The following is a 279,607-nucleotide window of genomic DNA, read 5'->3' on the forward strand; positions in this document are numbered from 1 at the left end:
TACGCAACTTTAGGGAATTGTGCAAGGTGCTCAATTCACCAAAAAATCATAGTTCTCAGTTTTGAAAATAGTTTCTAGGTTTTTCCTTGATGATTTCTTGGGGCACTCTAGTGTACTTATTTTTCCTTTTTTGATGATTTATACCCTCTTTATAGCCCAACATTATCATAGACTTGAACTCTTTTTGCTTCTTCTATCTGAAATCCCAAGGTGACTATTTTGAAAATGCACATGCAATACCATGGATATTTTTTGTGCTATGGATAATGAGGATGTCATTTTATTTGCACAAAGAAGAAATCATTAGTCATCTTATTTTGGAAGACCCAAAAGAGGGCTCCACAGGACTCAAATTGACAAAAAATTCTGTCAAAACTAGTCAAACTGCCCAAAAAGTGAAATTTTCCCCCCAATAGCTATTTTTGTGCACTATCACACCTAGTGTACCTATGCAAGTGTGAAAGGTGTGCTAGTGCTCCCCTTGTTTGTCTCTTAAGTGGCAAAATGCATAGTCACACACTAGTGCACATACACACCTTGAATAGGTGCACATTGTGTGCATGTGCGTGACTGTGCACATGCGCATTAACACATTTGTGCAAAGAGGAGGGGCAGCCTTATGTACACCTTTGTGGGTGAAAACTTTTGAAGGTTCACACATGTGCATGTCACATCCTTGAAGCGGGTTGAAGTGTGCTTGTGCACACTTGGTGCACTTCATGCACTATAAAGCCTATCCTTGAATTTTTTCTTCTCTTTGACTACCTGATCCTTCATGGTCAAAGATGAAGGTTTGACCTAGACTCTAGGGAGGGTCCAAAATGATCGAGGCTTTGGATTAGATGCTTCATAGGTAATTTTGAAACTAGGGGTTCCCCATTTTGTGACTCAAAATGGGGCATGCATTGTGAGGCCACAACAAAGCCCTAGGTTAAGGGATTAACCATAAATGTGAAATGTAAATGTAAATGATTGTAAAGAGAAAGATAAATGTTAGGATTCACCTTGCTTATATGTATGTAATGCAGTTGTATTGTAGATTTTGAATTAGGAATGTAGGGTATCTCCACACTTTGCGATGTATCTACCATAATTCCATCATGGTGCTATGAATATGAATATACATAAATGAAGAAGAAGATGAATGTTGCAATGTAGATCTCCTCCATTAATGGCCAGAAATACACTAGATCTTGAAGACGAAATGATCACAAAGGATTTTTCAATATTAGATAGGAATCCCCTTTCTTAAATACTTGAAAAAGGCTTGAATGCTTAAACTCCTAGAATGAAAAAGGCAGAAATATTTACTTGAGAGTAAAAGCTTGAGTGCATGAATGATTTTCATAGATGCATTATGAAAATGGATCCTCCAAGTCACCTTATATATGAGTTTTTGGGCTAGAAAATAATACAAGTTGACTAGGTAATGATCACAATCAACATAAAAGTCTGAGGAGGTACTAGGTCAATTTGTGTTGACATAGTCTAAGACTATGTCAACCTGGAAGGACTAGATCAACCTGGGTTGACCTAGTCTAGACTAGGTCAACTTGGTCTAGGAAGAAAATTCTTGGGTGCCACAGAAAGCCAAGACTAATGTCAGAATGATGGGGTGGAAAGATGGAAGAGAGAAGTGGAAAAGAGGAACAAGCATAGGCATATCCATGGTATGAAGAAGGAATCATGAAGAGGGGGAGCTAAAAGGTCTTAAAAGGCAAGTGTGTTCATTTTTAGACAATACATTTAGCCCTCACTTTAGTGAGAGTATGAGTTTCCTCAAACTCATAGTAAAGTAGAGAAAAAAAGAAAATCTATCATGACTAAGGAGGAAAATAAAACATCAAGCCTCCAACAAACTTGAGTCTTTGTCACATCAAAAATCATAATAAAAGAAATAAGTGCTACAAAACAAAAAAAAGGGTGGCGTTTCTTACCCAATAAGGTTTGTTTTCCTTATTGTGAACTATGCAAGGAAAAGGAAAGAACTAGGAAAAGGAAAGAACTAGGGGAAAGGTCTCAAAAAATAGGGATGGCATTGAATATTCTAACAAGTGTGTGTGGTATTCTAGTCAACCCATCGAAGATGAACCAAATGGTCTAACAAGTGTGTGTGGCATGCTAGTTAGTCCATCAAGGGATTCAACTTCAAGAGAACTCTATGTTCCAAATTGGAGAGTAAAAAATTGATGCAAGCATTAGGGTTTATGTTTCCTTATGGGATCAAAATGATCAGGCTTCCTAGACTATTAGTATCCAAAAGAAGGATAAAAAACAAGGATCAGGCCTCCCAAATTGTCAATAGTTTAGAAAGAGATTCAAAAAGAGACTAAGCTCCTTGGAACTATCCATAATTCTTAGAAACTGAAGGGAAAAAGAAAAAGAGAGGAAAATCATGAATTATAAATGCATATATTTGGATATACCTTAGAAATAATACCAAACACTAAAGACTGAAGTACTCCAAACTATACACAAAATTCATATTTGTGTTCCATGAAAAAAGGATGGGAAAAGTGCATTTCCCCCACGTTAAAGCAATTACAAATTCCTTAATAGGATTAATAGCTTTAATGGAAGCATACATGCACCCATGATAGAACATTTCCACTATGAGATTTCGCTAAGAGGACAAATATATAAAGGGAAATAAGCACAACAAAAAGATAGAGCACAAAAGGGATCTATTAACTAAGGCATTAGTAAGATCAAATGATAACATGTAATGTTATGTCAAGTATGAAAATATCATCAGAATCAGTAAAATTGAAACAAAAAGAATCAGTGCTACCATATCATAAGTGACCAAGAAGACTTTACAAGACCACTAGTACAAACAATAGCACAGGATCAACACAACATGGAAAAACATATAGAATAAAAGACATAAAAATATAATGACAGGATGATTATCCTCTTGATCTCATCAAAGAAACAATGATCATTTAAAGAAATCAAAGGACAAAGACACAAAACACATCACAAAAGAAACATAACACAAGAACACTAAAAATTGCCATAATAGATGGATTTCACATAACATGCCCGCCCACCCCCCCCCCCCCCCCCCCCCTCATCTTGGTCTAAAATGCTAGGGGAAGGATGGAAACTCACGATAGGAACCATGTCCATAATAGTAGGTATCACAATGAGTTTTATACAAGGACTTTGAGAGTCACTGTGCTCATTACTAGAATTGATTATAACTTGCATAGAAAACATGTAAGACAAATCACTATCCATACTAGTTAAATCTTTATCACTTCCATTATCTAAAGTGTCTTCCATATCTAGATTAATAGAATCTAAAATAAGAATAGAATCATCATGTAAATCATTACTTTTTGTAGCTTCTACTAAAGACTTACACATAGTCTGATCAAAGGAAGGTAAAGGTTGAGACAAAGATGTAGGTTGAGAAGCAAGAGAACAAGCGTTAGTGTTAGCTTTATCTTGATGGTTCTTACAATGATGAAAAGCATGTTGGATACAAATACTATTATGAGGGATAGCAAGAGGAAGAGGATAAAAGACCATAGGTTCCAAAGAAGGAACATCAATAGTTTGAGATGCAATAATTGAAGGAACATAGGTAGAAGTAGAAGGAATAAATGGAGTAGGAAATATAGGTAGAGGTGGACAACTCTTACAAGAACTAAGTTCCATAATCTTGTCTATGTTACATTTATGATAGTTTCTATAGAGATGATCAGGACAAGTAGGTGGTTTTTTAGGACGAGATGGCCACTATAAATCAATCTCTACACAATATCTAAGACGTGATGGTTTATAAAGAGAATGACTAATAGTAATAATAGATCCATCATGAAGAAATTTAAGGCATTTATGAATAGGAGAAGTTATAGCTTGTATGACATAAAGCCATGGGATACCTAGCTTAACTTGAAAATGATTAGAAGTGGGGATAACAACAAAGGTAGTATAAACAACTTTCCCTAAAATTTTAATAGATAGAGTGATAGAACCTTGAGGACAATAGAGAAAACTATTACAAGTTTGAATCCATACAAGAGTTAAATCATAAGTATCTCTATGTAATCATTTGTTAAAAAGATAATCTTTGGTAATAACATTCACATCAGAAGAAGGATCAACCAAAGTACCATGGGAAAGAACATGAGAAACTCTAGTAGTGATGTAAAGAGGACCATTAGGTTCCTTAAACATATCAAATTGACTAAAGCTAATGATATGAGGTTTTTTTTAAGGAACAGGTGGAGAAGAAATTGAAGGTTGAGATTCTAACTCAACATGATTAACCATCTGATTCGCTTCTTCTATCTTCTCATCATAATAAAAATGGTGATCAAAACAAGAGGTTGATTAATAACATTTTCTAAGTGTGAAGGTAAAGGATTAGTATAAATTTGAAAATTTTGATTAGGTGGTGCAATAGAATTATTCATGTTATTAACTTGAGCATCAACAAAAATAGTCTTAGAATCAATAAGGTCCTGAATAGCATTCTTCAAACCATAACACTTTTGAGTATCATGACCTAGTTGGTAGTGATATTGATAAAAAGAATTAGAATAAAAAAAATTAGAACAAGGTTTACTAGGATCAATAGGATGAATAGGAGGAAGATTGAGGACAAGAGAATTGATCAACTTAGTCATCACCTTAGACAAACACTTAGATAATTGAGTAAACTAATTATTAGGACAAAATTCAAAGGAAAATGTAGTTGCACCTTAGGATGTAGTAGACTTGATTTTGATGAAATTATTAGGTTTAGAAAACTTATTTGAATTTCTAGTGGCATCACTCTTATCACTAGAAATAGGATCCATCATAGTAGATCTCTCGAGTTGACTCACTTGAAATTGGTAATGATGAAGCATTGCATATAGATGTGAAAAGGAGGTATAATTAATAAGGAGGATCTTATCCCTAATGTATTTTTTGCATACAAATGTTTAAATCTACCAATAAATTCAGTAACTTTCTTTTTAACATTCTTCTTATAATGCATTAAATCAATTAAAGAAACTTGAGGATCAATATTATTCTATAATTGTTGAATGAAAGCATTAACAAAAGTTTGAAAATAGTCAATAGAATAGGGAGGTAGAGAGAAATACCATTGCAAGGCTCTATCCATAAAGGTGTGTGGAAACAACTTAGCCATAAGCCTATAGTCATGAGAAAAATCACTACATATAGTCTAGAAAGTTTTAACGTAAGTTATGAGGTCACCCTTACCATTATAAGTCTCAAGATAAGGCACCTCAACATGTTGTGGAATAACAACACGAAGGATATCTAAGGAAAGGGGATTAGCAACATCACATGTAGGAATATTGTACTTAGATTGAGGTAAATGTGTGAGTTGTTTTTTAATAGAACAAATGATTTGAACCAAGATACTAACGATTGGATTAGAAGCAACACTAGTATGCATAGGTATGTTAGATGGATTAGGAAAGGTATAAGAAGAGGAAGGAATATGTAAATATGTCAATGCAGGATGAGAAGGAATCGGTAAAGGGTTTGAACAAGTAAAAGGAATTGCATTATACAAAGGTAATGAAGAATGAATGAAAATAGAAGGAACACTTATGAGAAGTGAAAGACTAAGAAGACCAACACTTAAAGGATTGGACACTTGTGTAAAAGTAGTCATAAAGGTGAAGCATAGGTAGGTATGCTCAAAAGAGTGGTAGAAATTAGGATAGAAGGTTCAATGGTTCTAGGAGGAGGATATCCTAACTCTTGAGCACATCCCATCAAAGACTTAGCATGAGTATTAATAAGGTGGGATATACCATACAAGATAGAAATATTATTATCAACATTATTAATAAGCTTTTTACGAGTTTCAACAGTAAAAACACTATCATGATTCTAATTTTCTTGAGCAAACCAAGTTTCCAATTTATCAAATTCACTAGAAAGCTTATTAACTTGTGAAGGATGAACTCTTAAAGCATCATCATCATCATGAGATGAGTGAGAAGAGTTATGCTCCATGATAGGATTAAGACCATGAGAAAAGATGTGAGTATCATCATGAGTCCTTGGAAGAAAAGAAGAATCATAATTAAAGGAACCCATGAGTATACGGTTTCACCTAACGGGAATGCTATAGGTTAGACTTCATGTAATTAAGCTCATAAAAAGGGAGATCACAAAAGAAAACCCTAATGAGATCCAACCATGCAAATATAATAAATAGTGTAAAAGAGAGATCTAACCACACACAAGATAGCCAAATATAACTCTATAAAAGAGGGAGAAGAAGACAAGTCCACCAAAAGAAGGTGAGCACCCAAATTAAGGGAGATCTAACTCCAAAGAATAGAGATTAAGGGATCTAACTCTAAATTCAAAAAGATGGGGGAAAGAAGTCAGGTTCACCAAAAGAAGGTAAACACCCAAAATAAGGGATATCTAACTCCAAAGAAGAGGGATTAAGGGATCTAACTCCAAAATGAAAAAGAAGGGGGAAAGAATTTGAGTTCACCAAAATGTTTAGTGGTAAAATGGAAGGACTTTAAATAAGATTTAGACTTCCACTTTACATGGTCACTAAGCTAGTCAATTGAAATGTGAAAGAGAAAGAGGGGAATTTCCAAATATGATTACACTTCTAACCCAAATTAGATTAGCTAGGACCCAAAATAGGGAGGGTGCTAGTACTAAATCTAGATTATAGGAGGAATAAAATACAAGTAAATGTGCTCTTTGGCCCTTTGATAGGATAACATGAATATGAAATTGAACTAATTTATTAGGAAATGTAAATCTAGATGTTTTATGAATACAATCAACCCAATTAAGATGCAGATCTAGGGTAAAGATATGAAAGGAAAAGAAATATTAAAGACTCACCTTGAAATTCTTAGAGGAAGATGTATTTTTTCTAAAGAACATTAAGATCTGAATCTTTTCTGAAGTTCCAACTGCAAATCTCAAAATAAAATGACAAAAGGAACAAAACCCAAAAATCTCCCTAGAATTTGAGATTGAATGACTAGGTTGACTTGAAAATATGTCCTACAACTAGGTTGATGTAATTCATGTCTCCAAAATTGATGACTCTGGAAAGCTTGCGAACTATAGGTTCTAGATCTATAATCTTTTTCACTCCCAACCTACAAATCAACACATAAAAGAAAGGTTTGGGGGTTGGAGTTTGATGAGGGCTTTCCTTGGTCAAGCCCTAGGTTGAGGAATTAATTCTAAATGAGAAATATAAATCTAAATGACTATAAAGAACAAGATAAATGTTAGGATTCATGTTACATGTCTTTATGTAATGTAGTTGTATTGTAGATTTTAAATTAGAAATATAGGGTATCTCCACACTTCAAAAACATTCTACCATAATTCCATCATGGTGTCATGGACATGAATATGCATCAATAAAGAAGAAGATTCAAATTCTTCCTACTGGCCAACAATATGCTAGATCTAGAAGAAGAAATTCTCACAAAGGATTCTTCAATACTAGTTAGGACTCTCCTTTCTTGAATGGTTGAAAAAGGCTTGAGTTCATGAACGCCTTGAATGAAAAAGGAATAAATCTTTACTTGAATGCATGAATGATCTTGAGATATGAATTATGAAAATGAAGCCTCCAAGTCACCTTATATATGATTTTTCAAGAAGGAAAACAATACAAGTCAACTAGGTAATGGTCACAAACTAATTAAACCCTCGAGGACTTTTAGACCTTGAGATCTTAAACTTCCACATACTAGGTTGAATTGGGTCAACCTAGTCCAAGACTATGTTGACTTGGGAGGACTAGGTCATCTTGAGCCAACCTAGTCTAGGAAGACAAGTTCTGGGTGCCACAAAAAGTCAAGGTAGATGCCAGAATGATAGGGTGGAAAGATGGAAGAGAGAAGATGAAAAGAGGAAAAAGCATAAGCATACACATGGTGTGAAGAAGGAATCATGAAGATGAGGAGCTAAAAGGTTTTAAAAGGCAAGTATATCCATTTTAAGATAGTATAGTAATTGATGACAAAAAGGGGGAAAATAATATAGATATAAAAATGAGGAGAAAAGTGAAGAATAATCATGAAAAAAGAGGAGGTATAAGTGTACAAAGAAAATGATGGCATAAGGAGAATCTCACACAAGGGGGGAACTTGATCATATCTAAATAAAAGTCCTATGAACTTGCAAAGATTAAATCAAGGTAAAAAAAAATTCCATCAATGTTAAAGGGGGATATTATTACACTAAGCTATAACAACAGGAAAGTAATGAGTAATAAACTTGAATAAGTGAGTTAGAAGAGTGTATTGTCATTGCTTGGATACTAGCTAACAAGAAGTGGCAAAACATTGAAAGAGAAACTACTAGTAGACTAGCTTACTGGTCAAGGCTATAGGAGAAAGGAAGTGAATGAAATAAGGGATATAAGTAGAGTCACTGTTGATGTGAAAATACAAAGGAACGTTTGAACATGAAAATACATGCATTAGAACTATGCAATGGATTAAAACTAAAGGTTGTGCAGTCATCATTCTAGACATAGGCATGCATCTAATCAAGTCATCCTATATACATAAACTCCTATGGACCAAGAGTCATGAGTGTTTTGTGATCACTTTGGATTTCAAAATTCAAACTATAATTTGAGTGGGATAGTCTTTGAGTGTTTTCATCTTTAAAATGAGAGACTGTGATATATATATATAAAGGTAGAATGAGAGGGGTGTGTGGAAAAAACAAAAAAATATACCACTCAATAACAACATTGTTACAAGTGTGAAAATAGAGAGAATCCATAAGAGAAGTCAGTTGTGAACAAAATATGTAAGTGCACAAAGCACGAAAGAAGAAAAAGAAAAGCATAAGGGAAGTCAGACACAAGCTAGAATACCAATTGAAGATCAGAGCATCTTTAAGGAGCCAAAGAAGAGGATCTATTAGGAAAGGTGTGTCTAATACTTAGATCTATTACTTTATTTTTCTCTCTAACCATTGCATCTATTGTAAGCCTTTAATAGGGAAAACTTGTAGAAAGTCTTCAAAATCATCTAAAAGATATCTCTTAGAAGGAGATCAAAATCCTTTGGCGAGGTAGTCTTAATAGACTAATTGTAATACTAACAATTTACTAGCATTCCTAATAGAATGTGTTCTTAGAAGGAATACATCTAATATCTTTACCAAGCACCCTTTTACTTGCAAGGAAAGGCTAGTAAGTATAATATTCCCACCATGGTTTTCACTCTCTCATCAACAGTTTCCATGTATAAATATTTTTTCATTGATGTATGCTTTGGTGTGAAATACTATATGGTTTTACTACATATAATTTATTATTTGTTTAGTTGTTAAAGAGGCAATAACCAAGTTTGTGAGGAGAATCATCCAACCAACCTATAAAGAAAGAAAAAGTACAGGGACTAATTCACCCCTCTTTCAATACCTGTTGAGACCAATAGGATGGACATTCCTCGATGAGCATCTGGCCATCACACAAAGGATTCAAGACCTCACTATTTAGTTGAAGCATGACATCAACCTTCAGGGTTGGTACTTAAGGTTCTGAAACCCTAAGTATTTTCCCTCTTCATTCAACTATGTGAGAAATTTTTTTAAAAGGTAATGTTTTGAAAAACTATTATTTATAAATTATTTTGCATTATATAATATTTAATTCTTTAAAGAATTAAATATTAACATATTTAAATGTAAGATAATTGAATATCAAATTAATTCAAAATAACATTAGTCTCTCACATAGTAATTCTAAAAAGAATTAATTATTATCATAATATGAAGGTGAAAGGAAAAGAAGTGAAAAAGGAAAGTTGATAAACATGAGATGAGTTAATTCTTTAAGAATTAACATTATTGTAAAGTGCAAAGTAATTGTTGCACTTAATAATGAAAAATCAAAGCATGAAGGGGAAATCTTGAAGTCAAGGGATAAAGTAAAGAGATAAATGTAAATTGGTTCGGTAAGAAGAAGTTGTGGTAGTTGTCAAACTTCTTGTGGGAAAATTATTGAATGGGAAAAAATCTATTGTAATAGGGTTCTTCTCCAATTTCATATGCATGTGCATTCCTAAAGGAAAGGGAAGACATTTTTAGGTTTTTCAAATTTGTAACAGAGAAGAGAAGGGAAGAGATTGTATTTATTTTGCAACTCATTTATGATGTAAGGTAAAATGATCATATGGTTATTTTCTTAAATATATTTGGAATAAAGAGAATTTTACTTTTAGATCCTATGGTTTGAATGAATGTTTCTCTAGTTGGAAGTGATCTTGTGATAATTCTAATCATATTCAAAATACATCTTGCTCTCATTTATCAAGATAATTGTGTGTGATGAAACCAATTGGTTTTATTCATCCAAATATGTAAAGTGAGCATCAAACCTCCATTTTATTTCTCTATAGATTGGAAGATTGATTAGATGGTTTGTGTCTCATAGATTTGATTTTTGTTTAAAGTTATTTAAATCAAAATTCACATTCATATCATGTTAATGAATGGATGTTAGTGTTCCTTCTTTTCCTTCTAGTTAAAGGCATATTAGAAATTATTTGTTATAAATAAAAAGGAGGGAGTTGTACATTCATTTCAAAATTTAGAGATCACTTGAGAAAATAATTGCAAGTGACTCAACTTCTGGTTTCAGAGTTTGTCTTTGAGTTTGGGCATTTTAGAGTTATTTGTGAAGAATTTTAAAAGAAGGAAAATTTGTTTAATAACAAGGGTGATTGTTCCTCCCTATCCAATTTCCTATTTGATTCATTGTGCATAATCCATTGTAAGGGACATTCTAAGTTGGAATGTTAGCCCTATGTGAACATAGTCCACCTTTTTATAGTGTCAATGAAAAGTGGTGAGAAGAAACCACCACCCTAGACATCCCTTTGATGATCATATATGAAGGGCTAATCATTGAATGACCCATCTTGGTGTCACCTCTAGAGGTAACCTCAACCCTTATTTCCCCCACATTGGAGGAAATGATGTAATCTCTTCCAGCACAAGTACTACCCTCTACCTTGCCCCTAGAGCCCTCATCAACGAAAATTGGTTTATGGACCCTAAAATTTGATTGAGCTAATGTTAGATCTAGTGTGGTGGAGAACTAGTTGAACCAAAGGGAGATCTTTCCTTGGTTTCTATCAAATACAGTTTGAATATACAAACAATGTGGCCAAGTATGAAGCCTTCATTCTAGGTCTCCTATTTTCTCTACATAAAAGAGTCACTTGCCTTTGGAGACTTTGAGATTAAAAACTTATCATCAAATAGGTTTGGAGCCAATATACATTCTATGATAAATTGTTAGTGTCTTATCATAACTATATTTGGGGCTTGATTGAGGACTTTGACAACTTTGATATTGAAGTCATCCCATGAAAGTACAATTATGTTCCTGATGCCCTTTCCATATTTTCCAACACTATTTAATTCATGGCTAGTTCTTGCCTCTAATGCTTTTTGGTAGAGATGGTAACAACCCCATCTATCCCAGATAATATAAAACACTTCCAACTTTTTGAGGATGACCAACATATTCTATCAATTTTGGCCAACAACAGTGTGTTTGAAGATTGAATCCTAGAAGAAGAAGAACATGATTACATGGGATAGGAAAATGATTTGGGAAAGATCTTGTATCTCAGTCTAGAAAAAGAGTAGAGAAATCAAGTTATGTGTATATTTTTGGAACCTAAACAAGGCATTAATGAAAGATAACCATCATTTTCCTTCATTAGAAGAAGTCCTATAGATTTTAAACGACACACAAATGATGTCCTTCCTAGACATATATTCAGTTTAGAATCAAATGATGGTCAAGCATGAGGATTGGCTCAAGACAATGTTCACCATGAAGTGGGGAGCATTTGCCTACAGACAAATGTCCTTCAGACTGATCAATGTTGGGGCCACATTCCAAAAAGTGATGGATATCACCTTTGAGGGATTAGTTAATAACTAAATAATCATCTACATGGATGATCAATATTTTCTAGGGACAAGTGGGATCACCTTACCCATCTTGCCAAAATTTACGAGAGATGTTGCCTATTTGGTATCTCGCTAAACCCCAAGAAATTCATATTCTGGATTAGTGAAGGAAAACTAATGGGACATATTATCTCTAAGAAGGGTATTATTGTCAACCCTAAGAGAGTAGAGGCTCTATTGAACTTATAGATGCCCAACAACAAGAAATAAATGAAATCTTCCTTTGGAAAGATAAACTTTGTCTAGTGTTTTTATTATCATATTTGTAAAGGTTGTGAAACCCTTAAATGATATGATGAAAAATGATAGTAAAATCAAGTGGAGTCCAAAAGAAAAGTAGGCCTTAGTTCAGATAAAATAGACTATAATGGAAACTCCAGCCCTAGGTAGCCTAGATTATGACCTCTAATTGTATATTTATTCCTTTATGTCAATGTACTTGGTCATTGTCATATTGACTCAAAAGGACGAAAGAGAGGAGAGACACATTGCTTTCATGAGCTCCCCCTTCAAGAATGACAAAGGGTGGTATTACACCCTTGACAAAAATGCATTTTTCCTTGTCCGAGTAGTAAAAACATTTTGGCATTATATTCTTCACAGAAAAGTGTGTACAATCATGCTAGATCAAGTGATCAAGTCATTGATTATGCAAAGTGAGATTGGTGAAAGACGTATGAAATGGATGGCTATTCCCTAAGAATATGACATAGAAATGAAGCCCATGGGAAAGTATTATCAAAAGAAATATCTTGAACTAATCCACAATTAGAATTCCACATATGCACTATGGATACTCTAGCCCAAGATCTATGATATGTTGATCCGGTGTACCTTTTTCTACATAACAAGTGCCTAGAGGGACTCCCAACCCACAAATGTTATGTGCTTCAATTAAAGAGTACACATTTCATGATTAAGGGTAAAACTCTATTTTGCTGAAATTTTGAAAGAATATATCATAGATTCCTTGATCGGGAGTAAAAAGCTTAAGATTTGATGCAAAACAAACCTTTTAAGCCCAATAAACCTGCATGCAAAAAACCTATCACAAAGAAGAAGAGAGGAGAAAAGTACAAGGGATTTTCTCTAACAATATCCAAGATTTAATTATCAGCCAAAAGAACAAATACAAATATACAATTGATCAATCCTTATAGGTAAAACCTAAAAGGGAAACCCTAAGAGGTAATTATATTTAATTAATATTTAATTATTAAATTGGAATGCATGTGTATAAAGGGAAATATTAAGAAGGGAGTAAAAGTAATTTTATAAAATGAAATTAAATTAATCATTTAACAATATATATATATATATATATATATATATATATATATATATATAATCACATGTGATTCAAGACTAGACATGGCTTTGCTAACGATATGACCCATCAAATTCTTTTGGTCGGGTATTATTGGCCTTTCTTATTCTATGATGTCCATAATCATGTGAGGAAATGTCACACTTGACAAACCACTGCTTCTAGAAAGAAGAATTCTACAATGCCCCTTCAACTAATTTTAGAAGCTAGACCATTAACTCAGTGAGCATTTGATTTCATCAGGGAGATAAACCCTAATTCATTTGTTCAACATTGATACGTGTTGACTGTGACAAATTATTGTACCTAGTGGTCTGAATTCATTCCTTGTAAGAACAACATGACAAATGTAGTAATTCAATTCATTGAGGAGAACATTACCACTAGATTTAGGATGTTGTTTTCCTTTATATGCAAAAAGGACACAACATTCGCCTACACCCAACTCCTAGAGTGGGATTATGACTAAAATGTTACCTTGAAATATTCAAGTAACTACTATCCACAAGGTAATAGCTTAGGCCTTTGGGTAGATCATATTCAAACCAAGGCAGCCTTGGGAACTTCTTTGTCCTATCTAGTCTATAGCTAGAATCTAGTGTTCCCCATGAACCTATAGATTCCAGTCCTATAAATTAATGAGGGAGTTCGATGAGAAGGAAAATATTATAGAGGTTCACCTCCTCAATCTTGTTTACCTCAAAGAACTAAGGGATGCAACCCTTGAACACTTAACACCAAGCTGTGGTCAAATGATGGTTTGACAAAAGAGCCCAATATAAGGCCTTTAATATGTTAGACCTAGTTCTCCTTTGCGATAAGGCCCATGAGAAGAAAGGAAAACAAACTAAGTTCCAATGGCTCTAGCTTGGGCCTTATCAGGTTGTGAAGATCTATGGGGCTAATACCTACCTTCTTAGTTTGCTAACTGGAGAACCTGTCCCATTGCCCATCAATGGATAATTTCTTAAATATTACTCCAAATAAGAGATGAGATATGGGTGTACATTCCCCTTTTGTTGTACTATATGTATAATGTCTTGTAAATATTGTTTTGGTGAAACTTTGGGTTCACCTATAGATTCCCTTTTGTTTATTTCCCTTGTTGCTTTGTTGGCCTTGTAAATAGTTTGGTCAAGTCTTTTGTTTCTCATTTTGGTCTTTGTTTTGGGTCTTTGTCTTTCCAAGGGGTTATGTTTCTTAATCCTCTAAGTAGGTGAGTATGCTTCGAATGACACTATGTAGCTTAATGGAAATTGTCTCATGATATTCAAGTACTCCTTTTCCCATCTTGCAAATCCCCTTTCACCATGTTATTGTAAGTTAAAAAGTGTAAGTATGAACTCAACAAATGACCAACCTTTATCAAATTTGCACAACTCTTCTCCTATCTCAAGCTAATTCAATAATAAACTAAGTTGGAAAAGAAAATGGAAGAGAAGAATCATGATAAGAACCAAACAAATACATCGACCCTACTCAAACTCAATGGAATTAAATGCTAAGTGGTATCTCAAGAAATGAGTATCTTTTTTCTTCCAGAATAAGAAAGAATATAAGAATGAGATGGTGAAAGAAGTACCCATGCATGAATAAATTAAATTTATTTTCTAGGGAAAGAAGTACTACCTCCCGTGCCTTGAAAACATAAAACAAATAATGATGAAGGATGGAGATCCCCGATTCCTAAATAATATGTGATATTCAATAAAAGAAAAAGAAAGGAAGTCTTGAGCAAGCTTTGTCTCTCTATATTCTTCAAGAATTATATGATATACCCCCTTTCAAAGAACACATTTTACTACTAGATATTGGTAAAGATTCACGGATTATGGTGAGTTAGGATGTTCAGACCCAGAGTTCATACTTAAAGGGCTTTTCTTCACAATAATAAGGTACTAGTAATTTTAAAGGCTAAGTTTTGGAGTTCTCAAATGCAAGACATTTTCCCAATCGAGTTGCCATTTTTTATGCCCTACACACTTGTCCCTACTTTTTGTGAGCAAAATGTTGGGTCTCCTCTTTTTTCTATTTGCCTTGCCTCTCTATGGGCAAGTCTTTTTATTTATTTTAGTTTCTAATGTGCAGGTCCCCACATCCTTGTCTAGGATGTTAGCCCATCTTGTAGAGGAAAGGATCCCCAACCTTGCACCAAGGGGCTCTGTGGTCTTTGAGAAAGAAACTTCTAGATCTGGTAGGAAAATTTTCCCACATGTCTTAGGTGGAGGGAGAAGGTTTATGTGATCTTGGGTTGGACATGTGGAAAGGTTATTAATGGAGGACAAGTACAATTAATGAACCCCTTTAATTACTATGATCGATGGGCTATTTAAGATGCGTCAAGGGATTAATTGTCAGTTTGTTTGATAATCAAAATTGTGCTCTACAAGAAAACAAATTCTTTTGGGTCACCACCTTGCCTACAAGTAATTATTTCCCCAGGGTTGCAAATTCATTTTTGGTCAAGCTAGTTCTGATTCATGTTTAGATGAGGGAAACTCTTGGCACTGTGACATCTTTGCATTCTAGTTTTCTAGGTTGGTGTTTTTCCCTTTGCTTCTCCTTTCCATCTGTAGTTAGTGTTTTCTCTAGTTTTTGTATGGTTCATATTTTCCTCTTTCTTGGGTCATTTTTCTTTCTTCACTGCTTTGGGAATTTATTTTGGTAGTTTTTTGTTCACCTTTTTCTTTGGTCATGTTGGTTATTTTTGTCTCTTTTGGTTATTTTTCATGGGACAAAGCTTCTTTGGCTCCACCCCCTTCATGTGTAGAATAGGCCAATGTTCTTCTAACAAAATGCACTTGGTAGTCTAATTTTTGGCCACAAGTTGGTCATTCAAAACTCATAACACAAAGTGCATTCCATCATGGGGAAGTTGGGTCTAGTTTTGTATTTTTCTTTTGGATCATTTGGCTTGGTGGTGCATGTTGACTTCTTTCTAGTTCTATTGGGTGTTTGCCTTGTTGAAGGAGTGGTTTCACCATCTAGGTGCCCTCTAGCATCCTCTTTTATCCTGGTTTGCATGAGGTTGGATTTCATAGGCCAAGTTGGTCTATTTGGCTCATCTTAAACGTTACATGCATGCTCTCATGGGCGCCTAGTTGGTGGATTTATCTCTAAATTATAGAGAGTGTGGGATATGTTGTCACTATTATGTGCACATGTGTGACCTCAAAATTGGTGGGTTAGTAATGGCTTGCTGGTGTTGTGCTAGTGGGTCTTTCATATTCTTGGTTAACTGTAAATGTTGGTTTTCTACCTTTGATCATCTACCAGGATGTCATATTTCTCCTTGGGTTGAGTTCTCTACATCATTACCAACAAGTTGGTGTTAGCTTAAAGAATAAATTTGACAATTGAGTGTCAATACACTTAACCAAGATCAAGAATAGGTGCCGAGTGCAATAGATGCTGAGTAATCTTCAGGTGCCGAGTAAAGTGTAGGTGCCGAGTAAAGTGTACATGTCGAGTAAATTGTAGGTGCCGAGTAAAGTGTAAATGCCGAGTGAAGATCAGGTGCCGAGTAAAGTTTAGATGCCGAGTAACACAATTTTGTGTAAGTGTCAAGTAACTCAGTAGAACAGCATGTGTCGAGCAACAGAAATATTTCAGGAGCCGACTAATCTAGGATATCAGCATAAGAGTTTGGAATCGCACAAACTATGATGAAAACAGTCTTTACAGCCGACATAAGGAAATCTCGAAGGATTTAATGATCAAATCGAATCTTTTATATTTCCTATGTAATTTTCATGTAGCCAATAAGAAAAATGATAAAGGCATGCAACCAATCAGCAAAAGATAAGTATTAAGCAAAAATGAAGATTGAATATGGATCATAGATCTAGACCTAACCCTAAATCCTCGAATGTCTTTATAAGGAAGATGATATCTCATAGAGAAGATATGATAGAGAAGAAGATGATGAAGATGATGATATAGAGGAGAAGATATAGAGTGGTTGATATACTATTTTCAGAAGCGAAAGATATCAGATCACAAAGGATCAAGATCAGACGAAGCAGAACAGAGCCAACATTCAGCAATCAAGGATTGTAAACTATCAGGTTCATTTTAACCAATACTTTCTAGCCATTGTATTAGCATGGAAATCCTATGGTGATAGGTTAGCTTAACAGCTATTTCATTGATCCTAGAGATAGGTGATTAAATCCTTTAACAGGGTGACACTTCATGTTAAGTGTTTGTAAATCCTCTAACCAAGTCACTATTGACACAGTGTAAAGCCTTTAACAGGGCAGGCCTTTAACAGGGCAAACCATCAGAAGTGGTTAAACAATATTGCTGTAGTAATTTTTGTGGGTATCATCCCCACCCCAATTTTACCTTCTTATTCCTGGAGGGTTTCTGGGTTACCAATTTCAGGTGTTATGTGTTATTGATGCATTTGTTAGTTTCATGTTTACTTAATGTATTTACATGCATGCAATTTATTTCCACATAAAAGTTTTATAGGACAAATTTTAGTACTTATGATTCCCTTCCCCCCCCCCCCCCCCCTCCCCCCCCCCCCCCTCTCATAAGTACTCTTTCCACATTTGAATATTCCAACAATTGGTATCAGAGAATTACCAGGTTCTCATAAGGAAAAGTTTAACAGCTTGGAGGAAAAGATCTAGAGATGGAAGCTTTCAAACTTGGAAAGATCATTGAAAATCAGGTGATAGATGTGCAACTTGCTCTGCATAGCTTGGAGGAATTTAGAATCAATTTGAGAAACTCATTAAAAAAAAGGAAAGATTTGGCCATAGCTGAGAATGATATACACTACAAGGAAATTGATACCACCAACATATTTTCCAACGGAGATACCAAAGAGTTTGATGCAGCAATAGCAGAACTGATGGAGAAAAACAAAATTCAAGCAGAAGAGATTAGATCTCTCAAGATGGAACATGAATCACAGGCCATAATGATATGTGAAATTACAGAACAAAAGAAAAGAGCAGTTGATGATAAGGTCATGATGGAAAATGACAAAAGGAATCTTGCAAAAAGACTTGAAGAAAAATGTACTGAACTGACAAGGATCTCAAACATGCAGATGGATACACTTGCTCAAATGATGAACCTTCATCATGAACTCAATGTGAAGGACATTGAGATCTCTACTCTAAAGATGCAGAATGAACAAATGCAGAATGAATTGAACAGAGAAAAAGAGGTAGCAGAAAATCTCAACAAGTCAAGTGAAGCCATCAAGTATTTTCAACAGTTGCTGAAAACTCCAAGATCTGCCCATGATACATCAGGACTTGGTTACAATAGCACTGAAGTTGGAGAATCATCAAAAAGTGCTGAACAAAGAAGTGACAAAGGTAAGAATACTAAACCCACTTGTCATTATTGTAATAAGAAGGGACATACTGCTAATGTGTGCAGGAGCAGAAGATTCAATCAACCAAACACACCCAAGAGTAAGAGTTTCTGTCACAAGTGCAACATGCAAGGACATATGACACAAGATTGCAGATCCAATTTCACAAGGACTCAAAGATTTGATGGACATTGTTATAATTTCAATAAGCATGGACATAGGGCATTTGAATGCAGATCAAAACCTATGTGGACATCAAATCAACTAGCAAAAATAGAAGGAAAAGAAAGTCATCATCATTGGGATTACAATACCAGGTACAATTATCATTATTGTCAAGAATATGGACATACACCATAGAACTGCATAAGAACACATTTCAGAGGGAACTACAAAAGATGGTTAAACCAAACCACATGTTTTAGTTGTCTGAAAACTGGTCATATCAGCAAAAACTGTCCTACAAGATCAAAGGCACCCAAGTCTGAAGAGAATAAAGGCAAAGAAAAGATTGATATTGAAAAGATAAGGGGGCAAATGAAAAAGACTTGGAAAAAGAGAGATGAGTGCAATACATCAAGTGAAGGGATCACTTCACCCAATGGGTCAAGTGATCACACTTCATCAAACTAAGCATGAGAAGTGTATGGGACTAATATACAAAGTTATATCAGACATCAGTCCCAAGACAAAGAAGCAATTAAAAGTATAAATCTACATGAAACAAGATGTCAAGACGAAAACTAAATGTTGATGCCGAGCTACCTTTGGATATCGAGTCAAAACTCAAAACAGATGCCGAGCTCCCAACAGCGATCGAGCTGATAACCGATGCCGAGTTAAAAAAACTCCAATAGAAACCGAGTAGAAAGGAAATTTAGTAGACACCGAGTTAGGTTGAAATTTCTTCAGAAGCTGAGTTGGTAGTTGAGCATTTAATGCGATGAAATCAGGGTATATTATCGCGATTTCAATCAGTTTTTTGCATCGCAATCAAGAAGCAAAGCCGAAAAAGGAGCGGAGAAGATTAAGAAAAGTTTAGAAGCAATTCGTGAAAGATTCCAACAACGATCTCGTCGATTCAAGGTATTTCTCTTAAGTGTCGAGCTACGTAGGTCTCACAAACTTGTTTGAATTATAAAACCCTAGTTTGGAAAATAATGGCATCTGGGTCAGGAACCACCAACGGTGTAGAAAGCCATGAAGTTCAGTTGGTCAGCAACGAAGTAAAACAACCTGAATTTAAGTCCATACCTGAAGTAGCATACAAGAATGATCCTGCAGGTGCATTATCAGTTATTCCGGATAAAGTTGTTATGGTAGAAGATGTTCGCAGATGCTACAATTGTAAAATTGGTGCCATAGGAGACTTAGAAATTCATAATGCATATGATAAATTATGTGAAAACAAAGTACTAAAAAATGAGTTTTCCATTGTAGAAAGAAAAGGATTAACCAAAACCCTAGCATTTTTTACTGTCTTCAAAACAGAATGGGTACGGATAGTTTTGAGCCGAATACATAACGGAGCTTTTTGGTTAGAGTCAGGGCCAGTAAAATTCACCAAGAAAATCGTTCATAGGGTTACTGGTATTCCAACCCTAGATCAGCCAAAGACCCTGCGAAGTGACAAAAGGGAAGTAATTGAGAGAAATACAGGTGCAAAATGGAACAATAGAGGGATGACTATTGACACAGTCACTGATCCTCTACTAGACTTTGCTGTAAGAATTATTTCACACAAATTCTATCAATCAAGCAGATTAAATAGTGTACCTTGTATAGTAGTTGATGTTGCATACAAGATAATAAAAAGGGATCACACTTATGATCTGGCAGAGCTCATGTTTCAACAGATTAGTGAAAATCTGGGAGCTATAAGGAAGAGCAAAGGAGCTCAATGTAAATTTGGATCAATTTTGATATGTATGTTTTTCTATCTGATGAAAGAATTTCCTTCTATAGGGAAAGTTAAATGGAATCCAGACAAAACAATTGTTGAACAAATTAATGGATACATTGAACAGATGGGTGAAAATTTTGATGCCCAAATCACTGGTTATTTTGAGGACTTCAAAAAGTCCATGAAACAAAGAATGAGAATTCCAGTTTCAATGACTAAGAAATATGAAAAAGATATTTGTTTTCTTGTAGATATAGATTATACTTATGTGCAAGCAGTTATACCTAGAATAAGATGGCTTAGGTCACTAGGATATGAACTTGATGTTGATCAAGCCTCTGCAACAATAACAGCCTTACTTGTAGAAGAAGTAGACAAAAATGCAAAAATATTTGGAACTTATGATGTTGTCAAATCAAAGATAATAACAGAGTTGAAGACTGCTTCAACAGTAAAGAAGAAAGAGAAAATGGTAAGACAAAGCAAAAGAAAGTTTGGTGTAGAAGAAGAAGGGACAGCAGAAGAAGAAAGAGATGACATTAAAAAAGAAGAAGAAGTCATTGAAGAAGAAGAAGACAAACTTCAGGATCAGACTCAAGGGTCAGAAGGAGACAAAGAGGAAAGTGCTGAGGTTGAAGTAGCCAAGGAAGCACCAGTCAAGAAAAAGACCACAACTCCATCTGCTCCTAAATCCAAGGGGAGGAAAGTAGCTGCCCCAGCACCAAAAAGACCAACCACAAGGGCCACAACTCAAAAAGAAAAAGAAGAGGCTAAAGGGAAGAAGAAAGACTCAAAGAAGACTGTTGTTGAGTCAAAGAAGAGGAAGTTCATTCCCCAGCCTGAAATAGATGAGGAGGAAACAAAGTCAGAAGACAACAGTCAATCTCAAGAGGTAAGACAAATACCCCAGATTGATGTTGATAAATTATGTACAGAAATTAGAAATAATGATTTGAAAGGATTAAAGAATCTGAATTTTTCTAAGCTCACCAAAGGAGAGCAAAATAAATTAGAGGAGTCTGTGTATGCTATGATGGCTGAATATAAGCACACACCTCTAGAATTAGATGACTCTATGCCGAGAGAACTGTATACAATCATAGAGGATAAATGGCATTTTTGTTTACAAATGGAAAAAGAAATAAGGGAGTCAACATTGGCAAGATTGTTGCCTGATTTGACTAGAGATCAAATAATAAATGCCATAAAAAGGCATAATAACAGATTCACTCCCAAGTATAGAGCATTCAGTATTCTACAGAATAAAATTGAAGAGGTAGTTACCAAATCCACAAGATTGTGGAAAATAGTTTACAAGAAGATTGAAGATGTATATAATGAGGAATATAAGGTAGAAGCAATTGCCAAGATAAAAGAAAAGGGAGCATCAGAAATAAAAGAGAAGAAACTAGTGGAGAAGGAGAGTAAAGGAGAAAAGGAAGGAGAGGCACTCAATGAGGAGAAAGAGGAAGAGAAAGATACAGCTGAGCCACGAGATCAAAGCATGCAAGACATACAGGTATCTCCTCCTAGTCCTCCTCATGCCACCATCACACCTGCAGATTTCATAAAAATAAAGGATGTTACAGAAATTTCAGTTCAAAACATCAATCCATTAACTGCAGAGGATTTGGAAATCCTTGACCAATCATTTTTAGTAGCAAAATTAAGTTCAAATCCTATATTGGTCAGTGTTGATGAATTACAGAATCCAGAAGTCAAAGCAAAAGCAAGGGTAAAAGCACAAATGCCACCTTTGATCACACAAACTACTGGTATTCTATTCCTTCCACCACCACCTTCACCAAGTATAAGTACTGATACACTCCAAGTGCCAAGTACAGCAGCAGGGGAAACAAAAGAAAAATCTGAACAGCCACCAAGTTCAAACCCATCTAGCATTCAAAAAGGGGAACTCAAGCTGAAGAAAAAGAGACATAGAAAAAGGAGGAGACTGCAATACAAACACTGGTTGCATTACCCAAATCTGGGACTCCAACACAAACTCTTCAGCAACCGAGCACAGATGGATTATAGCTGAAAATCAGAACACCAGGCTCGAGTTCATCAAAAGCAGTCAGGAGACTTCACTATGGAGTTCCTGAGCTTGATGAAGAAATTAAAATCCCATATTATGAATCTAGCACTCTTACAGCAGAAAAGATTAATGAAATTCAGAGTGCACTAAACAAAAGAAGGAGACAAGAAGCACTAAGAAAGGAATACAAGCATAAGCGTACATTGAATGAAATTAAGGACATATTCACGGAAGCTTTTTGCTTACAATCTCCAGATGAGTCAAGACCAATCATGGAACAACTTTCTGATATAGTTGACCAGGTGACTAATGAAGACCAGGAAACAAATGTAAAATTACTTGAATGGTCAGAAAAGAAGTTCCAAGGAAAAGTAAACAGTAAAATATCCAGTGATATAGCACTAGCACAAGAAGAACTGGCAAAGAAAGTTACAACAGTTAAAATTGTATTAGGAAACATCTTTTCCCTGTACAAAAAGTTGTGTGATTTTTCAACATTCACACAAGACACTAGCCAGAAAATACTGAGTTTGGAAAGCAATCTGAAAACTTCTAGTATGCAACTCCCTACAGATCCAGCTCAGAGTGAGAAGCATTTTGTCCAATCGCTTCACACACAAAGAGAGCTAGCCGTTTTGGCAGTAGAGGAGGCGACTACAAAAGCCAAATTGATACAAATGCAATCATCAATTACTCCTCATTTGGGATTACTTCATAACGAGCAAATAAATGCAGTGACAGTCCTCAGGAAAGACCCCAATCTTTCTTCATTTGATGGACTTGTACACCTAGCAGCAGAGATTGCCATCCAGCATAAGACATTAGATGTCGCATTAGCAAATTGGGATGCAGCTCTGAAGATACTTCTTGAAGTAAATAGCACATTTTTGGCCAAATATGGCATTTCATTGTAAAGACCCTTGACATAAGTGTCAAAAAAGGGGGAGAATAAGTAATTAAAGAAAGAAGTTGAGTACAGGAATGAAATGATAAGTATAATAAAAGGGGGAGATAGCAGAGATAGCGAAGTTGAGTACAGGAATGAAATGATAAGTATAATAAAAGGGGGAGTAAGTATAATAAAAGGGGGAGATAGCAGAGATAGCCAATTTTGAAATTTTGACAAGGAGATAGCAGAGATAAGCAAATTTTGGAATTTTGCGGGAGAAAGCAAATTTTGGGAAGCAAAGTTTGAATGAAGGATTAATTACTGAGTCACATGGGTTAAGTGTTTTTGCCACTCATGTCAAAGGGGGAGATTGTTAGCTTAAAGAATAAATTTGACAACTGAGTGTCAATACACTTAACCAAGATAAAGAATAGGTGCCGAGTGCAATAGATGCTGAGTAATCTTCAAGTGCCGAGTAAAGTGTAGGTGCCGAGTAAAGTGTAAATGCTGAGTAAAGTGTAGGTGCCGAGTAAAGTGTAAATGCCAAGTGAAGATCAGGTGCCGAGTAAAGTTTAGATGCCGAGTAACACAGTTTTGTGTAAGTGCCGAGTAACTCAGTAGAACAGCATGTGCCGAGCAATAGAAATATTTCAGGAGCCGACTAATCCAGGATATCAGCATAAGAGTTTGGAATCGCACAAACTATGATGAAAACAGTCTTTATAGCCGACATAAGGAAATCTCGAAGGATTTAATGATCAAATCGAATCTTTTATATTTCCTATGTAATTTGCATGCAGCCAATAAGAAAAATGATAAAGGCATGCAACCAATCAGCAAAAGATAAGTATTAAGCGGAAATGAAGATTGAATATGGATCGTAGATCCAGACCTAACCCTAAATCCTTGAATGTCTTTATAAGGAAGACGATATCTCATAGAGAAGATATGATAGAGAAGGAGATGATGAAGATGATGATATAGAGGAGAAGATATAGAGTGGTTGATATACTATTTTCAGAAGCGAAAGATATCAGATCACAAAGGATCAAGATCAGACGAAGCAGAACAGAGCCAGCATTCAGCAATCAAGGATTGTAAACTATCAGGTTCATTTTACCTAATACTTTCTAGCCATTGTATTAGCATGGAAATCCTATGGTGATAGGTTAGCTGAACAGCTATTTCATTGATCCTAGAGATAGGTGATTAAATCCTTTAACAGGGTGACACTTCATGTTAAGTGTTTGTAAATCCTCTAACCAGGTCACTATTGACACAGTGTAAAACCTTTAACAGGGCAGGCCTTTAACAGGGCAAACCATCAGAAGTGGTTAAACAATATTGCTGCAGTAATTTTTGTGGGTATCATCCCCACCCCAGTTTTACCTTCTTATTCCTGGAGGGTTTCTGGGTTACCAATTTCAGGTGTTATGTGTTATTGATGCATGTGTTAGTTTCATGTTTACTTAATGTATTTACATGCATGCAATTTATTTCCACATAAAAGTTTTATAGGACAAATTTTAGTACTTCTGATTCACGCCCCCCCCCCCCTCTCATAAGTACTCTTTCCACATTTGAATATTCCAACAGTTGGCTAGTATTTTTATTTAAATGCCTGTCACATCTAAAACGTGCTCAACATTTATTGATCCCATGTGTTATACAACTGAATGTTGAATAGTGCTCTTGTTAATCACATGAAGACAACTCAACATTATAAGCCATGTTGTCAAAAGTCCTTGTCCAAGTGATGAACTTTTAGTTTGTGGTGAAGAATGAGTGATTAATATTTTTCTAGCTCAAAACTATCCATTTATTAACTCACAAGTTTTAAAATTGTAGGTTCTAAGGATTTGGGGATTTCTTCCCCTACAACTTGTGAGAGGTAGTTTTTGTGCTTCCAAGGTATGACTTTTGGATACCAGTCTTTTTCTATTTTACCATAAGTTAATTTAATCATTTTAATTTTTAGGTTTTTTGTATTCCCTCCTCTCATATGGAAGGATTATCCTCTAAAGGGATGAGAGGGCATAAGGTCCTGAAAGCCCTAGATCTCAAGTCTAGTAAAAGTAGTGTTTTAAGAAAGGATCATGATATTAATGCATGGACTAAAAAAAAATTTAGGTATCATGGTGGGACAAGAACTAGTGTAAATTCTAGAAGATGGTTTTTGCCTTGTAAAATAGGCATCTCTGAGAAAAGATGGGAAGACGATTCCCCAGGGTTTCTAGGCTAGCAAGGTCCTGAGATCCCAACCATGGAAGGACCAGTTGCCAACATAGGACTCTAGGATTCCAAGAAAGGAAGGATTTGGAAGCATTGAGTTAGAAAAAGGAAGGATGATTGCATGATCAACACTCTATGAGTGCAAGGCCAAAATATTTATCTTCCTAGGTCAATGAGACATCTCCTTTTATGTCCAATGTACCTAGTATGGTAACATGAGAGGATACATGACAAGGACCCTCCTACAAGAAAGATTTTTAGTGTCAAGGGATCCTTTTGGTTTAATTCAGTACTTGCTCAAAAGGAGCTTCACTTTCTCTCAAAGGCACCATAACTCTACAAAATACAATTTCGGGTCTAAGATTCCTTTTTCCCTATGAATTGGTCAAGTGAACCTACATCATGTAGAAGCCAACACTTAGTGTTCCACACCCAAAAGTCTTGGAACTCAAGTCCTTCTAACATGTAGGTGAGCGTGTTGGGATTCCTTCTAAATCCATTCATTCACCATCATTGTTGGCTACAAGACTTATTAATGATGTGACAAGCAGTTAATGATAGTAGATTAAAAAATTCCTTTTTATCAACTATGTATTTCCTATGTACCTAATGCATTTAAGTTTGTTAAAGAAGTGGAGTGCTCTTATCAATCAATTGGTGCCTCGAGGAGATAACTAGAAGAGATGTGACGAAAGAGCATGTTAAAATCACCATTTAAGGATAAGATTTTCCTTGGGAAATACCCACTTCATGTTCCTTGCTTCTTTTTATCCCCTTTTCATTTCTTTTTGAGTGCAATTTGTCTTTTTCATAGTTGCTTCTATGTGGAGATAACAATATATTTTGTCAATAAAGGTGGTAGGTGATGCAAGAGCATCTTGGGTTGCCTTGTTATCCTGCTCATTTCCTTTATGTGCCTAGCAGTTCTTCATGTGCCTAGTAGTCCTTCATGTGCCTAGCAATTCCTTCATGTGCCTAGCAGTTCCTTCATGTGCTGGGTTACTATAGCAATTCCTTCATGTGCCAAGTTACCCAGTGTATGCCAAGTGACTCTTCATGTGCCGAGTTATCCAATGTATGCCGAGTGACTCTTCATGTGCTGAGTTATCTAGTGTATGTCGAGTGTTTCTTCGTGTGCCAAGTTACCCAGTGTATGCTGAGTGTCAGTATTTGGACGTGATTTCTATGAGCCAACTTGTGGGATTTATTTTTGATTGTGACATTTATGTTAAGATTTTTTCTTGGGATGTGTCCAAAAAATTGTTGGGTTGTCTCTCCTCTTATGTAATGTTCTAGAATAATCTGTAAGCCATTTTGGCAAATATATATAGAGTGTTTAGGCTTAGAGTTAGGGAAGTTTTTGGGAAGGAGATTGCAGAGTATAACTAAAAGTGCAAATTTGCAGTTGGATCTTTGAATGTGAATGTATTTGTAATTGGCAGTAACCTAAAAGGCCTTACAGTTGGGCATGTATGTTGAATATTTGAAGAATCAATAAAAGTATTTCATTCTTCTTCCTCCTTTGGTTGTTGTTCCTTGTGTTTTCTTCCATTGTGTTAACTCTTGTAGGGTGGTTTGGATAGCTAGGTGAGCCATTGGCCCTAGTTATTCATCCTTTGCCTACGTCAGTTGGTACCAAAGCTTGAGGTTCATCCTTGTGGAGATTGGATTGTGTAGAACCCTAATTTAGATTTTGTTGTAGGGTGGAAAATCTACGGATTTGACCTATAACTTGCAGAGGGTTATGATCTTGTAGGAACCTGATTTGTAAAGATGGTTCATGGTAGAAGAAATGTTGATAATGCTACATTGGATCAGTTGACACAAATTGCAACTAGATTAGATGTTGTGGAGACAACCTAGAGGAGAGGAGAACATCTTGATGATATAAGTGATGATGAAGCAGCACCACCAGACCATAATCCAGAACCTGAAGAAGATCAAGATGAGAAAATATTGTTGCAAGTGTTGTCTAGGGAAAATTCAAAGCATGTTGTAGAAGTTGTTCCTTATGATGGAAAATTGGATACCAATGATGTGTTGGATTGGATCTCTGATATGGAGAAGTTCTTTGAGTATGAAAACACTCCTGATAATAGAAAGGTGAAGATTGTAGTCACTAGGTTGAATGGTCATGCATCACTATGGTGGGAGAACTTGCAAACTGATAGACAAAGGAAAGGAAAGGAGAAGATCAGAACTTGGCCAAAGATGGTAGACAAGGTAAAGAAAAAATTCCTCCCTGCTGATTACCAAGTCAACTTGTTGATAAAGATGAAAATTTTGAAACAAAAGGACATGACTATGAAAGAATATATTGAGGAATTCTATAGATTGGACATCAGATCTGGACATGTAGATGATGATGTTAAGAAAATTGCAAAATACATTAATGGATTGAGATTTGGAATTCAAGATGAAATAAGTTTTCTGAAGTTGGAAAGTGTAGAAGAAGCACACCAGTATGCCTTGAAGGCTGAGGAGATCTTGACAAAGAAGCATGAACAAAGACAAAGAGGTAGAGGTGGTAGATTTTAGAGAGGTAGAGGTAGATCTTATGGTGAAGGTGGCAGATTTGAAAGTTCTATGCAAGATAAAGGAAAATCTAAATGGAAGAATGATGACAAAGGCAAGACTGAATGGAAAAGTGGTAATTCTTATCGGGGAGGCACTAATTCTTACCAAGGAAGTGGTAATTCCTATTCTAGAGGTGGATTTCATGGTAATTATTTCAGATGTGGTAAAGAGGGACATAGATCTTTTGAATGTAGATCCTCTGAAAGTAGGCAAGATAACATAAATGTTGTGATTCAAGAAGATGATGAGGGTTCAACAAGTAGACCTGAGGATGGAGAAAATTTGATGGTGAGAAGAACCTTATGTAATAGGGAAGTGATGAGGAACCTGTTTTAAGGAGAAGTCTTTTCAAGACAAGATGTAAGATGGCTCAAAAATGTTGCAAAGTGATCATTAATAGTGGAAGTGCTACAAATCTGGCATCAAAAGAGTTGGTTACCAAGTTGCAGTTGCAGAGGCTGAAACATCCCAAACCTTATCATGTTTCATGTATCAAAGATGAGCATAAGATATTGGTAAGTGAGCAATGCCTTGTGAAGTTCAAAATTGGACATTACTTTGATGAAGTTTTGTGTGATATTATGCCTATGGATTGTTGTCATATTTTGTTGGGTAGACCTTGGCAATATGATAGATATGTTGTGCATGATGGAATATTGAATCAATACACTCTTTGGGTAAATGGGAAGAAACAAATATTGCTGCCTTTGATTGAAAGTCCAGATGAGGTCAGTTGTACTACAATAAAATTTTGCATGGTTAATGAAAAGTAATTTGAAAAGGAAATGAAAAGGAACCAAGTTTATTTTGCTATAATTCCTAGAGGACCGAGTGTTGGTAGTAATGACCAAATAGCAGAAGCTAGTAATGACCAAGTAATAGCAAATAGTGACAGTCGAGTACTAGTAGAAATTATAGAATTGTTGAATGAGTATAAAGACATCATTGCTGATGATATTCCTGATGGTTTACCTCTAGTAAGAAGCATAAGTCATTGTATGGATATGATTCCAAGAGCTAGTTTTCCAAACAAAGCACCATATAGATTAACACCTACAGAGAATGAAGAACTTAATGGACAAGTGCATGAGTTGTTGCAAAAAGGTTTGATCAGAGAAAGCTTGAGTTCATGTGCCTCTGTGTTAGCACCTAAAAAGAATGGAAAATGGAGAATGTGTACTAATTCCATAGCCATTAACAAGATAACAGTGAAATATAGGTTTTTTATGCCAAGGATGGATGACATGATGGATTGTTTGAGTGGAGCAAAGTATTTTACCAAGATTGATTTGAAGAGTGGCTATCATCATATTAGAATTAGAGAAGGTGATGAATGGAAGATTGCTTTCAAGACAAAATATGGTTTGTATGAATGGTTGGTTATGCCTTTTGGTTTGACTAATGCACCTAGTACTTTCATGAGGCTGATGAATGAAGTTCTGAAAAGATTTTTGGGTAACCTTGTGATTGTTTATTTGGATGATATTTTGATATTTAGTAAGACTAAGGAAGAACATCTTGAGCATATTAGACAAGTATTATAGAGGTTGAAAGAGGAAAAGTTGTTGATTAATCTGAAAAAGTGTTCTTTTATGGAAGAGAAGATTGTGTATTTGGGATTTGTGATTTCAGTTAATGGATTAAATATGGATCCTAAGAAGGTTAAAGAAATTTTGGAGTGGCCTACACCTGAGAAGGTGGGTGAGGTAAGATCATTTCATGGTTTGGCTAGTTTTTATAGAAAGTTTATAAAGAATTTTAGTGTTATTTGTAATGTTATGATTGAGAGAATGAGGGGAGATAAAAAGGAATTCAAGTGGACACATGGCATTGATAAGAGTTTTGAGACATTGAAACAAAAGGTTGTTGAATTACCTATATTGGCTTTACCTGATTTCAACAAAGTATTTCAAGTTGAATGTGATGCAAGTGGTAATGCAATAGGAGCTATATTAAGTCAAGAATGTAAGAATATTGCTTTCTTTAGTAAAAAGTTGAATGATGCTAAAAGGAAGTATTCTGTGTATGATCAAGAATTTTATGCCATTGTTCAAGCATTGAAGAAGTGGAGACATTATTTGATTCCTAAGGAGTTTGTGTTGTATACTTATCATAAAGCTTTACAATACTTGGAAAGTCAACATAAATTGAATCAGAGACATATGAAGTGGGTTGAGTACTTGCAGAGTTTTACATTTGTCATTAAGCGTAAGAGTGGAGTTACTAACAGAGTTATTGATGCATTGAGTAGAAGACGTTCTTTGTTGACTGAAATGAAGGTTGAAGTTGTTGGTTTTGATGAAATGAAAGAGTTGTATGATGTTGATCCTAATTTTTTTGAGGCGTGGAGAGAGTGCAGAGCAGCAAATATGACATATCACATAAGTAAGTATGATGAGTATTTCATTCAAGAAGGTACGTTGTTCAAAGGCATTCAGTTGTGTATTCTTAGAAGTTCTATGAGGTTGAATTTGATTAAGGAAAAGCATAGTGGTGGATTGGCTAGACATTTTGGAATTGATAAGACATGGAGTTTGCTGAAAGAGAAGTATTATTGGCCACAAATGTATAAGGATATTCAAAAATTTGTAAAGAGTTGTGGAGTTTGTCAAGTTGCAAAAGGGGTGAGTCAAAATACTAGTTTGTATACACCTATTATTGTTCCTGAGAAACCTTGGACTAACATTAGTATGGATTTTGTTCTTGGATTACCTAAGACAGTGAAAGGATATGATTCTATATTTTTTGTAGTGGATAGATTTTCTAAGATGGCTCATTTCATACCATGTAAGAAGACATCAGATGCTGAGCATATTTTTGAACTTTTCTTTAAAGAGATTGTGAGATTGCATGGATTACCAAGAAGTATTATTTTAGATAGAAATAGTAAGTTTGTTGGTTATTTTTGGAAGACTTTGTGGAAAAAGATGGGTACTGAGCTGAAGTTCAGTTCTACATTCCATCCACAAACAGATGGATAGATAGAGGTTGTGAATAGAAGCTTGGGCAATTTGCTAAGATGTTTAGTTGGGAAAGTAATTGGGAGATGGTATTGGCACAAGTTGAATTTGCATATAATAATTTTGTGAATAGGAGTATAGGGAAGACACTTTTTGAGATTGTTACTGGAATGCATCCTAGAGGTATATAAGATTTGAGGGATGTTGCTGGTGAAGAAAAGAGAAGTGTTGTAGGAGAAGAATTTGTTGATTTTATGGAATCTTTGCATAAGGAAGTGAAGTTAAGTTTGGAACAAATTAATTAGAAGTATAAGGAGAATGCTGATCAGTCTAGAAGACACCATGATTTTCAAGTTAGTGATGAGGTGATGGTCCATCTGAAGAAAGGAAGATTCCTAGTTGGAACATACAATAAACTAAAGATGAAGAAATTTGGACCTTGTAAGATCTTGAAGAAGTTTGATAGTGGTAATGCTTATGAAGTTGAGTTACCTAATGACAAGGATATATCTCCTATATTCAATATTGCTGATTTCTATAAGTATCATGAGTCAGAGGATGAAGTTGTTGTATTAGATGATTATCCTAGGAAGCAGATTGAAGAAGTTGAACATATATTGGATCAGAGAGTTGGCAAGAGTCCAAGAGGAAAAGATTACTATGAATATTTGGTGAAGTGGAAGAATAGACCTATTGAAGATGCTTCATGGATTTCTCAATTTAAGTTGGATTTAGCTTAGGTTGGGACATCTTAATGATTCAGGAGAATCATTTCTTTCAACCCCAATTGTTTGATGCAAGAGCAACCTGGGTTGCCTTGTTATCCTACTCATTTTTATTCATTTTACAAGTTGGTGCCTAGAAAATCCTTCATGTGCCTAGCAAGTCCTTCATGTGCCTAGTAGTTCCTTCATGTGTCTAGCAATTTCTTCAGTGCCTAGCAATTCTTTATGTGCCTAGCAATTTCTTCATGTGCCTAGCAGTCCCTTCATGTGCCTAGCAGTCCTTCATGTGCCTAGCAGTCCTTCATGTGCCTAATAGTTCCTTTATGTGCCTAGTAGTCCTTCATGTGCCTAGCAGTTCCTTCATGTGCCGAGTTACTGTAGCAATTCCTTCACGTGCCAAGTTACTGTAGTAATTCCATCATGTGTCAAGTTACCCAGTGTATGTTGAGTGACTCTTCATGTGCCAAGTTATCCAGTGTATGCCAAGTGATTCTTCATGTGTTGAGTTATCCAATGTATGTTGAGTGTTTCTTCATGTGCCGAGTTACCTAGTGTATGTCGAGTGTCAGCATTTGGATATAATTTCTGCGAGCCGACTTGTAGAATTTATTTTCGATCACGACATTTATGTTAAGATCTTTTCTTGGGATGTGTCCAGACCATTGCTGGGTCGACCCTCCTCTTATGTAATGTTCTAAAATAATCTGTAAGCCATTTTGGCAAATATATATAAAGTGTTTAGGCTTAGAGTTAGGCAAGTTTTTGGGGAGGAGATTGCAGAGCAGAACTGAAAGTGCGAATTTGCAGGTTGGATCTTTGAATGTGAATGTATTTGTAATTGGCTGTAACCCAAAAGGCCTTATAGCTAGGCATGTATGTTGAATATTTGAAGAATCAATAAAAGTATTTCATTCTTCTTCCTCCTTTAGTTGCTATTTCTTGTGTTTGCTTCCATTGTGTTAACTCTTGCAGGGTGGTTTGGATAGTTGGGTGAGCCATTGGCCCTACTTATTCATTCTTTGCCTGCGTCAGTAGGTGAGTTAGTTAGGGCAGAAAGTTGGTTTCTTGCCCAAATTGTAGATACTCTCCTATAAATAAGAGAAAGGCCAATTGTTCTAGGGTTGGTAAAGTTGATAATTTTTTGGTCCATACTATTGTAACACCATTTTTTTCTTGAATGCACACAATATTATCTTTTCTGGAATACATGTTGTTTAACCAAGTGCATGCTGGTATTTATAAACTATATTTTGAGTAGAAGAATCTTAGATTTCTTTCTATGGGATTCATTACCTTCAAAAAACAACATCTTTCTATTATCTTCCTTGGCTTGGATAAAACTAAATGATTTTGTTTACTTTGGTACCAATTTCATTTGCACCACTTGTGTATGTTAGATTGATTGGTCGAGCATGTATCTAAGTTATCCTACTATTCAAGCATGTATTGTCAATAATAATATCGTAGAAGTAGACTATAGGTCTATTAGATTTCTAACTCTATAGGCTCTTTTATGTTTTTTAATTTTCTTCCCTTGTAACCCTCCCTAGTTTTGTCCTAAGATATTTTCCCAACCTAGTTCAAGTGACCCATTGCCCAACCAAGATGGAGAGAAGAAAAATGATGCTTCAACCTTCCTTATTATAAATTAGTCACCTCCTTATCCAACTTTTCCTATTCTTGCACGATTGAGACCCACTCTATAGGAAGCTTGGGACTAGAGTGTTTTTTCTTCCCACTCCTTTAGACGATATTGGTTGAACATTCTAATATGGTGATAATTGTTATTCTGATGGTAGTCTGGTGACAATTTACCAAGGGGTTAGTGGCAAGCTCATCCTTGACTAGAGGGTCAAGGATGACCTCAACCCTAACTCTAGGGATTTTGAACCTCATGATGCCTTCTAGGGTCTTGGGGATGTGAAAAGAGTCACCATAAGTGGGCATAAACTCAAGGATAAGAATTCAAGGACCTAGGAGATCATTAAAGGGAGGGATAAAATGTCTTACATAGAAAGTGCTTCCATCTTAAGCTAGCAGAGGAAGATTTAAAAATATAGAAATAGCTCTCTTGGCTAGTTCAAAAGACATTAGACATTCATCAAAAAAAAATTGGAATTTGATTATGTTGAATTTTTTAGCATCAACATTTCGGATCACACATAGTGATCCATCATCGGGATGAAGAGTGCAAGAGAAAAGAGAAATTAAGTAGCAGAATAGAGAGAGCACAGAGATATAAATAGAGGAAGAGAGGAAAAAAGGGGGAGGCAAGCACAATGATTGAGAGGGGAGATCAGGTAAAGAAGAAGAAGAAATGAGTTTACACTAAAAAGGAAATCAATAATTGAAACGCAATTAAAAATAAATAAAATCAACAAAAAGACTAATACTTAAAGACCACAACGGGGGAGGAGCAAACCAAAAACAAATAAAACAAGCCAAAATGTAGATAACAATGAAATTATATATATATGTATATGTATGTATATATATGTATATATACATATACCTACGTGTGTGTTAATAAAGTGGATACATAAGACACAAAAAGAACTAAAGCGTGAAAGAAAAGGAAAAACAAGAAAGATGAAACAATAGGTTCTTTCTATGTCTTATGTATCCACTTTATTAACACACATTATACACACGCACGCGCGCGCGCACACACACACACACACACACACACATATATAGGCTTGTTTTTATTTGTTTTTGGTTTGTTCATCCCTAGTTGTGGTCTTTAATTATTAGTATTTTTGTTCATTTTATTTATTTTTAATTGTGTTTCAATTCTTGATTTCCTTTTTTAGTTTAAACTCATTTCTTCTTCTTCTTTACCTTGTGATCTCCCCTCTCGATCTTCGTGCTTGCCTCCCCCTCTTTTCCTCTCTTCCTCTATTTATATCTCTGTGCTCTCTCTAGTTTGCTACTTAATTTCTCTATTCTCTTGCACTCTTCGTCCTAATGATGGATCACTGTGTGTGATCCGAAACATTGATGCTAAAAAATTGGACACAATCAAATTCTAGAATTTTTTTGATGTATTACTAATGGATTGTAATCAAATGACATTAAATATTAGACATTGTTTTGTCAACTCTTGATTTGGATATAATTCATAAAATTGACATTCAAATTGTCAAAACTTCGTGGAATGACTAGTGTTGATCTCCTAACACCGCTTTCTATATTTACAAGTCAAATTTTGGATATCTATGGCTCTCTACACTTTTCTATGGTGCCTGTTTTGAACTTACAATGACATTTGCAGTCACCTTTATTCAATTGGCAATATTGGTTTTACAATATTCAATATTGTTATTGGGCTTGAGCTCAAAAGTTTCTTTAGTGTATTCTTTTCCAAGGCTTGTCTTTGGGCTCTCCACTTCATCATATGGGTATTTTGGACTCCTTTAGTCCATTTTATGGGCAACTTGAGTCCCACAAACACATCTTTAGGTTTTTTTAATGTTGTGCTTACAACTATGCAGTTGAATTCCTGATTTATTTATTTTTTGTCTCCTTCAACTAAAACCTTTTTCCTAGCATGTGGGTCTTTTGGGGAATTGGTTTCACATCCCTTAGAAATAAACCCAAATTTGACATGCTTTTAGGAAAGATTTTCTTTTCTCCTTAAGCAAAGACTTGAATGCTATCATTTTTTTCCAAGTTGCATTGACATTGTTGTTTCACTTTTCACTAAAGTTCCTATTCTCTCTAATGTCCTAATTCATATTCAAGTTCAAGCAAATAAGGTGGTCCATCAGATCGCCAAGATCCCCCAAGATAGGTTTTGCTTCCTGTGGTTGATTGGTGCTTTGCAACCATGAGCATGGTTGAAGCTTTTTGGCTTGGGGTTCTTAGTCCCCCAAATATTAGGTGCCCCATTATTACTATGGTAGCAAGTGTAAAACGTCTCTTTGTCTAGCCCTTGCCTAGAGGTGTTGCCCGTGGATGGCCCTTAAACGAGGCATGATCGTTTTCTATCAGTGATATTAATTAGTTGTTAGCTACTTGTGGTGGTGGTTGGCCAAACTCATCAATGTGGCTCCCTTAGATGGCTCTGGCAATTTCATTGACAAGGAACACAAATAAAGAAAAGGAGGGAGAAGTTATAATGGATGATGGATGCTTTGTTTCTAACATCACCCGAAAGCCCAGTCATGTATGGAGAAAATTGGATGAGTGTAACCACCCTCCACCTCCCACTGATGTTGTTTTGTGCTTAACAATCAATTGTCATTTCTATAATCTACCTTACCAAACACTATTTGTACAGCTTGAAAGAGTGATATTGTATATTTTTTCTCTTTGAGAATACATAGATAAACAAATATTATTAATAAAAACTAAGACAACTATTCATTAAAAAGTCTACCCAAAATAACTGAATAATATTATATAAAAAATATTAATTTCACATTCAAATTCATAAAAATAGCTTACAAAATCAATTAAATGCTAAAAACATACATTAAAGAGATGGATTTAAAATGAGGTAAAACAAGTAGGAAACAGGGTAGTGCACCATCTTTGTTTGCAATAAAATCGCACCACCACCACGATAACAGTCAACAGAGCCTATTTGGATTTACCCCGGTTAAGAGCTTATCCATACATTCTCCACACGTTTGAAATATAAATAACCAAAAACACAAATTCGATTTATGGATTTAATTGTAAAGAAAATAATAATTGTCCTATTGTTTCTGCACTTCAGACAGTTCAAAGGAAATTCTTATTCTTATTTCCGAAACTTGCTGGCTCCCAATTTTTGAATGAATTGACATCCAAAGAGCTTACAAAAGCTAATGCCATGGCAGCAGTTGTTGGAGTGCATGCATCTCTTCTATCATCTCCAGTTGTTTCTAACAATCCAAAGATCTCTAGTTCATTTTTTCCTTCAAATCCCCACAGGCACATTCTTGCAAAGTTCTTCACTCCTAATTTAGACAGCGGTAAAGGCAATGGGAATGGCTGCCATTTTGGGGCAATTAAGGCCAAGAAGAAGAATCCATGGCTGGACCCATTTGACTACGGGGAGGATCCTGATATGGGATATGGGGACCTATATGCAGACGGAAAGCAGGATGCAGAATATCCGAGGCCCCCTGACGACCCAGACAGTGAATTTGGGTTTCTCAAGTTCCCCAAGGGCTACAATGTTGAAGTTGCTTCACTCGGTGCAATGCTGAGAGGTGATGTCAGGGTGTGCTTGTGCATGGTGGCAGGTGGTGTTTATGAGAACCTGCTATTTTTCCCTGTCATACAGCTGCTCAGGGACAGGTAGAAGATGTTTTCATGGCCAATATTTAGGCAATTGTCTAAGTTTAATTAAAAGCTTTAGAACTTAGAGGTTCAACTCTCGTTTGTTTATATGAAATGTATACAAAATTTGTACATTCAGAAATTATATATTTAAATGCAATATACGTATACCTTTGTTTATATCCTCTGCCACTCTATTTTTAAATGATTGTCCGTATCCCATCTTCATTGCCAATCTCAATCTCATTCCTATATCCTGTATTTGCTCATGATTATTATTACTTATATCATACATCTCCTATTGATTGTGATTAATAATCTATACCTTTATGAATGTGCTCTGGTACCCTTAATCATAATTTCAAAATGATATCCCATTCTGGTTTCCTTTCTTATTTTCCACGTCTCTTAATGATTATAATTGATAGATAATCTTTTTTTTTTTTTCCATTTTAATTAATCTATAGTACATAACATTTCATGTTTTGTTATTTGAAAAGATTTACATATCATTCTGTGGCTGAAAATGGACCCATCCTTGAACTTTTCCCTGGTATCACAGGTACCCTGGAGTCAGGATAGATATGATTGCCACTGCAAGGGGCAAGCAGACTTATGAAATGAATAAGAATGTCAGATATGCTAATGTTTACGATGTTGAGAAAGAATTTGTTGTACCGGCAGACTACATGGAGACGGTTGGCATGATTAAGGTAGGGCTAAAGGACTTTTGAACTTCATAGCCCTTGTGAAAATTTGAGTTGGAGAATAAGTTGCATCTTGCATCAATTTCTGGATTATTCTATATCATGAATTTTGTCATTGTAGCAAGTCTGCTCGCTGTGATCTGAATTGTAGTCATATGAAAGTAGTATTTCTTTGGAAAATAGGTATCATTGATCTCTAAATGATGGAGGTGAGTTCCCTTAAACCTTTAACAAAGAAGTAAGCATAAAATAGAACATCAGCTTTTCATGAATCAATAAAGTACAGAGATAAGAGAACAGCCTTTCATGAATGAATAAACAATATGTAGGGTTATTTTATCCAAAAACTATGGAAGGTGTCAATTCATAGAAAACAATCATTAGACCACAGGCTCTATACAAAAATGGCTTAATTTTTTTTTTTCATAAACCAAGGGCGCAAAGCCCAAACAAAATAATCAATTAATGCATTTCCAGCCACAGTGAGAGCATTGGGCAGAGGGTCGTGCTGAACCCTTCACCTTACTCAGCAATTCTGAAGCTGTTTTGAATTGATGTCTCTTAACCTGCATAAATAATCTCTTTTTAAATATCATCTGGTGGATAGCATTCAGTTCTGGTGGCTAGATTGGCATGTAGAAATCATTTTGTCATTTTGGAGTAGTGTAGCCTGACAACCGTAACATGTAGACGATCAGGAAGCTGGCTGTTGTTAGGATAAACCACGGACAGAAATAAAAACTACATGCAAATATAACCAATAACAGAAAATAATAGATCACACATAAATGAACACAAGGCACCAAGATTTAACGTGGTTCACCCAATCCCTGGGCTACGTCCACCAAACAGCAAGTCCGATCTTATTACAATCTAGTGATTACAACCTGATTACAATCTGTAATCCCTTACAGCTCAATACCGCCGCAAGAACCAATATTGCATCACAACATAATGAAAAATACCCAACCCGAAACCCTTTTATACAAGTATTAAACCGCTTTAGGGTTATAACATGTCGGCCATAATTAGCCATAATTTTAGTGGCGAATCTACGAATGGCGAACAGTACTTTCTTGATCAGTCACCACAATCTAACAGCTGTCAGTGAGATAGAGACCAAACAGTTTCTTAGTCTGATACTGAACTAGGTTCACTGGCTCGTGGATTCAGCTCTTGGATTTGTCAAAGACCCAGCTACGTTATATATAGGTACCTTGCTCAATACATTAAACATTGCCTTAGTAAGCAATGAGTTCTTCTAAGTTACTGAACACCAGAGCAATGTCGCCCTCATTTTCTTATCAAAATTTCAAATAAATTAGGAGGGAATGGTAGCAATAATCAATGAGTTTGCAAAATAGAGAACCCAAACCTCATAGACTTGAGCATTGTCAGATAACAAAAAAAGAGTTTATTAGAGAACAATCATAATTGAAATATATCTTTGCTTTCACATTGAAGCTCAACCAAATCATCATATTCCAAGTCAAGCAAGAGTAAACATATAAGGATAAGATATAATAGCAGGAACAGTTTATTAGATATGCGTCCACTATGGGGATTCAACATTATCAAAGTTTTGTTTTCTTATATGCACAGATTTGAAGCAGGGCTTCTCTCTTCATTTTTATCATTAATGATTTTGTCAACCATAACTAGCCTGTTTGCAGCTATAGGAAAACTAACATATCCTTCATCTGCTGACTCCTTTGTTACTTTCAACCCTGGGGAGGCAGTTTAATGCATTCCTCCAATGTCTCCATCTGGGTTTGCAATTTTGTTGTAACCACCTATTGATGGCTTGAGGAGATGAACCACTGGTTTTTCTTAACTAGGAAATTTCAGTTAGTAGCTAGGAGATTTTTGAGGGTCAGGGAAAGGTCATTTGCCTTGGTTCCCAATTGGAACAAAACACCATTCCTAGCACTAAGAGGGGATTAAGAGCTTTTGAGGCCATTATGGTTTTGAGTTCTTCTACAGTGGCATTTATAAGTAGGAGCAAGTATCCAAAATAATTTTTCTCTTTCAGACTTGGGAAGTGCAATATTAGGTTGCTGAAATCCTTTTGGAGGAATTTTCAATAAGTTCAGATATATTATCATTAGCATCGAGGCACATAATCTAGCTATAGTAGAGAAGCTTGAGGAGCAAGTCAATCACTAAGGAGTAGATTGAATGAATGATGTTCAGATATATTATCATTAGCATTGAGGCCCATAATCTATTGCTGAATCAACATCAAGTTGCAGTTGATTAGCAATGAAAGATTCTCTATGATTCTAATAATCGTCTTCAAGAAGTTTGAGTGCTTCTCCCTCTTGGTTGTGGTGCTTCATTTTGATTACTGCCATCCTCTTATTTTGAATTTGATTTGTTTACTCTCCTCTTTGGAATTGGGCAAGATAATAAGATACATAGGAGGGCTTGATTTGGTCCTTAAGCAATTGCCCCTTCTTATAGTCACGGTGATTAAACAGTAATTAGATTGGTCATTTATTCTTTTTGATAGGACTAAGGGTCTGTGTATTAGGTGATAGCTTTGAGAATTCACAATGAATCTTGATGGATCACACTCTTGAGTGGTTTGGGATTTTGATCAAATATGTGACTTAGTGGCATTCATAAAAGGGATATCAAAAAATCCAGGCACAAATTGTATGCCTTCAATCTAACTAGTAGAGAAGTGCTCTAAATTGAAGTTTATTTCTAAACTATTAGCTACAAGTCACTCACCTTGTAAGGAATCAGAAGTTGCCATGTCAATTAGAGGCAGAGGAACGGGGTTGTGAATATGATGGGTTTGGGCAGCAAGTAAAAGGCAAAAGTAGGATGGTAAATAATATTTGGGATGAATGGGGAGAAAAATAGGATAGTGGGATTGTCGAGATGTTATCATTGATGTCATGATTATGGCAATATTTGGTAATTGAAGACAAGTGAGATACTGTTGTTAGAGTGTTCTCAACTGTGTAATAGTTCCAACTCGTCACGATTGAATACAAGCCATCGATGTTAAGAGCAGGGTATGCAGTGATGGCAGATCCTCATATAAAACAGGTCAGCGATTATGAGTAATAGATTAAGAGATGGCATTTCTAAGCAATAGTGTCCTTGATCACACTAATCATTGTTGTCTCCCTTGGTTCTTCTCGCATTCATTATCCACCACTTCACCATCCTATCATAGGTTGACAAGATGGTAGATGTTAATGCAAGCAAGAATCCTAAGGGAACAAACACTTAGAAAGACAGAGAGGGTATGATGCTCAAAACAAATTTCTTCTCGAAAATGAGGCGAATAATCGATATCAATATCGGTACAGTAAACATGATACAGGTAAAGGACAAACTAAAGGAAGGACAATCCCCCTTGGCAAAGAAGATATATAGAAGGCGGTTGCACATCACAGCCCAAGTGTCAACACTTCCATTACAACTATGATGAGCGACATCGGAGCAGCACTTGATTTTGAAGATATCAAAGAAGAGGACATCAATGAAACAAAGCTTGGATCAAGACTAGATGAGCTAGGAAAGGCTACATTAAGAAGAAACATTTGGGCACCCTTTCCTCTCTCAACACCTTTATTGGATACGCAAAAGAATATGAGAAGGAACATGGGAAGACACTACAAGCAGCAAGCAGCATGGTGAAATCAGCTGAACTCAAAATGAAGTATATACCTTGTCCTCCCATGGAGGAAGTCAATTAGAGGTTAGCTAGGTTCATTGCCTTAGTTAAAAGAACAAAAGAAAAAGAGAGATTTATATTAGAAGATCATTTGATGTAAGCCCAAGTGGTAATTTCTCTTTCTTCTAGGGTAGTACAAGTGTCTATTTCTGATTGACCACCATTTTGGTGCCTTCTCATTGGTTGCTACTCTTCACTTTTTCATTGGTCCATTGACGAGGTGACATCTTCTCATTGGCCGATGGGGTGGCAACCCTAATTAGGGTTTCTTGGATTCACTCTGGATCGTCAGTTTTGCCTCTTTATCTCTACCGTCAGTTGTACATTTTGGCCTCTATATAAGGCCATTTGGTCTCATTTGTAATGGTCGGAGAAAATTGTTGCAAAGATAATGCCAAAATTTGCTATTTCTTTCTCATTGTTGTGACTTGCATGGTGATTAAGAGCCTTTGGTATTATTGCATGGTTTCTACTTCCAAATAGTTAGAGTAAAATCTCTTTTCAAGTTGTTAAAGTTGGTGGCATTTCAAGTTGTTAAGTAAGAGAAAAGTAGATGAATAGTTGCATGGTAGCATTAGTAGATGTTTGATAAGGATCAATACTAGACCACTAGCATCCTAGCGGCTTGTTGGGAAGCCTTGTGTGGCAAACTAGTTTATTTTTCCTTTGAATCATTGCATTTGTGAAGGTGGAGCCGTTGGTTAACTTTCATTAGATTTGATCCCAGTCCATTTGCTAGTCTTCCATCTATAGGAGTAGGAGTAGGATAGCAAGAAGTTTAGGACTTAGAATTAGGAGAAGAGAGTTGGAAAGATACCAGTCGTAAGAACCATTCACCCTCAACCACCATCACTTTCCCACCAACATCATCTAGCATTTACAATGGACCACCATCTCCATCATCCCACAAAAGCCCAAGTCATCCTCAACAATCTGTGTAAGGCCGCCTACGTGATTACCAACAAATCACATCGATAAACTGAGCGAGTATCCACAAGTATAAGGAACATTGGAGTTATTCTCATATCCCATGAGCATTAACTTTTCAAGAGAGGAATTGAGGACTTGATATTCCATATCAAGTGTTTGATTACTAATATGTTATGGGTATGTGCCTCACCAATGCTCCAATTTTCTCAAGAATGAATTTGATCAGCCCTCTCTATAGCGCCAAATAATGTTATTTGGTGCTAGAAGGAGGGCTTGAAAGTTTATTTTGAGGATCTGTTGGCATTCAACTATGAAGAAGAATGGTACCTCCTAGATCAAATCAGCCTAGAGCAACTTGGAGAACACTTCAAGATCACATTGTGGCTAGTTTGTGCTCAAATACTTGGGAGGAAAGTGAGAACACTAGAGAGTACTTGGACACCGTTGACCTGCTAAATCAAGAAGAAAGGAAAGCTAGAGCTATTGAGAGGAGAATTCAAAAGAGGTTGGAACGTCAAAGAGAATTGGAAAGGAAGCTTGAAAGAGAAAGGAAAGCACAAAGACAAACTCAAGCTATTGTTGAAGAAAATTTGAATTAGAAAATCAATCAAGTTGGGATTATTTTCAAGCTGGATAAAAAGATTGGGTCTTGTCCCCCTGAAAGGTTCAAGACACTGAAAGCTGATAAGAGGCAGAGGATATTGAGAAATACACCACACCAAGAAGAGGACTTACTTGTGTTAGAATTCCACAAGAAATCAAGGAATCGTTGGGTAGCTGATACCACAAATTTAGTTAGTCCCTCAAGTAGTCAACCAGTTCAAGCTCAAGTTAGTCAACCAGTTCAAGCTCACGTTAAACAACTAGTTCAAGCTCAAGCCAATCAACCAACGATGGCCTAGCCACCATGGATTCAAAACAATGTCTCACCCATCTCATTCCAACAATACCATAATCTACCGAAGAATCCGACGGTATTCTGCTTCAAGTTCTTTGTTAATGACCCTAATCGTACAACAGAGGAGCATATTAAGGTGTTTGAAGATGCATTGTGCAACAGAAGAATTCAATATGAAGATGTAGCGTGTAGGCTTTTCCCTTATTCATTGGGGGAAGAACCTTATTACTGGTTTGTCAATTTGCTAGCATCATCTATAACGAAATGGGTTCATCTCAGAGAGGCCTTTGTTGCAAAATTTGGCATGCCCACCACACCTTTGGAGCTACATAAAATGTTTGTGGACATAAGGAGACATGATAGAGAGTCGATAAGTTCCTTCAATGATCATTTCCATAAGGCTTACACGAGATTGCAAGCCCCTTACACAATAACGGAGGCAAGTGCATTGGAAGCATACTACAGTGCCTTGGACAACCAAACGGCTATGTTCACAAGGATGGTGAATCCTGCTCCCACAACGTTGACTGAGGCCTACACCAAAGCAATTGGGCCAACAAGGAATCGAACCCCAAGGTGCTAGGTATCCGAACAATCCAGTTCCGCAGCTTACATACCAGGCACCTACAAATCAGTTGGTGGTACATCCGGGGCCCCCATTGTCTCAGGCACCGCCATCAATGCTAGTTTATCAGCAAATTGCAAGTTCCTCCACAAGAACGCAAGAAGAAAAAGATGAGATGAAGGAGTTGATTGACCAAGTCAAGAAGCTGTCTACAGAGGTCACCTATTTGAGAAACCAAAACAATCAACTTCAAAGTTCCCATAGAAATAGTCAAGGAAATAATTACCAGAATCAAGGTGGAGGTTATTAAGGAGGGTATCAAAGAAGTCATCTAGAAGGCGGATACCAAAGGAACTATCAAGACAAAGACTACCAAAGAAATAATCAAGGTGGCAGTTATCAAAGGAACTATCAAAATAATAACTATCAAGGTAACAACCAGCAACAAGACCAAGGATACAACAATTAATCTAACCAGAAGAGGACTTGGAACACAGGCCCAAACAATGAAAATGTGGTGTCGCCACTTGATAATCAAGCTTCAGTGGATAGTAGACCAGTGGATAGGATATTCTTAGCTGAGTCCCCGACGTCCAAATATTGCAGATTTCATGAGACTGATCAACATTCAGAGTTAGGATGTGCAAAATTCAAGAGAGCATCTAACCTATTTCAAAACATAATAGATGAGTCGAATAGTCAAGAAGATGTTAAGGTTACGAGGTATGAGATTGTCCCATCCCCGGGATATGATCAATGTTTTGACTTTTGAGGAGTTTTCATTCCTGCTAGAATTTGAAGCATATGAAGAACACCAAGGGAGATTTCCTCTTGAGTCAGCGAACGGGCCAGTTGATGAGGTAATGGATCAGAAGGGGTATAACAATGAGTCGGATTTTTCTTTCCCACCTTTGGGAGATACTATTCTAGTTCAAGGAACATGTGGGAACCAAACATTTCAACAACCGGCTAGCAATGCAAGGTTTTATCAGAGGAACAACAAGAGAAATGATGGACCCTTCACATCCTCCATACCCTCAAATAATTTCAATACGCCTCCACACCCCAATGCGAGTGATGTACCAAATTCCTCAAGGGATGCACCTGAATACAGACAAGGAAACCATTGCAGTGCAAATGGACAGCAGAGTTTTCAACAAAACACACAACAGAACAATCAAGGTACTCAAGGATCGCAGAATGTCCAATTGACACAAGAAACAAATCGAAGAAGAATCGGAAACAATGCTGTGAACAATGATGAGTTGAAAAGATTAGGACAAAGTGTGACAGAGGAGATGAAGAAGGTCGAAATCAATCTCCCTTTGTTCGAATTATTGAAGGTAGCGGAGATTAGAGATACATTCCTTGACAGTTTGAAAGATAACAAATCACAAGGGTCTCACACTCAAGGTGCAGTAACACATACTCAAGGGAGGCCTCTTCCTAACTCGGTGCATGTGATCCAAGACATTCCAGGAGAGAACATGACAAACTCACCATAAGAAGTTTCATATGGAAAGATAGGAAGCTCTACACAAGAGATTGCATATGGTGATATCAGTGAATTCAATAGACAGCTGGGGCCTCAACCAATTTATGTGGCTCAAGGTTCAATGCCGACGGAATAACAAACTCAAAGAGGTCAAGACACAGAAAACAATAAAGAAAAGGTGAAGAAAGAAGAAGTGGCTCAACCAACAGATTTCGGAGTGAAGCCAAAGCAAGTACATAAGACACCCATGGTGTATTATCAAGGGAAGGATGAGCCAGCCCCATTCTTTCTATCAATGAGGATATTCGGGAAGTTGCTTCACAATTGCTTGATAGATTCAAGAGCATCAAGTATTGTCATGCCTTTGAACATTTGCAGAAGTTTAGGAATCACGCTTTTGGGGTCAAACAGAAAGGTTACCCAATTGGATAAGATAGAAGTTTTAGTAGTGGGTGAACTACACAACATACACATGCAGTTGGCATCTGATCCAAGGATGGAACACATGGTAGATATTTCAGTGGTAGATGTGGCCGATACTTATGGATTGATCCTAGGTAGGGATTGGGCCAGAAGGTTGAATGGATAGATGGCAACTGACTTCTCTCACATGTGGCTCTTGTGGAAAGGACTTGCCAACCAAATCAGAATCGATAGCACCCCAAGGTTGAGATTGACAGTTACAGAATATGGGGAACCAAATGAAATGTTGTTTGTGGAAACAAATATGAACACCTATAGACCAAAGAAGACCGAAGTATTGACAATGAACATCATAAGTGAAGGAAGGGATTCTGCTGAGATCCTGATTGAGTCAAATCCACATGCTTCATCCGATGAGGGTGAAGGCATGTTCGAGAACTTCAAGAACTTTGTGACTAGAACTGTCTAGCAAGGAATGGAGTTGGGTAACCGAACATCAGTGAGAGACTTATTATTACCCAACTAGTGCAGAATTCACAATGCATTCCATTTAGAGTTATCTTGCTCCTTGTGTATAGTTGCCTTGGAACAAGTAGAAAAGAGAATCCTAGGGGCTCTAAAACGAGTAGATCAACATGGCAAACAGAGGGTTGAGACTCTACAAGTTGATGAAGCAGAGAGTAGCATGATGAGTGAAACAAAGAACCAGATTACACCACCCAACACAGAAATGAAGAGAAGAGATGAAATAGACGAGTCGAAGAATTCCCAAAAGGAAAAGCATCAAGAAAGCAATGGAGTATGGACTCTAAGGTTCGATGGTTCCAAAACTAAGCAAGGAATTGGAGCTGGATTTGAGTTAGTCAGCCCAACAAGGGCAACATATTTGGAGGCACATAGATTGCAATTCCCATGCACCAACAATATGGCAGAATACGAAGCTTTGATTTTAGGCTTGTGTGCTATCAAGAAAGGTGCCAAGATACTACATGTGCTCGGAGACTCATATTTAGTAATTGAGCAGATAAAGCAAAAGTTCGCCTGCCATGACAAGAGATTGAAGAGATATAGAAACAGAGTTTGGGATTTGATAGAGGGCTTCGATGCCTTCAACATCAAGTTTAGCAATAGAGCAAACAATCAGGTGACAAATGCCCTCGCACAAACTGCAAGCTCACTGGCACCAATTAAGTTGGATGGCTTGAAGAAGTTTAGAGTTGAGTTGGCATTGGTCCCATCAGTACCGGACAATGTCAGGAATTTCCAGGTGTTTGAGGATGATAGACATATCCTCAAGTTCTTGACCAACTCGGATGTCTTCACTGCACAAATCATTGATGGCGAAGTGGATGCAGAAATCAATGTAGGAGTAATGAGCTTAAACACAAATATTATTCCAAAGGGAATGATTGAATTAGAAAGAATATTCGACATGGACCAATTCCACAAAGTACAATATCAACCCACAGGAGGTGATGAGTGCGAAAAGGTAAATTTGGGAACAAAGGATCGCCCCAAAATAGTTCATATTGGGAAAGTTTGCGCACCTAAGGAGAAAGCGGATATATTGAGTTTGATGAGGGAATTCCCAGATGTAATTGCTTGGGGATATGAAGATTTGAAAACATATGATCCCGCCATCATTACACACACAATTCCACTAAAGGAAGGGAGTAAGCCATTTAGGCAGCGACAAAGGCCAGTTAACCCTTTGTTAGAACCGTTGATATTTCAAGAAGTAAAGAAGTTTCTAGATGCGTGGATCATCATCCCAGTAAGGCATTCAACGTGGGTTGCCAACCTTGTCCCAGTCAGGAAGAAGAATAAAGAGAAGGTTATGTGTTGATTTCAGAAACCTAAACAGAGCATTAGAAAAGGACAATTATCCATTGCCATCACTAGACGAGGTTTTGCAAATTGTAAACAGAGCTAAAATGATGTCATTTATGGATGGATACTCGGGGTACAATCATGTGATTGTCGAGGAAGAAGACAGATTGAAAATGGCCTTCACCATGAAGTGGGGAACATTTGCATACAGAAGGATGCCTTATGGCCTAATCAATGCAGGTGCAACATTTCAGAGGGCCATGGATTATGCTTTCAAGGACTTAAAACACAAATGCATTATCATTTACATGGATGACATAATGGTATTTTCAAAGAACAGAGAGGATCACATCATGGATTTTTGAGGAAAGTTTTCACGAGGTGTAGGAGGTTCGAAGTTTCTTTGAATCCGAAGAAATGTATGTTTGGAGTTACCGAAGGAAAACTTTTGGGACATGCGATTTCGGCAAAAGGTATCATGATAGATCCAGAAAGAGTGGAAGTAATTTCCAAACTTGGCATACCAGCTAGCAAGAAGGAACGCAAATCATTCTTTGGAAAGATCAACTTGGTGAGGAAGTTCATATCTACATTTGTTGAGATTGTGAAGCCAATAAATGGCATGTTAAAGATGGATGCAAAAATGGATTGGACTTCGGCAGCAAAGAGGGCATTTGAAGAGATTAAACATGCTATCGTCAATGCACCAGTCCTAGTAAGCCCGGATTATGAGAGGCCATTCAATATATATTCTTTCGCCTCTAATCACGCGTGTGCGGCCATTTTAACACAAAAGAATAAGGAAGGTGAAGAGCACCTGATTGCATTCATGAGTGCACCTTTCAGGGAGGCTGAATTAAACTACCCAAATGTGGAAAAACAGGCTTATGCCTTGGTAAAAGCGGTAAAGAAGTTCAGGCATTACATCTTGAGAAGCGAAGTACATGCAATCTTGCCTGACATAGCAGTGAAGACTCTTTTGATGCAAAACGAGCTTGGAGAAAGAAGAGGCAAGTGGGTCACCACTATCCAAGAATATGACATAGAGATTCAACTGATGAAATTCATCAGAGGACAACAATTGGTGCAGACCATGGCATCAAAGGGACTTGGACTAGTGCAAAAAGTTTATGAATTGGAGGATGTACACCCCGATGAATGGTATCAAGACATAATCAATTATTTGTTAAATCACTGATGCCCTTCACATTTGAACCCAATGCAAAAGCGGACACTGAGATTCAAGAGCAGGAGATATATGCTACAAGGAGTAGTGTTACATAAGAAAAATCACGAAGGGATATATTTGAGATGCATTGGAAAGGAAGAAGCCAAGAACATTTTAGAACATTTTCATGATAAATGGGGAACAGGACATGGATCGGATTTGGCTACAGCACATTGGATACTAAGAGCCGGATACTATTGGCCAACTTTGTTCAAGGACACTCACGAGCATGTAAAGACTTGTCATGTTTGCCAAATTGCGGCAAAGAGAGAAAGGGACCCAACAATGCCTTTGTGGCCAATTATTGAGGTGAGACCTTTCGCGATGTGGGGACTTGACTTCATTGGTCCTATCAATCCACCTTCCTCAACACAACACAAGTATATTCTAACCGCAACTGACTATTGTACTTGGTGGTCAGAAGCTCAAGCTTTCAAGAATTGCACTGCTGAGACTGTCATTAAATTTGTAGAGGAAAAGATCACTGCCAGGTTTGGGTGTCTTGCTTTTGTTTGCGATAATGGTTATGCTTTCACTTCTTTGAAATTTCATACTTGGGCATTTGACCATGGGATCATTTTAAAATTTTCATCAGGATACTATCCCCAGGGAAATGGCCTAGCAGAATCCACAAATAAGAACCTTTTAACCGTGATTGGAAAACTTTTAGACAGGAACCCAAGAGATTGGCACACACAATTGAGATACACTTTGTGGGCAGACAGAACAAGAGTTAAAGAGTCCATAGGAATCACACCTTATCATTTGGTTTATGGACAAGATCTTGTATTCCCGATTCAATTGAAAATTCCAACTTTAAGGTTCATACAAGAATACTATGATCAGAACGAAGACAGAGTCCAAGTTAGGTTGGCTCAACTGATGCAACTCAACGAGAAAAGAGATGAAGCCCTAAAAAACTTTGCAAAACATCAAGGGACAGTTAAACGTTAGTTCGATAGAAGAGTACAAAATAAGGCCTTCAAGATCTCTGACTTGGTCTTATATTGGGACAAAGCCCATGAGAGGAAAGGACAACATGAAAAATTTGATAAACTATGGAAGGGTCCTTTCCAGATATCCGAGATTATCAGAGATAATGCATTTAGACTTAAGACACTCACTAGCGAGGATGTCCCATTGCCTGTCAATGGGAAATTTCTCAAGCATTATTTCCAAGCCTAGGACTCCATTAGGAGCCCTTTTTGTACATAGTTAGAATAGTTTTGCTTTTGGTTAGTAGGTAGTTTGTTTTCCGTTCCTTAGAATAGAGTTTTCTTTGGACCATTTAGCCTAGAGGGTAGATTAAAGTTTCCCTTTCAGTTGTTTAGAGAAGTTTCCCTTTCAGTTGGTTAGAGTAGATTTCTTTTAGTTGTTTAGTTCAGGTTTGTGAGGGAGCTCGAATTTGATTTGCATCAAGTCATTTGACTTGAAATTTTTTTAGCTTACCTCAGTTGGAAAGCAGTTTTGGTTTTGGGTCTTTGCAAGTGCAAAGGGGGTCCATGTTATCACTTGTGGGCAAGGTGTGTAGATTTTACATTTTTGGTGACAAAACGAAATCCGTCTTGTTCATTTCTTGAGTATATTTAACAAGGTTTAGAGATTAAAGGATGTGTTTAGTTGTTGGTCTACCGTAGGACTTGTACTAAATTTGGGTTGAATTCGATGGAGGTTCTTAAGTTATCTTTGACATAGTTACAACATTCTACTCACACTTAATTGCTTTGAGTTCTCGATGTCTTGAAGTGAAATTGGACTTAGTAAAATCATACACCTACTTCAGCACCACTGTGGTCTTCCAAACCCTCCACAAGCTTCATTGCTTGCAAACCAAACAAAAGATTGAAAAGAAAAGAAAAAAAAAAGAAAATATCATGAGAAAAGAGAAAAGGCAGTATCAAAGTGAAAATAAAGATGAAATTTGGTTCAAGGGTGTGCAATCATCTCTACCGGTGCTATAAAAATAATCACTAAAGGTAGAACCATTATTGTGGTGCCACAGCGATAACTCTGTCAGGGCGATAGATGCTTGACTGCCAGCAGGGCTTTATCCAGGTTGCTTTTGAAGTAAGGATATTATAATAAGCTAAGTTTGATGGATCTGAGGGATTATCAAGTCGTTGTCTAGCGGGGAATGAATCATTTGCACACACGTGAGTAACTTATGGTCAGGATGCTTAGGTTCAACTTGAGAGTCCTTTCCTTTGTTGAGTGCTCATCCTTAAGTAGGTTTTTGAGTAAGCCATCTTGAGATTTTTGTTCTAAGTTATTTGTTTCTTTCAGGAACATTTCACCCGTGGAGTCGCCAGATGTTGTGAGGTTTTCACACCATCGCACCAAAACATTGGGGACCCCCCTTTTTTTAAATCGCCTTGGCAAATTTTTGGGTTGCCCAAAAAGTTTTATTTTGATTTGATTTTTGAGAATTCTAAGTCTTGGACACCTTTAGGGCTAGTGGGGAGAGGGTTAGATTTATTTTCACCCAGTTTCAATTTGATTTTTCAGAACGACCAATTTCATCCTTAGGCCGGACAAAATTCAAAGAGCAACACTCGGCAGGATAAAATTGTAAATTTTGTAATTTGACGATTTTGGATATAATTGTATGAACTTGAGTAATTTTTTCAAAAAATAAAATTTTGTTAGATTTGAGTTTTTTGGAAAATCTTGAATGTTTTCTTTGGTGAGAAAATTAATTTAGTGAAGATGAAATCAAATTGCAAAATTGATTTCAGACTCTAGAAATAATTTTATTTTTGTCAAAAACTAAAATTGATTTGAATTGAATAGCTAAAAAAAAAAAATTGGCTTTAATGGATTAAAATTGCCTTGAAATTTTTTTTTAGCCTTTAATGAAATTGGTAATTTAATATTGAAAAATGGCTTTTGGCTAGCCAAAATCCGATTTTAATGACATATTAATTGCTAAATCATCATTAAATGGAAACATTTAGCATCTCCAAGGCATTGTTTACTTTCTTTTTGCAATTTTGGTTTAATTGGCAATTTAAAAAAGTAAATTTCATTTTGGCAAAGTTAATTTTGGGCTAAGCATTTAATTGGGGGCCATGTCTTGTGTTCTAATTAATAAAGTTCTGCTCCCAGGGTCCCAGTCGGCCAACTAGGGAGGATGAGCAAGTAGGGAATAAGAGGAAACTCTTTCCCCTCATTTCCTCATTCCTCACTCCTCTTGGGTGCTTAGGCGATTTTTTAACTTGGAGCAGATTTCTCCTTTAAGCGATTTTGAAAGGGCAGATTGGCATTCTTTTTGGTGATTTTTCTTCACGGTAGAGATCTCCTATGCTTGGCAATTTTCTTTGTGGAGCAGATCTGCTTTTATATTGGCGATTTTTCATGATTAAAGGGCAAAGTTCTCATGCATGGCGGCTTCTCTAGGGCAGATCTGAAACTTTCCATTGCTAGGTGCTTTTTTTTTTTTTGCAATGTCTGATTTTGCCATGGAGCTGCGATTTCTGCCCTAATTTGGGCAATTTTATTTAGAGGAGGTGATTGCGATCAAAGGTCTTATTTTTTGGGCAAGTGGTGGACAATTCTGAGAGCACTAAATTTTGATTTTTTCCAGTTGAGGCCTCAAAATTTGCAAGGGGTTTGAAATTCTTTAAGTCTGATCCTAAATTTCAAAAGAAGATCCGACTATTGGTAAAGGTGACTTCAAATCATTTAGAGTTGAAAGGGGTCGTTAAGCTGATTTCTCTCGTTCGTTCTTGTCTAAATATTGTCTCCCTTGGTTCTTCTCGCATTTATTATCCACCACTTCACCATCCTATCATAGGTTGACAAGATGGTAGATGTTAATGCAAGCAAGAATCCTAAGGGAACAAACACTAAGAAAGACAAAGAGGATATGATGCCCAAAACAACTTTCTTCTCGAAAATGAGGCGAATAACTGATACCAACGTTGGTACAGTAAACATGATACAGGTAAAGGACAGAAGAAAGGAAGGACAATCCCCCTTGGCAAAGAAGATGTACAGAAGGTTGTTTCACATCACAGACCAGGCATTGACACTTCCATTACAACCATGATGAGCGACATCAGAGCAACACTTGATTTTGAAGATATCAAAGAAGAGGACATCAATGAAACAAAGCTTGAATCAAGACTAGATGAGCTAGGAAAGGCTACTATTAAGAAGAAACATTTGGGCACCCTTTCCTCTCTCAACGCCTTTATTGGATACGCAAAAGAATATGAGAAGGAATATGGGAAGACACTACAAGCAGCAAGTAGCATGGTGAAATCAGCTGAACTCAAAATGAAGTATATACCTTGTCCTCCCATGGAGGAAGTCAATGAAAGGTTAGCTAGGTTCATTTCCTTAGCTAAAAGAATGAAAGAAAAAGGGAGATTTATATTAGAAGATCATTTGATGTAAGCCCAAGTGGCAATTTCTCTTTCTTCTAGGGTAGGACAAGTGTCTATTTCTGATTGACCACCATTTTGGTGCCTTGTCATTGGTTGCTACTCTTCACTTTTTTCATTGGTCCATTGAGGAGGTGGCATCTTCTCATTGGCCAATGGGGTAGCAACCCTAATTAAGGTTTCTCGAATTCAATCTGGATCATCGATTTTGCCTCTTTATCTCTACTATTAGTTGTGCATTTTGGCCTCTATATAAGGCCATTTGGTCTCATTTGTAATGGTCGGAGAAAATTGTTGCAAAGATAATGCCAAAATTCGCTATTTCTTTCTCATTTTTGTGACTTGCATGGTGATTAAGAGCCTTTGGTATTATTGCATGGTTTCTACTTCCAAATAGTTAGAGTAAAATTTTTTTTCAAGTTGTTAAAGTTGGTTGCATTTCAAGTTGTTAAGTAAGAGAAAAGTAGATGAATAGTTGCATGGTAACATTAGTAAATGTTTGATAGGGATCAATACTAGACCACTAGCATCCTAGCGGCTTGTTGGGAAGCCTTGTGTGGCAAACTAGTTTATTTTTCTTTTGAATCATTGCATCTATGAAGGTGGAGCCGTTGGTTAACTTTCATTAGATTCAATCCCAGTCCATTTGCTAGTCTTCCATCCATAGGAGTAAGAGTAGGATAGTAAGAAGTTTAGAACTCAGAATTTAGGAGAAGAGAGTTAGAAAGATACTAGTCGTAAGAACCATTCACCCTCAACCAGCATCACTTTCCCACCAACATCATCTAGCATTCACACCGAACCACCATCTCCATCATCCGACCAAAGTCTAAGTCATCCTCAACAATCTATGTAAGGCCGCCTACGTGATTACCAACAAATCACATCGATAAACTAAACGAGTATCCACAAGTGTAAGAAACATTGGAGTTATTCTCATATCCCATGAGCATTAACTTTTCAAGAGAGGAATTGTGTGTTTGATACTCCGTATTGGATATTCAATTGCTAATATGTTATGGAGTGGTACAAAAACTCACATCAACAATATCCTTAGTATTAATGGAACTACTGGTGTCACTGGATAATGTATCATCAAGTGGTTCGTATTCCTCATTTACCTCATGAATATGTTGTCTATCTAAACGGGTTGTTGCAAGAGGCGGGTTTTCTGATTGAGCTGAATTAGAATGTAGTAGACTTGGCTCCACACAATGTTCCTCCCATTGATTTTCTGATTTTGTAGGTAAAGCATGGATTAAACTCAACTCAATCTGATTTTCTGCCATGAGGAGAGATACTTGAGAATTTTCCAAAGTTTCTCTAACCTTTAAAAATTCTGAAATAAGTTGATCAATCTCCTCTTCTTTCCCCCTTAAGGCAATAGAGTGAATAACACCAAGGTCAAGAAGATGATCTCTATCTGAAAGGAGGTTTAAGTAATTATTCTTCATTGCCTCCATGGCTGTCTTAAGCACATGCAAATCAGAGATTGATGAAGCCTCTTTTTTACATTTATGTCTTCCCTCAAGTTGGACCTTCCAAATGTAGCTCTTTGCTAACTTATGAGAACTGTCAAAATGTGAGAAGGCTGTAGTGACTTTTTCTTCACCAACCTTCAGTTGGCTCTCCAACACAAGCTTATGGACATGTGTAAATCCATAAGCAAAGGATGTGGATTGCCATTGAGGAGCAGGGCTCTCTTTAATATCCTCTTTTGATACCCCCTCAAGATCTTTATCTAGTAATTCTTCTTGCTAGTGATTGCTGGTCCTTGTTTCCTTTGTTGACTTATCTTCTCTCCCAATACTTTCTTTTTTATCTTTTGATTCTACTTTCCTTGCTGCTGATATGAAATTTTGTGTTTAAAATCATCCTCGACATCTGGTATACCCCTAAATTGTGTGAATGCAAGCATATCTTGTATCTCCTTATGAAAAGAACGATAATGATGGTAGTTTCTCATTATTGCATCATTGAAAGCCTTAGCAGGAGGCCTCTTACTTGTACCTATTTACGGAGATGAAACCTTAGAGCACCCATTTCTCATTCTAGCCATGGTATTGACCTGCACCTAACCCAACAGATTGGCAGGAACTTGGCTCTAATACCATTGAAATATCTTAGATAGATATTTGCTCTGCTGCTACTATTTGTTTAATTATATAAATTATATTTTCTTATAGATTTTTCTTTGATCTTATAGAGCTAGACAAAAGTTGCAGAAGAAGGTTGTTTCTTTTTGTATTTTTCAGAATATATGTATTACAATGAATAAATAACAGAAATTGATAAAATAGAAGTGATAGAAATCATATGTAGCAATAACCGTACCAGCAGAGTCTGATTTATTTCATAATAGTACCAATATAGATGTACTTCAAACAAGGTTGACACTAGCTGAAGATGGGAACTAGCTACAACCAAACAAGTTAAAATGATAGAGCCCAAGCTGCTGCAATAAACAACTCCATTCTGCTGCAAATAAACACTCAAGAATTCCTCCTGCGAGCTGCTATAAGGAAAAATCAGGCTGAACCATAGTGGCCGCCTTCCCAATAAATCCACAGCTTGCAAAGTGTGACTGCAATACTAGAAATTGATCCTCTACCGTGATCAAACTATATGCATAAGAACCTTCAAATGTGATCTTTTTGAGGGCTATGTCCCAACAAATTTTCTCTCAACACTAGGGTTTGCGTCCTAAGTGAGGAATGGTCTTCCAGAGCAATGGCATCCAAAATAGGTTGACAAAATGATAAAGATACTCATCTTTAGGTTGCCTTCTCCTTATATCCCCTCTCCAAGGCAATTCAAACCCTAAAAGAACCCTAAAGTGGATTTCATTTGAACTTTATAATATAACATTATTTTCCCAATAAATGCGTCCAAATAGAAGGAAATCATTACTTTATTAATGACAAATAACTCCAAGCATCAAATAAGTCCTGACAAGTGATAATCAAATACTAGAGACTGAGCTCTTTCAAATGAGCTATCACAGATAGGAAAATCTATCCAAATGGAACTAGAAAACTCCTTATTACTCCAAAATGGCTAAACACTTAACCTTTTTAAATTATTAAAATGATAACTTAGGAGAATATTTAAATATATTAAAATATTTCCCAAGTAGCCAAGGAACAACTCAAACACCTCTAAAACATGAAATTGAGTTTGTCACTTGCCTATGACTGATGCCAGACAACCTGGGCCACCTGACAGTCACACTCTCAAATCTAGGGATACTCCTAAAATATAGGGAACACACCCAAATCTCTTGAAATTGAGACCAAAGGTTGATCTCATGGAACCTCAACACTAGAAACATCACCACCTCCTAAAAGGTAGGAATCTCCTACAATCAAGGAATTGCTCTCAATTGATCTACTACTGCCTGTAATACTAAATCCAGACGCTGAAAACCTTGACTGAGTCCCTGATCACCACTGCCAGCCTACGAGACTCCATAATAGGCTAACTCTCATGTCACTGCTAGATAGAGATAAAATGGGGACATGACAAATCCTCCCTTCTCGGAGATGCTTGCCCACAATCAACTACAAAGTTGGATGTTGTAGAATAGTCTCGCCCTCCCAAGTGGTGTCCTTTATAGGGAGACCTCTCCAACGAATCAGATACTCTCGAATCACCCTACTTCTCAGTTGGCGTTCCCTCTCTTCCAAGACCTGGAGATGGTATAATATGTTGTCCCAATGCCTTTTTTAAACACGACATGTGGAACACATTATCAATTCTACTGCCAGATGGTAACTCAATCTCATACAAATCTCCAACACGCCTAATAATCTTGTATGGTCCATAAAAACAAGGTTTGAGCTTCTCAGCTCCACCCCTTTTAAGGGTGCTCTGTTGGTAAGGCTATAGTCGTAGGTACACCATATCCCCCACCTCAAATATCCTCTCAATGCTGTGTTGATCAGCATAGACCTTCTGCCAATTCTGTGCCTGCTGAAGATTCTCTCTAAGAAATCTCATGATGTCTTGGTTCTCCTGTACCCAATCTTGTGCCAAAGGAACCCTGTTGTCACTAATCACCAAATCAACAAAAGATAGAGTATCATAACCGTAGAGGGCTCTAAATGGAATCACATCAATCGACATATGATACATAGTATTATAACAATACTCACCCAAGTGCAACCAATGCACTCATGTCCTCTGTTGCGCTACTATTATATAAACATCAAGATCTTCAAAGTGTAGCATCTCACCATGAATCCACTGGAGGAAAGTATTATACATGTCGATTCCTGGATTCCAAACCAATTACAAAAAAAATGCAACATATTCATATTGCACCTCTCTGAATGGATGTGCAAACCCATATTGCCAATGCCTATCCGTGAGGTCTCTACTAACAATCCTTGAACCTGATGCAATCTAGGGAAATTGACAAAATAAGATGCTTAACCACAACATGCAACCCCATATTTGTCAAACATACAACCCACTACTCCATTCTGACCAAAAATGCCCAAACACTCCAAACCATGAAGCAACATATGGAAGTCTGTGTAAAGTAATGTATCTCGCAAATCAATACCTAGGTCACATAACAAAACACATGTCATACTATATGTGATGTGGAAGAACTTCGTAATATCACCATCACTATCAAGTAAACCTCTGTGTATGCAGGACACCATCACTATAGGTGAGTAATTTCTTGCATGCTCAAAAACTATCAACAATGGCCACCCTATCTCACTGTCATAACTCTGACCAGCAACACAAGTGATATCAAACATACTATCAAACCAATTCCAATCAACAAAAAACACTCCCCACTCCATTGCTATAGGGGCATCTTCGAACACTCTCATATTGTTGAAAACCTAATGTAAACAGTGAAAAACTCGGGTGAGTCATAAGATCCCGACTAGGATAGTCACTAATCCTCAATGGATTGAAGAGTACAAAGTCACCAATCAGCAAGGTTATTTCTTCCCCTTCAAGGAAACCATGAAGCCACCTCTTAACAGAAGTATATGTATCATCCATGCCCATAAGGGACAACTCTTGAGTGGCTAGCCCACCAAGTGTATGCTGAACTTCACAATCATACTCCAAGATTGAGCTCTTCATATCATTTGTGTCATCAAGATCAAGAGCCTCCTCATCATCCAATTCAAAGAGTAGGTTATCTAAAATCAAATCAGCACTCATCTCGGAAAAGGGGTTATCAGCAATGACTGAATGTATGTCATCAACTTCTTCAAGACTATAGGCAACAAACTCATGAGAATGGGAAGTAAAATTGCTACTATCCAAACTCGGAATTTTGGAATCCTCCTCTATACCTTCTTTGGAATCATGTTTTATATCCTCAGTATTAATGGAACTACTGGTGTCACTGGATAATGTATCATCAAGTGGTTCCTCTTCCTCATTCACCTCATGAATATATTGTCTATCTGAACAGGTTGTTGCAAGAGGCTGGTTTTCTAATTGAGCTGAAGTGGAATGTACTAGACTCAGCTCCATACAACGTTCCTCCCACTGATTTTTTGATTTTGTAGGTAAAGTATGGATTAAACTCAACTCCCTACTTAATTCTTCAATCTGATTTTCTGCCATGAGGAGAGCTACTTGAGAAATTCCCAAAGTTTCTCTAACCTTTAAAAGTTTTGAAATAAGTTGATCAATCTCGTCTTCTTTCCCCCTCAAGGCAATAGAGTGAATAACACTAAGGTCAAGAAGGATCTCTATCTAAAAGGAGGTTTAAGTAATTATTTTTAATTGACTCCATGGTTGTCTTAAGCACATGCAAATTAGAGATTGATGAAGCCTCTTCTTTACATTTATGTCTTCCCTCAAGTTGGACCTTCCAAATGTAACTCTCTACTAACTTGTGGGAACTGTCAAAATGTGATAAGGCTACAGTGACATTTTCTTCACCAACCTTCAGTTGTCTCTCCAAAACAAGCTTATGGACATGTAAATCCATAAGCAAAGGATGTGGACTTCCATTGAAGAGCAAGACTCTCTTTAATATCCTCTTTTGGTACCCCCTCAAGATCTTCATCTGGTAATTCCTCTTGCTGGTTATTGCTGGTCCTTGTTTCCTTTGTTGACTTATCTTCTCTCCTAATACTTTATTTTCTATTCTTTGATTCTTCTTTCCTTGTTACTGATATGAACTTTTGGATTTAAAATCATCCTCGACATCTGGTATACCCTTAAATTGTGTGAATGCAAGCATATCTTGTATTTCCTTACGAAGAGAACGATAATGATGGTAGCTGCTCATTATTGCATCATTGAAAGCCTTAGCAGGAGGCCTCTTACTTGTACCTATTGATGGAGATGAAACCTTAGAGCACCCATTTCTCATTCTAGCCATGGTATTGACCTGCACCTAACCCAACAAGCTGGCAGGAACTTGGCTCTGATACCATTGAAATATCTCAAATAGATATTTGTTCTGCTGCTACTATTTGTTTAATTATATAAATTTATTTTCTTGTAGATTTTTCTTTGATCTTATAGAGCTAGACAAAAGTTGCAGGAGGTTGTTTCTTTTTGTATTTTTCAGAATATATATATATATTACAATGAATAAATAACAGAAACTGATGAAATAGAAGTGATAGAAATAATATGCAGCAATAACTGTACCAGCAAAGTCTGATTTATTTCATAATAGTACCAATACAGATGTACTTCAAACAAGGTTGACACCAGTTGAAGATGGGAACCAGCTACAGCCAAACAAGTTTTTAATGATAGAGCCCAAGCTACGACGGTGAAACAACTCCATTCTGCTGCAAATGAACACTCAAGAATTCCTCTTGCGAGTTGCTATAAGGAAAAGCCAGGCTGAACCAAAGTGGCCACCTTCCCAATAAATCCACTACCTGCAAAGTGTGACTGCAATACTAGAAATTGATCCTCTACCATGGTCAAACTGTATGCATAAAAACCTTCAAATCTGATCTTGTTGAGGGCTATGTCCCAACAAATTTTCTCTCAACACTAGAGTTTGCGTCCAAAGTGAGGAATGGTCTTCCAGAGCAATGGCGTCCAAAATAGGTTGACAAAATGATAAAGATACTCATCTTTAGGTTGCCTTCTCCTTATATCCCCTCTCCAAGGCAATTCGAACCCTAAAAGAACCCTAAAGTGGATTTCATTTGAACTTTATAATATAACATTATTTTCCCAATAAAGGCATCCAAATAGAAGGAAATCATTACTTTATTAATGACAAATAGCTCCAAGCATCAAATAAGTCTCGGGAAGTGATAATCAAATACTAGAGACCGAGCTCTTTCCAACGAGCTATCACACATAGGCAAATCGATTCAAATGGAACCAGAAAACTCCTTATTACTCCAAAATGGCTAAACACGGCCTTATTTAAATTATTAAAATGCTAACTTAGGAGAATATTTAAATATACTAAAATATTTCCCAAGTAGCCAAGGAACAACCCAAACACCTCTAAAACATGAAACTAAGTTTGTCGCCTACTTGGGACTGATGCCGGACAACCTGGGCCAACTGGCAGTCACACCCTCAAATCTAGGGATACTCCTAAAATATACGGAACACACCCAAATCTACTTAAATTGAGACCAGGGGTTGATCTCATAGAACCTCAACTTTGGAAATGTCACCACCTCCTAAAAGGTAAGAATCTCCTACAATCAAGGAACTACTCTCAACTAATCTACTACTGCCTGTAATACCAAATTCGAAAACTAAAAACCCTGACTAAGTCCCTGATCACCACTACCAGCCTACGAGACTCCATAATAGGCTAACTCTCATGTCACTACTATACAGAAATAAAATGGGGACATGACACACTCTCTCTAAGGAACTATTCGGTGTTATATAACATAGATGATATACGACATCCTTACTGTTGTAAATACATGCACAGTAATATAGAAAAGAATACTATGTTTCATTTGGAAATGGTATGTCGAACACATAACCTAATTATCTTGTGAGAAAAAAGAGCTTTTGCTGGATGCTATCAACCAGTCCCTTCTCGTAAAATATCCTAAATGCAATCTCAGAGTGATTAACAATCCCAGTTTTCAGCAGAGGTAAAGAGAGGGAAATAACATGGCTAGAAATTCAAAACTAAATTCGTGAAGGAGAAGAATACAATTCATAATATATGCCCTAGTTTCTCACGACTTCCAAATATACAAGGAAACATTTGATTTCTCAAAGGCTTCCAAGAAGCTGTAACTCTTAAAGGATTGTTTCACCTTCTTGGACGCCGATGTAATATTTCAAGTGTACATTTCGGTTTCAAGTGAAGAATTAAATAAATAAGGAAAAGAATTTGAAGATTATAAGTCAAAAGAATATTATAAACATATTTATTTACTTGCACATAAATATATCTTATTAAGATGGCACATAGTAAATGTTTATCCAAGATCGTACCTTTTTAAATATATATATCTAAATACATGTTTCATCTTGGAAGATTTATTTTATCTTCTTGTACATGCATTTAAATGTACGTATTAAATAGATAAAATCTTGTATAAGAATAATATTATGATGTCACCTTTAATTTATATTTATGTGTACGTACCTAAATATGTATTATAATAATGTGGTGGAAAAGTCAATCAAAAGCCATTTGAGGTATGCATTAATTAAGTTAATATATTAAATGTTTATTTAATAGCTCATTCGGGTCTAATGTGTGTATCCTGTTATGCAGTCCCTAGATCCTTAACCATGGTGATTCATGATTCATACCCATTTTCCTAGTGATGGTGATGTTCTTGTGCCCAATTCTTTTCTGACAATGCTTCCACCCCTTTGACGTACTCCCTACAAGAAAATTCTCCACAGTAAAATCATATTACCATAACAAGTTATTAATCATAAATAATCATAACGGCTAACTACCTTTTCAATTCCATGAATTCATGATAAATAATCAATTAGCATGTTATCTTCATATGAAATCATAACGACTAACCATCTTACCATTTTGCAGGATTATAACAAATTTAACTGTCAACTGACTTCATGTGAACCTCAACAGCTATATGAACATTTTAAATTGGGTCAAAAATTGGGATGTAACAGTTATATTATCAATCAATAATAATTATATTATCACAATAATATAACTACATTATCATGACTACATATGCTATCTAGGTCAGCTTGACGGAATCTGACCATAGCTACAATAATATCAACATAAACCCTTGTTATGAACTAAAGTTCAATAATTGGCTATATAAAAAAGGGCTTTTGATTTGACAATCTAAAGTATTCCATTGAAAACTACATCAATTTTGTCAAAGCTGTGATGTGAAGAAAAGTTCGGTTATTGTGGAACTAATCAATTGGTATCAACAAATATTCATTTAGAATCAGATTTTAGTTTAGCTTTCTAAACCCTATTCTTTTGAAGATAACATATAAAATGAATTTGAGCAAGTTGAAAAGCATCAATTCTTATTACTAAATCTGATGATATTGGAGTTCTAGATCTTAGGATATCCTAAGAAATTTTACAAGAATAGAGTTTCATCTTGTTTGTTAAACCTTGTGATACTAGCATAATCACATACATTCACTAAGTTAATTTGAAGCACAATCAAGACCTAAAGACCAGAACTGAGTCATCAAAAAAACTTTATTTTCAACAGAGCATAGGACACTTAATGTATTTGTTTTGTGTTAGAGAGTACAAAAGAACCTGTTGATACAAGGTGTTGCATGGAATAAATAATTGCAATATGAGGCAAAGTCTTTATTGAAAAGTTTCTGCAAAATTCTGATATGAATCAAACTTAGATTATACCTTCTTTATGCTTGCTGTAGATAATCTTCAATGTTCAGTCTTGAATGAATTTAGAGATATAATTCTGGAAATGTTTTTCACTTCTGCAAGTCATCTTAGGGCAGTATTGATTAAGAGCAGACTTATTGTTTCTTGTGTGTCCTTAAACTTCAACCATACCCTTATTAAATATAGAGATCAAGGGGCATGTCTTTGGAAAGGACATGTCCCATCCAAAGTCTACTTTGACTCATCCCTTAAAGTCACTGACTTTCCATGCAATAATAAGTTTAGTCCTAAATACAACAAAGGTGATTAGTTAGACCTAAACTAGTACTCCAAGATAGGCGCTGATATCCTTAAGAGGATAACATAATGACTTCAGATCAATATATATTGCAAGATCAGATCAGAACGATCTGATATCAGATCAGCATGATTGAAAGTTACGGAATTAACATTTATGCGCTAGATTTTGGCTTTACAATAATATTCCTTCCAATATTGCTTCTGTTGAGAATGTTGTCATTGATGTCAAAGGTTAATGACTAAGGTCATATAATTTTCAGAGAATTGGATTGAGCTTCTTGAGCTACTTGACGTGTTTGATTTTCTTGAACTGCTTGACATGCTTGAGCTCTCTGGCTGTCTAGTTCATCTACCTATGTGTCTGCTTAAGTTGCTTGTGTGTCCACTTCCTTAGTCAAATCATATGCGAAGCCAGGTTTCTATGTCATCAAATTGATATCCATGAAGCATCATTAAACAAAATAAGGGGAATTGTTTTAACATTTCAGCTAGTAAAGCCTTCACTCAAGGAATGGTGCTTATGCTTGTAATGGCTATTCTTAGCTGGGTGGCAAAATCTTTATTGAAAGAATGCGTAGTGATGGCACTTATTCTTAGCTGCAGATTTAATTAAAGGGGAGATGTTCAATGCAATATATGTTACTTTTGATTACGACTAGAAGTTTGAACTTTTTGTATAATGATTTATCATATTTATAATAATTATTGTAAGGAGTTAGAATAGGAAAATGCATAAGATTCGGTATATTATTCTTCTTGAATATGGGAGTCGTGAAACAGTTTTCCATGCCACGAGGAGTTCTGTCATAGAGGTTTTAGTGTTTTTGGAAGTGTTGTGTCTTAAAAATAGAATCAAGCATTTTATCTGATAGATTAGATGAGGAGCAAGAATGCAGTAGACACTGATTATAAGAGCCAAATATGGAGCGTTATTTCTTGGCTAGCACAAGAGTCTAAGCATTTAGAGCTGTGTGTATTTAATACGCTGAGCATTTTAAGTTTGAAAGAGAAAAATGTTAACTAAAAACAGTGGAGTTTTTATTTTGGATGTGAAGCTGCGTTGATGGTCTGATGAAGTGATACGAGCATAAATACATTTAGAAGTCGATAATATCCATGTTTTGACATTGTGCGTATTCCTCTTTGCTGGATAATAATCTCTTTGGTGTGGTAGGTGCTTTAATGGTGTCTTGATTGCAATGTGAATGATTACATGCTGCGAAGTTTATGATTATTGATTTTAGATATCACAGATTTTTCATTAAGTGAAAGATGACTAATTTCATGCTGAGGTGTCATGGATAATACCAGTAATATGCCATCTGTTTGAAAAATTGTGTGGTGTAGGTGCATAGCTATTGATTGAAAAAGTATTTTTTATTAGATAGAAATAGATAAGGAAGGCATCATTTTTGGTGTGATGGAAACAGGTGTATGAGGATCACTGTTAAGTATCTTCCAAAAAAGGGGTATACTTTATAGAGGTTGAATCAAAAAATACAATGATTATCCTATATTGAGATAAGATTCAGAGATTTGATATTAGTAAGGACTAAGGATTATTGTTCCTGTGAAACTGTTTTATTAATGGGTAGAATTCTATGCATTGTGTGAAGTGGTGAAGCAAAGAGGTGAAAGAAAGTTCAGTCTTCTGCAAGCTTATTGATACAGGTGCATCATGGGGAATCATGTCTTTTCCCACTTCAATTTTAGCTTTGGTAGGTGAATTGTGCATTTGGGATCGATTTATTTGTATTGGTTGTCATTTGACAAGTTGTTGCATCATTTGTGCAAAGTTGCTCATTGGTCAATGGAAGTCCACCTTGGTCAATGGGAAGTCAAAGTAACATTTTAGGAGATTTTTGGTGTAAAGTTATTTTTCTTGGCATGTTTATAAGCTATTTGGGTGTATTTGGTGGAGTCTTGCATAGTTGTCAAAAAATGTTGCAACTTTTGCAAAATTCCAGAAGTTGAATAGTCATCTAGGCATTTTGTGTTTTGGGTGAGCGTGGGAAGGTGAGTAGTCATTCCTCACATTGATTTAAACTTGTTTGAAAACATTTGTACGATTAATGAAGTTTTTGGCAAGAATTTTGAAGGAGCAACTAATGATTGTAAGTGACTGTGATAATTAGTAAGAGCCTTTTGGTCTGCAACTTATATTTTCTTTGAGAATTTCCATGTTTTGATGATTTGAATGCGTGGAGGGGTTAATTTTACACATTATACATTCTTTGGTTAAACAAGACAATTGAATTTGTGAGTTTAGTTGAATTTTGTAAGCTTGATGGCCCTGTTCAAGCCTGTGATTGGGGTTTTGACAATAATGGCCTATTCCTCTTGAATGCACCATTGAAAAGATCTATTTTTTCGTCGTTAGGAGGCTAGGCACGTGACTTAACTTATTCTCTCACCAATTTGTTTGCCACTTGTGTTACCTGTGCAAAATGATGTGATTTGGGCTTAGGCATGTTGCATGTGACTAGCCTTGTGAAGTGAGTATGGTGTAGCAGCAGATGGTTTTGGAAGTGTGGGATGTCATTGGAAGGTGGAAGTTGGTGATTTGAGTTGTCCTTGAGGTGTAGGAAAATTTAATTTGAGCGGGTGGTCAATATAACCCTTAGATTTTGGAAGCCCTAGCTGAATCAGCCCAAAACCCTCATTATTTGGCCAATTTGGGGCTTTTGGTCTTAGAGAGAAGTTGGAGAACTGAAACTTTGTAGCCCGAGACTCCTTCAAAATCGGTATCCAAATACATGATTTGTTTGGGAAGTGTTTTGGAGCAATTTCAAGTTATTAAGTAGAAACCAAGTTTTATTTAGGCCTAGGAGCGAGATATTGATGTGGATATTTGAGTTAAGGGTCCTAACTTGGGGAATGGTTGGAACTAGTCAGGGATGATGTCTAGTGCCTCTACTTTGCCTCTTGGTGGTCTTGAAGTGGTAGTTGTGTTGAGGTCCTAAGGTGGCTTGTAAGGGTTGAAGGTAAGCAAGAAGTTAAATTGGAGTTAGAGTGATATGTGGGAACAAGGGGTTTGTTGGAGTTAGGTGGATTAGGAATAATTATTCACCTATTACCTTGGGTCCTGACCTGGAGTGGAAGCAATTGGTGGCTTGTGGAACTCAGCTAGACTAGTTTAGACTCTGCATCGGCCCTACTTGTATCACTTATACTACTATATAAAATAGAGGTGTGTGTAGTTTTGATGCTGATTGAAGAGATGGTTATGTTATTTTGATGTTCGAGTTTTGTTGGAGTTGCTTCTTAGAGGATGGTTTGTGCTCTCGCATTGGGGTTGGTGGCTCAACTAACTAGAGTTGGTGCTTTAGTGTTTGGAGTTGGTATTGTGAAGAGGTTTGGCACTCTTTGTGGGTTGGTGCTTACATTTGTAATCTGGGTTGATGCCCATTGGGTTGGTTCCTATTCTTTGTTAATAAAAGTTTTGTATGTCGTGGTTTTTTACCCTAAAGTGTTTTCCATGAGAAATTTGGTTTTAATGTCTTGATGTTTACTCTTGTTAAGTTTTAATGTAGTTTCATGCAATTAAAAGTTAAAAAAATTGAAATACTAATTCACCTACACCCACCCATTCTTAGTATTTCTTGTGTGTTCTTTAGCTTCTAGTCTATATTGGGAGAAATTGGCCATGGCAAGTAAGGGGTTCAAGGCCCTAAAGTGTCTTGAGTTGAGTGGGTCATTATTGTAGGATGAAGTTCAAAACACTCACCAATAAGTGGAAGAACAAAGGATAATCTAGGAAAATAATGATTGCACCATAATATCTAATATTAGGAGTAGGACACATCAACTTTCTAGTTTCTCTAGGTGGACGATTAGTATTTTTAATATTAGTTGATGCCTCCAAAGAAATGGAAAATGCAAAGATCTCGTACAAGATGTTGTATAAGGTGATGATGGAAGTGGGACTGCAAAATGTCGCCCAGATTGTGACCAATAATGCAATCGCATTTGTCTCTCTTGCTAAAATTCTACTGACTAGGAATCCCGTTATTTTGGAGCCCTTGTGCTGCCCATTTTCTTGACTTGCTCCTTTAAGATACAGGGAAACCAAGCTAGGTGAGATACATAATTCATGATGGAAGGAATATAAAAAAGTAAATCTACAACCATAAATAGGTCCTGAATCTTATGAAAGAACACACCAATGGTGATGATCTTTTGCGATTGGGTATCACACACTTTGTTACTAATTTCCTCACCTTGGAGAGCATTTTAGTTATATTTCCCAGACTAAAGAAAATGTTTGTGAGTGAAAGATGGTTGGAGAGCCCTTATTCTAAGAAGTTTGAAGAAGAGAAGGTTGTGAAGGCCATTTTTTATGATAGATCTGCCAAGATCATAGAGGAGATCGCTAATAAATTTTTTAACTTTATTTATCCCTTATTTTTAGAGTAGATGAAGAGGTTCAAGTTGGCCTCAACATATGTATTCTAAGATTAGTTGATGAAGAGAACATTCGAGACATCAAAATTGATGAATTACAATGTTATAAGAAGGTTGATAGGCCATTGTTTTCTTTACTTGATTGCACTCGTAGGAGATCCATCTGTTGCTAGGTGGAAAGAATGTGTTTAGTTTTTTGTACCATTTATTTCATTCTTTAAGTTTATAAAGATCTTTACTAAGTCATAAATGACAGTTTTTATGCTTCCATATATGTGATGAGAAAATTATCGCACATGTAATCTTCAAAAGATTGCCATCCACATATTATCTCAACCTTGTAGTGGGTTTAGTTGTGAGCGCAACTGGAGTTTCTTTGAGGCCATTCACACAAGAAGAAAAAGCTATAATTTGACTCAACAACACTTGAATGGCCTTCTCTATGTACAGTACAACCTTCAATTTCATGAAAAGAAGGTACAAGTGCATGATTCACATTAAGCATTTGACCTAGATGGCATTAATTCATATTGAACAGATTAGATTTCTATGCTTGACAATGTTGATGTCGATGTCAATCCATAGTTTACTAATGATCACTTACTTGAGTTGGAGAGGGAGGGAGCTAAATGGAAGGGAGAAGTGGTAGCATACGAGTCTTAAATTTAGAACCAGAAGACTATGGATGAAATAAAGTATAATCAATAACTTAAAAAATACAAGAACAACATCTTAGGAAAACCCTCCAGTCTAAGGGGAGAAACCCAACTGCACTCAAAGTAGATCCTTTATTGAAAAACAAGGGATTCAATACAAAGCTTCACAAGAAACTAGTTTGGGAAGGGAAGGCAGAGCTATAATGTTTTCTTCCGTGCTAGAAAAATGCAGTAGAGAGAGAGCCCTACAATAACAGGTGAAGGGGATCCTTAGACCGAAAAATAACTTTTTCAAAAAAACGGTTATCTCATAACAATCGCTATAGAATGTCCTTATAGGATTAGACATCTATAAAATATGAACTTATCCATTTGAATCATAGACCACATAGACAAGACTAGGCACATGATAGTTGTACAATGAATGATATACTGTGTTTACCCTCATGAATAATAGGAGCTTACTGCATACAAATAGAAAGAAAGGTATTCAACACATAATATAGAGAGAATTCAACAATATTTTATTCATTGATCACCATATACAATAGCATCTTCACATTTTCCATATCCATTCTATGAAGAGAGTTCGTACATATAATGCTTGAGGGGATGCGAGGAAAATTGTCGCACTCATGTAATGACCTTGGTTATACCAATTGTTTAACTACCAAAGTATCTCGACAACATCATCCCCCCAAAATGAAAGTTGTCTCTGAACGACAACATCCAAAATGTTTGGGACGACAACATTAAAAGGGGAATGATCACAACTATAGTTGTAATGACTAATAAGAAGAAAAAGGGGGCATAGGAAGTGTTCCTAAAGAGGATGTTAATCATGCCACAATAGAAGAGACGGGCTGCACCATGGAAGGTCCCAATTGAGCGCGTAGGTCATAAACCTATGTAGTTCTTGCCTCCAACTTGCGCTCAACAACCATTTGAAGTTTCAAGGTGGACTTCACTACCACCGCAACCTCCCGAAGTTCTTTTTCCTTCACATCAACCTCCTTAACTCAAGCCAAGCTAGTCTCTAAACTTTGTCTCTTAGTACTAGCTGCTGCCAACTACTACTCAAACGAAGTTGTCTCTCTGGCCAGTTTGTCCTCAATAGCCACGTGTGCTACCTTCTCAACCTCCATCTCTTGGGTACGTTGAGCTAAAGCTTGCTCCACTGCCTCCAACCTAGTAGTTAGCTCCTCTCGAGCTCTCTACGTATCCACCAATGCAACTTTAGTCCAACCGAGACATACTCTGAATGCCTTAAAGCATACTACCCCTCATGGGAAGCCTACTCTATCGGGTGGATAAGAGCATGTACCTCGCTCTCTATCATTGGCATGTGGACAGGCCATGTCTACAACATCTCCAAGGTCTCCTCTGTAGGCTACGACCCCTACTCAGAACAGTCCGCAAAAGCTACAGGTCAATCTTGTTGTACAAATGTAAGGAGATGTTGTAACTCCATAGTCACACTCCTCAAGGCCTGAGTCTCTACGACAACCACTATCCGACCTCCTCTAGTAACCAAGTCTGCTAAAGATGCCTCTATCTCATCACCCTCCAACAACACCCTTGCCTTGGTCAAGTGCACAACCTTACCCATTGTCAAGGTCTCATCGGCCTCATGCATTGTTGGCTCGGTGGCCAACTCCTTTGTCCCTTCCTTTACCAACTCTTTTGTCCTCTCTTTCTCCATAGGCAAGTGCTCAACATGCTCCCCTCCTAGTGGATTTGTGGCCTCTACGTCTTGTTGTTGCGTGTTTTATGACCCACCAAACAGTAGAACAAAATGCCAAAATATCTTATCCTCTCTTGAATAAAGTCTTGTGTGTGCTAAGATTGCTAGAAGATCATACGACAACTTCAAGGTTCCTTTAATGCCAGATCTTGACTGTGGATAAGCTTGGTGGTTAATGTGATTTTCTGATGATCACAATGAGCCTTACGTATTTACTTAGATTCATTTCAAGCCATACTAGATGTGGGAACTATCTTAAGTTTTTGCAATGAAGTACTTTTTTGAATTTTCACAAAATATGCAGAAATGAAATAGGATAGGGTTCAAGAATTCTATTCTAATCCTAAGGGTAGTGATGGCAATAAATGGTACTTTGGTGGACAAATGCCTCAATTTACCATGCTCCGCTTCACCAAGTTATACTACAACTATGTGTGAACTGGTGCAATCTTCAAGGGTTATGCAAAAGATTTTCATAGCACCACATACACCATCATAAAGAACAATGTATATGAAAGATAGAAGTGAAATATATGCATGAAAGGGGTTTAGGCTAACTTTGCACAATGATTTAGAATCACTAAAATGTCAAGAGTATGAACCAAAGGAATTCATCAAAACACCATTGTATTCTCCATTGCAATCACAACACTTTAACTACGCTAAACTTAATCTAAATGAGGAAATTTAAGAGAATAAGCAAGCTCCTAGACACATCAAGTATTCACCAAGCTTCAATGAAAAATTTATTATCTTAGTAGCTCATAGCAACAATCTTAGAAAATCCTCATTTACAAATGAGAAGTGAGGCCTTTATATAGGTCCTTGATTACAACGAGTGGCCCGGATGATCACAATAACCGATGATCAAGATCGTGCCACATCAACCCTAATTAGGGTTAGGGCAAAGAAAAGGAATCTACACTAATGCAATAAGGAATCCACTACTATAGTGGGTAATAAATGCCCACTATGCATGCTCTTCTGGGAAGGGAGTGGGGTACAATAAATGACCACTTAAGAACACCCACTATGCATTAAATACATCTATCCTTGATTCCCTCGCTTGAAGGCATGGAATCAATCCAACACTATCTCCAACTCCTCCGTACTAATGCTTGGTGCCAATTCTTGCTTAAATTCTAGAATTGCAATTGCTTTTTTTTCCTTTTCCCAAGCTTTCCTCCCAATCTGGTAGTAAGTCTTGAGTAGTGTGCATTGTATTCAAGAAGATGGAAAAGTTCTCAAAATCATCTCTTTCATAGACATTCAGTTGAAAGATACCTCTAACTTGACTTTCAAATTATCAGTTGTCATTTCATCTTCCACCAATCTTTGTGACAACAAGGATGCAACTATATTAGATACCCCTTGTTTGATGTTGTCAACCACCTTTTTCCATTGAGCAAACTCCTTGGTGAAGCTCTCAAACATTTCCTTAGCTATGATCACTGCACTATACCATCGAAGAAAATCACAGACATCCCCCTCGTTGATAACTCAACCATCGATCAATGCTTGCTTTGGGGTCTCCATCAAATTTTGAATGTCGGAAATCATTTCATCTTGGTAATTATGTTCATCCTCCCATGATTCCTCTATGCACTGGATCCTGGAGAGTGCAACTAATGCCCTACTATGTACTTGCACTAATTCTTCTGCATGTTTGAAGGCTTCCTCTTGAATTCCTTCGACCAAACCTTTGCACCTTGAGCTGTATATTGTAAAAACCCCTAGCTAGCTCCTAATTCAAATCTTGATGAATAAATTATTGTTTCAAAGTTTTCTAAATGTTGATCATATATCTATTTTTTTGGTTTTTGAAATATATAACTACCAAGACCATAAATTGCAAAAGTATAAACCTTTCCAAAACAATGCTTGTTGATTTATTAAATTTGAGATGATGAACAACCTTGCCAATAATCAGAATACAATTCTAAATAGTAATCAGAACTTGTAATGAATATAGTGATGTAGCCATCCCCTAATGTCCATTTGCGGCTGACTCCACCATTTGCAAACTGTAGGAATGCATAATTCCCTTTTGTCATAATGAATTCGGCTTCAACACAACTCCTAGTAGCTGTCGTCTATCATATACAAGTCCAACTACCTCCCATGGCTAGGTCTGATCACCCACACAGCTAATCTTGAAACTGCAACCCAGTCAAGTGTCACGCTAGCATACACACAACAGTCCTATCTCAGACGCAAGACTGAAGAATATGAGTAGGACCCAAGAATGAAGTCATCCAACTTCACAATGAAAATTGCCCTTGCATTCAGCCAGTACAAACGAATTTGTAGACTTCTAGTATCAAATCGTTTGTGCTAAATCCATTGTTATTCTCAGCAAGAATCATCCACCTTTACTAATAGAATCTCCGAGCCACCATAGACACAGTAGGAGAAGTGGATAATTGTTTACCTCAGCACAATTATCATAGAAAACTCAGAATTACTGCAAACCCTCAGCCAGATGATATAAAATATTTCAGATTATTCTCCTTAGTAACAGATTTCATGGTAGGAGATGTTGGCTAATTGTATACTTCAACACAATTGCCAAGAGCTTCTCATACAAGGCCCTTCTACTTCAACAAGGGCCCACAAGTCAAAAATCAAGAAAGCCACAAAGGCACAAAAAGAAAATATATTTTCAAGCGTGCTTTTCCCATGAAATGAGCTCCCATTTATAATCTTTTGTTGGCCCAAAGTTTCTTAAAAAAACTCCACTTCAGAAATTGTGGAAGTTTCTCAAAAGAACTCAACACTAGAAACTTTCCAACACACTTTTTAGAAATATCACTTAATGTCATTATTATAATAATATAAACATTATTATAATAATGCAACTTAATAATAAATAAGAGCTCATGTAATTATTAACTTAATTTACTGCAAGTGACGACCAATTGCCAAAGCCACCCACTGCACTGCCAAAATTAGCAATTGCAAAAAATTAGACCTACTAAAAATAGTAAATCTACAATTGGGACCCCCAAAACACCCTATTAGCTCACGAGGGTCGCTATGATGAGCTAACCCTATCAACTATGTAGACTTGCCAAAAACGGGGACATTACTGTCCTCCCTCCCCAAGATTGCTTGTCCTCAAGCAATCCGGCATAATACAAAAACCTCCACTGGGATCCCATAAGAAGCAAGTGATGTCCTTGTCCTCACTGAACCAACAAAATGCCAATACCATCAACATAACTAATAACATGACCTGTAATATAACACCGAACACTTGTGCCCAAGTGTCACCTGTAGTCAGATCCATAGAAGGTCCTAGTATATCCTCTGCACTAAACCAATCATTTTGCCAATCATCGAGCGTAGGTACAAACAATCTCTGCACAACATATGAATCCTGCACAAATCTGAAGTAGTACGGACTCACCATAAAATATACCTCAATAGAATCTTGATCATCTCTAGTAACCCATGTAAAAGATGAAGCCATAGGAGAACTAGGTGCCGTATGTAGTTCTCTGTTGCCCTCCACAAATGCACTCACCTCAATTTTACCCACATCCTCATCAGAGTTGGCAAATATAGAAACACCACCAACTGCCACTATAGGAGATTGAATTGTATCTGCAGATGGTGTAAATTGAGCCCAGCTCCACTTAGGTGAGTGATCATCAACCTCAAAAGCAATAACATGTGTACTATCAATAGCACACACCTGAACATCTAAGGTACTATTGCTAAGTGCCTCACTAGATGGCTCATTTATCACAGAAGTAGTTGTAGATATATCATCACACACACTTACCCCTATTACCTCAAATTCTACATCCTTAAGCAAAGAAGTACGCCTTCTGCGAGTAAGGAATCTTCTATCACCATCCATAATGCCGGTAACCAAATCACAAAATCAATGTGAAAATTTTCAAAATCAGCACCAAACAAAAATAAAAATTGAGCCCAATTCCTGTAGGCTAGCAGGAAACCGCTCTGATACCACTATAAAAACCCCTAGTTGGCTCCCAATTCAAATCTTGATGAATAAATTATTGTTTCAAATTTTTCTAAATTTTGATCAGATATCTATTCTTTTGGTTTTTGAAATATATAACTATCAAGACCATAAATTGCAAAATTATAAACCTTTCCAAAACAATGCTTGTCAATTTATTCAATTTGAGATGATGAACAACCTCGCCAATAATTTGAATACAATTCTAAACAATAATTAGAATTTGTAATGAATATAGCGATGCAATCGTCCCCTCTAATGTCCATTTGCGGCCGACTCCACCATTTGCAAACCGTAGGAATGCATAATTCCCTTCTAGCGTAATTAATTCGGCTTCCACACAACTCCTAGCAGCTGTCGTCTATCATATACAAGTTCAACTACCTCCCACGGCTTGGTCTTATCACCCACGCAGCTAATCTTGAAATTGCAACCCAGTCAAGTGTCATGCCAGCATACACACAACAGTCCTATCTCAGACGCAGGACTGAAGAATGTGAGTAGGACCCAAGAATGAAGTCGTTCAGCCAGTACAAATGAATTTGCAGACTTCCAGTATCAAATCATTTATGCTAAATCTATTGTTATTCCAACAAGAATCATCCACCTTTACTAATAGAATCTTCAAGCCACCATAGACACAGTAGGGGAAGTGGAGAATTGTTTACCTCAGCACAATTGTCGTAGAGAACTTAGAATTACTTCAAACCCTCAGCTAGATGATATAAAATATTCCAGATTATTCTCCTTAGCCACAAAATTCACAGTAGGAGATGTTGGCCACTTGTATACTTCAGCACAATTGCCAAGAACTTCTCAGATGAGACTTTTATACTTCAGCAAGGGCTCACAAGTTAGAAATCAGGAAAGCCACAAAGGCACAAAAAGAAAATATATTTTCAAGCATGCTTTTCCCCATGAAATGAGCTCTCATTTATAATATTTTGTTGGCCCAAAGTTTTCTTAAAAACTCCAATTTAGAAATTGTGGAAGTTTCCCAAAAGAACTCAACACTAGAAACTTTCCAACACACTTTTAGAAATATCACTTAATGTGATTATTATTATAATAATGCAACTTAATAATAAATAAGAGCTCGTGCAATTATTAATTTAATTTACCGCAGGTGATGACCAACTGTCGAAGCCACCCACTGCACTGCCAAAATTAGCAAATGCCAAAAATAGACCTACTAAAAATAGTAAATCTATAGCTGGGACCCCCAAAACACCCTGTCAGCTCACGAGCGTCGCTATGATGAGCTAACTCCATCAACTACATAGACCTGCCAAAAATGGGGACATTACAAATATCATCTACTGCTTTTGCTAAAACACTTGTCGAAAGGACAAAGGATGGACCTTCCTCTCTTACCAGACAAGGCAAGTTGTTGATGTAATGACACAAGACTTTGATTTCTCCTTTTTGTTTTTGGTATCTAGCTTCTAGCTTCTTTAGTCTATCCTTCAAACACTGTGTAGAGTTATCAAATTCTTCTAATATTTGCTCCTAGAAGGCACGACCAAGATTTATTTCCATGACATGGTATTCATCTAGAGCAATCTGATTTTTACTCTTGTCGACCATAGGAGTTGCAATCCGCAAGATTCTGGACCCTAATTCTCCTCTCACAACCTTAGTGAATCTTTTTGCTTTCCCTTGCTCTTCTGATTAGTTTGCTCGGTTCAAAATGTCTTGTAATTCAATTGCCGGATCAACCCCCTTTTGTTGATTCATCTGAAATCGTTGCCTCAACCATTCTAGAATGGTTATACTTTGGTCCCCTGGAATCATCAATTGTTTTTTCCTCTGGACTGCTTAAATGTCGATCTCCTCTTCACCTTTTGGACTATCCACTGTTACTTTAGAAACTACAGCTTCGACATTTGGAATATGTATTGCTATTGTAGGAGCCTCTTCCTCTAGCGGACCAACTTTGGTTTCCATTATTTCTCGCTTTAAGATTGTAGCGAGACTTTCCTCTGTAGCTATATCTTGATCTCTCCTGCTCCCTTGCATGGATTTTTCATAGGCATTTATACTTAGTCTATTATGCACTAGCCTATCTGTTGGGTGGATATTTTGCAACCGACAGTTTTGGGTAAAATCCAGTCGCAAAATAGGATGACCAGCCACAGTGTGTGAGATAGAGTCTCTTCTACCTTAAAGGAAAGGCTCCCCCTTCTCACCATTCCTTGGATCAACTTAAGGTAAGCAAGAAGTTGAGAGATTTTGTAAGGGTTGTTACCAATATTCCTTCCTCTTAGCTTTCAGGAAAGAATCCACTTACCTGTGGAGCGAGTAATGGGCAAGGTGAAATCTCTAACTACACTTCTATCTAAAAGCTAGAAACAATGATACCGATAAACCAATTCTAACTCAAAGGCTAGCTGAAAGTGTACCAATTTGGCTCTAAGTCCAGTTGTAATTCTATATGAATAAGCTTTACTATTTTGGCACAAAGACTTCTAGAAGTAAAGATATCCTAATTATTTTGTGAATCAAGAAAGAGATATAAGCTACACACAAAGCTTCTAGTCTATATATCTCTACAACTGCTCCCAGTCAAAGCTTCGGCTCAGATTGCTTCTTAAATCACTATGCTCTATTATTGAACACACAATAATAACATGAATCAAAGACAATAGGCACAAATCATAGTCAAAGCTTCTAATTTGTTTTATCACAATTGCTTCTAGTCAAAGCTTTGAATTCAATTGCTTCTTTTATTCACTTTTCTCCCAAATTCATACTACACAATCAAATTTGTGTTTGCACAAGTTTGACTAAGCTTTTTTGCATACTACAAAAGATGATTTTTACAATGAGAGGGCACTCCTTTATATAGGCACAAGAGTTGTGAAAAAGATAGAGGAAAAAGTGGGAGCAACTCAACCAACTTTAACCCGATCTAACTAATGAGAGAAATTATTGGGTTACATGCAAGTGCACATGCAACCCCCATTACATCTAATTACACATTTTCATGTAATACATCTTCTTCAATTACAAACATGAAAGAAGAAGAAGAAGAAAGATGGAAGAGAATTGAAACAATCTTAGGGATTGTCCTAAAAGGCCTTGTGCTTGGCGATGCTATCCTAGATGATCATAGGATCAGGAGTTCCTGTATTTTGGGTCACTGCATTCACATTGATAACCATGGTCTTGCGTCTTTGATAACCTTTAACCCTCTTTGATGAATTGTCCATTATCATTTTAAAATAATGATGTGATCAAGCCTTTCTCGTTCAATTTGTCATGAATTCTCCTTTGTAGATCGACACATTCTGGATTCTCTGACACTTCTAAAACCTTCTTGACAATGTCCAAATGTAAACTCGGAATAACTTTCCATCAACACCTTTAACTATTTTTTTTTGAAGTAAAGTGCTTGGTGCATGGGAATGCATGCAAATGATAACTTTTGACTTTAAAAGCGTGACCTTTAGTCAAAAATGGGTTCTCTGGATATCTTTACACGTAAACTGAATTACATGTAAATGCAACATATAATGAGGAATGGAAAATGAGACGACATGTGAATGCGGATGGAGAATGAGCTTACATGTAAGTGCATATGAAAGATGAGATGAATTGAAATGACATGTATTTGCTCATGGAGATGTAAATGCATATGGAAGGAACGAATGCAATGTGGCTTGAGGCGAAGTGAACTTTATAGACGCCTTTGAGGAAAAGTAAAGTCAAATTACATGGAAAAACATGCACATGACATTTTTGACCTTTTAAAAAGTGACTTTTATTCAAAAACGGGTTTTAGAGATGCAATTACATGTAAGCCTTTACATGTAATTGTATTGTGTGATTGGATGAATGTGACATGAGTGGACATGGAAATGGAAGATGAGATTACATATATGTGCAAATGATGGATGGGATGAAATACATGTAGTCGCACTTGACGAATGAGATGCGAAGTGTGGTGACATGGAAAGATGGAAATGGAATGTGATGATGCTTTTGCATGAAATGGAAGGTGGAGTGAAGTGAAACATGACCAAATTCTTGGGAAAGAACTTGCAACTTCTCCAAAATGAAGAAAAAACAAAAAGAAAACAAGCAAAACACAAACACAAAAGAGAAATGTACTTTTGGCAAAAGACTCAAACATATCAACAAGCAAGTCACTTCAACATGCAAATTTGAATTTGGAGTTTGGGAAAAAACCAAAAACATGAAAATGAATCATTTCATCATATTTAAAAGAAAAATGCATTATTCATGGCATATATTTGGACAAATGTGCAACATCAAGCTAAAATATGCATGGAAATAGCAAGATAAACATGGATTGATGAGCAAGTTTGAAAAAGTCCACTTCTTTGTGTTGAAGTATAGCATCAATCAAAGTGATATACTCATTGCATTGAGTATTTGTATTCATGATTTATATGAACATTGTTTTATGTCTTATATTATTGATAAGAATAATATATATATTATGCATTATATATTATTATATAATAATATAATAATATATTAAATATATGGCTAATATATTAATATTATATATATTCTTAAAGGTGAGTTATACATATAGTTAACTAAAGATGATTAACTATAGGGACATGTCTCTTGAAGAGACATGCCTCCTCTTCTTATATTTATATGAGATCCAAATCTGCATTTGGAAATCATCAATCACATTGGCACTGTTAGTACACTTGCAGAAAACGATCCATGTTACTTAACACTTTGGAGATCAAAGAGCCAAAATGGCAAGAATCATAGACTTTGAAGACCAATTCTCTGCCAAATCCGAGTTCTCAAACAATAATTTGACTTTTTCCGTACTTGCATTCAACAAATATTAATGAGCAATGAAGGGCCGAATTTGACATGAAAATGCCAAATACATGGTCTCCAAAGACAATAGCATGCATGAAAACACAAAAATGACCCCTCTTGATCCAAATGTATGGGCTAAAATGCCATTTTTGAGTTTTTTTATCAAAAAAAGGTCTTTTTTAATACAAAAATCTAGGCCGTTTTTGCAAAACTTGGCCAAAAAATGCATGTTTTAAAGTCATTTTTGACTTGTGAATGCAAAAAGAACCTCCCCAAATGCTAAAACATGGATCCAAATGCAAAAAAGTGACTTCAAAATGTATAAAAGTGGATAATTTTCCGAGTGTTTTTAGCAAAAATGTGATTCATAAAAGGCATCAAATGAATCTTTTTCGACATCTAATGGCAAAGGTGTTGTTCAATAGTATATATATGGATTGAAATGCCAAAACAACTTCTATTTGAGCCAAAACGTGACTTTTAAAGGCCCAAATCTGAGTGTTTTTGTCCAAAACATGGCTCCAAATGAGGCTGAAACCAAACATTTTTAGCATGAAAGAGATTGCCAAATGCATGGGAATGCATGAGGATGCAAAAACAAATCTTGAGGGAAAGATTTCAAGTCATTTCATTGAGAAATCTAGGAGAAATCACCATAAAATGGGTTCTTGGAGGCCAGAATCATGAAATTCTTCAAAAATGGGTTTTGGAAAGGCAAATGCATGAAGTTGAATGCAAAACGAACCTTTTTTGTGTGATTACATGTTTTAAATATGCACAATAGACCCAAGCGCACCTTTTAGAGGTCATTACATGTTTTAAAAACATGTAATGGACTCTCCCAAGGAAAAAACACATCTTTTTGGTGCGTATGCATGTTTTAAAAATGTGTTTTTGGCCCAAAAACGGGTTTGGGAAGTGCAAATACATGTCTTTGGTGCAAAAACTCACATTTTTTGTGTAAAGACATATTTAAGTTACATGCATATGCAACTCAAGTCAAAAGCTCACGTTTTTGGTGCATGTGCATATAACACATGTAGCTCATCTTTTTGATGTCATTGCACATTCTAAGTGAGTTTACATGCAATAACATCAAAAAAGGTCCACTTCAACTGATTTTACACTTTAAATTGAGTTCTACATGCAAGGACATGAAAAAGGTCCACTTTTAAGTGATTTTTACATGTAATGACATGAAAAAGGTCCACTTTCAAGTGATTTTTACACATTTAAGTGATTTTAATAAGGACATGTCAATTTAATTATGATAAAATATTACTTAAGTGGGACAAATTATATTTACATTATCATATTAACAATATAATGTGTAAATATCATTTAATAAGTAATATTTACTAGAGCATTTGATTGAAATGTCAAAAATTAAACTGAAATATAGTTAATATAGTCACTTACATGAAAAAAAAAACTCAACTTAAAATGTAACATAAAGTGCACTATAGTTATTTTAAGTGAAAATTTAATTGATAAAGTAACTTAAAAGCATAACATAAAGTGAATTTAAGTTATATTTTTCAAAAAATGAATGTCAAATTAAAAATATAACATGATATTTGTAATTTGTGTAGTTGCATCAAAAAGGTCCACTTTTTTGCAAGGTTGCATGAGTACTTGTACCCACATCCTTGGTACTCGTACCCACGTACCCAAGTACTGGGTACACGTATCCCAAGTACCGGGTACTCGGTGGAGAGCATCATAGCTAAGGACCTTGATTGAGATTTCGGATTTTTTTTTTTTTTCAGTTTTTTGTTTGTGTATCAGCTCATTGTTTATCAAGCTTAATTCAATACCTAATTAGTTTGAAACTTTGATAGAATATTGATTAACAATAAACTTTATCACTGTTCAAGCATAAGTTTATCATTTCCAATATGTCATCGTCATACGATTTATGATCTTGTTCATTTTAAAGTTTTCCTTCTCTGTTATTTGTTTATCAAGCTTAATTCAATACCTAATCAGTTTGAAACTTTGATACAATATTGATCAACAATAAACTTTATCACTGTTAAAGCCAAGAATTTATCATTTGCAATATGTCATTGTCATATGATTTATGATATTCTTGTTCGTGTTTAAAGTCTACCTTCTATGTTATGCATCTAAACATTTGTAATAAATTATTATTACAAACATATAACAAATCTGAAACTGAAAACAATACATTACATTTGCAAACTTTATCACTGTTCTTGATTTGAAAAATCATTGTCATGACTCATAAATTCAGGTTTTTTATAAATATAAAAATATAATTAAAAATAAAGTTTGACATACCCAAGTACCCCCGTCCCCTATTATAAAATATAGTTGTACCCGTACCCTAAGTACCCCTGTCCTTGTGCAACCTTGCTTTTTTGGCACTAAAATGGCCATATCTTTTGATTGACAACTCCGATTAAGCCCAAGTTAGATCAAATCGAGGGAAAACCAAAAGCAATGATTTTAACAAAATCAAAGGACTAAAAACAAACAAACACACTCAAAAATGAAAGAAATGACATTGAAGGCCTCAAAAATCAAGCATAGGCTCGACAAACAAAAAAACCAAAAAGACTTGACGAAAGCCTTCAGTAAAAGAATTCATTACATTAATTGGAGTTGATTGGTTGATTAATACTATCCAATTAAATAATAAACTAAACTCAGAGAATGTGAAACTATGTTGAAAAGGTTCCGTACTGTTACCTTCATTTTGTGATGACAAAATGCAGGAGAACACTATCCAAATTTTCTTCCTGCTTAAATCTCCTTATGCTTGTCTTTACTTCCTGTGTTTCAAATGTTTCTATCTCTTGAAAATTGGGAGTGTGACTCAGAGAAGAGGGGACATTCCCATGTTTTTGCTTCTTATGTTGAGGCTCTTGGATGACTTTCTCAATCTTAGGATGCTTCTCTCGAGATACCTCTTTCCCTTTCTTGGTTCCTACATCCTCCAATGGATTTCCTCTTTCTTCAACAGTCCCTTCAGATATTTGTCTTGATCTTTCATCCCTAAGTGATTGGTGACCAATCAGCCTATATGTGAATCCATTGGCTGGTGCAACTAATTTTTCAAACTTACACTTAATCCACCATTTTGTAAAATCCAAGACTGGCTTTGAAAGAATATCCAGATCTATGACTTCTTTCCTTTTCCAATCATATGGCTGAACTGTCATTTCTAGATTGAATCCTTTTCACATCACATTTGGATCTTCTTCCATCTAATCAGGAACATGAAATATGTTGCATGCTCTGATAATGTTCAATGGTAATCTAGAATGTATCTTCTTTCTAATCTCGTTCTCATCTGCAGTATTTGCCCAAAAATCCTCGAGGTAAACTTTATGTAGGTGCTTTGATCCTGCCACCCATGTGATCTTTTTGTAGGGATCTGTTGGTCTAATTTTTTGCAGAATAAAATTTTCCCAATCTAGGTACAAAAAATCAGAATTGTGTCCATTATTGGATGCTAGGTTTTCTGGTTTTTTGGTCTTGCAATTTTAATAATCTTTGAAAACCATTGTCAAACCCTGCGTCTCGTTTCTTTTGAATTTACTCGGGCACGAAACCTTTTAAATGCGAATATTCCATGTCCAATTCAAATCTTTCGCACCCCTCAAGTGACCTTTTTCCTTTTGTTTCACACCGTCCGATCCTTGTAAGATCTACGGTAGTAGCACTATCACTATCAAAAGATGCAAGTGTTTTACCCTACGTGACATAGCTACTGTTGCGAAATTGAGTGGCGATGTCGTAAAATGGAGGCACGGTGATCGGAAAGTATTTTGCTTCAGAAGTATTTAGTCACGTATTTTATGTCAGAGCTGTCAGAACTGGAAAAGGAACCAAAAATAGAGAAGTGCAAAAGGTGTCAACAAAATCCATTTTTTCCGATGGGTCACTATGTCGCTATCGGAAAAACTTTGCGCCTGCTAGTAGCAACATGGCACCTTAACGAACAATATAGATGACGGTAGCTTTTAAATTTCCCGGTGACCATAAAAGCTCCCAAGTGGCATGGTGGACGTGCGATTTTATTGTTCTGTTAGAAGCACTAATTAGGATAATCATGATTTGACAGGTATCTATCTTTCCGGCACCAAATTCTAACAGGAACACCGAAGGTCACTATGTCAGAATCAGAAAATCTTTGGATCCTACCATTAGTGACATAGCGCCTTGACGGAAAATGGTAATGCAGCAACAGTTTCAAAAGGTGGGTCCCAAACATATGCTTCGTCAGATATGAGTCATGCAACCTTTGGGACATGATGCCATCCATTTGGAGACACGTATGCACCGGAAATTCTAGGAACACCAGAGGTCGCTATGTTGTGATCAGAAAATCTTTGAATCCTACCTTTAGCGACATAGCGCCCTGCCGAAAAATGTGCATTTGGTGGGACCTAAGCTACGAGGTGATATAGCAAGGATTAAAGTATTAATTTGTGAGCCAGCTGGATAGTACATTCTCACGTCAGCAATAACCTAAACCCGCGCTCCAATCAAACATGAGATGAAGAATTGTGATCGTTCGATCAAGATGAGATCAACAATCGTCGCTTTGTCGCTATTGGGAGTTGCTCACTCTTTATGTATAGTGACATAGAGAACAAGGCAAATGCAGGAGGGAACCACCACTCTAGTAATGAAAATTAAATAAAATGCATGCCATCAGATTAAGATCAAATCAAGGGTTGTCGCTTCCTCGCTATGGCAACATGCTCACTCTTTATGTATAGCGAGGTAGCGACTCAACGGCACGTGTCCACAGAAGTTAGTGGGTCTAATTTGAAGTGACAACAATGAAGGAAAGGTACAAATGGCGAAATCTCATTGGATTGACTGCCAACATGTCAAGAAGAATGTGAGTCAGCCCTGCTTGCATCCCTGGATTGTAGGATTTTTCAAAAATCAACGGTGTAAATTTGAACGTAAAAGGTGGTGCCATTCTGTTTCCCTTACAATTCATTTATGAGGAATGAAAGCTTCGCGTGCGAGGAAAAACAGAGTATATTACAGGAGATCTCACCATTTCCATCTCACACGAACAAAGATTTCAAGTTTTCTTAGCAGAAGAAATTACTGAGAATATTGTGTTGAGATTAACAAGAGCATGAAGCAATTTCCCATTGTTCACGAGCTATTGCAGAACTACAAAGAAGAACAAGCAAGAGAAGCAAGTACTTATATACTGTACCCTCTGTAGCATTTCAGTTTCTGCGAATTATAGTCAAGATGCCTCCAAAGAAGGTGTTTTCTGGGCAAGAGAATTATTTGGATAGAAACATCCACAATGACCTACTTGAATTGTTCCCTGAATCCACCATTGAGACTGTAAAAGTTAAAAAGCTAACTGTTGTGACCGCCAGTCACCATCGCCCCAGCCGGGGGCCCCCTTTCTGTTTTTTTTTTTAAAACTTTTGCCAGCTTTTGTGGAGCGCAAGACTGAAGGAGACAAGGATTTAATCCCATTTAGGAAATATGCCAGTTGTTCCTGAAAATGTGGAGTGCAGTTTTAAGGAAATGAAGGATTTTATCCTTCATTCCTTAAAAACCTCGCTCCCTAAAATTCCGGAGCGCAATTTTCAGGAAATGAAGGAAGGAAATGAAGGAAAGAAATGAAGGATTTTATCCTTCATTCCTTAAAAAGCTCGCTCCCTAAAATTTCGGAGCGCAATTTTCAGGAAATGAAGGAAGGAAATGAAGGATTTTATCCTTCATTCCTTAAAAAGCTCGCTCCCTAAAATTTCGGAGCGCAATTTTTAGGAAATGAAGGAAAGAAATGAAGGATTTTATCCTTCATTCCTTAAAAAGCTCGCTCCCTAAAATTCCGGAGCGCAGTTTTTAGGAAATGGAGGAATGTTTTGATCAAGGATTCTATCCTTCATTCCTTGAAAATCCCGCTTTCATAAAACAACAAGCGCAAGTCGGTAGGAGTGAAGGAAATATTATGCAAAGGAAAAATCTTCAATTCTGAAAAAGCCCGCTCTTGTAAATTGGTTAAAAAATCGTGAAAAGCGGAAAATTGAAAATTTTGCAAAAAAATCAGAAAATTTAGAGGAAGGATGAATTTTCTTATGAAGTGAAAGTTGGATTCAGAAAGGAAAAGTGAAAAAATGATTTTCCTCCAAAAGATTTTTTTTTGGATTTACATTAAAAAATTAAATATTAGTTTTACTAATATTTAATTTGATTTTTTTTGAATAATAATCCAAAAAATAAAAATAGAGAAAAAGTTGCAAATGAATTTGATTTTTCATTTAAAAATGGAAGTTAATTAAATATTGATTTTTTTTTAATTGATATTTAATTAATAAAACAAAAAAAAATCAAAATAGAAGAATACTCAGCTTCATCATGAAGCTAAGAGCATTAAAGATAGCAACTTTTTGAATCAATCAGGAGGTAGCCTTCAAACATGCAGAAGAATTAGTGCAAGTGAACAATAGGGCATTGGCTGCAGTCTCTAGGATTCAGTGCATGGAGGAATCATGGGTGGATGAGCATATTTACCAAGAAGAGGTGATTGCCGACATTCAGAGTCTGATGGATACCCCAAAGCAAGAATTGATTGATGGTCGAGTTATCAGCGAGGGGGATTTCTATGATTTTATTCGATGGTACAGTGTAGTGATCATGGCTAAGGAAATGTTCGAGAGCTTTACTAGGGAATCTAGTCGATGGAAAAAGATTGTTGATAACATCAAGCAAGGAATATCAAATGCAGTTGCATCCTTGTTATCACAAAGATTAGGGGAAGAGGAAATGACAACTGATAATCTGAAAGTCAAGTTAGAAGAATTCTTTCAGCTAAATGTATATGGAAGAGATGATTTTGAGAACTTCTCCATCTTCTCAAATACAATGCACACTACTAAAGACTTACTACCAGATTGGGATGAAAGCTTGGGAAAAGCAAAAAGAGCAATTGCAGTTCTAGAATTCAAGCAAGAATCTGCACCAAGCATCAGTACAGAGGAGTTGGAAATAGTATTAGATCGATTTCGATCTTTTAGGCGAAGAAATCAAGGATAGATGCATTAAATGCAGAGTGGGTGTGCATAGGGATTATTTATTACACCCCACTCCTTAAATTAGCATGTATGGTGGGCATTTATTACCCACTACAGTAGTAGATTCCTTATGGCATTAATGTAGATTCCTTTCCATTGCCCTAACCGTAATTAGGGCTGATGTGGCATGATCTCGGCCATCGGTTATTGTGATCATCCGGGCCACCCGTTGTAATCGAGGACCTATATAAAGGCCTCATTTCTCATTTGTAAAGGGAGATTTTTTATGAGATTGTTGCTATGAGTTACTAAGATAATAAAGTTTTCATTGGAGTTTGGTGAATACTTGACGTATCGTAGTTCTTGCTTGTTCTCCTAAAATTTCTTCAAGTAGATTAAGTTTAGCATAGTCAATGTGTGGTGATTACAATGGAGAATATGATGGTGTATTGATGAATTCCTTTGGTTCATACTTTTGACGTTTTAGTGATTCTAATTCGTTGTGTAAAGTTAGCTTGAACCTCTTTCATGCATATGCTCAACTTCTATCATTTGTAAACATTGTTCTTTATGATGGTGTATGCGGTGATATGAAAATCTTTGGCATAATCCTTGAAGATTGCACTGGTTCATGCTTAGTTGTAGTATAACTTGGTGAAGCAGAATTCAGTAAATTGAGGAATTTGTCCACTAGAATACTATTTGTTGTTATCACTACCCTTAGGATTAGAATAGAATTCCTGAACCCCATCTTATTTAATTTCTGCATATTCTGTGAAAAATCCAAAAAAAAAGAAGCGCTTCATTGGAAAACCTTAAGATAGCTCCCTCATCCAGTATGGCTTGAAATGAATATGAATAAACACGTAAGGCCCCTTGTGATCATCAGCAAATCACATCAACCACTGATCTTATCCATAGTCAAGACCTGGCATTAAAGGAACCTTGAAGTCATTGTATGATCTTCTAGCAATCTTAGCATACACAAGACTTTATTCAAGAGAGGATAAGATATTTCGGTATTTTGTTCTACTGTTTGGTGAGTCATAAAACACACATCAACAGAAACTGGCGCTAGAAGGAGGGCCTGACTAAAAGATTTCATAGCAGTTTCACATACTGGAGAACATTAATTCCTCCTCGCCCGAGGTACATCGAAGATCCTTGAGATTCACCTCGGGAGCGCACGAATTACAATAGTTGAGTTTTGATCCAAAGCCTAGGCGAGGAAATAAAGAACTATCTATGAGCTAGAATTCACCAAGTGTATCTGATCTCACAAGGATATTCCAAACTCCACCACCTCAACATCAAGCACAAGGATCAATCCAAGGAGGAGTTCCACCAGGAGCTACACAAATTCAACAGTTATTTGTGCAAATACCTATACAAGTTGTTTCACCTGCAACTGTCCAACAACATGTTCCAGCAATGGCATCCGCAGAATGCATCACCCCTTGCAACGTTTGCCGCATACAATAATATGCCAAAGAATCCTGAACACTTTTGTTCTAAATTCTTTGTGAATGATGTGAATTGCACTGCTGATGAACACATTAAAATTTTTGAGGATGTCCTCCAGAATAGAAACGTGCAAGATGAGGATGTTGCATGTAGACTATTCCCTTATTCATTGGGTGAGGAATCATTTTACTGGTATATCAACCTACCTTCAAATTCAATACAGACTTGGCAACAGTTGAAGGAGGCATTCCTCGGGAAGTTCAGATTGCATATCACCCCTGTAGAATTGTATAGACAGTTTATCGAGATAAGGAGACAAGAACGTGAATCAATTGGTGCTTTCAATAATCGATTTCAAAGGGCTTATTCAAGATTGCATGATCCATATTGCATAGGAGACGATGCAACACGACCTATCTACTATGCAGCCCTAGACTGTTTCACATCTATGTTTGTTCAAAAAACTCATCCGGCTCCTGCAAGTTTGATCCAAGCATATGCTGAGGCCGAGAAAGTTAGTTTACAATCACCGATAACTACGAATGGAGCACCTAGCTATTTTGGAAATGCAAATGCATTGAATCAAGGAGCTTTGAATTATGCTCCGACTATCAATCCAGTTCCTGCCCCTCTGAGCCAGTTGGTGTTGCACCCTGGAGCACCTATGTCGCAGGCAATGCTCACACAACCAATTTATCTCCAGAACACGACAAATTCTACAAGGACCCAAGAGGAAAAAGATGAGATGAGAGATTTGATTGAACAAGTGAAAAAGTTGTCCACTGAGGTCACTTACCTTAGAAATCAAAATAATCAGTTGCAAAATGCACAAAGGAATTATCAGTCATATCAAGGTAGCAACCGAGGTTATCAAGGGAATACCCCTCCACATCACGATGGTAATCAAGGGCACAATCAAGGATTCAATGAAGGTAATCAAGGATATCGTAATAATAACCAAGGTCATCAAAGAAGATCATGGAACACTAATCCAAATAATGGGGGCGTACCATCACCATTGGATAATCCTCCATCTGAGAATCACCCAGCTGATAAAGTTTTCTTAGCAGAAGCTGCACTATCTGGATGGTGTAGATTACATGAGACTAGTCAACATTCTGAATTACAGTGTCATGAATTTCAAAGAGCAACGGATATTTTCAAGGGAGAAGTGAGGAACACTACCACATCTGAGAATCCTCCTGCTATGGGATATGAGATGGTACCCTCACCAAGATATGACCAAGCATTGGTTTTTGATGATTTTAAGTTTCCTCCTCCTGATTCTCAAGATTACATGCCAATGCAAGCTAATCAGAAATTCCCACCAGCTTCAGCAAATGGTCCTATAGAGATGTCGCATTATCAAGTCCCACCAGAAAATCAACCTCCACCAGTATCCCCAAATGAATCACTACATAAGGATGGATTTTTATTCCCTCTATATAATAGTGTCTTGGTGGAAGGGACAAGTGAAGTGCAAGCTTATCAACAAACATCTGGTAATACTCCAATAAAGACGTATCAGAGGAATTATAGGAACCATGAGCCATTAACATCATCAGTTCCTCCAAATAACTTTTCAACTCCCCCGCATCCAAATGAGAACAATTATCCAGAGCCTTTTAGAGAGTCCCGTGAATATCGACAACTCATGAGCTCTCAAGAAGATAGAGGCCAATTTCCCATGACAAATTATTCACAAAGTGATAAAGGAAGGAATAATCTTCAATCCTCTGCTCGACAAGGAGAACAAAGGCAATGTGAAAATCCAGGACAAAAACAGAAAGGAAGTCCTTCTAGAGAGGAATTGAAAAGGTTGAGTTCTTATGTACTAGAGGAATTCAAGAAAATTAAACTGAGTCTTCCACTATATGAATTGATGAAGATTTCAGAAATTAGAGATACATTATTGGAAAGTTTCAATGATGCCCCCACAAAGATTGTTTCTCAAAATGTATCACATCCTCCAAGAGGGGTATCCAATGTCCAACAATACAATTTTGCGCAAAACACCAATGTTGCAGATGATGTATCACCATATGCATCTAAGCTTGCTGAGAATCCTTCAAGTTTCATTGGAATGGTGCAAAACTCTCAGGATGATCAGAAGGTTACATCAAATGGACAAGTATCTTCAAAGGATCCATCACTAGAAATGATCAAAGATAATTCTCCTATAGTGGAAAGTTCCATGACAACTCAAAATGGGAGAAATTCTATACATAACAATGAGACATTTGATTCAAAAGGGCAGAAGCCAGTGGTTTTTTATCAAGGGAAGGAGGAACCTGCACCTTTCCTAGTATCTATTAGAATTTTCGGAAAAATGTTACATAATTGTTTAATTGACTCTGGTGCATCAAGTAATGTAATGCCATTGGACATATGTAGAAAGTTGGGATTGATTCCACTTCAGACTGACAAGAAAGTCACACAATTGGATAAAACTGAAGTCCCAGTTGTGGGAGAGTTGAATAATATTCACATGCAATTGGCCTCTGATCCACGTGTTCAAAGTTGTATTGACATATCTGTTGTGGATATTCCTAAAGGGTATGGCATGCTTCTTAGTAGAGATTGGGCAAGGAAATTGAATGGTTATATTGCAACAGACTTTTCACACATGTGGCTCCCATGAAAGGGAATTCCCAATCAGATAAGGATAGAGAGCACTCCAAGGCTCCGGTTGTTGATCACTGAGTATGGTGAACACAATGAGATCTTGTTTATGGAAACCACTTTGGGATCATATATTCCCAAAACTGGAGAGGTTTTAATGTTGCAAGGTTACAATCAAGGGGGATGTCCTGATGTGACTCCAACTTTCGCTAAGGTACCAGTTATGGATAATTCAGAACCATCACTGAATGAAGGAATGTTTGAGAATTTTAGGAATTTTGTCCTAAAAAGCATTAAGCAGGAAGTTGAACTAGGAAAAGATGCATCCATTCAAAATTTTTTGCTACCCAATTGGTGTAGAATACATGATGCTTTTCATTCCGAGATATCATGCACCATGTGCAAAGAAGCAATTGTACAAGTTTCCAAAATGGTTCCACAAGCATGGATAGCAGAAAATGTAGTCAAAATGAACTCATCCTGTATGAAAATTTTAGACCCACAGCAAGAAAGAATTCGAGAAGGTGAAATAGGACAAGAAGAACATCAAAAAGAATCCAAGGATTCAAAGGTAAGATCACCCATGGAATATGAAAACGATCAAGTGTGGACCCTATCCTTTGATGGATCCAAATCAAAGAAAGGTAGTGGAGCTGGTGTTGAACTCATCAGCCCAACTAGAGAAACACATTTGGCAGCACATAGGTTGCAATTCCCTTGTACTAATAATGTGGCTGAGTATGAATCATTGGTCATTGGATTGCTCCTCGCTATCAAAAAGGGTGCCAAAATCCTACATGTACGTGGAGATTCAGACATAGTCATTGGACAGGTACGCAAGAAATATACATGCCATGATAAAAGATTGGGTCGGTATCGCAATAGAGTTTGGGACCTAATCGAAAGCTTTGATGCTTTCAATATTAAAAGGATAAGTCGAACAAGCAATCTAGTAGCAAACTCTTTGGCTCAATCTGCAAGTTCATTAGAACCATTAGCCATGGATTGTGTGAAGAAATTTACAGTTGAGCTGACTTTAGTACCATCAGTTCCTGACAACATCAAAAAATTTCAAGTGTTTGAAGATTACAAGCATATTCTTGATTTTTTGACAAGCTCGAGGGTATTTGAAGCACAAGTCATAGATGAAGGAGAACAACAACAAGCTCAATTTGAAATCGATGAGATTATGAATTTAAGGACAAATACCATTCCAAAAGGAATGATTGAACTAGAGAGAATTTTTGATGCCAACAGACTAAGTTCCCTCAAGTACCAAAGTACTGAAGGAGGGGAATGTGAAAAGGTGAACTTGGGAACGAGAGAAAATGTCAAGAATGTATTTATTGGGAAAGTTTGTACCCCCGCAGAAAAGGAAGAAATATTGAAGCTTATGAAGGAATTCCCTGACGTGATTGCTTGGGGATATGAAGATCTAAAGACATATGATATGTCTCTCATTACACATACTATTCCACTAAAGCCAAACAGTAAACCATTTAGACAAAGGCAGAGACCAATAAATCCATTGTTAGAACCACTAATACATCAAGAAGTGAAGAAGTTATTATCAGCAAGGATTATATTCCCAGTTCGACACTCAACGTGGGTCCCAGTTTGACACTCAACGTGGGTCGCCAACCTTGTACCTGTTAGAAAGAAGAATGGAGAGATAAGGTTGTGAGTGGATTTTAGAAATCTCAATAGAGCTTCAGAGAAGGATAATTATCCAGTACCGTCATTAGATGAAGTGATACAAGTTGTTAATGGTTCTAAAATGATGTCATTTTTAGATGGTTATTCTGGATATAACCAAGTGATGGTAGAAGAAGAAGATAGACTAAAGACGGCATTCACAACTAAGTGGGGTACATTTTCTTATAGAAGAATGCCTTTCGGTTTGATCAATGCAGGAGCCACTTTTCAAAGGGCCATGGATTATGCTTTCAGAGACTTGGTAAAGAAGTGCATCATCATTTATATGGATGATCTCACAATATTCTCTCGACGCAGGGAAGATCACATCAATGATTTGAGGAGAATCTTCCAAAGATGTAGAAGATATGGGATTTCCTTGAATCCAAAGAAATGCATGTTCGCTGTCACTGAAGGGAAATTGTTAGGACATGTAATATCAGAACGAGGAATCTCAATTGATCCTGAGAGCATTGAGGCAATATCAAAGATAGGATTGCCAGCTAGTCAAAAAGAATTAAAGTCATTCTTTGGGAAAATTAACTTTGTAAGGAAGTTCATAACTGGATTCGCAAAGATAGTAAGGCCATTAAATGACATGCTAAAGAAAGGAGCAAGGATAGATTGGACACCTACAGCAAAAAAGGCAGTCGAAGAAATCAAGCAAGCAATTGTGGATGCTCCTGTTTTGTTGAGTCCTGACTACACCAAGCCTTTTTATATATATTCTTTTGCCTCAGAACACACTTGTGCAGCTATCCTCACCCAGAAGGCAGATGATCGGGATGAACATCCTATTGCATTCATGAGTTCACCCATGAAAGATGCAGAATTGAGATATCCCAACATTGAAAAACAAGCTTATGCTTTGGTGAAAGCAATAAAGAAATTCCGACACTACATCCTAAGAAGCAAGGTTTATGCAATAGTTCCTGATGCAGCAGTAAAGACTTTGCTAATGCAGAATGAATTGGGAGAAAGAAGAGGAAAGTGGATGGCAATTATTCAGGAATATGACATGGAGATACAACCAATGAAGTTGGTACGAGGACAAGCTCTAGCCCAAACCCTGTCTACAACTGGTCCCGGGTTAGTACAACAAGTATATGTGTTAGAAGAAGTATCCCCAGATGAATGGTATGATGACATTGTTCATTATTTGCTAAACCATAAGTCTCCATCACACTTGAATTCTGTTCAAAAGTGTTCATTGAGAATGAAGAGTCAAAATTTTATGCTTCAAGGATCTGTGCTATATAGAAAGAATCATGATGGGGTTTATTTGAGATGTGTTGGAAAGGAAGAGGCTGGACACATCATTGAGCATTTTCATAGTAAATATGGAACCAGCCATGGAAGTGGTTTGGCTATGGCTCATCAAATATCAAGAGCAGGGTATTATTGGCCAACCTTGTTTAAAGACACTTATGAACACGTGAAGACTTGTCACACATGTCAGATAGCTGCAACACGTGAAAGAAATCCTGCTATGCCATTACAACCTGTTATTGAAGTAAAACCGTTCGCAAAATGGGGGTTAGATTTCATCGGTCCTGTCAATCCACCATCATCAGGACACCACCAGTATATCTTGACTGCTACAGACTATTGCACCAGATGGACCAAGGCTCAATCACTGGAAAATTGTACAACAGAGGTTGTTATCAAATTTCTTGAAGAAAATATCGTTACCAGGTTTGGATGCCCCCATGCATTTGTATGTGATAATGGGCCAGCATTTAGATCGTTGAAGTTCTCAAACTGGGCATTTGACTATGGGATCACACTAAACTTTTCATCAAACTGCTATCCACAAGGGAATGGATTGGCAGAATCAACAAACAAAAATCTATTGAGTGCAATGAAGAAGTTATTAGACAATAACCCTAGAGATTGGCATACACAGCTGAGATTCGCACTTTGGGTGGATAGGATCAAAATAAAGAGTTCTTTGGGGACATCTCCATACCATTTGGTCTACGGACAAGATCCAGTTTTTCCTATCCAATTGAGGATTCCAACACTATGATTCATGCAAGATTTTATGGAAGGAGAAGATAGAGTGCAGACACGTTTGATCCAATTATTGCACTTGGAAGAGAAGAGGGACGAAGCATTGGAAAAGTTTGCTAAACATCAAGGAGTTGTTAAGAGATGGTTTGACAAAATGGAAAAGGTTAAAGAATTTCGAATTTCAGATCTGGTACTTCGCTAGGATAAGCCACATGAAAAGAAAGGTGGACATGATAAGTTTGATAATCTGTGGAAAGGTCCTTATCAGATTTCTGAAATTTTGGGAGATAATGCATTCAAGCTTAAGACTCTAACAGGAAAGGAAGTCCAATTGCCTATCAATGGGCAATTCCTCAAGCATTATTTCTGCCCTTAGGTTTTCTTTGTGAAGCCTAACCTATACATAGTTAGTTTAGGTTTTCCTTTGTGGTGTGTTTTTGTTTTTGTTTTTTTTTCCTTTTTTTTAGTTAGGTGGGCATTTTGGTTTGTCTCCCCTCTCCTGGTTAGGAGTTTTGGCTTGGCCTAGTTTAGGTTTCTTTCCCTTGTTTGTTTTGTTTTCTTTTTCCCTAGGTTGTCTTCCTTGGTTGGTTCAGTTTTCTCTCTTCTTTTGGTTTGGCTTCGGTTTTGGCTTTTGCTAGGTGGCTCATAGCTGTGAGAATCTCCTTTTTGCAAGTGGAGTGGTGTCATGATTTGGTTACTTCATCTGAAGACTTCACCGAGTTTTGTTTATTTCATTTCTTGGATAATTGTTATGAAGAGCATTAAAATCTCGGCTATCCTTCATATATTTTCAATAGGTTAGAAAACATACTTGACTCGGAAGGTTAATCATACATTGTGTCTTGACGCATGAACTCTGAGGTTGCCACATATTTCACACTCTTAACTATTGCTCTAAGTCCATTTATGTGTCTTTGGAAAGGTCATGACTTGTGAAAATTTTAAAATCTTGCTTCAGCGCCACTGTAACTCCTAAACCCATGGTAAGCTTCATTGCTTACAAGCCAAGAGAGAAGAAAGAAATGAAATACAAAAGAAAAAGAAAAAGAGAAAAATGATGAAATAATGAGATTGGCTTTGGGGGTACGCGGAAATCTCCATAGGTGTTCTAAAAAATAATTCGCCAGAAGTGGAGCAATCTCCGTTGGTTTTACAGCGACAACTCCGTCGGGGCTATGGACGCCTGACTGGCAGCAGGGCAATGTCCAGGATGCTTTTGAAGTCAAGAGGAATCAATAACTTGTCATGATTAATCCTAGGATTTCTGAGTGGTCTTGTTGAGATGGAATTAATATAAATTGCACACACTCAGGTTGTCGCAGAGTAAATGTGTTTTTGATCCAATATATGATTATTCTCCCCTTTTGAGCTTGTTTTCTCTCTTATTGATGACGTAAGATAGAGAAACCAGAGATTCTAAGTTCGGATTAAGTCTTATCCTTGAAATGCTTGTAACATTTCACTCGTGGAGTTGCCAGATGTTGTGACCGCCAGTCACCATCGCCCTAGCCGAGGGCCCCCTTTCTGTTTTTTTTCTTAAAACTTTTGCCAGCTTTTGCAGAGCGCAAGACTGAAGGAGACAAGGATTTAATCCCATTTAGGAAATATGCCAGCTGTTCCTGAAAATGTGGAGCACAGTTTTCAAGATATGAAGGAAAGAAATGAAGGATTTTATCCTTCATTCCTTAAAAAGCTCGCTCCCTAAAATTCCGGAGCGCAATTTTCAGGAAATGAAGGAAGGAAATGAAGGAAAGAAATGAAGGATTTTATCCTTCATTCCTTAAAAAGCTCGCTCCCTAAAATTTCGGAGCGCAATTTTCAGGAAATGAAGGAAATGAAGGAAAGAAATGAAGGATTTTATCCTTCATTCCTTAAAAAGCCCACTCCCTAAAATTCCGGAGCGTAGTTTTCAGGAAATGGAGGAATGTTTTGATGAAGGATTCTATCCTTCATTCCTTGAAAATCCCGCTTTCATAAAACAACAAGCGCAAGTCAGTAGGAGTGAAGGAAATATTATGCAAAGGAAAAATCCTCAATTCTGAAAAAGCCCGCTCTTGTAAATTGGTTAAAAAATCGTGAAAAGCGGAAAATTGAAAATTTTGCAAAAAAATTAGAAAATTTAGAGGAAGGATGAATTTTCTTATGAAGTGAAAGTTGGATTCAAAAAGGAAAAGCGAAAAAATGATTTTCCTTCAAAAGATTTTTTTTGGATTTACATTAAAAAATTAAATATTAGTTTTACTAATATTTAATTTGATTTTTTTTGAATAATAATCCAAAAAATAAAAATAGAGAAAAAGTTGCAAATGAATTTGATTTTTCATTTAAAAATGGAAGTTAATTAAATATTGATTTTTTTTAATTGATATTTAATTAATAAAACAAAAAATAATCAAAATAGAAGAATACTCAGCTTCATCATGAAGCTAAGAGCATTAAAGATAGCAACTTTTTGAATCAAGCAACAAAAAGGTGACAAGTGGCACAAAAAATGGAAACCTTTATGGTTAAGTAAAGCAGCTGCCTAATTTTAGTCTGCAGCTTTAAAGGCATCTTTTTTGAAGGATGATTTCTATAAGAAACCCTCTCATTCATTTAGGCTCACACAGAAATTTGAAGAGCAAATCGAGAATAGGAGTAAGATTTGAGGAGTTCAAGGAAGCAGATTTTTTGAGAAATTTTCTGAAATTGTTGAGGAGTTTTTTGGGAATTCACGTCAGAAGATTTTGAATCCTATCAAAAAGGATTTTCTCTTTGCAGTGAGTTGTGGAATTTCATATTTCTTGCGGAAGTGTTAAAAAGTGAATCTTGAAAGGAGTATGGAAATTTTGGCGAAAATCCAAAATCTTTGTCTTATGGACAAGTCATATCTGTTGTTTTTAATGCTTTCCTTGCATAGTCTTATGTATGTACATTTTTTATTTTGCAGGAAAGGAAAATGGCAGAGCCCAGGGGAACAGGACAAACGCGAGGACAATTGATAAAGAATGAAAGGAGAGGATTCTATCCTGAATCCAAAATCGTGTCAAAGTGGACAGAAATTGGAGATACAAGTCTTGGCGGCCTTGATTTGAAAGATTTTAATTGGAGAATGCTCGGATATAACGACTATCACCCAACACACCTGGCTACAAAAATTGTGAGAAGTGGAATTTTTGCTGCAGCTGGTTTCCCTCCTTCTTTTCAGCATCCAGAGTTAATCGTGGAATGTACCAAGCATTACAGTCCTAGAGACAACCATCCGGGATTCTGAACGAAATATTCTAGCAGATTTTTCTCCGACATCCATTTCTGAAGCATTTGGAATTCCTTCAAATCCAAGGATGGTCACAAAAACACAAGAGCAAGCACTGAGAATCTATACATCTGGAATCAATTTTTGTGAAGAAATAATCAACAAAAGATGGTTGAAAAAGAATAGACCATATCATTCCAAGATTCCTAAAGAAATAGTATGGCTCGACTTGCAGAGGGAATATAGTGATATGGTCATGATGTTGAGTTGCATATTTGGCATGCCTTATTCTTATAGGTTTGAATCTTGGATGTGGTATTTTGTTGAGCAGGTAATGGAGGAAGGTGACAGAATAGATTGGGCTGGGCTCATAAGTGATAACCTAAATGAGCAATTGATGAATCTAGAGCATACAAGGAAATTTTACATGAGCTCCTATGTCATCTACATGCTAGCACGGAGGACAAATTATGATGGACTACGATGCAAAGGACCAATTGGAAGTGGAAGCCAACACCTCAAAGTCCACGAATGTTACCCGTAGTTGCATTTGTATTCAAAGGATGATTACATGAGGGTTAATGATATATTTGCCATACGCATAGTAAGAACACTACAAAAGAGGCCACATATAAGAATGTCAATGGGTGCAATGAAGTTGGTTGAAGAATATGGCGCCTGGTTCATTCAGTTTCCTACCTTTTCATACATCCGAGTTCAAGGATTCTCCACAAAGCCATACAAACTTCCTAGGTATCCAAAGGATAAGATGGTCTTGTTAGAGCTTACTCGACAACTTACTGCCTATGACAAGATTCAGAAAGGGAAGAAGAAGTTGGGATTGCAGTTTCCAATTTTCATAGGAGAAGGGAAAACTAAGGTATGCCCATGTCTAAAAGCTACAAAGAAATCATCAGATGAGCTCCACTTCTTTCGCCTTCCGCTTTATCCAAAGAGGAATGATTTTGATCCTTTCAACAAGATCTCATCAGCAGGAGGGTCAAAGTACCAACACCAGGTTCACCTGGAAGACTTTTGGGCAAATGCAGTAGACGAGAACGAGATTAGAAAAAGATTGCATTCAAGACTACCATTGAACATTATTAGAACATGCAACATATTCAAGGTTCCTGATCAAATGGAGGAGGACCCAAATGTGATGCGAAAACGATTCAATCCAAAAATGACAGCTCAACCATTTGATTGGAAGAAGAAAGAAATTACAGATCTCGAAACCCTTTCAAAACCAGTCTTAGATTTTACAAAGTGGTGGATCAAGCGTAAGCTTGAAAAATTAGTTGCACCAGCTAATGGATTCACATATAGGTTGCTTGGCCACAGACCACTCAGGGATGAAAGATCAAGACAAATATCTGAAGGGACTGTTGAAGAAAGGGGAACTCCATCTGAAGATGTAGGAACCAAGAAAGGGAAGGAGGTACCTCGAGAAAAGCATCCTAGGATTGAGGAAGTCATCCAGGAATCTCAAAATAAGAAGCAGAAAGACGGAGGTGCTCCCTCTTCTCCAAGTCGAACTCCAAGTGTCCAAGAGATAGAAACTTTTGAAAGGCAGGATGTAGGGACAAGTATAAGGAGGTTTGAGCAAGAAGAGAATTTGGATAGGCCAATTCATGATAGGTTGAGTATAAATGCTTATGAAAAATCCATGCAAGAAAGAGGGAGAGATCAAGATATTGCTACAGAAGAAAGTCTTGCTACGATCTTAGAGCGAGAAATGATTAATGATGGAGATGGTCCACTAGAGGAAGAAACTCCAGGGGTAGCAATACATCTTCCAAGTGCCAAAGCTATAGTTCCTGAGGTTACAATGGATAGTCCAGGAGGTGAAGAAGAGATTGACATTCGAGCGGTCCAAAGGAAAGAACAGTTGTAATTCCGAGGGACCAAAGTATACCCATTCCGGAATGGTTGAGGCAATGAATTCAATTGCATCAACAAAAGGAGGTTGATCCAGCAATTGAATTACAAGAAATTTTGGACCGATCAAACCGATCAGAAGAACAAGGGAAAGCAAAAAGATACACTAAATTCATCAGAGGAGAATCAGGATCCAGAATCTTCGACTCCCACAGTTGACAAAGGGAAAAATCAGATTTCTCCAGATGAATATCATGTTACAGAAGTAAATCTTGGTCGGGCCTCTCGAGAGCAAATATTGGAAGAATTTGATGACTCCACACAGGCTTTGAAGGATAGGCTGAAGAAAGTAGAAGGGTATGAAAAGCAAAAAAGAGAAATTCGGGCCTTATGTCAGTACATCAATAACTTGCCTCATCCAGTAAGAGAGGAAGGTCCATCATTTGTCCCTCCAACAGGTGTTTCCAGTGAAGTGGTAGGTGATATTGACAGAATCAAGCGGATTGCTCAGGGTGCAAAGATTTGGATCTAAGGAATTCAGGAGGTAGCCTTCAAACATGCAGAAGAATTAGTGCAAGTGCACAATAGGGCATTGGCTGCAGTCTCTAGGATTCAGTGCATAGAGGAATCATGGGTGGATGAGCATATTTACCAAGAAGAGGTGATTGCCGACATTCAGAGTCTGATGGATACCCCAAAGCAAGAATTGATTGATGGTCGAGTTATCAACGAGGGGGATTTCTATGATTTTATTCGATGGTACAGTGTAGTGATCATGGCTAAGGAAATGTTCGAGAGCTTTACTAGGGAATCTAGTCGATGGAAAAAGATTGTTGATAACATCAAGCAAGGAATATCAAATGTAGTTGCATCCTTGTTATCACAAAGATTAGGGGAAGAGGAAATGACAACTGATAATCTGAAGGTCAAGTTAGAGGAATTCTTTCAGCTAAACGTATATGGAAGAGATGATTTTGAGAACTTCTCCATCTTCTCAAATACAATGCACACTACTAAGGACTTACTACCAGATTGGGATGAAAGCTTGGGAAAAGCAGAAAGAGCAATTGCAGTTCTAGAATTCAAGCAAGAATCTGCACCAAGCATCAGTACAGAGGAGTTGGAAATAGTATTAGATCGATTTCGATCTTTTAGGCGAAGAAATCAAGGATAGATGCATTAAATGTAGAGTGGGTGTGCATAGGGATCATTTATTACACCCCACTCCTTAAATTAGCATGCATGGTGGGCATTTATTACCCACTACAGTAGTAGATTCCTTATGGCATTAATGTAGATTCCTTTCCATTGCCCTAACCGTAATTAGGGCTGATGTGGCATGATCTCGGCCATCAGTTATTGTGATCATCCGGGCCACCTGTTGTAATCGAGGACCTATATAAAGGCCTCATTTCTCATTTGTAAAGAGAAATTTTTTATGAGATTGTTGCTATGAGTTACTGAGATAATAAAGTTTTCATTGGAGTTTGGTGAATACTTGGCGTATCTTAGTTCTTGCTTGTTCTCCTAAAAAAATTTCAAGTAGATTAAGTTTAGCATAGTCAATGTGTGGTGATTACAATGGAGAATATGATGGTGTATTGATGAATTCCTTTGGTTCATACTTTTGATGTTTTAGTGATTCTAATTCGTTGTGTAAAGTTAGCCTGAACCTCTTTCATGCATATGCTCAACTTCTATCATTTGTATACATTGTTCTTTATGATGGTGTATGTGGTGATATGAAAATCTTTGGCATAACCCTTGAAGATTGCACTAGTTCATGCTTAGTTGTAGTATAACTTGGCGAAGCAGAATTCAGTAAATTGAGGAATTTGTCCACTATAATACTATTTGTTGTTATCACTATCCTTAGGATTAGAATAGAATTCCTGAACCCCATCTTATTTAATTTCTGCATATTTTGTGAAAAATCCAAAAAAAAAAGAAGCGCTTCATTGCAAAACCTTAAGATAGCTCCCTCATCCAGTATGGCTTGAAATGAATATGAATAAATACGTAAGGCCCCTTGTGATCATCAGCAAATCACATCAACCACCAATCTTATCCACAGTCAAGACCTGGCATTAAAGGAACCTTGAAGTCATTGTATGATCTTCTAGCAATCTTAGCATACACAAGACTTTATTCAAGAGAGGATAAGATATTTCGGTATTTTGTTCTACTGTTTGGTGAGTCATAAAACACACATCAACACTAACTTCATTAAACCCTAGGCTGAGTCGGAGATGGATTATATGATAAGGGGAATTGGGTCCAGGATGCTAACACTTCTCAAACTGGTTTGGATTTATTCAAGAAATGGTTTCAAAGAGGAATTTGTTTGCCCTGCATGCCAATATTTGGAACTTTGATTTAGGCAAATTAGTACTTCCAAGTGTCTTTATGGATTATGATCTCCTTGAAGCTGTGGCAAAGAACTATGACCAAGAAATTAAAGTAGTGAGAAGAGTTGATGGTGAGATTCTGATCACAATCAACCCAGAGGAAATTAGTTAAGTATTTGGTTTAGGGCCTTTCACTGATTATCATGTGCCCATTGATTTGAAAGGGTTAGAAAAGGAATACATGTCAAAGAAGGATGCAGTTAGGCAAGGTGCACTGAGGGCACATATAGGCAAAATTGGAACTCTACCAGCAATAACAATAGCCTCTAAGGAACCTTTCAAAAGGGCATACTTCAATACTAGGGCTGTGGAGGCATATAGGACCCTATGCAGAGTTTTTGGAGAAGATTAAGAGGAGTTTATGCCCATGAGTTTTATGTACATGATTACTCAAATTTCCTCTTTTGGTGTGGACATAATTTTTGATTTTGCTTCTTATTTAGCTGAAGAAATTCATAATGGCTTGTTTGGGATTTCCAAAGGCAAGGTGGAAAAGATTTTTGCTCACTATTCTTTGATAATGCACATGTTATTGTTCAAACGAGTAACATATTTTGGAAAAGAGATGAAATTGAATAGGGAACTAGATGGGGAAGCACTGCCAGTCCAATTATGGAGTGCAGATATGACCTGAGAAGCAAAAAATGCTAGTTTTGCAGCTTTGACAGGTATTTTGCTTCCAAATTGAGGTGCCTATTATTAAGTGACAATCCCAGAATACCCAAGGCATTGGCAGGTCTTATTAGGCCCCTAGACAATCCTATTGGTTTGAAGGTTTCCCACAATTGGGGAGACATCATCCCATAGTCAATCTCAACTATCATCAAAATTTATCGTTTCAGAGATACTACCCCTGTGTTACCTTACCAAGTGCCTCTGAAAGTAGGACTAGCTGAATTTTTGTGGCAGCTGGGAGGATTGGAGGAAACCTATTTGCTGAAAAGATCGAGAGGGTCAATATTCCCCACTTGTACAGTGGCCCATCAATTTGCAATCACAAAAGGGGGTTGGCTTTCTCTATACAAGACTTTGGATCAGTATAAGATGGCTGTTTCTTACTCTCGTTTTTGTGACACTGAGGGATTTTATCATTTGGCCTTTAGACATAGAATTAAGGTGGGTAAAATTGATCATGAATTCTATTTTCCTGAAGATATAATAAGAAATGAATACTCCTTGCAAGAGCAGGAGACTAAGAAGGAAAAATGGAGAGTTTTCTCAAAAGTTTTGGATTTCATTCATTGTTTTGATGCAAATTATAGTCCTCTAGGTAATGTTGTTACAGCAGCAGATAGAATAAATAAGCTCATGCTCACTTTTCCTAAAACAATGGAAACTATGGATGAGAAGAAGCAAATTCTTATTAATTCTTTCCTAGATAATGCCAGGGAAGTAATGAGGAAAATGGGATTTACTCCCAACATAGGGGTAGGTCAATTGACTGTCCAAAAGAGGTCAGGTTATACTATCATTCAGAATAAAAGGACCACTGTGGACAAAGGTAAACAGATAATTGGGTCCACTGGTGCTGTTTGGGAAGAGAGGCCTCTTGAGCCCTCCCGTAAGAGGCGGAAAATAATAAGGGAGGAAGATCATCATGTTGAGGAATACTCACCTTCACAGACCCCTCTGAGGATTGAAGAGGAACGGTTCACTGGGGAACAAATTGAACAGTTAGGCTCTTGAGGAGGAGTTTTTGTTACTCAATTTGAAATAGATGAAGGAAACCCCCAAGAGCCTCCTATGCCAAGTTTTGAGTTAACAATGTCAAATTATAGAGGAAGGGAATTAGACCCTATGTTAGAGCAAGCAAGTCAATAGTTTTTGTCAAATGATAATTTTGTTAAATCTAGGGCCTTTTGCCAATTTGCATGGAGAACCAACATGGGCAAGTTCAAAGAAAGATGCAATAAGCTAAGAACAAAGCATCCTAAGCTGGAGGAGGCAGCCTTGCAAAATCAAATAAAAGAAAAGATGATGCAAGAATTCCAAAACATAACCTTTGAAGAGGGGAGACAGATGGTTAAAGCCTCAAATATTCTATTATTACCCAATTGGGATATAGCTGATGCGTTGATTTTTAATTCTATTTCAAATAAATTGGATTTGCAAGACCCAAGCAAGAAGGAATTCATAGGGACTGCATTAAGTGAAGACTAGGCTGCTCTGGTTATATGATCATTAAGAAAGGGATCTAGGGCTGTTTCATCACAGCCAAATAACTCAAAATTAATGGGAAATATCATTGTGAGAAGAGTAGCAGAGACATCCCATGTACAGGCAGCTCATATGGGTGTAGGAACCTCTCAGTTTGTTTTGGCCACTGCAGAGAAAGAAGAAAAAACAATGTTTGAACTGCAGAGTAAGTATGAGAGTGTTTTGGAAGCCTATAATAAAGAAGCTCAAAAGAGGATTGAACTTGAAAATAAAGTAATGGGGAGGTCTACAAGGCCAAGAATAACATATCCCCGCCCTCCAGTGGAACCTTTTAAATCCACTCCTCTCATTGATATGCCAGATACCCCACAAAGGCCACAGTATTACACTGCTGAAGACTTTGAAGAAGAAAAGAGCAAACTGTGGGCATTGCATGTAGAGCTAAATTTACAGTATGAAGATAAATTGAGAAAAGCTCTCACATATCTGGGGCATAAAATTGAATGGCCACTTTTTTATAATCAGCTATCAAAAAAAATAAACATATGGGATGAAATGAATGCCCATGATGAAGCTCTGAACCCTATTGTGAATAAATCGGTAAAAGGAAGGAAAGAAATAACATTTTTATGTTACTCTGTCATAGAATTTTCACATGATCAATTTGAAAAAACTGATGATATTGTTACTGATCTTCCAGAATTTGATAATAAAAGAATTCATCTGCAGAGAAGAACAGTGGGCTACTTGAGCAAATACAAGAGCCAGAAATTCGATTTATTCCCTTGTGCTATAGATAGGAAGAATAAATTAAAGAAAAAGAAGAAATGGGCTAAGGAATTAGATGATTTGTTCTGTCAAAGAATGAATAAAGTCATCAATGAAACAGGACATGCATGGTGGGCCACCACAACAGAAGAAATGGTGAAAGCCCAGATATTCTTTGATTCTTTGAAACAAGAATTTGTTGATATTGACAGTGAAGCTGAGTATGTTATCAAGAAGCAATAGGATATTCTGCATTTTGACTGGCCAGATGATACACTTTATGACAAATGGATGGCAGACATTCCTTCTGGTGAATAGTTAGAAGAAGCTGAAAGTGATGATGATGAAATATTTGAAGATGAATTACAAGTCATCGATTCACTTCCATCAGCACCTGGGAAAGAAGAAGACAAAGAAGGGTAGTCATCTAATGCGAAAGATAGGATGGATCAGTTGGATGACGTAGCAAAAGTAGAACCAAGTGTAACTCTCACCTTGGTAATACATGATGATATGAGTGAAAATGCCAGAGTGGAGGTGAAGCTGCATGAATCAGAGCCCGACACATCACTGGCAAGTTTGATAGCTACATATGCCAAGGAATCAGAATGAATAAAGACCAATCATGGGATTTATAGCATGCGAAGATGTAACAGAAAAGGGGACCTACCAAGAGAATGATATGATGTTACTTTTCTGTTACATAAAGTTTTGTCTTTTTCTATTAAGAAAAATGTAAATATCTTTTGTAAAAGGACACCTGTCAATTCTTTACACCTTAGGCTTGTTGTATCTCACGTTATATAAGTGAGATTTCAGGGTTAGAGAATGGTCCAATTTCTAATGCATGTTTAGTTTCATACTTAGGATGTTTTCGGTCCAGTCTTGGAGCAAACTTTATGATGTATCTTCTCTGCAAAGTTTTCTGAGAATACATTAATGTTGAGTGATCTTTGTGTTTCTTTTTAGAGTCACTCTGAGTTTACTACAATTGTATACAATTTTCAAGGAAAATTAATACAAATTTGAGCTGTCACCATATCAGTTCTTGTTGAATTTTGTCTCCTTTGTTGTTACCTGGTTATTCTGATATTGTATGAGTAAATCTTGTTCAATTGAATGCAGTTCATTTTGGTTGTATGTCAATTCATTACTACTATGAATTCTATGAATTAAATAAAGGCTTTGATGAATTTGATGGGATTGCTATGGTAATAGAAAGGATGCCTGTAAGAATGAATTCCAGCAAGAATTGTTGTTAATATTTGTTCTAAAGGCAACAAATCAGATCTAAAAGTTAGAGTAGACTCTGAATCCCAATTGAATAGGCACTGATCAAATTAATTCAGTCTGCAGATAGGTAGATCATGAATAAGCATCAAAATTTAAAATCACAATCAACTTTATTTTACTTTTCTTGAAGATTTTCAAAGGTGGTCAGCACTTGTTTGCATGGAATGTTTTAGCCTTAGTTAGCCACTATTGCTGGAGATACTTATAAACCTATAGAGAAATTGTGACCAAATCTGCTATATGGGATGTATTTTATCTAAAATGTCAAAATCATGTATATGTTTGAAGATAGAGGATGAGAATCAGAATGAAACTAAGATAATTCTCATATAACAGCATTTAGTTTGAATCATCCCCGGGTATACCCACCCTGGTTTTGCAGAGCTTGAAGAGTAGAAAATCATCCTTAGTTTTGTTGAAGCTAGGTCCAAATGGTTTGCACATGTAATTTTTGATAGAAATTGGCTAATCCTTAGGTTATGTAAGATTTTCATTTTGGTATTGAGCATTTTGTTGTTCAGTAGTTTTAAAACACCAACAAAATGGCGACTCTATTGGGGAGTTGTCCAACACATGTATGAGAAGTACTGCAGTTTCTTTGGTCCTGTTGTGTACGTGTGTGTTAGATCTTTAATATTGCTCGTGGTTGTAATGGGTGTGTTTTAGTGACAAACCTTGAGAATTTAAAAACGAGAAAAAAGAAAATATGCCACAGACCTGCACTGACGTATTCAACCCTTCCAAGTGTCTTATCTGTCAAGCAAGTGTTGCAGTCTTATGATCTTAGTGATTGGTCCATCTATGTGTCAAATATTTCCATATTATATTGTGTTTTTTTCTTGAAGTGAGTAATTGCAATTGTTGTATTTCCCTAGGATTGGGTGGTGACTCAGTCGAGGTTTTCAAGCTAGTTCTTATTTGATAAATAGTAAAATGGCTGACAAAAGGAAAAACACGAGCATATACAAGAGCCAATCTTGTTGTACCAATGTATACTGACTTACCTAAAGGTGGTAGGAAGAATCTGAATAAGAAAAAGGCAGACCCAAATCCCACTTGGAAGCCCAGAGGTAGTGTATCAGTTAGTTCTCAATATCAACCAGTGGTAGGGAGAGAGAGTCTTCTTCACTTAGTTCTGAATCAAAAACCACAAGACTCTTAGGAGAGATATTTAGTACCCCATTACCAGATGAAAGCACATATCAAGATAAGGATATGTCACTAGTACAGAATGTATCCCCTAGACCGGATCTGATAACTGAGATGAATCATAGGCTAGGACTCAAAAGTTCATTTGGATATCCTTTTAACCCCAGAGCGGTCCCATATAGTGAACCTAATCTTATAGACCTGGATGATCTTGTTGATTCAGAAGCTACTTTTGTAGATCCTAAAGAAGTGTCATCAGAGATAGGAGTTTTGAAGAAATGGATTGCTAAGGAAGAAGCCAAGCATATTCGCCTAGAAAAAAAAAGAGAGCAAGCCACCCTAGATGCTATAGTAGAAAGAGACAATCTGCTTAGAAGGATGGCTGCCTTAAAATAACAAAACAAGAAGTTAGAAGAACGAATATCAATCCTTCATGCTGATGTCTTTGGAGATGTAGATAGCCTGAGAACTAAAGTTTAGGAACAAGAAAAACTCCTGAGTCAAAAGCAAGAACCTTTTATTACTCAAGTCCAAGCTTATAAACCTGTCCAAGTAGATCCTGTAGAACCTACTGTGAAAGCTACAGATAAAGGAAAGGGCAAAGCCATAGGAATTCAAATAAATGAACCTCAAGCTCTACCAAGCAAATCCATAAAACCTTCCATGTCCAAATTGGACTTAGATCTGGAAAAGGCTAGAAAGGAGAAGGAAGATCTTGCAAAAGAGCTTGAGAAGGTGGAGAATGAAGCTCAAGCCGCAGAAACTAGGAGGAAAATCCAGTTCATAAAATCTAATACTGCATTGGCTTCATGGCCAAATTTGTCTACCCCATCCGCAACTTTTGTACCAGCTATTGGTCCAATGATTCCAACTTAGGGAATATCTCAATCTGCCCTTGCCTCATCATCCACCATTAGTACTCAAGCCCCCTTTGTCCAGCCTCAACAATTCCAAAATGTTGTTCTTAACCAAGCCAACGTAGTAGGCACCTCAAATGTTCTTGGTTTTCAGAAGAAACTTGTATACATGGAAAAATATAAACAAATTTCATTTGCAGGTATCCCTGGTGCTCCACATCCCATATCTTTTGATTTAAGAGATAAAGTTGTCAAGTTCTCTGGAAACAATGCTGTTACTGGTGAAGAGCACCTAAGAGTTTTTATAGATATGCTAAATGATTATGAAGTTGAGCATGAGGATGTGGTAATGAAGTTGTTTGTTCATTCACTAACTGAGGATGCAAGGGATTGGTTCAAAAGGTTACCTGATGACAGTATTACCTCATGGAGTGACTTGGAGAAATTGTTCAAAGAGCAGTATGGAGATAAAACCAATGTAGGGTTCATGTTAAATGAACTCAATAACATCAAGAAAAACCCTAATGAGTCTACATTTGATTTCAATGTAAGATTCCAGAAAGGTATGTACAAACTGTTTCAGGTTATGAGGTTGAATGAGGATGTTTGTCTTACAACATATTTTAATGCTTTTGATAACAAAATGGCTTATCAGTTGAGGGATAAAGATCCTAAAACTTTGAGGGATGCTTATAAGGTTGCAGTAAATATTGAGAATAATAGAAATGCATCTGGTAAGCTTGTTAGGAGAGATGATCCAAAGTTGTTCAATCCCAAGAATAACAACAAAAGGGAAGTTGATAAAACTCCTATAGGAAAGAAGCCAAAAGAACCCACAATAGGTCAGGTGTTGGAATTGTTAAAAAAGATGAATCCCACTAGTTTTAATACTCAGAAGCCAAATGTTGCTGAGAAAGCCCCTATGAACAATAGCAATTTCAATAGACAACCCAGAATGCAAAATTACCCTTACACCATCCAATGGAAGGATGGCAAGCCAATTCCTAACCAAACCCAAAATGTTAAAGATAAGGGTACTCCAAATTCTCTGCAAAGAAATTCTGTTAATATGAATGATAGTGTGCCATGGTGTATTATTTGTCAATCACCTTACTCTTCAAAGTATTGTGTAGTTGCTCAATCATTTGCTTTAGATCATAATGTACAAACTAAGGAGGAAGAAGAAGAAAAAAGCCATGATAATGTAAGTTGTAACATGGTGAGTATGTGTAGCGATGGTGTGGATTCTAATTGTGAAGAAATAGAAAATGATCTTGAAAATAAGAAAATTGTTTATCAATTACATCATCAACAAGTGTTCTTAGACAACGAAGGATATGATGAAGATCAAGTATGTGCTACATCTTCTGAAGTTGGTCATGTGAACTTGAGGATGCCTTCTAAAGAGGAAATTGATAGGATCACTGCAGAGATGATCTCCCAAATACATAGTAACTACAATTTGAGAAACTGAACAATTAACAATGATGTTGGGAACCTTCTGGTATATTCATAAAAGATATAACACATAAGATGAAAGATGAAGACAAGAAGGCTAATGTAGAGATAGTCAAGATTAAAAAAATCAAAACCAAGAAGTGGGAACCTAAGAAGAAAGTTCAATTTCAAACAAACGAGACAGCAAAAGCAATTGTGCAAGAAAAGGGATCAGGATTTGATACTACCAAGCAAATAGTAGTCCCTGTTGCTCAAAAGGTTCCTATTCCAGGTATGATTGTGAAACCTACTATGTCTAATCCTATTGACATGATATCCATGTTGTCACAAATTACTATTAAGGTACCCTTGTCTGAACTATTTAGAATTGAAGAGCATAAGAGAAGAGTTTTGTCATGGTTGGGAGGGATAGGAAATAATAACAACAATGTAGAACAAAATGCCATTCAGCAAACCCCTTTAGTAGTAGAAGATAGTGGTATTATGTCCCAAATTCCCCAAATGTTCTTGGATGATTCATCAGTAGCATACATAGAAGATATTGACCCATTTTTTCTCAGTCTAATTATAAAAGGAAAGACCCTAAAAAATTGTATGATAGATTTAGGAGCTTCTAATACCATCATGACTTTCAAAGTAATGGAAGCCCTAGGATTGAAAGTAGATACTAAACAAGGTAGATGTAGAGGTATGGATGCTAGAGAAGTCTCAGTCATAGGTAATATAAATGCTTTACCTTTTAAACTAGCTGCATACCCTGAGGTAGAGTTGATCATGTCAATCCTTGTAGTTGATATTCCTCCACATTATTGAATGTTGCTTTCTAGAAAATGGAGTGTTGCTATGGGAGGTAGTCTACAATGTGACGTAACCTATGCAACTTTTCGCATAGGTGACAAGGCTGTTAAAGTAGACAGAGAGCCAAGGTTTAGTCATATTTTGGGGGAGGAAATTGACAAAGATGCTACTTGCTTTTTAGATACTAGTGTGAATGCATTCAGAGCTAAGTTAATTATCCAAGAAGTTGAGAAGTTGCCTGCTGTGATTGAACATGAAGTTGAGTGTTGTTTGGACTCACTAATATTATGGACAATGTTCTTTGATGGGGCCAGTTCCAAAGAAGGTGCAGGGGCAGGGGTAGTTTTATGTCAGAGCTGTCAGAACCGGAAAAGGAACCAAAAATAGCAAAGTGCAAAAGGTGTCAGCAGAATCCAATTTTTCTAATGGGTCGCTATGTCGCTATTGGAAAAAATTTGCGACTTGCTGATAGTGACATGGCGCCTTAACGGAAAATACAGATGATGGTAGCTTTTAAATTTCTCGATGACCATAAAAGCTCCCAAGTGGCATGGTGGATGTGCGATTTTATTGTTCTGTCAAAAGCACTAATTAGGATAATCATGATTTGACAGGTATCTATCTTTCTGGCACTAGATTCTAATAGGAGCACCGGAGGTTGCTATGTTGTGATCGGAAAATCTTTGGGTCCTACAGTTAGCGACATAGCGCCTTGACTAAAAATGATAATGTAGCAACAATTTCAAAAGGTGGGTCCTAGACATATGCTTCGTCAAATATGAGTCATGCAACCTTTGGGACATGATGGCATCCAACTGGAGACACGTATGCACTGGAAATTGTAGGAACACCGGAGGTCGCTATGTCGCAATCGGAAAATCTTTGGATCCTACTGTTAGCAACATAGCGCCCTGCCAGAAAATGTGCATGCGGTGGGACCTAAGCTACGAGGTGATATAGCAAGGATTAAAGTATTAATTTGTGAGCCAGTTGGACAGTACGTTATCACGTCAGCAATAACTTGAACCCACGCTCCAATCAAACACCAGATGAAGAATTGTGATCGTTCAATCAAGATGAGATCAACGATCGTCGCTTTGTCGCTATTGGAAGTTGCTCACTCTTTATGTATAGCGAAATAGCGAACAAGGAAAATGCAGGAGGGACCCACCACTCTAGTAATGAAAATGTAGTAAAACGCATGCCATCAGATTAAGATCAGATCAAGGGTTGTCACTTCCTCACTATGCCAACATGCTCACTCTTTATGTATAGCGAGGCAGCGACTCAACGACACGTGTCCTCAGAAGTTAGTGGGTCTAGTTTAAAGTGCCAACAATGAACGAAAGGCGCACATGGCGAAATCTCATTGGATTGGCTGCCAACATGTCAAGAAGAATGTGAGTCATCCCTGCTTGCATCCCTGGATCGTAGGATTTTTCAAAAATCAACGGTGTAAATTTGAAGATAAAAGGTGGTGCCATTTTGTTTCCCTTACAATTCATTTATGAGGAATGAAAGCTTCGCGTGTGAGAAAAAACAGAGTATATTACAGGAGATCTTACCGTTTCCATCTCACACGAACAAAGATTTCAAGTTTTCTAAGCAGAAGAAATTACTGAGAATATTGTGTTGAGCTTAACAAGAGCGTGAAGCAGTTTCCCATTGTTCACGAGCTATTGCAGAACTACAGAGAAGAACAAGCAAGAGAAGCAAGTACTTATATACTATAACCTCTGTAGCATTTCGGTTTCTACGAATTATAGTCAAGATGCCTCCAAAGAAGGTGTTTTTTGGGAAGGAGAATTATTTGGATAGAAACATCCATGATGACCTGCTCGAATTGCTCCCTGAATCCACCATTGAGACTGTACAAGTTAAAAAGCTAACTTCATTAAACCCTAGGTTGAGAGTTGGAGATGGATTATATGATAAGGGGAATTGGGTTTGGGATGCTAACACTTTTCAAACTGGTCTGGATTTATTCAAGAAATGGCTTTTAGAGAGGAATTTGTTTGCCTCGCATGCCAATATTTGGAACTTTGATTTAGGCAAATTAGTACTTCCAAGTGTCTTTATGGATTATGATCTCCTTGAGGCTATCGCAAAGAACTATGACCAAGCAATTAGAGTAGTAAGAAGAGTTGATGGTGAGATCTTGATCACAATCAACCTAGAGGAAATTATGGAAGTATTTGGTTTAGGGCTTGTCACTGATTATCATGTGCCCATTGATTTGAAAGGGTTAGAAAAGGAATACATGTCAAAGAAGGATGCAGTTAGGCAAGGTGCACTGAGGGCACATATAGGCAAAATTGGAACTCTATCAGCAATAACAGCAACCTCTAAGGAACCTTTCGAAAGGGCATACTTCAATACTAGAGCTGTGGAGGCATACAGGACCCTATGCAGAGTTTTTGGAGAAGATGAAGAGGAGTTTATGCCCGTGAGTTTTATGTACATGATTACTACGATTTCCTCTTTAGGTGTGGACATAATTTTTTTGCTTCTTATTTAGCTGAAGAAATTCATAACAGCCTGGTTGGGATTGTGAAAGGCAGGGTGGAAAATATTTTTGGTCATTGTTCTTTGATAATGCACATGTTTTTGTTCAAAGGAATAACATATTTTGGAAAAGAGATGAAATTGAACAGGGAATAGGATGGGGAAGCCCTGCCAATCCAATTATGGAGTGCATATATGACCTCGGAGGTAGAAAAGGCTGGTTTTGTCAGGTTTGACAAGTATTTTGCTTCCAAATTAGGTGCCTATTATTAAGCGACAATCCTAGAATACCCAAGGCATTGGCATGTCTTATTAGGCCCCTAGACAATCCTATTGGTTTGAAGGTTTCCCACAATTGGGGAGACATCATCCCATATTCAGTCTCAACTATCATTAGAATTTATGGTTTCAGAGGTACTCCCCATGTGTTACCTTACCAAGTGCCTCTGAAAGTAGGAGTAGCAGAATTTTTGTGGCAGCTAGGAGGATTGAAGGAAACCTATTTGTTGAAAAGATCGAGAGGGTCAATATTCCCCACTTGTACAGTGGCCCATCAATTTGTAATCACAAGAGGGGGTTGGCTTTCTCTACACAAGATTTTGGATCAGTATAAGATGGCTGTTTCTCACCCTCGTTTTTGTGACACCGAGGGATTTTATCGTTTGGCCTTTAGACATAGAATTAAGCTGGGTAAAATTGATCATGAATTCTATTTTCCTGAAGATATAATAAGAAATGAATACTCCCTGCAAGAGTAGGAGACTAAGAAGGAAAATTGGAGAGTTTTCTCAAAAGTTTTGGATTTCGTTCATTGTTTTGATGCAAATTATAGTCCTCTAGGTAATGCTGTTACAGCAGCAGATAGAATAAATAAGCTCATGCTCACTTTTCCTGAAATAGTGCAAACTATGAATGAGAAGAAGCAAATTCTTATTAATTCTTTCCCAGATAAGGCCAGGGAAGTAATGAGGAAAATGGGATTTACTCCCAACATAGGGGCAGGTCAATTGACTGTCCAAAAGAGGCCAGGTTATACTATCATTCAGAATAAAAGGACCACTGTGGACTAAGGTAAACAAATAAGTGGGTCCACTAGTGCTATTTGGGAAGAAAGGCCTCCTAAGCCCTCCCCTAAGAGGCGGAAAATAATAAGGGAGGAAGATCCTCATGTTGAGGAATACTCACCTTCACAAACCCCTCTTAGGATTGAAGAGGAACAGCTCACTAGGGAACAAATTGAACAGTTACAGTCTCGAGGAGGAGTTTTTGTTACTCAATTTGAAATAGATGAAAGAAACCCCCAAGAGCCTCCTATGCCAAGTTTTGAGTTAACAATTGCATATCATAGAGGAAGGGAATTAGACCCTGTGTTAGAGCAAGCAAGTCAATAGTTTTTGTCAGATGATAAGTTTGTTAAATCTAGGGCCTTTTGCCAGTTTGCATGGAGAACCAATATGGGCAAGTTTGAAGAAAGATGCAATAAGCTAAGAACAGAGCATCCTGAGCTGGAGGAGGTAGCCTTGCAAAATCAAATAAAAGAAAAGATGATGCAAGAATTCCAAAACATAACCCCTGAAGAGGGGAGACAGATGGTTAAAGCCTCAAATATTTTATTATTACCCAATTGGGATATAGCTGATGCGTTGATTTTTAATTCTATTTCAAATAAATTGGATTTGCAAGACCCAAGCAAGAAGAAATTCACAGGGACTGCATGCAGTGAAGGCCAGGCTGCTCTGGTTATATGATCATTAAGAAAGGGTTCTAGGGCTGTTTCATCACAGCCAAATAACTCAAGATTAATGGGAAATATCATTGTGAGAAGAGTAGCAGAGACATCCCATGTACAGGCAGCTCATATGGGTGTAGGAACCTCTCAGTTTATTTTGGCCATTGCAGAGAAGGAAGGAAAAACAATGTTTGAACTGCAGAGTAATTACAAGAGTGTTTTGAAAGCCTATAATAAAGAAGTTCAAAAGAGGATTGAACTTGAAAATAAAGTAATGGGGAGGCCTACAAGGCCAAGAATAACATTTCCCCGCCCTCCAGTGGAACCTTTTAAATCCACTCCTCTCATCGAGATGTCAGATACCCCACAAAGGCCACAATATTACACTACTGAAGACTTTGAAGAAGAAAAGAGAAAACTGTGGGCATTGCATGTAGAGCTAAATTTACAGTATGAAGATAAATTGAGAAAAGCTCTCACATATCTATGGGATAAAATTGAATGGCCACTTTTTTATGATCAGCTATCAAAAACAATAAACATATGAGATGAAATAAAAGCCGATGATGAGGCTCTGAAGCCTATTGTGAAATAAATAGGTAAAAAGAAGGAAAGAAATAACATTTTTCTGTTACTCTGGCATAGAATTTTCACATGATCAAATTGAAAAAACTGATGATATTGTTACTGATCTTCCAGAATTTGATAATAAAAGAATTCATTTGCAGAGAAGAAGAGTGGGCTACTTGAGCAAATACAAGAGCCAAAAATTTGATTTAATCCCTTGTGCTATAGATAGGAAGAATAAATTAAAGAAAAAGAAGAAATGGGCTAAGGAATTAGATGATTTGTTTTGTCTGAGAATGAATAAAGTCATCAATGAAACAGGACATGCATGGTGGGCCCCCACAACAAAAGAAATGGTGAAAGCCCAGATATTCTTTGATTCTTTGAAACAAGAATTTGTTGATATTGACAGTGAAGCTAAGTATGTTATCAAGAAGCAACAGGATATTCTGCATTTTGACTGGCCAGATGATACACTTTATGACAAATGGATGGCAGACATTCCTTGTGGTGAACAGTTAGAAGAAGCTGAAAGTGATGATGATGAAATATATGAAGATGAATTACAAATCATCGATTCACTTCCATCAGCACCTGGGAAAGAAAAAGACAAAGACGGGCAGTCGTCTCATGTGAAAGATACAATGGATCAGTTAAATGAAGTAGCAAAAATAGAACCAACTGTAACTCTCACCTTTGTAATACATGATGATATTAGTGAAAATGCCAGAGTGGAGGTGAAGCTGCATGAATCAAAGCCCGACACATCATTGGAAAGTCTGATAGCTACATATGCCAAGGAATCAGAATGAATAAAGACCAATCATGGGATTTATAGCATGCAAAGATGTAACAGAAAAGGGGGCCTACCAAGAGAATGATATGATGTTACTTTTCTGTTACATAAAGTTTTGTCTTTTTCTATTAAGAAAAATGTAAATATCTTTTGTAAAAGGACACTTGTCGATTCTTTACGCTTGAAGCTTGTTGCATCTCACGTTATATAAGTGAGATTCCAGGGCTAGAGAAGGGTCCGATTTCTAATGCATTTTTAGTTTCATACTTAGGATGTTTTCGGTCTAGTCTTGGAGCAAACTTTATGATGTATCTTCTCTGAAAATTTTTCTAAGAATACATTAATGTTGAGTGATCTTTGTGTTTCTTTCTAGAGTTACTCTGAGTTTACTACAATTGTATACAATTTTCAAGGAAAATTAATACAAATTTGAGCTATCACCATATCAGTTCTTGTTGAATTTTGTCTCCTTTGCTATTACCTGGTTATTCTGATATTGTATGAGTAAAATTTGTTCAATTGAATGCAATTCATTTAGGTTATATGTCAATTCATTACTGCTATAAATTCAATCAATTAAATAAAGGCTTTGATGAATTTGATGGGATTGTTGTGGTAATAGAAAGGATGCCTGTAAGAATGAATTCTAGTAAGAATTGTTGTTAATATTTGTTGTAAAGGCAACAAATCAGATCTAAAAGTTGGAGTAGACTCTAAATCCCAATGGAATAGACATTGATCAAATTAATTCAGTCGGCAGATAGGTAGATCATGAATAAGCATCAAAATTTAAAATCACAATCAACTTTATTTTACTTTTCTTGAAGATTTTCAAAGGTGTTCAGCACTTTTTTGCATGGAATGTTTTAGCCTTAGTTAGCCGCTATTGCTGGAGATACTTGCAAACCTATAGAAGAATTGTGACTAAATCTACTACATGGGATGTATTTTATCTAAAATGTCAAAATCATGTGTGTGTCTGAAGATAGAGGATGAGATTCAGAATGAAACTAATATAATTGTCATATAACAGCATTCAGTTTGAATCATCCCTGGGTATACCCACCCTAGTTTTGCAGAGCCTGAAGATTAGGAAACCATCATTGGTTTTGTTGAAGTTGGGTCCAAATGGTTTGCACATGTAATTGTTGATAGGAATTGGCTCATCCTTAGGTTATGTGAGTATTTTCATTTTGGTATTTAGCATTTTGTTGTTCAGTAGTTTTAGAACACCAACAGGATCAAAATCAGGGCTTTTTGGATAAAGCGGAAGACAAAAGAAGTGAAGCTCATATGATGATCTCTCTGCAACCTTCAGACATGGGCATACCTCGGTTTTTCCTTCTCCTATAGAAATTGGGAACTGCAATCCCAACTTCTTCCCTTTTTGAATCTTGTCATATGTTGTATGTTGTCGAGTAAGCTCTAACAAGACCATCTTATCCATTGGCAAAGGCATCATTAACCCTTGTGTAATCATCTTTTGAATATAAATGCAACTACGGGTAGCATTCATGAACTTTCAAGTGTTGGGTTCCGCTTCCAATCAGTCCTTTGCATCGTAGTCTATCATAATTCATCCTCCATGCCGGCATGTAAATGACGTAAGAACTCATGTAAAATTTTCTTGTGTTCTCTAGATTCATCAACTATTCATTTAGGGTGTTACTTATGAGCCCAGCCCAATCTAGCCTATCACCTACTCAACAAAGTACCACATCCAAGATTCAAATCTATAAGAATGAGGCATGCCAAATATGCGACTCAGCATCATGATCATGTCTCTATACTCCCTCTGCTTTTCCTTAGAAATCTTGGAATGGAGCGATTTATTCTTTTTCAACCATCTTTTGTTGATTATTTCCTCATAGAAATGGGCTCTAGAGGTGTAGATTCTAAGTGTCTGCTCCCGTGTTTTCATGACCATCCTCGGGTGAGAAGAAATCCCAAACGCTTTGGAAATCGATGCCGGAGAAAAATTTGCAAGAATATTTCATGCAGAATCCTTGATTGTTCTGTCCCTGGGACTGTAATGCTTGGCACATTCCATGATCAACTTTGGATGATGAAAGGCAGGAGCAAAACTAGCTGCAGCAACAATCCCACTTCTCACAATTCTAGTAGCTAGGTGTGTTGGATGATGGTCGTTGTATCCAAACATTCTTCGATTGAATTCTTTCTGATCAAGGCCGCCGATGCTTGTATCTCAAATTTCCACCCCACTTTGACATGATTTTGGATTCGGGGTAGAATCCTCTCCTTTCATTCTTTATCAACTGTCCTCTTGTTTCTCCTATTCCTTAGGGTTCTGTCATTCTTCCTTCCTACAAACATAAAATGCCCATATGTAAGAATATGCAAAAAAACATTTAAAAACAAAGATAATTTCTCCAAAGGACAGAGTTTGGAACTTCGTCAAAATTTCTAGATTTCTCTCAAGATTCACGAAGATTTCTCCAACTTACTAAAATATTTTTTTTTGGTGACATCCGGAATCTTGCTTCACTAATTTCAAGAAAACTCATTTTCTCTCTCCTCAACGATCTCGAAATTCCTCCAAAACACTTGCTTCCAAACTCAAGATTTTGCTTCTTTTCTCAATTCGCTCTTCAAATTTTTGTGAGAGAAGGAATGAATGAATGGGTTGATTAGAGAAGTCATCCCTCTGAAAAAGTGTCATTAAAGTTGTAGGCTAAAATTAGGCAGCTACTTTACTTAGCCACCAAGATTCCCATTTTTGTGCCACTTGTTGCTTTTTTCCTTGTTTTTCAAAAAGTTGCCATTTTCATGCTTTTAACTTCAGGATGAAGCTAAGTCCTCATTTATCCAGTTTTTTATTTTTTGAGAATTAATTAATTAAATATTAATTAAAATCAATATTTAATCAACTATCGTGATTTAATGCAAAAAATCAAATTTCCTATCAAGTTCTTCCAATAGTTTATTTTTTGGATTATTTTTCAAAAATAATTAAATTAAATATCAATAAAATTAATATTTAATTTATGTTATGTAAATCCAAAAATATTTTCACAAAAATCCCTTTTGAAAAAAAATGTTATTAAATTCCAATTTTTTCATCCTTGGGGAATTTTCCAACTTTTTGCTTTTTCCAATTTTGATGGATTTCTTTTCAAAAATTTTAATTTAGGATTTTTTTCCCAAATTTCCCAAAAATTTTGACTTTTCATGATTTTCACACTTTTGGGATTTTTCACATGACTTTGGATTTTCATCCTTGGGAACTTTTTTATTTTCCCAAATTTCTGAATTTTTAACTTTTCCAACACTTTTCTCATTTGGATTCCAAGTTTCTCACCCGTCGGAGTTTTCAGGGTGTCTTGGAATTTCATGTTTTCCAAGTTTTCACGGATTTTCAAATCCAAAACTTTTTTCATCCTTTAGCATCTAATAGTTTGGAAAAGGTGAAATTTCATAGGTTGAGGAATTTGTCACTGGGGCACAAAATCTATAGCATAAGCAAAAGCAGGCTTTGTGAATGATGGAAGATAATATTTTGGTTGAGTCATGAATTTTATCCATTTGGCCCCTCCCTTGGATAAAAGAATAAAAAAATCTAAAGCTTGAGAAAAGTCCATTCCACAACTTCCGATGAGTGCGCCTCAGCAAGAGATGTGGAATTCATCCACGAGAAACATTCCACGACAAGGTAAAAAATATTGCACCCAATAAAGGAGACTTGGCGTGGATTTGAAGTAGAAGTCCATGATTATATTTTAGGTGTGGAAGAAAAGAAAACTTTTAGGCATGTGAAAGATTTCCCTCATGCCGAACAAAATCCATAATGGGCTTAAAATCGTGCTCTAAGAAGTGCAGACTCTACGGTTATGATGGAGTCATGGATTATTTCCTTGCTGAATGAAATCCGCCACAATAGAAGAAATGCACTCCATGGACTTTGGAGAGTGCAATATTGAAAAATACTACAACTTTCCTTCCCTTGGATAAATTCCATGATGGCGAAAATGCACCTCGTCTTTCATGGTGAGCGTGCTTTGGAGTAGGCAAAGGATTTTTTTTTATTGGAAGTTTTCCCTCACATAGGTGGAAATGTGCTCCACAAACCATGGAGAGCGCAAATTTTAGGGGTTCACAGAACTTGCATTGGCGGACAAAATCCGCAATGGAGTCAGAAGTGCGGTTCACAAACTGTGGAGAGTCAAATTTGGACAAGCCAAGGATTACCATCCTTTGGAAACATTCCTCCAATACGTGATTTTTGCGCTCCAATAGATGAGAGTGCAATTTTCATGTGGTCGGGATTATATTAATTGTCTTATTCCTTGAGGGGGTTGACCTGCGCTTTGTAATATTAGGGGATCCATGATGGCTTTTACTCCGAAGCCCAGGCTTAGACCATTTTTGTGCATACAAGAAGGCTGGGGATCCCATCGTAGATGAACGATGGAAGTGACAAATGGTCACAACACGTCCATGATCTCTTGAGGCTCCCCTCATTGTAGGGAAAGAACTATTGTGTGACATGGAAAACTGTTGTTTAAGCCAGGGGCTCATGGTCGCCTTCAAGGGACCTACTAGAGTTGGTGCATCATCTAAAAGATCAATATCAATAGTGACTACGACATCGGATCCTTCTACCTCCAGACGAACCTAGCCCTCTAAGATATCCTGGCTGCATTGTTGCTCTCCACCCATCACATTCCCTTCTTCAATCCTGCAACCCCAGACTCTGCTACCACCTTTTCCACAGGGACCTCGGAAGGTTCAACAACCACCTCCTGTGTAGGGGGGCTTCTTCCTTAGCGACCTCAGGTACACTTGAGGATTATATGACCTCTGCTCCAAATGCTGGAACGGACAAGGATAAACCTGTATTCACCATCTTTGTGGAAGTCAAGTGTGTCGAGGACAATAGAAGAGGCAACGTAAACTAAACTAATAGGGTAGCTTCCATCCGAGTGGAATCAAACTCATCCTTTGTTGTATTGCTATCATTTTTCGCCAAGTCACTACTAGAAGGCTCTATGGTGGCTCTTTTTCCTTTATCAATGTCTTCAAGGTTGGAGTCTTCCACTGCTTGCCTATGCCTCTTTTGACCCATCATCATCCCTCCAGCATCCAAATACCACTAGTAGAAGACTGCAGGCTCTCCGACCACCAATTTTTCCTAGGGTACCAATTCCAATTGATCCATAGGAATCTACCACAATATAGCCTCCAGAAATAGGCAAATGGCATGGTGGAGCATGTCAAATGTGCAACGTTGTAGGCTTATAAATTCACACATCTATTTGCTTGCACAAGCACCCAATCATATATAACTTTGTTCATGAGGGCATTCACGTGAACTATTTGTGGTAAAGAAATATTTGAAGCCCGACTTGCTCTAGTGAATCTACTTTTTATTACATCAAGTATGCATTGCCACGAGCGCTCTGCAATAAATTCCTTTCAGATGCCTCTACCCTTGGTCGCCTTCACTATGGACTCTAACTCTGCTAGTTGAGGTGTCGAGCTATGCGCTTGATCCAAAACTCCTTCATTCCTATGTTTTTATCTCGACTTTGTGCCCATCCACCCCTTGTATGCCAAAGACTTATGTGAAGTCAGCAGCCGGGAATGAATTAGTTACCACATGCTTCCGATACTTGAATGTGCTCTTCCTTGTATGCCTGTCAAATGTATTAATCATTACCCACAGAGTAGTCTCGAGTTGTCAGATAGGAAATAGAGGCATCTGAATCACCCAATGAACTCCAACATATCACAATAATTTTTTCACCCCATTCGTCTCAGTGGTTTCTTGCTACCACTTCTGACATTCTAGCCTGTTAAGTCTTTCAAATGTAATGGTCTGATATGTAACTAGTTCTTTTTGGGAAGCCTTCTAAACCTCAGGTTCTATCTTCTTTTTGCTACTCGTGGTTGCCTCCTTTTGTCCTGCAATTTTAACTCCTTAAGGTACAAATCTTGCCTTCTTTTCCATACACGAACTCCTTGCTTGTAGTTGAGCTTTCCAAAAAAAATTCTTGTTGAATGCATAACCGTTTCTTGCCTTGTCTTTTGTGTGGAAAAAGAGAAGCAGTTAGGGATTAACATTTCCTTCTACAGTGTTTATGCCTTCAACTGGCCTCCTTCCACGTCTCAAGCCAAACTTCTCCTATGATGTAACATTAGGCAACAACTCCAATTCACTTCCTGTGTTCTTTTCCAACTCCCATGGTCTGTACGACCCAACCCGACCTTGTTGTAGGTGTACACAACCTTATGTCTATTTGTGTTTTCCTTGCCAATGTTTCAGGACGTTCTTATTTTAAGCAACACCATACTCATCATAGTCCATGTCTTGGTGCGATTTCTCTCAGATTTTTGAGTCTCTTGTATCGTATTGGTTTTCAAGAAAACAAATGGTTGTTTCCTTGTATACATTTTCAGTGCACCTCTTATCTCCCTTGCATTGCTACTTGGGAAATAATTATTTTACCGCCTTCTTATTTGTACGATGGAATGACCTTCCTTCTTGTCTTTACCTCCGTGTAGTGTTATGATGCCTTCACTGAAGCCGCACGGTTTCAATTGCGTACATCATCCTTGTTTACCACTATTTGGCATGAATTCTTTGTCTAGCTTGAGCTGTACGATGAGGCTATTTATGTTTTACAATCTACATGGTTATGTCTCCTTTGCTGAAGGGCTTTTTTCCCTATCCAGAAAGGGTTGTATAGTCTCTTGTGCTTCAACATTTTCTTCTATTCTTGGGGTTCGTATGACATTCTTCTTTTATGACTTAACCATGTTTCTTTTCTTGCACATGCCATAGTTTTTCCTTCCATCAATGGCTTTTGTTCATGCCTTAGTTGTTTATAGGTCACCGTTGGCAACCTCTTTTCATGCAGTGGTTTTTTCCTAAGTCACTATCGGTGATTGGCACCATTCAGTGACTTCGTCATTGTCGGTGATGACGGTCCTCTCTCTCTCTCTTTTAATATTTTTTTCCCTTTTTTTTCTTCATTTTTATTTTTATTTTATATATTCCCAAGTCCAAATGGTTTCTTGACTTATGTGGGCATATACCATTGCTTCTTGGACCCGCATGCCTCTCATGGTAAATTTTTAGCTTCAAACTGTTCATGATGTCGAGAACTTCTGTGCCATCTAGTGTCCATAATTTCACGGCCCCATTGGCTCCAACCACTTTACTGTGAATTTGTTGGGCTTGATTTCGTTCCTTTCGTTAAATTTCAATACTAACTGACCCGGTGTAAACCTCATCCAATGAAGGTGTTTTTCGTGCCATAATTTCCTCCGTTGTTGCGCCACTTCAGTAGCCCACTGGGCCATCACTTTTTTCTCATCCAATTTGTTGAAGGCATAGAACCTCTCCCTCAAGATCTCCATATTATCCAACCTATTATAAATGGCTATCCATAGACTTGGAACCATAAATTCAGCAGGTACTACCACCTCTTGTCCACACATGAGCTGAAAGGGTGTGTGCCCCAATGTCACTTTATAGGAGGGGCAGTAGGCCTACAACACCAAGGGAAATTTTTCCTCTCAATCTTCACCCTCAAATTCACATGACTTATAGATGACTCCTACCAAAATTTTATTTGTTTCCTCTGCCTGCTCGTTTGCCTAAGGATAGTATGGACTTGACAATGTGTGAAAGATTTTAAATTCCGAGGTGAGTAATTTGCTAACATGGTTAATAAAATAACCACCCCTGTCGCTCATCAACTGAATTGGAATGCCATACCTCATTATTTGTTCATAAATGAACTTTGCAGTACTCAATGTTGAGTTGTCTCGTAGTGCATGTGCTTCTACCCATTTAGTTAAATATCCGATGGCTACTACAATATATCGACACCTTCGGGCACGACTAACCCTTAGGGCTCCAACAAATTCCAATCTCCATCTTTCCAACAACTCTTGGGCATGGGAAGGGTTGAGCAACATGAAGTCCCATTTGTGAGATTTTTCTGCTCGTTGGCAAGTATCGCATCCCACGACCCACTTTCTTGCATCATTATGTAATGTTGGTCACCACAGGCCTGCTAGGAGCACTTCCCTTGCTATTGTATCAGTACCCATGTGTCCTCCCTCTGGTCCATGGGCTTCCTTGAGCACTCCTGGTACTTCTGTCTAGCCCCATTTTGTATAGCAATCCATTGATCAATTGAAAAGTCCTGCTTCTTAGGGACCAACTTTCTTTGTTCTCTTGGAGGCATGTCCTGTTGAACCTAGGTTGTGAACAAATACTCCCCTACGCTTGTATACCTTGGAGGAAGTGCGGCAATCTGGAACAGATGTGATTCTAGGAAGTCATCATTTACTCCAAGGATGGCTCGCCAGACTTAATGTGGGACAGCTGATCGACAATCATGTGGCTACATCCTGACTACACAACGATTTTGAATGTAAACTCTTGGAGTAACAAAAGACATCGACTAACCCTCCCCTAAATAGTGGGCTTATTGACCAGTATATGAGGGCTTGGTTGTCCACGTAGAAAGTAAATGGTGTGGCTAGTAGGTATTGCCGAAATTTTTGAATAGAGTAGACCATTCTGAGGGCTTCTTGTTCTATGGTGCTATAATCTTCTTCGCATCAGACAACAACCTACTTGCAAAATATATCGGTTGATCTAGTCCATGCACCCCTTTCTAAGCCAAGGTAGCCCCGATGGCATAATATGACGTATCCTCGTGTACATGGAATTCCTTGTCCCAATAAGGGAATGCAAGAAGGGGTGCACCCAACAACCTTGATTTTAATTCCTCGAAGGCTTCCCCTTGTACCTTCTACCATAGATTTCAGAGAGGATTTTATTGTCATCTCACAACAACTTGAATTCAGTATGGAATTTCGGCTTTAACTCCTGCCATATTGTCAATTTGGTTCTATCCAGATTGGAGTACCAATCAATGACTCCCCTCCTTAGTGCAGCAAGAATGTCATAACCTTTCCTGAAATAAAATCCAACTATTATAAATGATATAACACACATCACTCTTAATATATAAATGATAATTATTAATACCAATTGAATAAATTAGAATCATTATATAATATTGAGTCAATAATCACATAAATTTATAATCTATGTAATAAATTAATAATTCATAATCCAATCTATTTATTAATGGTATATATTAATATCTTATTATTCTTTATTCAATAATAATACTATTGATAATCTACTTAACTAAATAATATCAACAATTAAAACTCATATCCATTTGTAATTACCCCAAACTAAATACCGATATCATTATATTAATTAAACTAATACACAATTGTAATTAAATTACCCCACCTTTGATCGGCTGGCCCACACAGGACAAGGTGGCAGTTCATAGGGACCATCTAGCATATATATAATATGTGGCCAAACCCATAAGAGGCATGGAAGAGGGAAGCGAATAAATTGGGGCAATTTGAGTGTAATGCTCACCCATGGTTTTCTTTTCAGTTATGTTTGCCAAACTCTCTTCGGCCTATTTCATGCATGTGTTAGTTTCAGAGATATTTGATTTACAATTACATGGCATTATTTCATGACTTGGATTACATATACACCAGAGATGATTACTTAATTATATTTGACGTGTTGATTGATGATTATGATTGCTAGTGCATTAATAATGCTTTAATGATTCTTAGTAAGTGTGATTTCTCTCATGATGATGTCATATGATAGGTCTCCAAATGATAATTATTTTAGTGATGCATTGTTATATCCAAGCATTCGATGATTTGACTTGTGACTTATTATGGTACTTACCCCATACTTGCATGTGTATGGTGTGTGTGTCTGTTTTACTTTTCTATTTGAGGTGTCTGATGGAGTTAAGGGAGGGAGTCATAGTCACTTGCTAGTCAAGATCTACACGATGTACCACTCCCTGCCATTGTTTGTTTAGCTTAGATATATATGCATACATACATTCTTATCTTTTATTGCAAGTTATAGGTTGCAGGTATCGGGCATTGACTTCCTTGAATTGCCAGGATGAGCGTGCCCTATCACAATAACTCAATGGTAAGAATGAGAAGATAATGATCATGTCCAATCCCAACCATAGCCTAAATATTTGTCCTACAAGGAGGACTTGTAACTAATTGTCTACCCTTTTAAACCCATGAGTCTTTTGTGCGTATATGGTTTAATTTTTTCTTTCGTTGATTTTCCTTATGCATTTCATGTGGTTTGACCTTGTGATTTGCTTGGTAGAATTCTTATTTGTGATTTTTGGATCAAACATTGATATTTGAATCATTAAATGTTATTTAAATTAGAAAGGGGAAAATATTAAACAAAATGATATTTAATTGTTGGAATTATTTGAATATTTGGCTGAATTAAGAGATTCAACTTAAAGTCCTAATCTAGAAAATTAAATTAAAAGGATTGAATATTAAATAATAAATAATTAATATTGTTTTAGTGGGAACATTTAATGAGTATTGATTAAAATTAGAGTTGCATTTAACAGAATGCACTTTAGTTGCTTTCATTGATTAAAATAATAAATAATTATTTTAACGAGATTAACATTAAATAATAAAGTGGAATATACAAATATATATATATATATATATATATATATATATATATATATATATATATATATATATATATATATATATATATATATATATTTCATTAAAAAGTGAGTTAAATATGCATGAAGAGATTAATTAAATAAAATAATTATATTGTAGGGCTTTAAGAAACAGAAACCCTAAAAGGGAGCTTGGGTTCTATATTATAGAGGTTTTCGGGTCATTATTGGCAATTGCGCACGCTGGTTTTTGGAGAGCAATTTTTGGATTTTGGGCAAGAGGAATTTGGGAAGCTTTGAAGGGGTTCGGATTAGCAAGGCTTTCACCAAATGGCAAGGTTGTTAGCATCAGGGTGAGGTAGGGTTTGAAACTCGTAAACAAAAATATAACAAAAAAAGGGGCAACACTTAAAACCCATGTACGATATTTGTGAGAACCATACCTTCTTTGGGGTGTACGTCAAAACTAATTAATGGGCTATACACTTTCATTCTGAGCGCCAAATAAATTAAGGGAATTAGTTCCTTTGTTACTAGTTTGGTTTTAAAATTCCATTTTCAAGAGACTCGCATCCCTCAAGAGCTTCTATTCACTTATGCCAAAAAGGTCTTATATGAATATATTATTATTATATTTTGTTTTAAGATATTTCAAAGTGAATTTTCTTCTTGTGAGTATTATGATTTATGTTTAAATACTAATTCTCTTGTTTTATTAATTTACTTAGATTATGTATATATATTTATCTGTTTAGATTACAGATATATTTATTTAGATTATAGATATATATGTTTGAAAAAGGAAAGTTTAAATCAACTTTATGATGTAATGTATAATTATAAATAAGTTTACTATAATTTTATAAGGATTTAAGTTTATATTATTATTAATTTGGTTATAATTAGATTCATGTGTTATTGTTTGGTTTATTGAGTAATAATTATTCTTTATTATTGGTGAATGAAATTTCTAAATTTGTGAGACAAATTATATTTTGGGTATTAAATATTATTTTATTTATATTTATCAATGATAATGATATCTATTTTTAAGAAATAATAATATTATTACTAAATATTTAATATACTACTATGCTAGTGATTTTTATATGAATACTTTATAGCAAAATCAAACCTTAGCGAGACATTTGATTTATTTTATATATCTTAGATTGATTTGTGTTTTGTTGTTTGGATATATTTATTGTTCTATTGGATATTGTTCATAAGGAAATTATGTTGGCTTTGGGTTTTGTTGTCTGTGATATGTGTGCTTTCAATTCTTTTGTGATCTTTTATTTTGTGATGGGTTTTGGGTTGTTTAGTTGGCCAAGTTAGGATGTGAACCAAAGGCTTTGAGTTTTCTTTTATGATATTTTTTTTCGACTAGAGGTTATGATGTGCCTTGAGATTCAATTGGGAAAATTGCATTTATGAGATTTACTTGGTTGAGCATTTATGTTTACTGGGGGTGTGAGAACCAACTTATTGTCAAGTTGCCTATTAAGGAATCGAGTTTGATCATTATGGGTGTTGTGGTATGGGCAGTGTAACCCGGGTGCGCGCACCCGGGTCAAAACCTGGGCGCACCCGGTGCGCGTAAGCACACGGTGCGGGTGCGTCATGCACCCAAGAACCCCGGCCAGTGGCTTTTTCGCCGCCGCATCGGTCGAGCACCCGGTGGGACGTGGTGCTTGAGTGCTTCTCAAGTGCGCGGGTGCGCCACGGGTGCTCGCGGGGTGCTTCCCGGGTGCTCGCGGGGTGCGCCGAGAAGAAACCCAAAAAAACTTTAAAAAACAATACTTTTTGCTCTTTTTTTTGTTTTTGTTTTTTAAGTATGCTAACCCTAATTGGTTGTGGGTCCCATGTGGTCTATTTGAAGGCTTAATAAGACCAATAGATCTCATTTTCATGTCATCATTTCATTTCACCATTTTGGAGCAGCAAGGAGCTAAGTGAGAAAGAGTGTTTGGAGGAGCTTGTGAGAGATTAGTGGGTGGTTTTGCAAGGGACTGCAAGATCAAGAGGAGCAAGAAAGTTTGATTTGGCAAGTGTCTCCTCAAGTTCAAGCCTTCAAGGTAGGGTTTTTTTTATTTTACTTAGTTTTTTTGGTTTTAAAAATCAATTTTTAAATAATAATTTTTAAATTTAGTATTTACTATTTACTATTTAGTTTTACTAAGTTACTTTCAAGTTTCAAGTTTCATTCTTGAATCTTGTTGATAGTTGAATCTTCTTAGTTCTATGATTTTTTATTTTATAATTTATCATCTATATTAATTTTTAGTTTTTTCATTGTTCTTAAAATAAAAATATGGCAATATGGCATATGCTGAAACGTATTTTACTAATTTCAGCCCTTTACAATCTTAACTTGAAGAGTTTTACCTTGCTGATTTTAATTTATGATTCATTGATTCAATAATTATTAATCATTGATTTACCATTTATCATTTGTTACAAATTGTATGAACATTTGTTTGTAACTTGTAAGTTGTAACTTTCAACTTTGTTATCTCAGGTGTCTAGCTCCTCAGCTGCAGAGAGGAATTGGTCCACCTATAGCTTCATTCACTCTGTTAAGAGGAACAGACTTACCTCTAAGAGAGCGGAGAAGCTGGTTGCTGTACATGGTCACTTGTGGCTCAAAGATTGCAAGACACGCGAGTACAAGGAGAGCCCTGCAGCACGATGGGATGTGGAGCCAGAGGATCTAGCTCAAATTGATGAGGATGCCGATGCAGAAGCCAATGTAGGGCTAATTGGTGTTCCTTTAGAGGATCAGGATCTTACCCAGGAGGAGTCTAGTAGTTCCAGTGATGAGGACTTTGGCATAGGGGATGATTAGAGAGCACTTGAGAATCATCCATTCTCATTATTGGCATTTTGTCATTTTGTTAATTATACTCACTTTGATATGGCCATTGATGTAAAAATCGCCTGAGGAGATTAATCGCCTAGGCCTGAAAAAGTTTAATCGGGAAAAATCGGGAAAAAATCGAGGAAAAAATCGGGAACTAAAAAACCACTAAATTTTAATAAAAAAATGTGATTTTTTTACAGAATTCAATGTTTTTTTGCATCTAATGACTTAATTACTAACAATACATAAGAAACAATCATGTTTAGATATATATCAATGCAAAAAGAGTTATTAATCGGTAAATTACTAACAAGTAAGTAGTGACAAGTTGTAAATTACTAACAACTAACAAGTTCACAACACATGAGAAGTATTCTCATAAATAAAGTGTCAAATGTAAAGAGTTCAAATAAGCACATCAACATGACTACAAATAAGTACAAATGTCAAATACAGGACTACATCTTCCTCTTCCCAGTCACTTTACTAGCGAGTGCGGGAGAGGGTAAAGCTCTAGAACTAGAACCCCGCAGGGTTTGTGCCCGTGTCTGTGTCTGTGCCAATGCAGGAGATGGTGTAGCTATAGAACTAGATGTCGGTATCTCCACATTCGTTGTGCGCAAGATGTCAAGGTCCTCTGCAGTAAGCTCAATGTCATCATCCTCATCATCGCCCTCCTCGATGTCATCTAAATCGATGTCATATCCAGTTCCACCCCCTTCCTCCTCCGCAGCCTCCTCCGCGGCCTCCCTCTCAAAATTGGAGATGTCCTCTTGTGTAAATAAGGGAGCCTGCTCCTGTGCCGTCCAATCATAATAAGGATCTATCTCATCCAAATCGATTGGCCCAAGAGGATCTTGTTGCGCCTTTTTCATGCGCAATTTAAGATTATATTGCACATAGACCATGTCATTCATCCTCTTTTGGGACAACCTGTTTCTCTTTTTTGTGTGGATGGCCTCAAACAAACTCCAGTTGCGCTCACAATGTGATGCGCTACAAGGCTGTGATAGGATTCTGAGAGCAAATTTTGCAAGATTTGGAGTGCTTGCACCCCAGGTGGTCCACCAAGCCACTGCATCACAAAAATTGTACAAGTTAGAAAATACTAATAGACAACAAAAAATGAAACATAAATATTAATTTAGCATTTGAGATTCAGAAGTTTGCAAATGTATTACCTGGGGTTTGTGTAAGCCTTGCTCTCTTGCAGAGAGAAGTGGAGAACACCTTGCCTCCTGCTGAAGTGAAGATCTCCTGCTCAGCAATGATTTTATCTCTTGTTTCCTCGCTGGTTACCATCTTTTCGATGCACTCACTTAGGCCTCTGATGACCTCTCCATCAGGATCTGCATATGTACCATCAGCCCTAAAACCAAAAACCAAAAACAAATAAGTCTTCCAATTTTAGTACACACCCAACACCCTACGAAAGCAAAATGAACTCAAGTCTTCGTTAACTTAAATTTGAGTAAGAATGAGCTTACAGTATACCTAAAACGTGGGTTGAGGAAATATCCTGCTGCATGAATGGGTTGGTGAAGCTGATTATTCCACCTTCTATCAATGATCTGCCAAATGGGTTCATATTTGATGCTTTCCCCCTTGTAGTAATTTTTGACAGATTCTTTGGCCTTGTCCATGGCCTCATATAGTTCACCCATTGGCGTTTGGTCTCCATCAACCAAACGCAAAACTCTGACTAAAGGCTCAGACACCTGCAATATAAATTTGAAATTAGTTGACAAGTTACAAAATTATTATTTACTTGAGTTACAAACTTAGTATGTTATAAATTTGTAAAGTGTAAACTAAAACTTAAAGTTTTGTAGTTACCTTTACTCTTTCATCAGCCTTATCTTCAAAATATTTATCAAACACAATCCGCACAACATTCTCTCCTTCACTCTTCTTTGAAAATGTGGAAGCAAGCCATTTTTTGGAAACAAACATTTGCTTCAAAGAAGCCAAATTATCAAGAATGCTTTGCAATGTCAAAAAAATCATTGCAAACCTTGTGACGGCAGGCCTGACAATTTCTTTGCCATCAGTGTGCTCTCTCATCAGGCTAAGGACCCATGGGTGATTGTATATGTATTTTGTCACCCGCCTTGCATCCTCCACAATTGGAGTGACCCACTCAAGTTTGCCCATGTCCTCCAAAAGAAGGTCAAGGACATGTGCTGCACACGGTGTCCAAGAGAGAGTGGGGTGCCTCTGCTGTAGGAGTTTTCCTGCCAATTTCTTGTTGTGAAATTCACAATGCACATGCAACATAAAATTACGGTTTACCTGTTGATACATATGCAGCAGCATTGTCTGTGATGATTTGCACCACATTTTCAATGCCAATCTCTAAGACCATGTTCTCCAACATCAATGCTAATGTCTGAGCATTTTTTACCTTGTTGGAGGCATCGATTGATTTCAGGAACACCACATTATCATTACAGCAGGCCAAAAAATTAATTATGGTCCTGCTCTTCCCATCCGTCCACCCGTCAGAAAGAATGGTGCAACCAAATTTTGTCCATTCTTGTTTCTGTTCCTCAACAAATGCTTTGGCCCTCTCAACAGCATTTCCAATAAGCCTACAAAAACAAAATTTAGTTATGTCTTAGATTCTTAGTAATTTAAAATTGATTTAGACTTTAGTAATCAACATTCTAATTTCTAGATAAATTAATTAAAATTTAGAACTAAGTAAAACGTTAAAAATTAAAAGGAAATCGAGTGTAATAAAATTATTCGCTTACCTGCCACCCAACACAAAACGAGAAGGGGACTTGTACCCCTTTCCTGCAACTGTCAACCCTGTGGCCAAAGCCTCCCAATAGGGACTGTCAACAACACTAATAGGAAGGTTGTTGAAAACCCAGAAATCTGCTAGTGCATTGTCCAACTGGTCATGGACCTCCTTATTCCATCTAGTGGCCTCTAATGAAGGTTGTGCACCAAGTGTGTGCCTCGGCACAAAATAACTCCCTATCCCAGAAGCACCTGCTGATCCTGATGGTGCGGAAGTGCTAGGAGGTGTAGGAGTGGGAGTGGGAGTGGAACTCGTGAAAGAAAAACCACCCTGTTTGCGGACACGCGGCCCACGATAAGAGCCAGCCATGCTCTCAATGGCTGCCTCCTCCTCCTGAACATCAACAAAACTGCCCTGGGTCTCTGCTATGGCTGCCCTGACATGCAATTTATTCCGCTCTCTTTGCAATTTTTTTTGCTCTCCAGCTGTGAGCAAGGCATTTGCAAACCTTTTTATTTCTTCTGTTGTATTCTCACAAGGATTCGTATCATGTTTTGAGATCCCTGCAATGTGATATTTGAACCGGTAAATGCCTCCGGATATTACTTTTTCACATCGAATGCAAATCACTTTGGTTGGTTCATCGGGTGCTTCATAGGCATATTTCCATGCTTGATCTCTCGCATTCTTTGGCCTGGTGCCAATGTAGCCTGAGGGGCATGGAGTCAATGGCCATTTGTCTGCCATTTAAAACTGCCGCGGGCTGCCTACACATACAAATTTAAAAAAAAAACTATAAATAAATTATAACAAGATCAAAGTTAACAGTTAAACAAAGAATTCAAGCAACATTCCAATAACAGCACCAATAAATTGAAATCCAAATAACATTCAAACAAACTAGCTGCTAGGGTTTCAAATTTTTTTAAAAAGGGCAAATTTTTAGCATAAATTCGATCTAGAATGGAAAAAAATGCAAATGAATGCATTTAATCTTGCTTACATTCATCAAATGCATTCCTAACTAATTAGAATGTATTTTTATCCATTTACATGCAAGAAAAAAAATACAATCTCTTGCAAAAACAAAAAACAAAGATTCAAATCACTTACCTAGTAACGAAGAAATCAAATCAAAAGGCCTCCAAATGCACTTGATTCTGCCTATTTCTTGCCAAGAACTCCTTCTCTATCCTCTCCTCTCCAAAACACCCTAAGCAATGTAAAAACATAATGAAAAAAACGTGTTTTTTCGTCACTTTATGTGACTGCCGGGCGCGGGCGATTTTTTTGCAAAAAATCGCGATTTTTAGGCGATTAATCTGCGATTTTTTGGAAAAAATCTGCAAAAAAAAATCGCGATTTTTGGGGCGACTAAATCGCCGGCCCCAAAAAATCGCGATTTTATCTCGTATCGCCGATTAATCGGCGATACTCACATCTATGGATATGGCTATGATACATTATTATTATTTCACTGTTTCATGCTATTCGGCTCATTGTCATCATGAGCATCTTTATGATATATGATATTCATAAAATCATATTTGAACAATGAATTTTGAATCTTGCATCTTGAACTAAGTTAATTTGTCAAATGGTCATTAGTAATAGTAATGGTTATGAAATTTCAAGTTTCAAGTTTGAACTTATGGTTTATGAATCACATTTTAATTTTCTCTATTCATTGTAGTCAACTATATTTGGTATGTTAATGTTACATTGTTATATAATATATTGAAGTATCATTTCATAATTAGTATTTTCAATCATATATATTAATAATATTATATATATACTATGCAACCCCCTCCCCCCACTCCCTCTCCCCCCCTGAAACCCCCACCCGCTCCCCCGCCGTCCCCCTGCCGTCCCCAAATTGAGGCTTTTTTTTTCTAGCACCCGAAACTCGTCCCAACGTCCCCCCGCACCCCTGCGCCAGGCTAACATTGGGTATGGGACACAAATGTGATTTTTTATGCTTACGAGAGGTCAATTAGGTGCATCTCTTTGGGAGTGGCTTGCAATAGGGGTCTAGGGCCCAAAGTGGTTAGTACCAGGGTAACCTATTGTAAGTCATGTAACAAGTGATAACATAGTAATTAATATATCTTGCCTAGCCCTTTCCTTGAGATACACTAAAAAGATGAGTTTGAGATGTTTGCCTTGCCCATGCCTTGAGTGCTTGTATAGGCTAAGGATGGGAATGGGATGATACCTAGTGAGAGGTATGATTGGTTTTCCTCATCTTCGTGAGAGGGTATTCTGGTACTGCATGTGTCACGTTGAGGGTCCGGAGTCTAGAGTGATAGATCCAGGGTAACTCAACGCTTGAGGGTCTGGGGTCTAATGAGAGACCAGTCTAGGGTAACTCAAGTAGTTTGACCATGTGATGGTACTCCCTAGTATGTAGCCTAAGTCTCCTTCGTAGATTTTTTATTTACCTTTGATGGTGTATTTATTGGTGATGTGCTTGTTGTTGGTGTACTTATTGTTGGATGTACTTATTTTTGGTGATTTACTTTTATTGATGACAGTTGTTATTTGATGGTTATTGTTCTTTGACATGTGGCTTGTGACTTGAGGTGGATATCTTTCATTGATTTTATCTCTTGATTTCTGATATTTGATTCATTCATGCTATTTGTATGTTGACTTGGTATGTGGTGTTGGTATTGGATTAAGTGTCATTTCAATTTTGTTATCTTTTCTTTATTAGTAGTTTGTATACTCTTGAGATAGAATTGGCTTCAAGATTCCTTGCCTAGGATCATTTTATGGTTTGATATCTATTTGTGGATCGTTCATTATCTTCCCTACATGATGGGAGTGGAAGTCTGACTAGGTAACCACGCGGTCGAGAGGTAGTGTCTTCTTACCATTTGGGTCCCCCTCAGTTTGACAGATATTGGATGTTTGTTGATGCAATTGTACCATTATCATTCTTATTCTAATCTCATAGACTTCTTTTCAATTGATGTATGTACGTTATCATGTATCTTGTTTTCTAATGTACTTGTACCTACTCTCGCATACCCTGCAACACGTGGAGTGGATGTTATTCATTGAATGTATTTTCATTGTATCAGTTATACTTATGCATTTTCTTATGAGATGATGTATTTGTTATTTCGTTATGATCACAAACATTGTACTTGAAACTTAAACTGATATAACTTCTTAAACGTGACTCAACGTGATGGAACCCTTGAGGAATAGAAACTGTATTTGTAATTTCTTATGTGTACTTGATATGTATGTGTATATTGTTTCCGCATTTTATCTTGTGTTGTTTAAACTTTAAAAATATAGATCAGTAAACATTGAATCATGTTAGGTTATTTCTCTTGGGTTCCTGAGCGAGGCATTATATTGAAAAAGGACAAGAAGGGCCAAAATAAGGTAAGAAAAGTTAGAGGAAGGGAGTTCCAAGGACACATGTCAGAGACTAACCCACTCAGCACTGTCCATCGATTAAGGTGGAAAGTGCAATGAGCCCCCACCTTGTTACATAGGTGATTTACTTAGGAGTTGTGCAGATTAAAATGGAGAATTAAATAATTAAAAGAGGTGATGAAAAGTGATAAGGGGTTAACATATCATCTAAGTCACAAGATTTGAGGAACACCAAGCTTGAAGTTCGGATATTGCCGATCTTAAAACTTCCCTGAAATATTCGATTAAAATTGCTACAAAATCATATGCAAAAAATGGAATAGATGTGTTTTGCACTAAAAATTTAGAAATTTCCTTATTGATGATTTGCAATCATTTGTAGGGTTTTTGGACAATTTCTTTTCTGTAAATCATCACTGTAGAGCCCCATAAACGCACAAAAATTGCCAGTCGCTCTGCAATTTGAGTGCTTGAGTAGACCTGGAGACTTGAAACTGCAATTTCATTGTGTTTTGACAAGTGATTCTGCAAGTTTGCAACTTCAGTTGCCCCTGCAACCTGCATCATGTGAGGTTGTGTCTGCAAGCTGCATCGTGAGGTACCTCGAGAGAGATAAAAAGTTTTAGGAAAAATTTAGGTTTCTTTTAAGATATAGGAAATATAATAGTGTTGAATATTTAGTTTTAGTTTTATTAAATCTATGATTTTAAATAACTATTTTAAAATATAAAGTTTAGAAAATTAATTAGAGAACTAATTTTGTAATGGTTATTTAATACTATTAGAAAATCAAATCTCTTATTAAGAGGTAATAATGGTTATTAAGTATAAAAACTGATAATTGTTTTAAATATTAATCACAATTTCTTTTTTATCATATAATAGTTTGTAATGGTTACCTAATATTTGTTTTAAAACATCTATAATTTAGAATATTGATATATTATTGATTTTTTTATATCATAGTTCTTTAAATTTTAAAGTGTTAGAATTTATAGTTAATTAGATATATCTTAATATTTTTATTAAAATTTAATAAATAAATAAAATTATATTTTATTATGTTTTATAAAAGTATATTCCAAACAATGTAATTATAAAAGTGTTAATTGTTAAACTCTCACATGTTTAGTTTTAATTTAATATTAATATGTAATATAGCATTGGTTTTAGGCAAGAGACTACAACACAACGGTAAATTGTGAGTCTCTTAATTGGGAGGTCTTGGGTTCAAATCACAACAAATAATAATAATTAACCTTGGCTTCGGCCTCTTACTGATCAAAAAGAAAATATAGCATTGGTTTATTTTACATTAACATATTTAAATTATGTTTTTATTTTGTTATAAAGTTTAAAATAATTTATATTTTTTCATTTAAACAATGTTTAGTTAATGTTTTAGATATATTATATTATCTTGTTTTTAATTCTATAGATTGTAATATGGCTCCCAACAAATCAACTTTGGAGGCATGGAAACATGTGACTCTTAATGGTGCTAATAAAGCTTAGTGTAACTTGTGTCCAAAAGTTATTACTGGAAGTTAACAAGGGTCGTGGATCACATGCTTGGTATTATGGCAGGTAAAGGTGGAGGTGTTACTGCATGTCCGGGTGTGACCCAAGAGCTCAAATCTATTTTAGAAAAATAGCATTCATTTTCTATTGCTGAAAAGATTAAGACACAAAAGAAACAAAGAATTGAAGATGATATCATTAGATTCACATCTACTATACCTTCATCTTCATGTCTACCTGAAGTAGTAAAGGCATCAAAAGGGAGTGGAACATTGAATAACTTTTGCAAACCATGTGAGAAACAAAAAGTGGATGATTAACTAGCTGATTTATTCTATACAAGTGCGATTGCATTCAATGTAGCTAGAAATCCACTTTTTCGTGCTACATTTCAAAAAACAGGAGAGTTTGGCAAAGGGTACATACCTCCCTCTTCTGAGGCTTTGAGTTCAAGAGGTCAAAAGATAGTGACTGGGAAATTAGTTGTGGTCAAAGCCTCTTGGAAGGCAACAGGTTGCACTATATTGAGTGATGGATGGTCAGATATGTGTCAAAGGCCATAAATCAATGTTTTAGTGGCTTGTCCTGAAGGGGGTGTCTTCTTGAAGGTTATTAACACCATGAATAAAAAAAAAACTTCTGAATATATATTTTAGATATTAGAGGAAGGAATTCTTGAAGTAGTGGTTGCAAATGTGGTTTAAGTGGTTACTGATAGCGTAGCAAATTGTGTGGGAGTTGGGAAGCTGATTGTAGAGAAGTACCCGCACATCTATTGGAGTCCATGTGCAGCTCATTGTTTGGATTTGTTGCTTCGTGACTTGGGAAAATATCCTTGGATACATGAAGCAATTCATAGAGGAAGAGCAATTGCAAATTTCATATGAAATCATTGTCTCACATTGAGTCTTTACATGCAACATGCATCTAGGGATTTGTTGAGGCCTTGTGATACAAGATTTTTTCTTTTTATATCACTTTGAAAAGAGTGGTTGAAGAGAAAGCAACTTTGAGATTTGTAATTTGTTCCAATGAGTGGGAAACTTCTACACTTTTAAAAGTGATAAGGGGAAGATCATAGAGAAAATTGTTTTAAATAGCAGCTTTTGGTAAAGCGGAGCAAAGGTCTTAAATATATGTGAGCCAATTGTTGATGTGCTCTGTATGATTGATGGGGACACTCCTTGCCTTGGAATGCTTTATGAAAGCATGGATCGTTGCAAGGAAGCTATTCAAAAAGCACTAAATAATGTGGAAGTAGAGTAAATAGATATATAGGAGACTGTTGATTCCAGATGGACAATGATGCACACTTCTTTACATGCAGCAGCTTGTTATTTGGAGCCTATACTATTTCACATTGATAGACAAGGTGATGTTGAAATTATGGCAGGATTTTATGAAGCCATTAGTAGGTTTGAACTAGATCCATCAATTGCATCTATAATTAGAGAACAGTGTTGGAAATACAGGAAAGTGGAAAGAATTTTTGGAAAAGGAGCAACCAAATATGATATGACACGAGATGAGTTGCCTGGTTATAGATGGTGGGTGAGCTATGGGGCAAAAACTCCTGAACTTTAGCGATTTTCCATTCGAATATTGAGTAAAGGAGCAAGTTCATTAGCTTGTGAGAGAAATTGGAGTTGCTTTGACCACATCCATTCCAAAAAGAGGAACAAGTTGTTGTCTGGAAAGTTGGTAGATCTTGTCTATGTTCGCAGCAATTAAAAAATGCTCATGAACAAATCAGCAAATGAGTCATCTTCACATAAACAAGTTTTAGAAGACATAGCAGCACCAAACGCAAATGCGCTCGACTTTTTTGATGAGGAATTGGGTAGTGATACTGATGATGATGCTACACCATCTGATCCAAGTGCTCTTGATGACTTAGAGCTTTTTTGAAGGTATAAAGTCTTGACTTTAGATTGTAACTTTGTAAATAAAAGTTATAAAACAGATCTTTGCTATTGTGATTTCACATGTTTCTTATGTTTTATACTTTATCAATGTGTCATCATGCTTATAAAGTTGTCAAATCTATCTAGCAATTTTAACTATTTTGATAATTTATGGGATATAATGCATATATTTAAAAATAATTAAAATTATATAAGGCAAATTTAATTCAATTTCATTTTTTCTCGATTTTTTACTCTTTCCGAGCTTAATTAGAATTTTATACTTGCTGAAATTGAATTCGAATTTGAACCTTGTGACTTAGCATATCATCAAGGGGGGATATAATATCAAGTAAATAACCCATAAGCACTAAAAGCCTGCCAAGAATTAAGGAGATCCACACGAATGAATATTAAATGTAGGAAGTAAATGTGACAACCCCTTTTTCTAGGTCCTTGCTAACAACTACCATATCATCCAAATACAGTTACAACTTCACATTCATGAGAAGGCAATTATAACAGTTTTTTTTCCATGTTTATATGAAAGGGATTATCAGTTAAAATCAATTAAATCTGAAATATCATAACTAACAATTGAAGGGAAAAATCAAATAAACTAGTTTGAGGATTTAAGTTTTCCATACTCTAAATTTTGAAAATGGAATCCACCTAGGGAAGCATCTGCGAAACCCAATTTAGTCCATATATACCACTTAGGGCACAAACAGTTATACCATGATATCATAATGACCAATACCATTTAGGGCATCAAATACCACTGTATCATAATGACTAATACCATTTAGGGCATCAAATACCATTGTATCATAATGACCAATACCGTTTAGAGCATCAAATACCACTGTATCATCCATTTTCTTTCCTATTGCTAATTCTGGTAATAACATATAGTTAAAAGATACATTCATTTTCATTATTCGCATCAAAGGACAGTTATAACATCCATGAAGTAGGCTTATCTCAAGCATACAGATATATTTCATGTTCAATTGGAAGGTCAACTAATCTAACAATTTACCAATTACATTGAAGAGGAAAAGCTGATTTCATCTAAGGGAATAACTGATTCAACAATATTAATCAATCTAATATATCTTCAACTTGTAATTTCAAATATCATAAAAGTAAAATACCCGTTACCAAAAGATATTGAATACAGAATCATATCTCTATCTTGTGCAAGCCTTGGCATCTGGTGGAGAGAAGAAGCATTGTTAGGCGCTTAACCTCCCAACCGCAAAACCTTAAATATCCCCACACAATCTCATCCAAGAAAGGCCCTCCCTACTAAGAAATAGACATGGGACACCCTATCCAGCCATTGAGCATCTTGGTATTTAGAGTATCAACCCACCGCTCGATTAGAGAACAAGATCTAAACCTTGGACCTCCAAGAGCTAACTTGGTTCGGTTTTCTTTATGCAGTTTTATAATTTAATCACTTTCATTTCTGACTTTCCTTTGTTCTTACAGGGATTTTTCTCGTCCCACCCATTATTTGCTTGACCCTTCCGGTCTTGGGTGCATCCTAGGAGATCCCAAGATCAAATAAAAAACAGTTTTCAGATTGAGTACCCTGTATTTAATATTTAAGTTATGGCATTATGAGCTGATCTCATCTCAGGGGTATATTGATTAATACCTTTGTATGATTCGGGCTGATTAATTTGCACAAGATATTTTGGTGCTCTCTTATAGGGCATTTCATGCACAATGATACCAATGGTTACATTTACACATTATTCTTCTGTTCTCAAAAAGAAAACTTATAAATGACAGTATTATCAGCAAAGTTTGCATGCATGGCATCAAGCATGATGTTCGCGCTGAGTAATAATTCCATCAATTAACAATTCATGGCTTCGTAGAAACTCATAGTTTGCATAGCAATATCAACAACAAACAAAGCATTCAAATGGCAATGAAATAAGACCATTGTTGCCTAACTGTTCCAGCAATGAGAAGTATAGATAAATGGCAGTGATGCAAGCAAAAAAAATAAAATTCATAACTTGCGCTAAGTGATGCACTACCCAAATCAGCCTTTTGAAACCATAGCCGAGACACTATGAGGTGCTAATCTAGAATTTTTGGGAATGTATTCAATAGAGCTTAAGTATCTTCCAAGCCCACTACTGTGCAGAACTATCCAACGTCTTCGATAGTAAGAGAGAACTCAGCTTATTGCCATGGGATGATATTTTTCGGAGTTAAAAACAACACTCGGATAATAATGAAAAGAAGAGAGAGCTTGCATGGTCTAGGCAAGATCATAAATAAGCAATTGAAGACACTCGCTCTCGGTTATAAGAAAGAGACTGAGGTGGCGGAATATGGGCAGCTATCAGTCAAAAGAAATGACTTTCAAATCAAGAAGAGTAACTCCATTGGTTGATAAATTTAAAAGAAATAAAAGCCCAATTAAAGATGGGCAATTGCTCAAAAATAATGAGCAAAATACTAAAGATAATTATAAAGGTTCTTCTTCCACATGATATAGAATATGTGGACATCATGGTATCTTTGCCACCTCTATTTTTATGTACACATATACGTACATGTGTGTAAATTTAATCATATATTTCTTTTGTATCATTATATTGATTTATGCACATGTATGTGCAAGTATAGATGTTATGATATCATAGCGTCAATATACGAAGTATAACAGGAGGCTTCATAATGATCTCCAATAGAAAAGGTAACATTTATATTATTATTTAAATGCTTAGTGTTTTTCGTGATAAGTGTTATGAACTGAGTAGTTAGATCATAGTCATCCAAAGTCCTCTTGTGGTTGCCTAGCCGTTTACCCTTAGCTTTGGTGGTTCAGGACTCGTACCTATCTGCCCAGTGATAAGTGGTGCCCTCATATCCAATTCCTCAATATAATTACTATAACAAGTTATTATTCATAAATGATCATAGCGGCTAACCACCATTTCACTTCCTATGAATTTATAATGAATAATCAACTTTCCAAGATTTCAAGATAACATTATAATAACATCATAATGATTAACTAACATGTTCATCTTCAAATAAAATTATAACAATTAACCACCTTACCATTTCACATTATCATAAAAAAGTTTTCCTATCAAATGACTTTACATGAAACCTCAACGACTATATGAACATTTTTAAATTGAGTCAAAAATTGGGATGTAACAATAAATAAAAAAGTACTAAGTGTACAAGGAGGACCGAACAACCAAATAGATATTAATAAAAGTTCATAAGCTTTGACTTGGTAATAGAGTAGTAGGGTGTGAATTTATCAATAAAAAAGAGTAGTGTCTAGGCAAATAGTGAGAGGTAAAGGGGGAAAGTAAGAGTGGGTAACATAATAAAAGTTGTCATATCAATAGGAGAGGATTTCTAATATTAAATATACTTATTCATTGTATATGAGATTATCATCTTTTAAGCATATACATAGATTATTCAAGAGTTTGCACAACTTTGAAGTAAACATATTTTCAAGTGTGGAATCTATTCAAAGTTATCCATAGAACTTAAAAACTTGGGAAATTGAAATGAATAGAAGCAAATCCAACAAGAGAACATTACAAGTGGTATTAGAGCATAATCCTACTATCCTGTAAAGGGCGTGCATGCCAAATCAAAAGAAGGGGAATGAAGGAAAAATGAATGCTCAATTAGCAAACGAAATGAGATCATTTATGGAACAAGCAAATCACACAAACAAAGTGCTACTGAAAACATTGCAAAACATGGGAAAATCAATTGAAAACCTTAAAAATAATTCTATTGGGAGAGACGTGAGTTCCAACCATTCAGAAAATGACAATAATAAAGACTACCCATCTTGTAGCATACTTGATCCACCTTTCCTACATAGAATAGAGACATCAAGAGAAGAGGAGGAAATAGAGAAGCCTACAAATAGTGTAGTAGAGAATGCTAGAGCGTATGCTAGCCTAGAACCTGAAATCAAAGAACTCGTAACGTTCAGTGAATTTTGTAAAGGCCAAAGACATGGACCACAAAAAAGAGCATTAGTGGATTCAAACAAGGACCTTAAGGACCAAGTAAACAAAGTTGACATTCCAAACTTTGATGGATCTGGGGAAATCATAGCATATGATTGGTTGCAAACTCTAAACACTTATCTCACCTTTAGCCCCATGATGGAGGAAGATGCAGTCCAGTTTTCTATCTTACACCTAAGGGGCATGGCGCATGAATGGTGGTACTTTGGGACTCACACCTGAGGCCACCAAAATATTACCACCTATGAGGAGTTTACGCAAAGATTGATCAAAAGATTCGATAGGAAGAATCTGTAAGAAGATTTTAAAAGAGTAGCACATATCAAGCAATGAGGATCATTCGAAAGTTATACTAATGAATTCCAAAGAATTTCAGTATGAGTAACAAGAATAGATGAAGATCAACTCACATATTTAGGCATAGATGGGTTAAAAGATCCACTTAGGGGATTAGTAAATGCTCTAAAACTAGGAAATCTTGAAGATGCTTTTGAAGCAGCTCTAAAATTGGAAACCTTGAACAACCACACAAAACAATTTCATGGTAGAGATGAACAACATACAAAGGAATTTCCAAAAAAATAAAAATTATTGTAACGAGAACTTTGAACGTGGACATATATGTCGAGATGAGAAAGCCCACAAACAACGAGAAGTTTTCAATGTAAAGAATCATGGGAACCAAGACATTAGTGCATAAAAAGAAGTCAAGTTCATACAATAGAAGAAGTACTTGACACAGAAAGGTAAGGAACATCATCAAAGAAAATGAAGTATGATCAAGGGAATCTCAACAACATCGAATCAAAAAACAAAGAAGAAAGCCAATGGAGTTTTGAGGAAGTTCATCCTAAGTTACAACAATAATTCAAACCATTTTTATTGGTAATGTACTAATATCTTATTAATGTAACCTAATTCTGATCATATTGTATTTAAGAAATAAATAAATTGAATTAAAAGAGAAGACAATTAAGGGAGAATCGCTAGGGCACCCTATTATAGAGGCAGTTAAGGGAGAACTGTTGTGAAGGCATCCTACTGCTATGCAATCAAGGGAGAATGACTAGGGCACACTATTGCAAATACCTTTCTTGTGGAGTCTAAAATTAAGGGAGAATCATGAGGGCACCCTATCACAATAATAGTTAAGGGAGAACTGCTAAGAAAGCACCTTACTACTTGTGATAAAGGAGAACAGGTTGGGCACCCTATTGTAGTACTAGTTAAGGGAAAGACAACTTAATATACCCTAATGCAAAAAGCTTTCCTCTAGAGTCTACAAAAGGGAGTACCACTAGGAGATTCTGTTGTAGTATTAGTTAAGGGAAAGATGCTAAGGGAGCCTTTTGGAGAAGATACGAGACAAAAATTGAAACAAGCATTCCACTAAGTAGACCACCTTGTGTGGATACCTAACACTTTCCATCGGGGCCAAGGGGGTCTAAGTTCTGCTCTTGGGCTTAGTATGGGATTGACTTGGACTACCTTATCATGAATCTTTTTTCTTTTTTTCTTTAACAATTATATATGTGCATGTATTGATATTCACCGTGTTGTTGCATGACTCATAATCAAAAGCATAACAAAGTTTTGTAAATAGGATAAGTATATAATGTATGTCTACCTTGTGTCCACTTCATGTTTTCATGCATCAATGTGTTTGCTTCGTGTCTTCATGCATTCATGTGTCTATTTTGTGTTTTCCTTGTGTCTTCATGCATTAGTAAACATCACGCATGTATTTTCTTGCATCACTATATACATTGACCCTACATGATTAGATATGTATAAATTGTCATTGCTTGAGAACTAGAAATTTCGGGAAGGATGGACTGTCATGACCCCTCCTGAAATAAAATCCAATTATTATAAATGATAATATTATAATACTGTAACACACATCACTCTTAAATGTTAATATATAAATGACAACTATTTATACCAGTCGAATATATTAGAAACATTAAATAATATTGAGTCAATAATCACATAAAATTATAATTCCAAAGAATTTCAGTATGAGTAACAAGAATAGATGAAGATCAACTCACACATTTAGTCATAGATGGGTTAAAAGATCCGCTTAGGGGATTAGTAAATGCTCTAAAGCTAGGAAATCTTGAAGAGGCTTTTGAATCAGCTCTAAATTTGGAAACCTTGAACAACGACACAAAACAATTTCATGGTAGAGATGAACGACATACAAAGGAATTTCCAAAAAAAATAAAAATTATTGTAACGAGAACTTTGAATGTCAACATATATGTCGAGATGAGAAAGCCCAAAAACAACGAGAAGTTTTCAATGTAAAGAATCATGGGAACCAAGACATTAGTGCATGAAAAGAAGTCAAGTTCATACAACAGAAGAAGTACTTGACACAGAAAGAGAAGGAACACCATCGAAGAAAATGAAGTATGATCAAGGGAATCTCAACAACATCGAATCAAAAAACAAAGAAGAAAGCCAATGGAGTTTTGAGGAAGTTCATCCTAAGTTACAACAGTAATTCAAACCATTTTTATTGGTAATGTACTAATATCTTATTAATGTAACCTAATTCTGATCATATTGTATTTAAGAAATAAATAAATTGAATTAAAAGAGATGCAATTAAGGGAGAATCGCTAGGGCACCCTATTATAGAGGCAGTTAAGGGAGAACAATTGTGAAGGCATCATACTGCTATGCAATCAAGGGAGAAAAACTAGGGCACACTATTGCAAATACCTTTCCTATGGAGTCTACAATTAAGGGAGAATCGTGAGGGCACCCTATCACAATAATAGTTAAGGGAGAACTACTAAGAAAGCACCTTACTACTTGTGGTAAAGGGAGAACAGGTTGGGCACCCTATTGTAGTACTAGTTAAGGGAAAGACAACTTAATATACCCTGATGCAAAAAGCTTTCCTCTAGAGTCTACAAAAGGGAGTACCACTAGGAGACTCTGTTGTAGTATTAGTTAAGGGAAAGATGCTAAGGGAGCCTTTTGGAGAAGATACGAGACAAAAATTGAAACAAGTATTCCGCTAAGTAGACCACCTCGTGTGGATACCTAACATTTTCCATCGGGGCCAAGGGGGTCTAAGTTCTGCTCTTGGGCTTAGTATGGGATTGACTTGGACTACCTTATCATGAATCTTTTTTCTTTAACAATTATATATGTGCATGTATTGATATTCACCGTGTTGTTGCATGACTCATAATCAAAAGCATAAAAAAGTTTTGTAAATAGGATAAGTATATAACGTATGTCTACCTTGTGTCCACTTCATGTTTTCATGCATCAATGTGTTTGCTTCGTGTCTTCATGCATTCATGTGTCTACTTTGTGTTTTCCTTATGTTTTCATGCATTAGTAAACATCATGCATGTATTTTCTTGCATCACTGTACACATTGACTCTACATGATTAGATATGTATAAATTGTCATTGCTTGAGGACTAGAAATTTCGGGAAGGATGGACTGTCATGACCCCTCCTGAAATAAAATCCAACTATTATAAATGATAATATTATAATACTATAACACACATCACTCTTAAACAAAGTAACGAGAATCGGAATCGGCACGGCCGAATCGAATCGTGAATCGGGGGTGAATCGCCGGTGAATCGGCAATGAATCGACAAATTTGAAAAAACCCTTTAAATGTAGAGATTTTAACAATTTAAGACTTATTTCATGCACCCTTTATTGAATATAACTTAAACACACTATAACATATCAAATAGAAGTTGAAACTTAACATATATAAACTTAACAATTAGAAGGCCCTTTAGGGTTATAACAAAGAGGAAAGGTAAAAAAGAAAGCAAAAAATATAAGTGATTTTTTTATTATTTCCAACTAAACATACTTGCTGCTACCAGCCGATTTTTGGCGATTTCTAATGGCGATTCTGGCGATTTTTTGAGTGAATCGCCGATTCATGCGATTCAGGCAATTCACCTGATGAAATCGCCGATCACGATTTCCGACACCAAAAAAATCGGTGTACATGAATCTGATCGCTGAATCGGCGATTCACGCGATTCTCGTTACTCTGCTCTTAAATGTTAATATATAAATGACAACTATTTATACCAGTCAAATATATTAGAATCATTAAATAATATTGAGTCAATAATCACATAAAATTATAATCCATTTAATATATTAATAAGTCATTATGCAATTCTATTATATTTAATATCTTATTATTCTTTATTCAATAATAATACTATTGATAATCTACTTAACTAAATAATATCAACAATTAAATCTCATATCCATTTTTTATTACCCCTAACTAAATACTAGTATGATTATAATAATTAAACTAATACGCAATTGGAATCAAATTACCCCACCTTTGATCAAAGGGCCCACACAAGACAAGGTGGCGGTTTGTAGGGACTGTCTGCCATGTATATAATATGTGGCCAAACCCATAAGTGGCATGGAAGAGGTAGGCGAATAAACATGGGTGATTTGAGAAAGGACGGAAATGGAAAAAACAAAGAAAGATAGTTCAGAGGGAGGGAGTTCCAAGGACATGTGTCAGAGACTAACCCACTGAGCATTGTCCATCAATTAAGGTGGAAAGTACAACAGGCCCCACCTTGTTATGTAGGTGATTTACTTAGGAGTCGTGCAAACTGAAAGGGAGAATTAAGTAATAAAAAGAGGCAATGAAAAGTGATAAGGGGTTAGCATATCATCAAGGGGGGATATAATATAAAGTAAATAACCCATAAGCACTAAAAGCCCGCCAAGAATTAAGGAGACCTACAAGAATGAATATTAAATGTGGGAAGTATATAACAAAGTACTAGGTGTATAAGGAGGACTAAACAACCAAATAGATATTAATAAAAGTTCATAAGCTTTGATTTGACAATAGAGTAGTAGGGGGTGAATTTATCAATAGTAAGAGAGGAGTGCCTAGGCAAATATTTGGAGGTAAAGGGGGAAAGTAAGAGTGGGTAACATAATACAAGTTGTCATATTATTAGGAGAGGATTTCTAATATTAAATATACTTCTTCCTTGTATATGAGATTATTATTTGTTAAGCAGATACATATATTATTCAAGAGTTTGCACACCTTTGAAGTAAACACATTTTTAAGAATATATTTGAAGTTATCCATAGAACCTAAAAAATAGGGAAATTAAAGTCAATGAAAGTAAATCCAACAAGGGAAAATGACAAGGAAATTGGATGATCCACTCATCCTGATCAGTAACTCCATTAATCATCCAAATAGTCTCTCAATTTTGGCAATGGCAGACAGGATCCTCCTTTGCCTGACCCATGAACTTGGGCAGTTTCTGCTTGTTTGAGGCCATAACTTCCACTTCTGTGGTCTATGTCTACACACCCATGTTGCTTATATTGCACTAAGGTGTGTTGGGTTTGGATACAAAGTTTAAGCTACCAGATTGTATTCCCTTGTTCGACGTGCGAGGATCAAATAATGTCTTGGTTACCTCGCACTCATGCCACTTGGACGCTTACAGCCGCGTTGGTTCTCTCTTCACTCCCGCTTCAAGTTTCCTCCACCTATGGTGTGCAAGATAGGTCTATAAACTATTCTCGTGTTTCCCCAGTCAAATTTAGCCTTTGTCGTGTTTCCTTAACTAATTTTCGCTATTTCTTAACTACTGGTGCTCTGGCGAATAATAGCATTCCCCTTCGATTGCTGCAACTCTCGTAACACCCCTGTGGTCATCTACTGTGACACCTCTACGGTCTCCTTTAGGAAACCCTTTGGCTGGTTGTCCCTCAATGAGTTGCCTTAACCTTTGTCAGTGTTCTACTTGTGCAAGGATTAGAGCTTCATGTGTGGCTTCCAAGTCATCTGATTTTTCCTTCTTATTCCTATTTTTATTCAATAAATTTGGCATTGATTCTCTAACAAACAAAACATCATGTTTAAATAAAAAAATTATTCATGTTTCTATACATGGCTCAACTGTGTGACCTTGTCATTACAAGTTTACAGTGTCCTTTTTATTCTCCCTTCTCAAAGGTTTAAAGTTTATGGATTGGTCATTCACCAATTTCCATCTCTTTCTTCTTCCTCCTGATGGTTATTTTCGGCAAATGTTTGCAAGATTTCCTGTCAGCATTGTTCTCGTAGAATTTCCTCTCTTCAGTTCCTTTGAGTGAGGGATGCTTGTGCTAACAATTGGGGTAGCTGGTGCAATAGCCTATGCAGTGGGCCTTACATTCAACATGCCCCACACGGTATCCCTTACAACTTCTTCCCGTGCAACCTCCCTTCATACAAGTCTCAACGGCAGCCCGAAACAAAATGTGGAAGTCTATGATTAAGGCATGTTCTCCTTCGAAAAGCTCTGTAACTCCATTTTGTTGGTTTTGATATTCTCGTTAATAGGTTGCCCCATTTATCCTCCGTATTCTATTACCTGTCAGTTTCTAGATTCGGTGGGCAATGGCGCCATGTGTTTACACTTGTGGGGTAACATGAACTTATTGCATACAGACAGAAAAGAAAGGTACTCAACATAGGATATAGAGAGAACTCAACAATATTTTATCCATTGATCACCATGTACAATAGTGTCTCCACTTTTTCCATATCCATTCTATGAATAGAGTTCATACATATAATGCCCGATGAGATACAAGGCGAACTATTGCACCTATGAAACTCCCCGAACTATTGCACCTGTGAAACTCCCTTGGTTATACCAACTATTTAACTACCTGAATTTCCCGACAACATACTGCTGAGCAATATTCTACCTTTCACAATCTTGTGTACAAAATAGAGTCACCATGATCAAGAAAAATGTATCAATCGCTTGACATAGCAATATAGTACCAAATTGCGTCAATCATTATGCACAATCTTTGACACTTGCTAAACACAACCTGATGCTCTACTAAGAGTCAACGGCAGTTACACTTGTTGTTTCATATTCAACCAAACATGAAGGCCACAGGATTACTATGTAACTAATGATGCTTGAATTCCTACCATGAATGGCATGGATGGTGGCGAAAACGAAGGAGAGTCGCTACATCTTCAAAAAAATCAGAATCATTTATGTCAAGGACTATACACTAAAGAGAGTGGACATGATAACATGTTAGTTGGCAATGGTTGCACAACTAATCCATCGACAAAGCAACAAAGGCAACAATTATACAACGATAAAACCACAAATGCATCATAAATAATTGCAAATACGAGTTAAGAGCTCGAATCAAGCATGTTGTCCTGCCAAGAAGAAGCATAAAACAAAACTGAATGCTGAGCAAAGAAGACCCAATCAAGAACATTGTCGTTATATATACTGATAAACTTGTCCAAAACAATTTTTGCAAGTATCAGGGAAAGAATGAACAGACCAGCAAAAAAGTTCTGCAACCACAAACTTATGAGCAAGACAACTACAACACAAGAGAGATAACAAAGAATGATAGACACAACTATTGGAGGTACAAATGATAGCTCTTGTCGCGACCAGAACATTTGTAGTGAGGAGCAGGATGGTAAAGTTGGTACATCAACAGAGGCACCTATTGAGGATGCTGCAGCTACTTCAATACCACCCTCCCAGACAGTCTTTCTTAAGGTTTAGTCGTAGACAAAATTTATGATTTTGTTTTTCATTGATACCAAAAAATGAACTTAATATTTACTCAGAGGTTGTAGTTTATTTGTGGTCTACAATATTAATTGAAGTCAAATTTATTCAGATGTTGCAATTGTTTTCTAGTCTATAGTATGTATTTAACTCAAACTTTGATTTTATATATGATGGAAATCAGTATATACTCTACAAATTTAGTTCATATGTACCTTTTATGAATATTTTACAAAATTATATATTTTTAATTCTTCGATAAATTTGTCCTGTTATTGCCGATTTTTTCCTAGAGTTTTGAATTTTTTTGGGCAAGCCGAGTCATTGCTGTCTGATTTTTTAAACTATGCTTTTACTCTTGTATCTGGTATGTAATATTAATTCCTTTCACTATTTCAAGTATTTATTTTATCAGATAGGAGAGTAACATTTTTTTTTTGGGTGGGTAGGCATCATTTAAGCCAATTTGATCTATGATTCATTAGACTTGTCAATTTTATGGCAAGTTCAGTAACACTACTTCATCTATTAGGTAAGATTCATGGCCAACTGAGACTATGAATGAGATTGGCAGGGGTTCAATACTAGTGCTCCTGGTGGGCTCGAGGGATGAGTCCTGCTGCAATTGGAATATAGGGCTGAGACAAATAGCAGAATCTCCACCACTAAAACCCAAATAAAGGCTTTTGAGACCACACAGACCTTTGTATCAACTGTAAAATCCCTCCAATTCACTAAAAAATGCCGTGTGCTTCTTCACCTTGGGTGCATAGGGTTTATAAAACCAAAAACCTGTGTTTTTCTTGCATCCACCTCATATTCCTGCAGCTCACATTCCTGCAGATGGTGAGTTTTACAAAGACTTGTTGAATACTCACCAGAAGCTTGCAACATTCTTTCTTGAAACTTGCTTGGAATCCACCACAGCATTTTGGCAAGCTTTTCCTGCAAAAACTCCGCCAAAAATACTTGTGGGTACTCAATGACTCAGCAAATTGTTAACTTGTGGTTGAAATCTGATGTCTTTAACTAGTAGTTGATTTCATTGCACTCTATTTTGTATAGGAAAACTTTTTGAGTAGAGAAGTCATCCACATTGTAAGCTTGTGATGGCTGTGTCTTGGTCAATGGATGGAGAATATTAGCTATTATAACTGAAAAGTCTTTAGAAGAATAGCTGTTGCTTAATGAATTGGTATTCTGGCTTTGATTGGATTAGTTGGCCACATTCCTTGTATGATCTATTGTACCTTGATGAAATCGTAAAATTTAATTGGTATAGAAGGATAAAGCTCTGATTAAGTATAAAATGCTGAGATGATTTGGTTACTATCTACATCAGCAGAGTAGTTTGTCAGCATTCAATTAGTGATTGATTTTTATAATATTTAATATGTATGTATTTGAAAAAAAAATTGCATGTGTATACGTAGTTATTTTTTCCTTTTCTTTTTGTAATTTGGATTCCTAAACATAACAGGTATTTAAGATTGCATGGTGTAATCATCCAGTTTTCTTGACTATTCTTTACATAATTCCACATCTTTTTCTTCAGAACAGGTATTATGACCTAGTTATCTCAACCAAATTGGCAGGACTGGGGCATTCAATCTTTATGTTTCTGTCATCTGCCCGTACCAAAATGAGCTATGTTTATCCAAATGTAAATGCAGTAGGTGCAAGACTGTTTCTGACTGAAGCATTTGAAGCACCTCGATTGGATTTAGCTGAAGGTGGATATAACATGTAAGAAGATTTCTGTTTAATTTCAATTTCACAGTCTGCAAGCGAAAGTTGGTTATACTTTTACTTAATAATGTCAATTTATCCAATCTAGTTCTTTAACTCACTCACCACATCCTCTTTTATAGGTTTGTATAATATATATGCAATATATTTTTACTCATTGAGTCGACATGCACATGGTTTAAATTTTGCATATAACTTTAATTTACTTTTCGTGCTTTAATTATGTTTCAATGATTAAAAGCATACATGAACAAAATCTCTCAATTTATGAACCGGAATACAAAGGATGCTAACAGATCAAACTATAGATATTGATTTGAAAATATGCAGAGGATCACTTCATTAAAGGGATCTATTATACATCTGAAAATACAGTAGAAAATGCTGTGGCCAAATAAAAGGGTTTTATGTTATGTCTAACCGAAAGTGATGATCTTGTGGAGTTGTTGAGAATGGCAGTTGGTTGCAGGTAGTGCAAGGTGAATTGGATTTTGTGATCCCATGATGAGATAGATTGTCAAAATAAAAATTTAACATTCACACCTTGGCACCCACTTAAGAATAATCTTTTCGTAGGAATTTCATTATCAATTCAATTGCGACCATTTAATTGTTTCATATTCTGTTAGGGGTTATTATAAACTTGATCTCTTGAATTGGAAGCATCGAATCTGTGATGTCCCCACTGAAATAAGATTTAATAAAAAATGTTATTTAATAAATAAATAATAATGATGGAAAATAATATTTAAATATAGAAATAGATAATGAATAATATAATTGTATTACAAAAAAAAAAAAAATTTAATGTATCAATATAAATATTGAATAATTCTTCAAATATAAAAGAAATAATAATAAAGTTATTATTATTAACATAGTATAAAATATGATATAATAACAAGTCATTGAACTCGTCGACATGAAGAAAACTCACTGGCAACGACTTAGCTCAGCACCATTGTAGCAAAGGGAGTCCTCGAGATGCTGACATGGCAGTCGTAACAATACAAAAATTATTTTTTGATCAAACAGAATAAATGACACCAAGATGGATCAATAATGTATTCTCCAGCAGGGAAAGTAAACTAAAGATTCCTATCTGTAATCTCTAAGTTTGCAGGTCAACCGGAGCATATTAATGAGTCATCCAGTAAGGACAAGTAAAAACCAGTCATACGATTAAGATCCAGGGATCTCTTCCGCAGGCAAAGACAATCCTTAGGCTATCACTTAGTATCAGAAATCATATCAATGCAAGGTATTATAATCAGGAAAACAAGCAACTACATGGATTAAGCGACTACCAATATTAATATAAAAAATATTAATAATAATAAAACTATTACGCTTAAGAATCAGTTACCTTTGAACTGATGATGAGATTAGAGGCAAACAAGTGAAGTTAATAATCAATGTTCGTAAAGAAGGATGCTACATTACAAAAGCATCTGCTATTAGCGATTTGCAGACATCAATAATCTCCAAGGCTAATATTGAAGGAGTACAATTAGTTACCATTGTTAAAAGAGGTGAGTATAGAGAGGTGATGTGTCTCATCCTTCGTAGGATATATGAAGGGAATTGAATCACATCAGGGAGCCAATTCAGATGAGGACTTTAGCAGTAATATAAGAAAATATCAGCACATATTGTGAACATGATACCATTAGATGTGCACCAATAATCAGTAAACCATAGAAGTCTTAGACAAAGAGTTTGAGACTCCAAATCAGAAGATGGTAAATGTCCTAGAAATTTATATCGTTCATTTAATAGCAACAACCTCCAACCCTTTCTATATTGATGATTATGAGGAGCGTTCACATATCTTAGTCTCTAAGCAATATAAAAGGACATGGAAAATGTGGGCTAAGGAAATTATATATTCTTCATTTATTATCTTTATCAATTAGCAGACTCATATGATGAAATAACAAGAGAAGCAATCAGTTCATCCTTCCAAATCAATAAGGAAAGAATGATTATAAGAGGAAAATATTATTTATCAAGCATCAATGACAAAAACATTGTTTCTCAAGGAAAACATCTTAAGTAGTAATCAATATACCATATTGTTATTTGTTTCAAAGGATTGATCACCAATAATAATAACAAAGACTGATGTTTAAGGGTTCAGTAATTTCTTCCTATAATTATGTAGCAATTGTACTTAACCAATGTACATATGAAGACACCTTGTTATACTATATGTTAATAGCTACATCCCACAACAAAAAGTGATAATATAGAAGGTGTAGTGACCATATAAGTCAATAAATGTATATTCCAATAATGGTTAAATCAACATATTATTCGAGTATCGATGAAGACTCTTGGGATTGAGTTGGAACTGGGTTAATAATCTTGTTGATACCGACATCAATGCTGAAAGACTACAAAATCCAATTAATAAGCCACTTTGAGTATCAAAAGTGATTAATATACTCTATTGAAAGATATGATATTGGGAATTACTATTAGATATCAAATATTAAGATGATTAAGAAACCAATTAAAGTCTAACCAATAAATTGCTAATGAGAGGCACATCAATCCAAGAACAAAGAGAGAACCATTGATTGTAAGGAATAACTAAATACATCAGAAAAATCAGGCTAGTCCCAAGATCATAATTTAGTTGGCCAAAATGTTCAGCGCTCCCCTCGAGATTCGTGACAAGGGCATAATTGCCTCCTGTGTACTATAAGTTGAGTAATTGTGTCAAACACTAATAGATTGGTCTTTTGGTGCAACAACAACCCCACTCTAACAAGTGGTGTCATAGCTTGGTCACAGGTTTGAATCCTTTGACCTGCGGGTAACACTGAGGGGGATATTGTTGGCAAAATGTTCAGTGCTCCCCTCAGAATTTGTGACAAGGGTTTAATTGTCTTCCATGTACTATAACTTGAGTGATTGTATCGAGCACTAACAGATCGGTCTTTTGGTGCAACAGCAACCCCACTCTAACAAATATACTCTTAAATAATTCCAAATTACAAATCCAAACACTATTGGGGAGTTTTAGAGAAAATTGAGGACGTTTCCAACAAGGGACTTTACACAATCATAAGCTTATTAAAGAATAGATTAAAAAAATAAAATTATATATATATATAAAATATTAGTCGACAATAAATTCTATTCTGTAATGTCCCCTCTTTGCCTAGATGTTCGGAATAGGGACAATTAGCTTGCAAGGTTAGTTGCAAGAGATTTAAGTCATTCCAGCTTTGATTATTATTATGAATTAGGTTCTCTCTATTTGATAAAACAGTTATATTTTAGATATGAATATACTCTTGTAATTCACGTTGGTTTCTGGTTGACACAATATTACTTATATGTGTTCCCTTGTCTGACTACCCATTCATTCTCCTCTATGATGCTAATGTAATCATTACCAGTTTGTTCCTATGCGCTAAGACTTCTTGTTCAATGTCCTCCCTTTATATTTGTTGAGGCTGCTTAAACCTACATGTAATGTCTCAAAGTATTCTTTATCTCCTTCCTCGATGCCTTGTCTACTATTTTCAAAGTCATTGCATTCCTTGTTCATTGTTCGGATATCAAACCTTCATTCTATGTTTTTTGTATGTTGGAGTGACGGCTAGGAGTCTTCAAAGTTGGGTTGCTTCCCCACGTCAATAGATTGTTGTTGCCCATGTCACTAGATGGATGATGTAATATATCCGAATTATCGAACTGTGCCTCTGTTCGTTGGAATTGTCTGTATTGCTCAGAAGAATATGTGTTCCTCATGCTCAGTGATGGTTTGTGACTGATTACTCTACCTTCTGTTGTCATTTTTACTATTAGTCCAGTTTGGTTGAAGCTTCTGGTTAATGCTGGGAATTAAGATTGCAAGCATATTATTTGATTCAAACCACAGTGTGCAGGATTTTTCTTTGGTGGTCTCTACGTTGGAGATAAAGTAGTTTATTTTTGTTACCTCTTCCCTCTCAATCCTCCTCTTAAATAAGGTAGTCGATTTTTGTCTATAGTCAAATGTTTTATGATCTCTTCTGCAATATATAGCCCTTGTGACAATGCATCTACAATGTCACTATTGGAGTCTGTCTCCTTCATGAGGGCAAATCGATGCTATCTCACGGGCCTCTTTCCTCATAAACCCACACCTGATAATTTGTCCCTTGTTCCATATAATTGGATACTTAGCAAATATTGTAATGTATCAATGATGCCAATGTTCTAATGGTGTTTTCTCGGGTAAGCAATATGAGTGCGTGTTCTTCGAATACCTTGCTTTCTGCAACTAGGGTTTGCCACTGAAACCTAAGGATCTTTGTTGATGGTGACTGTGTCTATGTTCCCTCCTGGAGACGACTTCCAATTGTTACCTTCCTTGCTATGTTTTGTATATGAAATATGTAAGTCCTCCCTATCCATTCCATATTCACCCCCTTACCTTATCTATCTTCGATGGCCATTTATATGTGTGTGTAATAGGTAATTGTCACGACTATCCATTGAGTCGTTTTAGTTTGGTTTTTAGTATAATTTAATGTAGTTTATTTTATTTATTTGTTTCTTTCACTTACTTTAATAACATATTTTTAACTATCTTCGTATTAATAAATATATTAATATAATATATTCTAAGATGATTTTATGAATATGATATTATAATAATAATATGTTTATAAGTATATTTATTAATTATTACTATTTATTAAATACTTGTTTTGCATCCTTATTTATAATTATCATAATAAATTTATTATATTGATTGTATTGATCAATATATGTATTATCAGTTTCTTATTATATTAATATTATTATTTATTATTTATTCTATTATTAATTTATTTATTATAAAATCTTATAAATATGGGGACATGACAGTCTGCCCTTCCCAAAATTGCTTGTCCTCAAGCAATGTAATATTTTCTCCTCGTGATTTTTTTATGGTTGATGCACCTCACTATAGTCCTGCAAAAACAATTCCAACTTGGGATTAGATTGTTATAAATATAATTTTAATATTACAAGATTAGATTTAAATTATTAAGAATAAATTTAAAGAAGGAACTTATCTAGATGTAGTAGAACACTTGTGATTCTCCTCTTGCTAAGTGTTACTTTCTTTCTGGGTGAGTAAACCTTCAAAGATGTAGAGTCTTGTCTTAATTCATTTCTGAAAATCACAATATTCATTAGAATGTCCTCTTAACTTCAATACACCTAGTGATCTAATCTTAAAAGAATGTCCTTTAAGAGTTGCTAAGAATGTTCATGATGCTTGATACTCCTTAAGAATGTCCTTACTTTTGACATCCATTGAGAATGTCCCTAATTCGTGGTACTCGGTAAGTAACAAATACTAGGATATATGAAAACATACATGCACAAAATATATATAATCAATGTATGAAGACACAATGTAGACACAAAATATACACATTGATGCATGAAGACATGATGCATACACATGTTAAAAATCTTTGGTAGATTCCTTCCTCTAATTATCATTTTCATGCTACCGGAGTTGGTGGTGGCTAACTCCTTGACAAATAAACCTACATCATATCTTAGTACTCCAAAATCATGACAAGAACATTATTTAATCTTGTAAGTCATTTACTTTATAAAATCCTAATTCCCAATTTAAGCCCTTCTCAAGGAGAAGTTGTGATCAAATGCTTAGCTCTTGGGGGAGTGCTTCTTGGGGCTCTAATTAATAGAACAGCTCTCCACTAAGCACCATCTTCTCACAATGCTTCTCTTTAAGATCTTATGGATAATCAATCTTGATATATCCATGATTCCTAGGAAGGATTTCTTCCTCGTCCTAGGCCTTATGGATACCCACTCTGGTTGAATCCATCCTTACATATGCATATGATTTTCCTTAACAGTATGTACTATCCTTTAGAGATACTCAATTCCTTGCCTCACTTCGTTAAGAGTATTCAATTATAGAATATCTTGTGAAGTCATTCAGAAAGGTTAGTTCTCTGCCTTAATTCCTTCTAGGAATTATTATGCTTTATTTTCCTCTTATTGGTGGCTACTTGGAGTAGTCTATTTCTTCTTCCTCTCGATCTTAACAAATTCAATATTCTGCAAGAATTTATCATTAATTGTAAGAGATCACTAAATCTATGATTGGTCTTATATATATTTGATTGATATTCTTGTTGTGTCCTTTTGAGTTCCATCAGAACATTGTTGAATTAACTATTCCTCTTATTTGAATCCTTCACCATACCACTCATTTCTATTGATTTTCTTCCTTTCCTGCATGATGACAAGAACATGTCATGTCTGTTTTGATCTGAGATGAGTGTTATTTGTTTAGATGACGATCAATCCTGAATGAGTAATGTGTTGATGGTCCTCATATTATTATTTGCCAAAGGGCTAGTGTTCACCACTTCTTCCACAAGTTTGTTAAAAAGTTATCCATAATTCTGCCATAATGTTTTGTATAATTCAATCATATATCTATCACCAAGTATCCACAATCTTTTCACATACTTCACCTTTACTGATGATTCTTTGTTCTCATATGTTGATTTTAAGATTCACCCTACAGGATGGCAAGATCAAGCTCTGATACCACTGTAATGTCCCCTCTTCACCTAGATGTTTGGAATAGGGACAATTAGCTTGCAAGATTAGTTGCAAGAGATTTAAGTCATTCCAGCTTTGATTATAATTATGAATTAGGTTCTCTCTATTTGATAAAATAGTTTTATTTTATATATGAATATACTTTTGTAATTCACGTTGGTTTCTAGTTGACACAATATTACCTGTATGTGTTCCCTTGTCTGACTGTCCATTCATTCTCCTCTGTGATGTTGATGTAATCATTACCAACTTGTTCCAGTGCACTAAGACTTCTTGTTCAATGTCCTCCCTTTATATTTGTTGAGGCTGCTTAAACCTACATGTAATGTCTCAAAGTATTCCTTGTCTCCTTCCTCGATGCCTTGTCTACTATTTTCAAAGTCATTGCATTCCTTGTTCGTTGTTCAGATATCAAACCTTCATTCTATGCTTTTTGTATGTTGGAGTGATGGCTACAAGTCTTCAAAGTTGGGGTGCTTCCCCACGTCAATAGATTGTTGTTGCCCATGTCACTAGATGGATGATGTTATATATCTAAATTATCGAACTGTGCCTCTGTTCGTTGGAATTGTTTGTATTGCTCAGAAGAATATTTGTTCCTCATGCTCAATGATGGTTTGTGAATGATTACTCTACCTTCTATTGTCATTTTTACTATTAGTCCAGTTTGGTTGAAACTTCCGATTAATGCTAGGAATTAAGACTGCAAGCATATTATTTAATTCAAACCACGGTTTGTGCAGGATTTTCCTTTGGTGGTCTCTACGTTGGAGATATAGTAGTCTATTTATTAGTACCTCTTCCCTCTCAATCCTCCTCCCAAATAATGTAGTCGATTTTTGTCTATAGTCAAGTGTTTTATGATCTCTTCTGCAATATACAGCCCTTTTGACAATGCATCTACAGTGTCACTGCTGGAGTCTGTGTCTCCTTCATGAGTTCAGATCGATGCTATCTCATGGGCCTCTTTCCTCATAAACCCACGCCTGATAATTTGTCCCTTGTTCTGTATAATTGGATACTCAGCAAATACTGTAATGTATCAATGATGCCAATGTTCTAATGGTGTTTGCCCGAGTAAGCAATATGAGTGCGTGTTCTTCGAATACCTTACTTTCTGCAACTAGGGTTTGCTGCTGAAACTTGAGGATGTCGAATCTTTGCTAATGGTGACTCTATGTCTGTGTTCCCTCCTGGAGACGACTTCCAATTGTTACCTTCCTTGCTATGTTTAGTGTATGAAATCTATAAGTCCTCCCTGTCCATTCCATATTCCCCCCCTTACCTTATCCGTCTTCGATGGGCATTTATATGTGCGTGTAATAGGTAATGATCACAACTACCCATTGAGTCGTTTTAGTTTTGGTTTTAGTATAATTTAATGTAGTTTATTTTATTCATTTATTTGTTTCACTTACTTTAATAACATATTTTTAACTATCTTCGTCTTAATAAATATATTAATATAATATATTCTAAGATAATCTTATGAATATGATATTATAATAATAATACGTTTATAATTATATTTATTAATTATTACTATTTATTAAATACTTGTTTCATATCCTTATTTATAATTATCATAATAAATTTATCATATTGATTATATTGATCAATATATGTATTGTTAGTTTCTTATTATATTAATAATAAATCGTATTAATATTAATATTATTTATTATTTATTCTATTATTAATTTATTTATTATAAAATCTTATAAATATGGGGGCATGACATATGCATTAAATCATATATAAAATAAGACAAAAATAAATAAATAATAAAATATATGTGTATTTACAAAAGCATTATAAACATAGTGAAGATGTATAAGAAATAAAGAGGCAAATTATTTCATGAAACAAAAGAAAAGCCAATAAATAAACAAAACAATGTGAACAGACAGGAAGGAGTAGGAGCTTGCTGAAAAATTCATTTACTCTGCATCTGCCCTTCTTGTGGCTGGGAGACAAGCTGCAGTTAATGGAAATGGTGCTAAGCATAGTGGGAGAGGGAAACCATTCTTTGAGAGGCATGGCTACTGGGCGGAGGGCTCATTTTTTGTTGCAGATTTAATCAAAAGGAAACCCCAGCTTTCCTGGACCCTTGACCCTCTTTATAAAGAAGTGAAAACTTCAATCAGTGGGCTGGGGGTGGGGCGAGAGATAAGAGGTAGGCTTTGGAGGAAGCTAGTGCCAGATTAAGAAGGGAGATAGTGCTGCCACCAGGTTGAGCTTGGACAGATATTGAGGTTCCATCTCCTTCTTTTAATCGGGCATCTTTGCTTAAGGTTGGGTAAATCATTTTTAACATTTGGTTTAAAAACACTATGATATACTTGCTGCTATATATCATGTTTTGTGGGAAGCAAAGACTTTGAAATCACTTGAAATTTGTTACTAATTAGCTGAGAAATTTGTTTTGATTCACCATGGTCACCATACAAGGAATATATAAATAGTACTCTAAGCATAAGACAACCCACAAATAGTGTTATATGCTGTACAGAAAGTACCCAGTTGTTGTTAGCTTGCAGGTAAGATTAGGATGGGTAGCACAACTTGGATAGATCAATATTGTAATCATGGCTTCTTCTTTGTAATGCCAACCTTGGCAAGGGTAGCAAGTGGATAGTAATTAAGTCTTATGCTATGCTAGTTATTTTTAACAGCCATGCTGAAGGATCTTATAGTCGAATTGCCATAAATACCCTTACTCATTGGTTAAGGGACAACTGGTTTATTTCTCTTGGAATCCATTTTGTCTTCTTTTAAGCACCTTCAAGATCTATTTCTGTGATGATGCTATGCATTGCGTAAATAGACAACCTAGCGGCAGCATATAAACCTTTCAGTAGACCTTTGCCCTACCTGTATTGTAGTTTCTTACTGACAAACTCAAATACACGAACTGGGTCATGTTATCCTTGAAAGAATTGTAACCATTAGATTAGTTATAATTGAGTTATCATCAAATCATTCATTTAATATATATGTTTTACTCCATCATTCTCCAATTTGCTCTACGTGGATGGTGGAAGTAACTTAGAAGTAAATAATTATAGTTAGGTATGCTTTAGTACAATATAAGCTATGATCTTATCCCATAGATAGATGTCAAAACCTATACACGTCACAAACATAAAACCCCCAGCAGCACTGCCAAGTCTTGTGGCAATCCAACTTCGGGATAAAGACCACATATAAGAAGCATTGTTGTTCTCACTTTTACAATCATCTCAAAAAGATAAAATTCAACCACTTGACTATTGGATATATTACATTAAATAAAGGTAGATTAAATGACAAAGACTAATTTAAAATCATTTCAGCCTTGTTTAGTCATGAAAGAAAGGGGCACTAGTAAAAGTAAAGGAACTCGTAGAATAGAATCAAGTCGTGTGAAAATCACATACTTTGAGGTCAACCCTTGCTGCAACTAACATAAATCAGCTACAATTTCTTCTGTGTCACATGATTAATAGCCACAAATTAGCATATGAGTAGGGGTGGCCAAGGTGAGCCTATAGTTTCCTTCTTCCTGGGCATGCTTGATATCTTTTATCATTTGATTAATATATGGAATAATTTAACAAAGAAATAGATGAATAAAATTCTTTAAATTTTTACCATTTGGCAATAGACTAAGGATTTGTCTCAAGTTCTTGGTTAAGGCTCTACACTACTAGCCTTTGTTAGGTAGGCTAAAACTATCTACTTCCCAATCAGGATTCTCTTTCCTGTTATAGTGTTAAGCCAAGTTTAGGCACTAGCTTTTACAAAAACAAATAGAGTTAGGACCCTACGAGGGCATAGGTGAGAATGGTGTACCTCTAACATGTGGCCTAGTCCTCACTATCTGAGGTGATCACCAAAGATTGAATCCTATGACCTGCTTAAGATAAGCTTGTCTGCTTGAGATTGGATGTAGTCAACGAGTGTAATATGCAGACAGACTACCAACCGTACCACATAGATAGAAGATAGATACCATTGGTTGCATGTAGGCTAGGGAATCCACATTGATATAGGGAATTGGACAAATTCCCAAAGGAGCATGTGGGCCTAGGGGCCATCAATATGCTATTGATGGATGTCCTTATTGCTTAGTCATCTAATGGACTATAGGGAAAGACAAATTACTAGTGAGAATGGATATATAGCAACCAAAACAATTTGGGATTTTCCCTTTTTCCTCCAAAAGTTTCCGTCCAAAGCTACTCACCTAAAATGATCTAAAAAGATATTACATAATAAGACTTATTATGTCCCATTTAGATTCCCAATTTATTAAATTAATAATACTTAAATTTTCCTTTTACAATGTTTAAAAATAAGATTGCCAGATCTAAAATATTATTAAATTATTTTTCCAACTTTTCCCCTTATCCTATGGGAATAAAGAAATAGGTATGGATATACCAATTGCCTTATTTCTTAAAAAAGGACATAATAGTTGAGACAACTAAGGATAGAGGATCCTCAAAGGAGATGTCCAACCTTGCAGAAAGAATATGCAACAACATAAATGTTACATCCCAATTTTTGACCTAATTAAAAATATATAGTCGTTGAGGTTCACATGAAGTCAGTTGATAGTTAAATTTTTTATAATCCAGTGAAATGGTAAGATGGTTAGTCATTATAATTATTTATCACAAATTCATGGAATTGAAGAGGCAGTTAGCCGTTATGATTATTTATGATTAAATAACTTGTTATAGTAATATGATTTAACTGCGGAGAATTTCCTTGAAGAAGCACGTCGAAGGGGTGGAAGCATTGTCAAAAAAAAATTAGGCACAAGAGCATCACCATCACTGGGCAAATGGGTTGAAGACCTAGTGACTTGAACATCAGGATACAATCAATGAAACCGCATGAGCTATTTAAATAAATAATTTGAGAAACATAAAAGAATTGAATTAAAACATAAAACGTAACTCAAAGGATTTAATATGATCTTGAAAGATCCCTAATGGATCTCTTCTGCTGATCTGCTGTAATTTTATTATTTTTAAATTTGTTTTCCCTGTTTAATAATATTTTCTTGCAAAGCTAGACAGAAGTTGCAGAAGGGTTTGAGTATTTTATGCTTTTGATGATTTTGCAATGAGTAATAACAGAAGTACAATAACCTGAACCAGTTCTGAAAATATATTTCAAATATAGCCAAAGTAATTCCGCTTCAAGTAGATTTTTAAATATAAAACCTAGTTTGTAACCGGATGAAGATTTACAATAATATCCAGATGATTACAACCAAGGATAAACCCAACCTGAAGGCGTGAAGAAGAAATATGAACCCAGAAAGAAGATACGGCCAGATTCCAGCTCTCCAATGTTGCACATGGGAAAGAATATGGCTGCCAGGTGTTGCCGTACAGCTGCAAAGTGCCCACACATGGATAGAATGCCCAAATCCCAGCTGAAACACTAATTTAATATTTCATTCCCAAGAAGAAACAATGCACAATCTCCAAGATGCCTCTGATTGCAACAAATCCAAACCACTATTTTGGGGGGCTACGTCCCAAACAGGCAAAGCAAGTGGGGTTGGCGTCCCAAGTGTTGAAAGCTCAATCAAAGCCCAAATTGCAAATCCAAGATGTAATATGTCAATAATGAATTAGAACTTTCTCTTTACCTCCTTATAACCCACCATACTTAGCTTGAACCCTAAAAATGTCTCCATGTGGCGTTGGGTTATAAAATAACATATTTCTCATTTTTAAAGTGATCAAGTATCCAAAAACTGACCTTTTTCCCAATAGAAAGAAATTTGTTCACCAAAATGCTCTGAGTCAAAAGAGAAATATTTAGAAAAGTTCAAGACCTTTCCAACGAGCTATTACACCAAGGGATACTCATCCAGATGAGGCCAAAAAACCCCTTATTACTCCAAAATGGCTATAACTTAGCCTTATTTAAATTATTAAAATGCTAACTTAGGAGAATATATAAATATATTAAAATATTTCCCAAATAGCGAACTGATAGCCCAAAACACCTCTACAAGGTGAAATTGATCTCGTCACCTCCTGTGACTGATGCCGGATACTCTGAAATAACTAACAGTCTCATCCCTCAAAAATAGGGATACTCCTAAAAAATAGGAATGTCTCTGAATCTCCTGAAACTGAAACCATAGAATGATCTTGTAGAGACTCAAGAATGTAACCCATCTCCACCTCCTTAAATGTAGGAAACTCCTCTTTCAATTAAGAAACTGCTCTCAATTGCTCTCCTACTGTCTGAAACTCCAGATCCGAACACTGTGTACCCTGACTAAGTCCCTAAACACCATTGCCAGCCTATGAGACTTTAATGATAGGCCAACTCTATCATCTCTGATGTCGACTCTAGAAAGGGGACATGACCGATCTTTATATATATATATATATATATATATATATATATATATATATAAATGAAAGGGCACCATTATATTATAATAATTTAATAAACTAATGTCACCTCATTAATATATTCACATGTACATTTATATATATAAATTATAATAATATTCAAGATAAAATAATATATTTGACTTATAATCTTCCAGCTCTATTCTTTCCATTTTTATATTCTTTACTTTTAACCGATTAACACTTGGCATGATAAATCGATTTATTACTTGGAAATTCAAATGGCATGTAATCTTTCTTTTAACCGATGGGAGCCATGAAGTCAAGGCTCGTTCCTTTTTATGTGAACCGAGAAAGGAGTCGGATTCATTCATTCCACACTCGGCCATGATTCTCACTATCCCTACCACCTTTAGCACCCAGTTACACACCATTCCGTAAGCTGTGAGTCCCCTCTATTTACTAGATTTAAACTTTCATTGCAAGCAGCAGCTTTTCCATTTATATCAACCATCGAGGAATAAGCCATTTGCATTTGATACATCTGTTGTAACTGCAATTGGATTATACTCAGCAAGTAACATCTCAACATAACTGGAGAGGACAAATCTGAGTTCGGGTTCATCAGAACAATAACAATTACTCATCAGGTCATGCTATTTCAATATCATTTTATAATAGCCAGTTAGGCTCACAAGATTCTTTCTTGTCCAGATTTATTTCAAAGCTACACTATGAGTTTGTTGCATACTCCAAGTCCTTTGTTAACAGTCTTCTTCTTTTAACTTTCATAATAAATTAGATACAACCCTTATGGAAGCAATTTTCCAAATGCATTAAAGTCTGGATTGAAAATACTATCCAATGATATTTTTCAAATAGTCTCAAGAACATAATCTTCTGGTCACAGTTGTGATAAGCATACTAAGCAAAAAATCTATGCATAAAGCGGATTGCAGCAAGTTTCAGTATTTATCATGGTGATATCTTGTTTGATATCTTGTTTGAATTTACAGATTGAACTTTTTTAATTTAGCCTTGTTCATGGCAGGTGATAACCAAGTAACCATAGTATGGATCCTTATGCCAATGGATATTAAAATTAAACAATCAATTCTGAAGTCTTTAAAGAATATAATCTCTCAAATCACAGATTGTGATAAATTGGAATAAATGTTAATTATGAAACAGTTGAAAATCAATAAAAAGAACCGGTTGTTCTGAGAAATCAAACACTTAAGACTCACCCGGCTGTATAGCCAAGGAAAGGGTGAAGAAGTGAGAGAAAGAGATCTACAATAACAAGAAAACATAATCATATGTGATATAACAATGTTTATTATTTTCAAGGAAAAAATTTAATAGCTCATGTGTGGTCATGTTTATTGTATTTCCCTGCTGTCAAGTTGAGTGGTGTAATTAGATACCAGGATGCTTAGTGGATGACAAGATGTTCCCCATCTATTCCATGTAGGGAGGGTCTTTCTCATTAGAGATTGTGTGGGGATGACTTTTGGTCCGAGGTTGGGTGGTTAAGCCCCTAACAATGTTTCACCTCTCCCCAAGTTGTCGGACGTACAATAGACAAAGATAAGCTATACATTCAATTGTTTGTCGGAAACAGGTATTTTTACTTTTATGATGTATATGCAAGACTAAGGTAAGATTAATCGAGTTATATCATCGTCATAGATATTTTACATTTGGTTGCGAGAGATAGATTTAACTAAAGGATTGTTATAACAATCTTTCATTTATATGAATAATAAATATGAGCATATCTTCTAATCTTATGTTATTGCCACAATCAAGCAATCGGAAGGAAAGGAATGATACAGTGGTATCTGAAGCCCTAATTGATTCTGTGGTATCTAGAGCCCTAAAATGATACAGTGGTATCTGAAGCCCTAATTGATTCAGTGGTATTTGAAGCCCTAATTGATAGGATGGTATCTGATGCTCTAAATGATCCAGTGGTAATTGAAGCCCTAAGTGATACAGTGGTATTTGAAGCCCTAAATGATGCAATGGTAATCGATGCCCTAATTGATACAGTGGTATGTGATGCCCTAATTTTATATAATGGTATTTAATGGTAATCGTTATTTAATTTTGATATAGTAGTATTGGATGGTAGTAGTTGTATGATATTGTTATAGTGGTATTTCTGGACTAATCTGGATGATTGCAGAAGCATTTTTACAATGATTTATCGGTTCCAAATTCCATCATATGTAGATTTTACTATCTATAGTAAATTCATTGATGGTGTTTTCAATTCTTAGTTAAGAAATTTTGTTTAACTGATTTTAACTGTACATCTCATTCATATGAATGTAACTGACATAACTGTCTTCCTATGAAAATGAAGTAATAACTGTAATTCTTGGATATGTTAGTTGTAAATTTAGACCCGGGAAAACTAGTTGTTACAAGGAATGCCCAAACAAATTAATGAACACAGTTGGAAGAAACATCACTTGATTATCATCAAGTTGGCCTACAAATGCAGATATTACATTGTCGTTGTCAATATACAATTGCTACATAATTGCAGGTGATCGATCCTCGAAATAATGGAACTACAAACAAAGTAGAGTTATTCCAGTTGCTTCCCAAATCTATTCTACCTCCTAATCATGTAACACACTTGCCACTTCTTGCACTATCTTCCCTATCTAAAACTAGAATTACTACCCTACTTATAAACAAGATCTGAGCCACAAGTCAGCTTATCCGATCATTAATTTCCAAAACAAAGGAAACGCATTACAAACAGATTGGTTAGGACCCAAATCATATGAACAACCCCAAATGAATACATCGTGTTGTGTGAACATTCAAGAGGGTCAATGAAATGTATTAAAACATTGAAAAATGCACCTATCCACATCGCATGCCATGAATCTCCATTGCAATTCGTAACCACCCTAACCATTAGAACAAAAAAGTTCGTAAAGGGCCAAACCAATCTTAAGATAATTTCATCTAGAAACATTAGAATTGGATGCGAAGCTAGGCATAGGATCTCCATGATGTCTAGGCCACACCTTAAGGATTGCATAAGGGTACTTGCCGACTAGATTGATCACAAGCTAAAACAATAGGAACTATTCAAATGAACAATAAATAGATAAATAGAAAGGGAATGCTTTTGGGTGATGCAAGATTGCCAACGACCTAAGGATGTTACTGCATAAGACACCCTAGGTGAAAAAAGTTGTTCCGTAAAAGGCATTTATGAACATCTGATAGGATTTGGAATGTAAATTTCATACTTTTTCTTCACTGACTTGTCTTCTCCATCAGAAGAACAAATATTGCTTTGATTCTGCACATGGCCACTCTTACTATTGTTGATGCAAGTGTTCAAATAATCTCCTGTAGAATAACATCCACCATTAGGTATTTCACTACTACAACTACCACAACCATTGTTCAGATTTGTTAAAACATATAGCTTCGATCAAACAAATCAACAATATTTGAATGTAGATCAATCTGACTAATTGTGCAATGATCATATGTCATAATACCGATGTTCATACACTTCCATCTGAGATCATATCTCAGTAATGATCGAATAGTATTATGATCCTTAATTGTTTAAGATCAATATCAATCTATATAATTGGGTTGTGAATGAAACGACTTCATTATGGTCTTTAGCATTAGTTTAGACTTTGTGATGTCTAACTAATGCCGAACAAGTATGATAATCATACACCGAACAAATGTGACGATGAATGGTCATGTCTCTATTCAGAGACCTGACCATTCACCATCACACCCCTCATTAATATATATACTCAAACTGCCTAATATTGCTAAGCATTGAAATCGATAAATGCAAGGCATATCTAAAGGAAAGCAAACAGAACTTAAAGAAATTTAATACATCATATAAAATTTGAATAACATTAAAATCTGATAAAACTTTACATGGTGGAGACCTGACCATTCACCGTCACACCCTTCATTAATATATATACTCAAACTGCCTAATATTGCTAAGCATTGAAATCGATAAATGTAAGGCATATCTAAAGGAAAGAAAACAGAACTTAAAGAAATTTAATACATCATATAAAATTTGAATAACATTAAAATCTAATAAAACTTTACATGGTATCAGAGCAAGGTTAAAGAAAGATCTTATTAAGTTTGAGAGATCAAATTTTCACCTTGAGTTGCAATCTCTTATTATTCTTCTAAAATGACAAACATGTTAAGATTCGAACACCATCTTGCAAGTGCTGACAACTTCGAATCTTGGAAAATTTGAATAATGATGCTACTAAAAGAGAACAAATTAGAATCCTTCATAAAAGAAGAAAAGGAAGAACCAAAAGATGATCCAGAGAAAACTCTATGGATTGAGAATAATGAGAAAACCATGAAAATAATAGTGGATGTTGTTCAAGATAATATAGTACCTATTGTGGCAAAACACGTAACAACATATCGCATGTTTAAAGCAAAGTAACGAGACTCGGACCTGGCTCGGACTTGCCAAGGGTAACTCGACTCGTGACCCAGCTCGGACTTGCCTATGACTCGGCAGTGACTCGGCAAAGTGATAAAACCCTTGAAATTTAGAGATTTTTTGGATTTAAATTAATTCCATGCACCCATTATTGAATAAAGATTAAAGACATAATTACATCATAAAATAGAAGGTAATTTGATCACATAGATAACATACATCGATTATGTAACTACAACGGAAAAAAAATTAAAAATCAACCGACTCAGATGAGTCAGCCGAGTCACCCTGCCGAGTCAGGCGTGTCAGCTCAATTGACCCGCCGAGCCAAGGTCACGGGTCATTTTGACCCAGCTGAGGTAACTTGACTCGGTGACTTGGACGACTCACAACAAGTCTCGTTACTACAGTTTAAATCCCTTGAAAACGCATTTATAGTAAATAACACTGGCAGAAAACTTGCCCTTAAGAGACAAATGAATAATATTAGCATGAATAAAGGAGAATCAGTAAAAAAAATTCATGAGAATCACTGAATTGAGAGATCAATTATCTTCAGTTGGTTACGAGATTGACAATCAAGAATTATCCCTAATAGCATTAGGAGGACTACCAAATTCATGGGAGCCATTTGTACAGGGTATAAGTGCAAGATCTGAACTTCCAAAATTAGATCGATTAAGATCTGATTGTCTTCAAGAAGAGTCGAAACTAATGACAAAAGGAAATCAAAAGACAATAGATGAAGACATTCATGTTCTTAATACCAACTCTTATAAGAAGGGCAAGAAGAAGAAATCCAAAAGGAAAAGAAATTTTCATGGAAAAGGATCTTAAAAATAGAAGATAGACCTGTCTAAAATTCAATGTTTCTGATGTGATCAATATGGACATTATGCTCTAAATTGCCCTGATTGATCAAAACTTAAGCATCATTTGCCAAAACTGATAAATCAAACGAAGATCAAGATCCTAAGAAGTATGCCTTCTACTCAGCCTCATCTAGTTAAATATTAACAAAGTCCAACACTTGGATAGTTGATAGTGGATCTTCAAGACACATCACCGGATATCAAGACAATCTAGAAAGCATGCAAATAGAAACAAATGAAGCTACAAATGGGGATGATTCTGCACATTCCGTAAAAGGAATTGGAACTTGCACCATCAAACTAAAATCACGAAAATCTAGTCAGCTCTCTGGAGTACTACTATATGTACCAGGTATTAAAAGGAACTTAATATATATATCAGCACTTGAAGATGATGGCTATAGAGTTACATTCATGGAAGTTAAAGTGCTAGCATGGGCAAAGAATTCATCTATAAAGAAGGCTCAAGCTATAGGAGTAAGACAAGGATTGATATATGAACTTTTCTCTAAGACAAGTCATGCACTTGTTCATGAGACCTCAGATTCAAATGAAATCTGGCATCGAAGAGTAGGTCATATCAGCTTTCGTGCCTTAACATCTATGGTAAAGTTGGTAACTGGAATGCCCAAATTAAGTCAAATTCAAAATGAATCTTGTAAAGGTTGTGCCTTGGGGAAAAACACAAAAAAATCATTTCCTAATAGTTTGAGAAAAACTAAAGATGTGTTAGAACTAGTCCACTCTGACCTATGTGGACCCATGTCAACACCATCCTTAGGAGGATATTTGTACTATGTGATATTTGTTGATGACTTTTCGAGGAAGACATGCATGTACTTCCTTAATTGCAAAGAAACTAAAGAGATTCTTAGAAAATTTAAAGAGTTCAAAACTACCACTGAAAACTCCTCAGGAAAGAAAATTAAAGTTCTAAGAACAGATAGTGGAAAAATAATACACTCCAAAAATTTAAAGAATTATGCAAACTTGTTGGGATTAAGAGGAAGTTTACAATTCCCTACAATCCACAATAGAATGGAGTTGTTGAAAGAAAAAATAGAACTATTGTAGAAGCTGCTAGGGCTATGATATATGATCAAAATTGAGCATGTCATTTTGTGCTAAAGCATCTAATACAGCAGTCTATATTCAAAACAGATGTCCTCACTCACGTCTGGACAAAAAAAACTCCCAAAGAAGCTTTTTCTTTTATGAAACCTGACATTATCCATTTCAGGATATTTGGATGTCCTGTGTATGTTCATGTACCTAAGGAGAAAAGGACAAAATTAGAACCTACTGAAAGAAAAGGAATTCTTATTGATTTTAGCGAAACAATAAAGGGTTATAGAATCTACATACTTGGACAAAAACAAATAGAACTCAGTAGAGATGTCATCTTTGAAGAAGACATCTTTTTCAAAATTGCCAGAAGTTCAGATGAACTAGATATGTATGATTCATCCTATTCCATAGAAGAGGTTCCCACTCCTGAGATTCAGAGGGAGTACCTTGAAGAGACTTCAAATGAAAATGAGATCCTTCCAGAGACTCAAGAAGAGAGTCTTGACAATAATTCTAAGAGGCCAATTTGGGCAAGAAAAATAATAAAGGAAGGAAATGAATTTGCAGCACCTACAAGAATATTCAAAGAAAGCAAAAGACCTCGCAAATTAACATACAATTCCTTCATGTGTGAGGTTCCAAACTTTGAACCTTCGAATGCTTCTAAAGCTCTCATGCATCAAGTTTGGAAAGATGCGATGATAGAAGAATATCAGTCAATACTAAAGAATGATGTTTGGGACATAGTTCCTAGACCTAAAGGAAAATTTGTTGTTTCATGCAAATGGCTCCTGAAAGTTAAATAGTGCTACAGATGGTAGCATTGAAAAACATAAAGCCTGTTTTGTAGCTAGAGGATTCTCTCAAAAGGAAGGAATAGACTTTGAAGAAACTTTTGCACCAATTGCTAGGTATACCTTCGTTAGAGTTGTCATAGCCATTGCAGCTGCTGAAGGTTGGAAAATTCATCAAATGGATGTGAAAATTGCCTTTCTAAATGGAACTATTGAGGATGAAGTATATTTATAGAAACCTGAAGGGTTTGTGACTCATGATGCTACTTCTTATATGTGTAAATTAAAAAAGGCTCTATATGGACTCAAATAGGCTACCCAAGCTTGGTATGAAAGAATTGACAAATATCTGCTAAGTCTTGGATTCTCCAAGAATGATGCTGATCCAAATCTTTATTTTAGAGTAACTAAAGGTGATATGTTGATTTTAATCCTTTATGTTGATGACCTTCTGATTACAGGAGAAGGCCACCTCATTAATCAGTATAAGAGCCACCTCATTAATCAGTATAAGAAAGAATTGACTTTTGAATTCGACATGAAGGACTTAGGGATTCTTCATTACTTCCTTGGATTGGAAGTTCGACAAAAGTCAGGAAACATCTTCCTAAATCAAAAGAAGTATACAGTCGATATTCTAAAACAATTTGGAATGTGGAATTGTCGACCTATGTCAACACCTATGGAAACAAATTTGCACAAACTAAAGGAAGTAACTGCTGAATCCAAACTTATCAATCCCACTTCATACAGAAAAATAATTGGGTCCTTGATGTACCATGTGAATACTCGACCGGATATTTGCTATGCTATGAATCAAAGTAACAAGAATCGGAATCGGATCGAAATCAGCAAGGCCGAATCAAATCGTGAATCGGCCATGAATCGGAATCGAATCGGCCATGAATCGGAAAATTAAAAAAACCCTTGAAATTTAGTGAGTAACTTATTTCATAAACCCTTTATCGCTGATTCGATTCACCGATTCACAAAAAATCGTTTGGCTTGAATCGAATCGCCGAATCGCGTGAATCGCATGAATCGCCGTGATTCTTGGAACTATGCTATGAATGCATTGAGTCATTTCATGTGTGAACCTCGAGAAGTACATCTTGTTGCTTTGAAACATATATTAAGATATCTGCAGGGCACTATTGGATATGAACTTAAATATGAGAATACCAGCTTAGAGTTGCATGGATATACTGATTCTGATTGGTCCGGAAGTGTAAAAGACTAGAAAAGCACATCAAGATGTTGTTTCAATTTAGGATCAGCTATGATCTCATGGATTTGCAAGAAGCAATCTTCAGTCCCTCAGAGTTCAACCAAGGCAGAATACATTGCAGCAGCAATGGGAACAAGAGAAGCAGTGTGGCTTCGAAAATTGCTTGTGAGTTTATTCGGTGAGCCTCTGAAACCTACCATGATTCACTGTGATAACCAAAGTTGCATCAAGTTATCCGTGAATCCGGTATTTCATGATAAATCAAAGCATATAGAAATTCCTTACCACTACATAAGAGACATGGTGGGAAAAAGAGTTATCCAGTTGGAATATATTAATACGAGTGATCAAACAGCTAACATTCTCACCAAGCCTCTTCCAAAGGTGAAAGTTGATAATTTCAAAAAGAAACTTGGTATGGTTGGAATGTAAATCTATGAGATTGAGTCTCAAAATTGTAAATTTGTATTAATATAAATAAAGATGTTTAAAGTGTACACTCTTTTGTCATATCTATGACTCTATGACTTATGGGCCTATCCTATATACATTATTAAAATGCGACGATCGTTTATAAATGTCGACTAACATTATAAGGTGACGACTTTATAATGATTAGATTACTATCATGATGAATATCATGTGACTTGATATTTATGGACTAGTCATGATAGTTAAAAGGACATATTGATTGATGTCATGAGACATGATATCAGTAGAAGATCATTATGTTCTCTTATCATAGCGGATATTATGAGACGTAGTATCTATGGATATACCATGTTCTCTTATGGTAGACATCATTTGATGTCTAAGCATACACCATATCTGAGAAGAATATGATGAGACTTGACGTTCTTAAGCATATCCTCCGATATCTCAAGTTAGTACATATGTGTTTGTCTTCCCTAGCTAAGAGGGAGTGTTAAAACATATAGCTTTGGTCAAACAAATCAATAATATCTGAATGTAGATCAATTTCACTAATCGTGCAATGATCATATGTCATAATACCGATGTTCATACACTTCCATCTGAGATTGTATCTCAGTAATGATCGAACAGTATTCTGATCCTTAATTGTTTAAGATCAATATCAATCTATATAATTGGTTTGTGAATGAAACGACTTCATTATGGTTATTTGTATTAGTTTAGACTTTGTGATGTCTAACTAATGCTGAACAAGTATGATAATCATAGACTGAACACATGTGATGGTGAATGGTCATGTCTCTGAATTTCACTAATCGTGCAATGATCATATGTCATAATACCGATGTTCATACACTTCCATCTGAGATTGTATCTCAATAATGATCGAACAGTATTCTGATCCTTAATTGTTTAAGATCAATATCAATCTATATAATCGGTTTGTGAATGAAACGACTTCATTATGGTCATTTGTATTAGTTTAGACTTTGTGATGTCTAACTAATGCTGAACAAGTATGATAATCATAGACCGAACACATGTGATGGTGAATGGTCATGTCTCTGAATGGAGACATGACCATTCACCATCACACCCTTCATTAATATATATACTCAAACTGCCCGATATTGCTAAGCATTGAAATCAATAAATGCAAGGCATATCTAAAGCAAAGCAAACAAAACTTAAAGAAATCTAATACATCATATAAAATATGAATAACATTAAAATCTGATAAAACTTTACAGGATTAAAGTTACCAATCCATTATCTCTTCCACCATCATCACTGCAATTTCCAACCAATATCTTCTTCATCTCTCGTTGTTTGATTCCACCTCTAACATCTAACATATCAGCCTTCAGTCCATTCTTATGATTTGTCTGCTCATCTGATATCACCATTCCTCTGGTAACCTGCTATAACATCAACATTTGATTGTCATCAATCTTCAAGTTCAGTGGTGCACATCCTTTAGCAATTGTACAATCTCATAAACCTTTTCAGCCACTTGCTATAGGTCCATCACCTTCTGATCCAAAACAATCTAATCTCCTAAGGTGTTGTTGAGTGTCGGTTTTGTACCACTACATAACATATAGCAATTGAACACTTGATATAGAATATCAAATCCTCAATTCCTCTCTTGAAAAGCTAATACTCGTGAAGACATGAGAATAACTCCAATGTTCCTTACACCTGTGGATACTAACTCAGTTATCGATGTGATTTTCTGGTAATCACATAGGCAGGCTTACGTTATTCATTCGAAGATAACTTGGTGGTACTTCGCTTGCTTGACTTGTTCTTTTCTCTTTGATCACTTTCACTTTCAACTACTCCTACCACTAAATGCTTATTACTCTACTACTCCTCCTATGGATGGAGAAATTTTAGAAATGGATGGGGATCTAACCAAATGAAAACTTTCCAAGCAGCGCTACCTTCATTGGTGTGATGATTCTAAGGGATACTCTTAGGATTTTCACACTAACACCTATCTTCCAACCCAACTTGAAGTACAAGCGAAAAGATGATATGCAAGTAGAACTTAGGAGCAATTGGACTAGATTACCACACAAGGCTTCCTGACAAGCCACTAGGATGCTAGTGGCCTAGTATATAGGTCCCTATCAAACATTCACTAACATCACCATACAATTAGCCATCTACTTCTACTCTAACAACATGAAATGAAATCCTACTTTTAATTTTAGAGATGAGAAGAACCATGCAATACACCAAAATGATCATGTATATCCAGCATGCAAGCCACAATAATGAATAGAGAACAATTTTGATAGTATTTTGGCAACAATTCTCCAACATAACTTTCTCACAAATGAGAGCAAAATGGCCTTATATAGAGGCTCCAAATTACAATGAATGGCCGAGACTAAGAGGCAAAATCAAGGCCCAAGATTATATCTTACAAACCCTAATTAGGGTTACCATTATTCAACCAATTACATGAGGGCACCAACTTTGCGATCCAATGAGAAAATTACAATAATTTGTCAACCAATGAGAACATAGGACACTTGACATGATTTAATTGCATGCACATGAAAGTGCCACCTCATCAACCTTATCTTATAAATTTATTCAATCCTTGAGATAAGGTGAAGCCTTGGATGCTTGAGCTTGTCCTTAGAAACTTTCTCATCACCGCTCGAACTTGCTTGTACTTGATGTCCTGACCCTGAAAGGATGAGGTCTTCATGCACTTGGGGTAATCTTGCCTTGGCCTCGATGGCTTCCTTGGATATGAACTTCTTTGCAACTTGAGAGCTTTGCTCTTGGCCACTACCTTGAAATCGAACTTAACCTCCCCCATTATCTTTGCCTTCCTTAACCTTCCTAGTCTTCCATCCTTCTCATTCAAATCCAACCAAGCTAGCTTGCACGAATAGTGAGGCCTTGCCTAGCCTCAAATATTTTCAAATCTCTTCTACTAATCCGCTCTTTCTTGAAATTGCGGGGCTTCTTGAATCTCAATCTTCAATCAAATTCGCCCTCACCCGATTTCATTCTCCACCAAAGCTCGCACTTCAACCTTTGTCGGCTTGCAATCAAATAGAAGGGCTAGGACCCCATGTGGAATTGCTTCTAATTTTGCACTGCCCTAAGTTGTAATTCTATATTTTCACTTATAATTCTAGCCCAATCAAATTTGCCCTTTCCATGTACAATTTCATCAATAAAGTATTACATCCAATTCTCGAATTGCATACCTTGTGAGATGCCCATGACTCAATTGAGCAACACAATGAGGTCACCATGCTCTGATTTGAAGTCTGATCGGGTGAACCTTGATGCCTTGGTGACTCACTTCTTGCCTTCATGTACCCAATTCTGTTTTAGGAGAGTGAAGTAAGCATCCTGATTATCCTGGTGGAACTTGGCAACCCCATCCATCATTTGTCTCTCAACCGTATCATGTTTTACTGTACCGATATTGGTATCGGTAATTCGCCTCATTTTTGAGAAGAAGGTGGTTTTGGGCATCATTATCCTCTTTGTTTTTCTTAGTATTTGTTCCCTTAGGGTTCTTTCTTGCACTAACATCTACCATCCTAAACACTTATTTATGCCCTTTCATTCTAAGTGATATGGACTACCCTTATCAATCTCCAACCTTCTTTCTATCAATGATTCTAACTTATTTATGCCTCGCCAAGTCCTATCACTACACTTATCAATCTCCAATCTTCAACCTAGGGGTGCGACTACCACTTATTTATGCCCTTTCGTTACCTTAGGATGGACTAGACTTATATCTCCCAACTTCATTCCTAGGGTGGTCTAGCTTATTTCTGCCTCGCCAAATGTCCTATCATAGATTCTACACTTATTTCTCCAATCTTCAACCTATAGATGGGATGATGAAGTGGTGGATGATGAATGCAAGAAGAACCAAAAGAAACAAAACTGGACAAGAACAAGGAGCGAAATCCGCTTAAGGACCACCTTTCAGCTGTAGAATGAATTGAATTCACCTTTACCAATAGTCGGGTCCTCTTTGAAGTTCAGATCAGACTTAAGAATTTCAAGCCCTTTGCAAATAATGATGCCCTAGCTAGAAAAATCAGAATTATGTCCTCTTGAAATTGCCCATGCATGTGCCAAAAATCAGACTTCAATCATATGTTTCCTTTACCTAATAATACTGTCCAAATCTGATGCAAAATCACAGCTCCTCAAGAAAATCAGTCCTCCACAAATTTCGGCCAGGGCAAAAATCGCAGCTCTGTATGGAAGAAAAAAAATCAGACCTCAAACATGAAAATCTGCCCTAGAAACAATTCGCTAAGGCCTTGAAATATGCTCCAAGCACCCAAATCTGCTCTTTCAAAAATCACTAAGTCTAATAATATTCTCACAGAAGGCTGCCTCAAAATCACCAAAGAAAGGAAGAGACCTGTTTGTGGAATGAGAAATGAAGGAAGGGTGGAAACCTTCTTATACCCAACTCTACACACTCCTCCTAGCTGGCCAACTAGCCCTAGGAGAGAAAGAAAATTTAATTAGTGCACAATTCTGGCCCAGATTAAATGCCAAGCTAAAAATTAATTTTGCCTTAATGAAATTTTGCATTTTTTTAATTGCCGGTTAAGACCAAATTTGCAAAAATAAAATTAATAAAGCCTTGGAGATGCTAAACATTTTCATTTAATGATGTTCTAGTGATTAAAATATCATTTAAAATCGGATTTGGCAAGCCAAAATCGATTTCTTTCAATTTTAATTTACTAATTTCTTAAAAGATTTTAAAATCTTCAAGATGAATTTAACCTTTTTAATGCCGCTTTTTGCAGTTTAATCCAAAATCGATTTTGCAATGCCATTTTAATTTTTAACAAAAATAAATCATTTCTCTAGAATCTAAAATCAATTTTCCTAATTCAATTTCACCATTACAAAATCAATTTTTTCACCAAAAAATTAAAATTTTCCAAAAGAAATAAATCTAAAAAAAAAAAAAATTTAAAATGCTAAATATTACATAATTACATCCAGTTTTCAAAATAAAACCGTCTAAGTCCAAAATTTTGAAATTTTATCTTGCAAAGTATGGTCCAAATTATCGAGAAAATATTGTCTTTGAAATTTGTTCAGCCTAAGAATAAAATTACCAGTTCCAGAAAATCAGGGTAAAACTAGGTGAAAAACAAATCTAACCTCCTCCCTCCTAGCCTGAAGGTGTCCAAGGCGAAAAATTTTCTAAAATCGAAAATTTTTGGACAACTTCAAAAAATTATTGCCTAGGCAATCAAAAATAAATAAAAGGTCCCCAAAAATTTTTTGGCCGATGATGTGAAAACTTCACAACAGGTGTAAGTCCTCATACTTAGGTTCTTAGCTTTCATTTTTTCATCCTTCAAAGGAAGTAAATTAAATCTTCTCTCATGTTTTATGATAGAAAAAACATTCCCTTGAAAATCATGAATAACATCAACATCATATTGCAATATTCTACCCAACAAAACATGGCAAGCACTCATGTTAACCACATCACCTATTATTTCATCTCGGTAAGGTCCAATGTTGAAATTAACCCAACATTTTTCTTTCACTTCCACTAGGTGATCATCATGAAACTAACTTATCCCATAAGGACAAGATTGCTTGAGTCTTCTCAATCCTAACTTTTGTACCATTTCCTCAGATACAAGGTTATTTGTACTTTCACTATCCATTATCACTTTGTAACATTTGCCACCAAACTTGCAAATAGTTTGGAACAACTACCTTCTCTACATAGGCTCAAATTCCTTCTTACTCAACATGTCTCTTCTAGACATTAGTGTCAACTGACTTGGTTGTCGTCAGAGATTTTGTACTTTGTCGTTGACGTCGTTGGTAAATAGTTTGTAGCGGACATATTGTATGTAGCCGACGAACTCCTTCAAGAAGGTTCTTCGGATAGTATTTATACCCCCTCCGAGAGATAATTGTAAATCATCTTATGCTCGATATGTAATCTCTTGGCATATGCGAATAAAGGAGTATTGTTGTTGATGTTCATTACCTGTGTGCATTACTTAATTAATCTATGCGACTATGGAGTTCCTCTTTCCACAGCTTCGTCTTATTTCTTCCGTGAGCGCTAGTCTTAGTCTCCACGCAGATTATAGGGTTGTTTCTCGCGGCTGCAACTTCTTCCCCGACTTTATTTCATCTTTCCATCTGGCAACTGTTGCATCCGTGACTTGCTTGGCCCATGGAGACTTTCTTTTAACTTGCAAGTGTTTAACCCGTGGGCTATATTGTCCATGCGCATTCTCTCTGAGCCTTGGCGTGCTTGCACTCAGCACTTTGCGTATTCTCATGACTGTTGCTCTGCTTCTGAGGCGGCATTCTGTGAAGGAGGAGACTTGTGCAAGACACGTAATTGGAATTTTGTTGATGGCCATGGTTCCATTCTTCTCTGCAATTCCAGTTTTGGTAACATTATATGATTGGGCGGAGGTATTGTGAGCTCGGCGGTTGGTGGTGTTAGATCCTATAGAGTTCTAAGATTCTCATGGCTTAGGCAATGGAAAGGCGGACATTTAACGCATATTCCTTGCAGGGAAGCGTAAGTGACTGGAACCCTATATTATATAAGGAGGAAAGAAGCCATTATGGAATCGGCAGGGAAACGGAAGTGGAAGAACCAGCTGAAGACAAGTATGGAGAAAAATGCCAAAGTTCTAGCCTCTGGAATCCGAGTTGCAGGGCCATTCGCTTCAAGCAATAAGAAACAGAAAGTCAGGGCAGAACTCACTCATCTCACTGTCCAGTTTGAGGGACTCAATGGAAGTGAATGTCGGAAATGGTGGCAAGAAACTCCGGACGTCGACCTGGTTAAGAAAATTTTGATACGGGCACATGTGCATTGGGCCATCCAGCTTTCAGTTTTTTTTATCCAATTATTTGAATCAGTTTTGTGGACCATGATAGAAGCATATAATTGGCACAACAGAACAAGCACATTTTTGTACAAAAAGCATAGGATGACAGTTTCTTTTAAGCCTAGGGATTTCACGAGGGTTTTTGGCATTCCTGGTCCTAGAGGTAAGAAGGTGGAAATCAAGAATCACAAGCTCTCTCAAGAACGGAAGGAACACTGGATTCAATTAGTGGGTTGCGATCTTACACTAGAGGAGATGGAGTTAGTGATCAAGGATCTAAATGCAGAGGACTTCAGCGGGATCTTATTCGGGAAGGCCACTGGAGGTGCATTATGGACGTTATCAAGAGCAAGCTAACAGGAGCAACTCGGGCTTCAGATATAGCGTTGTCGTAGATAGTATTCATGAATGGCATCATGAACGATATGGTATATGATTGGGCTACAGTTCTTGCTGACAGTATGGAGGAGTTCATGACACTCCAACACCGCACATTCTTTATGCCGCATCATGCAATTGGCTTATTTCTGGAGGCAGCGGTTAATTAGATACCAATGGACGATTTTGAGGCACCACCTCCAGAAAAGTTGGCACAAGGAGAGTCTTCGATATTTTATTGGAGACATCTGGACACGGGTGGGACAGCAGTGGGATAGAAGAAGGTACTTTGGGGATTGCAAGCGGCTCACAGGGACACTGACAACGGACGCGAGGAGACTTTGGAGACCAGCGAGGCGGAGTACGAGGAAGAGAGTACTTCTGTGGAAGTTGGCAACGAACTAGCAAATAGTGAGCCCACATTTTTCACCCCGCTGCAGTTGTCAACTTCGGCGCACTTGTCCGCTCCCATGTCACACATTCCTTCTTTTGGTTAGCATGATGCACCGGTAGTGATGACCCCACCGGCGGTAGCAGATGTCCCATGGGCAATGGTTGAGGGTACCGATGACAGATGTTGCACCGACAACCACTCCAAGTGTTACTTTCTCCACAGTAGTGGCGGATGTTGTTCCAGTTGCACCAGCGCAACCAGTCCTGCAAAGGGTAGAGTTGCTAGTGTCGGAGCATGAGCCCCAAGTTCGCTTGGATGTGATTGACTGTGATGCGAGATAGCAGTTCCGACTCATCCCTGCCGAGGTTGGTCCGTCCATCCAGTCCCCCAGGCACCTAGGAGTATCAACTACAGTACTAGAGCCTCAGGAAGTGGGGGTGCCACAGGCTGAGGTTGTGCCGAGAGCAAAGGAGGCTACACCAGATGTGGGCATGGTTCCTACAGATGAGGAAGAGAATAGTGATGCGGAATGGACGATGGAGGGTTTTGCAAAGGAGGATTATGGGTTGGATGAGGATAGGTGTAGGGACTATCTGAGGACTATGAAGCTTGTGATTCAGAAGGGACACAATGTGGCATTGCAGGCTATGATTCGATGGAGAGAGTGGCATTTAGTTCTAGCTTACATCAAGGGGATTTGTCCGCAACGGTTCCGTTCATGTTTTGAGGAGAGGGGTTGGCCAGCGGTTGAGACATTGGAGATGTTGGCAGATTGGGCCACCGAACCAGAGTTGGGGCCCCGTAACACTCTGCTAGAGAAGATGGGGCATGAGATTGTGGGACTGTATAAGGAGGTTTATTATGCTCGCAAGCGCACAGAGGCGGACAAGATTGCAGCCGAAAGATCTTTGGCGGTTGAGAGGGAGGCTAGAGAGAAGTTAGCGGCAGATTTGGCCAGTCAGCAAGCAGCATGGGCAACTAAGCGGGCAGCTTTGTTGAGGGATAAGGAAGCGGCTATTTGGGATAAGGATGCAGCAGAATAGGAGTTGCAATTAGCCAGGACGTAGGCTATGGATGCGGCGCTTCTTTTGAAGGAGATTGTTGAGGTTAATTCACGGATACAAAAGGATTTGAGCATCCGGACAGAGCAGGTCTATGAGTTGCGTCAACAGCAGCATTCTTCAGGGGCACCACCTTCTCTCTAGTATTTTTTGTTTTGTTGTGTGTGGGTTGTCTCCTCTTTTGTTAGTCGTCAGGAGACAACTTTTCTTTTCAGCCGACTTGGTTGTCGTCATAGATTTTGTACTTTGTAGCTGACGTCGTCGGTAAATAGTTTGTAGCCGCAATATTGTATGTAGCGGACGAACTCCTTCAGGAAGGTTCTTCGGATAGCATTTATACCCCCTCCGGGAGATCATTATAAATCATCTTATGCTCAGTATGTAATCCCTTGGCATATGCGAATAAAGGAGTATTGTTGTTGTTCATTACCTGTGTGCATTACTTAATTAATTTATGCGGTAAGCAATTAGAGATTCTCCCATCTTAGGTGCAACTTCTCTTTCAACAAGTTTATCCTTCTCTGATTGCTCCTCATGTGCCACTAGGTTCTGTTTACCCTTGCTAGAAACAACCAAACATTGGAAAGCTCTATGTCCAACATTCCCACATTTGAAACAAGTACCTTTGAATTCTCCATTATTTTGGCTCCTTCCCTAAATCTTCTAATCAAGTCCTTCAATCACAATTTTATCCTTGCCTTTATCAACAATCGGTATATCCCTAACCATAGGGGTAACTTGTCTTCTCCTCAATTTATCTTCTTCCTTTAGGGTATACTAATAAGCATCGTCAATGGTGCTAATCTGCAACATACTTAACTCATTGAATGTTAAGTCTCATACCATTTACATACATAACCACCTTTACCTTGGATGACTCTTGTTGCTTGGACCTAATTGTAATCGCATAAAACTCCTTGGTATATTGGCTAACTGTCAGATCTTTCTACTCTAGATTCTTTAACCTCTTAAACAATTCAAGCTCGTAATATTCTAGTATGAACTTAGCCTCAAGTCTAGAAACCATAACCCTCCATTTAGTTATCTTAAGTTCGCCATTATCTTCCCCATCTTTCTATAATTCTTTCAACTATAAGGCAACATGACTCTTCAACTTAGTATGTGCCAATCTAACCCTTTGTGGTTCCTTAACATTTTCAAGATCAAAGTAATCTTTTAGTTCATTATTCCATTCTATCGATTCCTCTAGATGTAAATAACTAGAAAGAATGTAACATCAATTCTATGACTCATCCATTTGTGCTTTAGCTCCCAACAATCTTTCCTTCTTGGCAAGAATCTCAACTTCAGCTGTCTCAAGATATTCAACAGCTTCCTCAAATTCATCTTCAGTCTCAGGGTTTATCTTAGCCCCAATTAAGCATTCCAAATCTTAGTCTCAAGGTTTCTCCTAGCACCAATTAAAGTAAATTTGAGATCCTCCATCATCTGCTCTACTCTTTTAGGATTCATTCTTCTAGAGGATATGTTTACCAAGATGCAAATCTTTAATCCCTCAAGTTCGGTGATCTGATTATTGATGCAAGAGGATCCTAGGGCAGTTGGCAATCTTGTATGCTAGAGTGGTTTTGACATTGGAGCTGGAGAACTCAGTTGAAGAAGGTGATGCTCAGTCACTATTGGGGTAGATCTTGGTTGCAATTTTTCCCGAGGAACTTGGTGAATGAAAGGAGCTCAGTGATGCTTATGGTGCTCAGTTGATATTCCGCTCGGTGGAACTAGCACTCGACGATGCGTATGGGAGCTTGGTGGACATGCTTGCTAGGTATACTTGATGATACTTGGCATGCTCGGTGGTTGTTGTTGATGCTTGGTGGTCTGGTTTATTGATTGGGTGTTCTTGGAGTTTGATCAGTTGACTTGGTGCATTTAATATGTGTTGCACATGATCGTGATGTGGATTGATCATGGGATATGTGAGGTCCTATTTGTGATCTTGTTTCTTTCTCCTATGTGTATTTAGTGATTGTTGTAAGCCAAAAAAGGCATATTATGTTTATTTGGGTTCTAGATGATTCTATTTGCAACAGGCCAACTTGTGGTCGTACAAGTATAAAAGGAGGGTATAGGTAGTGTTTTAGGCAGTGGAGTCAATGATTGGGTATTAGAGATTCAGGAAGGAATTCGGAGTTGTGAATTGTGAGCATAGCTAGTAGCTAAGTGTAGGCTTAAGAAACAAGAAGATTGCTTGGTGGCTTGTGAGCATAAGTTTAGATCTTTGACTTTCTTGAGGCTTCTACCATATTGTTGTGTTGTTATAATCTGTGATAGCTAGGGTTGGGAGTATCTGGAACTTGTGAAGTCTTGCAAAACTGTTATTGTAATTGTTTTTCTTTTGTAGTTGGCCATAACTGGGAAGGCCTTACAACCCGTCACATTGTATGTAATTAGTTTTTAATGAATAATGAGTTGGATTTCCTATTAGATCTTGTAGCTTGTGTTGTGTTTCCTTTGTGTGGTTATTTTTTGGTGGCTTGGTCACCTCCATTGGAGGTTCACTAGGCCTTGCACTTCATCATTACAATTCCTAATTTCCCAAATTCGATTTGACATTCTACTGACACCTACAATCTACCTCAAGCAACTAGGTATGTTTGGAAACCTAGAAAAAAACCAACTTTTCCAACTGACCAATCCTTGTGCAACCACACAATTGCAGGCCTGATCTAATCTTTTGCCATCCTACAACCAGGTTCAGAAGTGTGATCTCCAAACTTTGAACAACAAATCCTTCTCTTGCTACCTTGCGCTGAGATTCGATTGATGTAGATCAGAACCTCAGCTTCTACCACTCCACAACAACAAGAGATGCAAGTCAAGACATGGAATTCCAAGTTCTTGTTTTTCTTTGATGAACAACCAACAACCAACTTTATAACCTGCTATGATACCACTAGACACAATCAAGGATAGAGGATTCCTAGAGGAGATGTCCAACCTTGCAGCAAGAATATGCAACAACGGAATTGCCCAAACTAACTAACAAGCAATGAACACAATTGGAAGAAACATCATTGGAATATTATCAAATTGGCCTGCAAATGTAAATATTACATCACTATTGCCAATATACAACCACTATAGGTTCGCAGTTGATCATTCCTCAAAATTATGAAACTACAAACAAACCAGAGTTATCTCAATTGCTTCTTGAATCTATTCTACCTCCTAATCATGTAGAACACTTGTCACTTTGTGCACTACCTTCCTTGCCTAAACCAGAACTACTACCCTACTTATATACAAGATCTCTAGCCACAAGTCAAGCTATTCAATTATTAATTTCCAAGACAAAGAAAACATATTAGAAATAGATAGGTCAAGACCCAAATCATGAGAACAACCCCAAATGAATACATCGTGTCGTGCAAACATTTAAGAGGGTCGATAAAAGGTATTACAACATAGAACAATGCACCAATCTGCATTGCATGTCGTGAATCTCCATCACAAGCCACAACTCACTACCCTGACTATTAGAACAGGAAAGCCAATATAGGGTCAGGCCAACCTTATGATAACTTCATTTGGAAACATCAGAATAAGATGCAAAGCGAGACATAGGATCTCCATGATACCTAGGCCATGCCATAAGGATTGCATAAGAGAACGTGCCAACTAGATCAATCGCAAGCTAAAACAACAAGAAAACTATCCAAATGAATAGAAAAGAAATAAATTGACAAGAAATATTTTTGGGTGATGCAAGGTTGCTAACGACCCAAGAATCCTCCTACATCAATAGCTAGCATGTTTTTGCATTTTGTTTTTGGCTGATTGAAGGATACTCTCAGATCATTTGCAAACATAATATATGAGGGTTTGTAACTGGTATTGCATACATTATTGCTAGTTATGCTGCCTACCCTAAATAAAAAGTAGAATTACAGTTTCTATGATTGTAATTCATGCGGTGCTATTGTCATATTTTTGGTGTAATATATATCTTCCATTTGCCAATTTAACAAGTTTATTTAGCATTCTAATATCTATTAGTAATTAGTAATTCGGTATTCAGTCTATAAAATATAAACTTCAATGTTCAAGTATACTGTAGTTTGTATTTAGTATTTGGCATTTACAATTTTACTTCTTATACTATTATACATCTTTTCATAACTAACATTTGAAGTACTATATGTATAGTATATCCGATATCATATAGACAACATCACCCCACATCACCCCCCATTTGCCATCTCGCTAGCATCCCCAAATTGAAGCCCTTTTTTCCTCCATCCCGAAAACTCATCCCATGGTCCCCCAAGACCCATGTTACATTGCTTTTTAGAGTTGTGAACAAGCATTGTGCCTTTAATTTTTGGTTACATCTTTCAAAATCTATATAAAGAGATGAGCCCCTTTGTAATTATTATTCCAATATTTTCATCGCGATATTTTCTAATCTAATGTTATGTTGAGTTAATCAAATGTGATTTAGCTCTTTTCTTTATTTTTTTCCTTAATTATTCTAACCTCATTATTAAGGATTTTTATATTTTAAATATTAAGGTTTTACAAAACTTATATGTCTCAAGGTTTTACAAAACTTATATTTCTCAACCCTAATGTGATATTTTAAGATATTTTTTAGCTGATGGATCCATTTAACGATTTTTTATCATTGCCAAATTTGAGCTGAACGTTGGCCAAACAATATTTCTTGGATTGTGAGTTTTTAGTAAGCATCTGATAGCTAGTTATGGTATGGTCCATCTTGATTACTGTATTTGATATTATATGTTTTCTATTTAGTCAGCATGCATTTTGAAAGGGCCCAAAGTCAAACCATGGTAAAGAAAAAAGAAAGATTAAGCAACAACCACTGCAGAATGAAAGAGGACAACGAAGAAAAACGCCTAAAGTTCAACAGAAGTCGCTGATCCTTAAAAATTACCATCCCATTGGGGCCTTTTAAAACCAAATTCTCCAAAGAATTATGCTTCATACTGCACGAGTTTTCCAGCAGTAGGCTTCTTTTATTGATACAAGATGTAAGAATACTAGCTGAGTCAACATTCAGCCCTGAATTCTTGGAAGAGGTGCTCATCTCATTATAGTCTAAGGGGCTTTCCCTCTACTTTCAACCTTTTGTGTGTCCTCATCAATACCACATTCTTCAACAGATTGATTTTTTTTTTCCTCCAAATAGAATGACTTTTCTGGTTACTGGGGCAACTGGCACTAATGTGAGCCACTTTACAACTGTGATGTGCCCTTTCCAAAAGCAGAACCAGCTAAATTGATAAATGATTAAATAAGTTCAAATTAAATTTTAAGCTTATTGACAGCTAATCTTGCTCTTATATGTGTCCTCTCTCTCTCTCTCTCTCTCTCTCTCTCTCTCTCTCTCTCTCTCTATATATATATATATATATATATATAAAAGGTTATCCATATCAATATCATCACTAGAATGATGAAATGTGAAGGTAATGTCACAGCGCAACGATCATGTATTGAATTCATTGTTTAGTCACAAATAGAATAATGTATGCACAGTGAATGGCATAACAGACAACAAATAATAAATTGTATGGCAGTGGAAAATAGATTAAAAGGACATCAATTTGAATTGGTGAAGGAAAATTATACTATAAAACAATCAATATTGAAGTGACAGCAATAAGTTTAAGAGCAATCAATATTAATTAAGTATAGTGAATATAATAAAGAGTAAAGCAGCTATATAAAGAGCAATTAAAACATCTATTTGTATGAATGGGAATGTAAATAAATGCACAGCTAGTATGGGGTTTATGTTTACCCAAAACAACAATCTGAAGGGGTTGATATCTGCTAATATGGACATCAGTTAAGCATGACCATAAAATAGATAGTGCACAATGATAACCATTAAAAATTACATTAAACAAAGGGGAATTTCTATACACCACGATAAGGAGAAAGTGATTAGTTTCTGTTTACAGATTGCTGAATAAATAAATAAATAAGTTGATCAACTCCTTAGAATGAAACACTCCCATAATAAATTTAGAATATTATATAATTAATCTATATTTTTGAATGGCATAATAAACAGTGGCCACTACCAAGACAGGTTGAAAAAGATAATGGATATGATTGAGCTGAGTGAAGTGATCAATCATAGAGGGCAGTGGTAATAGACTAATCGATTGCTATGCCCTAACATAATGAATGATTGACATCAGTCATCGAATCTACATATTCTAAAGGGATGTGATTAAGGAAACAAGGCATGTCTTTGAACGGATGTGTCTCTAGGATGAAGGTATAAAAGGAGATTGAAACATTAAAATCATCAAACTCTTATTAAAATTTGTGAATCATTTCCATACCGCGGGCTTCAAAACATCTCTGAATTTCGCACAATACTATCTTAAACATACAACATATTGATCTTCCCAGAATTACATTAATGCTGGGTTTTCAGCATCAATGAAATTCGTCTTCCTTTTGTTTATATAGAGTCACTTGTCCGATATATGCCAGGTTGATATCTGAAGTTTTAATCGGCATAGGAGTATATATATTGTATATAAACATGAGAGTAGTAAGAAGACAAGAGATTGTAATATTATAATAAGTATGTTTTACAAGTACACGCGTGCACGTGCTCGCACACACACATACACTTATATGTAGATATATATACACACACACTAATGTATATATATCAAATAGTACATTTATGATATATATTGCTAATGATAAAGAATTTAACTTATTAGAGTGATGAAGAGTGCTCCCCTTAATACCACAAACACATAATAGAAATATAGAAATAACAACAATTTGCAAGAACAAAATATGGGCTTTTTATTATCGTCGCAAATGTGGAATTATAGAATTTTGAAATGCAATACGCAAACCCACATGGGCACCTTCCTTACAATAATTTGCAATACAGAGTTGCGAACTATCACCCAACCCAGTTCTAGACAATGTTTGGGCATTCCTTATATAGGCATTTTTACACTGTCTAGGAAGTTTTTGGACATCAAACCCTAACCCTTGAGACCGACTAACCTTAAAATAACATATAGAGTTAGTCTGACACAACTTTGACATTTATTTTGGAATTTTCGATTGGCCCAACTTCGGAAGGCCATAACTTTTGAACCGTTGCTCCAATTGACTATTATAACCCCATTCCAGAATCCTCAGCTTTTAATGTACAAGGGCTGCCTTGTTCAAGTTCAAGTTGACCCTATTTTGGAGCCCATCAAGGGCCTCTAAGGCCTTCAAAACTGATCCGGAATTTTTTATACCAAATTACACATCAAAAAACCGAAATAACTCTACGAATACTTATGATATGACACTGAGCCTCAACTGATAGGTTGACAGATCTAAGATGAACATCCACCTCTGAAATTTGGACATTCTGAGCTCATATAACTAACTTACTAAGTAGCAAGCCCTCACAAACAACTCTAAAATGAGACAACCCTTATTCAAGAAACAAAAAGGAAATATTTTTGGGTGATACAAGATTTCTCTTACACACAAGATGTTCCTGCATCAGACACCCAGAGTAATTTGAGAAGTGACCCTGTCACGTCTCAGGTGTTCAAAGGAAAATCAAGAAGGTTAACCTCCTCCCTTGCTAGCCATGATGAATCTTCTACTGGTCTTCCCTTTCATTTGACCAAGTACTCTTGATAAGTTTTGTTCCTTCTACTTTTGTCAACATGACTATCCAGTATCTCCTCAATCTCCATTGTAGCTAAACTAACTGCTGGAATACTCCACTGCGCTCCTGCAACTTCATCTCCATCACCTTCTTCATGATACTCTATCAGATCTGAAATGTTAAATACTAGTGAAATATGCAATTCAATAGGCAACTCTACTTCATAGACGTTTCTAGAATCATGTTTTTTCACTATCTTGCATGGTCCAAACTTCTTCATTTTCAGCTTATTATATGTACCCACTAGAAAACACCCATTTTTCAAATGAAGCACAACTTCATCTCCAATTTGGAATTCCTTATACCTCCTTTTCACATCTGCCTTAGCCTTGTACTGTGTATTCGGCTTTATAATGTGCTTCCTCACATCCTCATGGATGCGCTTCAAACGTTCAACAAAATCTTTTGCTTCTGCACTACTTATTACTCATTTATCCAACTGCCTCAATTCAGGAGCATTTTTAGGACTGCTTTCATATACAATCTAGAATGGTGATTTCCTAGTACTCCTATTGAAAAAATTATTGTATGCAAATTCTACCTGTGGTAAGATCGGATCCTAGCGTTTTGCCTTGTCTCCAACCAAACATCTCAACAAGTTTCCCAAACTCCTACTCACCACCTCTTTTAGTCCATCAATTTGTGGATGATGTGATGAATTGAACTTCAAATTTGTCTTCAATTTCTTCCACAATGTACGCCAGAAACACCCAACAAACTTGGTATCCCTATTAGAAACTATACTCTTTGGAAGACCATGTAGTCTCACCACTTTATGAAAAACAACTCTACCACATGAACAACATCACTAGTCTTCTTGCAGGGAATGAAATGTGTCATCTTTGAAAATTTGTCTACCACCACAAATATTGAATCATGCCCTCGTTGGGTACTTGGTAAACCAAGAACAAAATCCATGCTAACATCCTCACATGGCTTCTTTAGTATAGGTAATGTCTAATAAAACCTCGTATTCTACATCACTCTTTTTGCCATCTGACATACTCTGCAACTCTGCACAAACTTTATCATATCTTGTTGCAACCATGGCCAGTAATAGTTCTTAGCAACCAAAGTTTTGGTTTTATCTCTACCAAAGTGCCCAGCCAATCCTCCACTATGCTTCTCCTTGATGAGAGACTCTCTCATAGAACTTCTGGGAATGCACAACTAACTTCCGTTGAACAACATACCATCTTGGATTATGAAATCCAACCACTTTGTCCAGTCAAGTGTAACAAGTTCTATACAAGCTTTGCAAGCTTCCCGAAAATCAGGATCCTTCGGATACAAATTCTTGAGTTCCTTGAACCCAACCACTTCAATCTACATCACTGTTAGCAAAAATTGTCTTCTACTAAGAGCATCTGCAACTCTGTTAGACTTTCCACTCTTGTGTTTTAAAACAAATGTATAACTCTATAAAAACTCAACCCCTTTCAGATGCCTTTGGTTCAAATTTCCTTGACTATTCAAATATTGCAAAGCTTGATGATCATTATACAAAAAAAGCTTGTCAGGAAGGAAATAGTGTCTCCACTTCTTTAATTTTTGAACTTTAGCTTAAAATTCCTGATCATAAACAAAATATTTTCTTTTGGCATCATTCAACTTCTCACTGAAATAAGCAATAGGTCTACCTTCTTGGCTCAAAACAACTCTTATTGCAGTGCCACTTGCATCACAATCTACTTGAAACACTTTATTAAAATCTAGAAGTGATAAAACGGGCTGCTTTGTAACTTTCTGTTTCAACAAATTAAAACTCTTATCTGCTCCTACTATCCACTTAAATTCTTTCCTATCCCTTCTCATTGTTTTAGTCAAGGGTTCACAAATACTGCTAAAACCTCTGATAAATTTCTATAAAAACTAGCCAGGGCATGAAACGGTCTTACATCAATCACACTCCTTAGAATAGGCCATTCAAGGATAGCCTTCACTTTCTCAGAGTCCATATTTAGACCTTTTGCGGAAACTACAAATCCCAGGTATACCAACTCTTTCACAAAACTACACTTCGTTAGATTTATCAACAACTTTTCTTCCCTCAACTTCTCAAACCCCTTACGAATATGCATCAAATGCTCCTCTAATGTCTTGCTAAAGATCAAAATATCATCTAGGTAAATGATGACAAACCTACCCATAAATTCCTTTAATACCTCATCCAGGAGTCGCATGAAGGTGCTTGGTGCATTGGTTAGCCCAATAGACATGACTAACCACTTGTACAATCCTTCCCTTGTCTTGAAGGCAGTCTTCCACTCATCTCCTCTGATGTGAATCCGATGGTACCCACTCTCCAAATCTATCTTTGTGAAATACACTACTTCACTCAAACAATACATAATATCATCCATCTATGGCAATGAAAATCTGTACTTGATTGCAATCTTGTTCATAGCCCATGAATCTATACACATCCTCCACTCTCCATTTTTCGTAGGTGTTAATATGGTTGGTACATCACATGGACTCTGACTCTCTCGAATCAACCCCTTCTATAGCAACTCATTCACTTATCTGTTCAACTCCTCACTTTTTACTAGTGTCATTCTGTGCACTGCCTTGTTTGGAAAACTAGCTCTTGGAATCAAGTCCATCCGGTGACTGATCTTCCTTACTGATGGTAATCGATCAGGGACATTATCTGAGATAATACCTAGAAATTCTTCCAACAAATCTCCAACTTTTGCAAGTACCTCTTCTACTTCTTTACCATCTTTTTGGAATTAGAGAAAAACACGTGTTCACACCTCATATCCTCTAGGAACTTCTTTCCATCAACAAAACATACTCTGGCAGCACTACATACCTTTTCATTTGTATCCTTCAATGGCTTCAGCTTATGTTTCACTTCATTGTTTGTCAAATTGTAGGTATTTGCATGCCCATCATGTACAACATGCCTATCAAACTGCCATGGCCTACCCAAAAACACATGACATTGTCCATAGGTATGATATCACACAACGCCTTATCCTGGTAGCTTCCAATCTTGAACTTCACTAAGCATTTCTCATTGACCATGATCTTATGGTCATCCTACACCCAGACAATACAGTATTATGGATGCAGGTGTTTTTGTCTCTTCAGTTTTAACTTTGTGACCATCTTTTCTGACATTAGATTGTCAGTACTTCAACCATCAATGATCACATCACAACACTTATCTTCACATTTGCACCTTGTGTGAAACAAGCTCCTTTGATCAAGTTCATTCTCACCACTCAGCAAGACTCTTTTGTTAACTAGGATTTCTCTTTTAGCATCTTCAGAATGTGATGATTTGACATCTTCATCAACATGCACAACTCTAGCCTAGCCTTCCATTCTACTATTAACCCTTGGCATTGGGAGCATTCAAATGCTCTATGCCCTTCTTCTCCACAATGAAAACACTTTCCACAAAAACCTCCTCTTCCAGATCTTTGCCCTGTGTCTCTTCCTCTCTGATCTCTATTGTTCTGGTCATGGAAACAATTGGGATTGTTTCCCCTCTAGTTTTGACTACTATTACTTGCCACATCCTTGTTTTTCTGATCGTCATTCCGGCCTTATAAGACCATCCACCAGATCTTCCCCCACGACCTCTTCCACTATTCTTGTTATCAAATTTCTTGTTTAGCTTTTCCTCAACTCTTAGGGAAAACTTGTATGCCTCTTCCATACTATTCATTCGGACCAGACTCAATTCCTCTTGAATGTTCAGCCTCAACCCATTAAGATAATGGGCAATTTTCTCCTTGTCATCTTTTGCATGGCTTGTTCTGATTAGAACTTAGTAGAACTATTCGGTATACTCTTGAACAAATCTTCTCGCTTGCTTCAACCCTTGCATTTCCTTTAGCAAATCAAGCTCATAATCCATGAGAATGGATTGTCCCTTCAATTTAACTATCATCTGGTCCCATCTGGTGATTTTATCCCTTCCTATTCTATTTCGCTCCAATTGAATCTCTTGCCCAAATCTTCATGTGACCCTTCAGTTTGGCCTTTGCAAATTTAACTCTATCAGGATCCTCAATATCTTCATACTCAAAGTACTCCTCCAATTCATTGATCCAATCGATCAACTCCTTTGGGTTAAGATTTCTTGAAAATGTGGGAACCTCAAACTTCGGTCTTTTTCTGATTTTGGAAATGGCCCTAAAAAGCCTTGCTTCTTCTAGGTTCAGAATTGTCTCTTCTTCATTATTTTCTTCTTCTTCTACTTCATCCTCACTTTCATCTCTTACAACACGATTTATTCCTTTGCACATTTGTTCTTCCAATGCTTGTATCTATCTTTGGAAGGCTCTAAAACCCTTAGCTGTAACACCTACGACTCTTTCACCACGCTCTCTTCATGGACGCATTTTTGAATTTCCATTGAAACCCTAGTGCAAACTGTCTCACAATCAACGATCTATCTACATGCTCAGCCCAAATCACGGTCCTGGTGCAACTGCCTCACAGTCGGCAATTCGTTTACACACTCGAGAATTCTTGCTCTAATACCACTCGATGAAGGGTGCTCTCCTTAATACCAGAAACACATAACAGAAACAAAGAAATAACAGCAATTTGCAAGAACACAATATGGGCTTCTTGTTATCACTACAAATGTAGAATTATAGAATTTTGAAATACAATATGCAAACCCACATGGGTGTCTTCCTTACAATAATTTGCAATCCAGAGCTGCAAACTATCACCCAAAGCTGTCCTAGACAATGTTTAGGCATTCCTTATATGGGCATTTTTACACCACTCGGAAAGTTTCTAGTCATCAAACCCTAACCCTAAAATAACATATAGAGTTGGCCCAATACAACTTCGACATTTGTTTTGAAATTTTCGGTCAGCCCAACTTTGGAAGGCCATAAATTTCAAACTATTGCTCTGATTGACTATTATAACCCTTTTTCAGAATCCTTAGCTTTTGAATCTCCAGGGCTTGACACATGCAATCTCTAGTTGACCCCATTTTGGAGCCCATCCAACGCCTCTAAGGCCTTCAAAACTGAGCCTGAAGTCTTAATGCTAAAATTACACACCAAAAATTCGCAATAACTCCACGAATACTCATGATATGACATTGAGCCTCCACATCCACCTCTGAAATTAGGACATTCCGAGCTCATATGATTGACTAACTAAGTAGCAAGGCTTCACAGACAACAACTCTGCATTGAGACAACCCTTATTCAAGAAACAAAAAGGAAATATTTTTTAGTTATACAAGATTGCTCTTACACCCAGGATGCTCCTGCATCATAGAGATAATCAATTGACCACATGTTAATATATGTTCATATCAACACAAAAAAACCTATGTTGGCCTAATCTTAAATCTTTCATTAATACCTCTGGAAGGATAGGTCGGTTTGTATGTGGAGAGGTGAGTAATTCCATCACAAATTAGGTGACTTCCAAGGGGTGGTATTTGCAGATCTTCATGAAACCCTTGGACTTAATTATGAAGGCAGTTTCAAGCACCATATGACAGTAATTTCCCTCCTCCATTAGAGCCAAGAAAGAAATCCGGATTAGGTTTAAATGTAAACATTGTGGATTGTATTATGAATGAATTAGCTATCTCTTAATTTAACGAAGACGAATATTGCATAATAATGTATAATAATGTGTTTTAAATAGTAAGTCCTAATAGGGGACATTACAAATTTACAACAATGATGAATCACCAAAAGGATCTTCAGAAACTATCTACTGCACCCAAGCTCCATACTTGGAAGAAAAGGTAACCCAATATGGGAGCACCTTATTTTTCTCCACACGCACACAAAAATGAGCAAAGATCAAACACTTTTTAAATTTTGTGACTGAATCTGTGTTAAAATACTGTCTAAAAGTGTTTGCAATGAGCATAAAGACTTGCCCCAAAATTCCAAAAGTGTTTGATTTTATATGTTACTTGTGTGATTGGTTGTTCAATTTTTCGAAAGTTTGGGAGTTTTTTAAAATACCTACTGAGATTAAGAGAATTTATGTATCCATATGATCTTATGTGGGAAGTAATAAGGTTTCACAAAACTGATAGAGAATTAGAGTAATAGTCAAAGTGTATATGATTTCTAGGATGTCTCAAAAGTACATATGATTTAACATCAAGAATAAAAATTAGTGCATTGTATTAGAAATTAATTTTCCTGTCTACCAGATTCATCTAGCCAAATTAAGGATATCATATGGAATGGTAACATTGTAGGTTGCTCCAATTGAACATTTGATTTATTTTTTTCTTTAAATGTGTCTGGGTTTGCCAACAGGTACGAAGAACTAATTGAGCAATTGGCACAGCCAGGACGAAATGTACCAAGACAAGCCATCCCGCCATTGAGAATCTCAATCTCAAGAAAGCTGAGGGAGGTTGTAGAAACCAAATACAAAGATGCAGGTTTGGTTAAAGGGGAATTTCTTGTCATCCATGGCATTGAGTCTGACTCTGCAGCAACAATGCAGTCGAGGGGAGATTATGACAGCCTGCTTCCTGTAAAGTACTGGACTGACCTTTCAAGATCCGTAAGGTATGTATATCATCTTGCATATCATCAATTAGTACAACCATCATATGGTACTTATCAATAGATCAACTGACAATCTTTACTATTATAAGTATCCCAGTTTTACTGTTGAACTATTACATTCAATTTTGCTACTCCAAATTTATCCCTTTTGTTCTTCTAAATGTGAATGGATTTCCATTTTGTATCACTTCCATTTATTTATAAAAACTATAAATGTAAGGGAAAAGGTCTAGATAAATTTGTCAAAAGTGAAAAGAATTCGATCATAGGTGGTTCGTTAAGTATGTGTTTCCTGTTTATGATTATTCCTTCGAACTTTTGAAAGAGGTCTGAATATTATTGAACTTCCCTTTTTAAAGGTTATAGGCTCATGATGATTTCCTCTTGGTTGCACCTAATCATTTTTCTTAAAACCTTGTAAACTTGTGACTTTCTCGAGCATTTTAGTGTTTACCATCTTTAATGTGTTGGAACTTCATGTGTGTTTAGTGTTTTTGATTCCTAAAGTCTTCTCTTTTTCCTCCACCTATTCCCTTGAAGATAGCTTTTCATGGTTTCTCTTTTGTCGAAAACTATTTCTGGAAAGTTATTACCTGATCATGATCTAGTGCAGCGCATTGACTGTGACACATAATGGAAATTAAAAAAATTCTCTTAGTTGTAATTACATACAATTTTTCATTAGGTGCATCTGTCAGATATAAGTCATCCCTAGAAAAGCACAAAAAGGGTTCAATGCAAAAGCACACCTGGGACAAGTAACCTTGAAATCTTAAGACGTTTCTCTAATGTTCTTTGGGTTTTCTTGTTTAGTTACTATATCACATTCTTTATTTGTAGAATATATTCCACCTGCTTTCCCTATCTTCTTTTGAGAGTTGGAATATCCTAAAAGTAGTCTTGTAACAATTTATTGCTCTGCCATTGAAGGGGTTTCTTAATCCTTTTAAAGTATTCAGGGAGAAACAACTTGCATGGATTTATGCTTGCAGGTCTCGTGTCATCACCACTTAGCATAGAAAGCCAGAATTATTAAGACATGGCTACAAAGCTTCCATGGTTGGAGATGATGAACAAATCAAATAGGAAAAGCAACACCTTACTAAGTTTTTCGGGAGGAATGATACAAGAGGAAACACATAGCAAGGGTTTTGAGAATACAAGAAGTGTATTGGAAACTCTAAAAGCTTGAATGTTAAAGCATGTAGCTTCGGTCTAACAATGACTATGATCAAAGATCTATATACGTATGTAAATATATACCAGTATGATTTACATACTGATATATATACATACATATATATATCTATATAATCTTAGTATATGTAATTTTGCATATGATCGATACAGTTGAACCAATGAACATATATATTATTTGAGATCGCATCTCAACCATGATCAAAATCAATTAATGCAAGCATATCAAAGGATCGTTAGCATCTCAAGTTCAAGAACATCTTTGTTATCTCTGTTATTTATGTACTAGCATATACAGATTCTGGAGCAAATCAAATTCATTGACATTAGTGTTCAAACCTGCAATCAAAGTTGTGCATCAATTAGCCTCACATTGAAATCTGGTTAGAAAATTTACATGATATGAGAGCCTTGTTAAGGAGAGATCTCATTAAGTTTAAGAGATCAGATTTCACATTAAGTTGCAGTCACTCATTATTCTTCAAGATGACAAACATGTTAAGATTCGAACACCACCTTACAAGTGCTGACAATTTTGAATCCTGGAAACTTCGTATAATGATGTTATTAAAAGAGAACAAAGTAGATTACTTTGTAAAAGAAGAAAAGGAAGAACCTAAAGATGATCCAGAGAAAACTCTATGGATTGAGAATAATGAGAAGGCCATGAAAATAATAGTGGATGTTATTCAAGATCACATAGTGCCTATTGTGGCAAAACATGCAACAATGTATCGCATGTTTAAAACTCTTGAAAATGCATTCATAATAAATAACACTAGTAGAAAACTTGCTCTTAAAAGAAAAATGAATAACATTAGCATGAATAAAGGAGAAATAGTAAATGCCTTCTTCATGAGAATAACAGAATTGAAAAATAAATTATCTTTTGTCAGTTATGAGAATGACGAACAAGAATTATCCCTAATAGCATTAGGAGGACTACCAAATTCTTGGGAGTCATTTGTACAAGATATAAGTGCAAGATCTAAAATTCCAAAACTAGACCGACTAAGATTTGATTGTCTTCAAGAAGCATCGAGATTAATGACTAAAGGAAAACATTATACCTTAGATGAAGACATTCATGTTCTTAACACCAACTCTCATATGAAGGGTAAGAAGAAGAACACAAAGAGGAAAAGAAACTTTCATGGAAAGGGATAGTCAAAATAGAAGAAAGACTTGTCTAAAATTCAATGTTTCAGATGTGATCAATTTGGACATTACGCACTAAATTGTCCTGGTCAATGAAAACTTCAAGCATCATTTTCCAAAACTGATAAATCAATCGAAGGTCAAGATTCTAAGAAGTATGCCTTCTACTCAGCCTTGTCTAGTCAAATATCAACCAAGTCCAACACTTGGATAATTGACAGTGGATCTTTAAGACACGTCACTAGATATCAAGATAACTTAGAAGGCATGCAAATAGAAACAAATGAAGAAGTTACAATTAGCGATGATTTTGCACATTCCGTAAAAGGAATTAGGACCTGCACCATCAAATTAAAATCCGGAAAATCTATTCAACTTTTTGGAGTTCTATATGTACCAAGTATTAAAAGGAATTTAATATCTTTATCAGCACTTGAAGATGATGGTTATAGAATTACTTTCATGGAAGGCAAAGTACTAGCATAGGCAAAGAATTCAACTATAAAGATGGCTCAAACAATAGGAGTACAACAAGGACTGTTATATGAGCTTTGCACTAAGACAAATCTTGCACTTGTTCATGAGACTTCAGCTTCAAATGAAATCTAGCATAAAAGATTAGGTCATATCAAATTTCGTGCTCTAACATCTATGGAGAAGTTGGTAACTGGAATCCCAAATTAAGTCAAATTTACAATGAATCCTGCAAAGGTTGTGGCTTGGGGAAAAACACTAAAAATTCATTTCCTCATAGTTTGAGAAAAACTAAAAATGTGTTAGAACCAATGCACTCAGACCTATGTGGACCCATGTCTACACCATCCATAGGAGGGTTCTTGTACTATGTGATATTTGTTGATGATTTTTCAAGGAAGACATGGATATACTTCCTTAAGTGTAAAGAATCTGAAGAAATTCCTTCTAAATTTAAAGAATTCAAAATTATTACTAAAATCTCCTTAGAAAAGAAAATTAAAATTCTAAGAAGAGATACTGAGAAAGAATACACTTTTGAAATATTTAAAGAATTCTACAAACTTGTTGGGATTAAGAGGGAGATTATAGTTTCCTACAACCCTCAACAAAATGGAGTTGCTAGAAGAAAAAAAATAGAACCATTGTAGAAGTTGCTAGGGCTATGATATTTGATCAAAACTTGAGCATGTCATTTTGGGCTGAAGCATCTAATACAACAGTCTACATTCAAAATAGATGTCCTCACTCACATCTAGACAACAAAACTCTTAAAGAAGCATTTTCAGGTATGAAATCCGACATTAGCCATTTAAGGATATTTGGATGTCCTGTGTATGTTCATGTACCTAAGGAGAAAAGGGCTAAGTTAGAACCTATTGGAAGGAAAGGAATTCTTATTGGTTTTAGTGAAACAGTAAAGGGTTACAAAATCTACATACCTGGATAGAAACAAATAGAACTCAGTAGAGATGTCATCTTTGAAGAAGACTACTTTCAAAAGAGCCAAAATTCCAAATGAACTAGATACCGATGACTTATCTTGTTCCTTGGAAGAGGCTCCTACTCCTGAGGTTTAGAGGGAGTACCCTAAAGAAACTTCAAATGAAAATGAGATGCTTCTTGAGACTCAAGAAGAGAGTCTTGACAATAATTCTAAAAGGCCACTTTGGGCAAGGAAAATTATAGAGGAAGGAGATGAATTTGCAGCACCTTCAAGGATATGCAGAGAAAGCAAAAGACCTCAAAAATTAACATACAATGCATTCATGTGTTGAACCTTCTAATGCTTTTGAAGCTCTTAAACATAAAGTTTGGAAAGATGCAATGGTGGAACAGTATCAGTCTATACTAAAAAATGATGTTTGGGATATAGTTCCTCGACCTAAAAGAAAATCTGTTGTTTCATTCAAATGGCTCTTCAAAGTTAAGTATGCTGCAGATGGTAGCATTGAAAAACATAAAGCTCGTTTTGTGGCTAGAGGATTCTCTCAAAAGGAAGGAATTGACTTTGAAGAAACTTTTGCAACAGTTGCCAGGTATACCTCAATTAGAACTGTAATAGCCATTGCAGCAGCTAAAGGTTGGAAAATTCCTCTAATGGATTTAAAAACTACTTTTCTAAATGGAATAATTGAGGAAGAAGTATACTTGGAACAACCAAAAGGATTTGTGACTCATGATGTTGCCTTCTATGTATGTAAACTAAAAAGGGCTCTATATGGACTCAAACAGGCTCCCCGAGCCTAGTATAAAAGGATTGATAAATATCTTCTATAAGTCTTGGATTCACCAAGAATGATGTTGACCCAAATCTTTACTTTAAAGTAACTAAAGGTGATATGTTGATTCTAATTCTTTATGTTGATGACCTTCTGATTACAGGAGAAGACCATCTCATTAATCAGTGTAAAAAAGAATTAACTTCTAAATTTCACATGAAAGACTTAGCGATTCTTCATTACTTCCTTGGATTGGATGTTCGTCAAAAGTCTAGGAATATCTTCCTACATCAAAAGAAGTATACTGTCGATATTTTGAAAAGATTTGGAATGTGGAATTGTCAGCCTATGGAAATCAACTTACACAAGCTGAAGGAAGCAAGTGCTGAATCTAGGCTAGTTGATCCCACTTTATACAGATAGATAATTGGGTCTCTAATGTATCTTGTGAATACTCGACCTGATATCTGCAATGTTGTGAATGCATTAAGTCAGTTCATGTGTGAACCTCGTGAAATACATCTTGTTGCTTTGAAGCATATATTAAGGTACCTTTAAGGCACTATTAGGTATGAACTGAAATATGAGAATACCGGCTTGAAGTTACATGGATATACTGATTCTGATTAGGCCGGAAGTGTAAAAGACCGAAAGAGTACATCAAGATGTTGTTTCAGTTTAGGATCAGCTATGATCTCATGGATCTGCAGGAAACAAGCTTCAGTTGCTCAGAGTTCTACTGAGGCAGAGTATATTGCAGTAGCAATGGGAGCAAGAGAAGCAGTGTGGCTTCAAAAATTGCTTTGTAGTTTATTTGTGAACCTCTAAAACCTACCACTATTCATTGTGATAACTAAAGTTGTATCAAATTGTCCATTAATCCAGTATTTCATGATAGATCCAAGCATATAAAAATCCCTTACCACTACGTAAGAGACATGGTTGAAAGAAGAGCTATTCAGTTGGAATATATTAATACAAGTGATCAAACAACTGACATTCTCACCAAGCCTCTTCCTAAAGTGAAGGTTGATCATTACTTGGTATGGTTGAAATGTAAGTTTATGAGATTGAGTCTCAACTTTGTAAATTTGTATTTGTTGATTCGAGTTTTGTATCACTACATAACATATTAGTAATTGAATACTTGATACGGAGTATCAAACATACGATTCCTCTCTTGAAAACTTAATACTCATGGGACATGAGAATAACTCCAATGTTCCTTACACTTGTGGATACTCACTCAGTTTTATCGATGTGATTTGTTGGTAATCACGTAGGCAGCCTTATACAAATTGTTGAGGATGACTTGGACTTTGGTGAGATGATGGAGATGGTGGTTCGGTGCGAATGCTAGATGATTTTGGTGGAAAAGTGATGGTGGTGGAGGGTGAATGGTTCTTACGACTAGTGTCTATCTAACTCTCTTCTTCCAAATTCTAAGTCCTAAACTTCTTGCTACCCTACTCCAACTCCTATGGATGGAAGATTAGTAAATGGACTGGGATCGAATCTAATGAAAGTTAACCAATGGCTCCACCTTCACAGATGCAATGATTCAAAGGAAAAATAAACTAGTTTGCCACACAAGGCTTCCCAACAAGCCGCTAGGATGCTAGTGGCTTAGTATTGATCCCTATCAAACATCTCCTAATGCTACCATACAACTATTCATCTACTTTACTCTTACTTAGCAACTTGAAATGAAATTTGCTTCAACAACTTGAAAAAAAATTTATTCTAACTATTTGGAAGTCGAAACCATGCAATAATACCAAAGGCTCTTAATCACCATGCAAGTCACAACAATGAGAAAGAAATAGCGAATTTTGGCATTATCTTATGCAACAATTTTCTCCAACCCTTACAAATGAGAGCAAATGGCCTTATATAGAGGCCAAAATGTACAACCGACGGTAGAGATAAAGAGGCAAAATCGAGGATCCAGATTGAATCCTAGAAACCCTAATTAGGGTTGCCACCCCATTGGCCAATGAGAAGACGCCACCTCGTCAATGGACCAATGAAAAAAGTGTAAAACTGGCAACTAATGAGAAGGCACCAAAATGGTGGCCAATCACAATTAGGCACTTGTCCTATCCTAGAAGAAAGGGAAATTGCCACTTGGGCTTACATCAAATGATCTTCTAATATGACTCTCCCTTTTTCTTTCATTCTTTTAGCCAAGGCAATGAACCTAGCTAGCCTTTCGTTGATTTCTTCCATGGGAGGACAAGGTGTGTACTTTATCTTGAGCTCCACCGATTTCATCATGCTATTTGTTACTTGTAGTGTCTTCTCATGATCCTTCTCATACTCTTTTGCAAATCCAATGAAAGCATTTAGGGAGGAAAGGGTGTTCAAATGTTTCTTCTTGGTAGCAACCTTTCCTAGCTCATCCAATCTCGATCCAAGTCTTGTCTCATTGATATTCTCTTCTCTGATGTCTTCAAAATCAAGCGCCACTCCGATGTCACTCATCATGGTTGTAATGGAAGTGTCGACGCCTGGGCTATGATGTGCAACCGCCTTCTATATATCTTCTTTGCCAAGGGGGATTGTCCTTTTTTTAGTCTGTCCTTTACCTATATCATGTTTACTATACCGACATTCGTATCAGTTATTCACCTCATTTTCGAGAAGAAAGTTGTTTTAGGCATCATATCCTCTTTATCTTTCTTAGTGTTTGTTCCCTTAGGGTTCTTTCTTGCACTAACATCTACCATCTTGTCAACCTATGATAGGATGGTGAAGTGGTGGATAATGAATGCAAAAAGAACCAAGGGAGACAATATCAAGACAAGAACGAAAGAAGGAACTCAGCTTAAGGACCCCTTTCAACTCTAAATGATTTGAAGTTACCTTACTAATAGTTGGGTCTTCTTTTGGATTTTAGGATCAAACTTCGTATCAGGTTTACTATACTGACATTGGTATCGGTTATTCGCCTCGTTTTCAAGAAGAAAGTTGTTTTGGGCATCATATCCTCTTTGTCTTTCTTAGTATTTTTTCCCTTAGGATTTTTGCTTGCACTACCATCCTCCATCTCGTCGCCCTATTATGGGATGGTAAAGTGGTGGAAAATGAATGCAAGAAGAACCAAGGGAGACAATATCTAGACAAGAACGAAAGAAGGAAGTTAGTTTAAGGACCCTTTCAACTCTAAATGATTAAAAGTCACCTCCACCAATAGCCAAATCTTTGTTTTGGAATCTAGGATCAGACTTTGAGAATTTCAAATCCCTTGAAAATCAGAATTTTAATTCTTGAGAATTGTCCACCTTTCGCCCAAAAAATCGGACCTTTGATCGCAATAGCCTCCTGTAAACAAAATCGCTCAAATTAGGGCAGAAATCGCAGCTCCTTTAGAAAATATGAAATCAGACTTGGACCATAACAAATCTGCCCCCTCAACTTTGCAATTCTCAAAATGTCTTCTTTTGCGACAACAAATCGCCAAGGAAGGAAAGTGCAGATCCAAATCACCCAAGAGGAAAAAAAAAATCGCCAAACACCATGAAAATCTGCCCTTTTAAAAAAATCACCCAAAAGAAAGAGCCAATCTGCCCTTGCAAAATCGCCTAAGGAAGAGGAAAATCTGCCTTGCAAAATCGCCTAAGCAAGAAGAAAATCTGCCTTGCAAAATCGCCTAAGCAAGAAGAAAATCTGCTCTTGCAAAATCACTAACACCATGAAGAGGAAAAGATAAGTGAGGAGAAAAGAGGAAAGGGTTTCCTCTTATACCCAACTTGCCACTCCCTCCTAGCTGGCCGACTGGGACCTTGGGAGCAAGAAAATATTAATTAAACCACTAAAGCTGGCCTCCAATTAAATGCTTAGCACGAAATTAACTTTGCCATGATGAAATTTACTTTTTTAAATTGCCAATTAGACTAAAATTGCAAAAAGAAAGTAAATAATGCCTTAGAGATGCTAAATGTTTCCATTTAATGACAATTTAGCAATTAATATGTCATTAAAATTGGATTTTGGCTAGCCAAAAGCCATTTTTCCATATTAAATTACCAATTTCATTAAGATTTAAAAAAATTCAAGGCAAATTTAGTCCATTTGAAGCCAATTTTTTTGCAATTCCATTCAAAACGCTTTTGCCAAGCAAATTAAATTTTAGACAAAAATGAAATAATATCTATAGTCTAAAATCTATTTTGCAATTTGATTTCATCTTCACAAAATTAATTTTTTCACCAAAAAAATTCAAGATTTTCCAAACAACTTAAATCTAACAAAATTTCACCTTTTGAAAATTATCCAAATTTATACAATTATATCCAAACTTTCAAAAGAGAATGTCTAAGTACAAATTTTGCAATTTTATCCTGCCAAGTGTTGCTTTGAAATTTTGTCCAGCCTAAGGATGAAATTGGTTGTTATGGAAAATCATGTCAAAATCGGGTGAAAATAAACTTAGTCCTTCTCCCTTCTGGCCTAAAGGCATCCAAGACTTAAAAATTCTCAAAAATTAAATCAAAATCGTTGGACCATCCAAAAAATTTGCCAAGGCAATTAAAAAAGGGGGGTCCCCAAAATTTTGGGGCGATGGTGTGAGAACCTCACAATAGTATTATTTTTAATAAAGATGTTTAAAGTGTAAACTCGTTTGTCATATGTGTGACTCTATGACTTATGGGCCTACCCTATGTACATTATTATAAGGCGACGACTTTATAATGATTAAATTACTATCATGATGAATATCATGTGACTTGATATTCATGGACAAGTTATGATAGTTAAAATGACATTGATAGATATCATTGTGACGTGATATCTGTAGAAGATCAATATGTTCATCTTATCATGGTGGGTATTATGTGACATAATATCTATGGATATACCATGATCTCTTATGGTAGATATCATGAGACTTGATATATGTGTACACACCATAACTGGAAAGAATATCATGAGACTTGATTTTCGTATGTATATCACTAACTAGGAGATATCATTTTCAAGTAAGGAGAACTTATATATATGTATATGCACTTTGTCTTCCCTAGCTAAGAGGGAGTGTTAAAGCATGTAGCTTCGGTCTAATAATGACTGTGATCAAAGATCTATATACGTATGTATATATATACCAGTATGATTTACATACTAACGTGTATATATATATATATATAATCTCAATATATGTAATTCTGCATATGATCAATATAGTTGAACTAATGAACATATATAGATATTATCTAAGATCATATCTCAACCATGATCGAAATCAATTAATGCAAGCATATCAAAGGATCGCTAGCATCTCAAGTTCAAGAACATCTTTGTTATCTCTGTTATTTTTGTACTAACATAGACAGATTCTAGAGCAAATCAAATTCATTGACATCAGTGTTCAAACCTGCAATCAAAGTTATGCATCAGTCAGCCTCACATTGCAATCTGGTAAGAAACTTTACATTGAATGATTCCACTAACCAACTAGAAACCTCTTAACCATACATTGACAGAATTAAATTCACAAAATACGAAAGAGGGGAAATCTTAGGTTGACTTTTGATTACCTTGGAACACAGTATAGTTTTTTGGTTAAACCAAGTAATCATATTTACCTCATTTCTTTCTATGTGGTTCTTCATGTATTAGTAAAACAGGGAGAACCAGTGAGAAGAAGATTTGGAAAGCATTGTATGCCTCTTGAATCTTAACGAAATTGAGTTGTAAAAGTGGCTCTGATGAAACATTCACATTCAACCTTAGAAGCAAAATTCACCCTAAAGGAGGATCATTTCATGATAGGTGAAAAAGGGAAGAAAAGGGTTGTTTGATAAACTGACAAACTGAATAAGCACAGTGATTTAGACTTAAAATCTGGCCTGGAGAACTGTCATCCATAAACTTTGGATAGGGCCAAGGCTCGTGCTAGTAAAATAATTAATCTATTATAACATTTTTATAGTCGGGCCACGCTGATCTCATGTACCAAAGCTATCTATGATTACATATCATGAGTTCTATATTGAAATCCAAATTCAACTTTAATCCTAAGGATTGGTCAAGAGAAGTAGTAATCGAAAACTTAAATGTTCATACACAATTATGTCTTTTACTGTCCACAACTATTTCTATGTGAAATCTGATATATCATTCCCCCTTGCCTACATTAGGAGGGGTCGATTATGGTTTTAAGTTGCAATTTAGTGCATTTCTCATGTATTTTATTATAGTATAATTTACACTATAATGTGATATGCACACTTTGAAAGGTGCCATGATAATTCTTAATTTTTACATTTATTCAGCTGTTCAATTTAACCAAGTATAATATCTTAATTTTCATCTCTTCTTTTATTCTAGGGCTGTCTTTTAGTAAAATGTCCGTGTTTCATATAACTGGCATATGCACCAGACCACTTTTCCTTTGGTAATCTGCAACTTGTTAAGCTTTAACTTTGTCAACTAATTTTTCTCAGTTAGCATTCAAAAATAGCAGCCAGTTGCTTATTTATTTTGAAGATATCTCTTTCTTTCTAACAAAAAATCCTAGCAAATAACCCTTGGTTCAATCCCAAATGGCTTTAAGGGTGATTATTTCACAAGGGAAGTCTAAGCCAATATAATAACATGTTCACTAGAAGTCAATCTTGTTCTCTCTCCAGGATCAGGAAAACTATGACGACTGATTTATCTGAAATCTAAATGGTCACGTCCAACGCAATCCTCTTAAGGCTTCCTAGGTTGGAAGTTTTAACTTCAGTAGACAACCATAAGAATGATGAGACTTAATAGCCAAGCATCTCAGCATCGTGTCCCATAAATCAAGCTTGTTACAAAGCCCTGTTTGGTGGAATAGGTCACTGTCTTATTGTTCGATGTGGAAGTTCCCTTTTCCTTTCCCCCTCAGATGAAGTTTATCATCTGTTTTTTTAATTCAATGTGATATAGGTTATTACAAAGCAGAAGCTAATTAACATAACTCTCATTTCTTATGGTAGATTAATGCTTTCCTGGAAAAAAATGTCATTTATTTTGGCAATTTCTAATTAGTTGTCAGTTGAATTTTCTCTCTTAGTTTCAATCTATCATTTGCACACTGTAATTTTCTGATTGTCTTTTCTATGATATTTGTAGAAGTGTAAAGGTTCTTTTTGTTATCCCTCATGAAAGGGAAAGGGAAAACATTATGGAGGCAGTTGGTGAGGATTCTAATATTGTGTTCATCACCACACCTGGCCAGGTTTAGTCATTTCACTCCACAAGACTTACAAATCAACCTTTGCATTATATTGTAATGATTAGTATCAGGACAGCTTCTCTCATGCAAGCAAATTTTGGCATTTGACTACAGAGTTTAATTTGTCATATTCCTGTGAGTCAATGCTCTTTTCTTTTTCACAAGGGATCCAATTTCAGTAGGCATAACTTAACGCCCAAAATGCAAAGTTTGAAATGTCTATTCTATTTATATGGTTCTTAAATGTGGCAGTTAGCAGCACTCATAAATGACTCTGTGGGTGTGGTGGCGACTAATACAGCTGCAATACAGCTTGCACATGCATTGGATAAGCCCAGGTATTGGATGATCATATCCTGCTACAAGATTGATAGTTGAGAAGATTGAAAACATTGAATAATTTGAACTGTGTTTATAGTAATCTGTAATGTTTTTTATGTGTTTTAGAAATTAAAATATGATATTCAAATTATGGGTACTTACATAACTTTCTTGCAGTGTAGCTTTGTTTTCCTCAATAAAGAAAGCAAACCTATTTATTCCCAATGCCACAGAGAAAAGGTGTGCCATCGTTGCATCTGAGACTGGAAAACTGGCAGACATAAATATGGAGGATGCAAAGGTTGCCATAAAAGATGTATTTGAGAAATCAATGGTTGCTGCTTAGCAGGAGAGGTTTAAATACCCATGTGCAATTGAAATATGTGTTTTCTCTATATAAACCACCTTAGATAATCCAGCTGAGTCTTCCTCGAAAGGTTATTAATTTATTTGAGGATATATTATGTTTCTGTTTGATTAATTTAATCATGAATTTCAAAGGAAATTAGTCATGAAGAAAATGGCACCGGTTATGAATCTCGGTAAGGGGAAAAATTGTTGGTCTCTATATTTCAAAGAAAATTTGACAATGCATTTCACCATTTGAATGCATCTAGCACGCTGATACTAACACTATATATATATATATATATATATATATATATATATATAGATAGATAGATATTTCTGCTTCTTCAGAAACTCTTTCTTGTGAGGCTACTTTCTGCAGGCTGAAATGGGAATGTATATGGTTTTTAGTTGTAAAGCATGTCAATTTCAAAGCCTTTGGAGGCTACCATAATTAGAAGTTAAAGCAAATGCTTCCAAAAGTGTTTTCTGAGACTGCCCACTCTATGCATTCTGCTTGCATTGTGCCAAGTGTGTATTCATGGAACTAACAGAAGCATACAGGAATAATTGAATTTTCTTGTACAAATATTATATTTCAATGAAATAAAATGGTTACTAGAAATCGTATGTGACATTCTTGGTGCATTATGGTATATATTGAAGTGGTATTAAATCATGTACACATTCTTCTTCAATCATTTGTAAATATTTCAAAGACCATCCCATCCAACAAGATGAAATTGAATTGTATTGTAATACAAGCTAATTATTTAAATCTGTCCAAAGGGAATCATAGGAAGAAAGGAAAAATGTTTCACCCCTATAATCATCACCTAGATGCAATGAGTGCTAAGTGTTTTTATTCTCGTGAGAGATGGGTTCTTGTGAATTATTGTTCATAAAACATGGGTCAATGAGTTTTACTTGAAAACTACATAGTTGAATCCTAATAGCAATATCACAATTTGACTTGCTATTGAAAATACCTCTTACTTATCAATTGATGAGCTAAAGGGGCTCTATAATGAATGGTTCATAAGGCACAACATTTGTTGAAGTTCTTGCAAAAGGGATAGAAAGTTAAGCGGGCTTAACCTTGGAGGAAACTCTGTGGTTAATTGTTCTCGAGTTGAAGCAATACTAGGATGGGTGACCTCCCAAGAAGGGTCGATGCTTCGCCCCTATGAGCTGTTGGTATGTTTGTCATTGTGCCAAAAACTCGAGCTATAAACAAACATCACAAACACCAAACTTACCCAAATCTATGAGAGGCGATTAAGCCATGTTGCGAACCCCAAAGGAGGTGCTAACCACCAAGTCAACAATCTCCCCCTCAGCACCCACTGATGGTTCTGCACTGATGGAATGAAGGAGACCTCCCGAGATTCGAATGCATGACCTAAGGCTCTGATACCAATTGTCAGTATGTTTGTCGTTGTGCCAAAAACTCGAGCTATCAGCAAATGTCACAAACACCAGACTTACCCAAATCTACGAGAGGCAGTTAAGCCATGTTGCGAACCCCAAAGGAGGTGCTGACCACCAAGTCAACATGAGCATCACCTAGATTGGATGTGTGTCAAGTGTTTCATTCATTCGTATGAGAGATGGGATCTTGTGAATCACTACTCATTGAACATAGGTCAATGAGCTTGACTCAAAAACTACATAGTTTAATCTCGATAACAATGTCACAATAAGAAAAATATGAATAACTTTGAAGGAGTATGGTAGTTTTAGTTCATAGATGTTCATTGTCATTGTACTTTGCATTGCCTTCTTGCAATTTCTATAGCTTCTGACTCATATAGTTGTTGACAGGTGATATTATGATGGGTATTGTACAAGCATCATTTTCAAAAGTTTAGTCACATAAAGTTTGAAGACTAATCATGATCAATGAAACTTGCAAGTATGAGTAAAATTCCTCTTGTAACTAAGTTAAATTTCATTCTTGATTGAACTTAAAAAGTAGCTAAATTATTATAATCTACTGAATATAATTAATTTCTTTTGAATTTCAATGTACAAAACAAATTATATATATATATATATAAACCCTATAAGTTTGAATTAAATTGTACCATTGAGTGGACTTAAAAGACCAGCAAGGGGTTCACAGCTTAGTGTGTTGGTTATGTTGTGGTGGTATTATCGTGCCCACCAAGGTTTAGACTCCCATTGAGTCTCATCTTTGTTATAAATGTTATAAAGGGGATGAGGTCCCCTTGTTTGTGACCTCATTGGTCTAATTCCAGGTCAATGGTGTTTCACATAGGGAACAACACTAGTGATTTTAAGAAGTTCACAAAACACTTTATTTTTAAAAAAATTATTTAATAAGCGTAGGCTACTAGTAGTTGTACACCCTACATTTATCAATTTGCAGTGCCATGTATGCATTATGCACCTTAAAATTCCATTAATAGGTAGCTTACAATCTTGCACTTCTGACATTGTGAGGTCCATTGTTCGCAATACATTTCTCTATGATGTCATGTATAAATATAATTTTAAAGTGGTCTACATCTTGTGTATTAATCATTTAGTTGTTATTCAAAATTATAATTTATTTACCATCTCTATTAATCACCTAAGTCGTCTATTGATGGATCTGTATCCTCTTTTGTGGATAAGACTCTGTGGTTTTAAGGGTAGGCAAGTTCTTTAAGACCTTTTATTGGCACATTGTAATTAAGATTGTGAGATAACTTTGGAATTTGTAATTTTAATAGTTTTAATGGTTCATTGAATTCAGCATGTAAGTTTATCTCTCTAAACCATTATAGATAGGTTCTTGAAGAAACTCAGTCTTGCATGATGTACAATGAAAAAGGTGTTAGGGGGAGACTCGTCTCCTCTCCTAGGAGACGCATCTCAAAGACTTTTTGTGTCACCAACGACCTCAAAATAGGTTGGGGACTTCATGATGAAGTCTTCTGGAGTCTCTGAGTCTCTAAATCCAAAAGGTGAAGTCTCCCCGAAGTTTCCTCATAGAAAAATAAATGGAAAATATAATATTAAATTATTTATGTATTTTGGCCCTCATTTTAATGTTTTTAAATGCAAAAATTAAAACCAATGACAATTTAAATGATTTAATCATTTTAATATTTTATTTTATAATTAAAAAATATTATAAATACTTTTTAATTTTGTTTGTTTTTATTTGAGAATCCAACCCGACCAACAATAATTAGAATTCTAAAAAAACATATTAGATAACATGGATTCCAACATGGAGTGATGATTTTTTTGGAGAGCATGATGGCTGAAGACCTTGAGATGGATGATTACAACCTTGTGGAGTAGATGATAGTAACATCATCATACTAGATAGTAGATAAATTTCTGATTTTTGTTTAGAGTACTTAGTTTTTTTCATTTTTGTTTACATATCAACGATTTAACATCAAGCTATATTTTTTTGAATTTAAAATTTAAATATATAATTATAATATCAGTGACTATTAATTGATATCATGATGATTATATGTGATATTGAGAAATTAGATATGACTATGAGATACAGTAATGTGGTTATGTGAGTTTTGAACTAATTGACTCCATAAAATGTTACATTACTATCACTATTAGTATTTACTTTAGTCTTCTAGTTTTACAGTTTACTATATTGTATTTTGTATTAGACTCTTTAAACTTTTAAAAAAATGTCATCTCCAAGTAACCCCATCTCCTATTTTTGAAAAATAGCCTTATCGGTACCAACACCAAAGACCTCAAAGTCTCCTTGTCTCTTGCCGACCTTGGTAAAAAGCTAATAGAAGTAGTATTCATTTGCAATCTTATGGTGTTGGTGTGAATCTTTTTAGACTTCACCAAACCTGGAATTTTCATTGGAGTTGAAATGTTTCTAGCTAGTGGAAGAGATTTTTTATATTAAAAAAAAATTAAAAAGACCACAACAGCTACGCTATTAAATTAACATGGATGTCTTTACATCTGTGTGGATTTTCTTAATTTCATTGGTTGGTTTCTATCTACGGGTAATCTATTATATATTTCTAGCAAGAGACATAAAGCATCAAAGTTCTTGGCAATATTGTAATGCATTTAGAGTTAAGATTAGGTGAAATTAGTACATCAATGCATTACCAATAAAGGTTGAATGCATGATGGAAATATTTTGATATAAAAATATACCGAAAGAATTATGCTTGAGAATTTTCCAAGTCGATCAAGTCTAGCCCAAAAAACTCATTGTTGCTAGCTCAAATTATGACTCTTCAGACTAAGAGACACTCATAGGGTCTGAAACTAGATGTACACAACTAAATGTCAAAATTTTCCATTTCCAAGAAAGAGACACTTTATAATCTACATTTCAATGTTCCACACTATCCAATACAATTTACAACATCTAAGAGTCAGTCATTATTCCAAAAAAAATATGCCATCAAATGCTTTTAGGATTAATAGTACAATAGAAGAATACATATAAGGCAAGGAGTTGGATAGGCAAAGAAATTCTTACAACATATCAAACGGCTATGACCATTATTTTCCATTACATGATGCATAAAAGCATGGAGGATTATGTATATGACACTTTGGCTAAGTCTAAGAAAAGGAATACTCACTTGGATGACTTGAGTTTGATATTGGACCACATGGAATAGTTTCAGCGTAGGCTCAATCCTAAGAACTGTTCCTTGGGTGTCACTTATATTAAATATCTAGGCTACATCATATCTACTAAGAGCATTGAGTTTGATCCTTTAAAAAATCAAGAAATCACGAAAATGTCACCTCCTCACAATATTAGTCAATTAAGAAGTCTTCAAGGACATCTTCAATCTATAAGGAGGTTTATTTCTCGGTAGGTTGATAGATCACAACCCTTCAACAAGAACTTTCATATGTAGTCTACATGTGTTTGGAATGAAGAATGTGATAAGAGCCTTAATAAGATCAAGGAATATTTGGCTAAGCCTCCTATTCCCATGCCTCCTATCTTGGGATAGTCTTTAATTATGTACATATCAGCTACAACTAATTCCGTAGGGGCATTGTTAGCACAACATGACGAAAATGGAAAGGAGTGAGATATTTACTATATCATCATAACTCTAGTTGCTTATGAGGGCAATTATGACAACATTGAGAAATCTTGTCTCATTGTAGTGTCTCCATCCCAAAAGCTCTGACACTATATGCTAGCTCATACTACACTCTTGGTTTCCAAAATTGACCCTCACAAGTGCCTCTTAAGTAAAGTTGCACTCACTGGTTGACTTGCTAAATGGATAATGATTCTTTTTTAATTTGAAACAAATGTAAAGCTATAAAAGGACAAGTTATTGTAGATCAACTTGTTGATTTCTTGCTTCAAGATAGTGTTCCTATGCAAATATATTTTCTAGATTCATCTATCATGTATGTCACTAAAAGGACTTGGAATTTTTTTTTTGATGGATCTCATACTCAAAATTGTGTTGGCACTAGCATCTTGTTTGTTACACCTCATGGATACACTATTCCTAAGTCCTATAGGTTATTGTTCCCTTGTACAAATAGCATAGTAGAATATGAGGCTCTCACAAATGGGATCAAGTTGGCTATTGAATGGAAAATCATTGAGCTACATATCTTTGGAGACTCACAACTTGTTATAAATAAATTTAGAAATGATTATCAAACTAAGGATGACATGTTGATTCCTACAAGAATTTGATTCACATCTTGAGGAACTATTTCACTTTTGTTACTTTTCAGCAAATTCCTCAAGCTGAAAATAAGGCCACTAATGCTATGGCTACCTTAGCATCCATTCTACAATTGTAAGAACATGAGGATCAGTTTGAAATCCTAGTGGAAGAGATACATCACCCTAGCTAAAATTCCTCTCATAACTAAGTTATTTGTACCATTTTTGGTATTGAATCCTCTTGTTGTGCCACTATATATTTTTACTTATGCGACTAAATCATACCTAATAATCTAATCCATAATGAAAAATGCGAACTCATTTGCAATGCCTCCCACTATGCCCTTGTCTTTGGTGACTTGTATAGGAAGGGTCTAGATAGAACACTACTTAGATGCTTAGAGAATGATGAGTATGAATGATTGTTAGTCAAAATCCATGACCAAATTTGCATGTCTCACTCTAAAGGCCTTGCGCTTTCTCAAAAAATGCTTAGAGTTGGTTACTATTGGCCTACTATGCAAGATGATGTCATATGGTATGCTAAGTCCTGCAAGAAGTGTCAACTCCATGGTAATTTGATTCTTGCTCTTCGATGTGAGTTAATCCCTTCTATTACACATTGGCCTTTTTAGTAGTGGGACTTTGACTTGGTTGGCAAGATACATCCCAACTATTCTAGTGAACACAAGTTTATCATTACAACTATTGTGTATTTCACTAAATGGGTTGAATTTTTCCCTCTCTCTAGGGCTACAGGGAAGCATGTGGCTCTCTTTATCCTAAATCACATCATTTTTTCACTGTCATTCATTCCTCTATAGTCACTAATAATAATTTTTTTGAATAAGGACCTTAGGTTGCTTTGCAATAAATTCAAGATTAAACAACAATGGTCCTCTATTTACCATCCCTAAATGAATGGTTAAGTTGAAGCTTCTAATAATACACTTCTTCAAATCTTGCATAGAACTATTTCCATGAGGCCACACTTGGGTTCATTTCTCATTCTTAACATTTCCATATCACTAAATTCTAATTATTATATTTTCTTCTTACTACTCATTTTCACATTTAAATTTCCATGATATTATGTACTATAAACCCACTTATTTCTTATTTAATATAGTTTCCCTAAATTCCAATTTACTAACAATTATGCCCGCCTCGTACAAATAACTAATGAATTTCTACTATACTAAACAATAAACTATTTACTTTACCTCTACCCTTCCTAAATCCTTATTTACTCACTTCACATACTAATATTCTCTAAATTACCCTTTTACTAAACTATTCACTATTAACCTATTAATATTACCTAAGCCCCTTACTATCTCCTAAATCCTAAATACACTTTTCCCAAACCTCAAATACTATCTACACTCTAAATATTTACCATACTAATGCTTATTAATCACCCTAAGTCACTACTTTAAACAATCTACTATTATTGACTCATATCCAAATCCAAACACCCACTAAATAACTTTCTTACCCTACATCTACTCTTCCCTAGACTGATCCACTAACTGCACCTCATGCAAGTCTTTTCCCAATACCCATGCACCTTTTAAGTACTTGCTTGGTTCAATGCATGGGAGGGTGAGGTGGGGCCTGTCCCAAGTACTCAAGTGGTCAGATGTGGACACCTAGGAAAGAGAGAAAGGAAAGTGGAGGGAATCGTGTGACTTCCCCTCCCTCCCAACCAATTTGTATGTCCCTAAAGATTCCATAATATAGTTTGAGGGTTCATTTCTCTTGGCACTTTGTTGAATGTGCGGCACTAGGGAATTGTGTAACATGTCTTTTTTGTTTGTTTATAATTTAAATTATTTTCACCCCTCACCCCCCACCAAGGCATGGTCACCTAACTTGAGATGGGTTGGGAAAAGTGATACATTATTAAATGCATATTACTTTTGGTCTAAGGGTGTAGAAGTGGTTTGTGTGTAAATGTAATTATTGTTTTTTTATCCAAGTTTCTTAATAGTACATTTCCACACTAGTCATAGTCATGGATACCTTATGGATTAGTCTCCTATTGCTTTATAGGTTGTTGTCTAAATTAGCCAATGACCTTTACCTTATTATTTTACTAACTAGAAGATTTGTAGGAATATTATTTGATTATCTCCCCAAACATTTTCTAGAGAGTGTAATACTCTCTCCTAGCACATAGTTTTAACTCTCCATGTGTTCCCCTTTTATTATTTTTTCTCTCGCATCTATTCAACTATAGTATTGTGAATCTTGGTTTAGCATAACTATGATTTTGTTTTAATGTCTCAATGTAATTAATCAGATTAATGAATTATTTAAATATCTAGAACAATAAACTGAACACATGGAATGCATTGAAAACAAGATCAGTATGGAACTAACAAATTAATCAGTTTTATGAATAGTGGAACTCTGAATGACATTTATTGAAAATCTAATACTTGGTAAATTTTATTTACATGAATAATCTAATTGAAATATATTCTCTTTTTGTTGCCTCATGATTCAATTAAGCATGATTCTAACAATGCATATTCATTACATGAGTATCAAAATAATGGGCTATCATTTGAAATGAATCTATTTCACATTCACCTATGAGTATTATGATGCATCAATACTTCCATTTCAATACATCTAAATGAATGCTATTGAACTTACAATGCAACTACCTTTTATCATTTCCTATGTTCATAATCTCTTTCATGAGATCACATTTCCCAATAATGTACATAAGATGGATATTTCATCTTTACAAATGCAACACACAACAACATAGATGGAGATTTCATCTTTACAATGCAATTTGCAATGATATCACTCCCTTGATCTTCATTAGATAGGGTATCCCAAGCTTCTTCCTTGGATCCAATGAGCACAAAACCTACAAAAATGTTCAAAACAAGAACCATGGCCGCTCACCTCCCATCCTAGGCCTCTATGAGGCCACCCCAGAGCTTGGGGAAACAACACTCAAAAAGGTTACAACATACAATCTTGAAAATGCATCAACATCACAATGCAACACTTGGAACAATCCCAACCCCAAGGTTTTCACAATGGTTCACAAGTGGAACCATGAACATAGGATGAAGGTGTGCTTTTCAAATAAGAGACTTTTCATATTAAACCATATCTACAATAAGAAATTTGTATGCCCTTTCAGGGCTTTTATAATCAGCAATTCCATGCCCTTTCGGGGCTTTCATAATCAACAATTTTCATGCCCTTTCAGGGATTTCACAATCATCCTCCTCTTCACAATAAATCCCCAAACACACTACCATCAACTATAGCTTTATTGGAACCCATACTCCATAAAGTTCCTCTATCCACCATACTTCCCTTATCACTCCCAAAGGAAGATATGAATGATTATGGCATACAATGGAGACCATACTCCAAGGTTCTCAACTTCATTGTCAATCCCAACAAATCCCTTCACCCAAGGCTTCTCTTCCCTCCCAAGGGTGAGTGAAGCCTTCACACCCCAAAACAACAGTCATTGCAAAAACAACGAAAATCCAAAGAAACCCAAAATGAAACAAATAGCACATGACAATATTTACAACACAAAAAATAATGCACAATTATATTTCTCCATGAACATAGATTCAACACCATAATGCAAGCTTCAATGAGAAAATATGGCATGGGAACCAACCTTGAATCCAAGCAATTGGCAATGATAGTTGTTGAAGAGATCCCTTCCTTAGTTTGTTTCCCTCCGATAAACCTAATTATCTCTAAACTTAGAGAGTGGATGAACACCCCACTAGTTTGTCACAAGCCCTCTAAAAAGGCCTCAAACCCACTAACTTACTTTTAAAAAAAACATGAAGCCCACCATCTCTTACACTATTTTCCCTTCCCAAAATGAAACTTTGACCAAGTGGGAATATGAGGGTAACATCATGGGGCAACTCCATTTTCGAAATGGTTAAAGAATGTATTGTTTAGAGGGTCCCCTAAGTTAGCTAAGCACTAAATGGTGAAATTTATACCTCTAACATGTTATACTATCATGTGTGTGGCTTATTTTCACAATAATAGCACTTTGGGACCACATTTAACCCCTCTAAAATCCTTGTCAAGTTTGAATTCTAAATTGACATGATGGTGGCCCATCATAACACTCTCCCAAATGGGTTTACATAAGTATAAAATGAGGATTAGGTTTAGGTTAAGTGACCACATGCCCAAAACCCTAAGTCCCAAAACCCTAAGTGACATGTCATATACACATGCACAATTATAAGTGTCAAGTGACACATTAAAACATATTTCACATCACAATGACATGTCCCTAATTACTCATGCATTTAAATTTACTACGTACATGCAAACTCACGTTTATGAAACAAACACATAACAACGAGGCTTTGAATCTTCCAAAGATTCACCTTGGCCATACCGTATTCACATAAGTTTAAACCTTGTTTCCCCAATTAAATTTCATGGTTCAATTTCCTACAAACTAAACTCGAGCATTAGTAGTCCAAAGAAAATCATATAGAAGTACATGTATATATGTGCATGACAAATTAATATTGCATACTCACATTGACTAGCATATTCACTTATCACAATTAACTTTCATTTCTAATCATTTTCATATGAAATATTTAAAACATTAAAATATCAAAATCTGCATTTCCACATTAATCTATGCTTAACATAGTCAAATTAACATTTTGAATAACATCATAATCCATTTTCTATCATAGTCATGAAATACTAATTCTATAACTTTTAAATCATCAAACATGTAAATTAGGTCCTAGTACATATCATGAGCAAAAATCATCAAATGCAAATGTCACAATCAGAGGAATAATATAAATCACTAGTATCTTTTCAGTTTGATTAAATAGTGAAATGACTAACAGTATCTCATTATCATTATTAGATAACACATCATAAAGTGTATGTCCTTAAAAACAACTATGGTAGGTAATCGAGATGCTTGCATAATCATGTCAACATAGGTCCAAAATCAATCATCAGATACAACCATTACATCTTATCAATCAATATAGTCTATCCAACTAGAGCATCAACGTATTGATTTATCTTCCCACTACTCACACAATAATTGACTTATTACGTACACATCATAAGTTAAAATCCTAACATTAACATTTTAGCATTTCAAGCATTTCTGCAAATCAGTTTAAATCAAAATAGTTAAATATGGAAAACATGTATCATTAATCATTAAAATATATAACATAAGTGAGTCTCATCATAATGCATTATTAAAATAACATAATCATAAAAGTCTTTATCTCTCTAAAGCACAAGTGTGTCAAACATCAAATCATGAAGTGTCAATAACATAGGCTATGATGGATTAGGGTGAGGCCTCACAAATTTTATATGGAAATAAGGGTTTTTGGATGCTCTGAGATCAACAGTGATGTCTATTTGTGCTCAAAGTTCCCCAAATTCAATGTCCCCCCAAATCCTCTACAAAAATCCTCTACAAAAATCAGATTTGAAAACCAACTTGAAAACTCTCATGAAGAGAATAGGGGCATGAAGGTGTGGGGCTCTAATATCATGTTGAAGTTGATGGAAGATCAATCCATAGCTCCCAAGAATCACTGCATGCAAACACCTATCACAAAAAGAGAGAAGAAAAAGTTATGGAGGTTGGAATTCATAGATTCATAGAGGAAACATTCTTGATGAGAAAAAAGAGAAATTGTTAATAATCAAAAAGTGTGTTGAATGAATTGCAAAGAGAGATCATCCTTATAAAAGAGATCAAAAAACCCTAAAAGATAAAAGATAGGTTGCATGACAATAATCAATAAAAGAATTAGTTATTATATGCCTAAGTTTTTACTTAAGAAAAATAGAGTTAATATAGAAAAACACCTTATTACTCTAACATATTTGATGCCCACTAAAAATCTGATTTGATTCACACATTTCATTTGACTTCATAGTCAATTGAAAATGAATAAATTTTAATGGAAAACTAGTGGTGGATTCGTAGCATGAGAAATAGTATTAACGATCACCCTTCCTAGCCAAATTTCTTAAATGTTGAGTTGCTCTCTATGAAAAATGGAAGATTAGCAGACATTTTAGAACACCAATGCACAAAATCTACTTGGTTGTTGTCCATTTGGTTCTCGAGTTATGCAAAATAAAATTTTAATATGTATGTATGCATGTATATGTGTGTGTGTGTGTGTGTGCGCGCGTGTGTGTGTGTACTAATACAGGAGCATCCTGGGTGTAAGGGCAATCTTGCATCACCCAAAAATATTTTATTTTTAGTCATTTCTATTTTAATAAGGACTAGTAGACATGGTGGTTATTATTTATGGGAACTTGTTATTTTTAGTAAGTTTTTCATACAAACTTGGAATGTTCTCATTTTCTATAGGAAGGTTCATTCTAGAGATATAAGCCTACCATAAAAATCTCATTGTTCCAGCTTAAGTATCAGAGAAGTTATTGTAGATTTTTGGTGAAAAAATTTGTAGAAAAATCTTCAGGCTCACCGTTGAAGGCCTTAGAGTGCCCAAATGAGGTCTAAAAACTTGATAGAAGGGCGCTAGCAAAATTTTGAGCATGTAGATCAACAACTGAAGTTTTCAAAAAGTGGTTATAATAGCCAATCGAAGCAACGGTTCATGAGTTATGGCCTTTGGAAGTTGGACTACCGAAATTTTTAACATAATTTGTCAAAGATGTGTTTGGCCGACTCTATGTGTATCGTTAGGGTCTATCAGCCCTAGGTATTAAGTTTGAGCATCTAGAACCTTCTTGGGCAGCATAAAACTGCCTATTTAAGAAAGGCCTGAACATTGTCTAGGGGAGCTCTGGGTGATAGTTCATAGCACTGTCTTGCATATTACTATAGTAAAGGCGCCCATTTGGGTTAGCATATTATAATTGAGAATTCTATAATTCCGCATTTGTGGCAATAATAAGAAGTCCATATTTTGTTCTCGCATTTGTTGTTGTTTCTTTGTTTTTGTTATGAATTTATGCTATTAAGGGGAGTCCCCTGCATCACATACATACATACATATATAGATACATACATATATACACATATATATACATGCATATACATACATATACATAGATATAGATATATATGTCTATATATATGTATGTATGTATGTATGTATGTATGTATGTATGTGCCTATAAATTTTCATATCAATATCCATTTATTATAATACTTCACCCCATGATTTCAATATATTTCCAAATCATTTCCATATATTAGCTTGATTTATGAAGCATTAAGTATGATAAATGATAAGTTGATTAGCAGTTGCATGTGTAGCTAGTTAATGCTAAATTATGATGATTTATTATGATAATTGGTTATTACTAATTAATAATTATCTTTAAGTAATTAATATGTTTTTTGTGAGATAATTGAGTCGTTCATACGGCTAGAAAGAAAGAGAAACAAGTTGATTCTTGTCAATAATCAGCAATTGCAACAAATGAAGAAAAAGTCAAAAAGATAGTTTCAGTAAAATGAGCATATCTCACTCAATTATTAATAAAATTAATAATGGTTTAAACGTTTGGAAAGGTGAAAACAAGGTGCAAAAACCCTTTTGAGCATTTGAGTTAGTTTAGAACAGTTAATGAACACCACAAATTAAAAGTTGACTGAGTAAAAGCTAGCACGTTTTTCACACAACAGAAAATCACTTTCAGTAAAATGGTCATATCTTCCACTTTTCTTAATGAAATCCAAATTTTCAAAATGATCTGGAAATATGAAAAGGAGGAACATAACCTAGTAAAAGGGTTTGATCTAATTTGTAATAATAAATGAGAACCATTTGTTTGAGTGGACTGTTGAAAATGTGAAACAGAAAATCTATACACTTAGTCTTTAGTTTTGTAATAAGTCTCTTCCTTGTTTAAAAGAATGATGAGACACTTGTTAGATGGTTGTTACAGATTCAATAAGCTTATATATTCAAATTTTTAATCAAACAATTGATATATCTAGAGATATCGAGATATATATAGATATAGAGAAAGTTGTAGTTTGTAATATACAATTCATGTAGCCATTACTGTGAAATTTCTTGCAATTTCCTATAGACATTACTATGTGCTTAGATTTATTTTCAGCATTATTATATTTTATGTTAGCATGAATTATGATAATACTACATTGGGGTAATATCCTAAGCATTGAAGAGTATTGATATGTTGCATTCATGACTATATTTGTCATTGATGTCAACATAGCAGTAAGTATGTTAAGACTGGAAGAATAACAGTTGGTAACCTTATGATGCGCAGAAGCTAAGGAAGTTTTAGATGATATGCAGTGGAGGACATGTTCTTGAGGTTTTCTTGATGACATGGTTAAGAGGACTAAGTCTGAGTCAATGTTGTACAAAAGTTACACTTGATTTACTGGAAGCAATGCAGAAATAGAGCATTGGAAAATAGAGTTCTAATGATCTATCATTATCTTTCATCTAATATGTAATGAAGAGATGCAGAGTTACATGGTGATAGAGGACAATCGTGTGATGATGCCAGCATGTGTGCAAGAAGTGGTTTTACACGTGTGAAGTTTTGTATCGACTGTGAGCCGACAGTGTTATTATAATTATAAAATAATTAACTATCTTATTTTAATTAATTGGAAAAGCCTCAAGGCTAACTCAAGGAATTATTATGAAAATAAAGTATAAAGGAAAGTTTCTTTCCTTGCTTATGGTGTGACCTTGATTTAGAGGATCAAGTGGAATGTGAAGTATTAATGCACAGTGTGAGAAGTAGTAGAATGATTATTGAATGTGTGTAAGTGATTCAAGGGATCATTAGATGTGCAATATGAGATCTAGTTACAATATATGAAGGAGAAGAAATCTGATTGACAGGATAGAGATAGAGAAAGAAGTACATTTTAGTTCTATTATTCTATAAGGAATAATACAGATATCATTTGGGCAGTGGGTTATTTGTTCTTAACCTTGAAGTTATTTGGGCAGTGGGTCTAGTTGTCTTCCACAACTCGTAATAGGTTGGAATCTCCTAATAGGGATTCAAAGTCTCCTAAGAGGGATTCATATGTACTAAATGTTGTAACAGAGTCTATCCTCTAACAAGGAATATTTATATTAGTACATCATCTTGTGGGTACCACCCCCACCAAGGTTTTCCTTCTGATCAAGGGTTTACCTAGTTAACATATCTAGTGTTAATTGTGTATGAGTATCTTGTTGTAGTTTCAGTTAACATTACTCATACGATTAAGAATTTTTAAAGTAAATGATTGTGATAATAGTTGTAAACTGATTCACCCCCCCCCCCCCCCCCCAAGTTATATTAGTGGAATATATATTCTAACAATTCGTATCAGAAGTTAGGTCATTAAAGAATAAGGTTAACATCTTTGGGAGATCAGTGGTTAGTTACTTCAATAAAGATAGTCTTAAATCTGATGGAGAAAATTTTGACACCCAGAATATGGAGCTTCTTGGTGAGAAATTAGAATTGTGTATAGAATTGAGCATTGAGTTTTTGGATTGAGGCACAAGTAAAGATGGATCTAGATCCAAAGAAGACAGGAAGATCAAGGAAGGTATTTATCTACTTATGAAAAGAGAACAAAAAGGTATAGAAATTTTTGCTTGTTGGACATGTAATGAGTTTGGTCATTTTTCATTTGCATGCCCTAAGAGAGTAAGGAAAATTAGAAAGAGTTCACTTTCTGATGAAGATGAAGAATTTAAAGAAAGTATGGAAAGATTATTGAATGATTGTGATGATAAAGATAATAAACCTGAATTAGTTGAAAAAGAGGAAGTATTAGAAGAGATATCTTTGGTAACTATTGTTGATCCAAAGGCTAACCATGAAAATGTGGAAGTTATCATTAGCAATGATTTGCAGAATGGGAATCAGATTGAAGAGAAAAGATTTAATCCTAGAGAAGAAAGAGTTGAGTTGAAGACTCCTGAACAAAATGGGATTGCTGAGAGAATAAGTAGATCAGTAGCAGAGGTAGCAAGAGAAATGTTGTTTGAGAATGATGTCTCAAAGATATTTTGGAGAGAAGTAGTTAACACTGCAGTATATACTCTAAACAGACTACGGATCAAGAAAGAATGATGTATCAATTGAGCATAGAGAAGAAAAAAGATTTGAACCTAGAGAAGAAATAAGAATTGAGATGTCAACTCCTACTTCTAGTAGAAACATGGCAAAGAGTCACCCTCTAGAGTAGATAATTGGGAGCAAGGATAAAGGTGTAATGACAAGGAACAAAGTGAATGAGGAATTATGTCTAATTTCTCAAGTGGAACCTAAGAGCACAGATAAGGCATGTAAGGATGATCACTGGATGCAAGCAATGAAAGAAGAACTAGATCAGATTGTGAAGAATGAGGCATGGGAATTAGTTCCTAGACCTAAAGACAAGAATGTTATAGGAACCAAGTGGGTATTCATAAATAAGATGAATGAGTAAGGAGAAGTTGTTAGAAACAAGGCTAGACTTGTTTGCAAAGGTTACTCATAGCAAGAAGGCATAGATTATGAACAGATATATGCACCTATGGAAATAATGGAAGCAATAAGGATGTTCTTGGCTTATGTAGCAAGCAAAAATTTTAAGGTTTATTAGATGGATGTCAAGTTAGCTTTTCTGAATGGAGATCTTGAAGAAGAAGTCTACATTGAGCAACCTGATAGATTCCCTTTGATAGAAGATAAAGATTTTGTATGCAGACTAAAGAGAGCATTGTATGGTTTGAAGCAAGCACCTAGAACCTGGTATGCAAGGTTGGATAGGTATTTGTCTAAGCTTGGATTTATCAAAGGTACAGAAGATGGTAATTTGTATTTAAGGAAAATTTATGATGTTTTATTAATCATTGTAATATTTTTGGATGACATAATATTTGGAGGAAATGATAAAGAAAATGATAAGCTTGCTGAAGAGATGAAAAATGAATTTGAAATGAGCATGATAAGAAAAACGAAGCTTTTCCTAGGATTGCAGATAGTGCAAAACAAAGATGGGATATTTATTTTTAAAACCAAGTATTTGAAATATTTGTTGAAAAGATTTGGTTTAGAAAGTTGCAAACCTGTTGGTACACCCATGATGATTGGTCACAAGTTAACTAGTAAAGATGAAGCACCTATAGGTGAGTAGAAGAAATATAGATCTATGATTGGAGGATTGCAATATCTGACTCACACTAGACCAACTATAGAAAATGCAGTTGGGATTGTGGCAAGATTCCAACCTTATCCAAAAGAGTATCATTATACAGCAGTAAAAAGGATATTCAGATATTTGAAGGGTACATCTGATTATGGAATTTGGTATGATTGATCAAATGACTTCACTTTGTGTGCTAATATTGATGCAGATTGAGAAAGCAATATGGATGACAGAAAGAGCACTAGTGGTGGAGCATTCTTTCTTGGAGGAAGATTGGTTTCTTAGTTGAGCAAAAAACAAGATTGTATATCTTAGAGTACAGCTCAGGAAGAGTATGTTGCAGCAGCAAACAAATCTAATCAAGCTATGTGGATGAAACAAATGGTGAAGTATATTGGGATTGAGTTTATAGAACCTATTATCATTTACTATGATAACACAAGTACAATAAGTATGTCTAAGAATCTATTATTGCAATCTAAGACAAAGCACATATCCATTAAGTATCATGTTTTGAGAGAGAAGGCAACAGAGAAAGAGATAAGGTTGGAATATGTAAGTACTAAAGATCATATTGCAAATATCCTTATGAAGCCTTTTCCTAACAATACTTTTGAGTACCTAAGAGGTATACTAGGGGTTATGCCCCTACCTACTTCAAAATAGATGATGCAAAGAGTGCATTAGTCTAGTGGTATAGAGCACTATGGTTAGACTGGATTGAATGTTGATGCTTCCTATATAGGGGAGAATCTGGTATATACTGAGTCATTGAGGATTCTTGGTATTTTGATATTTTGTATTAAATAGTGTCTTTGGACACTTGAGCTAATTGAAAGAGTTGGAAAAAGTATATTAACAATTGGTTTTGTGTACTTGTATTGATACCTTTGACATTGATGTCAATGGGGGAGAAGAATTTATGCATGAAAAACATCTCCTAAGCACGTGGGGAGAGAGATATGAAAGAAGAACCTATTGAGTTGTCAATGGGGGAGTGTTATCTCTTTAGGGAGATTTAGAAAGATTCATGTCAGTGCACAAAAGAATATGAAAGTGTATAGAAGGATATAAAGATATGTAGCCAGAAAAGTGTTGGAAGTTGTTTACCACAAACAACTCATGACAACAACCAGAAGATTTTAGACTAATGAAGAGGATTTGAGAAGATGATAGAAGTAGTAGTAGTAGAGTACAATTTGGTATTCTTTGAACTTACTTATGACAACAGCCAGAAGATTTCAGATTGATGAAGAGGATTTGAGAAGATGACAGCAGTTGTTGCTGTAGTAGAGTACGGTTTGGTATTCTTGGAACTTAGATGTTTTTCATCTATGTTTCCATCAATGCCAAAGGAGAATATTGTTAGCATAAATTTTGATGATACTACATTGGGCAAGTATCCTAAGCATTAAAGAGTATTAATATGTTGCATTCATGACTATATTTGTCATTTATGTCAACGTAGCAGTAATTCTATTAAAACTAGAAGATTAGCAGCCAGTAATCTTATGATGTGTAGAAGCTAAGGCATTTTTAGATGATGCACAGTAGAGGAAATGTTCTTGAGGTTTCCCTAATGATGTGGTTAAGAGGACTAAGTCTGAGTCAATGTTGTATGGAAGTTACACTTGATTTACTAGAAGTAGTGTAGAAACAAAGCATTGGAAAGCATAGTTCTGATAATCTATCACTATCTTTCATCTGAGATATAATGAAGAGATGCATAGTTACATAGTGATAGAGGATAGTCATGTGGTAACACTAGCATGTGCACAAGATGTGGTTTTACATGTGTGAATTTTTGTATAGACTATGAGCCGACAGTGTTGTTATAGTTGTAAAATAATTAACTATCTTATTTTAATTAATTGAGAAAGCCTCAAGGCTGAATCAAGGAATTATTATGAAGATAAAGTATAAAGGAAAGTTGTTTTCCTTGCTTGTGGTGTGATCTTGATTTAGAGGATTAAGTAGAATGTGAAGTATTAGTGTGTAGTGTGAGAAGGAGAAGAATGCTTTTTGAATGTGTGTAAGTGATCCAAGGGATCATTGGATGTGCAATATGAGATCTGGTTACAAGATCTAAAGGAGCAGAAGGCTGATTGATAGAGATAGAGACAAAGACAAAGGAAGAAGTACATTTCAGTTCTATTATTCTGTAAGGAATAATACAGAGATCATTTGGATAGTGGGTTCTTATAAGATCTTAACCTTGAAGCTATTTGGGCAGTGGATCCAATTGTCTTCCATAACTCCTAACAGGGTTGAAATCTCCTAATAGGGATTCAAAGTCTCCTAACAAGGACTCATATATACTAGATGTTGTAATAGACTCCTAATAGGGTCTATCCTCTAAAAAAGAATATTTATATTAGTACATCAACTTGTGGGTACCATCCCCATTAGGGTTTTCCCTTTGATCAAGGGTTTCCATAGTTAACATATCTAATGTTAATTGTGTATGAGTATCTTGTTGTGATTTTAGTTAACATTACTCATATGGTTAAAGATTGTTTAAAGTAAATAATTGTGATAATAGTTGTATAACTGATTCACACCCCCCCTCCTCTCATTTATATTAGTGGACTATATATTCTAACAATTTATACTTTGTAATGGTAGAATAACTTAGAGAGTTTTATAGTGCATATACTTTTTAGACTTGTTTCAAGTATACGTCCTCGAGTTGAAAATTTAAATGATTCTTCTCCATAAGAAATATAAGTTCTCATTTTGGATGTCCAATCCATGAGTCGTGTTTTTATTGATCTAATTGAGAAGCCAACATTGTTGGCATTGTTGTTGGGGATAGGTAAAGCTATGAGAGTCTCTGAGTTCTTAGTATATCTTTGTCATTTTGCTAGAATCTTAGTTTTTATTTAAAGCACTTAGAATTAGAGAAATTTGCAAAAACACAATATGGATTTTAGATCCATGGAGGATAACAATGAAGAACCACTATCATTTGCAGCAAGTTTGGAAATCAATGAAGACATGTTCTCTAGCATCATAGAGGAATTTTGTTCACATATTGATGAAAAAATGTTGATTTATGAAGAGTTAAATGAAGACAATCTTTTTTTGAGAAATGAAGAAATCACCATACAAAAAGTTGTTATTGAAGATGAATGTGATGTCAAATAAGAACTCCTACTTCAAGAAGAGAGTTGTAATAAAGTGAAAATCAATCCTCTCATGCCGAAAAGTAAAGAAGATATTGAAGAAGATCAATTTTGGGATGATTTAGAGGAGTTTTGCTTAACATTAGATGTTAAACCAACATCTTTTGTAGAGAAAAACTATGAGCCTTATGAAGATGGTGCAGAAATTCTTATACTTTTAACAAATCAGCAACACAAATTAGTTTTTAAAAGTCAAGAAGAGGATGAAGAAGCATCTCATCTACACAAAGCCAATAAGGAGGGTTCAAAATTTGTTCTTCCATGAGGGTGTCCTATTAGACATCTCATTCATATTGAGGCAAATAAATCTTCACAAGCTATGCAAGAAGTTACAAGTGAAGATAAAGATAAATATGCAGATGAAACTAGAAGAGAAATATTTAGTCTTACTTATGCACTTCAATACAACAATATATACTGTCAACATGAAGTAGAAAGTAAGTTTTCTAATGTCTTTCCAAAAGTTTTGTTTTATATTAAGTTTATACTAATGCTGCAACTATTTCCAATTGCTCATAAGCATGTGAAGCATTGGAAGATTTTGAGAAGAGGAAGCTACTTCAAAGAATTAGTGAATGGTTTTGTTTGAGCAAGTCATGTAATCTGGTTAGTGTAGGTTAGGATAGGTTAGGATAGGTTTTTCATTCAATAGTCTTAGAGTTAGTAGTTATCTAGTTTAGTTTGTTTCCTGGTTCTTCTTGTGTCAATGACTATTTTGGAGGAATTTACAACTGGATGGCTAGTCATATTTCAAATCATTTTTCCAAGGGTGTGAGTGAGTCAAGTTTCTAATTGTGTAAGAGAGTCTTTACTTACATTTTCAAAATTTTACATTGAGTAGTTGAGTCTTCATGATGTTAAGAATGTTTATTCAATTATGGTGTTTATTTGGTATTATCTATCTTGCAATAACTACTATCTAGTTTTACCAATCAACCATGCAGCCACTAGTCTTTGATTTAACAGATAGTTCTACAGCAACTACTATGTGACTAAACAATCATGTTTATAACAACTACTATGCGCTTCAAAAGTCTACTTTCAGAAAGTACAAAGACACATCTATATCTACTCATATTAAATATGAAACACTCTTGGAGGGACCTAAGTATTTATCAATAAAAAGACATGCACTTTCAACTATTTGCAAAGTTTGAATCTTCTCAAAACATCACAACTGGTACTATGTTCATGATTTCCATTTATTCATAATATTTATCATTTTTAGTAATTGATTATCTATGCATAATATTTTGTTTCTCAATTATCATTATTATAATTATATGTTTCATGAGTTATGTATCTTACAACCCTCATGCATACATTATCATTTGATGATAAGCAACCTTTTAGTTGGAAGGAGCACATGTATACTTGGTTTTATTGTCATAGACCATAGGAGGATGAAATTTCATGTATATTTTTATACTACCTATGACATTCTTGATGGCTGACTGAAGTTGTCATAAGATTTCATGATAATAGCTTTCATGACTAACTAATGCCTATCCTCTACTTGAGGACAAGTAGGATTTCAGCTAGGGGGAATGATGAGCCTATAAATTGTCATATCTATATCCATTTATTATAATACTTCACCCCATTATTTTAATATATTTCCAAATCACTTCCATATATTAACTTGATTTATGAAGCATTAACTATGATAAATGATAAGTTGATTAGCATTTGCATATGTAGCTAGTTAATACTAAATTATGATGATTTATTATGATATATGGTTATTATTTATTAATAATTATCTTTAAGTAATTAACATGTTGAAATTTGAGTCCTTCATATAGCTGAAAAGAAGGAGAAGCAAGTTGACACTTGTCAATAACCAACAATTGCAGGAAATGTAGAAAAGGTCAAAAAGGCGGTTTCAGTAAAATGGGCATATCTCACTCAATTGGTAATGAAATTAATAATGGCTTAAATATTTGGAAATATGAAAAAAAGGTACACAAACCCTTTTGAACATTTGAGTTATTTTGGAATAGTTAATGAGCACCGTAGATCAGAAGTTGACTAAGTAAAAGGTGGCACATTTTCAGGCAGTAGAAAACCACTTTCAGTAAAATGGCCACATCTTCCACATTTCTTAATGAAATCTAAATTTTTAAAATGATTTGAAAATATGAAAAGGAGGATCATAACCTGGTAAAAGGGTTTGATATAATTTGTAGTTATAAATGAGAACCATGCATTTGAGTGGATTGCTGAAAATGTGAAACAGAAAATCAACACACTTAGTCATTAGTTTTGTAATAAATCTCTTCCTTGTCTAAAGCAATGATGAGACACTTTTTATATGGTTGTTAGAGATTAAATAAGCTTATATATTTTAAATTGCAATCAATCAATTGATATATATGGAGATATAGATAGATATAGATAGATATATAGAAAGTTGTCGTTTGTAATATACAGTTCCTGCAACCATTACTATGTAGTTTCTTGCAGTTTCCTGTAGCTAGTACTGTATTCTTAGATTTATTTCTAGCATTCTTATAGTTTATAATTTTCAATGATAGAATAACTTAGAGAGTTTTATAGTGCATATACTTTGCAGACTTGTTTCAAGTAAACGTCCTAGGGTTGACAATTTAAATGATTATTCTCCATAAGAGAGATAACTACTCATTTTGGATATCCAATCCATGAGTTGTGTTTTTAGAACCAAGTTATTGATCTAATTGAGAAGCCAAAAATATTTATGTATGTATGAATGTATGTATACATACATACATATAAAATATTATTGATGTAATCCTTGCACCATTCAAAAATGCAAGTGCTAGTTTACATGCTCTATGAATGGCAACTCCGAATTTACAACCAAAATGCACACCCTATAATTATGAATCATATATTCCACATGAATCCTTTTATCATTTTGGCACAAATAGAAAGTGCTAAAATCCCCTTCTTCAAAGGATGAATACTCATCTCATTAGGCTTGATAGAAGTCTCAATATTGCACTAGTGAAACCCTTATGAAAATAGAGCTATGAAATAACTTCCATTTTCCAATCATATACAAGCATCAATTCAATATATGCTCTCCACCTATTTTATATGTTCTAAATTTGATGTGAGAAACTATAATAAATGAGAGAAAAGTAAAAATTTGTTTTCATCACTTGCTTTAAGAGCCCATAAATATGGCTTTGCATGCACCATGATGTATTTTTTCATGTGTGTCCTACAAAATTGTGTCATCTTGTTATCATCCTGTAATATCATGCATGCTAGCACATATATTGTAAATGGGGAATTTATATACTTTGACATCATCTTGACCAAACTTTAATGCCATAAATGTTAGCATACTTTGTAATGATTGTGTGATTGATTTTGATGCTACTTTAAATTAACTTCACAAGTAACTTTCCTTAGCTAAAATATTTTCTATAATGGGAAACTTTTCTATATTAAAATCACCATGTAGATAATCATTTTCTTGATTTGCACTCCATATAGAAATTTGATCTACAAATTTGTACCCTTCTCAATATGTGTGAGATAAAAGGAATGCTTGAAAGGATTATAATATGTCTCATACTTGATGCAATATATATATAATATGCCCATTGAAACACTTTGTTTTTTTGCAAGTACTAATTAGTAGGAAATAATTCCCTTCTACATTGACTTTGGATAGCCTAACTTTTTTGACATGTATATAGTAACTCTTGTAACGATGTCATAGAACCTACCACATTGTTTCTAATAAGAGGGGGAGATGGTTTTCAATGGTTCCAAAACACCAAACTAATCTTGTATATGAATTCCAACACTCGACTCTCCCATATTTCCTTGTAAAGTACCATGGAATTGAGTTTAAAAAAATATGAAGATGGAGGGTGCCATTTAATATGAATTTTCTCTATCTTTTCCTTATAAGTAGTAATTTATTTCCTTTAAATGGAAGGAAACTATATTTCCTCATGATATTGTCATCTCATCCAATGAATAAGGAACTATATTTTCTATACTTATGAACAAAATAGAAAAAGACTAAAATGAGTTCCATACTGAATTTGGTAAGGGTGTTATGAAAAAAATTTCAAGCATCATGAAATGTGAAAATTGTTGAAAAAGGGGACATTGGATAAAAAAATTATCTGCATTTTCCTACTCTTCTTCACACAACCCACATTTAAAGGTTATGCAATTTGCAATTTCACCAATCTGTCACTAGCTAGAACTCTTTTATGAAGCAATAACCATGAAAAATGGTATTCTTTTGGCATGACCATGGTATTCCAACAAAAGGAATATATATTTTTTTGTTTTTTGTTGATCATTCATGTATAGAATAGCCTTATAACGTGGACAATTTCCATCTTTAGATGGTGCCCATATAACTTCATTAAGCTCATTTGATAAAAGAACTATCCTTTAAGACATAATTTGGTGTAGTTTATTATCTTGATCATCTTCAATTGGAATATCAAAATTTCCTTCCAAGTTACTCTCCTTGAACTTATCTCAATAAAATAAATAATCTATTAATCACTATCCTTGTGTTTAAGTTGGAATCAAAATGGATGAGTGTAGCTCTTGAACTCTCTTTAACAAAGGGTGACCATTCCACATGAATCATTCCACAAGTGAATTTTCTCTCTATTTTGCAACTTCTATGATGTGTATAAAGTGACTTATACTTGCCTAGACAACATCAGGAAGTTCCACATTGACAATCCATCAAGAGGGTTGGAAATTGTTAGTTTAAACTAATGGGATTTTAAGTGTCTATATACTTTTATTACATTATTTGACACCATTTGGAAGAGGGTTTTGTATACATTTTTCACAATAAATTTCATCCAAAATCCTTATTGTGCTTATGATCTTTTCAATTCAGAGAACCATATATTTGGGAGTCTTAGAACAAAAATTAAATAGTTAGGTATGGTTGTAAGGATAACTTTAATGAGGAATAAGTGACCTAAAAAGACACAATCATCTAGCTTTCCAAGTTAAGACATTGGATTTGATCTCGTCGACCAAAAAGAAGGCTTTCTTTTAATAACTACCTTTAAAATAAAGATGTATATCTTAGACTTTTGGTGATTTATCATTTGTGTTGATACTATTGTGTATGTTTTGAGAACTTTCCTGGTCTTCTTATCCTCTACAAGATTATATTTTCCATACAAAAGAGTATCATCTTCAAAAAATGTGTGGGTGACTCAAATATTTGTGGGTGGAATGTAAATACCTTTTCGAAGACCTAAGTCATTCTTATTTGATAAACCCTCTAAGAGATTAGTCCTTAATAATGAAGAGAAAAGAGGACAATAGATAATCATTGAGAAATGTGCATCTGAGAGATATAATTTTATCCATTTGCACCATTTATATAATATTTTTTTACAAAATATGTAAAACCTTTAGTAGAAAACTCCAATCCACCTTAACATACACCTTCATCATATCAATTTTACTAATGAAGGATGATATATGAGAAATATGTTCATAATAAAGCACTTCATGAGTAATCAAAGCATCATCAAATGTTTCTCTATATAGTACAAATCCCCCTAGTTTTGGTGATATAATTTAGGAGATGAAATCTCAAGCATATAGCCTTGGTAAATATCATGTAAACCATATTCCACAATGATATAGGTCTGAAATATAAATTTTTATAGTTCTCTTAGTTTTGGAAATATTGATATTTTTGTTACATTGAAATTCTTCAGTATAAAACCACTTCTGAATTCTTCAAGTGTTGAGAATAGATTGAAGATGCAAATCAAAGAAGGAGATTTTTGAAAGAGGGAGATTGTTGAGAACATACAAGTATGAAAAATATGCTTCAATCATTGTTTTGTCACTAATGTCAAACTTGTTATTTCATGGTGAGACAATTGCTTATAAGATTCAAGTACTATCACTTATTCAATTAATGAAGAGGATTTGATCAAAAGATGTAACAATAGTACCTAGAGGAAAGGTTGAGTTATGATTATGTAATGAAGTACAAGAATCTATTAAGATAGTAATAACATAATGTATTGATAATATACTTAAGGTTACAAAGGTTGGTTACACTAAGAAAGTTTAGAAGAACAAGTTACACAGAGTTTGTCTGCCAAGCTTGACCGAGTGGATAGTAGGTGTCAAGCAAAGACAGAGCAAGCCGAGTAGAAAATTAGTTGGAGCTAAGTAAAAGTTCATTCTAGTATATGTCAAGAAAAATAGTGGATGTCAAGTAAAGTTTAATTGATGCTAAGCACCAATAAACTTTAGTTCACGCTGAGTAATTTCACAATGCATGTCAAGCAATGCAGTATGTGTCGAGCATCAAAAGCCTGATAATGTTGAGCTACTACATTATTTAAAAGATCATGAATTTGATGAATCTAAGCTAACAAGTTTTTTTTCTTAGATTATGTGAACTAGGTGGAAGATAAGGTTAATGAACTGGTGGCATAGAATTCAAGGTAAACCATTTTTAGGTGAATTCAAAGTGGATTCTAGGAGAATTTTCTAGAAGAGACATGGAATGGTATAGATACATTGTATCCTACCTAATCCATCCAAACCCTAAATTGGACGATGGAGAATGAGTGGCAAAAGATCTTTATTTCCTATTTATAGGAATGGTTTGTTATGAAGCAAGTTTGTCATCTGTGAGAATCTAAGGAAGACAAGGAGTCAAGGGTTTTGCTTCATCTAGTGACCTAAGAGAAGAGTCTACAATGGCATGTTAAGCAAGAAGGCTTAAGGGTATGCATGCTTGAAGGGTGAACAAGCTATCAGAGTTGCAATGTATGAAGGCCAAGTAGAATGGAGGATTGAACAGTGATCTGTAATCTACAAATGAAGTTGTAAGTTGTATTAGATCAATCCTTCCTATTACTCTGTAACATTGTATCAGTCTAGGCTAAATCCTTTGGATTAAGGTTGACCTAATAGTCATTTGTAAATCAGGTGACATTCCAAGTGAATGGTCTAAAATCCTCTAACAAGGCTCACTCCTAACAGGGTGATTGAAATCCTTTAACAAGGTCACATTTAACAGTGTGTATTGTAACCTTTAACAGGGTTGGCCTTTCACAACACATCACTTCAAAAGAGTGAAAAGAGTAGCATGTTACTTGTGGTTTTTTACAAAGGACAGGACACAAGTTGTCAAAAAATGATGATTCCATTGAGGTGAATCGAACATTGTATAGGTCTATGATTGGTAAATTGCAATATGTAGTGCATAGCATACCTAATATTACATTATCTGTAGGGATAGTCGCAAGATTCTCTACTAATCCGAGGGAGAATCACTTGATGGCTATAAAAAGAATAATGAGATATTTGAAAGGAACTAAAGAGTTTGGTCTATACTATAAGAAGAATGAGAAATTTGAATTGAGAGCCTACAATGATGTTGATTGGGCTGGAAACATTGATGACAGGAAGAGCACCAATGGAGGAGCATTTTTCTTAGGCAAGAGGTTGGTTACATGGACTAGCAAGAAATAAAAATGCATCTCACAATCTACTCCTGAAGCTGAATATGTTGCTACTGCTATAAATTGTAGAAACATTGTATGGATCAAATAGTTACTTAAAGGAATGAAGGAAGAGATCACAAAACCTGTGACACTTTATTGTGATCATACAAGTGCTATCAATATATCAAAGAATCCAGTGATGCAAACAAAAACTAAGCACATTGCAATCAAGTGTCATTATTTGAGAGAGTTAGTTCAAGATAAAGAGGTGAAGATGGAATATGTCAACACAAAAGAAAAAATTGCTAATATCTTCACAAAAGCATTACCTAAGGATGCTCATGAGTATCTAAGAGGTAAACTAGGGGTGATACCCCTATCTAAGGCTATCTAAGTAACAAGAGGAGTGCACTGCGTCAAACAAGTTGATGTGCATATGTTATACATTGATGCAAAGGATCTTACTTTAGGAGCTGCCTAAAGTAATCAAAGAGTTGAAACTTCAAATCAGTCACAAGCAAGGTGGCAGAGGGAGAAATTGAAGAAACTAAAAAAGTTTATATCTATCATGTTAAAGATGAAAAGTCTTTAGCATTTTTTTCAAAGAGGGAGATTTTACTAATCCTAGGAGGGAGATAATTGTTGAAGGAGATAGTGGTTGATCAGGAGAGCAAAGAAAGAGAAATCCTAACATCTGCCTAGTAAGAGGGAGATACCATAAAGAGGGAGATATAAGAAGAATAAGAGGGAGTTATAAGAAAGAGTTTATAACCTATTCAAAAGATGGAAGTTTCTGATAGAGGGAGAGATTTCAATACAAGTTTTCTTTTTGGTATTGTCTTACTACTTTTACATAGTCAATTTGGTTGAACAAGGTTTTTACCATTTGGTTGATTTGGTTGATCAGTTTGGTTTGCCATCAATGCTAAAGAGGAAGATTGTTGAGAATAGATTGAAGAAGCTAATCAAAGAAAGAGATTGTTGAAATAGGGAGATTGCTTAGAACATAAAAGTATGACAAATATGCTTCAATTATTGTTTTGTCACTAATGTCAAACCTGCTATTTGATGATGAGGCAATTTCTTATAAGATTCAAGTACTATCACTTATTTGATTGATGAAGAGGATTTGATCAAAAGATGTAATAATAGCACCAAGAGGAAAGGTTGAGTTATGATTATGCAATGAAGTACAAGAATCTATTAAGACATTGATAACATGATGTATTGATAACCTACTTAAGGTTACAAAGGTTGGTTACACTAAGAAAGTTTAGAAGAACAAGTTACACAAAGTCTATCTATCAAGCTTGACTAAGTGGATAGTAGGTGCTGAGAAAAGACAAAGCAAGCCGAGCAGAAAATCAGTTGAAGTTGAGTAAAAATTCATTCTAGTGTATGTCGAGTAGAATAGTGGATGTCAAGTAAAGTTTAGTTGATGTCGAGCGCCAGTAAACTTTAGTTTGTGCTGAGTAATTTCATAGTGGATGTCAAGAAACACAGTATGTGTTGAGCATCAGAAGCTTGATAATGCTGAGTTGTTGCATTATTTAAAAGATCATGAATTCGATGATTCTGAGCCAACAAGTTTGTTTTCTTGGATTATATGAACCAGGTGGAAGATAGGGTTGATGAGTTGGTGGCACAAAATTCAAGGTAAATCATTTTTAGGTGAATTCAAAGAGGATTCTAGGAGAAGTTTCTAGAAGAGACATGGAATGTAGCATAGATACATTATATCCTACCTAATCTATCCAAACCCTAAATTAGACTATGGAGAATGAGCAAAAAAATATCTTAATTACCTATTTATAGGAATTTCTAGTCATGAAGCAAGTTTTTCATGTGTGAGAACCTAAGGAAGACAAGGAGTCAAGGGTTTTGCTTCATCTAGTGACCTAAGAGAAGAATTTGCAATGGCATGTTAAGCAAAGAAGGCTTAAAGGTATGAATGCTTGAAGAATGAACAAGCTATCAGAGTTGCAATGTATGAAGGCCAAGAAAAATGGAGGACTGAATAGTGATTTGTAATCTGCAAATGAAGTTGCAAGTTGTATCAGATCAAGCCTTACTATTACTCTCTAACAATTGTATCAGTTTAGGGTAAATCCTTTGGATTAAGGTTGACCTAACAGTCATTTGTAAATCCTTTAACCAGGTGGCATTCCAAGTGAATGGTCTAAATTCCTCTAACAGGGTGATTGAAATCCTTTAACAGGGCCACATTTAACAGTGTGTATTGTAACCTTTAATGGGATTGGCCTTTCACATGGCATCACTTCAGAAGAGTGAAAAGAGTACCATGTTACTAGAGGTTTTTCCCAAATTGTTTCCATGTAAATCATTGTGTCAAGTGTGTTGATGAATCTATTGTGTTTCATGCTTTACATTTCTATAAGTTGATTTGACAGTAACCTACAAATTTTAAGTGATTGCATAATCTTATGGATGCATGCATGATGAATAATGTTTTATGGGTTCACTAAGCTGTGAAAAGTTTTATTTATTCATTTGGACCTTGGATAACTGATTCACCCCCCAGTTAGTCTAAAGTATTCCAACATCAAGTGCTACAAGAAAATTAAGTCTTTTAACATCCCAATATTTCTGGAAAAAACAAAGAGTGGGGAATCTGTCAAAAATTGTTGCTTTGTCTAGAGATAGGGGAAAATTTTCTTTCTTTATTTCTTCCAATGTAAAAGGTATCCATAAATAAAAATTATCTTGTTGTGTAATACTAGAAGGCATAGCTCCTAACAATTCTCATTCATCTTGTCTTAATTTTGAAGGAGTAGGAATATTAGAGCTAACAAATTTTTAATTTGTGTTTACGCCTTCCTCTTGTATTTTGTTATCATTTTTCAATTGTGTATTTGTGTTGCATCTTGAATGGAGAAAATAACTTATGTTTCTATTTTTTCTTTAAAAGAAGTGTGAAAATATTTAGTGTTATGGTTCCCTTTATTCAACCATAGTTATCTTCGATTTTGTCTTAAAAATATTTCTTCTCTTTTGTATAATTCTTCCCACAGTGTTTACAACTTCTTTTATTTATTATATGTATTTGAGTCTAAACCATGTTAAATTATGTGATCACAAACCTCTGAAAGTTCCTTGGCCAGCTATTCCTATTAGAGAAATATGTTTTTAAATACTTTCACATTCCATGTTGTAATTTTTGAAAGAGATAATACATTTTGGTACCCTTGTAATAAGGTGCACTTACCCACCATTGACATAACAAGGGAGAAAATGAGGGTGTCTAAACCACACTCTCAAATTTAAATAATGGATTGTGCATACTAGGAGAGATAAATCTTGAAATATGTAATGATATAACATAATAATCTAAAGAAAAAATATGGTAGAATATCTTACTCTAAATTTAAATTCTCTAAAAATTATATGTGTGTTACAAGAAATCTAGACAATTGCTCTATTATCTACAAGACATTTTTCCTCCCATTTGTCCATGTAAGCTATCCCTTGTAAGGTAGTATATCCTTGAGTGCATTTTTTGATATAAAGTAAGTTAAATCTTATATTTCTTTCTAAGGAAAATATATACCTTCATTTTCTTGTATAGACACAATTGCATTGAAATCCTTGCCTAAAATCAAATTCTAACCTGCAAATATTTGAATGTATGTAGTTAATTCATTTTGTGCTCTCTTTTCTTAATTACAATTGTTGGTCCATAGATTTTGATGAAAATAGTCATTACTTTCTATTTGTTACCCTAGCTAATGGGTTCTAAAGAAATTGATTTAAGATTCCACCATGTAATTAGCCCCACTAAGGCTCCTAAAGATTAAACATGAGCACTTTACCATTTTGTCCATTTCTTGATCTTAGCCTCAAATGTATCTTGTAATCTTTTGGTTTCTTGTAACATGATAATATATTCCCTAGATGTATCAAGTTGATGCTTAACTGGAATCACTTGTCAAAGGCACTAATATATGTGACATTCAATAAAATTATATTCATTGCACTCAAGGAAAGAAACATTCCCTCATTGACCTTTTATTTATTAAAATCTTCCTATCCAAATTAGTTTAAACTATAGCATGCTCTTCTTTGAGTTTAACCGGCTTGGATTTTCTCCCTCTCTTTTTTTTGGTGATTGTAGATCAAGTCCCAAAAAAGGAGTCTAGGATAATGATAAGGTCTTTGAATAGTCTAGAATTATTGGTTGGTAAATCTTAGCCTCATTGTCTTATTTTGAAAGGTCATTTTTTGCACAAATTTGTTAGACTTTAAAAAATCATATTTGACTCCTTCACTTCAACCCCATCTTCGTTTGAAGGGGTCAAAGGAGATAACTCAAAGGGGGGTTTTCTCCAACTCCCTTAGGTAATTTTTTGCCAAATTGATTTACATTGGAGGTTCACTCCAAGTGGGGAGTTCATTCCAATCCCCTTGATCCCATCACTTGAAGGGTCTTAGTTCACTCCATCATCCCCCCTCCCCCCCATCAATTAAAAATGTTTGGCTAAAAATGAAATTCCTTTGTCCCTAAAAGTGGGGCATACTTTTGTGGCCTCACTTCCCTTCCTCTTGTATTTCATTAGCATTTGTAAATTGTGTCCCTATGTTTGCATATTGGATGGATAAAACATTTTTTGATGCTTTCTTTACTAATTTATTGTTATCAACCCCTTTCTTGAACCATAATTCTCTTGACTTTTTTCTTTAATATATTTATTTTATTTTGCATAATTCTTTCCACAATGCTTGCAACTTCTTTTGTTTATCATATGTCATTTTGGATGGAGTTTTTTTGGGTTTTTCCCTCTCTTTGGAACTCCAAATACTTTGCTAACTTATTTTGGGGAGTAAGATGTTGTAACAATTTGTTGAAAGTACCGGATTATAAATGTGTGTCCTTTATTACCGTACTTAATAGTCATTGTTCTAAGAATAGGTTCAAATTATTTTAAGTCAAAAATGGGCATAAAGACAAACCTCTCTACCTCTTCTTTTTGTAATGCATCCTTCAGCATGTGGTCATCTTCAACTTTCTTTCACCATTTCTTACATTCGCTTCCAAAAACACTTTCAAATGTGGATTTTTTTTGTTGTAGTTATTTCTTTGTTACCTTGTCCCTTCCCTTTGATGGGGGACATTTATTTTATCTACAACTTGTTATTACCTCTTTCCTTTCATGAGTCTATAATAGTGTCTTTACTCATATTCTTTATGCTAATTTTCACCATGTTGTGAAGTATTTTAATTTCTCTTGTTGCTCTTATACTTTTCTCCAACCAATTATTCATACCCATGTGCGCTCCTATATTTTTCCTTCTTTCATTTGCATTATGATTCAATTGTACTACATGTATGGATTGATCTTTTGCACAAGGTTTTGCAATCCTTTTCATACATCTCTTTCCTATTATTTTTATGGATGGCTTTCATTCCTTGTGTCATACATATTCTTCGGTGTCGTATTTGTTCATGCAGCCCTTGCCTACAAATGAGATCCTTCTTGTTGTACAGTTTGTATATTTTCCTTTTTCTATGTTACACCTCCTATAATATGTTCTTTCTTGGTCTTCTTTGTTATAAAACCTATGAAAGTTCTTTCCCTACAATTCCAAAATGTATGGTTCATTTTGACCATCTAGTTTGTGTTATACGCATGTGTTCTACCTTGCAGATTGTTGTACATGTGTGAACTCTACTCTCCCTTGTCATTCGAGTTCTAGTTGTGCCCCTCCACCTTTGAACTATCTCTCAGTGTCCCCTTTGGTGCTTTGACTTATGATTGATTCTTCCCTTCAATGTGTGATTCTATAATTGTTTCTTAGGCTTAGGGTTAGCCACCCTGTCTTCCCTTTTTCTCTTACTCACCACTTTTTCATTCTTTCTTTTTCAGTTTTTCTTTCTATTTTCCTTAATTAGATTATATTGCTACTTTTCATACTTGGTTTTTGTTCTCTTAGTGTGTTGAAGGGTTGGATTCTATATTTTGTCCCCACTTCCATCTTATTAATTTGGACTGCTTGTTTTCTTTCTCTATAAATTTTAAGCTTTGATTTGTCTATTGGGTCTTCTAGGGAGACATTATGTAATGTAGACAACTTCACAGCCCTATTTTCTCCAACCTCCCTTATTTTTTCAATTCCCACGCAATAGATTCTAAACTTTCCTGATTGGGGTTCATTATGGCCATTATATTTAAGTACCAATTTTACAGGCTAGAAGTTAATTCTTCATACATGTTTTTCATCCAAAAACCTTCTCCATAGTTGGGTCATTCTTGTATCCCATTGTGCAGTCATCTCCTTTTTTTCTAGCTTTGGCACTTTATTAGGTTGCTCCATCAAGCTTTCAACATCCCCCAGTCTGTGTTCTATTGTTATCCTCATGCTTGGAGTTGTATACTCCACTGGCATTATACCCTCCTACTTGTAATTAATTGAAAAAGAGTTTTTCCATATGGTAATGCCCATAAAACTATTGGAAATATCTCTTCCCAGTCACCTTATTTCACCCCACATCTTTTACACATAATAGATACTAGCACTTTGTTTGTGACCTTCGTCGGATTATTCGCTCGTGGGTAATTTAGACTAGAGAATATATGAAAAATCTTGAACCCTATTGTAATTATTCAAATAAATTGGTTTACAAAACATAATCCTCTGTTACTAGTAATTTGAAGGGGTGTCTCAAACTAAACTATTATTTGTTCATACAGAAATATTGTTGTACTTAGTTTTTTATTATCTAGAAGAGCCCTTGCTTCTACCCACTTTGTCACATATTCTATCACCACTATTACATATTTGCATTTATGCATGCTTCTCATCTTCAAAGGTCCTACAAAGTCCAATCTCCACCTCTCAAATAACTCTTATGGTTGGGATGGAAAAGGGGGCATAAAATCCTTCTTCAATTGTTTCCCTACTCTTTAGCATGTGTCAAAACTTAATACCCACGCCCAGGCATCTATATCTAAGGCTTGTCACTATAGTTTAGCTAGTAAGACCTTTCATGTTGAATCATTTATTTCTGTATGGCCTCTTTTTAGTCGTTATTGGGATCCCTAAGTATGCTTGGAACTTCTTCCTCCATTACACATCTTCTCAACATGTCATTTGGGTCCATCTTATATAGTAGTCCATTGATGAGTTGGAAGGTTTTACTCTTCAATGTTATTCTCCTTTCATTAGTTGGCATGTCTCTCAGAAAAGTGGAAGTGGACAAATATTGACCTATCTCTTTGTACTACCCAAATATCACAGTGATATAAAACAAGTGTGCATCCAAAAAGTATTCATGTATTCCCCCTTCCATGGGCATTGGGTTCTCTTGATCGTATCCTCAAAAATTGATATGAAATTACATGATTTTTTCCAAGGTGTACTTGTTGGAAATTTGGTTAGATAGATGTTTTGAGAGTTGTCTTTTATGGTAACATATGTTTAGCATTTCATTTATGCATTTAGAGATAGAAAATTATCTAAGTGTTAGATAGTTTGCAGCAATATAGAGACAGATGAGATGTGTATGGATTAATCATTGATAGTTTTCTTATGCGCAATTGAGGAAAGCTCTATGAAAGTGCCACGATGACATTTACCAGTGTGTAGGTGTGTACTTAAAATATGATGCAAGTTATGATTGAAATACCAGTATGGGTATTTAATAGAGTAGAACAAAGCATAGCGGAGAATTGGATTGTACAACTTGAGGAATTATTTTGGTAACAAAATAATTACTAAGTCATGATGAGTTGACTATGTGGATATTATTCCATAAGTTATTTTATATAATGCCAAGTGTTTAAAAGCATGAAGGCTAACTAAGCAATGAATTATGAATATGTGAGGTATAAGTAAAGATCTTATCTTACAAAGATAAGTGGTGCGAGATATGTATGATCTATGCAATATTTGTGATCAATTTGAAGTCGATGAGATGATATGCAAACTACATCTGATGTATGATCAGAGCAAGTGTAAGTTACAGCAGATAGAAAGTATTGTATGTATATATATTTTTGTGAAGAACTAAATTATATAATTGCATGTTAGGGTAGTGGGCTCTTCTTGCATACTTTATATTTGATCTACCAACTCTTAACGGGTTGAAGAAACTCCTAATAAGGTTGAGGCTTCTAACAAGGCCTAGTCCTCTAATAAGGACTCGAGACACTATATGTATTTCATAGACTCCTAACAGGGTCAATATCCTTAATAGGATCCTATTGTTTAGTGAATCATCTATTGGGTATCTACATCCCCACTAGGGTTTTCCCTTGGCCAGGGTTTCCCTAGTTAAAAAATATTGGTGTTATGAGTTCTCTATGTACATGGTTATATTTATTGTTCAGCATTGTTGGTTTACTTTCATATGCAAGTTATAAAGTAATTAGCAATATTTAGTTGTGGACAAAAGTTTGTAGAATATTGATTCAACACCCCCCCCCCCCTCCCTCCCTCCCTCTTAGTATTATCTATTTCTAACAATTAGTACCAAAGCATAGTTACTCTGAAGAATTTTAATAGCTTGAGCAAGATCCCTATAGATATGGAACAGTTGAAGAAAAACCTTGAAGATCTTGAGCAGAATGACCTTCTTACTAAAGAAAGAGATAACCTAAAAGATAGATATGAAGATGCAAAAGTTTACATCGGTAAACTAAAAGACAAGATTGATGATCTAAAATCTAGCAAGGAATCAATTGCACAAACTAGTCACAATGATGAAGTAGGAAATCTCTTGAAAGAAAATGAGATTTTGAAACATGAACTAAAAATTTTTGAACTTAAGTTGAGCTTTGAGAAAAATGGTGGCAAGAATGAACCTAAACTAAAAACTAAAAAATGTAGGCCTTTGATCCTAGTTAAGTCAAGTTACATCTGAACTAGATACTATCAAGATTGATCATACAAAATTAGAAATATAAAATATCATTATGAAAGGAGAATCGACATGAGATAAGCAACAGTTAGAGAAACTTTATTCCAATAGTAAGAAGATAGATGAATAGATATTTCACCAGAGACCTTATGACAAGATAGGACTTGGATATCTTATTGGAGAGAAATTAGCCAAGAAATTTGAAATCAGAAGAGAACCAAATCCAGTTATTGAATCCCCTAAGGAATCTAATCTAAGTAAGTTAGAATCAAGCACATCTATTGAAGTATCAAAGGAAGTTGAATTAATTGATTTGTTAGTGAAACATGGTGAACCTAAGAAAATAGAGCAAGTTGATAAACCTAAGCAAGATGAACCACCCAAGGAAGTAAGATGTGAGTTCAGAGGTAGATGCTTCATATGAAATGAAGTTAGACATATGAAAAGAGATCGCATAGGTAAGTATTTTAAACCTTTTACTAATTTCTATTGTTATAATTTTCATGGTTATGGACATAAAGTAGTAGAATGTAAGAAACCTAAGTTTGGTCATAATAATGCAAATAGTAAAATGTTTAGGAACACTACCCCTATAGGTAATGAAAGAGGGAGATCACATAGAAGATCTAATGATGGAGAGAAATATAATGGAAAAATGAACCAAATTGTATGTTACAAGTGTAGAAATCTTGGACACATTGCAAGGAATTGTAGAGCACCTGAGAATCAGAATGGAACAAATCAAAGAAGAAATACACTTGTATGTCAGTTATGTAATAACTTCGGTCACACAGTGAGATATTGTAGATTGGAAAGAAGGAACTTTAACAAGAATCTTAACTACAGAAGGAACAACAACATAAATGAAAGGAGGAATAATAATGGAAGTGATAATAGTCAGAAGGAAATAATTAAGGAACTTGTTGATGAATTCAAAGAAGCATTTGTGACAGCTAAGGATCCATAAAGCTATTATATGGTTTTGGAGGAACAATATTTTGATGCACCTAATGAGAAATTGAAGTCAGAGATTGTTTGTGACTCATCCAATCTGAATTAAGCTATTCTAGCAGGGGCAGTATATCAGTTGGTCAGAATTGATATTAGAGATAGAGTTGGAAGTTGTACAGTTAACAGAAGGTAAAGGATATAGAGAGAAAGCTATGGTCAAGTGTGCAAGTCAAGATATGATCTCAGTGAGTAGGAATTTAGAAAATAAGCTTACTGGTAAATAGAGACAATATTTGAATTTGTGGTAGATACGCATTTAATGCACAACCTGATTTGAAATGATTTAAGGATCATAAACAAGATTGTGTGTACCATATGTTCATGTGAAGAGTCTTGAGTGAATTGAAGAGTGATTTGACAGAGAAGTGCGAAGAGAATTTTGTGAAGTGCAAAGTTGTAAAAACCCTAAAATACATTTTTAAGGTATTTTACAAAGTTTGAATCCAGTTTTTAAATGCTTACAGTTACAATTCAATTTCTAGTCAGATCGTCTATATTGTGAGTGATAGACCATGGTATGTATTCAAGAAACATCTATTTGTCTCGCTTTCAGATGACCCATTGGGTGCATTTTTGCAAGTTCCATAGAATTTTCTTCATGTTGAGGATATTAGGAGTTATATCCACTATAAGATTGAAAACATGGGAGATTAAGATATTCACAAAGATTTGGGAACCATGTGTAACAGTGACCTATCCTTGAAATTTGAGTATGTGCACCTGAGCAAGTTGAATTTAGTAAAATATATTTTTTATACAGAGTTTGATAATCATGATTATACCCAAAATATTTTGAGCGGGGTATACGATGATTTGTTATGGCTAGGTGATGTGTGAATAGTTATTGACAATGACCTAATTCATAAGGTCATAGGATTGAGTAAGGAGGGGTGTAATCCTATCAATGAGAAGAATGTAAGAAAAATGGTTGAGACAAACCTAAATACAATGTTTGATGGAAGAAACATGAAGGTAGACTCCATTCAGGACAAAGGAGTAAAGTTATTAAGCAAGACATTAGGGTCTAAGTTCAACCATGGATCAAGGGTTAACTCAGTACCAGCTAGATTTTTACATGCAGCTTATGTAATGGAATTTCAAGGGAGAAATGTTAATCTGTGTGAGATTATCAAACTGCAGTTATTGGATAACATTGCCAAAGTTTAGAAATCAAAGAGTGCAATTTTTAGATTTGAGTCCCTGCTGACTCATTTGTTTTTCTATACTACAAAGGAGTTCCTAGGATTAAAAAATTGGGATAGCAATGAGTGCATAATGAAATTGGTGACTTAGTGCTACAGATCTAAGTTGGAGAATGTCAGAGATGATGGCATTGACAAATTGGTTAAAAGTTTCCAATCATAAATGAAACAGAGGTATAGAATACCTCCCTCAACAGTAGAAAAGTACAAGGAAGATTTATACTTCATGGTGGAGACAAACAACATCTGTATGGAAGTCGTGGTACCAAGGGTTAAGTTCATTGAACCCATGGGATATGAGATGAGTGTAGAGCTCATAAAAGGGGATGCGCAGATCATACTCCAATCAGAGAAGGACACAGAGTGCCCTAGATGGGGAACCTCTAAGGAGAAAATGAGAATAGTTCACTCTGAACTTCGTAGCAAGGAAAGAAAGAAGAAAGTGGAAAAAGTGATATATTCCATCCTAAAGGAATCAGGCATGACAAAAGAAGAATTTAATGAAGTCAAACACATTCCGCTAGAAATGAAAGAAAGAAAACATTTTGGAGTGATAGTAGAAACTCCTATTGTTTTTGTAGGACCTTTAAAAGGTGTGACTATAACACAACCATGTGTGTAGGCCCCTATTGCACCATATGTAGCAGTTGCACAAGTGCAACTTGTGAGAACAAGAAGTGATCCGCCAAGGAAATAGCTAGAGGTGAAAGCACCTGCAGTGTAGAGGAAAACTGAGAGACTGGTAAAGGTAAAGCAAGAACCTGCACCGTCATCAAAGAAAAGGGTCAAGAAGACCACCAATGGACCAAGCAATAGAAGGAAATTTATGCAAGTAAGTGAATATGAAAGTTCTAAGGATGAAGTTGGAGATAGACCAGTTGTGCAAGATGTGCAAGAAGGAAAAATAGCAGTTGGAAAGAGAGCATGGAAGCCAAAGGTAGAGAACGTAAACATGCAAATAATTGATGATGACAATTTTGTATAGTTAAACAAGTACTATAATCTATATACCAATATGGATAGAAGGCAATTAGAAAATGTCATTGTAAGAAACATGATTTTGAGAATATTCAGAATAAGATACCTGGAGACCTATATAATAGGCTAATAAATAGGAAGAGAAGAATATTAGAAGAAGATCTGAATTTGAGGATCACAATGATAAATAAACTATGTGAAGTTGACTCTAAGGAGGATTCAGATAGAATTTTGAAGGGTATTGAGCCCTTGTTGCGGATGATAAATAAACTATTCTTCTGATGGGAGGCAATTATGAGGATGTCAGGAAGGAGACAGAAGAGGCAATTATTAAATTTTGTGACTACAATGCCTGAGGTGAGTGCATAGTCAAAGCCTGATAGCCTAGTGTATGTGGAAGCAAACACACCATCCAATGATGAGGGAGAAGTAGAAGAGCAACATTAGGCACTCTCACCACCACTTATTGTTATAGGTATTGAATTCATGCAAGTGAATGATACACACATAACTATAGATGAAAAGGAGAATCCTTTTGTAGGATATGGAGAAAATATTGTTGGCAATATCAGTAATATAACAACATACTCTAGCTCTAATGAAGATGAAGTACAAGAAAAGAAGAAATAGGAGGAAGTCAAGAAGAAATGAGTTGAGGAGAATATGAAAGAAGAAGAGAAGAAGAATGAAATAGAGAGGATTGAAAAGGAAAAAAGGATAGAGAAAGAAAAGAAAAAGGAAGAGGAGGAGAAGAAAAGGAAAGAAGCAGAAAGATTGGAAGAAGAGAAGAAGAAAGATGAGGAAGAGAAGAAGAAGGCAGAATAGAAAGAAGTTACACTTATTCCTATAGTAATTCCAATCATAGAAGTAGCAGCAGCAGAAGTATCAGTTCCATAAAATGATGATGATGATGATTAAAAGGGATTAATGAGCTCACTAAGAAAGTTATTCAAAAAGAAAAAATCAATAAAGTCTTTGGAGAAGACACTAACTGAAGTCTTGGATAGAATGCAGAAGACAATTACTATAGCTATAGCCAATCTAGACTTGTAGTTAAAGTCCAAGGAGTTGGTGAAGATCTTTGATGAAGACTTCACAACTCTAGCAGAAGTAGCTTTAGTGCAAGCATAGGTGAAGCATGATGCATCATTGTTTGATACAGTATGCACTAATGTGAGAAATTACTTGAAAACACTTGATGGAAGCATCAAGGAACTCAAAAAACACACTGATGAAGGGAAGAGATTATATGGATAGTGTGCACTGTCATACAAATACATGACTAACTTTGAGAGTCAAATTACGGGTAAGATGAGTGAACTTGATTCACTCACTGTGAAATTACAACTCCTAGAGACCAACATTGAAGAGTGTGGAATGGAAGTGGAGAAGATCCATAGTGTGATAAAAGGCTTGGAATTTGACAAGGAGAAGGCAGCAAAGAGATTCTCTAGTCTTAGAGAAATTTTATCACCTAAGATAAGTACTTTGCAAAGGCAGCTGGAGGAATGTCTTTTAGCAAAAACTTCCTATGACAAGTTTGCATATACTGACTTGAGTGTAATTGAAGTGGCATCATATGCACTATGCACACTAATCAGTATTTTTGATTCAGTAAAGGAAAATTGGAAGAAAGAAGTGAATAGGCTAAAACTTGTTTATGCATATTATTTCTCAAGAACAACAAGTTGATCAGCAAATGGCTACATAGTTTTGAGAATACAGTTTTTGACACCTTTGCCATTGATGTCAAAGGGGGAGTATTATGTAAAGGAAAATTGTATTGTATATGCAAGGGGGAGTACACTTATGTACTTATGTATCAATATAAAAGAGTGATAAGGAATATAATGATCCATCAAAACATGAATAAAATTGTTATTTTTTGAAGGCAATTTTTTGTGGTTACTTTTATTTGTTTTTGTTATGTATGACATTACTTTGGGGCTTAGTCAATTTTCCCAAATGTTGCCATCAATTCCAAACAAAGAGATTGTTGGAAATATGGTCAGGTAGATGTTTTGAGAGTTTTCATCTATGGCAACATATATTTAGCATTTCATTTATGCATTTAGAGATAGAAAATTCTCTAAGTGATAGATAGTTTGGAACAGTACAGAGACAGATGAGATGTGTATGGATGACTCATTCATAGTTAGCTTATGCACAATTGAGGAAAGCTCTATGATAGTGTAATGATGACATGTCCCAGTGCGTAGGTGTGTACTGACAGTACAGCACAAGTTATGATTGAAATACTAGTACGGGTGTTTAACAGAGCATAACAAAGAATTGGATTGTATGACTTGAGGAATTATTTTGGTAAAAAAATAATTACTAAGTCATGATGAGATGACTATGTGGATATTATTCCATAAGTTATTTCATATTATGCCAAGCATGTGAAAGCATGAAGGTCAACTAAGCAGTGAATTATGAATATGCGAGGTATAAGTAAAGATCTTATCTTGCGAAGATAAGTGGTGCAACATATGTATGATCTATGCAATATTTGTGATTGATGTGAAGTCTATGAGATGATATGAAAACTACATCTGATGTATGATCAAAGAAAGTGCAAGTTATAGTAGACATAAAGTATTGTATGTATATATGTTCTTGCGAAGAATTGAATTGTATGATTGCATGTTAGGGAAGTGGGCTCTTCTTGCATACTTTGTATTTGATCTACCAACTCCTAACAAGGTTGAAGCAACTCCTAATAGGTTTGAGGATTCTAACAAGGACTCAAGACACTATATGTATTTCATAGACTTCTAACAGGGTCAATATCTTTAATAGGATGCTATTTTTTAGTGAATCATCTAGTGGGTATCATCCCCACCAGGGTTTTCCCTTGGCCAGGGTTTCCCTAGTTAACAAATATTGGTTTTATGAGTTCTCTATGTGCATGGTTATATTTATTGTTCAACATTGTTGGTTTACTTTCATATGAAATTTACAAAGTAATTAACAATATCCAATTTACCCCCCCCCCCCCCCCCCCCCCACCCTCAGTATTATCTATTTCTAACAATACTATGAATTTAAAAGTGAATTCTTGTAGAATGATTAACCATCTACTCACCCTACCTTGTATGATGGGTTTTCTTAGGAGATACATCAGGGCTTGGTGGTCTACAAAGAATGTGAAAGGTGTGGCTAACATACATTGTCTAATTTTTTGGACAACATATACCATCTAGTGCCTTCATTTTCATTGTCTTGTAGTTTTTCTCTACTTTTGATAATAGTCATCTTGTGAAGTACACTGAATGGTCCAAATATTCCACCCCCGTTTGTGCTGATGTGGCCCCTATTGCATAGTTGGAGACATCTAATTGGACATGGAATTATTTGTTCCAATCTAGATATACCAAGATGGGTGCCCCTAGAAAGCTTGACTTCAACTGCTAGAATGCCTCCTCTTGATCCTTATGTCAGGAAAAAGATTCTCCTTTCCTAGTTGGTATTTCCAACAATAATGATACCTATACAAAACCTTTTATGAATTTTATGTAGTATTTCATATGCCCCAAAAATGATTTGATAGATTTTACATTTGTGGGCCTCTCCATATGGATGATAACATTGTTTTTTTTTAATCTACTTTTAATCCCTCCTTGCACTCTATGTCCTAGCAATCTTCCTTGTGGTACCATGAAATGATATTTTTTTTGGATTTGGCACCATCCAAGTTTGTTGGCATTACTTCACACACTCTCCAAGTTCCTTGAGGTGGTGTTGTTTCTACTATAGAATGACTAGTCATCCTGAAAAGATTTGAGGTTTCCCACCGACATCTTATCAAAGATGAAGTATAGTCCTTTAGAAGTTGATTGGTGCATTACAAAGAAAAAATTACATCCATGTATACACATGCACTTCGTCTTCCACCACAAAGGTTATTTTAACTTGTCCTCTTTTACGATGTTGCTCTAGTTATATCCTGAGAATAGGTCCATGAAACAATACATTTCATGGTCTGTAAGTTCTTCTAGGATATTATCTGTAAATGGAATTGGAAAGGGATCTTTCATAGTTATGACATTCAGGCATCTAAAATCTATGAAAATTTGGATCTGGTTACCTTCTTTCTTCAACAATGCAACTATATGTGAGACTCATTCACTAGTTTGTACCTTTAAGATGATACCTGCATCCAACATCTTAGCAAACTCCTTTGCACCTTTGTTGCATAGTTTCTACTCATCTAGTATGGTCTTTTGCATACTGGCTTCACTCTTGGTATGGGGTGAATTCGATGGATGCATAACTCTGGTTGTACTCCTTTCAAGTCTTTATAAGTCTAGAAAAAATAGTCCTTGTATTCCAGAAAAAAAAATTGAATGATGTTTCTTTTAACACCAAGTCCTAGTCATCTTCTACCAGGATTACTTTGGTATCATCTTCTTCCCCAAAGTTCATTCTTTTTAGATTAGGTTCTCCATATTTCACTTTGTTGTCCTTCTCAAACTAGTGATTTGGAGTGTCGTCTATTTTTTGTGTACCTTCTTTTTATTCCTCATAATATCAAGGGGAAGCTTCTTCAGTTTTTATTTGATGAATTTGTAATATTATTGCATTCTAGTTGGAAGACTTCATAATATTACATTTGCCAGTGAAATAGCTGATTGAGTGAGCTAGTTTTGTCTTCTGAGAAATTCCACAATCTTAATATGTGCTCCTCATCAAGTTCTACTCATGCACCCTTGTCCCATTCTTCTCCTTATACTTCTGAATTGTAGGCTAACTCTTGACTCACTGTTTGGTTTCAAAGATCAATTACATATTTCATCCTTCTAGTTTGATGGACAAAGTATTATATTTCCAATTATGATTATCCTTAGCCTTAAATAGCCATCTTGTCCCAAAAAGTGCATCATACCCTTTCTTTTCTAAAGAAATGACTACAAAGTCCAATAAAATTTGTTGCATACCAATCACCACTTTTTGTCCCTTCAATGTTTTAGTGGGCTTAATTGTGTGTTGATCTGCTCCCACAATTTGGAATTTGGACCAAGGGTTTGGTTTCACCAAGGCTTTCCAAGTCTCTTGAGAGAGGACATTTACACCAGACCTTTTGTCCATAATCATGTTTGTCAATTTGCAGCCCATTATTTCCATTTTTATAATGAAAGGTGTCCTCCCCACTCCTATTGTGAATAGAGTATTCATGTCTTTTTCTCCCCTTGTTTCCTCATTTTCTCCTCTCTTGAGTTTATCCTCATCTTGATTAATTCCTCCTTTCATAATAGAAACCTTCAGTTGTGGTAGGGGTTCAAGTAAATCTACTACCCTCACTAGTATGGTAGCTTGCAATATTTGTTGGATAATATTGGATTTTGATGTTAAGTTTATAGAGAGTGGGCTTGTCATACTAACCTACCCTTCTTTCATCATGGCTTCCTAGAGGTATTTTCTTGACGCCTTTAGTTTATCTTTCTTTGTATTTGCATATGGATATGTGAGACTTTTAGATTGTTTCCTTGTAATGGCCAACACTTCCCTCCTTGGTTCTAAAATCTCAATCATGTTTACACTTTTCTATGTGGGACAAACTACATCTTCATGATTGCCAATCCACACCATTTTCACAAGGTTCCATCATTTTGGCAATCACATGAAAAATGACCCCATTTGTTACATCTTCGACATTGAATCATGGGGCATCTTGGAGCATCATTCAAGATGCAACTCCTGGGGATATTGGTATTATTGTTATTATTACTCCACTGTCAATCGTTGTGATGCCTCTATGTTTTTATTTCTTGGTGGTGTATAGGGGGGTAGGGCTTTTTCACTTTGGGTGAAGAATACATGGCTACTTCTTTCTTTCATGTTATAGAGGCATTCCTTAATGGGATGTCCTAGTACCTAGCTTATGTCATAGAATGCCTTCTTTGAATAATTAGTTTTTGTATTTCCCTCCATCTGGAAATTAGTACACCAAAGTTCATTCCCTTCTTTTGTGTCATCTTTCCTATCAGTCATCTCCTTCATCAGTCGCATCATATCTCTTCTTAATGCTTGTGTTGTCTTGGATTATTCTCCACTCTCTCCTTTCATACTATCATTGTCTCTCTTGTCCTATCTTACTTTTGAATTATTGTTTTGCTTCCCATGTCCATGCCACGTATGCAAGCATCTATGTAGGAGGATGGTGGTACCACCTGCATCTTTCATCGTAGGGATAGATTTAGTCCTTCAACAAAACACTATTTCTTCAATCCATCAGCAAGTTTATTCTCCACTTTTCCTATTATTTCTTTTAGTCTCTAACTGTAGGCTCATACCGATTCATTATTTCTTTGTTTGGCATTATATATTTCTATGACTATTTCATCCTCATCCCATTATAATCTAAACTCTTCTTCAAAGGTCATTATAAGATCCTTCCATGATTGTTTCTTGCAAACATCCAACTCAGTATACCAGTCAGTAGAAATCCCCCTTAGAGTGGTCAAAAATTCTTCCAACCACTTATCTTGGTCATTCTGTCCATTTGTATTTCCATATAGTTATACATGTCTTGCAATGATGTGTTTGGTAATCTTGATAGCCTTTATTTTCACTATGCAAAAAAAAATTAAAAATTAATTTGAAAATATCTTGAAAATGTCAATTTCCAATAGAAACACTAACCTGGTAGGTTTTTACCTAGCCATACTTGAAAAAATTTCCTTAACATATGATCTTGCAATGTCTTAGGGTTATGTATTTTACCCTTCAATTGAGAAATTTCCTTAATACGTGATCAGATATGGCCTTTACCCTAGGTTTTATGTTCAAGCAGGAGATCGCAAGTAATATTCATATTTTCCATCTTTTGTTATGATCTTATGATTGGGGCTTCAGCATCTAGTCGTAATTCTAAACTTTCATTCTCTCAATGTTACTAAAAAAAAGTGCTTTCTCGTGATCATAAAGGTATAAGTTAGGTCTCCCAATGTTACAATATCCAATGTAATCATAGCATCGTGGATGTATATTTTGAAGGTTTCAATCTTACGCTCATCCCAGTTGCGTATCATCATAAATGTCTTATGGTTAATAACAGGTGATATGATTTTATGATAGACTGAAAAGTGTATAAGTGTAAAGGCTTATAAGGGAACCCTCAACCATATGAAAGAAAGGAAATTGTAAGGTCGTAAGGCATAAAGTGCTAAGATTATTAAGTGCTATGATCTTACGAAGTGGGGCCAAGAATGCATGCCTAAAGAAATTGAACACATGTCAATAAAGTCTTCCAAAGATACAAAAAGTAAAGGATCATAAGATTCCAAAAGTGAACCATGAATTTTTTTGAAGCTACATCGAAGCAATGCCAAGTGTATGGTCGTAAGGGTTAAAGGAAAAGTGAATGTTAGAGTCTTTGAAGCTATGATGAAGAAAGGTCATAGTCAGTGTATGATCAAGAGGTAAAGGCAGTGGTTAAGAGAAAACCTCTGAAGTTACGAAGAAGCTTAGATAACCATGATCAAGAGATCGTAAAGTGAGAGAAGGCGAGGGTCAATGTTACACAAAGTTGTGATCATAAGATCATAAGGGCTAAGATATATGTCAACGATGCTACGAAAAGGTTTATAAAATGCTAAGTGTAAGTCAATTTATGATCTTGCGATAACTTGTTAGTTGTAAGATCGTAAGGAGTTTAAAAGAACTATTCCCTAATGCAAAACATGGTCAATCATAAGATTGTAAAGGTCAAATTTATTCCTTAAGAGGATATGAAGGGTTTGAAATTCAAAGTGAATTGCAAGATCGTAAGTCCTAAAATAAGACATGAAAATACTTTTGCCCTTTTTTGAGATGCAAAATGACAGAAGTTCTCGGCCAATGAAATTTGACTAAACTACAAAGAATGTAAAGTTTGATAGTTATGTCGATGCTCCATTAAGGTGACAAAAAATTGAGTTTAAGGCTCGTGTATGCAAGAAATCAATACATGGAAATGGTTGATGAAGTACGCATAGTGTAAAGGCATTCTTTATGCAAGTAATAGATTACCATTTGTAGCATAAGAAGCTTTTGAGCAGTTACAGAGTGTTCAGTGTGAAGAATTTAGAGTTTTCAGCACTAGTTGCAGAGTTTTTCTAGATTCCCAATTCTCAGTCAAGATGTCAAATAAAGAGGTGGAAGAGATTCAGGCTATAGACATGGAGATTTCTAAGAAGTCCACTTCCAAGGGAGGAAAAACTCGATAGAGGAAGCCAACTAAGTTCGCAAATGAATGCATAAATTGTTCCCAGACTCCTCAAATGCCATCTCTACAAATGATCATGATTTCAGAGACTTGTATACATTTTTCAGAGATGCTACTTGCCCTAGTGTTAACGGGTTTGAATTATTCAGATATTTCTATAACAACAAGTTTGAGAATATTCTTGTCTGTAATCCTTAGAAGAAGAATCTAGCTAAGCTCATTTTCCTAGAGATATTTGTGGATGTTTATCTAGTATAGGCTCTGATTAAGTCCTACAATTCAGAGATTGAATCATTCCATAAGCATGATGGGACAATTCTATGCACACTGGATCATGCTTCTTTTATTGAAGCCTTTGGATTTGATGGTGTAATGAGCAAACCACTAGACCTAGAAGAACTTCAAGGGAAGTTTGAAAGAAACACAAAGGCCTACACTGGAAAAACCATGATGTAACATATCCCAATGGATCTAAGAAATATGGGAGATTATCCAAAGAAAGTAGATAAAAAGATGCACTTGGATAAATTTAAGAATTACTCTGTGAAAATTGTATATGGTGGCTACAAGGTGGTAGGAAGTGACGGATCTGACATGGTGTATGGGTGAGTATACATTGTGGCCAAAGATTTACAAGATCCATACCATGATGGAGAGTATGATTATGCATCCTACATCCTGAAGAAAATGAAAGAGAACACTGGTTTGACAAAGAAAGGAGAAATGGGGAATTTTAAATTCCACCATTATTCATTGCTCATGCATCTAATTTTATATAAGAATGTGGGGTACATTAGCCCAGAATTCATTGATCAAACATTAGATGCAAATGGAGAGCTTCCAGTATAACTATGGACACAGGTATGGGACAGATTCTATCATTACTCTGACTCTGTTTCATTTTTTAGTCATTTTAGTTCTATAATTATGAGAATGTTAAACCCTAGCTTCTGTAGGGCACCTGAGATATTAAAGAGTCTTTTGAGACCAGCCCTCCTACTTGATAACAAGAAGTTAGACAATAATTGGGGTGATATATTCTTGTTCCCAACCTTTTCCCTTGTGAGATTTTATGGTTTCCCCCAGCCATCGCATATCTTACCTAAATATATCCCTGCTAGACTGACCATCATTTAATTCATGTGGTAGTTGTTTATGGTGAATAAGGAATACCTAGGGCCTAAAGTGCATAAGGGCACATTTTTGTGTAGGTGTTTTAGAGTGGGAGACTTTTCAATTGGAAAATAATACTTGGACCAAATTCATTCTTTCCTCCACCATTATAATTTGTCAACTACTCCCTATAGAATATATGACCCAAATGGTTACATGAAGAATACCTTAAAATAAATTAGGGGTTATGTATTGCCAAATAATAGGGAGTCACCCCAAGAGGACTTAATCACAAATATTTTAGCTAAGGGGGAAGTTGCAGATAAACTAGCCAAATTTGATGATGTCCTAAGGGTTGAGAATGAGCTAAAAAGAATAGATCCTAACTTTAAGGGGTTCTACCTAAATTTCACATATTCACGGAGGTTTAGGAAGATGGTGGATGATTATATAGAGATCATGGCATAGATTCCTACATGGCCAATAGAAGAAGAAGATAGAGTAAACTCTGACTCCCCTAAGCCAGATGTTACTTTGAAAATAGAAGAAGATGAACCTGTTGAGGCATCATGGGTTACCAAGGGTAACAAAAGGCAGAAAGTGGTCCATATATTTGAAAAGGTAAAAAAAAAGGACACTTCAACCCATGCCTGGAAAAAAAAAATATTTTGTTGACCTAAGGCAAAGTTGCATACAAGATAGGGTAAATGCAGTAGAGAACTCACAGACTAACCTTGAGCTAGCTACAGCTAGGCTAGATGATAGAATCATCCAAGAAAAATAGTTCATGGAAGATGATGGCTTCCTTAAGTCTACCGAATTCAAGAGCTTCCTATACAAAGTGAAGTAGAGTGAACTAGTGTTGAAGCTGAACCCAGGGGATTCTGAAGAAAAGATCCAAGAATTGATTGATAAACTTCATTCCTATGACCCAAAGAGCGAAGTAATGACTCCTAGAGAGAAAAGGGACTTAGTCCAAAGAAGTGGCATACTTTTAGTACCAGGATGGGATTTGGAACAAGCCTTTATGCTTGACCAAATAAGGAGGCAAGAGAACTTTTTCTCTTATGAGGCATTTGGAGCTGGTGGTTTATAGAGGGGGTCAGGCTTCAACATTGATTCAAAATCCCTAGCAGTATGGAGCATGGCTCCTAAGACCAATAAGCCCAAGCTAATGGATGTCCAAAACACTACTGAAGGAAACATGATTGTTTGGACTCTACAAAGTACATCTGGTGTAGAAATCTCCAAGGCGATGAAGCATTTCTCATTCATGAATGAGGCTAAGGTAGAGGAGGTAGAAACTAAGCTTGACAAGACATTCCATGATTACATAGACATCAAGAAGCTCTATGAAGAGGATCTAAGAAAGAGCTATGTCTAAAAATGAAAAGTAGATGAACTATAAGTAAAGGCTCGAGGACTGGAGGCTGAAGTTGCATCCTCTAAGGAGCAATTGAACAATGTAGAGCAGAACAAGACACAAGACAAAGATGAACAACCAGAAAGGGTCGCACTAGAAGTGTCTACTCAAACCATGGAGCTAGAACAAGAGGAGATAGAACCAAGCAGGATGAGCATTGATGCTCAATTTACACAGCAAGGTGGTGAAGTAAGGGTAAGTGTCTTGATAGGCATGATAGGTCATAGAGTAGAGACTCTAAAAAAAAATTCTCAACAAGCTCATGCCCTTTATATTTCTTTACAAGATGTTGAGCATGTTTGAATGAAGCACTATTATGGCTATCACCCACCTTTAATCTATGGGGGCCATATATACAGTTCTTAGAAAGACTAATCATGTTAATGGAAAAGAAGCCAGATGTACCAGACAAGATCATCAGAGTGAAAGAAGGCCTAGAAACAATAAAAGAAGTAATGGATTTCTCCACTAGTAAATTTTAGGTGGTACAAGGTAAGATAAAAATCTTGTCAAAAGGGATTGAGCCTTTTATCCCACCAATTTTGGATACTAACAATAAAGTGAAAGATTGGCATGAGTGGTCAGATTCTTTCAATTCAATATTAACACATACAAGAATGGCATCAGTTTTTTAGGATGATAATGATATTCCCTTTAATAAATTAATTGATTCATTGTTTAAAGTTGAAATAGATTTGAATAAATTTTCAGGAGAATCAAAGGTCATTACAGATGATAGATGGAATAAGGTAGTAAAAGACTTAGATGAAGCCTGGGGCACTAAGTGGCCCACCAAAAGGGAGATATATGTTTGGGAGGCAGTTGGAGAAATTAAGGCTCTACCAACAAGGAGAAATTAAAGAGCTACAACGATATGGCAGAAGAGACAAAGTGAAGAAAAGGCAAGGAAACTGACAGGTTGTTGGAGTACAACAAGTTTCATGCTGAAGACACTTGAGGAAAGTTTCATCTGCTAGTTTCATAATTGCTTACCCATTTTTTATCAAATACAAAGAATGTTTGTAAAGTAACAATGAGAAATATCTTTGTATTTATTTTCCAGACAATTTTTGACATGTGTCCTCCCATTTGAAGCTTGTTGCAATCCTTCTTATAAAAGGATTTCCAAGATGTGGAGTAGGGGTCCGAAGTTTGTAGAATTTTAGTGTTTTTCCTATTATAGTCGGTCTAGTTATTATGTCATCTTGGATGTTGTCTCAAATTTTGTACTCTAAGAATACAGTGAATATTGAATGACAAATTTTACCATATCTTGAGTTGTATTTTGAGCTCCACATTAGTATTGTGTTATTTTCAAGGAAATTAATACAAAGAGGAAGTTCCAAATATTTGTGTCTCTATTTTTTGTCTCCACTTTCATGTGTTTTTATTTTGAGATTGAATAAGAAAAGTTCATACAATTTAATGCAGCTAGGATAGGTTGCATGTCAATTTATTATTCTTTAATTCAAGGAATTAAGTAAATGCTTCCATAAATTGATAAGGTTTCTTAGCATATGAGAGGGATATTATAAGAATGGGATTTAAGGTTTATAGAAAAAAAACTTAATTGCAAGTCAATTAAAATAGGTCAAGGGTTATTGATTTGACTCTGTGTAGTAATGGATAAGACACTGATCAATTAATTCATATGTAAATTAATACTTTCATTGGGTTACATAATATACATTTAAATCCAAATCATTTTTTTAATTTTTGTACTAAAGAGCTATATTGTTGATCATTCAATTAGTTGTAATAGCTTTCCTTTGAATTATAGTTGGCTACTGTAAACCATGAACTTAATTACAATTTTAGGAAGAATGTTGACCATTTTCTGCTATAAGGGATAAATTTGAGAAGAAGAATATTAGTAAGTTTTGAAGAAGAGAATCGAAGAATAAGCTATCTAATCTGTAGGTGCACCCTCCTTGGCCTTGCAGAGCCTAAAGAGTAGAAAGCCCTTATGTGCTTTGTTGAAGTTGGTCCAGATCTGAATGAATTCAAGTTTAATATGGGAAATAGTTGACCCCTAGACATCCATACCCATTATGTATCCTAGTATTGGGTTTTTACAACCTATAGTAAACACCTACATGTCTAACCCATCATTTATGAATCTCAAAAGTTTTTGTTTCCCCATTATTTTAGCCATTCTAGTCTAGTGATTATTGCCTTGTGTGTTTACCATATGCAAGGATATTTCTCCTCATTTTGCTTGCACCTCTTATTTCATCCAATTAGAGCTTCCTTTGTGGCTTGAATGGTATTCTCTCCATGCTTGTGTATTTGGGACCTATCCACTCAACCCTCATTTATGGTTCTTCGAGCATAGCCAATTTTTCTATTCCCCTTATGGTAGTTCCAATCAAGTCCTCCAACTTTGATTTAAAGTGGGTTGGTTCATTTAGTTTACCAATAAGTCCCTTTAGATGGAAATTCATTTCTTCCTACTCTCTGATGCATAAGGCCCGGTGTAATGCATATTCTCCTACATTGATAATTGCATTGGAGCCTTGATTAGATAGTTGTCTATCCTTTCATACCATGGTTTGGGAGCCTATTTGAGACTGTCTAGTGCTTTCTTTAATTTACAAACTTGAGTTTTGTTATCATGAGTGTAGAATCCTTCTGGTTGCTCGATATAAACTTCTTCTTCAATTTTATCATTTAGGAATGTTGTTTTGACATCTATTTGATGAAATTTCCATTTTTGGATGTTGGGATAGCCAAGATGGTTCTAACTGAAGTGTATCTAGCAACTGGCACAAATGTTTCTTCATAATTGATGCCTTCTTTCTATGAGAAACCCCATGCTACAAATCAGGCTCTATACTTTTCAATGCTACTATCAGATGCATGCTTAATTGTAAACAACCATTTAGAAGAAACAATTGACTTATTTTTAGGCCTGGGTACAACATTCCATACATCATTTTTTAGTATGGAATTATATTCTTCAATTATTGATTCTTTCCAAGGTTGACTTGATAGTGCTTCTTTAACATTTGAAGGTTTTGTTTTTATAAGTTTAGTTAATAGTGCAACATAACATGACTGATTTCTCGTTCTTTTACTTTCTCGAATCACTTCATAAGGTTCGACTTGATTTTCTTCTATCATTTTCTTATCCCAAAGTGGCCTCTTTTTATTGTTAACATTTTCATAATCTTTAGGATTAGATGTAGTAGTAGAAGATGATTCAATATCATTCTCCCTCTTAATTTCTGCTAGGTGATTTTCATCTACTTCAGGAATAGGTTCAGTAAGAGATTCATCATTTTTTCTAGAAATATTAAAAGTGATATCTTCTTCAAATTTCACATCTCTACTACTCTCAATTATTTTTTGACCTGGAATAAAAACCCTGCAGCCTTTGGTTGTTTCATTGTATCTAATGAGTATCCCCTTCTTTCCAATTTTTTCTAGTTTTGTTCTTTTCTCTTTAGGAATGTGAATATAAACAAGATATCCAAATATTCTTAGATGGCTTAGATTTAGTTAAATACTCGTAAATACTTCTTTAGGAGTGGTGTTCTCTAATACTGAGTGTGGACATCTATTTTGAATGTAGACTGCAGTGTTAGATGCTTCAACTCAGAAGGAAGTATGAAGATTTCGATCGTGCATCATTGGTTTAGTCGATTCAACAATTGATCTATTTTTATGTTTTGTAACTCCATTCTGTTAAGGATTATATGGTACAGAAAACTCCCTCTTAATCCCAACAGCAATGCAAAAGTTTTTTAAAATTTCGAAAATGTATTCACCTCCATTGTCTGACATTAGTATTTTTATTTTCTGTCCTAACTGATTTTCAACTAGAGTTTTGAATTCTTTGAATTTTGATAATACTTCAGATGATTCTTTCTGTTTTAGAAAGTAGATCCAAGTTCTTCTAGAGTAGGCATCAATAAAAATTACATAAAAGAGATACCCATTAAGGGAAGGTACAGACATAGGACGAAAAAGGTTAGTGTGAATCAAATCATGAATGGATTTTGATTTGTGAACACTTTTAGGAAATGATTGCTTTGTATTTTTTCCTAGGGAATGTCCTTTGCAAATTCTTAAGTGATCAGTTTTGAGATGAGATAAACCTTTTACAATTTTTCTTATAGATGATAATGCACAATAGTGAAGGTGACCTAGCCTCTTATGCCAAATTTCGGTAGAATTTGATGTTTCATAACTTAGAGATAAGTTTTGATTATTGCAAAGTTTATATAGACTTTCGTCTCTACATCCAATAGAAATGGATTTCTTGATATCAGAGTTCTTTGGCCAATATAGAACTTTGTCCTCTTGAGAAGTGGTTCTAAATCCTTGATCAGCAAGATCAAAAATAGAGACCAGATTTCTTTTTATTCCAGGTACATATAAAACATCTTTGAGTTGGAGAGTAACTCCTGGATTTAAGTAAATTGAGCAGGAACCAATACCTTTAATAGGATGAGTGGAGTTATCTCCAATGGTAACTTCTTCTGAGGAGTGTTCTGAGAAGGTTTCAGATTTGTCTCTAAAACTGGTTATGTGTCGAGATGCTCCACTATCTATATTCCAAGTGTTGTTGTTTGAGTTTAATTCAATTGAAAGAGTTAAATAAAATGCATAGTTTTCTTTTTCTTCTTTCTCTACTTCCTCTCCTTTGATTTCTTCTAGGGCTACTTGAATTCTCTTTCGTTTAAGGCAGAAGTTATGAGAGTGACCAATTTCATCACATTTAAAACATCTAACTTTGGACCAATCACGTTTCTTATATGATTTGTTAGTTTCTCATCTATTATGTTTTGAATTTTCTTTTCTTGTTTGAATTTGCATGAAGAGCTTGAATGTCTCCCTCTTGATTTATACGTAGTCCTCTTGAGACTAATCTTGATTTTTCTTGTGTGCATCCATTTTTTAGTAATTCAAATTTAGGAAGCTTGGGTCGGGAGCTTAGGCCTCGAATAAATATTTCTCAAGATAGAGGAAGTCCTCTTAATGCTATCATGCTAAGTTCTTTGTCATCAACTTGATTTTCCATTGTTGCAAGTTGATCTTTTAATTCAGAAATCCTTAGAAAATAGAATGTAATAGATTCTCCATTTTTCATCTTTATATATAGTAGATCTTGTTTTAGGGTTAACAATCTACTAGTATTGTTGATTTCAAATGTATCTCTGATAGTAGAGAACATCTCAAATGTAGTCTTGAGACTGAATATGGATGGAAGAATATGATCTTTTACAGAATCTATTATAATTTTCATTTCCTTGTTATTGTGTCTTTTTCATATCGTTTTATCTGGATCATTTTCAGACATGGATTTGTTTGTTTTTATATACTCCTCTAATTCTATTTCTCTTAATATTATCATGACTCAAATTTTCCATGATGAAAAAATTGATGTTCTCTCAAGTCTATCCTCTAGTCTTACATGATTCACCATTTTGATTTAGGATATAATTTAAATTTTATAAATCTAAGACTTTCAATTTTAATTCTGAGTAATAGAGTTTCTTATCAGAATGGCTTTGATACCATGTTAGTTTTAGTGATCTCTAATAGACAAAACTATTATAGCAGATAAGAACAATAATGGATATCCTTACTTGAATAATCGTTGAACCAGAGATGCAGAATTTGTTCTTTGAATGGTGATCACTGAGTCTTTATCTTTGGTCTACAATGAAGATAGAAAATCCTTCAATGAAGATTGTAGAGAATTATCCTTCAGATGGAATATGCAGATCATCCTTCAATGAAGATCGTTGAGAGTTATCCTACAAGGGGAATATGCAGATTGTCGGGACTTGTAATGTCTTGTATTGATTATTATCTCGAGCGATTTGCATAAACATTTATATACTTGTGAAGGGCCATGCCTGCATAGTCATGACTCTAAGTAGCCTTTGGCCACATAGGGTCATGCCTCTACAAAGACATAACTAACCATTAGTTAGTTTATGTAAATAGCATTATATGTAAACAATATCACAATTTATGGAATTAGCACCAGACCATAAGGCCCCCGATAATAATCACAGTTATCACAATGTCTGTCGATAACAATACTAAATGTTATGATATATATATATATATATATATATACACACACAACTAAAGAACAAAATTCACATAGGACATCACAAATAATCATTACTTTTACTAATGCTATGCATCAACACTCCCTCTTAGCAAGGGAGAAGTAATACACCTTTTAATAGATTTCAGAATAGAATATCTGAGCATATTATTTGATCTTAACACTCTGAAACAATGACTAGTCAAATAATTATAATCACCATGCTATGAACTCTAACATATATTATGATCTCTAATTGTCTAAAACAATATCTAGAGTAATCATAATACATTCATTATCAGTGATCTCTAATTGTCTAAAACAATATCTAGAGTTTTCATGATAATAGGCCTATCATTTGCAAGATTGTCACCTTACAAACAATTACCTTCTGAATATATATGTCTATGAAAGATCGTCACCTTTCATTACATATATGATGCAACTAAAAAACAATAGAAGAATAAACTCACATGAATTGAACATTTAAATTCAATATTCAATATTACAATTTAATCATTCCAAGTTTTCTTCTAAAGTATTCCAACTTCACTTTAGTAAGAGGCTTAGTAAAGATATATGTTGTTTGCTCATTAGTGTTGATATACTCCAATTGGATGACTCCCCGATCTACCATATCTCTAATGTAGTGATAAGGAATTTCAATATGCTTGAGACGATTGTGAAAAATTGGATTAGCTAAGAACTTGAAACAACTTCGATTATCGCAATGAATCACAGTGGACTTCAAAGGTCTTTTAAACAAATCAACTAGCAATTTTTGTAGCCATATAGTTCTCTAGCTCCCAAGGAAGAGGCAATATATTCTGCTTTGGTAGAACTTAATGCAACTGAAGACTGGTTTCTAATGAACCAAGAAACCATTCCAGATCCTAGACTGAAGCAACATTTAGAAGTACTCTTACATTCATTTGGGATGCCTGCCTAGTCAGAATCGGAATATCCATGAAGGTTGATGTTTACTTGATCATATTTGATTCCCATGCCAATAATGTATTTTAGATATCTCAAAATGTATTTAGCTGCATGTAGATGTATCTTCTTTGGTGCACACATAAACTAAGTCAAGGTGTTAGTTGCACAACATATGTCAGAACAAGTATTCACTAAATATATTAAATATCCAATAATTTATCCATAGTAAGTAGGATCTGTAGATTCTGATTTGATCATATCATCCTTCAACTTGTGTAGATTGACTTCCATAGGAGTAGAAACTAGTTTACACTCCATCATTCCAAATTTTGTTAAAATATCAACTGTATATTTTCCTTGATTCAAAAAAAGGGGGTTATCCTTTTGCCAGACTTCCAATCCAAGGAAGTAGTGTAGAAGACCTAAATCTTTCATATCAAACTCTGTTGTGAGTTCTTGTTTTCATTTCTTTATGAGATGTTCTTCACCTGTTATCAACAAATCATCAACATATAACACAAGAATAATCATGTCATCGCCAGCTATTTTAAAGTATAAGTTAGGACCAGCTTCATTTTTAGAATATCCTAACTTCATTAGATAGTTGTCTATCCTTTCATACCACGCTCTGAGAGCCTGTTTGAGACCATATTGTGATTTCTTTAATTTACAAATGTGAGTTTTGTTGTCATGAGTGCAGAATCTTTCTAGTTGCAAGATATAAACTTCTTCCTCAATTTTACCATTCAAGAATGTTGTTTTGACATCCATTTGATGAACATTCCATCCTTTAGATGTTGTGATAGCCAAGATGGTTCTAATTGAAGTGTATCTAGCAACTGGCATAAATGTTTCTTCATAATCGATGCCTTCTTTCTGTGAGAAACCCCATGCTACAAATCTGGCTTTGTACTTTTCAAAGTTGTCATCAAATGCATTCTTAATTTTAAACAACCATGTAGAAGAAACAACTGACTTATTTTTAGGCTTGGGTACAACATCCCATACATCATTTTTTAGTATGGAATTATATTCTTCAACCATTGTTTCTTTCCAAGGTTGACTTGATAGTGCTTCTTTAACATTCGAAGGTTCCATTTTTATAATTTTAATTAATAATGCAACATAGCATGACTGATTTCTTATTCTTTTACTTTCTCAAATCACTTCATTAGGTGCAGCTTGATTTTCTTCTATCATTTTCCTAGCCCAAAGCGGCCTTTTTTTATTGTTAACATTTTCAAAATCTTTAGGATTAGATGTAGTGGTAGAAGATGATTCAATATCATTCTTCCTCTCAATTTATGTTGGGTGACTTTCATCTAGTTCAGGAATAGGTTTAGTAAGAGATTCATCACTGTTTCTAGAAATATTAAAAGCGATATCTTCTTCAAATTTCACATCTCTATTAATCTCAATTGTTCATTGACCTAGAATAAAAACCTTGTAGTCTTTGGTTGTTTCACTATATCCAATGAGTATCCCCTTCTTTCTAAATGGTTCTATTTTTGTTATTTTCTCTTTAGGAATGTGAATATAAACAAGACATCCAAATATTCTTAGATGACTTAGATCTGGTTTAATACCCGTAAGTACTTCTTCAGGAATGGTGTTCTCTAATACTGAGTGTGGACATCTGTTTTGACTGTAGACTACAGTGTTAGATGGTTCATCCCAGAAGGAAATATGAAGACTTTTGATTGTGCATCATTGCTCTAGTTGATTCAATAATTGATCTATTTTTACATTCTGCAACTCCATTTTGTTGAGGATTATATGGTACAGAAAACTCCCTCTTAATCCCAACAGCAATGCAAAAGTTTTTGAAAATTTTGGAGATGTATTCACCTCCATTGTCTGACCTCAATATTATTTTTTCTATCCTAACTAATTTTCAACTAGAGCTTTGAATTTTTTGAATTTTGATAATACTTCAGCTGATTCTTTCTATTTTAGAAAGTGGATCCAAGTTCTTCTAAAGTAGTCATCAATAAAAATTACATAAAAGAGACACTTGTTAAGAGAAGATATAGACATAGGACCACAAAGGTCAGTGTGAATCAATTCAAGAATGGATTTTGATTTGTGAACACTTTTACGAAATGATTGCTTTGTTTTTTTGCCTAGGGCACTTTCTTTGCAAATGCTTAAGTGATCAATTTTGAGACTAGGTAAACCTTTTACAATTTTTCCTATAGATGATAATGCGTGATAGTGAAGTTGACCTAGCCTCCTATGCCAAATTTTGATAGAATTTGATGTTTCGTGACTTAGAGCTAAGTTTTGATTATTACAAAGTTTCTATAGACTTCCATCTCTAAATCCAATAGAAATGGTTTTCTTGATATTAGAGTTCTTTGGCCAAGATAAAACTTTGTCCTCTTGAAAAGTGATTCTGAATCCTTGATCAGCAAGACCAGAAATAGAGACCAGCTTTCTTTTTATTCTAGGTACATATAAAACATCTTTGAGTTGGAGAGTAATTCTTGAATTTAAGTAAATGAGCAGGAACCAATACTTTTAATAGGATGAGTGGAGTTATCTCCAATGGTAACTTCTTCTGAGGAGTGTTTTGAGAAGGTTTCAAATTTGTCTCTAAAATTGGTTATGTGTCGAGATGCTCTGTTGTCTATAATCCAAGTGTTGGTGTTTGAGTTTAATTCACTTGAAAGAGCTAAAGAAAATGCATAGTTTTCTTTTTTTTCTTTCTCTACTTCCTCTCCTTTGATTTCTGCTAGGGTTGCTTGAATTCTCTTTCATTCATGGAAGAAGTTATGAGATTGACCAATTTTGTCACATTTAAAACATCTAACTTTGGACCAATCACGTTTCTTATATGATTTGTCAGTTTCTCCTCTATTATGTTTTGAATTTTCTTTTCTTGTTTGAATTTGCATGAAGAGCTTGAATGTCTCCCTCTTGATTTATACTTAGTCCTCTTGAGACTAATCTTGATTCTTCTTATGTGCATTCATTTTTTAGTAATTCAAATTTAGGAAGCTCAGGTCAGGAGCTTAGGCCTCGAATAAATATTTCCCAGGATAGAGGAAGTCCTCTTAATTCTACCATGCTAAGTTCTTTGTCATCAACTTGATTTTTCATGGTCGCAAGTTGATCTTTTAATTCAGAAATCCTAAGAAAATAGGATGTAATAGATTATCCATTTTTCATCTTTATATATAGTAGATCTTGTTTTAGGGTTAACAATCTACTAGTATTGTTGATTTCAAATGTATCTTTGATAGTAGAGAACATCTCAAATGCAGTCTTGAGATTGGATATGGATGAAAGAATATGATCTTTTACAGAATCTATTATAATTTTCAGTGCCTTGTTATTGTGTCTTTTCCATGTCATTTTATCTAGATCATTTTTAGGCATGGATTTGTTTGTTTCTGTATACTCCTCTAATTCCATTTCTCTTAATATTATCATGACTTGAATTTTCCATGATGAAAATTTTGATGCTCCCTCAAGTCTATCTTCTAGCCTTACATAATTCACTTTTTTGATTTAACGATATAATTTAAATTTTATAAATCTGAGACTTTAGATTTTAATTCTAAGTAATAAAGTTTCTTATTAGAATGGCTCTGATACCATGTTAGTTTTAGTGATCACTGATAGACAAAACTATTACAGCAAATAAGAACAATAATGGATATCCTTACTTGAATAATCGTTGAACCAGAGATGCAAAATTTGTTCTTTGAATGGTGATCATTAAATCTTTATCTTTGGTCTACAATGAAGATAGAAAATCCTTCAATGAAGATTGTAGAGAATTATCCTTTAGATGGAATATGCATATCATCCTTCAATGAAGATTGTTGAGAGTTATCCTGCAAGGGGAATATACAGATCGCTAAGACTTGTAATGTCGTGTATTGATTATTGTCTCCAGCGATCTGCATAAACATTTATATACTTGTGAAGGGCCATGCCTATGTAGAGTCATGACTCTATGTGGCCTTTGGCCACGTAGGTTCATGCCTCTACGAAGGCATAACTAACCATTAGTTAGTTTATTTAAACAACATTATATGTAAACAATATCACAGTTTATGCAATTGGCACCAGACCATAAGGTCCCCGATAATAATCACAGTTATCACAATGTTGGCCGATAAAAATACTGAATGTTATGATAATAATCCAAATGTGTGTGTGTGTGTGTGTGTGTGTAAGTATACAGCTAAAGAACGAGATTCAGCTAAAGAACAAGATTCACATAAGACATCACAAATGATCATTACTTCTACTGATGCTATACATCAACACTTTGGCCGCTCTTGGACTAGATAAAAAAAGGCCTGCTATGTTGGAGGCATATTTCCAACCTCCTAGAATGTATAAAAGCCCGTATAAGGGAGGAAGGCCAAAAATGTTCTCAATTAGAATACAAGGTCTAGAAGATTGGTGGAGCACAATGTTGTTTCGAAGGAAAGGATATTGGAGTGCATGCCTCACCTTGGGGTGGGCACGAGTTATATGGTATGTGAATTTAAATTCAAATGATGATAGTAGGGACATCGATATGACTATTGGTTATGTGTAAGGATTACGTGACAAACGTAGATAACATGGCATTTTCTTCTCTTAAATCCTTTATGCATCGGGAGAAGGTAGTCATGGTTAAATGTGTTGATCACTTCATATTAATTACTTGGGACTTATTGGCAAGCTTATAACTATGAATTATTGCTTGATAAGGCTAATTTCAACCTGAAAGACTTTCCACGTGCTTGGTTGGGCTAGATTGTACTCACCTCAGAAAGGGCCACTTTAGGCAATAATTTCATCCTTTATGACTGTTTATAGGTGATTATTCTGACATTACTATTATTAGTGATATTGAGCTTCTCTAGTTTTGCAAGAGTGTTGTTGTGGGTAATATTGGTGTTCCCAAACTAGAAGAGATTGAAATGGGTGGGGATAGGATCAAAGTGGAACCAAATAAGATAGAAGAAAAAATCTATAATGACCCAAAATTGTGATGGTTTTGGATGATGGGGGTTTTGTTCCATTCATAGAAGCCATGATTGACTTTGATGAATGTTGTTCCCTCTAATTTTTTAACAACTAGATGAGAGGAAGGTCACAATAGCTGGTATTACCTTCGAAGTAAATGAGGAGGTAATTGCCCAAGCTATTGAGCTTTCAACTAAAGGTTGAAAATTGAAGAAAGTTCATTGTGTACCAAATGGAAAATACTGCAACAAAATTTTATGCAAAGGAAAGAAACTAGTTAAAGTATATGATGGCTTTGATACAGGAGCTCCCATGACCCTAGAACAAGGTATGTATGGTTCTTAAGAAATGCATTACCCTATAAGGGTGTTTTGGTGTCTATTATTACTACCATTTTCTTCTGCCCAATTAGTTCAAATAGCATGATTTGGTTTCCTTTCTCTATTTGCTCCATTCCCTTGAGTCTATTATGAAGGAGGTAAGGGAATGTAGGGAACAAGGAAAAAAATTGTTACCCTACATCAAGGTCTTATGCTCAAAGTCATTTGATTATGTCTAAAGCACCCCTTCTTCCGTAACTCCCCCAACCCCCACTGATGAAATGTTTGTCTGACCTAGTAAAAAGAAGGGTTTGAAGAGGCCTAAGTCCCCGTCACCGACACCCCATGATTCCTGTCTCTAGGTCCCAACTCAAAATTGGCATAAAGGCCAAAAAAGAAACTCCTAGAAAGATTAAGGCCAAAATAGGTATAAAACCTACAATTGAGTTGGACATAGGTTACCACTCGTGTGATGGACGGGGTTGTGGATGGGTTGTGGATTTTGTGCAACAAATAGGATTAAAATCCAAAAACTCAAAAGAGGTGGAAATGTCGGATGAGAGTTTCTCACGATGCTCACTTTGCATTGAAAGTAATGCAATCTTCGATAACTACTGTATGCCTTCTTCAACAAGATTTGTAGAATAATAAGGATACAACAGGCAATGAACATAAGGAGTTGTTCGAATTCCTCACTGATGACTAGACAAAGCTATTGTTGTCCAAACCAAGTTAGCATGAGAATGATAAAGAAGAAGTTCGATGTTCTCAAGCAATTTGAATGCATATTTGTTTTAGATGCAATGAGGATCTTTTTGGTTTTGTCTTGCATGGCTTTAAAAACTATTATAGTTTGTGTTATTTCAACAAATGGTTTTCTCATACTTTCATATACTGGTTCTATTCATGTTGATAATCGTTTAGCTGATTTTAAAACTTATATTACGAAGACTTATTGCATATATTTGGATGGAGATGGGGATGGTCTTTTATAATGGTTATCTTCTACTAACACCGCAATAATATGTTTTTTATATTTATTGGGTGGCTGGTTATCTGCTCCAAATGTGTTGTGAATGTGTAGATGTTATAGTCCCTGCCTTTATAAGGCAAGGAACTAATGTTTTTGGTGGCCCCTTTTCAATTTATTTTTTCCTCCTGCGATGTTATATTCTAAAGTCTGGAAATGTTTTATTTTTAAAATAATTTTCTAACTATTATTTCTTTTTTCGAATTTAGCTGAATTTTCATTGATTTTTCCATTCAAAAAATATATTAAAAAAATCCTAAACTCTTCTAGAAACTTCACCATTCACTTCTCTTGAAGCTTCTTCCCCAAAATGAAACCAACATTTCTATTTTTCATCAACCGCACTTGCACATGCATCTGCGATGGAGTTATTGAACCAGAATGTATGCAGACCCATCAAAAGCTTCAAATTTTCCATCAGCAATTGTTTGAGATTTCTTTAGCGAGAATTCATCAGGGAGCAAATTTAGATGTTCTTCTTTCTCACACATTCCTGAACTGATCATTCTTTTGGTTTCGTGATCCATGTAAAATACAAGCGAATTTAACAATGACAGTAGAGTTTTCCTGATGCTATAAATTATCTGCTACTACTCCCATCAGGAACCAGATCTGGGGAGCTAAAGTTATGGCAAAAAAATTTACCCGTTTATGGTCAATGTCAAAAAACTGTTTATCTATGCCACTGAGTTTGTGAATCGAGATTTCCCATAATGGCAAATCCAAAATTAAGTTAGTTTGTTTTATTGCTGACTCCTCTCTTTAGGCACGCAAATCCATGAAATTCTGGATTTCGATAGAGATATCCAAAGCTATGCAAATATTTCTTCAGTTAGCAGAATTAAATTCTTCCTTGTATTCATACAGATTAAAGAAATGGGAGTATCTTTTTACATCACAAGATTTTTGTGCTTTTATCTTAGCCACTGAATTTTAAATATCCAAAAATTGGGACAACAAAGAAATGCATCAAAATCCACTAGAAAGATCCAGTATTTGGTACCATTACAGCAACACTTTTTCACGGTCTTTTTACATCTTCTTTACAAATATGAGCTTGGTCGCAATGGAGAATGCCAGAAACTTAATAGAATGCTATGACACAAGCATTGCGACAAACAACTTGAACACCATTATTGCAGAAAAGTTATATTTTTCTTCTGACTATGTGTTGAAGGGGCCATTTCTTGTTCCAGTTTGATCTCCACGAGAGTCGATCGCTTGACCAGCCAAATTGTATTTGTAGTACCAAGACCTTCGTTGTGATCTTTTCTGAGATATTCTCATACCAGCAACAATAGACTCGCCATTATAAATATCTCCATTTGATGCAAAATTTCCTGCTTGTAAATGCACGGATTTGATATGAATATTGAGGGCAACTCCAAGTTGTATATATGACAGAGCAAAAAAGTTGTTTCTCCAGTGGTGAAAGCTATTTAGTTTCCCTCTTTTTTTTCGTGGGCACCCATTTTCGACTGAGTTGGTAATGACTCCTAGTTTTGTGAGTGCAAACAATGCAAATGGTCTTGGGTTTGCTAGTTTAAGGGAGATCCAATTTCTAGAAATCACTGCAAAATTCCACAACCTTCGATAACATATCGTATCAATAATAACAAAAGCTACTTAACATTACATTCTCTGAGCCAATATGGTAACAATTAAATTTTGCATCAGCAATAATATACCAAATCTACCTTCACTAAGGCAAGGACTTTGGCTCCATCAGGAGCTCTTGTTGCAATTAGTTTCTAGTTGTACTATTAGTATTGTTTTATCTATAACTATTGCTTTATCTTGATTTTACAGTTATGTAATCAATTGTTGCTTTTGGTTGTATAAAAGGTTCTTATTGGTTTATGCTAATTTTACAGTTATGTAATCAATTGATGCTTTTGGTTGTATAAAGGGCCAACCCCTTATTTTTTTGTTGCTTTTGGTCGTATAATACATTCTTAAGTAGCTTAACGACCTCCTGAAGAAAATACTATGAAACCCGTCAAAACTTCCACACGTCCTCCGTGTGAGCAACCTTTCCACCATCTAGAAAAGAGTGAAAGCAGTAGACTACAAAATAATAAAAATAATAGGCAAAAACGAATGGTAAAATAATCGTCTAGTAGCAAGTGAACAATGACTGAGACGCCTACGCCAAAACTAATTTCTTTATGGTATTTGTTAGGTGCTATTGCTCTTTGCTCCTATTTCTATCTATATTTATTCCAACTTTCGGCGAAGTTGTTCATTGTAGCATTTCAAACAATGGAAGATGACAACTACAAAGAGTTGTCATTTGTCAGTCAAGTTCATTTGCTATTGGTGATTCGTAGATGTGCTTGTGAGGTGGTATTGTTGATGTTTTATGTGGTGATTATGGACAAGCATACATGTAGTTTATATAATGGGCTCTACATCACTGAGCTATTATTGCTTAGGGTTCTTGCTACCATGTTATGTAAACTATATGCTTAATGTAGTTCTCGAAATATTAGGCCTGGGGCCCAGTAATTAATAGCCAGTAATAGTTCAAAACAATAAACAGCAGCGGCCAACACTATCGTTTCAAATCTTTCAGTGCACTCCATTATAAAATTGCAAAATTACCTGAAACTCCTCTGTTTTCCAGCCACTCAAGTCGACCCCTGACCCTACTTCAATTAATGGTAGCAAATCTCTGACAATCTCAGCACTGCTACTCTTCTCCAAAATCTGAAAAACAATAAAAATTGCAACCAACTCCTTTAATACTGTTTATTTATTTACTTGTACTGGCCATTTTTAAAATTGTTTAATCCGCTGTCCTCTGGCCACGTCTCCCTCCCATTATCCCCAATGTTTTGACAGCAATCCAACTAACGCATCTCTGCTAGTGCCCCAAAATAAATATTTATTAATAATTCATTTCTGCGTGGTTTTTAACAGGCATGATAGCAAATCAACAAGGGACTAGTCGATGCCAATGTTTCCCTACTTAGATTCATATTATCTTCTGGAAAAAATTTAATAGATCAATTGCAATTACAGAAATACTAATTACCAGAGTCAAGATGACAATTTAGGGACAGACCCAGTATTGTAATGTACCATTTTTTCGAAGGAGTTAATTATAAAGTTATCAATTAAAAAAATATATATTACAAAGTAAATTAATAAATTAAATTTAAAAAAAAAATTTAAGATTGCTGGAAGAAGGGGAGAAAAATTAAAAAGGAGGCCAACCTATCAAGGAAAAAAGAATAAATAGACATTGAGGGCTCATTGCCTATTATCAAGTTTTATTATTGAATTTTTGCTGATGTGCGTTGTGGAGCTTAGGGTTTTTGCAAGTAGTCACAATTGGCCATTGAGAACGAAAACTTTCAATTGGTACGCAATTTTGAAGGTGTGAAAGATCACCTGAATTATTGCAATTGTGGGAAGGATATTTCAGTCCTTTCACTTGTGCTTAATTGCTGGTTTGGAGTTTCCAATGGAGTTGCACTTTCACCATATCGTTTTTAGCATTCAGTCTCCACCATTTGATCAATCCAGGTTCTTCATTTCAATCTATAGTTGCAACAAGTTCTCAATTGTATACAGCCAGTTAGGGTTTCTCTGTAATGTGCTATGTCATAATGTTTTGGTGCTAAAATTTGCCATATCATTTGTAAAAATATTTGATTTTCATTGAATGAATACATTGGCACTATTATTTCTTTAATTTCAGCAATATATTTTAGCAGTGTATTAAATTTAGGGTTTTTTCTAGTGGCCTATTCGTACGGATCATTACAATGGTATCAGAGTGGTTTCCTGCCAGCCTGATAGGGTTACCCAACTACCATTTAATTTAGTTTACAAAAGAACTAGCAAAACTAAGAATATGGCTGAGAAACATTCTCAAAGCCCATCCAAAAGTGTGCGAGATGATGAGACTTTACAGCAACAGGAGAGGCTTCTATAGTCAATAGAGGCAAGTACATAGGCAATGATGGTTATGATGCAACATTTGATTGGGGAAAATAGAAGAAATAATCATAATAATGATCAGGATGATAGAAGCATAGCAAGATCACAACATAGGACACGGTCTGGAACAGCTGATAGACCCACACGTCCTACACTTAGAGAAGAAACTCCAACACGCACACTTGATGCTATGGTAACAGATATTGTAGATGAACTCCGACAAGCGAGGAATGAGTGGGATTCATTACCAGAATATGTATAGGATGGATGGACATTTGACAAGTACCTGAACTATAGAGCTGCCAGGCAAAAGCAAGTAGATAAACACAGTGAGTTGCAACAGGTCACCAACAAGTTGGTATTACCCACATTTGATGGCAGTGGAAAAATGACTGCTCGTGCTTGGATTCATAAGGTGGATACTTTCCTATCTCTGAAGACTGACAGAAATTGAAGCACTCAAGTATGCCACTTTACACTTAGATGGGGCAACACATGATTGGTGGAGACATGGCATGATCACATTGCAACACAATCAGGTAACCACTTATCAGGAGTTTGTGGATAGATTGATAGAAATGTTTGATAAAAAAAATCTTGAAGTTTATTTCCGGGAGTTAGCCCAGTTGAGACAGTCAGGAGGCTTAGAACAATTTATAAATGACTTCTAGAAGCTTGCAGTGATGGTGCCTGACATTTCAGAAAGGAGGCTAGTCATTTTATTCACAGAGGGATTAACTGAACCACTCAAGGGGTGGGTAAAGGCCTTTGATCCTCCTACATTACAGGAAGCCATGAAGAAAGCCCGCAGTATGGAACTTGCAGCTCTAGCAAACCGGTTTAGTTCAAAGAGTTCATCATTTAGAGATAACAAAGGGGAATTCAACAAGGGTAAAGAGAAGGTTAGTGACTCAAAAGACAAGCTAGCTACACCTTGGGATAAGGAAACACTTAATGACCTGCGTAGGAAGAAGCTATGCTTCTTTTGCAAAGGTCCCTATGAGTTTGGTCATGATTGTCCTATGAAGCCTAAGGGGAAGGCTAACTAGGTGATGTGGGCTTATTACAAAGGTTCAGATTCAGACATCTCAGAGCACCATGATGAGGATCCTGATGAGGCAGAGGGTGAACAAGAGGTAGATAGTGCTGAGAAAAAAGAGGCTCCAGAGATACATTTATAGGAGGCACGTCTGTCTAGTATTCAAAGAGAGGGATCTTTCAGATTTTGGGGAGTCTTGGCAGAACAAAAGATTATTACTCTGTTGGATACAAGTGCCACGCATAATTTCATTGATGCACGATTTGTGGAGAGGCGTGGACTCATTACTGAGGAGTTCGAGGGACTAAGAGTTAAGGTAGCTGATGGATATACTCTTCGTTGTGATAGGATGGTGCGAGATCTACCTTTGTACCTGAACAACTATGAGTTTAAGGCGGACTATCATGTGGTCAACATGGGTGACATGGGCATAGTACTTGGGATGCAATGGCTACATTCTTTGAAGGAGGTTACCCTAAGATTGGAGGATATGGAGATACAATTCATGGTGGATGGCAGGACTCATGTGCTGAAGGCTATCAGTAATGGTGATGCCAGGACTATCTCATTTAGGCGGTTGGAGAGATTAGCCAAACATAATATATAGAGTGGGCGGCAATATGCACTTTGATGCCTACCCAGGAGGGGCAACATAAGACTGAATATCATCCAGATATTCAGAAATTGAGAATCAAGTATGGGAAGGTATTCAGTGAGATTCCACCAGGCAGGCCACCAAATAGAGGTATTGAGCACATTATCGAGTTGAAGGAAGGTGCTAAGCCTGTCATGATCACACCATACCGACACCCAAAACGACTCAAAGATGAGATCGAGAGGACCATCAACGAGTTGCTAGCAATGGGACACATCAGACCAAGTAAGTCACCCTTTGCATCTTCTATTGTTTTGGTAAAAAAGAAAGATGGTACTCTACGAATGTGTATTGATTACAGGGTGTTGAATAAGAGAACTATAAAGAACAAATATCCCATCCCACACATTGATGAGTTGATAGACGAATTGCATGGGGCTTGTTATTTCACAAAAATTGATTTGAGATTAGGCTATCACCATATCAGAGTTCGAGAGCAGGATATTGAAAAAACTACTTTTAGATGTCATTACGAACATTTCGAGTTTGTAGTCATGCGTTTTTATTTGAATAATGCACCTACCACTTTTCAGTCCACTATGAACAAGGTCTTCCACCATCAGTTGAGGAAATTTGTGCTAGTGTTCTTTGATGATATTTTGATCTATAGCAAGACATGGCAGGAACATTTAGAACACTTGGAGACAGTATTAAGCATTTTACAGAGCGAGTCCTTGTTTGCCAAGGAGTCCAAATGTGATTTGGGGATGACAGAATTGTTGTATCTTGGACACATCATTAGTGCGGAAGGAGTGTGAATGGATCCTAAAAAGATCCGTGCTATTGTTGATTGGCCACCACCAGAGAACCTTACACAATTAAGAGGGTTCCTTGGTCTATGTGGATTCTATCGCAGGTTTGTTAATGGCTACTCACGACATGCAACGCCCATGACAAATTTGCTAAAGAAAGGGGCATTTGTGTGGACTCAGGAGGCATAGGAGTGTTTTATGCGATTCAAGAAAATAATGACTACATGCCCAGTATTAGCATTACCTGATTTCACAAAGCCATTTGAACTTCAATGTGATGCTTCTGGAGAGGGAGTTGGTGTTGTACTCATGCAGAACAAGCATCCTATAGCTTATGAGGGTAGGAAACTCAGAGGGGCTAAGAGATCATTCAGCATATATGATAAGGAGATGTCGGCCATCATGCA

The 279,607-nt window shown here is 35.7% G+C and overlaps 3 protein-coding genes across 3 annotated transcripts; 1 reads left to right on the forward strand and 2 right to left on the reverse strand.

Annotated features, from left to right (window-relative positions):
• Positions 1 to 36,646: 36,646 nt before the first annotated feature.
• Positions 36,647 to 209,798, forward strand: PNSB1 (NDH-dependent cyclic electron flow 1). Its single transcript, XM_089805282.1, has 7 exons — positions 36,647 to 37,260; positions 37,805 to 37,955; positions 151,721 to 151,911; positions 196,475 to 196,732; positions 208,390 to 208,495; positions 208,745 to 208,830; positions 208,991 to 209,798. The coding sequence occupies exons 1-7, from the start codon at positions 36,791 to 36,793 to the stop codon at positions 209,157 to 209,159; spliced, it is 1,431 nt and encodes a 476-aa protein (XP_089661408.1). The 5' UTR covers positions 36,647 to 36,790; the 3' UTR covers positions 209,160 to 209,798.
• On the reverse strand, positions 130,038 to 130,710 carry LOC149533305 (uncharacterized). The gene is made up of 2 exons (XM_089806874.1): positions 130,440 to 130,710; positions 130,038 to 130,314 (listed from the first exon to the last, which is right to left on the reverse strand). Exons 1-2 carry the CDS (start codon positions 130,607 to 130,609, stop codon positions 130,104 to 130,106), a joined length of 381 nt encoding a protein of 126 aa, XP_089663000.1. The 5' UTR covers positions 130,610 to 130,710; the 3' UTR covers positions 130,038 to 130,103.
• LOC149533306 (uncharacterized) lies at positions 131,227 to 132,625 on the reverse strand. The gene is made up of 2 exons (XM_089803246.1): positions 131,702 to 132,625; positions 131,227 to 131,536 (listed from the first exon to the last, which is right to left on the reverse strand). The coding sequence occupies exons 1-2, from the start codon at positions 132,439 to 132,441 to the stop codon at positions 131,227 to 131,229; spliced, it is 1,050 nt and encodes a 349-aa protein (XP_089659372.1). The 5' UTR covers positions 132,442 to 132,625.
• Positions 209,799 to 279,607: the final 69,809 nt, after the last annotated feature.

This window comes from Cupressus sempervirens, chromosome 10 (assembly GCF_028749045.1).
Source record: "Cupressus sempervirens isolate cs-2001-9-10 chromosome 10, ASM2874904v1, whole genome shotgun sequence".
Classification (NCBI taxonomy): Eukaryota; Viridiplantae; Streptophyta; class Pinopsida; order Cupressales; family Cupressaceae; genus Cupressus; species Cupressus sempervirens.

What these genes read in the sequence shown, in the direction of transcription:
- PNSB1 (XM_089805282.1), top strand. Translation starts at nt 36,791, where the DNA reads ATGGCAGCAGTTGTTGGAGTGCATGCATCTCTTCTATCATCTCCAGTT. An exon ending in ATACAGCTGCTCAGGGACAG is followed by an intron (nt 37,261 to 37,804) that starts GTAGAAGATGTT and finishes CTGGTATCACAG; the next exon opens with GTACCCTGGAGTCAGGATAG. An exon ending in CATGCATTGGATAAGCCCAG is followed by an intron (nt 208,831 to 208,990) that starts GTATTGGATGAT and finishes ACTTTCTTGCAG; the next exon opens with TGTAGCTTTGTTTTCCTCAA.
- LOC149533305 (XM_089806874.1), bottom strand. Translation starts at nt 130,609, where the DNA reads ATGGGTGAACTATATGAGGCCATGGACAAGGCCAAAGAATCTGTCAAA. An exon ending in TTCCTCAACCCACGTTTTAG is followed by an intron (nt 130,315 to 130,439) that starts GTATACTGTAAG and finishes TTTTGGTTTTAG; the next exon opens with GGCTGATGGTACATATGCAG.
- LOC149533306 (XM_089803246.1), bottom strand. Translation starts at nt 132,441, where the DNA reads ATGGCAGACAAATGGCCATTGACTCCATGCCCCTCAGGCTACATTGGC. An exon ending in CGTTTTGTGTTGGGTGGCAG is followed by an intron (nt 131,537 to 131,701) that starts GTAAGCGAATAA and finishes TTGTTTTTGTAG; the next exon opens with GCTTATTGGAAATGCTGTTG.